Genomic DNA, 213,191 nt, shown 5'->3' with positions numbered 1-213,191 from the left:
GTTTATTCCCCCTTCCCCCCCCCACCCCCTCCTGCTGTTCCTCAGACGTTCTTGTCAACTGCTGGAAATGGCCCACCTTGATTATCACTACAAAAGGTTTCCCCCCCACCCCTGCTCTCCTGCTGGTAATAGCTCACCTTACCTGATCACTCTCCTTACAGTGTGTATGGTAACACCCATTGTTTCATGTTCTCTGTGTATATAGATCTCCCCATTGTATTTTCCACTGAATGCATCCGATGAAGTGAGCTGTAGCTCACAAAAGCTTATGCTCAAATAAATTTGTTAGTCTAAGGTGCCACAAGTCCTCCTTTTCTTTTTGCAGATACAGACTAACATGGCTGCTACTCTGAAACCTGTCAATAATGTGTTGCTGTCTTAGAACCCAGTCCTGCAAAGCAGTTAAGAACATGCATAAATGTGTCTACCATGAGACTCCTGCAAAGCACCACTCAACTCAAAGTTATGCATGTGCTTAAACACTTTGTGAGGTTGGAGACTAAGGGTTTGTCTACACTACCAAATTAAGTTGAGCTAAGTTAGGTCGACGTACAGTCACCACAGTAATTATTACTGAGGTTCATGTCCACACTATGCCCCCTCTGTCAGTGGTGTACGTCCTCAACAGGAGCACTTCCACCAACTTAACTGCGTGGAGCATTGTGGGGCACTGACAGCCAGAACTTCCCCCCTCCCCTCACCCTAGGACTCACAGCTGGATCACAGCTTCCCCAGGGCTGACAGCCCATGGCAAGGTGATATAAGTAACAGTGTCTACACAGACACTGCGTTGCCTTAACTACATCACCCTAAGCGCTATGCCTCTCGGGGAGGTGGAGTTATTAGGTCAGTGTAGTGGACGACTTACATCAGCGGGAGCAATGTTGTAGTGTAGACACTTACAGAGTTAAGTCAATGTAAGCTGCCTTATGTCAACCAAACTATAGTATAGGCCGAGCTTGAGAAAGCAAGACTGTATTGAGCACTTACAGGAGTTTATCCCATGTGTAACTACAGCCATAGTAGCCCTCAAAGCACAAGATAACAAAAGGCAATTCTCCTCAGCCAAAATATGGAAAATAAACAAAACTATCATATTTTACCATCTCTGGAGGTTGTGACACAGTGCCTTCATTGTGCTACATAACTCTCAAAAGAGTACCTTGACAAGGGTTACCTTCAGAAGGATTAGATCCTGACTCCAGATACATCACTGCATTTTCCACTCAGGTTACCATTCAAAAATCAAGGTCAGATCATTGTCTAGTAACCACTGACAGCACAACTTGTGTGGAGTCACAATGTATAGATGATTTTGCTGCCATGAGAAAAACAAAGAAAAAGATGAAGCAAGAATAAAGATTGAAATAAAAGAGAGCAAGAATAAAAGTTGCAAACTGCTTGATCGTAAAGAATAAAAATGTAAGCTAGTTTAAGCATAACCCTAGACTAAATGAAGGTGGATGATTCATCATCTGCAATAAGAGTCTTGGCAGTCAGATCAAAAGGCTTTTTTCTGTTCTCTTCCCTTTCTTGTAATAAAAACAATGTATCCCTGTTCTCTCTATATATTTGGTGAATTGCAGAAGCATACTGTACTTGTGCCATTTGACCTTTTCAGAATTTTATAACTTGCCTGGCTTTCCATTACATGTCTGCAGCGGTTTTTAGCCAGTGTAGAAGAAATAATTTGGAAGACCTATCAAAATAAAGTAGACTTAAAAGGTCAGGATAATAGGGCACACCTCTACAGTTCACAAAGTGTACTTGACATTAAAAAAAGAAACCCAAAATGGCAAAGCTTTAATCCATTTGTCCACTAGGAGGAATTGAGGAGCAGTGCAAAACAAACCTCTTCCCTCTTAATGAGATCTTGTCCTAACCCATCTGGGAGGTTGGATAGAACATTTTTCTTATTTCCTAGAGGAAACCATTTCCCAGTATTAAAAAGGATTACACTTTCAGAGTGGTGGCTGTGCACTGGAAAAGCACACAGAGCACAATTTCCTTCAGGCTCTACTGCATCTAAAACCTGTATCAAAACTTCACTCCTGCCCTAGGGTGATTCGTTAAGGGCCTGATAATTCCCATGGACTTAAACAGCCTTTGGATCGGGCACTAAAAGAGGAGTGCTTTATTAGCATTGATGAACCTACCATCAAAACATGGATTTCCCCATGGGGGCGGGGATAAGGCACAGAGATATTAAGTCACTCACAGTCACCCAGAAAGCCTGTGGCAAACTGAATTTAAAATATACACCTTGGAGTTCTGTGCATCATGTACAAGATCATCCTTTTCTGGAAGCACCTTCTGAAAAAGAAAAAACCCTGTAAGAATCCGTCTTGAATGCATGCTGAAAGAGAACTCATGGGAATTTGCCTGCCTTTGCCTTTATTTGAAAGTGAGCCTATCACAGATGTTTAAGGGCATGAACCTGAAAAGTTCCCACTCATAAGTGCGCTCAGCACATAACAGGCTTGTCCCTCTAAAGACAAAATGAATGGAATTAGCTTTAAGAAAACACACACACATACTTTTCAACTACAGATGAGCAAATGACAGATGTATTTGCTTTAAGTATTTTTAGAGATTTTTGCTAAATAATCTAACACCTGAGGTTCCTTTCTGGGCTTTTTTTTTTTTTTTTTTTTTTTTTTGGTCAGTGTTATGCAATAATTTATGCAATGAGGGAGCAAGAAGGCTTTTGAAAATCCCACTAGGTGCCTGTCGGCATCTTAGGTGCCTAAATGCCTTTAAAGTCAGATCCAAGCTGACTACCCAAGGATTCAAGGACACTCCACCAAAACTCCTCCACACACTAGATTTGACCCACTGAACCATGACCAAAGTTTCTCATCTAGAGGTGGAGCTGTGGTGCCACATTGAGTAGTTGGGGATGCTTGAGCACCTAGCTCATCCCACTGCTCTCAATTAGTCCCTATTTTCTGCCTCTGATTTTTCCATTTAATCAAATGTTCCTCTTGATTTCATATTTGCCCCATTGCAGGATCTTAAGATCCTATGCAGCAAGAGCTATTCTCCCTTCCCCAGGAGTGACGGGTTCTGCATGTGGGAAGACAAGGGATGGGGTGCAGCAGTTGGCAGCTTAGTAATCCCGCATTCCTCCCACCTAGGGATCAAAGAGATCTCTTCTCAGAGGCATAACTTTCATTGTGACCTTATGTGGGAGGCTTCAGCGAATGCTGTCATTCCTCAGACAAAACAAGAACTGGTCCATAGCGAGCAGGTTTCTTACTGCTTGAACCACCGCAGTCTATTGCTCTACATATTTTGTTTTCACCTCAATGTTTATGTAGCTCTGGGAGGTCATTATTCTGTGATCATTTTTTAACCAACAAAATAGAAGGCCCTAGCTACAGTGAAGCCACTCTGGTTCCAGTGTGCAAAGGGAAAAGACACCAGGGCTTTGTGTTGGGAACCTATAACCCCTCTGCATAATGGAATTGGGCTCCACAGTAACTTGCTGCATCCCACTGTGTAGGGTGGTTTAGGTTTTGTGGGTGAAGAGGACCAATGGGCCAGAGAAGGTAAATCTGCGACCATTCCCTCTATACCATTCATTGGGGTACTCAGGGTGTATGGCAAACTAATGACTACAGTATGGCAACAGTAGCAACTCTTAGTGGAGACACTCTATGCCCTGGTGTACACTATTGCTTTGCTGCCTGGGAGAGAGGATTCCTTACCCACCACCCACACAGACTCCTCAGATACTAGGACTTACCATTTGCCTCATTAACTCCTAAATAAATCAGTTCCTGGCTTGAAAAGATCTGATAAAGCCAATTTAATACATTTTGTGAATTTCATGCAAGAAAAATCCACTCATCACTCTAACTTCTTTGGAACTGAATTCTGGATTACCATTTAATGAGACCAACATAAATTACTCTGCATAAAAGAAAGATGTATTGATTACAGAAAAATAAATTTGCTTTTGATTGGAATAAATAAATCTCCCATTTTCTCCCCAGATATTCAGCAGGATCAAATCATCTTGTCCTGTAAAGTACTATACAGAAAGAACAGGGCTGTATAGAAATGAGAGCTGGAGAGAGAGAGATTGTGAAATTGGAGCAGCAGAACAAAATTAATAATTCTTAGAACCTTGAGAAGTAAGTGGAGTTGAGGGCTAAAATAACCGGGAGCAGTGGTCTCTCTCCTTCACTGAAAGCTGGGGGTGGGCGGGGGGGTGGAGAAGGGGAATGGATCGTGCTCTCCACCCGCTCTCCCTGTCTTAGAGAAACCCTGTTCCCCTTCCTTCTGCTTCTTCACTAGCTTGTGAAGTAATATTTCACCAGACAGGAAAATCTGAAGTAGAAGCAGTAGGAGGAGCTGGTTCTTAAATGGGCATCACTGCTTTGCTGCCAGTAGGTGGAGTAGCAGCAGCACCTGGTGGGAGAAAAAGAGACCTCCCATCTGGAAGTCCTCTATCCTCGTCCTCTCTTCTATATGAAGGAGATGTCCAGAGCACTAGCTTCCCCTGCTGGGGGGCAAGGGGAAAACAACACCATCCAGCCTCACAGAAAATATATTTGGCCCAAAGGATGCAATACAGACCTATTGGTTAAGCCTCACCAGCAGCTCACCAGCTTAGTAAAATAGTTGGATTAATATACTGGACTACAGCATGTAGTAATGATTTCCAGTGTAACTGATCTCACTCAGGCAAACTCAAACGACTGAGAAAGCAGTCCCTTGATGCCTCCTAACAAAGGTGAGGAGGCAATCAAGGAGCAGTTATTTCTCACTGATAACAATATAAGAGTATTACTAACAGACTGAAGTTTAAATCACATTTACACAATCTGAATGGAATGTTAGCAATGGTGGAATATTCCTTCCTCCTTTCTCCACTCTGCTCCCACCTTTATTTCAGAAACTTTATTTCAGAACAAATAAATAAATCATGCATACTGAATGCCAGTTCTTACACAGCTAATTAATGAATGTGTTCTGCTCATCCTCATACACCCTGGTCGCATGTATAAAGACAAGATCTGGATCTGTTAATAATCTGCCTGAAGTTTCAGTCTTTAAATGTAGTTTAAGTCTCTATCTGCAAAGATAGCTTCTGCTAATATGGTATTTTCATTGAGACTAGAAGGATTAACACTAGACCATCTGTTCAGTAAATTGGGCACCATGTGATTGATAAATATCATTGACCTAAATTGAACTCTCCCATTTAATGGGGCATGCAAAGCAGAACTGCGTCACTCCATGTCTAATTCCTTCTTTCTTCAAGAAATCAAACCCATTACTTGTACAATGCAGTTGTATTCAAGGTTTATGAAGAAGGCCTGCATCTCCTGTAAGGTACTCTGTATGCCCTTCTTCCTTTTGAATCCTGCCTCAACATACCAAGACATACATAATAGTAAATCTAATCTCTAAACTGCAAGGAGCCATGAGTTAATGCTCTGTGGATAAGGCACTGGATCTTAGAGAGCAGATTAGCATGTCTGTCTGCACAACTGTCAAAACTGCAGTAAAGACCCAGCAAACTGCAAGAGGTCCAGACATTTGCTCATGTATGTAAGGGAAAAGTTAACTCTTCTGATGCTGTTGCCATTCAGCCGAATGTTTGGGATTTGGTTTTGTTTCCTAGTTAAAGGATAGTGCTTTTCCAAGAGCGCTCATTGTGGAATCAGATCCAGGGACAGCTCTTTATACAATCAATGTGGAGGCAATATTTGCTCCCCTTTTGGGCACACAGCAATAATGCAGACAGTTACAAGGCAAAGGAAACCCTAAAGAATGAAAATGAGGAAGACTCCAAGGAAGCTTGGCAGCTTTTTAAGGTAAGAACAAGCCCAGAGTTATCCAAATGTCTTGGTGGAGTAGGAAAAGGGGGTGTCTGAAAAGAGTAAGAAAGCACTGGTATATTCACACCAATAATTGGACTTGTCACTTAGAATTCTCTAAAGTTCTATTTATTTAGCCTTTCCTTTTTACGAAATCTAGTCAGCTGCAATCTCATCTCCAGCATATGTTGTAATTGCAATGAAAATGGAACCGATCAGGTTTCCCCCAAATTTTCCTGGGTTGCTTTCAAACAAATTAAACAGAACGGTTTAATTCAGAAAAAGGGATTACGCTTGCATGAGCTAATTTATAGTAATCAATTGAGGGGAATAAGACAGTTGCATGGTGGTCTAGGAGAATATATAGTAAGATGAAGAGATCCAGATTTTTACTGACATTACCCCCAGATGTGTTCTGTTCATACGTGTCAGGAATATACCCTGGAGAGAATGTATGAAGATGGGTATGTGGGATGTGTTCAGATATAGGGCAATACAGAAATCACTCAAGGGTGCAACATTAACCACCCTTTTGTAAAACTGTGGAGCTAAAGTATTTTTCTTTCGTTAAAAACCAATTCCCAGAGGTGATAACTGTCTGCCGTAGGTTTGAAAGCTGACTGAGGGTGTGAAACAACATTATCTATGTGGAGCGTGGGTGTGAGTGCAGTTGCAAAGGAAAGAGGTCAAATCGTTCTAGAGCTCTGGACTTTTTAGAATTGGTGCAGCTCCACTGTGTTGTGGGGCAGACAACTTGATTCCTGAAACACATGCAGGGGATCCATACCTTCTCTGCACTGCAAAGCCCAGCTCCATTAGACTCACTAAGCACTAGTGAGGCAGGAGGGAGAGAGTTTGGAGACAAACTGTAACAGGGTACAGCCAATAGAGCAAGGATGAACCAGCTGTTTCCGGAACCAATGCATGTCATAGAATCATAGAAGTTAGGGTATGTCTACACTACGGAATAAGGTCGAATTTATAGAAGTCGGTTTTTTAGAAATCGGTTTTATATATTCGAGTGTGTGTGTCCCCACAGAAAATGCTCTAAGTGCATTAAGTGCATTAACTCGGCGGAGCGCTTCCACAGTACCGAGGCTAGAGTCGACTTCCGGAGCGTTGCACTGTGGGTAGCTATCCCACAGTTCCCGCAGTCTCCGCTGCTCATTGGAATTCTGGGTTGAGATCCCAATGCCTGATGGGGCTAAAACATTGTCGCGGGTGGTTCTGGGTACATATCGTCAGGCCCCCGTTCCCTCCCTCCCTCCGTGAAAGCAAGGGCAGACAATCATTTCGCGCCTTTTTTCCTGAGTTACCTGTGCAGACGCCATACCACGGCAAGCATGGAGCCCGCTCAGGTAACCGTCACCCTATGTCTCCTGGGTGCTGGCAGACGCGGTACGGCTTTGCTGCACAGTAGCAGCAACCCATTGCCTTCTGGCAGCAGACGGTGCAATACGACTGGTACTTGTCCTCGTCGTGTCCGAGGTGCTCCTGGCCACGTCAGCTGGGAGCACCTGGGCAGACATGGGCGCAGGGACTAAATTTGGAGTGACTTGACCAGGTCATTCTCTTTAGTCCTGCAGTCAGTCCTATTGAACCGTCTTATGGTGAGCGGGCAGGTGATACGGACTACTAGCAGTCGTACTGTACCATCTTCTGCCAGGCAGGCAAGAGATGAGGATGGCTAGCAGTCGTACTGTACCATCTTCTGCCAGGCAGGCAAGAGATGAGGATAGCTAGCAGTCGTATTGTACCATCTTCTGCCAGGCAGGCAAGAGATGAGGATGGCTAGCAGTCATACTGTACCATCTTCTGCCAAGCAGCCATGAAATGTGGATGGCATGCAGTCCTTCTGCACCGTCTGCTGCCAGCCAAAGATGTAAAAGATAGATGGAGTGGGTCAAAACAAGAAATAGACCAGATTTGTTTTGTACTCATTTGCCTCCTCCCCTGTCTAGGGGACTCATTCCTCTAGGTCACACTGCAGTCACTCACAGAGAAGGTGCAGCGAGGTAAATCTAGCCATGTATCAATCAGAGGCCAGGCTAACCTCCTTGTTCCAATAAGAACGATAACTTAGGTGCACCATTTCTTATTGGAACACTCCGTGAAGTCCTGCCTGAAATACTCCTTGATGTACAGGCACTCCCTTTGTTGATTTTAGCTCCCTGAAGCCAACCCTGTAAGCCATGTCGTCAGTCGCCCCTCCCTCCGTCAGAGCAACGGCAGGCAATCGTTCTGCGTCTTTTTTCTGTGCGGACGCCATACCAAGGTAAGCATGGAGGCCGCTCAGCTCACTTTGGCAATTAGGAGCACATTAAACACCACACGCATTATCCAGCAGTATATGCAGCACCAGAACCTGGCAAAGCGATACCGGGCGAGGAGGCGACGTCAGTGCGGTCACGTGAGTGATCAGGACATGGACACAGATTTCTCTGAAAGCATGGGCCCTCCCAATGCATGCATCATGGTGCTAATGGGGCAGGTTCATGCTGTGGAACGCCGATTCTGAGCTCGGGAAACAAGCACAGACTGGTGGGACCGCATAGTGTTGCAGGTCTGGGACGATTCCCAGTGGCTGTGAAACTTTCGCATGCGTAAGGGCACTTTCATGGAACTTTGTGACTTGCTTTCCCCTGCCCTGAGGCGCAAGAATACCAAGATGAGAGCAGCCCTCACAGTTGAGAAGCGAGTGGCAATAGCCCTGTGGAAGCTTGCAACGCCAGACAGCTACCGGTCAGTTGGGAATCAATTTGGAGTGGGCAAATCTACTGTGGGGGCTGCTGTGATGCAAGTAGCCCACGCAATCAAAGATCTGCTGATATCAAGGGTAGTGACCCTGGGAAATGTGCAGGTCATAGTGGATGGCTTTGCTGCAATGGGATTCCCTAACTGTGGTGGGGCTATAGACGGAACCCATATCCCTATCTTGGCACCGGAGCACCAAGCCGCCGAGTACATAAACCGCAAGGGGTACTTTTCGATAGTGCTGCAAGCTCTGGTGGATCACAAGGGACGTTTCACCAACATCAACCTGGGATGGCTAGGAAAGGTGCATGATGCTCGCATCTTCAGGAACTCTGGTCTGTTTCAAAAGCTGCAGGAAGGGACTTTATTCCCAGACCAGAAAATAACTGTTGGGGATGTTGAAATGCCTATATGTATCCTTGGGGACCCAGCCTACCCCTTAATGCCATGGCTCATGAAGCCGTACACAGGCAGCCTGGACAGTAGTCAGGAGCTGTTCAACTACAGGCTGAGCAAGTGCAGAATGGTGGTAGAATGTGCATTTGGACGTTTAAAGTCGCGCTGGCGCAGTTTACTGACTCACTTAGACCTCAGCGAAACCAATATTCCCACTGTTATTACTGCTTGCTGTGTGCTCCACAATATCTGTGAGAGTAAGGGGGAGACGTTTATGGCGTGGTGGTAGGTTGAGGCAAATCGCCTGGCTGCTGGTTACGCGCAGCCAGACACCAGGGCGGTTAGAAGAGCACAGGAGGGCGCGGTACGCATCAGAGAAGCTTTGAAAACCAGTTTCATGACTGGCCAGGCTACAGTGTGAAAGTTCTGTTTGTTTCTCCTTGATGAAACCCCCCGCCCCTTGGTTCACTCTACTTCCCTGTAAGCTAACCATCCGCCCCTCCTCCCTTCAATCACAATTGCTTGCAGAGGCAATAAAGTCATTGTTGCTTCACATTCATGCATTCTTTATTCATTCATCACACAAATAGGGGGATGACTACCAAGGTAGCCCAGGAGGGGTGGTGGAGGAGGGAAGGAAAATGCCACACAGCACTTTAAAAGTTTACAACTTTAAAATTTATTGAATGACAGCCTTCTTTTTTTTGGGCAATCCTCTGTGGTGGAGTGGCTGGTTGGCCGGAGGCCCCCCCACCGCGTTCTTGGGCGTCTGGGTGTGGAGGCTATGGAACTTGGGGAGGAGGATGGTTGGTTACAGAGGGGCTGCAGTGGCAGTCTGTGCTCCAGCTGCCTTTGCTGCAGCTCAACCATACACTGGAGCATACTGGTTTGGTCCTGCAGCAGCCTCAGCATTGAATCCTGCCTCCTCTCATCACGCTGCCGCCACATTTGAGCTTCAGCCCTGTCTTCAGCCCGCCACTTACTCTCTTCAGCCCGCCACTCACTCTCTTCAGCCCGCTACCTCTCCTCCCAGTCATTTTGTGCTTTCCTGCACTCTGACATTATTTGCCTCCACGCATTCGTCTGTGCTCTGTCAGTGTGGGAGGACAGCATGAGCTCGGAGAACATTTAATCGCGAGTGCATTTTTTTTTTTTCTTTCTAAGCTTCACTAGCCTCTGGGAAGGAGAAGATCCTGTGATCATTGAAACACATACAGCTGGTGGAGAAAAAAAAAAGGGACAGCGGTATTTAAAAAGACATTTTATAAAACAGTGGCTACACTCTTTCAGGGTAAACCTTGCTGTTAACATTACATACATAGCACATGTGCTTTCGTTACAAGGTCGCATTTTGCCTCCTCCCACCGCGTGACTACCCCCTCAACCTTCCCCCCTCCCTGTGGCTAACAGCGGGGAACATTTCTGTTTAGCCACAGGCAAACAGCCCAGCAGGAATGGACTCCTCTGAGTGTCCCCTGAAGAAAACCATTCTATTTCAACCAGGTGACCATGAATTAGATCTCACTTTCCTGAGGATAACACAGAGAGATAAAGAACGGATGTTGTTTGAATGCCAGCAAACATACACTGCAATGCTTTGTTCTACAATGATTCCCGAGTACGTGTTACTGGCCTGGAGTGGTAAAGTGTCCTACCATGAAGGACGCAATAAGGCTGCCCTCCCCAGAAACCTTTTGCAAAGGCTTTAGGACTACATCTAGGAGAACCGCAAATGCCAGGGCAAAGTAATCCTTTCACATGCTTGCTTTTAAACCATGTATAGTATTTTAAAAAGTACACTCACCAGAGGTCCCTTCTCCGCCTGCTGGGTCCAGGAGGCAGCCTTGGGTGGGTTCGGGGGGTACTGGCTCCAGGTCTAGGGTGAGAAACAGTTCCTGGCTGTCGGGAAAACCGGTTTCTCCACTTGCTTGCTGTGAGCTATCTACAACCTCCTCATCATCATCATCTTCTTCGTCCCCAAAACCTGCTTCCGTATTGCCTCCATCTCCATTGAAGGAGTCAAACAACACGGCTGGGGTAGTGGTGGCTGAACCCCCTAAAATGGCATGCAGCTCATCATAGAAGCGGCATGTTTGGGGCTCTGACCCGGAGCGGCTGTTCGCCTCTCTGGTTTTCTGGTAGGCTTGCCTCAGCTCCTTCAGTTTCACGCGGCACTGCTTCGGGTCCCTGTTATGGCCTCTGTCCTTCATGCCCTGGGAGATTTTGACAAAGGTTTTGGCATTTTGAAAACTGGAACGGAGTTCTGATAGCACGGATTCCTCTCCCCAAACAGCAATCAGATCCCGTACCTCCCGTTCGGTCCATGCTGGAGCTCTTTTGCGATTCTGGGACTCCATCATGGTCACCTGTGCTGATGAGCTCTGCATGGTCACCTGCATCTTGCCACGCTGGCCAAACAGGAAATGAGATTCAAAAGTTCGCGGGTCTTTTCCTGTCTACCTTGCCAGTGCATCTGAGTTGAGAGTGCTGTCCAGAGCGGTCATAATGGAGCACTCTGGGATAGCTCCCGGAGGCCAATACCATCGAATTGTGTCCACAGTACCCCAAATTCAAGCCGGCAACGTCGATTTAAGCGCTAATCCACTTGTCAGGGGTGGAGTAAGGAAATCGATTTTAAGAGCCCTTTAAGTCGAAATAAAGGGCTTCATTGTGTGGACGGGTGCAGGTTTACATCGATTTAATGCTGCTAAATTCGACCTAAAGTCCTAGTGTAGACCAGGGCTTAGAGATGGAAATGGCTATTAGATATCCATTCCATTTCCCTGGGGCCAGGGCAGGGTTGTTCCCTAGAGTACATTTTCCTGTGTGTTATCCAGACCATGGCCCAAGACCTACACGGCCTCAGTTCTGCTGCTGTATTTTCTTGTAAAATTGAGGACCTCACTATTACTGGTTATGTAAGAAGATGACTTGTGCTATCCGCAGTTTCATTTACCTACAGTACAAACATATAGTAACTAAACATCCCAAATGGCAGCACTTCTACCACTTTTCTGAGGAGGCTACTCCACAGCCTATTAAATCAATGCGAGGAAGCTTTTCCTGGTACTCAGAATAAAACTTTCCTTTCATAATTTCATGTCGTTATTCCCAGTTATATGCCCACAAACCACAATCTATTGATTATTACTGTCATGCCCAGGAACCCCATCATGGACCAAGACTCCCTTGTTTATTCTGGTACCATGTCACATAAGGAAAATAAAGCATGCTTGTGAGCTACTGAAGCTTGGAGGCCACAGTAGCAATCAGAGCCATTCCAAGGCCTTTTATGCCCTGGAGAGAGGAGAATGCCTTCTCTGTAAGCCTACAGAGAACCCCCCTGTACTAAGCCAATGTACTCTAGTAGGGCACAGAGTTTTAGGTTTAAGTCTTCATATGCGATAACAGAAGTATTACCGTTAGTTAAAATATGTTTTTCATGTTAACCTGCCTCAGGTTAGCTAAGTGATGTGTCCAAGGTGACATACCAGATCAATAGCTATGCTAGAAATGGAACCCAAGTGTTTTGACCTCAGCTCTAACCACTTGGTTGCAATCCCCATACAGATAGTTTTCCAACACAGGGCTTGTCTCAGTGTGCTTTGTATCTCAACGTATTCCTGTCAAGTGAAACAGTTTAATTTTAGCTCCTTTAAGAGGGATGAGGAGCTTTGATCTTTCGCACTTCTGTCTGAATGCAAGAGCTGATGTTTAGCTTTGTACAGGGATGATTCTGCAGAAACAAAGAGAGAGCTCATCGCAGCTTCTTTTTTCAAAGCTATTCTGCAATTGCACGAACATAAAAAAAATTAAACAAAAGACGTTTTGATTCACAAAGGCTTTTACTTTAGCATCAAGAAGAACTGCTGAGATTTTATGACTATATGTACTGTTCAGTGTTGCCTGAGAGCCTGTAATAATTCTACAGGCTATAATTAAAGGGTAATCTCTGCATAAATAGAGTAATAATTTATGCACATTAATGGCAGACTACTTGCATATTAATTAAGTGTAAGCTATCCAGTCTTCAGGACCATTTTGTACAAATTTGCAGTCTTGCTATTTTCACAGTTGTGTGATTGATGTACTTTATCTTTGAAATAGCCCCCAAATTCTCTCCTCTTGCCATGTACCTTTGAAATGCAAATATGCTAAATCCTGGGTTAATTAGGGTAATACTGTCAAAGACTATAACCCTCTTTCACATTAATTCAGACTCCTGAACATGGTTCCATAAATTGTTCAGCAAACCAATCCTAGACTGCCCTGTATCAAAGGGGTTTATGTTTTAATGACTATAAGCAGGCCTATTTAAGTGAAACAAAATATCATGTCAGTTACTAAATTGCTCATTCAGCCTGAGTTCTGAACAGACTAACTATGCGGATATGGAAAATCTAAACACTCCTCTCCACTAACATAGAAAGAGGGAAGCAGGAGCCAGTAACACTGAATTGATGGTACAGGGGAGAAATCAGCAGCTCTGCTACTTCCTCCCATCTTCCCCCTGGAAGGAACTATTGAAGTCACTCCTACCTAAGTCTGCCTGGGTTGAGTCCAGGGCAAGCTGGGGGATAAGCCATACTGTGGGGCATGCTCCTCATGTCTGGGTGGATGACTACATTGAAGCAAGTGGCATTCAAGAAAAATATTGAATTAAAATGTAGTACCTTTATGTGTCCTCAGTCCTAGAGCCACAGCCAGAGCATCTTCAGAGCTGCTCTGACTTATGGTGCCAGCATGCTGTCAGGGCTCACCAGCACCCACTGTGCTCCGGTCATGCCCATTCCATCCCCAACACACCTCTTGGGACCAGGAGCAGGAGGCATAAGGCTGGTCATGTCAGCTGTACACCAACCAGGAATTTCTCAGTGCCAGGGAAATTCCAATCTGCCTTGGCAGGGTAGCTTTCCAGGCCCTTTGCACTGCCAATGCAGTGCCATAGTAGAGTAGAGACCAAAGATATGGGCCATCCTGCTCTACTTAATGAATCCTTTCAAGAGCCAAAGCAAAGATACATTACTTGTAAATGCCCTTTGCCTGATAAGTGCTTTCCATGAGCCTTATAAATACCCTGTAGTCATGGATTGCATTTTCATTGGCAGATTCTTTCCACAAGAACTAGGGGAATATAACTGTAGAGTTCAAGCATTATAAGCTCAATCGGAACAGCTCAGCACTGCTCACTCATTTAGTTTAATAATATGGTGGCTCTTCCATCCCATTTATTTACAGTAGCTTAAAAAAATGCATCTCCATTTGCTTACTCAAAAGAAAAGATGCAATGAGGGACAAGAAATTCTAATAACAAAAATCTTCATTTCAAAAGCTGTTAAACCTTGCTTAGTGTGGTTGGGCAGCTGCCCCACACAGGTAGATGAAGGGTTAAAGCAGACCTCAGGGAGGTGGTGCAAAACCCAACCAATGGGAGGAGGGCTTGTAGAGAGCCAATCAGGAGAAGGTTTGTTGGAGCAGCCAATCAGGGTCAGAGTGGGCTATATAAGAAGGGCTGCTCAACAGAGATGGGGCAGTCTCTTCCTGGAGTGCAAGAGAGAAGAACTGGCTGCCTTAGAGAAACACTTTGGATAGAGTAGTGCTGGATAAGGTCAGGGGAGTAATAGAGAACTCTACCCTGAAGACCGCCAGATGGAGGCTCCTGAGACAAAGGGCTAGGAAGGGACTAGGGCTCCAGGGAAGTGGTCTAGGAAAATAGCTGGTGGGAGCTGGAGGAGTGGCACTATGTGGCTGCCAACTATGGGGTCCCTGGGTTGGGGCCTGGAGTAGTGGGGGGGCTGGCCCCCTCATTTTCCCCCACTTGCCACAGTTTACCCCTTGAGGTGAGGGGCTAGACCGAATATTTGGCCTGCAGTTTACCCCTTGAGGTGAGGGGCTAGACCGAAGGCTGCAGCAAGCCACAGTGGCAAGTGGATGGACTAGAGATTGCCGGTTCCCCTAGAAGGGGGGAGAAAGTGGAGTGGGGCATAGCTGGATAGCCATGCCCAGAAGAGGGCAACACAGGTCTTAGAGGCGGAGCAGTGATGGCGGTGAGACACCACTATGGGAAGGTGCACTGACAACCAAGAGCTAGTTCTGAGCACTGCCAGCAGGAGGCACTGAGGTAGTGAGTCCTACCCCGAGGACCGGCTCTAGGCACCAACAAAGCAAGCATGTGCTTGGGGCAGCTCATTTCAAGGGGTGGCATTCTGGCTTTTTTTTTTCCTTGGGTAGTTACACTCTGAGCTTGGGGTGGCAAAAAACCTAGAGCTGGCCCTACCTGCCCCGTTACACTTAGTGACTGCTACGTATGTACCGATCACATCAAGTACAAGGTCAGAGCCCTGAAAAGTCAGGAAAAGAAGAGTTAAGGTCACCATAAATCCCACACTAAGTGAAAACGCATTTAGATCAAGTATATGGAAATACACCTGTCTTCACAATTGAAGAACCTTATCTCCTGAGTCAAACTGAATACTATCCTTTCATCAATAGTCACAGAAACACAGCACAGAACATTTCTGAACAAAGTAAAACTTAAAGAAACATGACAATTTAAACAATCAGCCTCAGCTGCAAGTATAGATACCTATCAAATTGCACTATTTTATATATATATAAAATATCCTAAAGAAAGAACCATTGTAAGTACAACTTTTCCACTGTCAGTTGAGATATATATTAACTGACTACAACAGACAAGCAATGCTTGCCTGACAACTCTACCCAGTTAAAAGGTGGTGATCTGGCTAGAAAATGTTACATTTGTTTTGCTCACTCAGTGTTGCAAGTGGTTCGTAAACCCATTCACATCTTAGGAAGGTGGGAGTGCCTCTCCAGAGGCTGAAGTTCTAGGGTGTGGGCTAACTAGTTCACATGGAGAAATGTTAGGACCAACCAAGTCTAAGGGGAAGGCTTGGGGTGGATTGTCTCATTTACTTTTCAGGTCCTTCTGTAAATAAAATAAATCCCCAAGTTTGGGCCTGCTGTAACCTGTGTGCATTGTGGTTTTGGAGCAATGGGTGGGGAAGTCACTTGCTCACAGTGATATGTTCTACCAAAATGTATTCTTTAAAGAAAAAATATTTAGATATCAAAATCAAGAACAAAAATCTATGGATCAGAGTTAGGTTGTTGTGTTGTGAGGAAATATAGCTTATTTTATATGTGAATAACTTGTAGGCATTTACTGTGATCCAGGTCATGTTTATAATATCCTTAACTATTCATTTACTTGTTTTCAGAGCTTGGTTTTTGTACATGATGTGATCGGTTCTTGTCTCTTATTAACCTTAACTGATCTTTTTTAAGCAAGACCCCAGATCATACTTCTGCTATGGGAGAACCCACAGGAAGGACCTCTGGGAAAGGGAATCTCTGTGGATTCTCTTATTGAGTTCCTCCATAAAGGTACAGATAAGAGGATGGTTTTTATACCTTTCAGACCTCCAAAGAAATAGGCTGTAAGACTCTGTGACAAGTAACTCTCACCATTAGAGCCACAGGGAGTTTCAAGTGGTCCCCCTCCCTGACATCTCCCCTTTCTGCTACTGTAGGATCAGTCCCTTCTATTGCAGCTCAGCCCTCTGTCTGGGTCCCACATTCCAATCCACTCCTTTTATCACATACAAAAGGGAATACAATAGTAGAAAAGCTTTTGGTGCCCACAAGGGCTTCCAGGGTTTCTCCTTAGCTTTGGGCACAGGGCCTTCGCCATCTGGATTCCCCGCTGAGGGGTAGACTTCTATTTTTACCCCACCTCTAGGGGTTGATACAGGGAGCCCAGGTCCACCCTCTATACCAGCTCCAATCCAGGGCCTGATGATGGACAGCCAAGTTCTGCACCTTCGAGTGCTAAATAGCTGCCTCCCTAGATCACTCCCTAGCCGAGTCCCTTTTTCACCCCACAGAGTAAATTAAAGAACTGAATAAAAATAAAGTTTCTAATCTTCCCTAACAGTCACCAGTCTCTCCTTTGCAAGCTTGGTCTCAAGCAACAGGCACTTCAGAGCAATGATTTCCTCAGGACAGAGTTCTGTTCCCTTCCACTGCTTCTTTTCTTTTGACCTGCTCCGCTCCCCCTTTTAAGCTCTACCTCCAGCTTATGCAGGCTCTGCAGGTGTGGCCAAGCAGGGTTACCTGGGCCCAGAGCTGCTCCTTAATCCCTCATTTTCCAGTGTGAGGTTTGTACGTCCCATCACAGACTCGCCTCCAGTCCTGGTGGATTTTTATTTCCAATGACATCAGTGATATAAACCAGGGAAAAGGCCAATATAGATTACTGTCATGCTCCTCTCTCTCCTTTTTATACCTGCCAACTCCTGTTGTGTTAAACAGTTGAAGTTAATTGCTTGAAAGGCCTCACCTCAATAAACTGAGTTTCTGTAGCATGTGACTTGGGCCCTAAACAAGAGGGCAAAAAGTGTATCTCAGTTTATATCCAGAATCTCTAAGCATGGATTAGGCTGGCTCATTCTCCAGTTGAAAAATTAATATGTGAGTCATGGCCCTGAATGCCAAGGATGTTTCTTCAAAGTGAAGTTTCCACCTGTTAGTTGGAATATTTGATTCTGCAAATTGGTTGTCAACTGATATAACTGACTACCCTTCCTGGAGGTCCTGATTAAATAAATCACATAAGCATGTGCTTAATATTAAGTCCATGAGTAGTGCATGCTTCAGTGCTTCACCTGATCAGCACCAGTGTGCTTATGTAGTACGCTGAGTCATCAAAATCTTACAACCTCAAATCACCACATTTGCTCAGTGTCTAGAGTCTCTCAATGTCTGGTTTAAATACAATACTTGGTTGTAAACAGCTACATTTAAACAAAAGCCAAACTCTACTGGGTTCTCTCCAGCCCTTTGGGAGAAGTAAGTATAAGCTACTGCAAATAGGTTCATTCTAGACTCACCCTGGCTCCTTTACGCTATTCTGACCGAATATTGGGGCTAAAATGAACCACAAGGGGCTGGGGAGAATTCAGTAGTTCAGGAAAGCATAGTGGCAATGTAAGTGACCCTCCCCATCTCACCCCCACACAGACACATGCACACACACAAGCCCTGGTATGAGTGAGGCAGAAACCATACTTAGTGCCCAGGGTTATGGAGATTTGGGGCTTCAGTGCAGCTCAGGAAAGGAGACCAGAATTTTGCTCATGTTGGACATATTTCAGCTCCTACTGTAGCCCAGAACCCAGATGAAGTAAAGCTACCTTTGCTCCCAATTCCCAATGGTCAGCCCTTCTGTCCTGTGTCTCTCAAGAGCCGCCCAGAATTTGGCCTAGAATATGTAGTGATGTACGTTGTTTGTTCCTTCATGGTTAGGGAAATATTTAAGGGTATTCTAGTGGCAGCCACGGAGACAGCAGCATGTTCTAGCCTGTTCAAAGATATGTGTCTCTGAGCAGCTGTGGGGAAGCAAGGGACCTCTTGATTCCAAAGGATCCCTTAAAATACACATGGATTTCAAAGGAGACATCAAAGACACTGCCCCTCATTGAAAACTAAGAGAAGATCCTCAACTGGCGAAACTTGTCATAGCTCTGTTGACATCAGTGGACCCCTGGCTATTTATAACAGCTGAGGATCTCCCCCAAAGTCAATGACAGGCATGAAACTAACCTGTGCTGCCTCCAATACAAAACACTCTTTTCTACTTCTGCATAATGCAAACATGGTTTAGATGCAATGAATTCCCAGCTTGAGTGTGCATAGGGAAGGGCGGGGGAGACATGCACTGCCAACCTATCTCTAACAAAAACTCAAGGAGCTTCCCCTCTCCTAGGCAGGAGTAACCCACAAAGAGGAGAACTTGGCCCATAATCCTCGGTGTTGTTAGGTACAGTCCTTCTCTTTCTACCCCAGGAGATTTATCGGCAGTGCTCACTTTTCCCGGTATTATTTTAGCTGCTCTTTATCATTATCCTGATCTTGATCTTTACTTCCTGCAGGAATCATTCAAACTTCTCTTAAACATGTTAAAGACACAATGCAAGGCAGAGTTCAGAATCAGCCTGCGCTTTGTGTGTTTGTTGTGCTCTGTGGGGCTGGAGGAAGAGTGGTATGGCTTGGCTTTGCTCTTCCTACCACATTTTACCAATTCTGAGTAAGTATTCCTGTTTGTTTGCCTTCTACTTTTTACTTTCTGGTACTGATTTTAACCTCAAATCTTTAAGCACTCCCTCATTGGCTACTGCTCATCCTATCAATCTTCTTTTTCAAGTAAACTAGTATATTTCACTGTAGTTATGGTCTTTTACTGCTCTCCAGCCACCTCCTACATGAGTAAATTATACTTCCTCCCATTGCACCCACCTTGCTAAACTGATTGATTTCAGAAATTTTGGGAAATGGGCCTGGTTTTGCTCTCACTTAAGTCATTGGCAAAACTGCCACTGGCTTCTGTGGAACAGCATCAGGCTGTAATACCCTTGTATTGCCAAGTTCTGCAATCGTGTCTTCAACTGATCCTCTCCTGTGCTAACTTCAAGAGCTCAAGAGCACTGGTTCCAAATTTCTCTATTATTTTCATTTTCTGAAAATGTTCCTCACGATCAGGAGTAGAGCTGGGCCAGCTTCTGCTTTGGTTGGAGTCTGTCCTTTCTGGATCCACAAGTTACCATCACATTAATTTAGGAAACTTATTTAATAATATGGTTGGCTGTATTTATTACTTACCAGCTTTCTGTGTAGTTAAAATAGTTTATTAAGGCCTAGAGAGCCCAGAGAATTGGTCTAGAAAATTTCTCCTCCCTCTCTTTCTCGCTTGGTGATCTTAAGCAGATACTCATCATTTCTTTTTGTTTTTCATTCCTTGTATGCTCTACCAATGAATTTCACCATCATGCTCTTTGTTCCCATTGTCACTATAAATAGTTTTGAAATGTAGCTCTTCTGAGTTTCTGCCTCTACTCTCTCATCTGTATAGATTATACCCATACAAATTGATGTTTGGTTGAGATTAATCATTGAAGGTATGCCCAGTAGAACACAATAGGATATATCCGATGTATCTACTTGTTCAGATTTGACTATATGAATATATTTTAATTTTTTTTCCAATTAACGATGAAAAGAGAGAGTGCTCTGTTCTCCCCTCACTTAGCAGATATAACACCCATGGTATGCAGAGGAAAAGAGGGCCCCTAGCAACACAAGGAGGAATAGTACCATGGCATGTAATGTCATTAATCCTCAACTGATTTTTCTTTAGAATTTAAATTGTAGACCAATAGTGACACCTGCTGGAATTTTGTAAAAAGGGTTATTTAAATTAATAACATAATATTCCACAATCCATTCTCTAACAGTCTTCTGTTAATTGTGGGATTTTAAAGTAAAATAAAAGGAGTACTTGTGGCACCTTAGAGACTAACCAATTTATTTGAGCATAAGCTTTCGTGAGCTACAGCTCACTTCATCGGATGCATCCGATGAAGTGAGCTGTAGCTCACGAAAGCTTATGCTCAAATAAATTGGTTAGTCTCTAAGGTGCCACAAGTACTTCTTTTATTTTTGCAAATACAGACTAATGCAGCTGTTACTCTGAAACCTAAAGTAAAATAGGCATTTTCTGACCATTTTTTGTCAAGTCTTTACTTAATATTTGATGCCATCAGGGCCTGCTAACAAAACTTTGCAATAATAGGAGAATGTGTTTTAAATAATTTTGACTTAATCTACAAGGTTTTTTAATGGTCCCCCCAAAAAATCCAAAAATAAAAATAAAAAGGATTTGGGCCACACATGAATATAATGATTTTTTAAATGTAACTGCATTACATATTTTAAAAATATGTATTTATTGAAATGAATATGCAAAAAATGTTGTATAGATTCTACTAAATCTAGCAGGGCTTCTATTTTACAAACATAGGAAATGCAGTGAAAGTAATGAGAAATTTTATGCCATTGTACCTAGTCAAAAATTCAATTTTGTAAAAAGTGTCTGGGTGCAATTTCTCTGTAGAAGATTGTCTCCTGAGTAATCTAAGCTACAGACCTCAGGGTTCTTCTGTCAGTCTGCCAGATGCCTGGATTCAACAATGTATTAAGCACATGAGCAGTCCCACTGACCTGAGTAGGACTAGTCACTGGCTTAAAATTATCTGCGTGCTTAATTGCTCTGGACTGGGGCCAGAACAAGTAGCACAACAATCATCATCATAGATCGAATTAACTCTTCTGTTCTAAAACCCTACATTCACTACGCATAACATTCTGAAACATTTGTCTTTTGAGGTGATGTTTCTAATAGTTGTTGCTCAGAGTTTTGTTTTGTAAGTTTCGTAATCCATTTGTGTTATGCAGAAGTGGCAAAGACACTGTTTTGTGACTGAAAATAGCAGAGGTTACTTGTCAAACTTCGCACTTGCCATAGGCTCTGGGCTGGGTCCCCAGCTAATATAAATTGTCAGAGATCCATTGAAGTCAATGGAGCTATGACAGTTTACACCAGCTGCAGATACGCACTTAGTTTTTAGTGAGGGCTCATGTTTTTGATGTATCTTAAGACATTTGTTTTACAGGTGACAGTTAAAGATGACTGAAGATGCACTATTATAATTACTGTGTTGAATGTATGATGTGTCCAGAGTTGCATCTTCCCATACCGATTTCTAGATTTCAGCAAAGGCAAAATACTATGTAAAAAGACATCTGGTAAGCATAACAGAGATCACTAACTTTGGAAGAATGTTCATTTAGTGATTGTCAACACTTGGAAAGTACCACATGCTAGAACACAACTTGGAGAAGTCATGACAACTAATCCTGTGTTAAACACTCAGGGTTAAATCTTGGCCCCATTGAAGCCAGTGGCAGAAAGCCCCTGTCTACATTGAGTGCTAAATCATGTTTAACGCCGTATTAGTTACCATGACTGCTCAAGGTCATGTGCTAACACAATGTAATTTCCCAGTGCAGACAAGCCCTTAGGGTGAAATTAACCCTGGACAAAGTCCTAACGCAAGGACGATGTATCACATTAGTCCCACTTAAGCCTTGTTTTGAGAACCAATTGGCCTTGCACTGGACTTTGGCACAGGGGTGAATTTCACCCTTTGAAAACAAAAGGACTTTGTTTGAAATAAGTCCTTATTCCAGAAGTAATGCATTGGTTCTGGTTGTTTTTCTATGTCATTACAGTGCTTATGAAAATAAAGTACTAACAGGCAGTCCTCAGACATAGTGCAATGCAATCCCTTGATGTGCAGATGACCCCACATAGCTCTACTGTTAGATTGTATAGGCTGGATCATTCAGTCCATTTACAAGATTCCTGTTGATTTTAATGGGAACTTGGGAGTTCCACTCTACTACAATACAGATTTTATTATGATCCCTCACTCAGGGTTTTGTGCTGCCACCCATCAGTATTGTATCCAAGTGCCTTCCATGTAAAATCAGTTAGCAATAGGTTCATTAAGGAAAGACAGTACACTCTGAATGTTACTAGCTTTGATGTAATGCAAATGTTAAATATGCTCAAAGCGTTTCTTGTAATATCTCATGCAATTATGGTAACTTAAAATATACTCTTTAAAATGTACCCATTTTATGTATTTATGAGTTCACTCATGAACTAAATAACACATTTAAGAAAGAATTGCTGGCACTTAGACATTAAAATACCTTTGAAATAGATTTTAATTCTGAAAGCTCTCATTTCCCATTTGAAAGCTCATGTCAATCATTACAGTGATTTGTATTAAGGGCATTTTAATGTCTACATAAATGGACAAAATAATGGCTCCCTTAGTTTATGTCAAAATAGTTACATAAATTCACTATGAATCATCTTAATCATAGAATATCAGGGTTGGAAGGGACCTCAGGAGGTCATCTAGTCTAACCCCCTGCTCAATGCAGGACCAATCCCCCATTTTTGCCCCAGATCCTTAAATGGCCCCCTCAAGGATTGAGCTCACAACCCTGGGTTTAGCAGGCCAATGCTCAAACCACTGAGCTATCCCTCTCTAAATTAACTTATCTAACCAAATAAGAAATATTGAGAACTGGCTAATTCCTGCAAAGACCCATTCTTGCACTCTTCATTCAGGCACAGGCTAATAGGAATCTGTTTAGGCAAGGGAGAAGTCAAGTACTGTATGAGCCCCAGGTAGCTATACTAACACTATTAAAAATGGCTGCTATGCTGTGTCTTGAAGTGTGATGGACTGAACATTAAAATACGTCAGAAAGTAACACAGTAATTAGAATGATAGGTTCAACTTCTATATTAGCCTATTTATGATCCTTCTGATCTTAAGATTTTCAGCTACAAACACCCAAGGGATTGCATTTATACCTTGGAATAATAACTATTTTCTGCACTTCAACCCAGGAGGACCTAATGATGAAAATATATTGACAGTTCCACCCTTTGGAGACTGAGTCAACTAGGCCGAGTACCAGGAAAACATAAAACAACAATCTGATATACTGGTGTGGCTTTCAGTAACGTCCATTCCTAACTATTCCAAAATGGAAGAAAAGGGCTGTATCCTAAAATTAAATTAAATTCCAAGTTATTTTCTCTGTGTGTTATCACTAGCTTTGTATGGGTTTAGTTGCAAATATTCAGCAAAGTTTTACAGGGAGATTTTCTAATACTCTTATAGAGCTGTTCTTTATTATTCATTAATACTGATGTTGAAATTGAGTCCTGATCTAATATTTACCTTGAATGGTGCACAAGGAACTGTCAATATTGGATTTTGATGATGTTTCGTTTAAAATACAATCCATGTGTGATGACTCCATTCCTAAATCTTAACAATCTAATAATGCAAACGTTTGCAGTAGGTTACTAGATATTGCATTACATGTAGAGTGTCACCAAAGACCCACCATTGCTTCATTGAACAGCTCAAACTTGAAGACAGTAAGGGTCTGTCTACAATAGGAGAATGGGTAGCCTTTCAGGACATATTAACTAACATATTTTGATGTAGTAAATATAATGTTGATAAATATAGTCCTGTTTCAAAATGTGTTAACTGGTGATGGTCCACCCTAGGGGGAAGCCCAGGATGATGTGTGACGAGCAAACACATTTTAAAGGTGTTAAACCCTTTCTACACAAGTATAAGTAAAAGTAGGTTAGCTAACATTTAAAAACACAACCTAGTTTCTTAGTCTGGATGGGCTTTAAGTGAAATACTTCAGCTAAGTCCTAAATGTCACTGTCCATGATTGGTTCCCACAGCTGAGTCGGCTCTGATTCAGAGTCCAGTGATGATGTCAGTGGGAGTCTTTCCATTGATCTGAAGATTCACCACAGAATAATCTCTAGGGCATAATTGCTAAACCTTTCCCTATTTTTTCCCACCCTCTCGTCATAGAGACAGTGTCATTTAATCATAGACTTTAAGGCCAGAAGGGACTATCGTGATCATTCTAGTCTGACCTCCAGCACATTGCAGGCCACAGATCCTGACCCACCCACACCTGTAATAGACCTCATAACCTCATAAATTTAATCACAATTTAAAGACTTCAAATTACAGAGACTCTGCCATTTACTCTCGTTCAAACCAGCACATGATGTGTGCCCCCATGCTGCAGAGGAATGCAAAAAAACAAAACAAAACAAAAAAAATGGGTCCCTGACAATCTGACAGGGGAGAAAATCCCTTCCCCACCCCAAATATGCTGATCAGTTAGACCCTGAGCATGTTAATGAGATCCATCAGCCAGACACCTGGGAAAGAATTCACTATTGTAACTGAGAGCCCTCCACATCTAGCATCCCTCTCCAACTGTTGGGGATATTTGCTACTAGCCATCACAGATGGGCCACATGCCACTGTAGGCAATCTTATCATACTATAGCCACCATACACTTATCAAGTTCTGTTATCATTGTTGTCAAGCAAACCTCAGAGCCACTGAAAACTCTACATGTGGGGTCACCTAGGTGGCAAGTAGGATTTAATAACTATGCAGAGTGGCATAATTAACATCACAATGGTGAGCTGTGCTCCATATGAAATGGACACTTTGCAGGGGTTTTACAGCGGAGTTTCATACACAGCAGTGATTCTTTGGGTTCATGAAGGAGAAATATTAACATGGTAAAAATCAAGCTATATTATTTTCTCCTGGAAATATAGTCCAGCCCATTCTCCCAAACCCTTTGATAAAATATATTTTGGATTGTTCATGGTAATGCCCAACCAGAAAGGTATGGCCAATACATTGATGCAACCCTACCACCATTCTCTCACACAGAAAGAACTCAGATCTCCTTTAGTTTCTTCACAAGACATGCACAGCAGTACCTCTGGAGAAGCATTTGGGGCTTTGACACACAGATGAGTTCACCCACCAGCCCTCTTCTGTTCCTGCCTTTTCCTAACTACTCCAGCCTGACAAAAAGAGATTCACTACAATAATCAACAGGAGTTTGCAGATTTAGGGATATTAGAAGGTCTCTCCCTTCCACCAGCGCAGGAGTCCCTACGGAGAGTTCCTCTCCTTTGCTAACAGATTGGGTAGAAATCAATGGCTTAACTTGCTCCAGCCTTCTGCAGGCTGCTTCCTGTTCTCGGACACAGCGGGCGCCACTTAACCTGCCCATTTGGAGTTCTTCCACATAAGGCTAATTCGTGTTCGGCCTCATCTGGGCTCGTCAAGACGGAGCTTATTATGGCTGATTCACCAGCGTGTTTGGGTTTTCCCCCAAGCTTAGCCTTTCCTATGATCATACCTAGAAGAAAAGCTTTGCTGCTAAGCAACCACACGGTTCCTGTGAGTGTAAGGAATAGCAGCTTTCTCTACAGTTCTCAGATCTGACAAGTAGCTTAACCTTGTAATAACAACGCCGTAGCCGTGTTCTCCTGCCTCATTAATGCATGGCGAGGCTTTCGATGATGCCTGAGTTCTGAAAGAGTGTCACCCTCCGCACATATCGGGGTGTGTGGGGAGCTTAAAGTTCTGACTTCACACCCTGGGGAAGCAAGTGTCTGTCTGTCTCCTGGAGCGCTCTTGGGCTTTGCTTGGAGCTTGGACTGGGAAAACACAAGAACTCTGTTAGGAAATCTGGAGAAGCTCTGATGTCACCTCAAGAGGCAGCTGCACACACAAAAAAGCCATTATAGAAAAGCCCCATCCTCTGCCCTACAGCATGAGGCTCAGTTAGCTTGGTGGTCCAGTGCCATGTCAAGGCTCCCAACAGCCGGATATAACTGCTGTGTGTTTGTTCAAGTTGCAACCCTGAAGCAATAGCATAAATAGGAGTTTTCAGCAAAGGGCAAACGCAATTTGCCACGCGTAAGCTTCAGAACCCTGGATAGCAATTCTGCTATTGCGATCAGCATTCAGAGCTGGCTAGATTCCTTAACTCTGGCTGCTTCCCCCTCGGCTTTTTATTCGCCTTTCACTTGTTTCCTTTTCGCGGCGTTAGTCCCCATTTCTCTTTCCTTTTCACTGCTGCTTAGCATCGGCTGCATAGTGTCAGGGAAGGGATTGCACCAGTGTTGGCCGCCCATGAGGCATACGGGTGGGTGGGTGTCTTAGTCCACTCAATTCTAGAACAAGAATGAGGCTGACTTCTTCGGATGGTTTTGCAAAGTTTATTATTCTGCAAAGTTTATCGTTTCTTGATATCTTGAGCTGTCCTGAAGGGGAAAGGGGTGTCTTAAAAAACTTCAGCCAGGAAAATGCAGAATTAATTATATTGTAAGCTCTATGTGTTTGCCCGGTGCCTAGCACAGAGGACGGATGCTGAAGGCGGCCTGGAGCGCAAAGAAAACAATAGTGATTAATAGCTAGAATAAAACTTAAGAAAAAGGCGAGGCCATATTTCAAAGTGCCAGACATGTAAAGGGCATGAAACTCCTTAATTTAGCCCTAACATAGAATGGAAACCAAAAAAAGGAAAGCTCCTCTGCTTACGATTCCTCGGACTGTTCCTGGGGGGTTGGAGCAGCTTGGGGCACCAGGAGAACCACAGCTGTGTGTCCTGTCTCACCTAGAATTCGCCCCCAAAAGCCGGACACTTGGAGTCGGGGAAAAGGCAGCGGAGGCTGAGGACTGAGACGCCTGCAATTCTACAAAAGTGGGAGTTAATATGCGAACGACCCAGCCCCCTCCAGTGTCTCAGCGTTGGAAACGTGGGGTTGCACTGAAGTAACAAATCATAGAATATCAGGGTTGGAAGGGACCTCAGGAGGTCATCTAGTCCAACCCCCTGCTCAAAGCAGGACCAATCCCCAATTTTTGACCCAGATCCCTAAATGGCCCCTTCAAGGATTGAACTCACAACCCTGGGTTTAGCAGGCCAATGCTCAAACCACTGAGATATCCCTCCCCCCAAAAGTGGAGAGGCGGGGTGTTTGCCCCTTCAAATAAGTCAACTGCAGAGGTGGTGGGGGCAGAATTAACCCGAAATCGTCTGACTCCGAGCTTGTCTTTTCGGATGTGGCTGATTGATCCCCTTAGTAATGTTTATTTTGTGTCTCTCTCTCTCTTCCCCCTCCCACCCACCCACCCACCCACCCCTCCCTGCTCTAGTCTCCAAAGGCTTCCAGGCTGTCCCTCTCACTGCTTCCAGGCTTTTCTCTCTTCCCTAACTCCTTCTTTCACCCTTGGCTTTCAGCTCCCAGGCTCTACCCTAACTTTGCCACCACCCTTCTTCCAGCTTTGCCAGCTGCCCCTCTGTCAAACATCAGCCCCTTCCCAATAGGGACTCTGGTCTCCTGGGGGCAGGCTGCAGCCCCCGGCCAGCTGTGTGCCTTACTAAAAGGCCGCTTGGCCTGCCCCGCGTTACACAGCTGCGTCTTCTGGGAACGCCTGCGGTGCCAAAAATGCGAAGGAGCCGCGTTCAGGAAACACGGGACTTTCCCAAATCCGTTCAGTGCTGTGAGTACCACTTCCTCAGACAGGCTCCCCTCCCTCTCTTCCTCCTCCTCCTCCTGGGGATGCCTTATTGCATGGTGAGACCTTTGTCTACATCGAGAGAAACCCCTGGCAGCTAATATTAACGAGATTTTAACACTACGATCCTGGCTGTAATTGGAAGATTGAGGTGTGTGGGTGTGTGGAGAGGGAATGGCATAAATATTCAAGGATAAGAGCAATGACAGCTTAAATCATTCAACTCCCCTTGCTCGCGAATGGCAGAAGCAGGGCTGTTGTGATCTGTGGTAGCAGCATTCCCCATAGTTCTGTGTTTGTGGGTACAGACATGAAGCTGTTTACGATGGTGCTTTTCGGTCACTATCTTGCCTCCTTGTGCCAATGAAAACGGAAAGAGAGCTGTCATAATTACCAGGGCTGTTTGTGATCTCTCTCTTTCTCTCTCTGTAACCAGGGAGCCCTGACTTCAGCTCCTGAGAAGTCGGAGGAAGTGACGTGAATGTTATTTATGTATCAGGTCAATTTCAGTTCCAGGGAAATATTGCGTCGTCCTCCCAACTCCTGTCCCGACAGAGTGGTCACAAAGTAGCAACACATTTGCAAGTCCTGAGCAGTCCGTTGCAGAAGGCGCTCCATGGCGAGCCTTTAAATCTGTGTCCTGTTGACAGGATTGTGGTTTCCTTTGGAACGGTGTCTGAATGCAATACGTTATGTACCTATGTTTCCCGGAGACGAATACAGTATAGAGCAGGAAAGATCCATTGATTTCCACTTTGGTGCATGGTTTACCGGTTGCCATTTATGCACAAAACAGTTTTGCACATTCTGGCAAATAGATCCGATTTATTTCAAGCTTCCTGCTACGCGGTAATTTATTCGAATAGAGGCGTTTTGCCATACAACAAGGAACCAGATAAGGGGGAAACACGTCCCTGCAATTACCTAAAAGCGCCTATCCCTACCCATATAAAGACGATCGAGATTTAAGGGAGCCTATTAAAATGAAATCCAAATATCGAACACGCAGTCTTCGCCTCCCCGTGCAGCCCCTCCCTCCTGCCCCCAGCACACCCGCTTGTTTATCCCAGAAAATCTCCTCCCGCCCCGGGGAGGGAACAGAAGTTGGATCCATGGAACTCTCCACCCATTTCCCCTCCCCAGTCTGTTGACACAATGTGTTTGTTGCAGATGTGGCCCCAGGTGTAGCCTGCCTGAGATTCACACAAACACGCGTGTGTGTCACCATCTGGGAACTGATTGGGTTTAGGGGAAGGGGAAGGTCGCCTGCCAAGGCAAGGTGTTGTGCGGGGACTGAGCGAGGGAGAGAAGCTGTTTCCAGAGGCGTCTGCTGTTCAGCCTCTGGCATTCACGGTTCATTTCTCATTTACTCCGGTCTAGTCCCTTCCCCCCTTCACGTGCTGGGCTGTTGCTCTTCCCTACCCATAACAAGAGCACGGGAAGGCCGGGTGGACACACATTGCGGGCATTCTGGTGGTGGCTAAAAGGAGGAGGGGGAATCAAGCCAGAGGAATATACAGTAAAATAAGCATCCTATAAAAGCTCGGGACGCATGCGCATGGCTGGCGAGCCGCCGTCCCTGGGTGAGGAGCCCACTGCTAACGGATGTGATCAAGGCAAAGATTTCCACCTAGCTCCCGGGACTGATGGTGAAATTGTAAGTACTCTCCAGCGCTGAGCCTGGACTGCCCAGGGGCTCGGCACGTGGGGAAGCGCCCGGGGCTTTGCCTTTCCCTGGCTCGGTTTGTAAAGTGTATTTGGGAGCATGAGAATAACAATCGGCTGTTTCCTGGTCTGGGGCAGCGAGAGGAGCTTCTGGGTGGCACTTGCTGTCCCTAAACACGGGGGAGGGAGGGTGTCTCTTTGGATCGCTTCTCTCCTCCCCCCACCCCCATTGTAGTTTGCGGGGTTTCCACGCGTTTCTTCCATTGTGTGCCCAGGGAAGCCTCCTTCGGTTAAAGAGCAGGATCCCTCGCTGCGGCAGATCGTTGCATTGTCCCTGGCAGGGAGAGGGGGATCCGGGGGTGTTTACACGCAGAGCACAGGTGCGGCGCTGGCTTAGGTGTGATCTCACGCGGGCGGCGAGGGCCGGGGGCCAGCATGGAAGCAAGGGCTGCCCTGGTTCCTGGGGCTAGACCTGGCGGGCCAGGGGAGCTCGCTTCAGCCTCTGCAGGTGGCGGTGGGTGGCTGCACTGGCCAGGGTGTGAGGGCCAGGGGCCGTGTCCGCCGCGCGCAGGGCTGGCCTGTGGCGCGGAGCTCGTAGACCAGGGCGGCGGGCTGCAAGTTCGCTGCGGGGAGGCGGCGAGGCTCGGGCGGGCGGGCGAGGGCCACCCGGACGGTTTCCACAGGCGGGGGGCGCAAGGCGCCTTCCTTGGGCAGCCCTCCCTCGGCGGCTGGGGAGGGAGCCGCTGGGGAGCAGGCGCCCGCTGCACCCCGGAGCCCGCTTGCTGCGAGGGCAGCGGGACCTAGGGAGGCTCCCGCCTAGTGCAGGCGCTGCCCGTCCAGGGGCTGCCTCGGCGGCTCCCAGCGCCGGGAGTGCAGGGAAAGTCCCGCCTGGCGCAGCCCTGGAGCGGGGATGGTCCCTCCGGTGGGGGAGGCGGGGGTGAGAGCGCGGCGAAGGGGACTGCGAGAGCGCAGCCGCGGTGCCCATGAGGCGCCGGAGCGAGCCCCGCCGTGGGCCGGGGCCCACCCGCCCGGAGGGAGGGACCGTGCCCCCGGCGCGCGCTAGGAGGGAGGCGAGCCCCGCGGCGGGAGCGGTGCGCGCTCTGTCTGGCAGGCGGCGTCCCGCAGGGCGGCTTTGCCCGCCCGCCGTTCCGGCGCCGAGCTGGGTCTTCGCGCCTCACCCAGCTGGAAGCTGCCGGGCCGGGGCAGCCCCGCGCCGCCGCCGCAGCGTTTGCCTGCCCCCGCGCTCCTCCTGGTCCCGAGCGCCAGGCGGCGCCGTTTGGCCCCAGCAAAGCAGCCAGGGAAGGAGGCTCCCGGACGGTCCACTAACCCCCCCGTGTCTGTAGCTGAGGTAAGGGGGGGAGGAGGTCACCCCCCATGGTGCTGTTTTGCCTTGAGTTTTCCAGGGACGAGGGAACTGGTTGAATGACACCTCGAGAATCCTACAAAGCCCAGAGAGTCCTTAGCCTCCTCTCTCCAGCAGCAGTCCCATGGAGTTCAGTGACAGTCACTAGGGTCTCTGCCCCGGAAGGACAGCAAGGCCTGGCCCTTTACCTAAGTGCCCACCCACCGCCTGAGCCCCAGACTAACGCAGTTCGTACTAGGGATGTCACAAAACAATCAAGTGATAAAACAAAACAAAAACATTTGTTCCAGGGCGAACAAGTGTTCCCATGTTTCCACCGTCACAGACCCTTTAAATGAGGTTTACATTCTGCGGGCAAGAAAACAGACCTTTTTGCTGAAATCGGTCGTTTCTGTGTCATTAAATAGAGGGGAACGGGTAATGAAAATTAGACGACTGCAGAAGTTAAATATGATTATCTTTGCACATGCCAGTAGAAATTACAGTAATTTAATATAGAGGTAATTTCATCTATACAGTTACTCCATTATTTCATTTTTGTTGTTGCAAAAAAATGCAAGACAAAACTGTATGCTAGATGGTCATTTGTACAACTCAAAGACATTTAGGCTACTTGCATATCACTCACTTTTCTGTACCCAGTGTATCCACAACACACTTCCACTGGCTTCAGGAGTCAATAGGGCTAAATACTGCTAGTGTCAATACACTACATTACTACTATACAGTATGATGGAAGCCAGTACAACCCACCACCCAAATGTTACGATGCTTGTCAATTTAAAATGAGGAATGAGGGTGTGTTTCTAAACTCAGAATGAAATCCCAACTGAGAAGTATGTTCAAGCCTCCTGGATGGTTTGAGGAAAACCATATAGCTATACTACCCTCAAATATTATAACATGCTACAGAAATAAGATATGGGCAATCCTATTTATCCTTGATTCTACTTACCCATATCAATATCTCTATGCATATTACCACCTGCATTTGAAATCATTATGCATGGAAGCACTACTTTTTTCTAAGTCTGTAGTTTCACTTCAAAAATGTCATTTCACACACACATACTCTTGAAGCAAATGGTCTAATTTTCAGAAATAACTAGTGATTTTGGGTGTCTCAGTTTTTGGCTGCCCAACTTGAAACACCTTCAGTGGAGTTTAATTTTCAGAGCATGGAATGCTCAGCACATCTGAAAATCAAGCCTCCTTAAGATATCTCAAGATGGGCAGTCAAAAAAATGAAACAGCTGAAAAATCACTAGATGCTTCTGAAAATTCACACCAATCTTTCAGGCACTAAGGAAATTTTATCCTCTGGAAGCAGTGCTTCTGGGAATTATGGCTGAAATATGGTAGGACTAGTGGATAAGCAAAGTCACAGTTATCAAAATACTCTATCCAAGGATTGGTGGACCCTAAATTTCTGTTTAGGGGCTGGATTTTGAACTCTTTAGAGTGTTGCAAGCCATTTGTTTGTATGAAGTCCACAAGCTATTATCACTTGATTTATTTTCTTATGTTACACAAACAACAATTCTGGACCTGATTCTGATCACATATCAGGTTTACACTGGTAACTTAGTGGACTTCAGTGATGTTACTCCTGTGTTTCCCCGGTGCAAGCGAGATTAGACTCAGGCTTTCTGTGTCCAATGTAGCTACATATATGCAGGAATTTTATAGTGTGGTCAGATTCCATTATGGTACAATCTGAAGTGGATTGCAACGATCAGATCCAATAGGGAATGCTGTGTGAATCAATATTTAATGCACTACAAGATGAGTCACCCTGATGCAAACCAGCTTTCAGACCAGTACAGTGTCAGTCAGTTCCTAACACAGTTCAATATGAGTCAGATCCAAGCACCTAGTACAATATATGACTCACTGACTAAAACAGCACCCTGTGATTCCAATACCCAGTATGAGCTGTCAAAGCTTCTGTGTGAAATGAGTCAGTTCATAGTACAGTAGAATGGGATTTTTGGGAGGCCATTCATAATTATGCATGATGTGACTGAGCACTCAGTAGGATATGGTATGATGGGAGTCAGAAGAGTATATCAGGTTGAATAGTAATCTACAATGTGCAAGAGTTCCATCGTTTGTATAGTAAAGTGGCTTGTAAAATATCAAGCTGAATGAACATTTTTTAGCCAACTGTATTAAAAAAATTGAGGCAAATGTTTTCATTGGATATGAAAGCCAGAAGTAGGAGACTTGGCAAATTTCCTTGCTGTTTTACATGTCACGTGGTAGATCCTCAGCTACTGTAAATTGTCAGAGCTCCATTAAAGTCAACTCCAGTTGTCCCATGAAATAAGTCAATGGAGCTATGACAATGTATACCAGCTGAGGATCTGCCCTGTGGTGTATAAAAGGGGGCCGACTATGATTTACACTGCTCTGGTATTGTGAAGAGGCATTGAAGTGGGAGGAAATTATAAAATTACTCTAAAGCCCCTTTGCACTCCCAGAAGGGTCTAAAGTAGCCTGAGTGTTAAATGAGAATCAGGCCATAGATATTTATCACCTACCTTATCCACGGGTATATCTGTGTATGTTGTTTTTTCTATATGCACAATATATTTAAGATTCTATCTCCAAAGGCTAACATAATTTCTATTCATTCTAGCTGAACTGTCACATAGATATGTGTTATAATAACATACTTTCACTCACGTCTCATGCAACAGCTGAAGCCCAGAGAGAAGTTTTGAGTTTACACAAAACTGGTGCAGTATGTGTGGGGCATCCTCTCAAAACAGAAACACTGAGACATGGAGAAAACCTGGTCTACATAGGATAACATATTTCTTAGAAAGAATGGCAGGTTTTATGTAGAGGACAGTTTCAGTGAGAGGATTGTTATGAGAATATCAGGCTGATCGTGCAAGGTGCCTCTTGTAATGAAAGCATATCACACTCAGTCCCTTGCTAGGATCAGGCCCTAAACTGTAAGTGAAATGTGTACAGTTCCCTGTTACTGTGTGGGTGTGTTACATTTCTAAGTGTTCTCTTTGAAATGTAAAGCAACACTTTAATCTGTATAAATGAATAGAGCTCTTCATAAGGGGCTGCTACTCTGAAAAAATAAGCCACAGATGAAGGCACCCAACCTAGTTTCTCTCCATCTATAAATCACTTTATATAATACTTCTGAGTTTCCCCTGAATCCCATATAAAGGGAGACTATTTTCTTTTGTAATCACACTCACTGATCTCCTCTTGGTCACTGATCCAATTCTATTCCAAAACCCTCTTTAATGCAGCATCCTTGGTGGCTGCTAATATCACCTATACAGAAAGCTGATGTTGTTTTCTTCCATTCCCACCACCTCAAGCCACCTAATTATCACTGCTGTGCACCATAACTCCAGTTGTACAAAAACAGAAGTCCCAAGTTTTTTTCCATCTCTAGCTCATCAGAGTGACTCAAGGTGTGTGTTTATTAACATACATGATAACTACTCTTAATTTAAAACATTGCCCTTTTTGATGCAGAAAGCTTATTTGTCACATTAATCAATGGAGAGGAAGTGGAGTCAACATCAAGCTTTCTAAGGGCCCAGTCCTGCTCCCGTTATGATCAATTACAATCTTACACTGACTTCAGTGAGAATATGTTCCAGCCTTAAACACTCCCACATTGCAAGTATATAAAGCAAGGCTTTTGAAAGCAAGATTTACCTTGAACCTACACCCACTCATAACTTTCTTGTGACAAAGGTAAACAATCACAGAATCACTTTCTTCTAACTCATTGATGAGCACCATAGAAAAGCCTATGAATAAAAATAGTGAATGACAATATTCATAGTGGGCCTGATCCAAAGCCCATTGAAGTCAATGGGAGGTTTTCCACTGTCTTGATAGGCTTTGGATCAGGTCCAGTACAATTATTGAAAAGTTATTGTACTGTGATTATGGAAATCTATGCACTCTGATTGGCTGTCAGCCATTATTAGACACACAAAATGCAGAGAACTCACATACTGTATAATTATTATAAAACAATGCAAATCAGATCCCCAGAACCAATCAGAGTTCAAGGAATGGCATAATTAGGGAAGGAGCGGGGGAGGAATATTGTACTGAATGCTTCAGTAACTGTACAACATCTTTGCATTGTGGCTAGCTGAGAAAATTCCATTTTGTTGCAATATGAAACAAGGGAAGGATTATGTAATATAAAAGCCTCAATCATTTTTTTCAGTGCGATTTTGATTTTAAAAATCTGACCTCTGACTATTTATACTGCATTTATTCCTCCTTTGGGTGGTGTAGGGAGCTCACATTCCTGTTACAGAGATTAGTAAATACTATAAATGTAATAACTCTCTCAACCAAACATCATTTAAGCAGCTTTTAACCAAAGATACAACTTTCATTCCTGATCTTTGTACTCATTTACTCTATGTCCAAAAGGTTAAACATAGAAGTGCCCACATAATCTGAATGTCATAGAGGCATGCAATAGGGGTGGAGAGAGGATCATATCCAGTATCTCAGCATTAGTGCTAAGGGCTTACATTTTAGCTTTATTTTCAGATATGTATTTGGCTCATTTTAACCCTTGACTGATTTTTAGTAACAATGAGCAGCCAGCAGTTGATTATTGTTAGTTGCATTTATACATACTACCTATCTTGATAGGAAACATGGATATATCAGATGATTTTTCTTTATACAGTAGACGCTTGTTTGCAGAACACCTTGTAAAAGCAACTACCACTTATGAGCAACATTTCCCTTGGGAACACTTTCCCTACTGTGCATTGTCCACTCGATAACAGCAATATAACCATCGCATAAGAGCAACATATGTGGCATTGTGACATCACATCCAGGGGTGGAGATTGGGTGGGGGACTCCATTGTCATTGCTGGTTGTTTAACATCTGCCTCTGGACTTAGCTGCTCGCCCTGATTCCACTGTGTGGGACCAGAAGCACCAGCCAACCAAACAGGACTCTCTGGACAAGCTTACGGTGGTTCATGTGCCCCACTGCTGAACTGCCCATCCCACAGCCTGTCCCTTTTTACCTGCCCCCAACTCCTGTTAACCACCTGCCACCGCCCCCGCTGGGGCATCGGCAATGGAGGGCACCGGGGTGACCTCTGCTGCTGCCATGCCCACCGCCTCCCCAGACTCTAGGGGAGCCCCCCCAGCCGGTGGGAAAGGCCAGGGCAAGAAGAAGGGGAAGGGCCCCGCTAAAACCACTAGGCCCTCTGTGGCAGGGGCCACCCCCACTGCTGCGGCCCCGCCACCGACCACGGCATCCTTCCCCTCTGCCCCCTCCACCGGCTCTGCGGGTGTCCCTCTCTCACCCCCCAGGATGTATGCCCGGGCAGTGGCAGCCCCCCCGCCTACCGCCTCATCATCTCTCCCACCCACCGCCTCCCCCACCATCAACAGTGGCTGGGGCCCCTTCCCCACCATGACAAGGAAGCACCGTGTCTGATGCCTCCTGTTGCCCGCCTTGCCCCACGTGGAGACCTATGTGCGGGTGTTGGCGAGGGTGGTGGGGCCCTCGGCCATTGTGGCGGCCTCCAAAATGTATGGGAAGGTCGTCTTCTTCTTAGCATCGGAGGCTGCCACCCAGGAGGCGGTGGAGAGGGGCCTGGAGGTGCGGGGGTGGGTCTTTGTCCCCCTAGAGCCGCTGGAGGACCTGGGCGTCTGCCTGGTCCTGATCTCTGTCCCTGCTTTTCTTCCCAATGCTTTCCACCCTGGGGAAACCTGTTTCTGTCATCAGCCCTCTCCCTTTGGGCTGCAAGGACCCCACCCTCTGTCACATCTTTTCCTTCCGCGGCAAGTACAGCTTCTACTGCCGTCGGCAGCGCGTGACGGAGAGGCGCTCGAGCAGTCCTTCCTAGTCCCCCACCAGGGGGCCCGTTACCGGGTGTATTTCTCCACGGGGGAAGCCCGGTGCTACCTCTGCTGGGCGTCAGGGCATGTCCGGAGGGACTGCCCCTTAGCCCGGCAAGGAGGGGCACCTGGGATCCCCAAGACCCGGCAGGACATCGGCCCCATCATTGCAGATGCCCCTGGCCGCTCGATACCTGAACCCACCCCCCCTCCTCTTCGGACCACCACTTCTCCCGCTCAGGCCCAAGGAGCACCTCCCCTACAACGCCCAGACGAGCGTGAGAGCCCCACCCTCGCTGCTGACAATCTGGCGGGGCCTATGGAGGAGGGTGTGGCAGAGATACCACCAAGCATGGGAGAGAGCCTGCCCCAGGGAGAATCCTCCCTCCCTTATGCCGCCCCATCCCCCCCCCCAAGTACCTGAGCCATTGCCTTTACCCCCTGATATGAACCCTGCTAACCAGCCCCCAGATGATGCTGTGGAGGGCTGGGCCCTAGTCCAGGGGAAGCGAGGCAAGCGGAAGGCTTGAGCTCCGCCTCATTTACCCGAGGCGGAGGCCCCCAGAAGACCAGGAAGGGGGGCACTGATGCCGAACCTTCCGGTTTGCCCATGAGTGCGTCCCATCTACCGGTGTTAGCTGGGAAAGACGTGGTAGCACCGGAAGGTAGTGTCTCCCCTCCACAGGAGACCCTCGCCTCTGAGACCCTCGAGGAAGCCCCTTCTGTCCTGACACTACCCGAAGCCCCCGTGACCCCCAGGCAACTGTCGTGGCGGGTGCCAGCGGGAAGAACCCCGGGGCGACGAAAAGTGTCCTCTCCTCCATGTTCAAGGAGATTGAGGCCCTAGATCTGACCCCGGTCGCCCAGGGGGAGGATGACCTTTTGCCAGCAAACCTCAATTTGGGCAACCTCACTCTACCCCTCTTTTCCCCATGCTCCCTCCCCCTAACTGCTGCTTCTGCTCCCACCTCCGAGGAGCCCCTGGACTCCTCCATCGACCCGGCCGCTGATGGCACCCTGCTGACGACCACCGAGCCTGCTCAGGTGACAGCTGGAGCCACGCGGCCAGGACACGAGCTGCCAGGGGCACCCCCCGTTGGTGCGGAGCAATTGATTTCCTTCCCGGGCGGCAGCCCAACAGAAGATAATCCATCTCCTGATGCTGTAGCCGCTAAATCCACCATAGAGCCCGTGCCCGGTATCACTGAGAGCTCCCTCCCCACCCCCTTAACCCTCAAACGTGATCGGGAGGTGCCACCATCCAGCTGCTTGCCTCCCGAAACCCAGAACCTCGCCTCTGCCCCTGCCCCAACCCCTACCCCTATCCAATCTACCTCCTGCGATGTTATCGCCGCCCCCGGGGCTGTCTCCTTCCCTTGTCCAACCGATGACCCCCAGGGAGCGGCCTTTGCGTTCTCTTGCCCCGACCCATTAGGGGCTGTTATTTTCCCTCCACCACCCCCTATCGCCCCAGGGCTTGAGGTGGGCCTAGAAGCTCCAGCCCATCAGGCACCCCGTTGGGGGTCCGCACCCTGCTTGCCTGTTTTAGTGGGCCACAGGGCTGCACCAAGGGCTCAGCCGGCGAACAACCACCCCCCCCATGAGCTGCGAGGAGAGCTGCGGAAGTTTTTAGAGGATGTCTGTGGCCCCCGCAACAAGGTACAGCTTGCTCTCCAGCGATGGGGGGATTTTTTTCAAATCCTCCGGGCCACAAGGGCCCTCATGGGGGAAGGTAAAGGGATAGGGAAGCAGGATGCCACAGCCTACTGGTGGGTCCGCGTCTTCCGTGACCAATTACTCACCTACAGGATGTGTCAAGGACTGTTGCGTGTCCCACTGGGGAATGCGAGCCTCCCTGCCAGTGAGGATCCCCCCCCGGCCCTCCCCATGACACCTCTCACCATCGCAATGTTGAACACCCAGGGCTGTAGGATGGCTCTCCGCAGGTCCCAGGTGCTCTCCTTCCTTCGGGAGGGAGGGTATTCTGTGATTTTCCTGCAGGAGACCCATACGGATCCGACTGCCGAAGATAGTTGGCGGCTGGAGTGGTGGGACAGGGTCTACTTTAGCCATTCCACGATTCGGCAGGCTGGAGTGGCAACCCTGTTCTCCCCCGACCTACGGCCCAAGGTGCTAGGGGTCACCGAGGCTGTGCAGGGTCGCTTGCTGCATCTCCGGGTCCGTATAGAGGGGCTCGTGGTTAACCTCATTAATGTCTATGCCCCGACATTGGGCCTGGAGTGGCTGCAATTCTATCAGCAGGCGTCCGCCTTCCTCAGCGCCTTAGATTCTCACGAGTGCCTGGTCCTGGGAGGGGATTTTAATACCACCCTTGAGGAGCAAGACCGCTCGGGGACCGAGCAGTGACCCGCTACCGCGGACACCCTCCGGGAGATAGTTGAACATCACTCCCTAGTGGACATCTGGCGTGACCACCACCCAGATGACACTTCCAAGTTCACCTTTGTCCGGGTGGAAACCCATCGGTCAAGCCATTCCTGGTTGGACCGCATTTATTTATCAGGCTTCCATCTCTCACGAGCCCACTCCTCCAGCATTCGGCTGGCCCCATTTTCTGACCATCACCTAGCCACCGTGACAGCCTCCCTCTGTGCGGAGAGGCTGGGGCCGGCCTATTGGCATTTTAACAACAGCCTGTTGGAGGATGAGGGCTTCATGACATCCTTCTGGGAATTCTGGCTGGCCTGGCGAGGGCAGCGGCATGCCTTTCCCTCGGCACGGCGATGGTGGGACCTGGGGAAGGTGCGCGCCCGGCTTTTCTGCTGCAACTACACCCGGGGCACCAGCCAACGGAGAAATGTGGCGATAGAGCAGTTGGAACGGGAGGTCTTAGAGCTGGAGAGGTGTCTGGCCGCCAGCCCCGAAGACCCACTCCTCTGCGGAGCGTGCTGGGAGAAGCGGGAGGAGCTTCGGGCCCTCGAGGACCATCGGGCCAGGGGCGCCTTTGTTCGATCCCACATCCACCTCCTTCGGGAGATGGATCGCGGCTCCCACTTCTTCTATGCCCTGGAGAAAACGAGGAGGGCCAAGAAACACGTCACCTGCCTCCTGGCAGAAGACGGCACCCCCCTCACGGAACTGGCGGAGATGTGTGGGAGGGCCCGAGCCTTCTACGCAAGTCTTTTCTCTCCGGATCCAACCGACCCTAGCGCTTGCAGAGTGCTTTGGGAGCAGCTCCCTATGGTCAGCACGAGCGACCAAGACCGGCTAGAGTTACCTCTCACTCTGGCCGAGTTCTCAGAAGCCCTCCGTTGTATGCCCACTAATAAGTCTCCAGGCATGGACGGGCTGACTGTGGAGTTCTACCGTGTGTTTTGGGATGTCCTCGGCCCAGACCTAGTCACCGTCTGGGCCGAGTCTCTGCAGAGCAGGGTCCTCCCTCTTCAATGCAGGCGAGCTGTGCTCGCCTTATTGCCGAAGAAAGGGGACCTCCGCGATTTACGAAATTGGCGTTCAGTCTCACTCCTCAGCACGGACTACAAAATCGTAGCAAAACCAATCTCGCTGCGGCTAGGGTCTGTGCTGGTGGACGTGATCCACCCAGACCAGACCTACACCGTCCCGGACCGCAGTATTTTTGATAACCTATTTATGGTTCGGGACCTTTTGGAACTCAGGCGTAGAGACCGTCTGTCGTTCGCCTTCCTGTCCCTAGATCTCCTACTACGTTCCATAGGGTGGACCACGGGTACCTCCTGAGCACTCTGCAGGCATTTGGCTTCAGACCCCAGTTTCTGGGTTTTCTCCGCGTGCTGTACACTTCTGCAGAGTGTCTGGTTAAGCTCAACTGGACCTTGACCGAACCGGTTAGCTTCAGGTGAGGAGTACAGCAGGGGTGCCTCCTCTCGGGCCAGCTGTACGCTCTGGCAATCGAGCCCTTCCTCTGTCTCCTACACAGGAGGTTGACAGGGTTGGTGCTGCGGGAGCCGGAGCTGCAGCTGGTCCTGTCGGCGTACGACGATGACATGCTCCTTATGATCCAGGACCCCGGCGACTTGGTGCGGGTGGAGGCTTGCCAGGCCATCTATTTGGCAGCCTCCTCCGCCCGGGTCAACTGGGTCAAGAGCTCTGGCTTGGCGGTAGGAGACTGGTGGCAGGCAAGCTCCCTCCCATCCGCGCTTCAGACCATCCGGTGGAGCACGGGTCCGCTGCTCTACCTCGGCGTTTACCTTTCTGCCACGCATCCCTCTCCGCCGGAAAACTGGGAAAATTTAGAGGGCGGGGTGATAGAGTGGCTCTGGAAATGGACGGGACTACTCCGATGTCTCTCCCTCCGAGGGAGAGCGCTGGTGCTTAATCAACTAGTCCTGTGCATGCTCTGGTACCGGTTCAACACCCTGGTCTCGGCCCTGGGTTTTCTGACCAACCTCCAGACATCGATTCTGGGGTTCTTTTGGTCAGGAATACACTAGGCCCCTGTAGGTGTTCTTCGTCTACCCCTGAAGGAAGGAGGACAGGGCCTGAAGTGTCTACACACTCAGGTCCGTGTCTTCCGCCTCCAGGCCCTACAGAGGCTCCTCTATGGTGCAGGCAGTTCGGCGTGGAGCACACTGGTGCACGCCATCCTGCACTGCATCCGAGGGCTCCGATATGACTGGCAGCTCTTTTATCTCCATCCAGGAGGTCTTCCGCGAGACCTCTCTGGGCTGCCAGTCTTCTACCAGGACCTCCTCCGGACTTGGAAACTGTTTTTAACGACCAGATCCATAGCGGCCACCGAGGGGGTAGATCTCCTCGCGGAGCCCCTGCTACACAACCCCCATCTCTGTGTGCAGGTGGCGGAGTCCCACTCAGTGCACCAGAGCTTGATCCTGGCAGAAGTCACGAGAGTCGGAGACCTCCTGGACTACAACTAGGGAGACTGGCTGGATCCCCTGACACTCGCCCGGCGCATGGGGCTCTCCAGACCTCGCACACCCCGGCACGAACTTCAGGAGGCGAAGGCTGCTTTGCCGCCCACTGCTCGAGCTTACCTCAACCGGGTCCTGCTCTAAGGCACGCCCCGCCCACCCTCTACCCCAGGCCCGCCAGACCTTTTAATTGGACCCCTGCCCTGCAGACCCAATCGACCCTCTCACCCCTTCACTGCGAGCTGGCTGCATGAACTGCAGCCGGTACGCTTCCAAACCGTGCCAAGGAAACATCTATACACGCTCGTGCTCCACACCCTTCACGCCCTCACCCTAGTGTCCCGCCCCGACACAAAGTGGTGAGACCTTCTGCCACCTTTGGAGGGTGAGCAGCCCCGGTAGGCCAGCCTATATTCCACCTTGGTTCCGAGGCCCGTTGGGGACATCAGTTGGCGGCTCCTTCATGGAGCTGTAAGCACGTGCATGTACTTGGTGCGGTTCATCCCCATCCCAGATACTTGTCCCTTTTGTGGTGTGAGGGAAACCCTGGCGCACGTATATTTGGAGTGTGCCAGGCTGCAGCCCCTGTTCCACCTCCTCACAAATCTCCTATTACGTTTTTGGTTGCATTTTTCCCCTCACCTTTTTATTTATGTACTCCCCATCCGTGGCCTCACAAAGTCGTGGGATCTCCTAGTTAACCTCCTCCTGGCCCTGGCTAAAACGTCCATCTATAAAACCAGAGAGAGGAGGTTGGCCGATGGAGTTTCCTGTGACTGTGGGGCCGTTTTCCGATCCTCGGTCCATTCATGTATCCAGGCGGAGTTCCTCTGGGCGGTGTCCACCGACTCCCTTGATGCTTTTGAGGAGCGGTGTGCGCTGTCCGGGGCTCTCTGCTTGGTGTCCCCGTCCGGGTCCCTTTGTTTTGACCCTTTGATTGGGGGAGAGAGTAAGGGACCCCAGCCCCAGCCATTGCTGCTGCGGACACCACCACCTTAGAGGGGTCCTTTCACATGTGGGTTCATGTGCCCCCCCCGGATTGTCCACCCCACAGCCTGCCCCTCTTGTTGGGCGCTTTCAGAGGAGGGAATTGTTGGTGATACTGGGCGTGGCACCAGGTAACTCGAGGGGGTGGCAGACCTTGAGAGTCGATGAAGCCCCCTCGTTCTGGGCCACCAGGTAACTCGGAAGGGTGGAAGACCATGCGAGTCGAGGAAGTCCCCCGCTCTGGCCCAGGCAAGCTTGAACACTTCCCTCCCCTGAAGCTAATGAGAAAACAATTGTGACTGGTTGCTGTGTTACACATTGCATATGCTGCTGTTTTTACTTTGTACGTGTGTTATGCAAATAAAAACATCTTTTGCTTCAAAAAAAAAAATTAGTCTCCGATAGCCATCTGGCCCGACCTTGTCACATATCCCCCCCTCTGCTCAATACTACGGGGTTAGGTAACTTGGATGTCAGGCAGTGTACTCATGACAAGCCATCTGCATTGCCATGGTGGCTTCCAGCCCGGTGTTGTATGGTGAATTGAAAAGGTTGTTGGGACAGGAACCATCTGGTCACCCTTGTGTTCTTCTCTTTATTTCGCTGCATCCACTGGAGGGGTGCATGGTCGGTCACAAGGGTAAACCGTTGTCCCAGAAGGTAATAACGTAGTGTTTCCATGGCCCATTTCACAGGTAGGCATTCTCTTTCAACCACGGCATACTTCTGTTCTCTCAGGAGGAGTTTCCTGCTGAGGTAGAGGATTGGGTGTTCTTCATCTCCAACCATCTGCGATAGGACCGCCCCCAATCCTACTTCAGATGCATCTGTTTGTAAAATGAATTCTTTGTTGAAGTCTGGGGCTATAAGCACGGGGTTACTGCAGACGGCTGTCTGTAGATCCATGAATGCTTTCTCTGCGGCATCTGTCCACTTCACCATGTCTGGACCCCGGGCTTTTATCAGGTCTGTCAGGGGACTCGCTCTGGTAGCAAAATGGGGAATAAATCATCGGTAGTACCCCACCACACCCAGAAATGCCCGGACTTGCTTTTTCTGATTCGGCTGAGGCCAATTTTGGATAGCCTCTAGTTTCTTTAGTTGGGGCTTGACCATGCCCCTTCCTACAATGTAGCCAAGGTATTTAGCCTCAGCTAGCCCTATAGCACACTTGGCTGGGTTGGCTGTGAGGCCAGCCTGTCTTAGTGTGTCCAGAACTGCTTCCACCTTTCCTAAGTGAGTTTCCGAGTCGGGGGTGTGAATAATCACATCATCCAGGTATGCCACTGCATAACTAGTATGGGGCCGTAGGAGCTTGTCCATAAGAGCTGGAAGGTGGCAGGTGCCCGTGCAGTCCAAAAGGAAGAACAGTATATTGAAACAGACCCTCTGGTGTAGAGAATGCCGTCTTTTCTTTCGCATCTTTGGCAAGGGGAATCTGCCAGTATCCCTTTGTTAAATCAATGGTGGTCAAAAATCGAGCATTGCCCAGGTGGTCAACTAACTCATCGATATGGGGTATGCATCGAATTTGGATATCTCATTCAGCCAGCAAAAGTCATTACAAAACCTAGTGGTGCCATCGGGTTTGGGCACCAACACAATTGGGCTTGACCACTGACTGTGGGACTCTTCGATGACTCCCAGCTCCAACATCCTTTTTACCTCTGACTTGATTTCCTCCCTTTTTGCTGCTGGGACCCGATAGGGCCCTAACGTTACCTTTGCCCCAGGGTCTGTGATAATGTGGTGATATGCTTCGGTGGTCCGGCCTGGTTTGATTGAAAACACGTCCTGGTATCGGTTGATCATCTCAGTTACCTCCTTCTTCTGGTTTGGTGTCAGATCAGTGGATATCCTGATCTGCTCCTGCATATTATTTCCCTGGATTGGGGTCTCTTGGGCCACTACACACACCTCTCGTTGGTGCCAAGGCTTTAAGAGGTTAATGTGATAAATTTGTTCTTGTTTCCAGCGTCCTGGCTGCCGCACCTTGTAGGTTACTTCCCCCACGGGTTCAGCCACCTCAGAGGGCCCCTGCCATTGGGTCAAAAGCTTGCTTTCTGCCATGGGTACTAACACCATCACCCGATCTCCTGGTTGGAACTGCCGGATTTTTGCCTGGCGATTGTAATGGGTTTGCTGGGCCTCCTGCGCCTTTTCCAAATGTTCCCGTACAATAGGGGTGACCCAGGCTATATGTTCTCGCATCTGCAACACATGGTCAATTCACAAATCTTGGGAGACAGGCCAGTCCTTGCCTACAGACAGCCCCCCAACCTGAAGCAAATACTCACCAGCAACCACACACCACACCACAAAACCACTAACCCAGGAACCTATCCTTGCAACAAAGCCCATCGCCAACTGTGTCCACATCTCTATTCAGGGAACACCATCATAGGGCCTAATCACATCAGCCACACTATCAGAGGCTCGTTCACCTGCATATCTACCAATGTGATTATATGCCATCATGTGCCAGCAATGCCCCTCTGCCATGTACATTGGTCAAACTGGACAGTCTCTACGTAGAAGAATAAATGGACACAAATCAGTTGTCAAGAATTATAACATTCATAAACCAGTCAGAGAACACTTCAATCTTTCTGGTCACTCGATCTCTGACCTAAAAGTCACAATATTACAACAAAAAGACTTCAAAAACAGACTCCAGTGAGAGACTGCTGAATTGGAATTAATTTGCAAACTGGATACAATTAACTCAGGCTTGAATAGAGACTGGGAGTGGATGAGTCATTACACAAAGTAAAACTGTTCCCCCCCGGCCCCCCCACTGTTCCTCAGACATTCTTGTTAACTGCTGGAAATGGCCCACCTTGATTATCACTACAAAAGGTTTTCTTTCTCTCTCCTCCCCCCGCCCCCCGCTCTCCTGCTGGTAATAGCTCATCTTAAGCGATCACTCTCCTTACAGTGTGTATGATAACACCCATTTTTTCGTGTTCTGTGTGCATATATATTTCCTCACTATATTTCCCACTGAATGCATCCGATGAAGTGAGCTGTAGCTCACGAAAGCTTATGCTCAAATAAATTGGTTAATCTCTAAGGTGCCACAAGTACTCCTTTTCTTTTTGCAAATACAGACTAACACGGCTGCTACTCTGAATGGTCAGTTATATTTCTCCTCCCATTGGGTTCCTCTTCCCAGATTTCTTTTGCAATATCTAGTATGCCACGGGGGTGGCGTCCGTATAATAATTCAAAGGGGGAAAACCCAGTTGAGGCCTGAGGTGTCTCCCAGATTGCAAACATAAGGTAGGGTAGTAGGGTGTCCCAATCCTTCCCGTCTCGACTTTACCATTTTCCTTATCATTGCCTTGAGGGTTCGGTTAAACCTTTCTACCAGCCCATCAGTCTGCGGATGACAGACTGAAGTTCTCAGGGTATGTATATGGAGCAGCGTACAGAGGTCCTTCATTAGCTTTGACATAAATGGGGTACCTTGGTCTGTTAATATCTCCTTTGGTAGCCCCACTCAGGCAAAGATCCCCACCAACTCTTTAGCTATCATTTTAGAGGCCGTGTTCCGCAGGGGGTGGCTTCTGGGTAGCGAGTAGGATAATCCAGAATGACAAGTATATATTGGTGGCCCCGGGCTGTCTTCTCCAGGGGTCCCACTAGATCCATGGCTGTTCACTCGAAGGGGACCTCTATGATGGGAAGGGGTACTAAAGGTGCCCTCAAGTGGGGACGGGGACTGTGCAGTTGACACTCCAGGCAGGATGCACAGTACCTCCGCACTTCTTCATGTACTCCGGGCCAGAAGAATCGTTGCAGGACCTGAGCCAGGGTCTTCTCTACCCCCAAATGGCCCCCCAAAAAGATGACTATGGGCCAGACTTAATACAGCATTCTGGTGTTTTTGAGGTACTAGGATCTGCTGTACCTTCTGCCCCTGGACTGGTACAACGCGGTATAAGACATTTGTCTTCATTATGAAGTAGGGTCCTCGTCCCTGGGTTTTCCCATCCACGGGGACCCCATCTATTTCAGTCACCTCCTTCCTAATGTTGTTGCATCTTGGGTCTTCTGCCTGGTCCCATCCAAAATTTCGTCTCCCGGGGCTAATCTGCCCGAGATCTAGGGGGCCAGTCTCTGTTGCCTCTACTGGTTCAGAGGCATTTGGGTGTGGGTCTGACTCAGGTGCTTCTCCCTCCTGGGTGGCCTCCTTTTCAGCTGCTCTGGTCCGCCTACCTACGGGAGTGACCCTCTGGCTTTGGGCCAGTATTCAGATTCCCAAGGCCTTAGCTGCCCTTCTTTCCCTTTTCACCTTTCTACGCTGTCTGGGAGTGGAAAACAAATCTGGGGATATTTCAGAGAAGATTGGGGGTTGACAGTCTACTGTGGATGCCTCACTACTTTCAGGGCTTCCCCCTTTCTCCAATTCCCCTACTGGGAGTAAGTCTCCAAACCCTGGGAAGTCCCTCCCTATGAGCACTGGGTATGGGAGTTTAGGGACTACACCTGCTGCTACCTCAATAGTGTTCCCCTAAATCTCAATTTTAACTGGGATGGTGGGGTAATAACCAACTGTCCCATGGACGCATGTTATCCCCGTACGCTTAGCCCACAGCAGCTGACTACGCTTCACGAGCTTCCCTGAGACAAGCGTAATAGCACTCCCCGAATCAACCAATGCTGTGGTCTCTACCCCATTTAGCTTCACTGGTCTAATGTACATATATGGGGTTAGTGAGACCCCTGCAAGGTGGATTAGGGAGCATGGGTCTGCCCAGTTCTCCAGGTTACACTGCATAGGCTCCTCGGCATTGGGACACTGTGCAGCTGTGTGTCCCCACTCCCTGCAGGTGTAACATCTGTATGGAGCCGTAGGCATTCCCCGGTCTCTTGGTTTGGGTAGTCTAACATCACGATCCTCTTCCCCCTCTGTGCTCCGACTCTTTTTCCACCTGGGTTCTCCTGGTGGTCCAGTCACCCGAGCTCTAGGGCTTGGTGCTGCTAGTTTAACCCGGGATGCTTCTTCCTTAACTGGTTGAGTCAGCTCCCTCGCCGTCCTTCGCCTTTCTACCAGCGCAACAACCTCGTCGTAGGTGGAGGGTACGTTCTGGCTTACCCAGGCGTGAAGGTCTGGCGGTAGTCCTCTCATGTACCGGTCGATGACCAGAACCTCTAGTATCTCCTTCGGACTCCGGGACTTAGTTTGTAACCACTTTCGTGCAAGATGGATGAGGTCATATAATTGGGACTGCGGGGTTTTGTTTTCCTGGTACCTCCACTCATGATATCGCTGGGCCTGCACTGCGATCGTTACCCCAGATCTGGCGAGGATCTCTGCTTTCAGCTGGGGGTAGTCTGCCGCAGCCTCTTCAGGCAAATCATAATAGGCCTTCTGGGCCTCCCCACACAGGAATGGAGCGAGGATGCCAGACCACTGTTCTTGGGGGCAAGCCTCCCGCAGGGCTGTCCTCTCAAAGGCCAGGAGGTATGCCTCTACATCATCCTCCCGTGTCATTTTCTGCAGCCAGTTGCTGGCCTGCATGATCTGCGTTCTATCATGGCCATGGTTCAGCTCTGTAAGGGCCTTTACCTGGTTTACCAGTTCCTGCAACATAGCCCGGTCTTGAGTAGCCTGGTCCATCAGCAGGCAGTTAGTCTTTTGCTGCAGCCGCACTGCCTCCTGTTGGGCGCCTGCCTGGACATGAGTAGCCTCCTGCTGGGCAGCCATGGCTTATATCAGTGCCCACACTGCCTCCTCCACTGTGGTGAAAAAAATAATAATAGACCTTCTTCACCCCCTTTTTTTTGTCCTTCCAAACACCCTCCTTCTTTCGCCGCACTGTAGACACCAGATCCCACTTCCGACACCAGTTGTGACAAAGTTCCCGCTCTACCTTGGTGGATCTTGCGCTTATTGGTGGATTTGCTCACCTTGGAGCTTCACGGCAGCCCTCAGCTTGGCTGTTTTTCTGAACCCACAGTCCAGGTCAATGACTCCTGTGTCTGACCAGGAGTTGGGAGGATTTGGGGGGAACCTGGGCCTGCCCTCTACTCCAGGTTCCAGCCCAGGGCCCTGTGGAATGCAGGCGTCTAGAGTGCCTCCTGGAACAGCTGTGCATCAGCTACAACTCCCTGGGCTACTTCTCCATGGTCTCCTCCCAACACCTTCTTTATCCTCACCACAGAACCTTCCTCCTGGTGTCTGATAATGCTTGTACACCTCAGTCCTCCAACAGTCCACGTTCTCACTCTCAGCTCCTAGTGCCTCTTGCTCCCAGCTCCTCACATCCACAATCAGTGGCCTGATTTTTCAACAGTACTGAGCATCCAGAAAGGGAAGCATTTGGAATTCGTGCCATACACTTTAGCAAATCCAGCCATTTACTTACTAGCCTAAACATGGATTTTAGGAGCCTAGTGTTGGGCTCTTGCTTTTGAAAATCTCGATCCATGGCATTGGAAGCACAAGCTTCTCAATTCTGCCAGTCAATCTACCTCAGCCCCAACCTGAGTTCTGACCTCTCAGGCCTAAGACTGGCTAATTGGAGGTTGGGATTTGTGATGTGGACACCTCTCTACCAGAAGAATTTGGTGGCCCAGTTCAGTTTCCCATTGGCTATTGAACAGCTATCAGATAGTAAAAAAATTTTGGTCATGCCCAACCTATATTGGATTTGAACTAGAAAGCTAGAAGGTAAATGGATATTGAGCCCATTATCAGTTGCCTGAGTGATCCAATCCCTCCAAGCAAACATAACATGCTGGATTAAATGATAACTATTTTGATAGTTTATATTGGTAAAATTGAATATAGGTATTTGTTTTGTTATTAAGCTTAGAAATCAAGATGTTTAGAGTTTTTGCCTTGACATTTCAAAGCTGATTGTTTGGATGAAGAACAGCTGGCTGAAGCTGAACCCAAGAAAGACAAAGGTGATGCTGGTGGGCAAAGGAAAGCATTTTGAAGAGTTTGCAGCCATGATGCAGTCTCCTTTGCTGAAAGGTATATCTCCACGATTGGTCAGTTTGGTCCATTGTTTAGGAATACTATTGGATTTCTTGCTGATGCTAAGCTTTCACGTGGCATCATCAGTGAGTAGCGCTTTCTATCCTCTCCAGCGGTCCAGGAGACTTTGTCCCATCGTGGCAGATGATGACCTGGCCCCACACATGTGTCACTTCTCAGCTGGACTACAGCAATGTGATATATCTGGGCAGCAAGCCTTAAGCATTTAGGAAACTCCAACTAGTACAAAATACCACAGCACATCTTCTTAGCAGCACATGCTACCACAAGCCTGTCCTCCATTCTCTACATCGGTTTCCCAGAGAGTGTCAAATCAAGTTCAAGGTCTTGGTCCTTATCCTCAAGATATTCCATGAACTGGGCCCAGGATACCTCAAAGACTGCCAAAAACTTCAGGATGAAGACCGTGGTTGACATCTTACATTGCACCAGAGGAGTGAACTCTCTGCAGTAAGGGTAATGTTCATCTGTGTAGGAGAAAAGACTTTCTTGGGAGGTAGGGGGACATTTTGAGACTGTGGAATGAACTCCCCAAGGAACTAAGGACCATCCCAAACTTCACCACCTTCAGCTCCAAGTGCAAGGAACATTTCTTTGACCTTGCCTTCTCTACTATAAATACATAGCAACATGTATATTGGGGGAAAAAACACAAGTTCCAAAACAAGACACTCCACTGCACACACTTCTCCCCCTGGGGAGTGGATGAGAAAGCAAACAACATGTGACAGTTGTTAGTCATGTCTCTTAATGCACTGCTGGAAGGCACTCAGACATTATGGTGACAAGCATGGAATAAGAACCTATACAAAATAGACTCGTTTTCCCCTTTTCTTTTCAGATTTATTTTGTTGGGTTGTATCTATTTGATTGTTCAACATATAAACTTCCATTTAGTGAAGAGAAAACCTATTTTGTTCAACAGTAACCAATGCCCTCAGAGCACTGCTGGGTTTCCTTTTGCCCTTAAACTGCAGAGTGAGAAGATCTATTCTTTTCAGGTTACTTTACTTTCTTTCAAAGAAAGTCTTACAGGTCTTATTACCTTGAAACTCTTTTTGAGGAATATTCCACCCTGATTGTGTAGTAATCATCCTTTCATCCTCAAATGAAAAGTGTTAATATAGTGTTTGGTTGTTTTCCATATTTTTTAGAAGTGGCCCCAGGTTCACAGGCACTCTCTAGATGTTCTGCGTTGCTTTGTTGATGCAAAGCAACTAAAGCCAGCTTAATTGGCCAGTTAATATGGGTTTACAGCACTTTGGTGTTGCAAGAGTATCACAAAGCAGTCATGGTGTACCAGTAAATCTGGCCCATTATGTTCAGTGCCACTGTGAAGAGAGTGCTGCTGTTGTGTTGCATTTCATTCTGTAATTTACTGGCACAGAACTTCATTCTGTTATTTGCAGTATTCCCAAAAGGGATTATATGCAAGGGAAGATTTGGTGGATTCCAGGAATAGTTCTGTAGGGCTTGTTTACATTTTACCCTGTAGGTGTTGCACAATACTCCCATTGACTTTGTGACATCTTCCCTGTCATCCGTTCATCCTCACCAAATCTGTTCACTTTAAAAACATGAACAAACTCTGGGGTGAGGAATACTGCCCCACAGATCCAAGTGTAGTGTATGAATGGCCCCCTTTCCTATGGAAGGAAGTCTCATCCATCTTTGCTACACTATTCCCTCCTTCTTTCAGAATTTTCTGACAGCTCTCCACTCGTTTGGAGATCTGTGTGGAAGAATAGGACAGGGACTAGGCAGAATGGGGACATGGCAGTGAGGCAGTGTTGCCACGTTAACCCAGTGGAGATTAACTGAGGAAATTTGTAGAAATTGAGATTATATTACTTTTCCCACAGAACCTCCTTTGAGATTACTGTGTCCAGATAACAAGGAATATGTTCAGACAAAATAAGGGGATTTTATAAAACAGCTAACTGAATTTCAAAGAAAGGTGATCCACAGACTTGGACTAAGAGGCAATAAGACAAGAAAGAATCCATAATCCCTCAGTTTAACAATTTTTTATATTAAATCTGGCCTATGAGACAGATTCACTTTTATTTGCAGCGTTAACACAGGCACTGGGTCAGATCCTTAGGAGGTGTAAATCCCCATAGCCCCATAGTCACTGACTTTCAATGAAGCTACATTGCTTGCCACCATCTGAAGATTTGGCCCACAAGCAAGTGTAATCATTGTTAATATTTCATGTATGAAACATAGGATGGGTTTTTCTCTAATCACAAAAAGAAAAGGAGTACTTGGGGCATCTTAGAGACTAACAAATTTATTTGAGCATAAGCTTTCGTGAGCTACAGCTCACTTCATCGGATGCATTTAGTGGATTCTCCTTACAGTGTGTATGATAACACCCATTGTTTCATGTTCTCTGTGTATATAAATCTCCCCAGTGTATTTTCCACTGAATGCATCCGATGAAGTGAGCTGTAGCTAACGAAAGCTTATGCTCAAATAAATTTGTTGGTCTCTAAGATGCCACAAGTACTCCTTTTCTTTTTGCGAATACAGACTAAAACAGCTGCTACTCTGAAACATCTCTAATCACACAGGATACAAATATTCATGAAGGAAAAACACCTTTTTTGTTGATGGACACGTTCTACTTCCTTCTGTCAGAAAAACAAAAAAAAAAGACAACATTGCTATAAACCAGGACTACATCCATGTAAAAGCAGCTATTAATAATAAGTAGCATCAGGTGTAAGTCTTGTAGATGAACACCTCACCTTTTAGCTCTAACAAGTGTCTGAGTCTCAAATGAATGTTTATTCTTGGTGTGCTTATGTCACAGAAAGCTGTATTTACTTGCTGCTATTTTCAGAGCATGCACCTGGGAGTAAGTAGCCAGAATACTTTAGCTGAGGGAGCCACATTTGCACTGATATTTAAGGAAGCATGAATGTGGTTTATTCGTCTGCTAACTTCATTGTATGACTTTTGCTGGATTCTTGCTCATACAAGTGTTGATTACTGATTCTTTCCAATTTCAATGGAAAACTGACTAAAAAATACATTCTTCTGTCAGGTTATGTGTGAGCCATCCTTTGACAGGACCAGGTGCATAAGGATATATGTAAATGTTATTTTCGCAGGAACGTGCCCTATGTATCCAAGCTGTAGCATTTAAGATGCCCTCCACCACCCTTACATTCTCTCTCTCATGTCCCAAAGCTCAAGGCCATTCCTGCTTAAAAATGAGCAAGTCTTAAAAGTTCCCAAATTGACTGTTCAGCAATACAACTCCATTACTCACCCCCTGCACTCTGAGCACTTGTCTGTAGCACCTCAATTCTGGATGGTTCAATTAATCAGAGATCATAACACAAACCTGGATCTGCAACAGAATGCAGAGTATAGCAACCAGGCTGGCTGGGCTGTGGGGGCCGAATTTAAGCCATCATTTGTGCAGATGTATGAAGAGAGGCAGCCAGGAACAGAGCAACATTTGTGACCCGCTCCCTCTCTCCCCCTTTTGCCATCTGTGGAATCTACACATTCTGAGCTGAGCTGGGCTGGAGGGGAGCAGTATTTGTGCATGTTAATGATCCTTGCCTTGTTGGGATTAGTCATGTCTGTGGTAGAAGTAATAGCCACAGGAGACTTACGCAAAGGTTGTGTGCCCACTTTTGAATACAGGCCCTGTCAGCACTAATGAACACTAGCTGCACGGATGTATCACTTAGGGGGTTGAACTTCATGACCTTTCATTTAGTTTTAGTTCAGGAGCTTAATAATACAATTGATTTCCATGCTTGTTGCTCAATGGAAGGCACTTTGATCATTCTGTTCAATGGAGGGCACTTAGACCATTTGTTTTACTGGTACTGTTCATACATTGTCTAACAGCAAAAACTTGACATGAAATTGTGAGGTATTTTTATTAGGATTTGTTTGGGATAGTCAGGGCTGGATTAAGGCAGGGGCGTTAGGGGCTGCAGCCCAGGGCCCCAGCTCAAGGGGGGGCCTGCAAAAATCAATCACAAGGCAGCGATCTCCAACTCCGGGCTGCTAAAAGTCCCGTGGCGCAGCGGGGCGCTCAGGCAGGCTCCTGGAAATAGCCGGCTGCTGGCACGTCTCTGCAGCCCCTGGCTGGGGGGAGGTAGCTCCGCACGCTGCCCCCTCCCCAAGCACTATCACCCCAGCTCCCATTGGCCAGTTCCCAGCCAATGGGAGCTACGGGGGCATTGCTTGCGGGCACGGGCAGCACACAGAGACATGCTGTCCTCCTCCCCTCAGGGGACGCCAGAGGTGTGCCAGCAGCAGGCCGCAGAGGCTTCTGGGAGCAGCTTGGGGCCACAGCATGCAGGCAACCTGCCTGAGTGCCCCAATGTGCTGCCGGCCAGGAGCCACCTGTGGTAAGTGCCTCCTGCCTGGAGCCTGCACCTCCCCCCGCCTCCTGCCCCAGATCAGAATCCTCCTCCTGCACCCAAAATAAAAACAGTTTATGCTCAGTTTCACTCTGTACCTAGTTTTGGTCATTCACCTGATCTGAATTTGAACAGGTGATCTTCAGGTGACAGACTCCAAAGCCTATTGCTAAGAGACCAAATTCTGAGAAGCCTTCTATAGCTGGTGATAGTTTGTGTGAGTTTCCAACACCTCCACTGCACACTGCAAAACAGAGCTCTGGCTTGGAGTGCTACAGTATGAAGGGAGTAACAAGCAATTTGGAGACATGGATAGGGACATATCCAGCGGGTCTGGGTAGAGTGCTGGTCCGTAAGTACCAGACCCTGTGAAGGGCGTGAAGGGGCACCACTACTCCGGATCGCCCACAATAGCAATTGTAGCCGAGATGAGCACAAGTTATTTCATTACTGGAAGTCAGGAGTCTGAATTCGGTCTCTCTGCTTTCCACTTCTTATGCACATGGTAATTTTCCTTGACATATAATCCATTCACTTGGTTTGTATGCTGATCGCCAGGGCTTAACTTTTTACACCTCTAGCAAACACGTGTGCTTTCCCTCTGAGAGCTATAAAGTTTTCAAAAGTCCATCAAGCATCACACATTTTTAACTGAATGCATCCAATGAAGTGAACTGTAGCTCACGAAAGCTTATGCTCAAATAAATTTGTTAGTCTCTAAGGTGCCACAAGTACTCCTTTTCTTTTTGCAAATACAGACTAACACAGCTGCTACTCTGAAACCATTTAACAATCTTGGTAATAGTGCTGAATTTTCATAGACTTTCATTTTAAAACATTTTTAGCTTTGCTGTAAACACTTTTACACAGAGAAAGTTGGCATTTCCACAGTGCTGCAGGGGCAAGAAAGACATCAGGCAGACTCTTGAAACTGTTATGGGTAGAGGTGATGTTTCCTGCTGCTTTCCCCGCTTAGGTGTTACAGTTGTGTATGAAATTCTGAGGGTAGAGTCACACACTGCTATATTGGAAACACTTTCTGAACAATGCAAAACACTGTGAATTCTCTATTCCACTGCATTCCCCTTTCATCTCTAGATCATATTGAAGTTGCATATTTTGCTACTTGTATGTAATGTCAGTTTTCTGTAAACTATTCAAAGACAAAAATTTCCACAAAATGCAATTTCTAATGGAAATTGTTCATTGTTCAGAAGATCTGAGGTTAGAAAATAAGTAGTAAGGCCCAATCCATCCAGCAGTCAGTGGCAAAGTTTCTCTTGACTTAAATAACAGCAGAATTGGGTCCATCGCCCAAACTATTTTTTCCCCCCAGAATACCCTTGTGGAAAAATAATCTTTACAGAATACCAGCCATTGATTCTGTGTACTGTAGCAACAGGATCACAAATGAATAATTCTTCCTGATTAACATCTATTGCTAGTCTCATCACTGATTAAAAGATCATATACAGTAGCTTATCTGCAGATAAATTTAAACCATTTCACACCAACTGCATAATCCAATCAACATTATCTCACCATACCCTAATTAGCAACTGCAGCATTACACATAAATATAACAAAACTGCATGATTTAACAGCAGGAAACACAAACTTTCCATATTGTCTAGACCATCTTTGTTTATGAAGTTAAAATATGAACTGGCTCAAAGTGGTAGATCTGTAACTTGTAATTGGAACATGGAATGAAAATATATCTGAACACAAAGAATATATACATTAATTCTAGACAGTGTTCAAAATCTTCTTCCAGCCAGGCATTCTATCATAGAAACTATGTTTTTATAGGCCTGGAACAAATCACCTATTCCCCTGGTGAAGCCAACAGAGCAGGGTTATGGGGAGGAAAACACTGAAATTCTCTGTGCTGAGCCACTCCCAGATTGTTTAATTGTTCCTGTGGGAGTAGCTGTGGGTCCCCAGAGCCTCTGGGTTCTGCATAGATCTTTAGGGATCTGATGCAGGCCATCCATGCTTTTGTACTGGCTTTGGAATGCCAGTATCCCCTCTCACCCCCACGCTACCAGGGACTCCCCAGCCTTCCAGAAACTTCCTTTAAAGGATTTTTCCCTACAGCAGATGTGGGGCCCTAGGAAAGGTAATACTGTCCCTGCATTGCATTGGCTGGATAAATGGTGACAATTTATTTTTTAAATTTAGTCACACTGTCACTGGGTAGTGATAGGTCTTCCAACAAACTGCCAGAGGAACGTCAAGGCCAAAGAAATCTGGACCAAGTAGTTAGGACCCCCATCTCCTGGTTGAAATTATTGTATATGTAAGCAGTGTCAGGATGAGCTCCACCCTGACATCTGGTGGTGAGGTGTGGCAAGTTGTGGAAAAGAACTTCAGGGGCCGATCTCATTTGCATAGGCACACCCACCATGCCTAGAATGAGACCATAGCTGCCCAAATGGTCACTTTGGCTGCTGTGGGATCCCCAGTGTCTCTGTTATTGGGGCAGGAAGAATAAATTGTTATTACCCTGATTATGGGAACTGTGCTTGGAACTGTATGTGGCCTTTTGTTATGATGGAGGGATTCACCATCATCTAAGTAGCACTTGCTAGGCAAGGGTCATGGGTTCCAAAACTGTGTGAATGGAGAGAGGCTGGGGACAAGTATTAATACTTGGTGGCATGGGCCCCCTTGGTGAGGGCCTTACATGCTGATTGCACTTCCTCCTCTCTCCACTGTGGAATATCAGAGCTAATTTTGATTTCATTAGAAGTCTAGTTATAGGCTGCTGAGCTCACTTTGGGCTGACAGTGCACCAGCACTGGGGCTCCCCTACTATAAGCTGAATTCACCTAAGAGCTGAAATCACTGAGTGTTGTGTTAAGTAGTGGGGGAGCCTGAAGATATATTGTGGAGCAGTTTGCGGGATGGCTGGTGAAGCAGTTCGACGCGGAGCAGTGTGTGGATGGCAGGAGCTGCTTGTGGGCCGTGGAGCTGAGTGAAGGAGTTCGTGGGGCGGCTGGCAGAGCGGAGCGCAGCTGAGCGAAGGAGTTCGTGGGGCAGCTGGTGGAGTGGAGTGCAGCTGCGCGAAGGAGTTTTATGGGGCGGCTGGCGGAGCGGAGCGCCGCTATGGAGCTATGGGGCGGTCAGCTTCAGATCACGTAAGGTGCCTCTTACCCCCGTCCCATTTCCACCCAGGTTGGGAGGTAAAGCTCCGCCGATAAACTTTCGAACTCTGGGGCTGCCCTGACCAGGGACAGAGACTTTGGGGGCATTGGACTTTTGGGACTTTGGGTGATTTGGGGTTGCTGGACTCAAGAACCAAAGGGAAAAGGGCATGCCCCAATTTGCCTGGGGTGGGGTTGTTTTTGCTCATGGGTTGTGTTATGAATCCTGTTGGTGGTGTTTCCCCAACATAATGCCACATTGTTTCTCTCTGTTATTAAAAGACTTTTGCTACACTCAGACTATGTGCTTGCGAGAGGAGAAGTATTGCCTCTTGGAGGCGCCCAGCGGGGGTGGTATATATTTGTCCCAGGTCACTGGGTGGGGGCTCGAGCCGGTTTGCATTGTGTTATTGGAATGGAACCCCTAGATATTGAACCCGGCCCTTGTTGCTGCCAACTCTGACGGGCAGAAGGGTTACATATAATTATTGTGATCAGAACAGCACCATAGTGAATATAATATTGTTTGTCCCTAGGCAGCAGCTTTCGCAGGTCATCTTCAAGGAAGCTTCCCTCTTCTTGATCCTGTAGGTACATGGTAACTTTCTCTTGCACACACAAGACCTGTATTTTCAGTCTAGAAACCCTGAGTCAATTAAAGTCAGTAGGAATTTTGCCATTGAGTTCACTGTGACCAGGCTTTCACCCTACATAACAGTGATGAAAGCCTAATCAAGTGCCATTGTATATGAACTGCAGTGTGAAAAACTCTCCACTCTACCATCCCTGTAAAGTCCCTGTGGTAATTATCAGGCATCATGTCACATCTTTGAATGGTGAAAAGCTACCAGCCACATCCTTAGGTATGTGAATTAGAAGAACTGATCAACTTGGTCGCTTACCTGAAAAATTGGAGAAATTGAGGACAACTGTTACATCAGCAATGAAGGAAAATCTCTCAGAACAGTATTTGAACTGACATTCCTTTAAAAATTTTATTTCCTAATTTATGCTTTTGGAAAATATCAACCATAATATTGCATTTATTTAGTTGTTCCTTTCTTTAAACAAAACAGTGACTGAGCCCAGCTGAATTTATCTCAGCTGCTAAATTTGATAGAGGTACATTTACCCAGCAGTATAGCATATCACCATACCTAGTTACAAAATTAGAAAAGATTGTTCTGTGTATGCACACTTTGTGATTTTCAAACACTTGAGGCCAGCTCTCCATTCCGGATGAGTTCTGGTCAGTGCAGAAACTTGGACGATCAGCTGTGGCTTCAACAATGCTCTAGTTTAATTATAAGTTAGATGTAGGAATCATTGAGTGGAATTCTATGGGTTCCATTACACTAGAGGAGCATAACTGTCCCTTCTCACTTTAAAATCTATATCAAGGGCCATCCAGGGAGTGATTCTGTCCCCAGCATAGGCTTATCTAATTTAGACTGCTGCAACAGAAAATAGGTGGAATGCAGTGAACTCTTGCTACATACCCTCTCCCTGGCCATGCTGAGGGTGAGCGAGTGGAGACCGCAGTCTACCAGCTCTACACCAAATCACCAGGGACTATTTTAACCCATTTATGTTTTATCCTGCCAAAAAGCCAGGCTGGAACTGAGAATTGCCCCCTTATCTTATTTGTCAAAATAACTTCAAATATGTCAGAGACTCTTATGCTCAGTGATGACTAAGGCCATGGAAAGCATGATGTTAGCATTAAATAAGCATTTTTGAACACTAGGAGCACAAGAGAGTTACCCCACCCCTTAAATAAACTAAAAAAAGACCACAGAGAATTTTAAAACACCATTCCAGCTACCTCTGCACTTTTGGCATGAATTTCAACCCAAAGTGTAACTCTTTCGAAAAGCAATAACTGCTTGTAAATAAGGTCATTTACTAATGCTGCCCTCTCGGTAATGGATACCACATCTCTCAGTAATCACATCAGTGATCCTTTAGCATGAGTGAGTCAGATTCTTAACTGATGTAAGTCAGAACAGCTCCACCAGAGTCAGCTGAGGAGCTAACAGCATTTGTTTGATGTGAAATACGTATACATTTTATATGGCTGATCATTGAGCTTTGAAGATGGAGTGTAGTGGAGCACACATTTTCCCCCCTCCCTAAAGTGAGATACCTGCTCTTTTGAATCAGCAGAGCAGAAAAGTTTGAAGAAGAAATGAAGGACCTGACTCTCCTCTGCCTTGCACTTCATGTGGTCATTTACTCCAGTGCAAACTGGGTCTAAAATGCTACCAAATCAGATTAGAGATAGGCTTGAGCTTCTGCATTCAGATTCAAAGTTCTTCAAAATGTAAGGTGTCCATATGTAAGACTGGTTTCAGAGTAGCAGGCGTGTTAGTCTGTATCCGCAAAAAGAAAAGGAGTACTTGTGGCACCTTAGAGACTAAACCAATTTATTTGAGCATAAGCTTTCGTGAGCTACAACTCACTTCATCGGTGAATGCATCCGATGAAGTGAGCTGTAGCTCATGAAAGCTTATGCTCAAATAAATTTGTTAGTCTCTAAGGTGCCACAAGTACTCCTTTTCTTTATATGTAAATTTGTCTCTGGCCCATTGCTAATATTGACATTTACACATAGAATAGAAAGTTTGACTTTCTTTTGTAGATTCCTACATACAATACTTGGTGGAACAACTGATATATCTATCTTGGCCCTATCACCATGGTAGCTGAGAATCTATATAAAATCAACTTTTCTCTGAAAATAATACAGCAAATGGCCACAGACATGATCCAGACATTCTGAGGTTGATGTGGCTTGGAATCATAACTGTTGCTCTATCTCAAAAGGGTCAAATTGTCACTGTGACAGTAGTCAGAATCAGCATGGTCCAGTATATAGGGTGAAATCCTGGCTCCATTGAAATCAATCATAAAACTTCCATTGACAATGGAGCCAGGATTTCATCCCTGGAGTCTATTCCTAGCTCTCCCATTTACTTGCTGTGTGTCTTTGGACAAGTCACATCATCTCTCTGCCTCAGTTTCCCCTTCAGCCTCCCTCCCCCGACCATAGATTGTAAGCTCTTTGGGGGACAGGGACAGTCTTTTATTGTGTTTGTATAGCCCTGAGCACAATGGGGACTAATCTCAGTTTAAGTCTCTAAGCGCTACTGTAACACAGATTAATAATAATAAATGTTGTGATAATGGAGAGGTTGGCATTTTGTTTTACAGTGAGGATCTGGTCAGAAATGTGACTATGCAAACCAGCAGCTTTAATTTAAGAGATCTTCTCCCTGCGGGTATTTAGAATGCTTTAGTGACCAAAGTAAGTGTGAATGAAGTGATGTATAATAGCACCTGCTTTACTGCAGTTCAGTTCATTTCTAAAACCAAAGCAGTGTTAAAAATTAAGAGGCTCAATCATCTTGTCATTTGCATGCACACAACTGCTGTTGATTCACAAAAGAGCTGCAGGTGCACTAAGCATTGGACTTTCCTTAAAACAAAGTAACTGCTTTGGACTAATCCTCTTTAAACCAATAGATACATTCTTGCAGGAACTTCTGCCTTTGGTCTCCACATATTTTTTTAACCCTTTTGTGCCATCTTAAAAAGAGGTGTTGTCGTTTAGAAATATTTACAAAAATCATCATTTAACTCCAAGCAAGAAAATTACTTCATATTTAAAGGGTAAGCTAATGTTTCAGTGTGTACATCTGCTAATGAAACGTAGAGTTTAAATGAGATGCCAAATTGTGCCTTTATTTTTTTTCTCCTCAACCCTTCATAATCTATAAACTGGGATATAAATCACATAGGATGAATATTGATTTTACATTCATAAAGCTCTATAGCTTCCAAATATTCTTTGTTAGAGTGAGCGCTTCACAAGCTACATTATAAACAAAACACTATTTCGGGGGGTGGGGAGGGAGGCGTTTGCTACAGAGATGGTTACGTGCTCCTCCCTCACATGAAGTATACCAGAGAATATCTTGCAAAAGAAATCAGTCTGAAAGGATAATAAATCTAAAATAGTAACAATCTACAATTATAATTTTATAAATATAATAATGGATCTAAATAAGGATTCTTTGAAATAGGAGATATTTGGGGTGGGTGAATGGGTACGCTGACTTATCCACCTCTTTCTCCTATGCCCTTCTTTCTCCTCCAAACAAACAAACAAACAAAAAACTAGCTCTCTGAATCAGATCATATCTCAATTCAGTTGTAAAGTGGGTTAGAGGTATTTATGTGCACAGAAGCCACATAAAACATCTACTGAAGGAAGCAGGATGAATTATATAAATAGCACTCATTTGATTCCAATTATATATTAAACTTTTCTAATTGATAATAAGAAAATGTTTACTCCTACCAGGAGCTGTGAATACGCCAGATATACTATTGTCTCCTGTAATGTTTTGTTTATAATTACTTTTTATTGTAAGCACAAACATGCTTTATTTTTCAAATATAGGTACCAGGAAGAAAGCAAAAAATATTCAGTACTTCCTTCTACTGTAATGAACTTGAAATCTAAGCAATAAAGAAATAAGAATGTACAGATGTATTTTCCTTTTCATATTTATTCTTTCATACTTTAAAATGATTAAGCTGGTATTTTGGGAAGTAATGTTCTTGCTTACATTTTAGATTTTGGTCATTTAGGGACTGGTTGTCAAAGGGAGCAAAGCCATAATGGGGCATCATTTTCTGTGTTTTCTCCCTATTATAGTATAGCTAAGCTGGTCTGATGTTTCCTGCAAAATAGGTGCCTCTTCTGCTGTGCATGACATACATATTTTCCTTTGGACGAGGGGATGATTCTAGCGAACACAAAACAAAAAGAATACTAACCGACCAGTAAGTAATACCATCAGTAAAAGGAAAATCAGAAAAAGCATTGAAAATGAATTAATGCTGCGTTGAGCTGGAATAACCTGCACTCTTTTACATACATGATTTTGTAGTTTTTGTAGCAATGCCTGCTGCATATGGATTGAGCATCTTTCTTGCCATCATACTCCTGCATAAATATAGCTGAACACATACAGAGATGATTTTAACATGATGCTCTCCAGCTCATCAGATAATGTCTCATACCTGTTATTGAATCACAATGAACAACTCCCCAGAATCTGCCGTTGTTAAGGGTATTTAAACTCCTCTGCACTTGTGATGGACTCAAGGAGGTTTAGCAACCTACAATGAACAATACCAAAAGTATCACTTTGCACAGGAAGAAGAATAGCTAAGTATCCAAAATTCATCTAAAATCACAGTGAAGTAAGGTGCAATTGTCCTTTAGGATTTGATATTTCATCAGTGTAATGAAGTCAACCTGTAGGGTACAGGTCAATAGGCAGCAAGTTATTCACAGGGAGCACACACCAAATTCGGTCAACCATAAATTCAGGCTCACTGAAAGGGCTCACAGAAAGTTACATACTTACATGAGAAATTGCAGTGACTCCAGCTGGACTAGTTACATGTTTAAAATTGCTCATGTACATACATGTTTGCAGGCTTAGGGAACCAAACAAACAATCTAGAGGCATCCCGGGCTGTCCCCACTATGAACTATGACATGTAGTCTATTGTTATGATGGGAATAGACTGCTTAAATCTTAATGTTGCCTGGCCCATGTCTGTATCTCCTCAGCAGAAAAGTAATTTTCTCCCCAAACCAGAAGACTCTGAATCTCGCTTGAAAGAAAATGTATGTTAAAGGAACATAGAGTCAGACCCATGATAGTCCATCAGATCCTAGGCTTTCCCCTTTACGGTGGCCTAAGGAACAGATTTTTTCAGCACCCACAATGGAGCCCAAATTCATCTCCCATTTACACACCTCTAAGCCAGTGCACAGACTCACCAACCTGGGAAAGAAAGGAGGAAGAACCAAAGTCCCAACTACAGGTCACTTCACCCTTTTTTCCTTAGAGGTGGCTTTATTTCCAAAAACAGAACTCAAAAGCACAACAAATTAGCAACACTACTGGAAAATAACCACTCGGAGCTTTCCAGCTACAGCGAGCTGAGAGAAGAGAGAACATAAACATCCCCATGATAACCTTCTTTGAACCCACTTCCACTTTCCACCCAAAACAGCCACGTTATAGGGAGGAATCTATTAACCCCTTACACGCTGGAGTGCCTTTACACCTTGTCACAGAACCTCAGTCAACTGGCGGATTTTCCCAGCAGCTTCCAAGAAGAATAGCGGGAGCCATCAGGTTCTGAGTTCTTTTGAAAATCTGGCCTTAATGAGAAAAGTGAGTCTTTTGTTCAGAGGTTAATTTTTTCCCCTTATTTTGGTTTTTGCAGCCCATGGGATCGGAGCGGATGGAGATGCGCAAAAGGCAGATGTCTGTGGCCCAGGAGACACCAAGTTCCACACAGGCACAGCATGGCATTGGGAATCGAGCTTCCAATGCCTGCTGCTTTTGTTGGTGCTGTTGTTGTAGCTGTTCATGGTATGTCTTTCGGTGTCTCAACTCAAACCTGCAGGGGTGAGTGATGGCCAGTAATCAGGACAACATAAACAGCACAGCACTTGGGGTAATAATACAAGTCTGGAACGATAGGAAAAAGGTGGCTATGTTGCAATTCTGGATGCAGTTTTCAGCTCCAGTTCTTGTGGGTTTTCCATTGAAATAATTAAGGATGTAAAAAGAGTTCTGTATACCAGCATCAGCTGGGTGTGTGTGGCAGGGGGGAAGGCGGGGGCTAAAATGGCGCTTTAAATAAAAAGGTATGTTATTCTTTTCTTAGCACTGCTCTAGGCTGCACGCACATCATGGTAACAATTTCCTTGTTACTAAAGAACTGCTCATGTGCTTGATGTTGTACAAGACAGAACAGTCCAGTCCCAGCACCAAAAAAAGCTTACATTCTAAGGCCTTGTCTACACTAACGGGAAAAGTTGGTCTAAACTATGCAATTTGAGTTACATGAATAGTGTAACTCAAATCAACGTACCTTAGATCTACTTACCGCAGGGTCCACACTACACAATATCGACGGGGGACGCTGTCCCGTCATCTCCCCTTACTCCTGATTTTGTGCTTTAACTTTGAGAAACAAAAAAGGAAATTGTTCATAAGGAATAGAGATAGATGTGAATTAGTGCAGGGTCTCTTTCTATGAGAATGATTATGGCCATGTTTAGTAGTATCGTAAAGAATGAGATTCTGGCAACTGCAGAAAGCTTTTTAAGCCACCAGATCTTCATATGCTTTGCCCATTAAAGGCATTACATATTAATGCTAAACAACAGTAATAACCAACTGCAGGTAGTTGTAACATTGAACTACTTTCACCCATGGCTTTCTGGGTTGCTAGAAATGGCCAAATTAAAATTATTCCTCTAGAATAGAGAAGACGGAAAGAGGTGCAATGAAAGAGTGTAAGGTAGGTTCAAAACTATCAGTCAATGAGGTTCTTATTTACTATGAGAAATCTCATTGGCTGTTAGAGTATCTACCTGACAGAATATCCAGATTTGCATTTAAGGTCCAGGCCCACTAAAATAGAATAACTATATAGAGAGGATCACTACAGAGCTTTGGGACATTTGGTTCCTGGAAGATGTCATAAGAACAGGTTAAAAATTAACTTGTATAGGGACAGTTCCTGCAAGATGGAGAACTCCCAGTGGGAGCTGAGCACCTAGCAGGCAGAAGACAGCACTACCTATATTTAGTTTTTCACTTACTACAGCCTTTTGCTTTCTTGACTAAACATGAGGCTGCCATCCCCTTATTCATTCCAGGAATTCATATTTTAGTAGTGTGTCAGTCAGTCTTATCACAAACTAAAATAGCCATCCCTTTTCTCCTTGATAAGTCATTTGTCACACTATAGTGGTATCTTACCATACCTTTAGTGATGATGATAGTTTTTCCTGAGTGAATCTGCAACACTGTACCAAATTGATGGAACTGCATGTGGCCATGATCCCACTCCACCCATTCACTTTTAAGATCCACTCTTTGTGGACAGAATAAATCTCTCTTGCTGTGCAGATTTGCAAGACTGAAGACTGCATCCTTGAAGCTTCTTTACCTCCACATTCAGATAAAAGTAGGCAAACTTCTGGGTCCAAAAATAAAGTGGCCAACCTGTATAGAAAATGGTTAGTTACTGTAACTGTGATTTTTTGATATGTGATGCAGACATGTATTCCACGTAAGTGTGTGCATGCCCAGAGAATTTTGCCTAGCAATACCCATAGAGGAGCAATGTTTGTGCCTCATGGCCATAGCCCCTCCCTTGGCTATATGAGGTGGTACCGCCCCGACCCCCCTCAGTTTCTTCGCATCAAATGCCCAGAGACTAGACTCTGATGCAGAGGGCATGGAGGGTGGGTCATGGAATACACATCTGCATCACATCTTGAAGAACCACAGTTACAGTAGGTAGCCATTTCTTCTTCTTTGAGTAGATGCAGCTGTGTATTTCACTTAGGTGACTCACAGACAGAACTCTGGGTGGCTGGGCTCAGTCTACCTAAACACGGTTTGCAAGACCTCCCTACCAAAACCTGCATCCACCCTGGAAGCTGTGGTGATGACATATTAGTTCATAAATGTATGTATGGACAACCATATGGCAGCCCTGCATATGTCCAATATTGAGATGTCACTCAGGAACTCTACTGACGTAGCTTGTGCTCTCTTAGAATGAGCTCATACCTATTGAGGAGGCATAGCTGAAGTTGTTTCATATGCAGTCTTGGTACAGGATCTTACCCATTTAGAGATAGTCTGTGAAGAGACTGCTTGCTTCTTCATAGGATCTGCATATGACACAAACAGGCAAGGCAAAACATGAAACACCTTAGTCCTGTCCAGATAGGCGGCTAGACATCGCTTGACATCTAATGAGATGAATGTGGAATAGGAAATAACAGAGGTAAATATACTGCCTGGTTCAAATGAAACTGAGAGACCACTTTAAACAAAAATTTGGGATGTGGTCATAAAGTCACTTTGTCTTCAGATAATTGTGTATAAGGAGGCTCTGCCATCAGAACCTGCAACTCTCACACTCACCTTGCAGATGTTATTACTCCACTTTCCACAACAGCGGAAAGGGACAAAATGCCAGAGGCTCAAATGGAGGTCCCATTAAATCTGCTAGGACTGTGTTAAAGTCTCACAGAGGAACTGGCTGTCAGACCGGAGGATGAAGAAACCATTTTAAGAATCTTGTTACCATGGCAATGGAGAAGACTGATCTTCCCTGAATGCTCCAGCATGTTGATATGCAGTGAGCACTCCTGCTCTGACCACAGACCTTCAACTTTCAGCAACCCCACATGTGCTCCCCAAGCCATCAGAGAAGCATCAGTGACAAGAGATCTGGTTGGTAACCACTGGACACCCTGGCAAACCTTCTCTGGATACATCCACCACTGCAAGGAGTCCAGGACCAGTTGAGAAAGATGGCGGCGAAGAGTCAGATGGTAAATAGTCCTGAGTCACATTTGGAGAGGCCGAAGGCACAGCCTTGCAAACTGGACCACCTGCATGCAAACTGACATGTGGCCCAAGAGCCTCAGGCACATTTGAACTGTCATGGAAAGCTGAGACCGGAGACTGAGGTAAAGATGGTGAATTACCTGAAAATGGCCAGTTGGCAGAAATGTTCTCAAACTCGTAGAATGTACTAGGGCCCTAGTGAACTCTATTTTCTGAGTGAGAACCATGCTTGACTTCCCAATGTTTAGGATGAGACCCAGACGGCTGAGGGAGTGCAGTATAATGTCAATGTGAGAAAGAACTTCCTCTCTGGACCTGTCACTCAGTAACCAGTCATCCAGGTATGGGAAGATATGGATTTCTTTCTTTCTGAGATATGCTGTCATGACAACCATGCATTTGGACAGAAGAGAATCCGAATGGAAGCACTGTATACTGAAAATGGTGCTCTGCTGTGACAAATCAAAGAAATTTTCTGTGGCCTGGCAAAATCGCCACATGAAAGTAGGCATCCTGAAGGTTCAGAGCAACAAACCAATTGTTCTGAGACAACGTGGGGATGATAGTCAATAGAGTGATCATTTGGAACCTCATGTATCTGATATTTTTGTTGACACCGTAAAGGTTGAGAATGGGTCTTAACCCTCCCCTGGGTTTGGGCACCAGAAAGTATCAGGAATAGCACCTATGATTCCAGTGTTCTGGTGGAACTCCTCCCCCACTCCCAAAGCCAGTAGACCACAAACCTGCTTGAGGAGCAATATCTTGTGAGAGGGGTCCCTGAAGAGGGGCAGGAAGGGATGGTGGGAAACTGGATTGCATAGCTTGATCTGACAGTGCTTAGGACCCAGCTGCCTGTGATCAAGCCCCAAGTATTGTAGAAATGGGCCAGCCTGTCCCCAAACGGAGGGAATGGGGAGAACAGAGCAATGACTGGAACACTGTTCTGAGCCAAGGAGTCAAAATGGGTACTTGCAGGACTCGTGTGGACCGACCAAACCCCAGACCTGACTTTCTCCTCCTATGGGAGCTATGCCCTTTTCTGGGATAGTCCCACCGTCTTGTGGGGAAGGAAAGGCTGCCCAAATGTGCACCGTGGACAGCTGCTGCTACTGTTGATCACCGTAGTGGTACCTCTGCACTGCTGATGTATACACCCCCAAGGACCAGAAGGTAGCCCTAGAGCCCTTGAAGTAGTTCAGAGTCTCATCCATCTTGGCTGAAAATAGTGCTTGGTCATCGAAGGGTAAATTCTCTATGGCCTGCTGCACATGGGGAGCAATGCCTGAATTCCGCAGCCAGGAAATCCTTCTCATGGTTATCACCGAGGCCATCACTCTGGCCAAAAGTATCTGCAATGTCCAGCATGGACTGCAACAGTGTCTTAGCCACCAAGCAGCCTCTAGTGACAAATGACTGACATTCCTCGCTCGCGGCTTCGGGCAGCTGATCTGCAAACTTAGACATAGCCACCCAGTTCACAAAGTTGTACTGGGACAGCAATGTCTGCTGGTTAGCAATCCACAAGGAAGAGGAGGTGTAAATATTCTTGCCCATCAGGTCCACTCATTCAGAGTCCTTATCCTCGGGATGGGTCTTAAAGCTGCCCTGCTGGGCTCTTATTCTCTACGGTTATGACCCCGGAATCTGGGCACAGATGTGAGTAAAAACGTTCACACCCCTGCACCAGAATGAAGTAGCAGGTTCTCCATGTGCTTTGCTGCAGGTGGTGCCAAAGCCAGTGTGCTCCAGAGGACCTCAGCAGGCTCAAGGACTACATTATTAATAGAGAGGGCTACTCTCCCAGGGACAGATGGCTGCAGAATATCCACTAACCTATGGGCGTTCTCCTGCAGGAACGCCACTTGAATTCCAGGGATGCAACCAAGTGCTGCAAAAGGTCTTGGTATGCCTGAAATCCTCCTGTACTAAAGGAGAGGAAGAGCCAGGCACTGTGGAATTGTCCAAGGATGAAGATGAAGCAGTTAACTGTGCCAGAGCTGGATCCTGTCCCAGGACTGATGAACCTACACGGGACAACTCTGGAGGCTCTTTCAGGGGAAAGATCACCAGTGCCTGGGCCTGTGACAGATCGACAGTCACCACCACAGACTTGCTCGGTGAGCTCACCTTCAAGCGAGATGAGGAGTGGGCCTCCACGACTGAGGATTGTCCTGTGGATTCCATGGAAGTCACTGGTACATATAAGGCATTGATGGCCTGTAGACACTAGGCCAGGGGCTGCCGTCCCAACAGTGAGATGAGTGCCAATCCTGGTACCCATAGCGCTCCATGAACAGCCCCCTATGAGGGTCAAGCAATGGAAAGTGAGAGGAGGAAGATCCCAACCTGGACGCTGAAGAGTTCCAGGCTACAGGCAATAAAGGTGGAGCCAGCCCTGAGGGTGCAAGCAACCGGTCCAACTTGTGTATAACCCAGACTAAAGAGGGAAAGCTTGGCTGACAGTGGAAACCGTATTGGCAGCATGGAGCCAGAAGCGGTGCCAGAAGCGGCACTGACCCCAAAGTTGGCAGTGGTACTGAGGTAACTGATGGTGCCGAAGTGGAGGGTGGTGAGTGCCACCACAGTAACATCAGCAGCACCAGTTGCAGCGGTGCCAAAGACAGTCCTGGTGTCAGGCAGGTCCCTGGTGCTGAGCCCAGCAACAGCCCCACTTCCACTGACTGTGAAAGGGAAACAGCAGGGTATGGTGCAGACAGACCCACAGGGTCAGCAGCCCGCCCATCCAATGGGGCTATAAAGGATGCAGCCTGGACCAAGGGTGACGTTGGGACAGAAAGTTAGAGGTCTGTTGCTGCCTGATATGCCGCTGACACAGAAACACCCAGTGCCGGCATTGCCCTCATTGATCCTGGTTTCAGTGGATGCCCCAGGGCTGGAACCAGAGTCAACAAGATGGTATCTTTGCCCTCCTTGCACAAGAGCAGTTGGGGAGCGGTTGATAGGACCTGCTCTGTCCCGTGCGCCAGCATTTGACCCATGCTGATCTGTGCTCCTTCTGGAGGAAGGAGACAAGTCCCCATGTGACCTGAAGCAGCTTCAGTCGGTCCTGTCAACCTTTTCCTCAAGGCACTCGACAGGGAATAACTCCTTTGGACAAGTTGCCAGCTCCAGGAAACAAAGTGGCAGCTCTCTCAGAACTCAAAGGTGACCTCCAATTTGACAAGGGCCTTGGTGCCAAAGCAGGCCACATGGCCTGTTAGAGCAAGTGCTGCTTCAGATGAAGATCCCTCACCACCCTCGTCCATTTGGTGAACAATCTGCAAATCAACCACTGCTCCTTGATGTGGGCTTCACCTGGACACAACAAGCACCAGCTGGGGGGATCATTATTGGCGATCGCTCCCCCACATGATGGAATGTTTGAACCCTGGCGAGGGCGTCACCAGGGAAATATTTAAACTACAGCTAACACTAAATCTAACTAACACTGCCCCAACTATATACAACTAGAAAAGTCACTAAAAATAGAGGGATGATGAGGTGAAAACCACACAGAACTCTGACTCCAGCCATGGGGCAGTAAGAAGGAACTGAGGGGGTCAGGGCAGAACCACCTCATATAGCCAGAGAAGGGGCTATGGCCACGAGGCGCAAGCATCGCCCTGCTACTGATACTACTAGGCAAAATGCTCTGGCTCGTGTGTTCTGGACACACACACACCTAAGCAGAATACATGGCTGCATCTAGTGAAGAAGTAATTCTCTGTTGCACCAATTTACTTCAACCTACAAAAGGACTTTGGTGCATGTATAAAGCATTAACTGAGCAACTCTAATTATTATAAATGGGAATTGTGCTGTTAATATTTTATGTCAAACTGAGAAAATAACCTATAAAAATCATTTTTTGTGTTTGCACAGCACCTGACTTCAGAACATAAGTATATTGGCTATCAAATCAATCCACCTGCAATCAGCGAAAAGGAGTCCAGAAATTATATCAAGTTATCAGAGGATATGGAAATATTTTAACACTTACTTTTTATACTTAATATTTTTTCAACTTTTACATCGTGGTAGTGCCTAGAGGCCAACCAGGTTGGGGATCCATTGGGCGAGGTCCTTTATAGCATAGTATAATAAATGACAGCAAAAGGAAGTTTCAATACAATCCCCCTGTTCAACTGGTCGCAGGGTGCTTTGGGAAGGATTTTCAATGCCTCATGGGGCAGGCACAGCATCACACGATGCAGGTTTCCCAATCCCAATTCCATGGGCATCCTACTACATTGCCATCTGCTTTTCAACTTAAGTGGGGGAGGTGCAGGTGAGGGCAGAGTGCGTGACAGGGTGTGTGTGAGGAGGGGGGAAAGAGTGTGTTTCGTGGGACAGAGAGTGTCAGCATACTGTCTTGTAACTTCAGACAGTGGCAGGAAGCAATCAGCCCTGAGGCATGGGGAGTGGGAAACCCCGCCACCAGCCCCAGCTCTCTGCACAGCAATCTCTCTGAAGGGGAAGGGTGCATGCCTTCAGGGCAGCCAGCTGAGTTCAAAACAATGAGCAGAGCGGACACTTGAGGGATTATGGGATACTTCCGGAGGCCAATTGATTGCTTTCTGCCCTGTAATGTGTTTACACTGCTAATACAGCACGGAGCCTCTGGGCTGTAAGGCTTACGACTCTTGTCTAGGTGGTTTTTTTGCAATGCTGCAACTGAGGAGTTTCAGAGCACAAAGTGGCTTGGCAGTGTGTATACCTCAGGAGTTACACCACAGAAAGCTGCTTTACTGTGCAGTAACTTGCCAGCGTAGACAATTTCACAAGGAAGACCCTTTTGAGAGACATTTGGATCTGGTCCTAAGAAAACTCTACCAACTGAATAATTTCCACAGCCCACTGACTAAATGAGCCTCCAACTTCCAGTGTATGACAGCTGTGAAACACTGGTAAGATCAAAGACTCAAGGATGGTTTTAACCCATAGATGAATACATAATAAGATACACCCATAACTATAGCTTGCCCAAGAAAAAGGAAATAAAAGCACTTCTTGAACACTGACTTAATGGATTAATATAAACTTCACTTCCCATTATTTCCTTTGAATTGTTGATAACTACTCCTCCTCCGCTCTTTTATCTGATACTCTGTCAGGCACCGGAAAAAGCAGCATAAGTGTTAAAATGCTACAAAGCAAGCTATTTACTCAATGGGGTGTTGAAATTACTCAATTTTGATGACACTTAAAATTCCTATTGGCATTTAAGAATAGCCTGGGAACTGGGTGCAGGCTACAAACAAAGCAGATTTTCTCTGCCTTAAAATCACTTATAATTTTCTGAGAACTGTTTTATAGTAACAAGGAAGGGGAAACAAACTGCAATTAAATGTTCTATTTATAATCCCTATTCACAAAATGTCTTTCCTCAAAATAGCTCAAGTGCTTTCCACTGAAAAATTATGAATAGAAACAAAAATAACAGTCCACATGAGTCATGTGGCTGAGAAGCAGAGACTTCACTATTCATGGCCCTTTGAATACTAGAATGAGAATGAACCATTATGGGACCAGGAAATGAGTCCCAATGCCTGGATGCCCAAAGTGTGTGATGCAGTTATAACTTAAGTCACAGACTTGTTATCCTTTTGGAGCCTGCGATAGATGGAGCTATGTAAATAGTTTGTTCTCTCTGCTTTGCACTTTTACATTTTTTGGGAGTCTTCTTATCTGCAGGCATAACTACCATTTTGTGAGGCGTAGTAAATATTGCATATTACGAAGGAGGCAGAATGTTAGCCTATGGAGACATTTATTCTTGTGTCTCCTTCCGTCTAAAATATGTCACGCTGAAGCATATTCTGTTTATGGAAAACATAACTTTAAAAAAAAAACAGGGTCAATGGTCACTATTAGGTCCTCTGTCCCCCCCCCCCCCCCCCAGACTCCTCTTTAAATCATCTTGAGACAGGGGATAAGGTGATATTATAGTTCTTTTATAATTATGCTGCTCGCTTCCTTTATAGCTCAGTGATTTGAAGGCATTACACAAAATGAGCTGCAGTGAGTAGTGTGACCACTGTACTTGACTTGATTCAAGCAAAGGTTCTCCACTTTTCACTGTGTGGACTACTTTGTAGGAGACAAAGCATCTCTCCTCCTTCCCAATCTTCACCTGCACTGCTTGGTCTTTAACATTTTTAAATTCTACAGACCTGCAGGGAGGTGTCCCCACACTATAGACAAATGCTTGAGGGAGGAAAAGGTTAGAACTAATTCAGGTAGCAAAGTTGGAGGTAAGATACGTCATAAGTTTAAAAGGAAGTGAGCAAATGAAATAGGTGAACCTAAGTGATAACCATACCTTTCTTTCATATAATGGAGCTAAAGATAAACCAAGAAAATTATTTCAATTTTTTCTCCAGAAATTCTATGAAGCTCCCTGGTTTGTCAGGTGTAGTAAGAGCCTGGAAATCCAGTTACACTATGGATAGTACCTTACAATTTATTTGGTGCTGTTTTCTCCTGACAAATCCAAAAGTGCTTTTTACAGACAAAGAGAGAATGAGATCAGTTTATTCCCCTCCCCTATAAGACAGAATAGGAAAATACACAAGCTTTGGAAGTTTTAGGTCTAGAAACAAGGATAGGTTCTCTAACTGAATGCACTGGGGAATTTAAGTGAGCTACTACACTGGAATTTGACCAGGAACAGGACTTGCCACCTGCTTCCACTGAAAGGTGCTGAGAGAGCTTTTAATGAGCCTAGGTGGGGAGACTTTGGCATGTATTTAAGCCTCATATTAATCCTGCAAATACTGAGTTTAATGCTTATTACCATGAACAGTCCCAGTTACAATGCTGGCCACACTATGTCAAGACTTTTAAGCATAGTCTTTATTACCATGAGTAGCCCCACTCAGAGAGCTGCTCCACAATGCTAGAGCTACTCAGTGTTTTCTGGATTGCACCTTACATTTTGAAGCATTATACCAAACTCCCTCTTTTGTGCTGAGAAACTACACTGGATAACCAAATTCTCCAGGCAACTGGAGTAGCTTTGTTAAGGTGGCTGGATTTACACCAATGTAAAACTAGTGCACTAGGGGAATCATGAAATAAAAGGGTACAGGTAATTTCTATCCATTTTAGGTAAGGTAAACCAAGTGTGTGTAAAATATTAAATATCAACAATTTGATGTTGTTTCAAGCTCTTCCTTGTATAAACTTGACTGAGTTATCTTTTTGCTACCTTGCAGTCTTACTGTTAGGAATCAAGATGAAGAGAGAACAAGGAGGACTTCCCATGAACTCAGAGCAGAGAGTATTCCAAACTGTGAGGAAAGGTATCCTTTCTTTGAGCATTTATATATGTAACAGCTAAATCTGCAAGACAAATGGTTTGAAATGCACAAATGACTCCCCTGCTGCCATCCATGCACCTTCTGTTTAAATTCAATTCTCAGCCATCTCTAGCTGAATGTTACTAACATTCTCACTCTAACCTTTCATTAATTCATGGCCTGATCCAAAGCCCATTCTTTAAAAAAATTCTATATCGGGATAGCTTACACTGTATGGTGGTACAATAGCAACAACATAGTAAAGACGGAATCTCCCATTCTCCTACAAGTCTAATTTTTTCCTCCCTTATTTCCATAACTTTTATGAAAAACTTAACCAACCCAATTGGTAGTTCCCAGCTTTAAATAAGGAGGAATAAACAAGGGAGAATATAGATCCTATCACTAGTCAGGCAACTAATTAACTTTTACTATCCTTTCCTGGGTGCTCAGATGCTATGATAAGGGCCTATACAAACCAGCACAGGAGAGTAGCTTTGATGGTAACAGCTATAAACGTATTAATGTCTTGGCCTTCACTGTATGCATATTTCTACCATAATGGTGACACTGACTAACCAAAAAGACAACTGTGCATTTGAAACCTAGAAAACATGTTCAGGGGTTGCATAAAGGTTTTTTGTTGTACGTTAACTTCACGCATTTCTTTAAAATAAAGCTAGTGTAAGTCATCAGAACATTTTCACATGTGATCATTTTCATTGATCACATTTTATCTTCCACAATCCTCTGATCCTTAAGTTTACTAGAGCTTCACAGCAGGGTGATAATATTGAGTATCAGTTAACAGTTCAACCTACCATGCATTAGACTCATGTAAAGCTCACTTTTTTCTTTCAGTGAGAGCAAATGCCTTGTCTAGTGACTGAATGTTGAGTAACTAGCATCAATATCTCCTTTTCCATTCTCTCATTCAAGTCCCACTCCTACTCTTGAAGAAGTAAATGCCTGGGCTCAGTCATTTGACAAGTTAATGATCACTCCAGCGGGCAGAAATGCTTTCCGGGAGTTCCTCCGAACAGAATTCAGTGAAGAGAACATGCTTTTCTGGATGGCCTGTGAGGAGTTAAAGCAGGAATCCAACAAGAGTGTCATAGAAGAAAAAGCAAGGTTAATCTATGAAGATTATATTTCTATCCTTTCTCCAAAAGAGGTGTGTGTCCCTCCACAGCTCATTCTTTAATTCTGCATTGCACAGTGGGTTGTAACATAAATAAAGACAAAGACAGCTAAACCAAGGGATACAGGTCTTATGACATTCATTGCTAATAATTAGGCTTGGCAGAATTTGATTTTTGTTTATAACTGAGATAATATCTATTTTAAACTTAATTTTTCTTTACATTTTCACATTTATGCAACATTATGGGTTTTAAGCATTTTTTCAATTTTTATCCATTTACAATTTCACAGTTGCAGGAAATTATGTCAGGGTCAGACAATTATTTAATGATGGCAGACCCTGGGGTTCAAAAAGCTAAAGCTTTAGAACTATTAAAATACACAATGTCAACATACACATCAAAATAGACAAAGTACATTTCCTTAAATGACAGATTTCAGAGTAGCAGCCGTGTTAGTCTGTATTCGCAAAAAGAAAAGGAGTACTTGTGGCACCTTAGAGACTAACCAATGTATTTGAGCATAAGCTTTCGTGAGCTACAGCTCACTTCATTCCCCACTGTATTTTCCCACTGAATGCATCCGATGAAGTGAGCTGTAGCTCACGAAAGCTTATGCTCAAATAATTTCCTTAAATACAACTCTAAATTGTCAAGCAGCATTTTTCTTACTTTGCCTATCTGTAACTTTAGATCATCAGATGGAAATTTTGGTTTGTGTGAACAGTGAAATTGATGCTTATCTACATTTACTGATAAAAATCTAATCCTTCCAAGCCTACCTATAATGGAGACTTAGAAAGTGAAGGCATCAAGGTGCCATGGTTGAAACTATCCTCCATCTTTCCAGTTAACAGACAAAGAAGCAGATGTAGTATTATAAAGCACGGATGTTAGACACCTGTAATTCTTAGGCATAATAGGGCAAAGAGCATTGTCCTTGCTTAAATAACCAAACAAGCTAGGTTTTTAATCTTAGCATAAAAAAAGAAATGGGAGACCTTAAAATGTTTAAAACCTTTCGCTGTAATTTGCTATGAAATATAAAGGAATTGCTCAAATATAATCTGTTTTAAGAACTACTGCTATACAGCAAAAATTAACAAAGCTATCTACCAGTCTGATATTGGCAAATATTTCATACACTGAACATTACACTACAACAAGGTTGAGTTTGTTTAGTTGGTTTCTTGTTATAAAGGACTATAAACTCAAATATCAGTCAAAAGCTTATTAGCCACAGTGGTGGAAAAAGCACTACTTGTGTACAGACACAAGCACTACTGAAATCTAGTAGCTGTTAACACAATATCTTTGAGACTGCCACCTCACTGAAATTTAACTTTTCACAATATTGCTCACATATGGAACCATTATACAACTATTTGCAATTCATGTCTAATTCTGCCTGCTCTTTAGTAAAGGGATTTGCTTAAACAACATTTCTACAGGTTGCAGCTTCCTTCTGGTTAATTCTGCTGCTATGAATTCAGCCTCAGACAACACTTATTCCCAAGAAAACAAAAGCGAGTCACACAAAATTAAAAATTCACTGCACTATGAAGCAGAAAGAGCAAAAATTCCAGCTGTATCATCAGAATTTAGCACAAATATGATTTCAGACTGTATGGTTTAAAGTAAGGCTGTCTTTGAGAGAGGATTCCACTACTCAAGGAGATAATTGCATCCGAAGTTGGAAGTGATAATTCTCTCTGCCTGTGTATATCTGAGACCCTTTACACTTTGTCTGAGGGGTGAAGATTGAAATGAAAAACCAAAAAATCCACTTTTTTAAGTGGGTAGAGCTGGAAAAGTGTGCACGCTATTACCAATGTCAACGAATGCTTTTTTAATACACAGGTCAGCCTGGACTCCAGAGTAAGGGAAGTTATCAACCGAAATATGCTGGAACCATCACAACATACTTTTGATGATGCACAGCTCCAGATTTACACCTTAATGCATAGAGACTCCTACCCACGGTTTATGAACTCTGCTATTTATAAGGATTTGCTTCAGTCCTTATCTGAGAAATCCATCAAAGCATAGTATTTTTTATTAATGTATTTATTTTAAAAAAGCAGAAATGGAACTCTGGGCTACATCAACCAACAGGGAATTTAGAGTTAATAGGATATCTACCTGAAAATAACTCAGGCATATTTTAATATGGACTGTCAATGTTTTAACCTGCAGAGGGCTCTGACACCACAAGCTAACTGCAGCCTCTGATCAACTTAAGTGACACTTTGCAAAGGAGAATGTGGAGATAGTTAGATGTTAAAAAAGTCATATTTTTACAATAGCAGAATGTAGTTGGACATGAACTTATAGGAGAAGTTAAAGTTACCACTCTGGAAAGAAAGAACTCTCCAATTTATTTTTTTAAACAGTTAGTTATGACTGCTCTCACCCCTCCCTCCCCCGCCCCCCATTGTGCAGCCACAGTAGAAATAGTTGTGCTGTTGATACTTGGGCTACACTAGACTGAAGCCTCACATTTTCTAATAGTACAGCCTGGCCACTACGGACGAAGTAGAGATAGCGTTTGTCTTGGAGTGGCTACCTGATACATATAAGCAATGTGCTCATGGCAATGAAATAGAACCACCTCAAGTTTATGGAAGCTAGTGGGCTGGAATAATACTGCCTATAAAATTCTCTTATTGAGAAGTGTTATTGTACTATCAGAGTCTGCTGAAAACATTTTTAAGTTCATACTGTTCATGTTTATAAAAGCTGAAGAATTTAGGAGAGGGAAGCTTCTGGGCATTTATAATTGTAAATAAAGCACAAGAATTCTCATGTGGTGTTCTCTTCACTGCAAAGGCAGATGCAAATAATGGTAATTAGTATTTCAGTATTTAGTCCCTAGAGCTCTGCAGTAGCAGCCATTTGATGTGTTCACAGACATTGAAAATCCTAAATTACAGGCCAGATTGTTTGGGGGTTGCTTACTTCAGAGGTGATATTCATATACTTCATACAAAAGCAAGTTAAAACAAGCTTCCAGGGATATGGCATTAATTCAGGCTCAGAAAGTCTCAAAGCAAAGCAGTATTCTTCCACAAGCTTCCTACATGCATTTCTGGTATTCCTAATATATTGCACTTGTATGTGCAGACTAGTGCTTTTTGCCAAGCCTCATACCTATTACCATATGGCATTTCAGTACGCCCCCAAATTAGTTATCATAGCTAAAGCTAGGAAGAAGTTAAAACAAATTTCCTTTAAGTACCGATTTATAGATCCATTTTTACGGAGTTGCTTAATCTATAGTAATTAAGCCAAAATACACTGTAGTTTAATGTAATTCCACTACATACATTTTAGTTTACTGTAGAATTCCCTTCAGTGATAGTTTCCTATGTATTGATTTGAATGAATGCAGACAGATATGAAGCAGAAGGGTGGTGAGTGAAAAATCACCTCTTTAAAAGGGATTCATACAGGTAGTTTTGCATTGCTTTTTCTATGAAAGCTATTGTATTCTTTCTCCAGCCTATCAGCAGTTCTCCCATCTGGGCACTATGATACAAACACTAAACGCCTTCTCACTGGGGGAAAATTCAGGCATGTGCTAATTTCCTTGCTTGTTCAATGCACCATGCAGGAGATATGTTTTGCTCTTTCAGTGTTAATCCCATTAAAAATGAGTTTTGCTGCTACTCAGTAGCGAGGGAGAAGACCTGATATAAGGTAAGTTGTAAGCAACAGCTGTGGCTAAATAGTTTCCATCATCTATTTCTATAAAAAACACAACATTTAGCATGTCAGTTTGAAAAAAAAATGATTTAAGCAACATTTAACAAGTAACACTGCAAAACAGTGCTGCCAGCTGACTCAGTTAAAAAGAAAAGAGCTCTTCTAGGTCACTGGTTAAAATCTGGTCCAAGTCAAAATCTGGTGACTGCCAGTTGTTACTAAAATACATTTGGAAGCTGGTTATGTCAAATTAGAGATCTCAGTCCAGTTCATTGACATATCCAGAGCACAAGACAACAGTCACATTAATAGTTTCAGTTTACACTGCATATTAACTGGCATGCTGGCTAGTAGTCTCAGCGCTTGCCAAAGATCAAAATAGGCATGTTGGTGAGGTAGCACTAGGAGAACTTGGACTATCAGTGACTATGCTGTACTTATGTATTAATTTGGTTGTGTCAGGCCTTTGAGAAGCACCAAGCTGACAAAAGAAGTTAAACTAGATCACTTTCAGCTTGCTAGAGAGATCAGATATATTCATCAGAAAAAGTTCAAAACTGTGTATTTCACTTGGACAATTAAGCTAGACTGGTCAGTTTCCTGGGAAATTAAAAGTTAATGGAAACTTTCCATTCGTTTCAGGTGTGATTAAAACAAACCCTCCTGTCGCATTTCTTCATTTTAACTGAATTTTATATATGATTAGATAAGATTAATTAAATCACACATAAAAGACAGCTTATTCCCTGTATTTTGTTTCACTATTCATAACTATGCATAAACTCATCTCTAGTGAAATATACTAACCTTTTCCAAGGGCCAAGTTTTGGTCCCATTGAATTAGGACATACTAATTAGATTGTTATAGTAGGCAATAATTGTTTCAGAAATACCAGGACAAAGTATATCTATATCTACACAAGTTATATAGAACAAATGAAGTCAAAACCATTATCACAGGATCAATATATCCTGGCTTGAAAGTAAACATTGCTGGTTTGCATTGGCATTTATCTAGCAGCAGGACATCATTAAGCTGCACTAACCTTCTATTCCACTGGTACTAGCTTTTAAATGTCTGCACTTTATATACCAATAACTCCCACAAAACATTCATACTGTTCGAGTGTTCTTTTCATGAACCTGCTAAGCAATATTAAAATTGCATGGACCCCTTCAGCCAACACATCAATTGATGCTATCCACATTGTGCTTTAGACTGAACTTTAAATTCCAAATTCATTAGTACAATCTAATGAAGTACAATATAGCAAATGTCTGTAGGTTACACATTTTAAATCACATAAAAAATTGTTCCAGTAGCATGGTATATCTAAGTGTCCTTTCTAATAAGAGAGGGCACTTTGATACACAAAGAATGACCATTAATATGAAATTTAAAAACTAATAATTCACCCTGAGAAATTGTGTTTAACTTCTTCACCTAAAGACACAGCCAAGTTTGAAACTATTAGTGAGCATCAGTATCAAACTTGTTAAAGAGAACATTTTTTATACTAACACACACTACAATAACTTTATGGGGACTGGATGATTCAATTTAATTCAGAAACCTATCTCGGTCCTTAACTTGTCCCATTGTGGTCAATGGGAGTTTTGCCCAAGTAGCTGCAGGATCTAGTCCCAGAAACTGTTACTACCTACTGGCTGTGGCTTTAGATGAAGAATATCTCATTCCAGTTCTTACAAGAGTCTGAACTGTGATACTGGCTTTAGTGATTTGCAGATTTCCTGTGGGAAGTTTCACAAAACTGAGCATGCATAGAAAGTGAATTATTATTGTATCTTCTTATCAAGGGACGCTATCCTTTCATGTAAGGGTAGAGATAGGTTGAGTGTAGACAGAACATGAGGAACTTCGTACACACGATGCTGTGCCTGTTCTGTAACTAACTGAGATTTCCACTGCTGTCAAAGTCCAGCTGGCACCCAAGTCACAAGGACTACATTTGCTTAATACAATTTGTTAGACTTGTCCTTTCAGAAGTGCCCAAAAACAAAGGACAGACACACGGACACTAAAGATCTATAATTAAAGTCATTTTGTTGTTGTATAAGGCAACTTAAAAGATTTCAAGATATTTTCAAAGATACATAAATAAAACAGTCCTGCTAAGTTTTCATTGTAGATTATTCTGTTCACTTTTCAAGTCAGTTTAATTTTAAAAATATCTTTCTGAATTAGAGCAGAAATATCAAGCAAGCAGAATCCAAATTCTTTCCATAAAATTATGCAATAACCTTTGAAACATTTGAATAATTTCCTCCGTTTTTTTAAAAGCAGGTGTGTCTATAACAAACTAAATTCTTAGCCACGTTTATTTTCCCTTCCACAAGGATAGACTATTTTTCTTTTTCAACAGGAAAGAGCTTGATTTGTAATGTAAGATTAAAGTATTTAACAAACTCTTTTTTGGGTCTCACAGCTTAAGTGTTTTCAGAATTTAACGCTGCCTCATTTGAAACCATGTCTCCACCATTACAGAGCAAATTAGCAAAAGAAAAATTCTGCCTGCCCAGTCCAGTTAAGGAGTTTATTCTCCAGAAACTAAATGGATTTACATACTGCAACTACCCACAAATTCCACACGCACTGATTGGACAGACCTTCCCCACCCCAGAGCTTAAATAAATATAAATATAGAGGTTGTCAAAACATAAGAATCTTATGTCCTCTAACCATGCTGGCTCTTTGCTAAATAGCATTTGCAAAGTGTTTTAAAAGGTGCACTGTCAAAAACCAGATTCTAATAAAACAAATCTTTCTATCATCCTGGATGGTGAAAGACCATAACTTTAATGATTTATTCTGGTCTCTGGTTTGATCACTGGCATCAATGATTCTAAATATCAAAATAAAGTTCATTAGCAGTTCACAGGGAACTAATGCCATTTATATGAATTGATGTAAAGTAATATTACTTGCCCAACCAGTTTATCCTTTTATCAACTAGTTTACTGACTGCCATTTAAACAGCCTGCTACAAAATGTCTTTGCTCATTTACAAAGTCTAAAATAAACTCTGGTATCAAACACATAAGCAAAACAAACCAATTAGATCAAATTTAAACAAACTATTTAAGTCATTTCTCCAGAAATAAAATCTAGTGGTAGTAATATACAGGCTTTAGGGCAGTACAATAAATTGGACTGATCAATGCTGGTTACATAAGCAAATTTATCCAAGCATTGTAACAGAAGAGGTCAATAGATCCATTAACAAAGTTCCAAACTTCATGATCTGAATTTAAGCATTAATTCATAAATGGTATGTACAAACCAGACAGAGCCAACAAGTTGCAATTTAGATACCACAGCAGATTTGGTATAATTAAAATGAAGTTAGTTGTCCTTCCTCCCCACAAAATTAGTGGGGATATGCTGGTGAGAAACAAACACAAATTTCATTCACACATTTTTAACATAATTGAGAGGTAAAATATGTCTGGTGGGTATGGTTCAGACTGTAAAAAAATATACAGTACGTTGTTCACACAGTTAAGAAAACAATTCAGTTACCAAAAGTTTATTGATAAAAGTTTAATGTCAACTTACTTATAAAAATGAAAAAATATTTTAAACATACACCGTACAATTGAGCATCTGGGCCCTACTGACTATTAACTATAGGAAAGCATTTAAGGAAGTTGTGTCAAAAACCAAAGGTTAAACTCCAGGGATGTATTCTGCTTAAAAAAAAAAAAAAAAAAAAAAAGTTTCTTGTTTGCAGGAACCTACATGCCTGGCCTAGTTCTTAAAGCTAATTACAAAATCCTCTTTCTGGTCCTGGTGTCTTGACAGTTGTTTCTTCTAACAGAACTGTCAAAAGAAAAGAAATATTTTATGAGGTATCTGCATACAGCTTATTTCTAGTTCTTTGCAAGAAAGAAGAGAAGTCGGCATTGCTCTAGAATGTGGTAATTTGCTTACAGTCACAGCATTTGCTTACATTCAAGAATCTCTACAGGGATTGAAAAATCTTTTTCTGTTCACTTGCCCACAGTGAGTGCAGAAAAAAGTGTATTTGGTCCTGAAGCCATTTGTATTGGTATGAAATAATTTCTAGATGTGGCAAGTTATTAAATACCTTTAAGTGTAGGTTTGACCTAACATTAAATAAAAGGGAAAAAATACATGTTAAGTTTATAAAACTTCAGAAAGGGGCACAAAACAAAGGAAGCTTTTCCCTGGCATTTTTCCCAATTTTCTTCTGCTGACATTTTTAGCAGGGAAACAATATACACTTCTGGGGTGGTACAACAGCCTAACAGGGTGAAGAAAATATAAGAATTAAGGGAAAAGCAGAAGTCTAATATTCACAATTCACTGTACAATGGCCCAATTAAGTAAAGAAAGATCTTTTTTCCTCCTAATTATAGTATTGTCTTCACTACACTGGGCCATTGTAGCTCACCAGAAACTTTTGAAATAAGCTTCCAAAATACAATAATTTGTGTAAGTCAATTCCAGGGCTCTCTCACAACCCTTCCCCCATTACCCACCAGCGATCTGGCAGTAGCAGGCCCTCTTGCCCTCTCCATTGAAAGGGAGAAGAAGCTGAAAGGTGATCAAGTCTCTTTACAGGAATGCAAATAAAGGGATCTCCTGGCTATGTCTCTCCTATTCCTCTTTCAGCAGCTCCATCTGCTGCTAGGAAGTTGGGGAGCTTTGCAACACTCCCCATTGGTGAGCACCAGCTCCTCCGACTGTTCCCCTTTCATATCCATCTGCTTAGCGTACTTTTACGGCCCTCGTGACTGTAGTATCTGGCTGCCTCACAATCTTTAATGAATTTATCTTCACAACACCTCTTGTGAGGTAGGGAAGTGCTGTTATCTCCATTTTGCAGAAGGGGAACTGAAGCACAGAGAGACTAAGTGACTTGCCAAAGATCACACAGGAAGTCTGTGGCAGAGGAAAGTATTGAACCTTGGTCTCCAGAGACCCAAGATAATGCCCTAAGCTCTGGACCATTTTTTTTTCTTGCATTACCTCGTGCAAGCCCTCATGTGGCCAGCCAAGGAAGAGGGGAAATCCTATGGGTATGGGGCTCCCACAAGCCATTTTAGAGGATACTAGGCAGAGGAAAAGGAGCTGTGCTCCCCAACACTCTCCACTCCTACAGATCAACTTTAGTTTTGCAATTTTGTAGTCAGTGTGGATCTCTAAGTGACCATGTGTCTCATGTACATAAGACTAGAGGTTTTTTGAATAGCAGTGTCCATCAGGGCCATGTATGCACTCTTGGCTTCCCTGGGCTCTTATGAGGGCTGTCAAGGTTCCTTCCCCACTCTGAACTCTAGGGTACAGATGTGGGGACCTGCATGAAAGACCCTCTAAGCTTATTCTTAGCAAATTAGGTTAAAAACTTCCCCAAGGTACAAACTTTGCCTTGTCCTTGAACCGTATGCCACCACCAAGCGTCTTACACAAAGACCAGGGAAAGAGCCCACTTAGAGACATCTTCCCCCAAAATATCCCCCCAAGCCCTACACCCCCTTTTCTGGGGAAGGCTTAATAAGAATCCTCACCAATTTGTACAGGTGAACACAGACCCAAACCCTTGGATCTTAAGAACAATGAAAAATCAATCAGGTTTTTAAAAGAAGAATTTTAATTAAAGAAATGGTAAAAGAATCACCTCTGTAAAATCAGGATGGTAAATACCTTACAGGGTAATTAGATTCAAAACATAGAGAATCCCTCTAGGCAAAACCTTAAGTTACAAAAAGACACAACAACAGGAATATACATTCCCTCCAGCACAGCTTATTTTACCAGCCATTAAACAAAAGGAAATCTAACGCATTTCTAGCTAGATTACTTACTGACAGTTGTAAAGCTGCATTCCTGATCTGTTCCCGGCAAAAGCATTACACAAACAGACCCACCATTTGTTCCCCCCCTCCAGCTTTGAAAGTATCTTGTCTCCTCATTGGTCATTTTGGTTAGGTGCCAGCGAGGTTATCCTAGCTTCTTAACCCTTTACACATGAAAGCGTTTTGCCTGTGGCCAGGAGGGATTTTATAGCACTGTATACAGAAAGGTGGTTACCTTCCCTTTATATTTATGACAAGGGCATAGAGAACAGGGAGGCCATGACCCTTCTTCATTCCCCTCACAATTCGAAGTTTGTGTAGCTGAGGACTCTGAAAAATTGGTGATAAAGGGTGGGATGTGGGATCCACATTGGCTACAGCAGAGGTGGCCAACCTGTGGCTCCGGAGCCACATGCAGCTCTTCAGAAGTTAATATGCAGCTCCTGGTATAGGCACCGACTCCAGGGCTGGAGCTACAGGTGCCAACTTTCCAATGTGCAAGGGGGTGCTCACTGCTCAACCCCTGGCTCTGCCACAGGCCCTGCCCCCCACTCCACTCCACCCATCCCCGCCCCCTCCCCTGAGCCTGCCATGCCCTCGCTCCTCCCCTCTCCCTCCCCAGAGCCTCCTGCATGCCATGAAACAGCTGATCGGGAGGTGCAGGGATGGAGAAGGTGCCAATCGGCAGGGCTGTTGGTGGGTGGCAGGTGCTGGGGGGTGGGGAGAGAGCTAATGAGGGGCTGCTGACACATTACTGTGGCTCTTTGGCAATGTACGTTGGTAAATTCTGGCTCCTTCTCAGGCTCAGTTTGGCCACCCCTGGGCTACAACTTCTTAAAGAACTACACAGTTACTATAGGGTCAGTAAACCTGCTTTCTTCTTTGAGTATATTTCTTCTTTGAGTTGATCCCACTGTAGGTGACGGGGAGCAGTATCTTCTCCAGATTTTGCAAGTGAAGAATCTCGGCTGTATCAGTGAAACATGGATTGGAGTACTGCTGTTCTGAACTTGGAATCTGCCCTGGCAGCCATGTCAAGTGCATAGTGTTTCAAAAACGGTCAGCGGGCTTGCTCCACAAGGCTGTCTGTCAGATCTCAGAGATCAGTATATTTCTGAAGCAGGCCAGAGACATTGGTTGGATCTTAATGGAGTATGCATTTATGTTCAGAGGGCAAGGCTTGCCAACCAACTGATTACAGACAAATAAATTGGGTAATCCACCTTGAGATTCTCATAGAAGAGATGGCTTGGCCTTTTGACATGCTGGATATGACCACAAAGATTCTGACAGCCTTGGTCCTGTTGATTTAATAAAGCAGAACCCTAGACACATCCAGAGTATAAAGGGCGTATAAGGCAGTTTAGTCATGACAGCCTGCATTTGGCGGACTCTAGACACTGATGTGATGGCTACAAGAAAGACCAAACTTCATGGCTAGATGGTACAACAATTCAAATGAGAAATGGTCTAAGAGCGATAAGTAGGGCCCTACCAAATTCATGGTCAATTTTCATCAATTTCACAGTCATAGGATTTTAAAGATCATAAATTTCATGATTTCAGCTATTTAAATCTGAAATTTCTCGGTGTTGTAATTGTAGGGGTCCTGACCCAAAAAGGATATATATGTGTGTGTGTGTGTGTGTGGTGGGGGAGAGGGGGGTTGCAAGGTTATAGTGGTACAGCTACCCTTACTTCTGCACTGCTGCTGGCAGCGGTGCTGCCTTCAGAGCTGGGCAGCTGGAGAGCAGCGGCGGCTGGCCGGGAGCCCAGCTCTGAAGGCAGAAGCAGCGCAGAAGTCAAGATGGCATAGTATGGTATGGCCACCCTTACTTCTGTGCTGTTGCCTGCAGAGCTGAGCCCTCAGGCAGCAACCGCCACTCTTCGGCTGCCCAGTTCTGAAGGCATCAGCGCAGAAGTAAGGGTGGAATGGTACAGCGTTGCCACCCTTACGTCTGCGCTGGTGCTGGTGGGGCAGTGCCTTCAGAACTGGGCACCCGGCCAGCAGCTGCTGCTCTCCAGTCACTCAGCTCTGAAGGCAGTGCAGAAGTATGGGTGGCAACATTGTGACCCCCCCTAAAATAACCCTGTGACCACCCTGAAACTTCCTTTTGGGTTAGGACCCCTAATTTGAAAAACACTGGTCTCCCCTACGAAATCTGTATAGCATAGGGTAAAAGCACACAAAACACCAGATTTCATGGGGGGAGTCCAGATTTCATGGTCCATGATGTGTTTTTCATGGCTGTGTATTTGGTAGGGCCCTAGCTATAAGAGAACCTCATTAAGCTTCCACATGGGAGCAGGGTCTCTAACTGGAGGGCAAGTATGGAGAAGGTTCTTGAGAGATCTCAATCCCAAAGGATGTGAAAACACCAAGTGTGCCTGCATCTGAGTGCAGCACACAAATATTGCTACAAGATGGACTTTGAAGGCACTACTGGCTAGTCCTGCTTTCTTCAGGAGGAGCACTTAGGCCAGAATCCTTGGTCTTAAGGCCTCAACTGCCTTAAGCTGCCCATAAGAAAAACCTTTTCCACATCAAGGAGTAAGTCTTCCTGTTGGAGAGTTTCTGACTCTGTAAAAGGAACTCTCGGGCCTGCAGGAAGCAGTCTGTCAGTCCTTTTTCAAACAGCCTACATCCAGACCATCAGATGCAGTGACTGTGGGTTTAAGTTTGACCCTGGTTCTGTGATAGCATGTCCAAACCCATGGGAAGATGTGTATGTTGCGTGGGGGAAGGGAAAAGGAGCGGGGGAGTGGCTGACTGGACATCTGCAGATCAGATGGCCAAAACTGCCTTGTCCAGTAGGTACATGAATGTAGCTTTATCTTGCAAATGAATGTAGCTTTATCTTGCCTAATCTGGACATGATCCTGGGGATTGGTGCAAAGACATGCAAAAGTCCTTGAGACCCACCAAGCAGAAAGGTGTCCAGATGGGACCCGGAGTCTGTACCTCTACTGGAGCAGACATCCTCACACTTAACACCGTCTGCTATGCCAAACAGATGAGAATACCACACTGGTGAAATATTGGGTCTAGGATGGATTTCCAATGACCACTTGTGATTGGTTACCATCTTCCTGCTTAAAAAAGTCTACCAGGTTGTTCCTGACCGCAAGGAGGCATTTAGCTATTGGAGTCACTTGGTGGTGATGGCACCATTCCCAGGTCTTAACCACCTCTAGGCAGAGTGGGGATGATCAAGCATCTCAATCTCCAAAGCGTCCATGACCTGCACCCAGCTCTCGAAAGGTCTTGAAGTTGTCCAGTGCCTGTATCAGCAGCAAAGCTACTGTCTTTCCCGGGACAAAGATAAGGCACCTTTAGATAGCGAAAGGGGTCATTTGGCCTCCTGCTGTCATGTCTCTCTGCATTCCAGTGACCAAGGTCTTGCTAGTGAAGCTGCAAGAGAAAGGCTCCTCCTCCTTCTTCTGCAAAGACAGTAACTGACTCCTTTAGGCCTAGAAGGTGAGCCCCAAAAGCCCCAGTAAGGCCACAGTAATATTCTGTATTCAGCACAGAGGGCTGGCTAGTTGTTGGCTGTACTAGTGCCAATCCCAGCGTGCCTGTTATTGGGGTCTGTAGAGATTCTCTGGTTTCTAAATGGTGATACTGCTCATAGATCTCAGCAACAAATTGTTTCTGCCAGATGTCAGAGAAAAGGCAAGGTCTGGGGATGTTGAGGAGTACACTTCCACAAACAGCACTGGTTCATAAAGCGGTTTCTGCTCTGAGGACTATGTCAGTGCAAATGTCTTTCTCAATGCTGTGTGTGGCTCGGGTGTGCTCTACGTCTGTATTACTGGTGCTAGAAAGAATATCGGGGGGTGGGGGGAGGGGAGGAGTGATGTCTGGTACCAGAGCCATACTGCACCACAGTCAGCTCCTTTCTCCGCATCTTTGATGCTAGGTGTGACTTGCCTTCTGACATCTTCCTGTGTTCCTCTTTATGAGAGAGCAGAGCTCCTTCCCCACCATTCAGGGTGGCATCTTTCAGCACTGTTTCAACCTCTGAGGTGTCATGTTTGATGTTGGGCCTGCTGACAGGCTTCAGTGCCAGACATGGTACTAGTGCTGATGTTGATGCCAGGCCTGGCTTTGGCACCACTTTCTCTGCTGAGGTCTTCAGCGTCACCTGCCTGTCAGTTAGATGTCGGCTTGACCATTAAAGGGATCTTCAAATTCAGCTTTTCTGAGTGTGATGGCACTTTCACACATTGCTCCGGAATATGAAGCTTCAGCCTTGCGTTCCTTGATTTGTGAGTTCTTTCAGAGAAGGAGAGGCAGACTGAGCACCTGCTTAGACTGCAAGACTCTCCCAAGTAGAACACACATCCGCTGGGCCAAACTTTCAGAGGAATTAGACCGTCACAGGATGGACCAGGCTTGAAGACTGTGGGGTTTGAGTCCACTTTGCCAAGTTACTGTCCAGTGGGAGTCAGGGAGTGTGCATTCACACGTGCAGGTGTGGGGAAAGGGGCTGCAAGCAGCTTTCTATTTGACGAGCACTGAAAACAGACTAGCATAAGAAAATAAAGAATGAAGATGGTTCTGAAGAATCTCAGAAGATCTAATGGAGTGTTCTGAGAAGTCTAGCAGGTTGAACACTGGCTAGGTTCCATCTTGTTGCCAGAGGTGGCAATAGGTAATTGAAGGAGGGTCGCAGACACCTCACCTTTTATGCCCTCATACGGTAACATGAGGAGCCACAGAGTGTATGTGCAACCCTGAGGGACATGGATATTCAGAAAAATCCAGTCTAACGTGCAGAGATTCATGCACACCCAGAGCGGGATCCACACCGACACATACTTGAAAAATGAATGCTACACACTGTTGGAAAGCTTGGGACTTTTGCTTTCCAGTTATTTATTTCTAATTCTATTTGTTCATAATGTGTTTGACCTGAACAGTCACCAACTCCTAAGACCAGCAGTGCTTTTTTGGCACTGATCCAGGACATGATAGTATATTGCAGAGCTTGGTCCACTGTAATTTTTTTATATTAAATATTAAAAAATTAAAATAAATGAAGAACGGTATTCATTTCACAGCACAGCAACACTTTGCACTCCATCTGAACTTCTGGCTTAGAAGTGTTATTACTGAATCCTATTTAAGGATCTATCCTGAGTCACACAAGTGACTGTCTAAGTCAAATAGTTTCATCTTGCTTTCTTCCACATCTTTCTGGATTAAAATTCTAGCTGTTTTAAGTGTTTACAAATCCTGTACACTTTATTTTACACTACAGTAAGCCTTAACAGAACTTGAAAGACAAAACAAGACTACAGGGAAATATGAAAACTGAGTTAATGGACGTAGGTAACTGAATGGCTCGAAAATTGCAAACTATAAAAGTTTCTCTTCCAAATATATTTCTTGGTTAAAGGTATTTGGCAGTATTTACAATTTATCAAACTGGTTTGAGAAGAAAAATAAAAGATTAACAACTCAAACAGGTTTTCTGTAATCCAGAAAGTAAATTGGAAATTTGACCATCTGCTACACAATATACAGAAGAGAACAAAAGCTTTACCTTCCATCTGTTTCCACATTCATTACAGACAACAAATGTTGTCATAGGTTCATCAGCACTGCGGGTTTGAACCTACAGCAAAGGGAATGGGGAGGAAAGAGAAAGGAAAGAAAAGTGTTATCACCATGATCCTGGTCAACTATGTCACTTCGGTTCAATGTAAAGTTACTCAATGATAAAATAAAATCCGTATATCCTAAATAAAATTACCACAAGAGCTATCCAAATATGTGATTTTAAAAGTTACTATATTTGAAATCCATTGTATAAGAGTGCTTCAACATTCCATTTTAAGTGTCTTTATACAGATTAAAAATGCAGATTCTCAACCCCACAACCTACTCCAGCCCACAAAATGGTTACACCCTCACAGGTGAAATGAAACTAGATAAATTAAAATCTAAGCACCAAGTCAATTGTGAACACATGAGAGTACAAACTAGGCAAACAGCTAACAAATTGGAATTACCAGATTTTTTACAAAATAATCATGACTATTTCATTTCGTGTATACAGAAAGAAGGTAGTAAAACTTTTTTGTGCCAAACACATCCATAGGGAACCCCTTTTGTTTGGCTGATTTAAGTACTAAAAGTATCCATTTCAATAATGAAGATCAATGTAGAACTGTGCAAATATTTTTGAGTTTTGTTTTTTGTGGAAGTAACAAATGCACATTCTGCATAGATTTACATAAATATACTTATGATGAGGTGGCGTAAAAGCATAAAGACTCAGACAGATTTTTACTGCATTTGTTTACATCAAAACATTTTAGATACTAGAAGCATAAACTTAGCTTATTAAGTTCAAAGCTATGCACTGCAGCATTACTGAAATCAATATGGACTTGATTTTGGAAGCTTTTTGCACACAACTCCTAATTAAATTAGTGGGAGTTGCATTGACAGGAGGCTTGTAAATAGACCCTAGTATAATTAAGTCATAATTAATGTTAATATTCATATTAATATTCAGAGGTTTTCTACATATTACATTTGCCATTGTCACCCAAATACACAGATAGTTCAAAGACACTGAAACACTAGTTATATCAGTTAATCTCCCACACATCACAATTTTATAAATAGCTAAAAAAAGAAAGTCTAGCAAAGAATTGCTGAAATGGGGAAAAAAAATACTTGTCAGTGTTAAGAAATTTCGAACGCATCCTTGGAAAGAGTTTAATTAGTGTTGGGCTAAACTGCTGATTTCTAGGAAGAGTATTTCTAGTTACATCAAGTTGAAGGATAGAGGAAAGAGTAGCAAAGTAATAAGATGAGTATTTTCTCCAAAGAAGCAGATACAAATCTATGAAATACCAACAGAAATAAGAATATTTGGAAACACAAATTCACTGTTCATAATTGGTTGTAAAAAGAGGCTTTTTTGCACCAATGTTTAACTGCTATTTATCTAAGAGGAGAATATTAATTTGCTTTAGGCTAACTGGAACCAAGAAACATTTGAAAGCCACTCAAATACTGCTATATTATAAATGACAATTTTCTTCAGCTATCAAGTTACAAGATGCTGAAACAAAAATTCTTTAAAAAAAAGAGAAAATTTCCTTAAAATTGAGATTCAACCTTGATCAAACAAAAGAGAACAACAAGAATGATTATGTACCTGTGTGTAAGTGCAATTCTTCTTTTTACATTTGCCACATGTAAACAGGTCAGTCTGGGTGCCTCCTGTCTTAGCCATCTGGTGCTCTCTGATAGCTTCTTTGGTCAGATTTTTGCGCATCTCTTTCAGCTCATCACTTGCCATCTCCTGTTATGGATAAAGAGACTGTCTACCATAACATTCTCAATTTGCTGTTGGGTCATCTCTTCTTACAGTTTTGATACACTACTGCTAGTATGACTACTGTATATATCAGCCTAGCAAAGTTCATTTTTAAAATGTATACAATCGTATTGAAATAGGGTTTTGTTTTTAAATCCAGGAATATCTATCCTATCAAGCAACAAAATCATTCTATAACTCTTGGCCCTTTTATCTTTGCTAAATTCAAACTGAATAAGCTTCAACTTTAGTTATCACAAATTCCACTAAGTTGGCCAAATATGCTACCTAAAGTTAAAACATTTCTTTACTCCTTTATACTGTTGTTGAAATGGCAGAAGTTACATAACCACCAAACTTACAAAAATGTTTGCATTCAAAATATGTCTGACCAGTGACTATCAGAAAGGCTAAGTGAAGACACTAGTTAGTGTAGGGGTAAAGAAGAAAAGGCAGTAGAGAAAGGTCCCCAGGAATGAAACCTTGTGCAATTTTCTGGTTGTGCAAAATTTAAATTCACTGTTTTTGTTTTTGCATAACCAAAAGTTTATTTCCACCATGAAACACTCACAGTGCAAACAGTTTGCACAGCTGTCCTCTCTTAACAAGAAATGAATATCTGCATAATTCTAATTTAACCTTATAACATAGTATTGTTTGATAATGAGAACTGAAACCTACTGCCTCTAGTTCATGATTCAAATTTAGCTTAGTATTGTAATGATCAAAAATTATCTGATGCTTGTTCATTGGCCTAGGAGATGAGAATTTACACTAAATTTATCAACATTTAAAACTGCATCCAAAACTCATGCATTCTTGTTATAGATAGAATGGGTATGGAGAATGAGCTTCCCCATCGAAGGATTTCTCCCAGAGTGGCCACTCCAAATCAAGATTGAGGCCATTTTCTCCAATGCCTGTGCTGTAACTCTCCTGTGGATAAACACAAACTTCAGTCTTCATTGCTGACTATCCAGCACGCCTCATGTTAAAAAAAATCTGGAATTCTGAAGTGCTTTATCCAAGCTTCTCCATCATTCAAGGTGTAGTTACTAAGCTGAGAATAACATGTAAAGATTTTAGTCTAAAACCAAAAACATTTAAGTCAATAGCCAAGTGACTGGCCTCCATGGTAACTTGTTACACAAAACAGTGTAGAATTACAGTTAGTAGCTTTCATATCTAACTTCTGTTAATTTTTTTAAAGCCTTTTCAGGGTTCCAGACACCAGATAGGGTTTTTAAACTGTAACAGCCTAAGTGAGGTGGCTCTCTCTATGAAAGCTCTCTTCAGATATTGCACAACAGGGCTTCAAAATCAGTTTTAATTATGTATGTTCCTATTCTATACAAACTGCCCTTTATATAATGCATTTTGTAAAATAATAAGTCCAAAATTTCACACTTGTTAGTTCAAGCTTTAAAAGATGAGGTGTTAAAATTTTTAAGCGTGTAATTTATAGCCAGTTTCTTTAAAAATATTCAACTTTCGATACCTGTTAATTGTTTTCACTTCAGTTTACTTGGTCAGTTGGGTGCTCCATACTTAATGTTTTGTATGTAGGAATTAGCATTCCCAATTTTTCCCACTGTCTCAGTATCTGCATGAGATTTAGCAGTTCAACTAACACAGCTCCAGATTAAATACCTATCTCCTCTATGTCAGTTCTCTTTTAAGTGGCTAAATATCTGTACTCAAAATCTTTTTAGTCTGAAATGAATTTAAAATCCAAATAATGATTGACCCTGAAGCACAACTTTTATATAAATACAACAATCACAACAAAATACAACCCCACAGAATCAAAATGCCATTTGATTCTCCTTATACAAATGTAGTGGTCTGCCACCCTCAGTTTACTTATCTATACGCGCAGACCATTTTTCTCTTGAAGAACAAAGCTCACCATTACTTATGACCTGTATGAATAGCTTAGCTTCTGTTCTAGTTCTAATCTTTTTTTCTTTGCCTGTTTGAGCACAATAAGAATTTAAAAATGCCGACACAATTACAAAGCACATCTAAGCTCTTATTAATTCTGTTTCTGTTTTTATCGTAACCTCTAAATTTATGTAATCAAGTTAATTGTTGCGATCTCTGTAGAAACTACACAAAGGCACTGATCCTAGGAAATTTCATTTCACGTTCCTCAGGCACAAGTCCCATATTCTCCTCTCCAATTATTTTCATATTGATTTCCTAAAACCACTTTGGAGCACCAACATTTTTCCTAAAGCCCTGTGCTATATAACTCAAATATTTTAAGACAGCATAAATAGTTGCATCAACTTCGATGGTCATTTCCCTGAACCTTACTCAAAAAGACACAAAATATGGCGGCTAAGTAGGATTGTTTAAGCTACTGCACTTAGCAATTATTAGACTGGACAGGAGTACACTTTGCTTTGTGTGAGTTTTCAGTCAAATTTCCAATGCAAGTTTCCCATTTTAAGCCTTTCAGTATCAAAAGTTAACTTGGGAAGTTAGCTAGAGAGGTTCTGTCCTTCATATTAACAATTCTGCAGTAAATTCCACTTTTACCAAGTTTTAACTTTCTTCTTGGGTGGTAACCCATCCCAATTCCTTTTTCTAATAAGATTTTTAGTGTTTTGTCAAATACAAATACTAATTTAGTCAGTTTTAAAACTTTTCCCTATATATTGTGCCAGTGACATTTTAGTGATCTGTACGTCCTGCGTTCCTCTTTCTTTGTAGAGAAACACACATCATCTAGTCAAGTTTCTTACAAAGGCATTTTTAAAAAACAATGTTTAAAAACAATCAGTGCTTAATCCTTGTTTTAAATATCCATTGTTATAGTTTAAATTTAGTTTGCTTTTCTTTAATAGTAGGATCTCACTTTATTATCTTAATTAGTCCATTTACCTAGCTTACTCTTTCCCTATTAATTTGTCTTTTTGTTAAAAAAAATTAATATACTTGGGAACTACAAAGTGTTTGCAGTGAGATAAACTAACCACAAATTTTAAAATTAACAGAAATTTTAAACAGTACTAAAAATAGCTCCAAAGGGTCTCACGGCCACAAAGAAAGGAGACTGACCTGTAAAAATCAGGATGATATATCTACCTTAGAAGTAGTCAAAATGCTGAAGCTAGCACTTGCCAAATACAAAGGCGGTACTGTTTAATGATGATGATGATGACGACACAACGCACCCAAAAGGGGCACAAGTTGGTAGCCTGGGGTCACTGGCAGAACCCCAGTCCACCTCCCCTAATTTGAAGGTTGTTGCTGGTACAGGCTGCATTTTTTTTTTTTTTTTAAATGCAGTACATTCTATTTCTCAGCTTTCTCCCTGAAGCACCCTCAGGGACATTCTACCTGCTTCTTGCCTTATTCAGGCATCACAACTTTTGGAACTACCCCACTATCTCTACGAATCTTCAAGCCATTATACTGCTGATAATTGTGGTTTGTCTTAAGTGCCTATACTTATGAGAGTGTGAAGATAAAGTATAAGAATGTTGATGGTTTGTATAGTTAAGTCAAATAGAGTAACAAAAGTTAGAAGATCTAATATTTACTTACCTCTGCTGTCATTTTGGCAAACCTGTCTGGAGGTATGTTCCCACATAATACATTTTTTCTTAGATTAGGGTTCTTTGTGTCCTTTAGATTTGCTATTCTACTTCGTACCCTATTTTTGTATTTCATGTCCGTGTTTTTCAATTCTTGATATATAGGTGCTTAGGACTTAAGGAACACATCTTCAACAAGTAATACGCAGAACACAATATAGTACTTCATTGCTTTGCAAACGTTTACCCAGGTTTACACAGGATTAGATTTTTATCAGTAAGTGTCAGTAAACGTCAATTTTACCATATACAGACAGACAGACGAAAAATATTTCCATCAATATTAACAGAAATTTAAGATCAGCACAGTGATAAAAAATGCTGCTTGAGACTTTATTAGTTTTATTTAAAGATATTTACTTCGTATATTTTAATATGTGATGTTGATCATTTGTATTTTAATTGCTATAAAACTCAAGTTTGAATCTTTATGTCTACAGTCATTAAATAATTGTCTGACCTTCCCCAATTTCCCACAACTGTGAAAATTTAAGTAGGTATTTTTTACAAGCAAACATAAGTAGACATACTTAGACGTAAAAATACCTACAAGCAAACATCTGTACTATCTACCAAAATTTTTAAGAAATAGAAATAAAATTCTGCTAAACCTACTCTTTACATAGTTGATCAGTACCTTTCTTAGCAATGGCTGCCAGTGCTTGTATTACATGATTTTCTCAATTTTTTCTGCTCAACACGTGGCAATTAAGTAATGGAACTGCAGATCTCTCAAGATCTCTCTTTGACTTGTGGAAGCCTCCCACAAGAGCACAACAGGCATCTTTAATTCATTCTGCTGAGGAACGGATTAGTTTCCAAAATAACGCAGTGTTGATATCTGAGCATCAATAATACCTAAATCAAATTTCCAATGAAAAATGAAGCTTCCAAAGTTTTCAACATAGCTACCCGATGTCTTTACAGAAGACACTCTCACATTTTATGCTAAATGTACGCTGGCTGGGTAGCATCAGGAAGCTCGCATTGTTACTACCTATATAGCAATGGTCCCCAACCTTTCTTGTGGGAATAGCATATTGCTATTCCCAGAAGACTGTGGCGGGCGCCAGACACCCCACCACCGAAATGCAGTAGCGGGAAGAAGTGTCGCTGCTGAAATGCCGCCGAGAAACAGCAACACTTCTCAGCAGCATTTCGGCGGCGGGGCATCCTGCGGGCACACAAAAATGCCCCAGCGGGCGCCATGTCGCCTGTGGGCACAGCACTGGGGACCCCTGCTATATAGTATTTGGTCTATTGCTAAGTAATAGATGATGTCTGTTGCCAGTTTGGCTCCTTTGAAAACACTAAATTTACTTTAAAATGAAGTTGGGGTGGGTGGGTGGAGGAAAGAGTCCTGATTTGTGTAAGCATTAACCACATTAGACTTAAAAACAAAACAACAAAAACTACGCACTTAAAGAAAAAGAAGATTAAGCATTTTGAGAGTCACAATTTTTTTTGGCATTAAGATTCATCCAAGATTATAGGAACACAATCACAACACCTAGCTCTTATATAGCACTTGTCATCAGTAGATTTCAAAGCTAAGGCATAGAGAGAAGTAGCTTGCCCAAGGTCATCCAGCAAGTCAGAGGTGGGAGGACTAGAACCCAGTTCTGCCAAGAACCTGTCCAGAGCTTTATCTGCTAGGCCACACTTTCTCTAGAGTTTCACCACCGGTCACTTCAGTAAGATATCTATGATAGCTGCTGCTAGCAGCAGCAACCTTGGAACTATAACTTAAGTAAAAAGACTTCTGTATGTAATTTAATGGTCATAAATTGTGAGAATCGCTTCTCACACTAAAAACTTTCACATGGCTGCACTGAACAAAAGGAGTACTTTCCTACTGAATAAAAATCAATGTTCATTATATAGACCAAACCATTTTTTTTTAAACAAACAGCAATATAAATCCATCAGCAAATACTAATTCTAGAGCACTTAGATATATCACAAAGGATATCTTCTTCAATCTGAGATCCCAGCTCTTCCTCATCAGCACCAATAGCAATGTAGTCATCTGAGCAAAAGAGAAGTTTGATTATTAAAATTAAGTGGACATCAGATTTCCTTAGCAGCTCAAGTACCCATTGGGAATCCTGGAAAGCGTAAGTTATGCCACAACCATAGTATGCATTTTCAGAAAAAATAGTGCACTATATACTTTTATGGTAGCAAAACCCTGTTAGCTCATTATTTTGCAGAGAACACAAAAGGTAAAGAAGACAAGATTGGTAGAAAATCAATGGCCCAAAACAGGGGTCGGCAACCGATGGCACACGAGCCGATTTTTAATGGCACGCTGCTGCCTGCCAGGTCCCAGGCACTGGCCCCACTCAGCCCACTGCCGGTCTGGGGTTCTGGCTGCCGGCCCCTTGCCAGCCGGGATCCCGGCCGCAGGCCCCGCTCAGCCTGCTGCCGACCTAGGTGAAAGGAACCCCAGGCTGGCAGTGGGCTGAGCAGGCCGCTGGCACAAGATCAGCATTTTAATTTAATTTTAAATGAAGTTTCTTAAACATTTTGAAAACCTTGTTTACTTTACATATGACAATAGTTTAGTTATATAATATATAGACTTATAGAGAGAGATCTTCTAAAAAACGTTAAAATGTATTACTGGCACGGAAAACCTTAAATTAAAGTGAATAAATGAAGACTTGGCACACCATTTCTGAAAGGTTGCCGACCCTTGGCCTAAAATCTTATTTAATCAGGAGCTAAAACTGTAGATGTAGGTACTGTACAAAGAGCTTTTGTGTTATCAGTTAAGTCTTAAAGATTCTACTCAGTTTGACAACTGCCAATCTCTGCTCTGACAGAAAAGACTGAATATCACTTCAACATCTGTGATAAAATTCACTCTCAGGATAGCGTGGGTACATTCAGTTAGTGTTAGATGACAGCAGAATCAGTAATTAAGTTGTAGAAAGGAGCTTAATGGACATTACAAATATAAGGAAAGCAGACAAACTGAAGTGTAATAAAACAGGAAAGTTAAAGTGGTAAATAAAATAGGTAAAATACTTAAACTCTAAAGACAGCATGAAAAAGTTTGACCTGAAATGCTCAATCTTAGACATCTCTGAGTAGAGATTTTGGAGAGAAAAAGTAAAAAAAAACATTTACTTTCTAATTTAACATTTCCTTCCGAATTTGACAGAGGACAGGCTAGACAGTGCAAGCACACTATCAACATTTTTCACCTTCCTTCCCCTCACCTTCATTTGCATTTTAAAAAGCTCAATGAACACCATCAACTAGAAATTAAGTCAACTTCATAAAATAAGTAAAAAAATAGTTTCAGGTACCACATCTACCAAATGCCCATGTCAATTTTTTTTTCAATCACATATTTCTACTAAAAAAAAAAAATGCTCCCCTTTTGCTGTGTAAAAGGCCAACAAAAACAGCAGAACATGACTGATTACTGATGGGAAAAAACAGTGAAAATGCCTACAATCAAAATGCTCTCAAAATGCACAACGTAAGAAAACTGAAGAGAAGAAATAACTCACTAATCTGTTAGTGTAGCAATAATTTTAGGTAAGTTTCCAAAGACAAGTGTGATTTAAATTGACATTGCATAAAATTTGCAAAGTTACCTAAGTGATTTAGGAGACTAAATTACATTTACCCAAGCATTTAAGTCAGTTAGGCATCTTAACTTTCATTAACTGCCAGCTGGACTTAGACAAGGAGTAATGTCTTTCATAAGTGTCTAACTGCTTCTGGCAGCTCTCTGCAAGTGAGTCTGTATAAAAAGTGGATGACTCAGTATTTAGAAAGTGAGCCCCACTATGGGAGAGATAGTGTTAACCTGAGGGCAGGACTTGGACCTACATATAACACTGCTTTTGGGCTCAAAGAAAAGGGGACCCAGGCTCCATTTTATGAAGGGAGAGAGAAAGTAGCAGGGAGGATCCACGCTGCCTGTATGTACATTGCTTTGAGCACCCTGATCTTTTTGTACATATTCTCAATATTATCCCATTTGCTATTTTCACTCACTTACACTTTGTAACAAACTTCATACAAAAACTGTGTCATGCTCAAAAGTCCCTAAAAAATTTTTTTTAAATTGCCCTTTTCACTACACAAGCCAGTTTGAACCAAAGAGAAGGTTAATAATGAACAGATTTGGTTCCCACTGATAAGGGACTATGTACATTTCTGGAATAAGTTTTGATTTAGTTTAAAACAGAGTTAAATATATATAATTTGGCCAAAGGATAGCTTTAGAAGGATGGGAGCATGAAACTGTACAGTAATTTGAAGGGTATAAACAAGAACAGTAATAGGAGAAGCTTTTTTGTACATGGAAATGTACAGATTAATGTGCACGAAATGTATAGGTTATCTCTGTATTTTGAAAATAAAAAATAAAAAGGAGCAATAGGATGAGGTTCAGGGTAAATGTAGGAACAGCAGGAAAACAAAAGCCTTGACAGAGAGATCTACTAGATTACAGAATAATCTCCCAAAGGAAATAGTGAAAATCTTATTTTTCAGTATAAAACACAAAGGTGTAAGAAAACTCCTGGCACTGAAAACAAGATGGAATAGATCATTTCATAGGTCTTGTCCACCTCCAAATATTATAACTCTCAAAAGACACAGAAGTTAACACCTGAAACTGGACGAGAATAGAATACGGCTGTCATAAATTGGATACTTAAAAGAATTTGACATATTTAAAATTATCATAACACCAGTGCCAGATGTACTGTAACAAAATTAAGCTGCAACTGAAATGGAAACGGAGCTTCTGGCTACCAGAATTTGAAAGGTCACAGGACCCCAAGGGACAATGTGGTACCCCCCAAAAAAACAAACACTGAAACGATACCTTTCTTGGAAACAGATTAAATTGATGATACCAAGGAGGTAATGGCTAGCATGTACCATGAAGAGGATTCTCTGCTATTGGAAAGTAGTTGTCAGATGGGCTGGAGCATGAAATGCACCTCATCATGTTTCCAGGTTGCCAGGATTACTGGGTTATGCTAATCTGGATGAACCTATACCTGACTAGCTGGCCTGGTTGTACAGAATTCAGACTGGTCTGACAACCAGTGCTAGGATACATGGGAAGAAGAAACAGAACAAAATCCAATACCGTAAATAAGTTCTACAAAGCTCACCTCCTGTTTTGAGAGCAGCAGCCAACATTTCTCTACATTTCACTCGTACAGAGTCTGAAGTACTTGGAGCCCGAGGAAAAGAAGGGATGAAGGAATCTGACGAAGCATTAGCCTCCTCTTTCCTGATGCTGGAGTTGCTACTGGAACTACTGAAGTAGGTGAAAACAGAAAAGTGGTATGAAATGTCTTTTTTCCAACATGTTTCACCAAAGATCAAAACAAACTTTTTGTTTGATCTTTACATCTCATTAACAATATTCCCATAACAGAACAAAGATAACATTTATGCAATTATTTAGAGCTACAGTTATTGTTAATCTTCAGTAAAAAGGATCTTTGAAATACTTGCTTCTATGTGACATGGGGTACAACAAGAATTTTACTAAAGAGGGGGGCCCAGATCCAGTGATCCTCTGGGCTCCCTTGTGCTGTAGTAGCCACTCCAGCCCCTCCAGGTCCCACTTACGCCTCCAGCCCCCAAACATATACAGTTTACAAGGAATGACATGTGGGGGCAGAAACACAGATCAGTCCCGCACAATATTTGCATTGTAAGGGCACTAGCCCCCACCACGATGTTTTCCCCCGCCCCAAAGTGGTGGCCCCTCAGCATGTCCAAGTCCAGCAAAGCATAAGGAGTGGCCATAGTCTATAGGGTATGGAGTCTCCCCCAGGGCCCCAAGCCCAGCTACAGCCCAACTTGGGGTGCCAAGGGAGACCTTTGGTGAGGTGGTATGTCAATGCAATGGTGCCCCTCCTGGCCAAGCAGAGTGTGGCTATCACTGGCTCACTCAGCTCAGCGGGACTGTCAGTCTATTCCTGGTACTCCAGAATCTGGAAAATCCTCTCTGATCTCAGGTCCGTCAAGTGATTGGTAGGGGAACCCTGGCCCACCCACTTAACTGGGTTCCAGCTCAGGGCCCTCAAGATAGACAAGCAAGATCAAAGTTCGCCAACTCTGTCAGTGCCCTGAGCTGCTTCCTACCTTTTCCTGGGCCTCTGCAGGCTCTTCAGTCTGTTGGTCCGTTCATCCCTTTTTGGGGTGTTGTCCTTGGGCAGCTCTTTAGCACTTTACTGACAGGAGTTCCTTTCTCCGGCCTGTTCACTCTCCGGGTAGCTGCCACTCCCCTCTACTTCTCAGCCCTTTTTTCCTCCCAGCTGCTGTGAGGATGCCGATCAGCAGCAGCCAGCAATGCCTGTATTACCCCTTTTGCTGCTGGGCCAAGGTGGGGTACATACACCCCACGACACCCTGCTCCACACTAACAGCAAAGAGTCTGCTGAATCTGTTAGCACATTCTGGTTTTGTGGGAGGTAGACTCCCAACAGGGTAATCTGATGGCTGATGCCATCAGTTCCACAAACTGACTGCTTCTGCACACAAGGGGAAGGATCTCGCTCCTCCCTGTCTATTGATGCAAAAGACAGTTTTGATGTTGTCCAACATTACGAGGGCATAGTGACTTTGAATGAATGGGAGAAAGGCTTCGCAAGCCCTTCAAACTGCTTACGGCTCTAGAAAATTAATGTGCATCCTGGATTCTTGTTATATCCAGGTGCCTTGTACTGTATGGTTGTCCACATGGGCTCCTCAACCCAACAGGGATGCGTTGGTAACAATCACCCTGTCCGGTACATAGGCAAGGAAGGGAATGCTCACACATACCTGGCAGGGATTCTTCCACCATAACAGGGACAATATCACTTTGGTGGGAACAGTCACTATGATGCTTAAGGACTGTAAATATGGAGAGTTTACGATTTGAAGCCATGCTTATAGGCAACAAAGGTGGAGCCTTGCAAATGACATGACATAAGTACATGAGGCCACATGGCCTCCGAGAGAGACAGAGGTCTTGACAGGCACTTGGGGGTTGCTTATGACCTGTTCTATGATATTGTTCATAGCTTGAAACCTGTCCCTCTGCAGGGAAGCCCTTGCCATGACTGAATTTAACAATGCCTCCAGTGAAGTCTAAAGTCTGCATAAGGGTGAGGATGGATTTTTCAGCATTTATACTGATTCCCAAAGAGGAGAGAAGTTGCAACATTGTCAAAGTTGACACATGGTCCTCTTAGTGTAACCTGGTGACAAGGAGCCAAACGCTGACATAGGGGAAGACTGTGAAACCACAACATTGCACAATTATATGACCTGATACTACAGAGCACACCTTGGTAAAAACACTGGAGATGGTAAGAGCAATACCAAAAGTGAACATTCTTTATTGAAAATAGTCAGAGCCCAGGAATCTGAGAAAGCGTCTGTGAGCGGGGTGGATGCCCAAGTGAAAGCAGGTGTCCATGTTGAGAGCTGTAAACCACATACCCTTTTTCAGGGATGGAATTATAGTTACCAACATGGCCATGTGAAACTTGAGTTTGCGAATAAAAAAGTTCAGATGGCAGAAGTCGAGAATGGGTCTCCAACAGCCCTTTTTAGGTACTAGGAAGTATGTCAAGTAAAAACTTCTCCCTTGGTACTGAAGAGGAACCTGTTCTGTTGCTCCCCACTGTAAGAGGGATTTCACTTCTTCTTTGAAAATGTTCTCATGAGAGTGGCCCCTAAGAGGGTGCTGGGGAAGCAAGTAAGGATGCAAACTCTGTTGAATAGCTAGAATGGATGACATTCTGAACCCATTTGTCCATTGTTTTTGCACTCCAGGTGTTGAAAAACGGTGCTAGATGACCCTCAAAGGGTGCATGGGGTTCGGGAGGCATTAGACTTAAGATATGTCGACACTGCAATGAAAAACCCACAGCTGGCCTGTGCCAGCTGACCCAGGCTCACAGGGCTCAGGATGCAGGGCTGTTTCAGTGCAGTGTAGACTTCTAGGCTTGAAGTCTACACTGCAATGAAACAACCCCGCAGCCCAAGCTGACTGACATGGGCCAGCTGCGAGCATCCAGTTGCTACGTAGACATACCCTTAGTGGTTTGTAGCTCTCAAGTTCCTGTCATCAGGTGATGAAGTGGAGGTTGGTGCCAAGCTGGTCAAAGGTTCTCCGACCAGAAAGGTGTGTTGTGGAAGAGGGAACAACAGTTCATTGCACAGCTCAGAATGTACCGATGGGAAGAAAGCCACATCTGGTTTCAACAGCAGTACCAACTATGCTATTCGAAGTCAAAGCCCAAAGATGGAATGGGGGAGACACTTCTCCCAAAGGCCAGTTCCCCTAGCCGAGTTATATATTCTCTCAAGGAAGGACTTGATGGAGACTGAGACTGGAAAGCAAAGATATCCGCAGGAGGAGCACAGATCTCAACTCTTTCCCAAGCAAGAGGGGTCTTGTCCACCCAAACCAAAAGAGTCGCAGTAAAGAATCTGCGCCACAGCAGTTGAAGGCAAAGACAGTACAGAAGGTAACCAGTGCTCTCAGTGACCAGTTTTTGTCGGTCAGGTGCACCACAGGATTGTGTTTGGGACTACCAGAGGCCCCAGTGCCAGCAGATCACAATCTGGTGCTGATGGAGCCCTCGACTTGTCACATGCCCCTGAGACTTAAGATGTTTTAAGTTCTCTTGAGTTGAAGCTTATAGACTTGCCTGGTTTAGGCAGGGCTATATCAGATGTCTTCAAAGTGGATTTAGAGGACGACAACCTCATGCTTATGAGAATGCTCCTTGCTCTCCTGACAAGGCCCACTGACGTATCTGTAGGGCAGGAAACTTCTTCACTCTTGAATCGGGCCTTGTGGCAGGAGGCGCACTGCTTGCTGAGTAAGGCTGATCTATGGAGCAGAGGTTCCCTGGGCCCAGGTCCAATTGCGGTTTCATAGCTCTTCCATTAGGTGCTTCCTAAGTTCCCACCCTTCCCAGGTATGGTGGGGGAACAAAGGGCAGGTATTGCGCTGTCATAAATATAAAGGGAAGGGTAAACACCTTTAAAATCCCTCCTGGCCAGAGGAAGAATCCTTTCACCTGTAAAGGGTTAAGAAGCTAGGATAACCTCGCTGGAACCTGACCAAAATGACCAATGAGGAGACAAGATACTTTCAAAAGCTGGGGGGGAGAGAGAAACAAAGCATCTCTGTCTGTCTGTGTGATGCTTTTGCCAGGGACAGAACAGGAATGGAGTCTTAGAACTTAGTAAGTAATCTAGCTAGATATGCGTTAGATTTTGATTTCTTTAAATGGCTGAGGAAATAAGCTGTGCTGAATGGGATGGATATTCCTGTCTTTGTGTCTTTTTGTAACTTAAGGTTTTGCCTAGAGGGATCCTCTATGTTTTGAATCTAATTACCCTGTAAGGTATTTACCATCCTGATTTTACAGAGGTGATTCTTTTTTACCTTTTCTTCTATTAAAATTCTTCTTGTAAGAAACTGAATGCTTCTTTTCATTGTTCTTAAGATCCAAGGGTTTGGGTCTCTGGTCACCTATGCAAATTGGTGAGTATTTTTATCAAAGCTTCTCCAGGAAGGGGGGTGCAAGGTTTTGGTGAGGATTTTGGGGGGAAAGACGTTTCCAAACGGCTCTTTCCCAATAATAAACCCGGTTAGACTTTTGGTGGTGGCAGCGGAAGTCCAAGGGCAAAAGGTAAAATAGTTTGTACCTTGGGGAAGTTTTAACCTAAGCTGGTAAAAGTAAGCTTAGGAGGTTTTCATGCAGGTCCCCACAACTGTACCCTAGAGTTCAGAGTGGGGAAGGAACTTTGACATGCACCTTGCTACAATGTGGGCTTTCCCCGAGATAGTATAAACAGCATAGGTGGTTATCACTGACCAAGAAGGAATGCAGGCAAGAACCACAAACTTTGAAGCCCGGAGTCCAGGGCATAGTCCAATACCCAAACAGGGTGTGCACTTTCACAATAAAGAGACTGCACTACAGTACTTGTATGACATGAATTGAAAAATACTATTTCTTTTTATCATTTTTACAGTGCAAATATTTGTAATAAAAAAAATATAAAGTGAGCACTGTTCACTTTGTATTCTGTGTTGGAACAGAAATCAATATATTTGAAAATGTAGAAAACATCCAAAAATATTTAAATAAATGGTATTCTATTATTGTTGAAACAGTGCGATTAACAGCACGATTAATTGTGCAATTAATTTTTTTAATAGCTTATCAGCCCTAGTTTCTACCTAAAATGTAAGATACTGATTAAAAAAGGCTGGTTATTGTTAAGACTCCTAGTATTGTAGAGTAAGAATGTTAAATAGATGACATCAGCAGGCAGGATGGATATTTTGACTACCTGACCCATATTGTGGCTAATCACCTGCCATTTTTTCATATTATTAACAGCAGAATTGACTTACCTTCATCCCCACCACAAAAGACCTGGATGACTATTCTGATCTACACTGATTGTCCAACCTTGATGACAGTGCAGGCATCACCACTTTTTAGACATTGATTACGTGTTTGATATAAGAACATGGCAGACCTCCTTAGTCCCAGAGATACTTGTACAAAAATTAAATATTTAGGAAAGCATCTATGAAGAAACTGATTCTTCACATTAATAATTCATCTGTTGTGCTAGTTCATTTTATATTACACACACACACAGACAGGTTCAAATACCTTTCTTCTCTTGCTTCAGGACTATTTTGTGATGAAGATGCAGGTTCCTTTTTCTTGTCTTCAGAGTCTTTATCAGTTGACGGTCCATCTGGAAATGTACAAACCATGAAATAAACATTACCTCTTATAGGACAGAAATAGCAGCCAAGTATAAGTTAAATGCAATGTAGTTTATTTCCATAAGATGGAATTTGAGTGTGCTCAATACCTGTGAAAATCAAGCCACTTATTGAGGCATCTAAGTTTGAAAACTCTGTCCTGATGATTAGAATGAAACTACCACATATTCAGTGCTTTTTTTTTTAAAAGCACCATACAGTTCTATAGTTAAGTCCACACAGACAAGACCAAACAAAAAACTAGGGGATCAAAGGTTTAAGAGACTATCAAATAAAAAAATGAATTAACTTAGTTAAAACTCATCACCGTGAATGAAGACAAAACAGAAATGAAAACATAAAATTATCCAAATACAATAGATGCTGCATTAAAATAGAAGAAGTGGTATTTTAAAAGTCCTGAAGATTAAAATAAAAGAAAACCCACAATATATATTTATCAAGAAAACTAAAACCATAAAAAGTTGAAAACTAGTCATTATTCAAGCACACTGTTAAAACACAACATTTGCATTTCTCATATAGAAGGAAAACTGACCCTTCCCCTTTTTTATGTATGAAGAGATAAGTAATCACCATAGCAACTAAAGAACACTTATCTGATGTATAAACAGGAAATATTCTATATATTCAGACAACCTCACCCATTCTTACATTCTCTACCATCAACTGCATGAATATTTTCACCAGGAATTTTAGAGTTGTATTAGCACTTTGTCATCTTTTTCCACCAACTGGCCTACAATTTCACTGGATGAATCTCATGTTATATTGATATGGAATAAACTGCCTAGGGAAGTTGTGGAAGCTCCTTCACTGCCAGTTTTCAAGAAGAGGTTGGACAGCCATCTGTCATGGATGGTTTAGACACAACAAATCCTGCTCGTTGGCCAGAGACTAGACTAGACGACCCTTACGGTTCCTTCTAATGCTTTGGTTCTATAATATCACAGGGCATGGCTACACTTGCAGATGTAGGGCACTTTGAGTTAAACCAGCCCTCGGAGAGCGCAGTAGGAAAAGCGCTGCAGTGTGTTCACACTGTCAGCTGCAAATGCAGTGGCGTAGCCACATTTGTGGCACTTGCAGCGGCATTGGGAGTGGTGCATTATGGGCAGCTATCCCACAGAGCACCTCTTCCCATTCTGGCGCTGTGGCTTGTGGGAAGGGGGTGGGAGGGTGCAGGGCATTCTGGGTCCTGTCCCAACGCCCCATGATGCATCGGTTCGCATCCCAGCAATTCCTCTGCTTCTGTGCATATTTGGCACCATCTTTCAACGTTTTTTGTGCTGCGCGCTCTGCCTTCCCTTTCAGTCTGCAGGAATGGAGCCCGAACTGCTGAGGAATATGCTGACGAGTCTCACCAGAACATCATGTTTGGAAGTTGAGTTACTCCTTAAGATCCAAACTGACAGTGAGGACTCCGACGATATCGACTCAAGTAAGGCATACGACACAAGATTGCTTGTCGCGTTCATGGACATACTCATCACCGTGGAACACTGCTTTTGGACTCTGGAAACAAGCACTGAGTGGTGGGATAGCATCGTCATGCAAGTCTGGGATGACAAGCAGTGGCTCCAGAATTTTCGGATGAGAAAAGCCACTTTCATGGGACTGTGTGATGAGCTCATCCCCACCCTGCAGCGCAAAAAAACGAGATTGAGAGCTGCCCTGACAGTGGAGAAGTGGGTGGCTACTGAAATCTGGAAGTTGGCAACTCCAGACAGCTACCGATCAGTCGCTAACCAGTTTGGAGTAGGGATGTTGACCGCTGGAATTGTGTTGATGCAAGTTTGCAGGGCCATTAATCGCATTCTGCTCAGAAAAACTGTGACTCTGGGTAACGTGCATGACATTGTGGCTGGCTTTCCACAAAAGGGTTTCCCTAACTGCAGAGGGGCGATAGATGGGATGCATATTCCAATTCTGGCAGCAGCCCACCTAGCCTCCGAGTACATTAATCTGAAGGGGTATTTCTCTATGGTTCTCTAAGCGCTTGTGGATCACCGGGGGTGTTTCACGGACATTAACGCAGGCTGGCCCGGAAAGGTGCATGATGCACGCATCTTTTGGAACACTGGCCTGTACAGGAAGCTGCAAGCCGGGACTTTTTTCCCAGAAGTCAAAATGTCCATTGTGATCCTTGGAGACCCTGCTTACCCTTTAACGCCTTGGCTCATGAAACCCTACATAGGGAGCCTTGACAGCAGCAAGGAACAGTTCAACAGCAGGCTGAGCCGGTGCAGAATGACCGTGGAGTGTGCTTTTGGCCGTTTAAAGGACCGCTGGCGTTCTCTGTATGGGAAGCTGGACCTGGCAGATTGCAGCATCCCCACAGTTATATCCGCTTGCTGTATCCTCCATAACACTTGTGAAGGGAAGGGTGAACGATTCACTCAGGCATGGACCTCGTCGGTTCAACACCTGGAGGTTGAATTTGAACAGCTAGAGAGCAGGGCTATTAGAGGGGCCCAGCACAGGGCTGCAAGGATTAGGGATGCCTTGAGGGAGCAATTTGAGGCTGAAAGCCACCAATAAGGTTTGGTGCCTTGCACAGGAGTGAAGTGCAGTGGTTCCAATGTTAGTAGGAATCCGTGTTTGCTACGCTTACTTGCAGTGCCTGTTGCTTTCCTAGGCTAAGGTAGCTTTTACTTTATGCAATAATAAAGAATGTTTTCAAAGCCAAAAAATCCATTTATTGAAAAGAAACACAACTGCTTTGCAAACAGAGAGGGCAAGGGGGTGGGGTGAAGAACAGTACAATTACAGATTTGTGTATGTCCTGTTATTATACTCAGCCTTCCTGTCTGGAGTGCTGTGCAATGAGTGCTGCACTTCAGGATGGCTATACTGCATGGTGATGGGGGTTGAGTGCAGTGGGTAAGGGTCGTAGTTTTCAGGGCTGGGTGGTGAAGCTACAGGTGTTGGAGACAGCTGGTGGCGATAAGAACCCGGCTGTTGGGGAAAGTGGGTTGGAAGTGACATGGGGGCACAGGGGAAAGAGTCTTGGGACACGGGCTGCAGGGGTGGGGCAGGCATGGTAGTGCTCTGCCTGCATGGCTATGAGCACCTGGATCGAGTCCACCTGGAGCTCCAGGATGCTTATCAGCCGATCCGTGCTTTGCTGCCGGAGCTCCGTGCTTTTGTGCCAGCAATCCGCATTCTGCTGGTGGATCCTCCTTTCACTCTCCCTCCACTCCTGCGCTTTTAGATTCTCATTGACTGCTGCATTACTTCATGCAGCATGTCTTCTTTCCTTCTATGTAGCCTCTTCCTGAGTCTTTGCAGCCTCTCGGCCGGTGATAACACGGACGGCTGAGATCTCAAGGTTGCATCCGTAAAGGCAAAATGCAACACTTAACAGAGGCAGCATTGTTCACACCAGACAGACCAATGATTCCCCCATACTTAAGGACGAACACAGTGTACACAATAGCAGAATTTGCCCGTCCCAAAGCGAGCACACACAACCCACGGGAGCCCCAAAATGGTGAGTAAGCACAGGGTCCAGGGGGAATGATTCTTTCATGGCTGTACTGTCCTCTGGGTTTCTGTGCCTTGGGGAGAGCCAACAGTTGCAGGGGGCCCCTATACTGAACGCTGTCCCCACATTTTCCACAGGAGTTTGTCCTGGAAGATATCTCGCTGCTGAGGGCGATCTGGGAAGCAAGGGAGGGTCTTCTACTACAATATGGCTTCTGCCCCAGGCCCATATGCAATGCCCTGTGTGCAGCAATGGTCCCCCAGCCCCTCATAGCACAGCGGCGCAGACATGTTAGCCTGACTGGGACAAGGACCACAGTGGTTCTCCCAAGAAACCGGAGCAAGCGCATTGCCCAAGTTCTGGCTGAGACCTTTGAAGAGATCACTGAGGCCAATTACCATGATGTGAGACAGCACATCAACGCCCTATTCCGCATCTAGGCATGCATGCAGCCCTAACCCTCCTCGCCCCAAGAGCCTGAACTGAACAATTTCCTTCCCAAAATAAAAGCCACTTACCAGGCACCACCTCTGGTGTTTGTCCTTCCCCAAGCACCAGCCGCTGCGACTGGCTACCTTCCTCCTGGCTTGATAACAGCTCCTGGCTACAGGCTTCTAGGGATTCCGGGGTAGCTTCCTCCGCCTCAGCACCCTTGCTCCCGCTTTGCTCCTCCAGCCTTGTTGAACTGGGCTCTGAAGTGTCCACAGTGGTACTGAGTGCAGGTGGGGTCGCCTCCAAGTATCGCGTCCAGCTCTTTGTGGAAACGGCAGGTCACAGGGGCAGCACCGGAGTGGCTGTTTGCCTCGCGGGCTTTGCGGTAGGCATTCCGCAGCTCCTTCACTTTAACCCTGCATGGCAGTGCGTCCCGGTCATGGCCCCTTTCCATCATGTCCCTTGATATCTGCCCGAAGACATCGTAATTCCTAGGCTGGAGCGCAGCTGGGACTGGACAGCTTCCTCCCCGCAAACACTGATGAGGTCCAGCACCTCGCCATTGCTCCATACTGGGGATCGGCAGGTGTGTGGAGGCATGGTGACCTGGAAAGATGCACTGAGAGCACTCCACGCCTGGCTGAGCAAACAGGAAGGGGATTTTCAAAATTCCCAGAGAATTTAAAGGGCAGGTCTGATGGTTGGTCACCTGATGGCAGGGCAGTAGAGTTCAAACTGATGACCAGAGTGGCTAGAACAGGCATTGTGGGACACTTCTGGAGGCCAATCAGAGAGCATTAACAGACCAGGGTGTCCACACTGGCGCTGCAACGCTCCAGTGGGGGCGCATCAAACGTTATTCCACTCGCCGAGGTGGAGTACCAGGAGCACTCTACCGCGGAGTCAGAGCGCTCTACGTGCCTTGCCAGTGTGGACAGGTCATGAGTTAGAGCACACTGGGCTTCTTTAATGCGCTCTAACTCACAAGGATAGCCATGCCCACAGGTTAGTGATTCACACATAATTCTCTGATACATCAGCAGCAGACTGGGAAACTTTCTTAACTGTCACTTTACATAAGGAAGGTGGGTGGAGGTGAGAGTGGTGGCTGACAATTTAAAAAATGCCCTCCATATTTTAATATTCCCGCAAGCACTAATGAAATAATCTTGAAACAGACAATATACAAGTAATTTCATTTGTCAGCAATTTACATCCAAGGAGAAAAGATATTGTAGTGGCACTTTGAGAAATAAGAAGCTATGAGAGAAGAACATCATAGAAAAGCAGGAATAGAGCAAGAAATTCCAGATGATGAAGTATGAGAGTCAGGAAAGTCTGTCTGGTATGGTTTATAAGATTTCCTTATAAAAAGACAAAACCAGGAGAGATGTTTTGACACAAGAGTAGAAGGACTGGTTTTCATCGTACATATTACCTCCCTTTTTCTGTGGTGCAGATATCAGTAGCTACATTGGGTATGTCTACACAGCAAAGAAAACATCTGCCATGTGGAAAGGTCCCAGAGCTCAGGCTCCAGTCTGAGGCCAGAAGTCTACACAGCAATATAACAACCCTGCCGCCCCAGTCCCGTGAGCCTGAATTGGCTGGCATGGGCCAGCTGCAGGTTTTTCTTTGCTGTGTAGACATACCCATTGTCTGCAGGAATATAAACTATGCTTCCTCACTGGAAATCCAGGCTGTATTATTGAATGATTCTTTTTGTAATTACACATTTTAATTTACACAGGGTAGTTTGCAGATGTAATATGCGGTGTGAAAAAGGACTCAAGAATGCTGGGGAGAAAAAACAAATTAACTATTTGTCATGTATGCAGCGTTGTTGTAGCCATGCTGGTCCAAGGATATTAGAGAGACAAGGTGAGTGAGGTAATACCTTTTATAGGACCAACTTCTGTTGGAGAGAGAGAGAAAAAAAACTTTCAAGATTACACAGAGCTCTTCTTCAGGACTGGGAAATTAAGGCCAGGTCTACACTACAGGACAAGGTGAAAAATCCACACACCGGAGCAACACATTTATACTGACCAAACCCTCACTGCAGACAGTGCTATGTCAACAGGAGAGCTTCTCCCATTGACACAGCTACCGCCTCTCAGGGAGGTTAAGTACGCCGACGGGAGAAGCTCTCCCATCGGTGTAGGAGCATCTTCTCTTAAGCACGACAGCAGCACAGCTGCACTGATGCAGCATTTTAAGCGTAGACCTGCCCTGTCACTGCTAAATACAAGGTTTGAACAGATTGTTTAGTATAAGTAGTTAACACATATTTCAAGGGACCATTCAAGCTGAAGTGGCTCATTAACAACTCTCCAGTAAGAGGGAGGAAAGGGAGGGAGGGAAGAGCTGCAGGGGCGGTTAGTAGGTTATAGATTGTTGTAATAAGCCATAAATCCAGTGTCTTTATTAACACCATGATTTTTAGTGTCTAGCAAAATTATGAATTTAAGCTCCAAGGCTCGTCTTTTGAAAGTGTTGTGCAGGTTTCCTTTGAAGATGAGGACAGAGGTTTGAGAGTGATCACTCTATGAAAAGCGTTTACTCACAACTGATAGGGTGTTTTTGTCTTTTATCATTTTCCCGTGTAAATTCATTCAAGAGTATAGTGGTTGTTTGGTTTCACTCACATAGTTGCTATTGTTGTGATAGGCATGTATAGGAGGTCGGGGGTTGTTTTAAGGCCAGAAGAGGGGATTAGGGAAAGATTTCTTTCAGGATGGGATCTCCATTGAGTATGAGCTGTAGTTTGATGATACCTCATATGGGCTCCAGTTTCGGTGGTAGGTGACAACTGCAGGTGTGCAGTCAGAGGGGGTTTTATTTCTGATTTTGAAGCAGGTTCTCTTGGGGTATTTGGGAAGCCCACTCCATGATGCAATCTACTTCTCTTGTGGAGTGTCTTTGTTTGGTGAAGATGGTTGTGTGTGTATTAAGGTATATATACACCTACAACTTTCTCCCCTTCTGGCCTTCAAACAACCCTCCAACCTCTCCAAGCTCCCTGCAGATCAGGACAACTCAAAGCAGCATCAAACCCTGCCAGAACAGATACAAAACTTGCAGACATATCTCCACTGCTACAATGATCAACACCTCCCTCCCAAACATTCAAGATCCAGGAGTCCTGCACATGCCTATCACAATGTGTGGTGTACCTCATCCAGTGCAATAAAAGCCTCAATAGTAACTATGTGGGTGAAATCAGACAACCACTACACTCTTGAATGAACTTATACAGGGAAACGATAGACGACAAAAACACCCTATCACCTGTCAGTAAACGTTTTTCACAAAATGAACACTCTGTATCTGACCTCTCAGACCTCTTCATCAAAGGAAACCTCTACAATCCTTTTAAAAGACGAGCCTGGGAGCTTAAATTCATAACTTCACTAGACACTAAAAATCATGAATTGAATAGAGAGACTGAATTTATGACTTATTACAACAATCTCTAATCCACTAACAACCCCAACCCCGCAGCAGTTCCCCCCTCTTCTTTTCCTTTTTATGAGTGGAGGGGTGTTAGCCGGCCACTTCAACTTGAATGGTCACTTGAAATGTCTGTTAACTACTTATGCTAAACAATCTGTTCAAACATTAGCTTGTGACACTCTGATTAAGTTTCCCAGACCCGAAGAACTCTCTGAAAGCTCAAAAGCTTGTCTTTCTCACCCACAGAAATTGGTCCAAGAAAAGATATTACCTCACCTACCTTGTCTATTTGTTATGTAATTATTCACTTGAGCAATAGTCACAACAGGCCCTTCCCTCCAAAGGTCAAACTTTCTATGGGAATTCAGAAGCTTTTCAGAAGTTTTTATTCTATTTGATGTCTATATATACACACACACACACACACTAGTATTGCCGATAGTAAAAAAGTTACAAACACAAGGATATATAATTGGCATTTGGTTTTGTTCAAAATAAAGTTACTGGAGAAAATTGGTAAGTGTCGTCCTTTACATAATCTAGTCCGATTCATTACATAAGGAAAGGATCTTATATACAGAATGCTTTGGAATCACTCAACTTACGTGTGATTTGGCTAGTACTACAATTATTCTTCTGTTTGCACTCCTGAAGAAAAACTCAGAAGAAACAAAACTGCTAGTTCATAAACATTTAAACTTTTATTCTGCATTCATTTCAAAAAACTTTTTCTCCCCCCATTCTTAGTTTCATTAAGGGCAATAAAATGTATCTTACAATTATCCAATAATGTGCACCTCCAGCCCAGTAAATAATTAAACAGAGCCCCTATAAATGTATTCTAAAAGTTCCTGCATTTTTTTTCCAGATAGGTACCTTCAGGATTCAATAAAAATAACTCTGGAATTTCAAGCTGCATTGTAGAATATTTAGATTTTACACATTCTTAAAAGAAATTGTCTGGATCAAAGAAAGTAAAACACATCCTGAAATCTAACCTGACATTTGCAGGTTAGGATACTTCATGGTATTTGCTATAAAATAATATCAATTAAGTGTCATTACTTGCAAAGAATTTTTTCCTCTCATCACATGGCTGAAAGATTTTTATGACCTCCAGTAATACAGTTTGCATGTTCATCTGAACTGTATCCACTTGGCCTGTGTAGCTTCTAAGGTCTTCCAACCATTATCTGCACTTTGTAAAGACTGATCTTGTCCTGATCTTGCATCAAGTCTCCTTTCAGAAGATGCTCGGAAGCCACCACCTGAGAGTCTACTAACCAAGCTTCAAAAATATTGTAACCATTCTTTCTTTTCACACTTCATGTGGTTCTCATCAAGAGAAATTTTGATTATTCTTTGAGGTTCAGAACCTCACCTGATTTCTTTTAGGTTCTCTCTTCATTCCAAAAGAAGTTCTAAAAGTTCCAAAAAAATGTTTAATTTACAAAGTATACACACCCTGTCAAGTAAAAAGATGTTTATAACAGAATTTTTGAACTTAACAACTCTCAAAAGATTTCAGCGCTCAGAACAGTTAACAGCTGTCCACCTGTGTTGCCATCTTTGACGATACCCTATTTTACAAGCACTACAAACAGCATAATTGAAATAATTTGTACAACAGCCTGACATACAGTATTCTGAATTCTTCTGTGAAAATCAAAACCAATGCCAACACAAAATGAAGTCCCTAACTTTTCCACCCTCTTGGCCAAGTAACACAACTCTACAGTGCACAACAATGTAATTAATTTTAAATTCCAATATTGAGTTGGAGTTTATAGCAGTGAACCAACATTTGCCCTGGTATGCCTGAGAAACAAGATTTTCACACTATGATCAAGGAAATCGGTGATCAAGTCAGTTCTGTGCATGATCAATGCTATGTTTTCACATACAGAAGTGATTTTAATAGACCCGACAGGATACATGGGTGCAATTACACACATTACTCTTGAAATAATAATAATTGGGGTTCTGGATACAGTGTGGTCACATCTCTCCATCTCAGAAAAAAAAATTCAGTTTTAATTACCACCAGTACAAACTCTTGCTATCAGTTTTCAAATTCTTCAAAACTTTAGTGTCATTTGATATCAGTACAGTTACATGCCAGAATTGTAGCCAGCTAGCATTTTTAATGGTAGTAAAAATGATCTTTTATTGAACTTACAGTAGAACCTCAGAGTTATGAACACCTTGGGAGTGGAGGTTGTTCATAACTCTGAAAAAAATGTTATGGCTGTTCTTTCAAAAGTTTACAACTGAACACTGACTTAATACAGCTTTGAAACTTTACTATGCAGAAGAAAAATGCTGCTTTTAACCATCTTAATTTAAATGACACAAGCACAGAAACAGTTTCCTCACCTTGTCAAATCTTTTTTTTTTTTTTTAAACTTTCCCTTTTTTAGTAGTTTACATTTAACACAGTACTGGTACTGCATTTGCATTTTGGGGGGGGGAAGAGGGGGGTCTCTGCTGCTGCCTGATTGCGTTCTTCCAGTTCCAAATGAGGGGTGTGGTTAACTGGTCAGTTTGTAACTCTGGTATTCGTAACTCTGAGATTCTACTGTATTCAAAGTGCACATAGAAATAGGTTAATTCTTCCTCTAAAGAGAAACACTTTCATATGTCTCAATATATTCTAATGTTTAAAAATCAGTCACTGTCAAGGTAAGGATTGGTAAAGACAAGCAGAACAAATACACTGAATCCAAAGGAACATTTGTTATGTTCTAGAAATTATTTCTGCTTTGATTTAATCAAGAAGCTCTTTGCCAAACTTTAAAGCCTGGCATGTCGTTACTCTGAAATCTACACTACTCAGTCTTTCTGTGGGTCAGATTTAGGCAAAAGTAGCTAGTCTCACAGCTACAAAGTAGATGCCAAAAGTTGCAATGTTTGCTTACTATGGAGAGTCTGAAATTACCAGTGCTCCAGTCAGCTGACTTTTTCTTATCCTTATTGCTACTATTTTTGAATATTTTCTTCAATTTATGAGAATTTTTAATCTTCCATTTATGTCTTTTGTCACATCAAGAAATGACAACATAGATGTCCTCTGAACTATTTATCTATATTAGGGGTACTCTTAAATATATGGGACAAAAATGTAAGGTATATTACATTCAGACAAGGCCGGGGGAATTAGAAGTTTGGTGCAAAATTTGAAATTCAAATACATTTTATCGTCACTTTCTGCATTGTAATTTGAAATCTCATCCTATTTACTGTTAAAATCTTTGCTTCACTGTCAGAATTGCAATGTATTAGTTTATTTTTAAAGCTATATTCATCAGACTATGAACTGGTGATTAATCAGCATTTTTATTATCTATCTAAGATCTTCCCCCAATTTCTAAAGTATGTCCAAGACCTTCCCATTTCTTCAAAAAACCTCATTAACAAAAGAGATCTACTACACCTACTTGTTAGTGGACATTAGACAATATACTCCTGGAGTAGTCAATCTGATCTCTAGTAATTAAAAATCTCAACATAATTTAAAATTTAGGAGAAATAAGAACAACTCTAGCTTATCTATGGTTTGTTTTTAAAAATATTTCTCCAGCTTTGTGATCCTGAGGAAAATCCCAGTGGAAGCTATCAGTTCTTTCAGAATATTTTCCAATTAATTATTTGTATTAGATGGGGGAAAACATCTTCACAATAATTGAAAAATATTTCTCTCCTCAAAAAAGTTTGGTTTTCCAGGATATTTTGAGATTGTTGAAAAAGGAGGAACATGTCACTGGAAAAGTAGATTAAAGTTAAGATGGTTGAAATGAAAAAAATATTAGCACATTCTGTAGGTTTGCACTGAAAATGATAAAGAAAATATAATTTGTTGCCTAGTGATTGGGATAATTTACTAATAATTTGTAACAAATTTTGGAAGGAAGAGTATATTTTTAATTTATGTATATCAGAACAGCAGGAATTTACATTTTGAATAAGAAACAAAACCATTTTGTATTGTTCTCTTAGTATTTACCAGCATTTTGCTCAGTTGTTTTTTTTACGGAATCAAATTCCAGTTTTACATAACAAGTAGACAAAATACATGGAAGACTTCACTAAGTTTCATATTGACATAAAGGCATACAAAAATATATGCATTTGAGTTTATTAGGTTACATTTACCAGTGACATCAGATCAAATTATTGGTAAAGTACATCTCTTGGTAATAACAAAACAGGACATGATTTTAGAAGCTTGTTCACCAGAACACTTGCTGTACTTCTGCCTTCACAAAATGCCTGCTCAACCAGATATTAGAGTCCTATATATTGTTTCATGTTTTAATTCAGCATATATAAGCCTTTACTTTAGAACCACCCCCATTAAGAAGACTCCCATAATTTGTCATTTTTTATTGAAACACTTTTCTAAAACGGATGCCAAACCATTCCTGCAAGCATTTAGAAAAAAGCGAAGGTGATGAGATTAGATTTCCTTGAAATGTATAGCTAGCTAACTTGGATGACAGCTGGCATAGCACACTTGTTTAAACTGAAAAGACTTCTATTAATCCAGCAGCTCTTGTAATTTCTGTAAAACAAAAGCAGACCTCACATTTTAAATATTAAGCTACCAGAAGAAACTCCCTAAACTTAAGTTTATGTGAATGTGAGATGAAGCCACGAATAAGTTATATGTATTATCAGCAATGTTCCAAATAAACACGGTTCATGAGTTTCAGGTGTTTAAAACTGCACTAAGATGACAGTGATGTGATTTGTCCTGGCATAAAAAATGTTGCAAGAATAATTTCCTTAGACGTGTTAATAATTAGTACACAATATTTAAAGGAATACTATTTAAGTTCCATTCACTTTATTCAAGTGCCTTTAATGAATATTGAGGTTTCAGAGAGTGAGCACAAGGCACACAGAACTAGTTAGACTTCAGTTTTCTTATGATAAGATTGGAGCTATGTACTAGTCATAATACTAATAGCATTAAGTCAACTTTTGATTTTTGTCTTTTCCTTTCCTATAGTTTATGACCCACAGACAGTTAAGATTAAAACCCTTTAACACCTTGATGTACAAGTACTGTAAAGACTTTGGAAGGCAGAGAATAGTTGATCCAGACAAACAAAAGGTCAGTAGGTTTTAATGCTGCAATAAGGCCACTCTGGCATTTAGTTCAGTAGCAAGCAGTGAGACTGTCCAATAGATATTAGTCATGTCACAGAGCCATGCTTCATGCTGCTCTGTTCTTAGTTACTCATTATCCCAATGAAGCTACACTGACTATGGCCCTTAAGGGGACCCATGAGTAATGCAGTGATAGAGGGCACAGGGAAAATGAAAATGATACAGAAAAAACTTCAGTACTGAATGTGAGAACTGGTGAGCCAAGAATCAAAATGGTGGCAATAGTTTATAATGCCCACAATACAAATGATTAAATGCCTGAGGGAGAAGGAAGATTGTTAAAAAGCTTTTTGCAGTCATACCTAACAGCTTCTTCCAAGACTTGATGAGAGATTTTGCTAAAGATGTAACCTCTTCATCTGTGCTTTGCTTGCGTATTGCATTCACTGACATTCCAATTCTTGTGGACTGCAACAGAAAAGGATATACATCACAATTTGTGAAAGACATTTAACAGATACAAAAAGCTAAGCTGCATTTTGACAATGCATGGTAAAAATCTAAGCATCAAGTCAGTTGTATCCCTATGAAGTTGACTGAAATTACTTTATTAAGTTGCAAATCCTTACTGAATTGATTTTCACAAGACATCCTGCACATTGATACTGATAAAACACATTAATAAACTTTTCTTGATAGGAGCATGCAATCAAGAAAAAAAAGCTCACTTGGAACAAAACGTATGTTTTATGGTTTAAGTGGTGGGGGGGATCATTCAATATATTAGATAGAGGTCCATTCTAAAACAGGAAAATAGAAATTGCGTCACTTGACGTTATCCTATAGAATGACTTTTTTTTTTTTTTTTTAACTGCTATGTTGCCCGATACACTTAAAGCTCCTTTGAGGCAATGTTAGTGTATTAGAAATCTGCTCTCACAGCACAGGATCCTATAATATTTCAGTACCCTTATTATTCACAAGAGTGATAAAGGCAGAGTACAAGAGATGGGACAACATGCATAGACATATCTATGAACATAAAGAAATCCACCTTTTCTATGAGGCTGTATGATGACTGATGTTCTCATTTTAGGGAGCCAAGAAACTTCTCAGGAACAAGTAATTTAAGAAACGTACATTTAAAATGTCAATAGTGTCCCCAAGTTTCAATATTTATACTTGTTAGTAATCAATGGCATATTGTAGCTGCCAACAGATAATTCCCACTGTTTTCCATTTTGACTGGAAAACTGTTTTTAAAAGGCCATGTTTATTGTCTGTTTCCTTGCCCTCAAAGACAGCTTAAGAACTATTGCTCAAATTTCCCGGAACAATTCATCTTCAGACAGACTACTGAGTATTTCAGCCTGAAAAGAGGAAAGTTAAAAAATTCTATAAGAGAGGTGTTTACAATGAAAGCTATTATGCAACCGAAATTACAGAAATGGCTTGTCAAAAATTAAAAATATTAAAATGATTTATAGATGTTTGAATAGTGTTAGAAATTATGAATTTCATAAATTTGATCAATTTAGTTCAGTAGATCTTGGGTGGGATTTTCACAAGCAATTAAGTAACTTCAAAGCACAAATCCCATTTACTTCCCATGAGATGTGCTCCTAAGTCACTTAGACTCCTTAGAACAGTTGCTTTCAACCTGTGGTCCGTGGACCACTGCGGGTCTGCAGGCTACGTCTAAGGGGTCCATGAAAGGTGACTAATGAAAATAAAGTTTCATGTCCCAGAAAAGGCATTCCATTTTTCTGATCAACCAAAAGCATGTTAATACCCCCACCTACAGGTCAAAGCCCAGAAGTGTTGTCATTATCACAGATGCCCAGTTTAGTGCCCTTTCTCAGGCTGCATCAAATGCCGTGCCAAGAACCTGCAACATTTGAATTCTGCTCAGTCACTTTTCAATCTAAGACTACTATGGTAGGGGTCTGCAGACCACACGTTGACTTTCCAAAGGGGTCCGCACCTCTATTTGACATTTTTTAGGGTCTGCAAATGAAAAACGGTTGAAAACCACTGCCTTACAAAATCCCACCCTTCGGCAAATAGCTTGGAGAAAAGCTAAAATATTGATGGAGAGGATCCTAAAATATGACAACAAAGAATTTTACAAACATTCTGTCCTTTGTGACTTATATATTGTATACACAATAAACTAGTTTACTAAAACTCCAAGGGCAACTGCCACCTACAGTGTTAGGAAGAGATTCTTCTACAATCCATTCCTTTTATAACTTAGTGGGTGGGGTATAATCTCAATTTAGCACAATAATTTGGTATTTCTTACTTTAATATACTCCCAAGTTATTCAGGGATCTATCGATGTAGAGGGATATTTTTCCAATTTCCCCTCTTCCTCCTGCTCCAAAACTGAAACATCTGCCAAAAAAAATTTAATACAGTTTTCTAATTTGATCTCAGATTACTTTCTGCTAAAAAAAAAAAAAATACCAACCTTGCTTATATAATGCTATCCTGTCTTTATTGCCAAATTTTCAGTTACTCTTACTTCGAGTCATTTAAGCCATTAATGCAATGTATATTTCTCATACTGCTTTTAATAGGCTTACTTTTTTTTGCATTCCTTTTTGTATTCTTGTCAAAGAAAAGAGACCTTCAAATATCTTAGGATCTAGCTGCTATGACTGTTTATTCTATTTAACCTTGTAATGGCCTGGTATTACTATTTTTCTTCTTTAAAGAGAAAATTAAGAGGTTTTTTTTTTATTTATATTGGAAGTGTTATATATTTGTTCCTCTACCCCAGGCCTTCCACCCAATCAAAATCCCAGTACCACATTTTTGTAAGCAACAAGGAATAGGACAACTGCTCAAGTTCCTAAGCAGGTGGTTCCTGCAAGGTTTTAGTAAAGGCAAGTCATCAAATAACCTCAGGCCTCAGAACTGGGAAATCTCTGACTTAAAAAAAAAAAGTAATTATTAAATTTTAGACTAAAGGAAATGAGAGGCATATTTGGCAGAGAAATGCGTTGGTCAAAATGTAGCATGATATGGCTTATACACAGCAGTGATCAAAATCTTAACCTATCTGGCTTGTTTCCTCAAAGTCTTAACAAATTAAGCACTTTATTACTTAACCAATGAAGTAAACTATCCACCGTGATTTTTTCCAAAGATATTCCAATCTTTATACTTCTTTGGAGGGAGTGGGGGGGGGAGAGAAATGTGGTGAGGAGGAGTTTCTTTCTTTTATAGATCCCATAAATGTCTCAGAAGGAGTCTACACTGCTACAAGCATCAGGCAAGATAGGAGAGGCAGAATCCATTGGACAGTGATAGTGCCATCCTTCCCTAAGAGGGAGCTACCTATCAGCTCAGAGAGCAAAGAACACTATATTATTTTGTTTGGCGGGTTTTTCCAGTATCTTAACCTTATATGTAAACCATAAGAAAAATCCATGATTAAGTAAAATCTGAAATGTTAGCTTAATATAAAGTTACAAGCAACAAGAAACTGAGAATTATAAATTATGTTTTGGCACAACAGATTGGCATTTTTGGCCTTAAAGTATGGCATTTCCTTCTTTGATAATTTAAGCCAATTTACCGCAATAGAGAGGTAAAGGAGATAGGTTAGCAATGTCCGTATCAGGTATGAAATCGATATTTCTTTGGAACTATGAATTGGAATCCCAGTCATCAATTTGTTTCATCAATTTTGATGCAGTTAAAAACAAAGACCATGCTTAATCCACATGGACCCTGAAGGTCTCTTGCACTAAGCGACGAATTTGTCCTGCTGGTTTTGGTCAAAGTTTCTCCATCCTACCTCAGGCTTTCAATCATGGCACTGTGCACCAGTTTATCTATATGGCCACCATCTTCCCACCTCATAGATGGGTGGACTCTGGCAGTAGAGGAATTTATACATAGTTTGTAAAGCACTTTTGGATCCTTCATACACTTCCATAGCTAATAAAATTCTTTGCATTTAGTATGTTAAGTGGCAAATATAAAACTTTTTAAAAATGGATGGTATTTTTCTGCAATGTTAACTCATCCACATTGGACGCATGTGGACATTTCAAATCCCTTTTCTGTAAAGAGTAACAATATAATTGATAAGTGTAGTCCACAAAATATACAGGATGTACAACGTGACAAGGCTAGAGCTGCCACTGAAACCTTAAAATTAATCAGGAAATGCAATTATCATCTGTGCAACCATAATGATAAAGTGTCATTTGGAGAGACTGCATTTTACGTACAACGCCTCTAACTCAAATTGTCACAGCGGCAGTGTGCACTGCAATGTCACAAAGGAGACAGGCCTTCATTAGACTCTGGTAAAAATCTTAGCTGCCTATTGAGTTTTTCACAATTATTATACATCCAACTATTTTAGCCCAAGAGCTTATTCACTGCTGAGTAACATGCAAGTTTCATAGTCCATCTGCTTTTAATCATACAAATAACGTGTGGAAATTCTTCTCTTAACAGAATAGGGAAAAAAAATTCAGCTTCATAACTCAGACACAGCTAGTAGGGTTTACTTTAAACTTACAACCAAGAAAAATTCATTTTTTGGCTGAAACTAGATTATCGAAAGCATTCTATTAAAGTTATAAGCAAGTAAAACTGAGTTGTACTTGAAACAATCCTCCAACCTTAATTATAGCACTTGTTACCAAGAGCTACAATTATTAAGTACAATGCCATTACTTTAAAAGTGTTGCTTCCTCATGGGACAATGCCAAGAGCTTTGCAGATTCTGGAAAATTTCATCATCAAAGATTTTTTTCCCCTCTCGATGAAAGATTACTTGTGGCCCAATTAAAGCCTAGTTTTCAATTAAAGGCATACCGGAAAATAGGTAAACCTCAAAAAGAGAGCTAGATTGTACACCACTCTCACCTCACCCAGATGCAAGGGGGAGCAAGGGAATATTAGGCTCCCTCACACTTTCCTGCATAGCTGTATAAGACTTACCCTATTCACAGACTTAGATACAGGGAAAGCAGGAAGGGGCTGCGTACCCGACATATTCCCCCTGTGAACAAATGCAGGGCAGGGCAAAACCGTGGCTCCACTCACTTATGATCTGATCGGTGGAGCTGACTAGATCCAAGAGGGAGAGAGCATGCTACACCTATAAAGGGTTGTAATAGGTTTCTCTCCTTCTTTAGTGCAAGAGCACAGCAGATTTGTGCCTCCAATATACATCTCTGAGACACCCTACTAACAGGCCGACATAGTTGATAAGCTGCCTTTTGCTTGGGCTGTGCCTCAATGCACAATCTTTCTAGCCCATATAACTGAAACAGAAAAGTTTTAAAAGCATCTGCAAGGGCTTGCTTCTGGACAAGAGCTAATCTAAAAGAGTTGCCATAAGTTCGTGTGGAGGAAAAGACCACATAGTAACTGTGCTTCCTTGAGATGGTTTGTCTGTGTGTATTCCAGTTATGGTGGTGCATGCAAACTGACAGAGTCAGTCTAGGTAAATGGGCAATATATTGTTTTATTATTTGCAAAGCAGCACAGGTGTACAGTACTTGACAGGCAAAGAGGCAGTTCCCTACCCCCAAGGTCTTGTAATCTAAATGAAACCTTTTCAACTGTACACTGATGCAAGGAACAGAGAATATTCTGGTGGACCTCAGATCTGAATCTAAGAATCTCTTAGGTTTTATTTTTGCCATTTAAAAGCTCATATTTAAAATATAACAGCAATGTAAAAGGTTTACCTGTAACAACTCAAGGGTCATAGGTATATTCTTAAGCTCCTTTAGCAAATCCAGTGCCCCAGCCTGTAAAACATGCATAAAAGTATTATTCAAAATATATTTTATTTCCTACACAGTTAACTTCTAAAATGTTTAGCAGAACACAAGTGATCTCTCTTTAAACTCCCACAGTATAAGTTTTAGTTTTGTGAAAGGTTCCAGATTGATAACTCTGAAGACTTAAATCCTATTTATCCACAGAACAAGCTTAGCACAAGAAGTGACACTGCAAGTTTCTCCGGACTCTTAACATCAATGTGCCTCGACCCCAATTCGGAGATGCTATCTTGGGGGTGAGAGCAGTTTAGTCCCACACCATTTAGTTTTTGGTCTCTCTATTAAGATTACCATGTACCGCCATTTATGGGAGTGGTTAAAGTCACATCAATACTTATACCTTGGGAAGTGGATTTACAGCAGACTCATTTCACTCAAGTTCCCCAGACAGACATCACACAGCAGCACGTTTCAGTCTGTAATGAACTGGGCTAGATTAGAATAAGCAACCTGAAGATGAAGGCTCTATACATCCCATTACCAATCCTTAGGTAACCAGTTCCTCTACTAGAAATATTTCTAACTGGAATTATGTTGGCATGGGTAGACTATATTTCTTTAAAGGTATCAAACACGGGTAACCAGATTACAGTATTTTACTACACACAAGTGTAGTTTTCCCCTTGGGATAGTGTTTATTTTTCTAAATCACTCAAAAATTCTGCAAGTGAAAAAAGTTGAATAAGGGCTTTCTTTCAAGCTATAGCTATCTGCAACCACTCTTATCACTACATTCATCTCCAATCTAATACCCAGAATCCCATGCATGTACTGCAAGTGGATCTTTCAGACAAAACCTTAAAATGAGGTTCTGCTCCTAAAAGTTATAAATTGCAGAGCATGGATCCATACTTGTCTTAATCCCACTAAATCAAATCTCATCAGTTTACATGTGAAAACTCTCTCTCTCTCCAATGGACAACACTGCAAACTCAACCTGGAATCTGAGTTCTTTCTGGTTCATGTATCACTAATGTAGATTCATCACCTAGTTCATTTTGTAGTTGATGCATGCTCCAGAACAGAATCTAATTCACTCAGCTATGCTGCACTGAGGTTAGACCTACTAACAGTTTAAAAAAAAATACCCCTAAACTTTAGTCAATACTGTAAGCAGCTATTATTCTGAATACACTGAGGAAGCAAGACTGACTGAATAAACTGTCACTTTTAGTCACACTCCAGGGGAGGGGGAAAAAAAAAGTTCTCTCTGAGATGCATGGACATTAAGGATCCCATTGCAGTTTTATCAAGGTTGGGTGTTTGCCCGCACATCTTGGACAAAATCTTCCCCTCTCACCTTAATGCAGTGTACTGTGCTGGTGGCTCCCATCCCAGAATGGCTACATTTGACTTGTATTCTATATACAGGCAAACTTCAGCTAACAAAATTGTGGTTAACTAAAGTCATTTATATTACCCAGTGATACTATATGCTTATGAGCTCTTAATTGGTGCTACAAAGGAACAGCATGCAAGGTGGATCCTGAGCAAATATCTCTGCCTAGTCTCCCCTGGTTCCTAACAAAGGAGAACTCCAGTCCTGTGAAGTTTAGAAGCTCTGTATTGTTGAAAAGAAGGTTTACAGAAATAGATCTCCCAATATATAACCTGCCAAATATCTGAATGCTTCCATAAAGTCTAGTGTTTTCCTAAGGATGAAAAAGGCTAAATACTTGTAAAGTATGATAATCAGCTGCCAACATTCATTAACAAATCCTCTAACAAACTTCTCGTGATACAGATTTTATATTATACTAAATTCCATGTGTTTCATTTTTTGAGGGGGAAGGGAAAGGGAGCACAAGGAAAGGAAAGAAGGGGAGGGAAGGCCCAACTGTATCTCACCTCTATATTCACGATTCAGAAGCTTTAAAGAAGCAGCCTTCTGATTCTGTACACCTATACACTTAACCACCATCTCCAAGCAATGCACTGTTTTAAAATGAACTCTTTGCTGCTAAGAAATGTCAGACTGCCTGGCTTGGAGGCCAAAAGACTTTTTCTGCGGATATAATACAGCAGAGGTAGCGACAGTGCAGTCTGTCTCCCACACCTTCTCATTGTACCTCCTTCTTGAACCTGAAGTATCTCCAGGAATTTAAGAGTACTTGAGTTTTCCTGTATAGTTCAGGGTCTATTCAGTTTTGTTTTCTGCTAACAAACAGCCAAATAGTGCAATCTGTAGTTTGTGATACAGACACCTGTCCACTAGGTACTAGACAAATCAATTAATTTCAAAGACTGAACAGTTATCAGATTCTAAAAATTGTCACTAATAACCTGGATGTACAGCTACCCAGTCCCTATAACAATTCAACTTTTTACATTATACTCTCGTTATTTCTCATCCTCTTTGGATTATGGGCCATTTTATTTTAACCACTGATCCTATATATTTCTGCAAGTCTCCTCCTTTCTAGACACCACAAAAATAAATAAAGAAACAAACGTAGGGCTTGTCTACCTGTACAGTGCTGTAGCGAAGACACCACTATATCCATGGAAGAGCTTCTCCTGTCAGTGTAGTTGTAATGTCTACACCCGGAGTTAGATCGGTATAATGTCGCTCAGGGAGTGTGGATTTTTCACACCCCTGAGCACCATAGTTGTACTGATGTAAGTTTGTAGCATAAGCCTTAGACTGTTTAGATCTCCTCCCTGTATTTAAGCAAACCTCTATCAAGCATAGCTTACTCTGCTCCTGTGTGGTGTGGTTAGACAGTGGCTGTTCTACAAGGCCAAGTACATCACCTTCCCATTGCTCCCAGACCATAGCCGTCCAGAGCTGTATCCCACAGCATTCTCTCCTCCTAGCTCATTAGCACAATCCCACTCTCTCAGCCTCACTCTCCCTTTCCCACTTTGATTTTGTTTATATTTATTACACAATGATGCCTGCAAAAAAATAATACTGACATGTTTAATTGAACATTTAACTTTTTACACCTCATCTCTTAGCTGACAAAAGTAAAAGTTTACTTCTTAGTGCAGCACAACCGATGTAACTATAGAAGAGTAAGTTGGGTTTTATTTTGCATCTACCTATTATCAACAAAATGGTCAGCTAAGTTCTGACTGCAGATTCATTTAGTGGTGATGATTAAGACTTTGTGTTTGTCACAGATTCTGTGACTTTCTGTAACTTCTGCAGCAGCCGGTGCACCTGGCCTGGGGGCTGCCTGAGCAGCTCGGGCAGCCCCTTGGCTAGGTGCACCAGCCGCTGCTGGGGCAGTCTCAGCCCCCCATCCCGCAGTAGCAGGAGTTGGGGGGAGGACCTCAGGGCTGTGGTGCAGTGTTTACCAGAGGGGGGCTCCCCAGAAGAGCCACAGCAACTCCAGTCCCTCAACTCCTAGCTCCATGTGCTGCCTCCCCCTGCAGGCACCGCCCCCGCAGCTCCCATTGGCCACGTTTCCCAGCCAATGGGAGCTGCAGAAACAGGGCTTGGGGTGGAGTGGAAGCAGCACGTAGAGCTAGAATCCCCGCTTCCCAGGAGCCAGGTAGGGAGCCTATCTCCAGCCCCACCAACCCCCCCTCCCCAGCACCCACAGCACCCCCTGGGCTGCAACCCCTCCACTCCAAACACCCACAGCACCCCCTACAGGGCATGGCCCCCCTCCCGAGCACCCACAGTGCCCCCATCCCAGACCACACCCCCGAGCCACACCTCCAAGTTTTAGTCAGGCGTATATAGTAAAAGTAATGGACAGATCACCGGCCGTAAATTTTTGTTTACTGCCCGTGACCTGTCCATGACTTTTACTAAAAATACCATGACTAAAACGTAGTCTTAGTGATGATGCAATAGGCAAAAATAATTCAGGTAGTCTTTCAGCTACCAAGTTTAATCTAAAGCCCTTACAGAAAAATATTTTGACATGTAAATGCAGAAGTAAAACACAGTACTCCATGAAGTAACTGGCATGGTCGCTTTTCTGACTATAACCATGAGAGAGCAGTATTGAAAGAGGCACCCAATCCAGTGAATACTGTGTAGAGAAAGTGTTTGCCTAAGATGGCTTGATGCAGTTTACCAATTTCCTACTCATCCCATCTACATCCTGAAGCACTTACATGAGAGGAAAGTGATCAGGAACAGTCAGCATGGATTCACCAAGGGAAGGTCATGCTTGACTAATCTAATCGCCTTCTATGATGAGATTACTGGTTCTGTGGATTAAGGGAAAGCAGTGGATGTATTGTTTCTTGACTTTAGCAAAGCTTTTGACACGGTCTCCCACAGTATTCTTGTCAGCAAGTTAAAGAAGTATGGGCTAGATGAATGCACTATAAGGTGGGTAGAAAGTTGGCTAGATTGTCGGGCTCAACGGGTAGTGATCAATGGCTCCATGTCTAGTTGGCAGCCGGTGTCAAGTGGAGTGCCCCAGGGGTTGGTCCTGGGGCCGGTTTTGTTCAATATCTTCATAAATGATCTGGAGGATGGTGTGGATTGCACTCTCAGCAAATTTGCGGAGGATACTAAACTGGGAGGAATGGTTGATACGCTGGAGGGCAGGGATAGGATACAGAGGGACCTAGACAAATTGGAGGATTGGGCCAAAAGAAATCTGATGAGGTTCAATAAGGATAAGTGCAGGGTCCTGCACTTAGGACGGAAGAACCCAATGCACAGCTACAGACTAGGGACCAAATGGCTAGTCAGCAGTTCTACAGAAAAGGACCTAGGGGTGACAGTGGACGAGAAGCTGGATATGAGTCAGCAGTGTGCCCTTGTTCCCAAGAAGGCCAATGGCATTTTGGGATGTATAAGTAGGGGCAGAGCGAGCAGATCGAGGGACGTGATCATTCCCCTCTATTCGACATTGGTGAGGCCTCATCTGGAGTACTGTGTCCAGTTTTGGGCCCCGCACTAGAAGAAGGATGTGGATAAATTGGAGAGAGTCCAGCAAAGGGCAACAAAAATGATTAGGGGTCTGGAACACATGACTTATGAGGAGAGGCTGAGGGAACTGGGATTGTTTAGTCTGCAGAAGAGAAGAATGAGAGGAGATTTGATAGCTGCTTTCAACTACCTGAGAGGTGGTTCCAGAGAGGATGGTTCTAGACTATTCTCAGTGGTAGAAGAGGACAGGACAAGGAGTAATGGTCTCAAGTTGCAGTGGGGGAGGTTTAGGTTGGATATTAGGAAAAACTTCTTCACTAGGAGGATGGTGAAACACTGGAATGCATTACCTAGGGAAGTGGTAGAATCTCCTTCCTTAGAAGTTTTTAAGGTCAGGCTTGACAAAACCATGGCTGGGATGATTTAATTGGGGATTGGTCCTGCTTTGAGCAGGGGGTTGGACTAGATGACCTCCTGAGGTCCCTTCCAACCCTGATATTCTATGATTCTATGATTGATTCTACTTTGTGATGTTATCGAAATACTATTGGTAACTATGTTGTTTATACCTGTTATGATTCATCCCCTCCCATATGTGTCTCTCTCTGAATCTTTACTAAATTATCCAAAAAATTAACTGATTTAAATACTGGTACCTAGTACTCTGCATTTCCATAATGCCTTCCACTCTGTGGTCTCAAACTGTTTTACCAACATTAATGAATTAAGAAGTCTACAACCCCCAGAGGTAAGGAAATATTATTCCCATTTTACAGATGTGGAAACAAGCAGAAACTTCCTAAAGTGTCACAAGACATATGTGTCTTGACTCTACCCTACCATCCTCTGCTTTAATCAGAAAGCCTTCTTCCCCTCTATTAATTTTCTAATATTAGTTAATTGCAATGAAGCTACATTCTACTTGCCACAAAAGGCAAACCTGTTCTGAGCTTCAGTCATTTAGAAGCCAGCACACCAAACAGGTATAGTTTAGTTTAATTATAGAAAAGGGAGCAGCAAAGAATAGACAATGTAAAGAGAATTCCATAATAAATACTAAAGTTATATAAAATATAGAAGAAAAGAGTAGTACTGCATGTAAAATTATTAACAAATTGTTTGGAAACTGAAACTTCTTGGAAAATGCACTTTCCTGAAATACTGTAGGTATGGGGAAAAGTTCCACTAGCCATTCTTAAATAGTGGGGTCTAGAATGATTTCTAAACAAACACTAAAATAAGTGTGACAATATTTAATATTAAAAGTCCTGTCGAAAGACATAACTTGGACAATTATTAAATATTTGCTAAAGACTGTATTTTTGAGACTGAATGTATCCATACCTTAAAGCATTATTTGCATAAAATGTTGACCACAGACTATCCAAAGAGGCCTGTTAAAAAGAGCCTATTTCCCAATTAAACAGGGTTTCATCAAAAAATTCCACAAAACATTTCAGCTTCAAAGAACTTTTGTTGAACCAAAGGTCGGACTTCAATGGAACCCTGCCTGCCAGACAGTTTCCACTAGAAACTTGCAGGACAGGCTACTGCGAACCTGGGGTTTCCAAAGTCCATTGCTCTGGGATAGTCCCTCTATACCGGCTGCCCCAGAGCCTCCAATTTCCCACCTCCTATGGAGCCAGAAGCCCAGAAGTTTTTGCTCCACAGTAGGGAGCCTGGAAGCCCTGGGACAGGCTTCCAGGTCCATAGCTCTCAGGCAGCTCCACCATATGGACTCCCTCAGAGTTGGGGACCCTGGAAGCCTTGGCAACTGCTACTGAAACTGACATAGGACCCCTGACAGTTTCACCACTGTTAAGCAGTGGTGGGCAGTAGTGAACCTGATAACCATGTCAATTTCAGTTAGCAGCAGCTGAATTCCCAGGAGGCACACTTCCTTTCAGAAACCCCATATGCTGGTTTTTCTAAAACTCATTATATATATAAAATTCCCAGTTGCAGGAAAGTCAAAATCTCCCATGAAACTGAATTACCAAATTTTGGCTAGCTCTGTTGATAAATACAGTAAGAGACCACAACACTAAGGAATGTTTGTAATTGTACTGCATGCAAAGACTTTTCATTAGGTAAGTCTGATCCTTGATTTCCTAAATTTTGGTACATCAAATATCTATTTGTCATGGGTTCACGCTACACAAAAGATAGGGACTTGCTAGTTGTGAGTGGTGATCTGTTTATTTTAGATCTATATATCAAAGACAAAAGCAGAACCCATGAGGATAGGAATACTCTCAGATCCTCTTTGTACAAATACTGATTGTGGATACCAGTGGAATACAACTAACAATGTGCTAGGGAATGTGCACACAAACTAAAGAATTTGCAATTAACATTTCTACCAAATCCAATTTTCAGTTTTAAAAATAGTTTTCCTGTTTTTTTGGCTGAAGGTCTCAGTTGAAGGGACTACAAATATCAATTGAGAACTTTCTCAGACTCTTGCTTGAAAGGGCAGGGATGGTGAATCTTTAATTGAGAAAGCTTCTCTCTCCCCCACCCTCGCCCCTTTTATTAGAATTAAGTGTTAACAAAAGAAAACAAAAATCGAAGTCTTTTGAGAATTGAATAAAAAATTGTCAGGTTTCGCTGCCTTGGTATCTCTTCAGTAACAGAGCTGGCTGCTCAGCCACCCATAGGACTGGTCTTCCAAGAAATACAGGGTAAAGTATAAATCCTTGAACTTTTAATTTTTTTATTTTTATTTTTTGTAATCTTTACAGGCCTTCTTTTCTCTGATTTGAAGTACAATGGAGGGTCACAACTCAACTCTGCCCCTCCTGCCCAAAAGTATGGCACCTGGGAAACCTCTGGCCAACTTTAGACATTTTCCATACGCTGGGGATGAGCAAAACAGGAGGTTAAGTTCTACACTGAACTGTTGGTATTTCAGATATCATTGAAAGGTCTAGCTTCAGACATGTTTTCGTAATCTGCTGAATTATGCTTGAGGTGAAAGTCTAAGTAAGAGTCATCAGCATCTTCTCCTGGTGTTAAGATGTATGTTAGTGCTGTGCTGTTAGAGTTATTCATTAAGTCATTACGACCCTTCCTTTCTTTATGGCTAGACTGGAGGTGGGGGAAAAAGAGGGGATTGTAACACTGTACCTCAAAGTAGCACTGTGGAACCCCCATATTCAGCACTATCATATAATTATGATTGTTTTGAACAAAGTATACTTTGTGAGGTAACATTTTAAGTCTTGATCAGTTGACCATTAATATCCTGTTGACTTGTAGATACTACCATTGTATGTGAAGTTATGAAGTATTGCTATACATGCTGCTGAAATATGTTGTGAGGTTGGGAGATACCCACAGCAAACCTTTCAGTTGCAACAAAGGAGGGCCAGACAGGGGTTGGTGGCCCATGAAAAAGAATCCACTATCCCAGAGGTTTCTCAGAGAAGGCACATACGCAAGGCCGCATTAACACAGGGGCTTTAGGGACTGCAGCCCAGGGCCCCGAGCTGAGGAGGGCCCCAGCACAGCAGGGTTCAGGCAGACTGCCTGCATGCCGTGTCCCCATGCAGCTCCCGGAAATGGCCGGCTGCTGGCATGTCTCTGTGGCCCCTGGTGGTGGGGGAGGCATCTCCACGCATTATCCCCACCCCCAGCACCATCCCCGCAGCCCCCATTGGCCAGGATCTGGCCAACGGAAGCTGCAGGGGCAGCGCTTGCTGGTAGCACACATAGACACGCTGTCCCCCTCCCCTGAGGGGTGCACAGAGACGTGCCAGCAGTCGGCCACTTCCGGGAGTGGCAGGGGCCACGGCATGCAGCCTACCTGCACCCTGCTGCGCCACCGGCTGGGAGCTGCCTGTGGTAAGCACCTCCCGGCCAGAGCCAATATCTCGTACCCCCTCCTGCACCCCAACCCCGTGCCCCCGGTCAGAATTCCCTCCTGCACCAAACTCCCTCCCAGAGCTTGTATCCCTCATCCTCTCCTACACCCCAACACTCTGCCCCAGCCTGGAGCCCCCTCCTGCACCCAAACTCCCTCCCAGAAAGAAACTAACTTGACAGCTGTTCTAAGGTAAGAAGTAGGTTATTTTGAATTAACTATATTCTACAGGTTTTAAGACTGAAATGTAACCACAGAACGTCTTTATGTTAATTAAAAGGCAAATTTAGTACAGCATTAATAGCCTTGATGCCATAATTGTGATCGTTTTGTTTTAAATTTGAAAAAAGACTTGCATACAGGGACCCAACAAAATCTAATAGCCCCAAGCCCACAGGAGAGTTAATCCGGTCCCGCACATATGCCATGGGGGTGGATTAACCCATGTCACAGCAAGGATTTTTCTAGCAGCTAGAAGAAAGTATAAAAGAGCGACAGTGACATAATCACTTGGCCTCTCTTCTCCTTGCTCCCATCTCAACCCCTGGAAGGTCGCCTGGAAGGAAGTCTAGTCTGTGTATTGAGGAACTATAAAGTGCCTGTAACATCTGTTAGGATTCAAATCTTACTTAGTCTGTTAAAAGTCAGAATTTAGATTGCATTTTTATTTCTTAGGTAACCAACTTTGATCTCCATGCCTGCTACTTATAAACACTTCAAATCTGTTTTGTATTTTACCTAAAACAGTGCGTTTTTGGTTGAAGTGTTTGAGGAAGCTTAGTTCAAATTACAATGGCTGGTGCAGGTCCACTTTCCTATGAAAAACTGGTGAACTAAGTAATGAGCAGGCTTCTGAGCAGTTCAAGACAGCACAGTTCTGGGGTGTAGGGCTGGAGCTGGGTGGAAATTGGCTGAAGCCTCTCTACTGATGGTTCATGAGTGGCTGGGAGATCATTCATATAACTCAGTTGGATGCGTCCCTGCTGTGGATGGCTGTGTAAGTGGAGTACCCGACAGAGGGTTGGAGCTTATCACAGCATCACAGTGTGATAGGGACACCGCATGTTGTTGGATTTGGAGGGCTCAGAGGTGCCACAGTCCAGGTTACACCCCGGGGACTCTGTGACAGGAATAACCCAACACTATTTCTGTTTTAACATAGAGCGAATGTATGAAAGAGGTCAAAAACCGCTGTGTCACAGCAACTATTTCGTGAAGTAGCGACACAATTTTCTGCACAAAAAAATCAGGAGTTCAAAATTTCAGTTGAATCTGCTAACTGGTGAAAGGACCTATGCTTACAGTCTCATCTTGGTCATGCACAGCCATCCACCTGAAAAGGCAATTAAACTTTTAAAGTAACTTTATTCCCATGTAAAATCCTTAAAAACCATACTCCCTTTTCACAATTGATTTGTTGACACCCTCAATAACTGAGGAACAAGTCTCAATATGAAGCTAGTACAGTTTACAAACAAAACAAAAAAATATCCCCACACAACTCACCCAGATTAATCAAATGACGATCAGAGGAAAAATGTCTGCATCGACTGGTTTAAAACCTATAACTTTTTAAAATTAAAGTAACTTTTTTAAAGAATACCTTTGTCAAGTTAGTTACACAGTAATGGTTGGTTCTATTAAAGGGAGCTGCCATTTAAATCTAGTAAGAATACTTCCTCTTATCTTTTCTTCTCTAAACTTACTGAACTGTCCTTGAATTTTGAAAATTCGTATGTGCAACATTACCTCTGCCCACCTGCTCTTATGCATTTCAATAAGTTCATTCATTACACTTATATAAAAATAAATGGTACACATTTTTAACTAAGGCTACAGGTAAGGTGCAACCGAATAATGAATAGCACACATTTCAATTACAATCTTATTGGAGGAATAATATAACGTATCTGAGATGTGTGTCAAGTGTTGCATGTTATAAAGTGTAGTATATCAATACAATCTTGTATGATTGCCAGTTGAAAAAACTACATATTACTACTGTTGATTAAGCTGAGCCCTGGTCTACACTACGAGTTTAGGTCGAATTTAGCAGCGTTAGATCAATTTAACCCTGCACCCCTCCACACGACGAAGCCATATTTTTTGACTTAAAGGGCTCTTAAAAATCGATTTCTGTACTCCTCCCCCGATGAGGGGATTAGCACTGAAATCAACCTTGCCGGGTCGAATTTGGGGTAGTGTGGTGGCAATTCGACGGTATTGGCCTCCAAGAGCTATCCCAGACTGCGCCATTGTGACCACTCTGGACAGCGCTCTCAACTCAGATGCATTGGCCAGGTAGACAGGAAAAGGCCCCTGAACTTCTGAATCTCATTTCCTGTTTGGCCAGCGTGGCAAGCTGCAGGTGAGTGCAGATCTCATCAGCAGAGGTGACCATGATGGAGTCCCAGAATTGCAAAAGAGCTCCTGCATGGACTGAACGGGAGGTACGGGATCTGATCGCTGTATGGGGAGACGAATCCGTGCTATCAGAACTCCGTTCCAAAAGACGAAATGCCCAAACATTTTAAAACCATCTCCAAGGGCATGAAGGACAGAGGCTATAACAGGGACCCGCAGCAGTGCCATGTGAAACTTAAGGAGCTCAGGCAAGGCTACCAAAAACCAGAGAGGCAAATGGCTGCTCGGGGTCAGAGCCCCAGACATGCTGCTTCTATGATGACCTGCATGCCATTCTAGGGGGTGCAGCCACCACTACACCACCCCTCTACTTTGACTACATCAATGGATTATCACGCAACAGGGATGAGCATTTTGGAGACGAGGAAGATGAGGAGGAAGCTGAAGATAGCACACTGCAAGCAAGTGGAGAAACCATTTTCCCCAAGAGCCAGGAACTGTTTCTCACCCTGGGCCTGGAGCCAGTACCCCCCGAACCCACCCAAGGTGGGCTCCCGGACCCGTCAGGCAGAGAAGGGACCTCTGGTGAGTGTACCTTTGTAAATATAATACATGGTTTGAAAGCAAGCATGTTTAATGATTAATTTGCCCTGAAGACTTGGGATGCATTCGCAGCCAGTACAGCTACTGGAAAAGTCTGTTAATGTGTCTGGGGATGGAGCGGAAATCCTCCAGGGACATCTCCATAAAGCTCTCCTGGATGGTCACTCCTCATGGTCACCTGGTTGAAATAGGGTAATTTTATTAAGGGGACATTCAGAGGTGGTCGTTCCTGCTGAGCTGCATGCCTGTAGCTGAACAGAAATCTTCTCCGCTATTAGCCACGCGGTGTGGGGAGGGGTGAAGCCATCATCCCATGGAATTGGGTGTATGGGGGCGGGGGGTTAGTTGGGTTTGTGCTGCACGTTAGCCCGAAAACCACAGCCCCTCCTTTTAAATTGCCAACCCATTTTAAATGGCCAGCCTAATGGCTGCTTGGTGTGGGAAATGAGGGCACTGCTGTTTGAAACCATTCCCACATGTTATGAAGGGGAAAGAAGCCAAAAGACTGTGGCTTACCATGGCTGCCTGCAAGCCAAATTCTGTTGCCCAGCCCTGCGTGTGTGATCTCTCACACCAAACCGGCAGACCCTCAATATAAGAGGCAAAATATGATCTTGTACCGAAAGCACATATGCTATGTAACGTTAACAACAAGGTTCACCATGAAAGAGAGTCTACCCATTGTTCTCTAAAATGAGTCTTTTTAAACTACTACTCTCCCTTTTTTCCCCCCTCCCGCAGCTGCAAATGTTTCAACACTCACACTGTCATCTCTGTCCCAGAGGCTAGCGAAAATTAGAAGGCGAAAAAAACACACTCGCAATGAAATGTTCTGAGTTCATGCAGTCCTCCCACACTGAAAGATCCCAGCAGAATGTGTGGAGGCAAGCAATGTCAGAGTTCAGGAAAGCACAATATGAACGCAAAGACAGGTGGTGGGCTGAAGATGATAGGTGGTGTCAGCTTGCTGACAGAGGACAGGAGGCAATGCTGAGGCTGCTGGAGGATCAAACTGATGTGCTCCAGCATATGGTTGAGCTGCAGGAAAGGCAAGAGCACAGACCGCCACTACAGCCCCTGTGTAACCAACTGCCCTCCTCCCCAACTTCCATAGCCTCCTCACCCAGACACCCAAGAATGCGATGAGGGGGCCTCCGGGCACCCAACCACTCCACCCCAGAGTACTGCACAAGCAACAGAAAGCTGGCATTCAATAAGTTTTAAAGTGCAGTATGGCCTTGTCCTTCCCTCCTCCCCCACCCCACCCGGTGCTTCCCTCCTCCCCGACCCATCCCGGGCTACCTTGGCAGTGATGAATAAATAAAGAATGTATTAATTTGAAACAATAATGACTTTATTGCCTCTGCAAGCGGTGATTGAAGGAGGGAGGGGAGAGCGGTTGGCTTACAGGGAAAGAGAGTGAACCAAGGGGGTGGGTTTTCATCAAGGAGAAACAAACAACTTTTACACCGTAGCCTGGCCATTCCTGAAACTGGCTTTCAAAGCTTCTCTGATGCATACCACGCCCTCCTGTACTCTTCTAACTGCCCTGGTGTCTGGCTGTGCGTAATCAGCGGCCAGGCAATTTGCCTCAACCTCCCACCCCACCATAAACATCTCCCCCTTAATTCTCACAGATATTGTGGAGCGCACAGCAAGCAGTAATAACAATGGGAATATTCGTTTCGCTGAGGTCTAAGCGAGTCAGTAAACTGTGCCAGCAGGCTTTTAAACGTCCAAATGCACATTCTACCACCATTCTGCACTTGCTCAACCTATAGTTGAACAGCTCCTGACTACTGTCCAGGCTGCTTGTGTATGGCTTCATAAGCCATGGGAGCAAGGGGTAGGCTAGGTCCCCAAGGATAACTATAGGCATTTCAACATCCCCATTGGTTATTTTCTGGTCTGGGAAGAAAGTCCCTTGCTGCAGCTGTTGAAACAGACCAGAATTCCTGAAGATGCGAGCGTCATGTACCTTTCCCGGCCATCCCACGTTGATGTTGGTGAAACGTCCTTTGTGATCCACCAGTGCTTGCAGTACCATTGAAAAGTACCCCTTTTGGTTTGTGTACTTGCTGCCTTGGTGGTCCAGTGCCAAGATAGGGATATGGGTTCCGTCTATGACCCCACCACAGTTAGGGAATCCCATTGCAGCAAAGCCATCCACTATGACCTGCACATTTCCCAGAGTTACTACCCTTGATAGCAGCAGCTCAGTGATTGCGTTGGCTACTTGGATCACAGCAGCCCCCATAGTAGATTTGCCCACTCCAAATTGATGCCCGACTGACCTGTAGCTGTATGGAGTTGCAAGCTTCCACAGGGCTATCGCCACTCGCTTGTAAACTGTGAGGGCTGCTCTCATCTTGGTATTCTTGCATTTCAGGGCAGGGGAAAGCAAGTCACAAAGTTCTATGGAAGTGCCCTTACGCAAGCGAAAGTTTCGCAGCCACTGGGAATCGTCCCAGACCTGCAGCACTATGTGGTCCCACCAGTCTGTGCTTGTTTTCCGGGCCCAGAATCGGCATTCCACGGCATGAACCTGCCCCATTACCACCATGATGTCCAAATTGCCAGGGCCTGTACTTTGAGAGAAGTCTGTGTCCATGTCCTCATGACTCTCGTCACTGCGCTGCCGTTGCCTCCTTTTGCAGGTTCTGCATATACTGCTGAATAACGTGCGTGGTCTTTACAACGCTCATGACTGGCATGGTGATCTGAGCGGGCTCCATGCTTGCTGTGGTATGGCATCTGCAGGAGAGCAGAGTGGCAGCAGCGGGTGATGACAATGCTGACAGCAATATGGCACCCACACAGAAAAAGGCGCAAAATTATTGTCGGCCGTTGCTTTCAGAGGGAGGGAGAGGAGAGCAAGGGGTAGGCTGGCAGCAGATGGTGCAGTACGACTGCTAGCCATCGTCGTCTCCTGGGTGCTCACCAGCAGACGGTGCAGTACGACTGTAGCCATCATCGTTTCCAGGCAGACTGAATCTCCATGAGACCAAACTTAAGAAGAGAATGACCTGGAATCACTCCCATTTATGTCCAGGCGCCCCTGACAGACCTCACCAAAGTCTGCCAGGAGCACCCATGTCTGCCCAGGCGCCCCCAACCAACCTCACCGAGGTCGGCCAAGAGCACCGAGCATCTAGCAGGAGCATCAAGGTCGGCCAAGAGCACCAGCATCTAGCAGGAGATGATGACGATGGTCACCAGTCACAGAATCATAGAATATCAGGATTGGAAGGGACCTCAGGAGGTCATCTAGTCCAACCCCCTGCTCAGAGCAGGACCAATCCCCAACTAAATCACCATACTGCAGCGTCTGCTGCCACAAGGCAATGAGCTGCTGCTGTGTAGCAATGCAATACCACGTCTGCCAGCACCCAGGACACATATGGTGACAGTGAACTGAGGGGGCTCCATGCTTGCCATGGTATGGCGTCTGCACAGGTAACCCGTTGCTTTCACGCGGGGGGGAGCCTGACAACATGTACCCAGAACCACCTGCGACAATGTTTTTGCTCCATCAGGCATTGGGATCTCAACCCAGAATTCCAATGGGCGGCGGAGACTGCAAGAACTGTGGGATAGCTACCCACAGTGCAACACTCCAGAAGTCGATGGTAGCCTCAGTACTGTGGATACACTCTGCTGACTTAATGCTCTTAAGTGGGAACACACACAATCAACTGTATAAAATCAATTTCTAAAAAAACTGACTTCTATAAATTCAACCTAATTTCGTAGTGTAGACATACCGTGAATATATTAGTTCAGCACTGCAGCAATTTAACAAGCCAATTTATTGTTAACAGAGTACCAATAGTCTACCCATGAAAAGTGGATGTCCATGTTGATGTTATACTTCTCAATTCATCACAAGTTACATTCCAGACAACTAGGATACTACAGCTCAATGTTCTGTATAAGCCATAGAGAAAGATTTTCAATGATAGGTTAAATAAAATCATCCCTTCCTGACAGTGTAGACTAGGAAAGGATAGTTACAATAATACCCTCAATTACAGGAAGAGCACCTGGATTCAATTAAATGGGTTTTTCTTTTCTATGTTTTCTGTAATTTTTTTTGCAAATTGTAAGGTCTCTCTAGCAGGTTTTACTGTACCTTACAATTTGCAAAAAAAAAAATTACAGAAAACATAGAAAAGAAAAACCCATTGAATTGAATCCAGGTGCTCTTCCTGTAATTGAGGGTATTATTGTAACTATCTGTGCTTATTGCCCTTGACACCCACATGTGCATGTGGAATGAAATAAGCAGGGAGCAGAAAAAAAGAAATCATCAAATGAATAAACCAAGGGGAAGAGAGAGAGAGAAAAACTGAGAATATTCATCCTGTTAGAAAAATGTCAGTCAAACCCAAGAACCTTGTGTAGACTAGGAAAGCTACCTGTTGCCACCAATGGGTGTCAGCAACAAGTCTAGCTACACTGGTGCTGAACCTGGTTTAACTGATAGGGTTGATTAAGATACATCAAGGTTACTGAAACAGTACTGAACATAGTTTGTCCTGGTCTACAGTCACAATTAGACTGGATTCAGCACCAGTCAAACCGTAGTACGTTCCCTGCAACAAGTAATATTTCTAACACAGATAAGTCTAGGAAGAGCAACCGTGGAAAGGATACACCTTAGACAGAAAACAAAATTTTCCACACTGCATCTAGTTAAGAAAAATTCTTTAGAGAGGATGCCCAGTCAGCTCATTGCTGAAGACTCAATGAGATTTAGGATTTAACAACCTCGTTAAACACAAAAATCTAACTTTAAATACTGTTGTCTGAATTACTAGTCCATACAGAAAATACCAGTAAATGATACAGTAAGGATGGTATTATTTCTCAAAGCTTCATAATTCACCTGAACTGTCCCTGGACTCTTGCAGTGACATGGGATAAGCATTCCGTGTTAACTGCCCAAGTTACGCGTTGCTTCACATCAACAAACTGAGGTCTTTAACCCTAGAGAACCTCGCTTTCTATTTGAGCTAACCACTGGGATCCAAGCGTTCTGTGAAACTCCACCTCCATTCATCCGGCACCAGCTGCTACTTGTGTTTATTAACACAGTAAATACGTCTAGCTTTAGCATTTGCATAGAGTAAAAAAATATGAACTGGCTCAGCTGCCAGCCTATGCTGTGCTGGGGGCCGTGTCAGAGGGTTGGTACAGCTAATCCCCAGCGTCACAGCTACTCTCTCCGTTGTTCAGTTCGGGTTTTAACGCCTCACGTGACATGCTCGTGATGGAAGGCAACGTGTGCCATCCGACCTGTCTGCCAGCCGGGGCTGCGAGGCCTCACCGGGGCTCCCCGGCGAACCCGCCACTTGCTGAGCGCCCCCTCCCCAAGCCCATCGAGCCTGCTGCTTCGCTCCCGGGCCGGTCACGGCGGCGGCGGGCAGAGAGCGGCTCTGGCTGGCTCACTGGGGAGCTAGCGGGGGGCTGGTATTCCCTGAGCCCAGCCGCGCCCGGTGACCCGGCCCGGACACAGCCCACGCGGGGCAGGGGGGTTTCTCTGGGAGAGGAGAAGAGTCCCCGGCCCGCACACACTGGAACAAGCCCCTCAGCAGCACAGGAGGCGCGCGGGGCTGGCCAGAGGAGACCCGGTGCCGGAGCGCTGCAGCGCCCGGCTCAGCGGCGGGGCTTACGGACCCATCCGGCTCTCAACTCTCCGAACGGGCACCGGGAGCAGACCGAGTTCGCCCAGACGGGAGACTGGGGGGGGGGGGGTGGGGAGGGGGGAAGAGCGCGAGGCACCTTCGGGGGACGGCTGGGGGCGTGCGCGAGCGCGGGGCCTCACAATTGGGCGCGAGGCACCGTGCGAGGGGGGGAGGAGACAGAGAGTGGCGCGCGCCGAGCGCCGGGGCCCCGAGCTCTGGCCAGGAACAGGGCGGAGGCCGCGCGCGGGAGGAGAGCGGGGGGCTGTTCCCCCCTCCCGGCCGCTCACCGCGTTCTTCTTCTGCACCATCTTGTCCATCTTCTTGGCGATGCGGATGATCTCGTCTTCGGTATTCATGGCTGCGGAGGCCCGAGCGGGGCCCGGCCGTCGCGGCGAGGGCTGGGCCTGCTGCGGGACGCACCCGAGAGACGAGAGGGGACCCGGCCACGGACGCAGCCGCTCAGGGCCGTCAGTGCAGAAATGGAGCCGGGCCGCCGGATAACAAATGAACCCAGCAGCCCGAGCGGCGGCGCCGGCGCCAGGCAGCGCTCATCAAGCACCAGCCAGGGGAGGCAGACCTCACTGAGGCAACCCGAGAGCATCCACCCGCGCGGGCGGAGTGGGGGGGGGGGAAGCTGGGGAAAGGCGGGGTTAGCGGCGCGGGCCCTGCCCCCACAGCGGCGACCGAGGGCTGCCGCCGCCGCCGCCCAGACTCCGGCTCGCTCGGTGCGTCCGCCGGGCGGCGCCGCGCGCAGAGGTGGCTCAGGCACCGTGGCCCGCGCTACCCAGCGGCAGCTCCGCACCCGACTCCTCAGAGCCGTGGGGAGCCAGTTCCCCCGCCGCCTGCGGTGCGCTGATTGCTGGGCCCGGGCAGGTGCGGGAGCTGCAGTCTCCAGCCCCGGGTGCCCGGACGGCTGGTCACAACGATCGCTTGTAAGGACAAACGGCAGCTCCGCCTTTCTGCCCTGAAGCGCTGTTACTGCCCGGAAGAGAAGGAGGCTCCCCACAGGCCCCACACCGCCTTGCTTGTTGATTGGTCGGGAGCAGGATTCCCAGCAAGCCACTGTCAGCTCCCCTTGTTGGTTTTACTTCACCAAGGGCGTCTCGACGCTACAAACTGAAGTCCACCTACAGCCACTGTAGTAAATGCGGTCCTGTCCGCACTACCCTCCTTCTGTCCGTCCTTGCCAGGAGTGCTTTCACAGACTTTAAAAGGGTAGTGTGGAGGCAACAGCCTGGCTTGGAGTGGGGAGCCAGGAGCAGCAACGCTCTAGCTGGAGGCCCCAGTCACCTCAGGGTGACACCAGAGCTGTGAGCCTGTTTGGTTTTTTTGGTCAATTTCATGGCTCCCTGCTGGAGTCATGAAATTCACAAGAATGACAGCGAACAGCTGAGGTAAGTAACCCTTAGCGTATACATGGACACTGGCTTGTCCTAATTACACTAACGTAAGCCCTATGCCTCTTGTGGAGGTGGAGTTATTTTGTCATTTTGTTAGTGGAGTAGGGCACTTACATCAGGGGGAGCACAACCTAACTAGTATAGACCAAACCTGAGATTGGAGCTTGTGTCCACACTAGTCTGGAAATTGCCAACCTTAGCTCTTGTGTAGACTGGCCACACTGTGTTTTAACTCTCCTCTTGTCAGCTACACAGAGGCCTGTTCTACACTACAAAGTTAGGTCGATTCAAGGCAGCTTACGTCAATCTAGTTGCACATGTACACTTAAATTGGTCTCCCAACCACATAAGTGCCCCCTTACTCCGACATAGTAACACCATCTCCCCAAGCAGCTTAAAGCCACAATCAATGTACTCAGGTGAATGTAATGCAAGCATAGAACCTGTGTTACTTATTTTGACCTTAACTGTCCTCTAGCAGCTGTCCTACAGTGCCTCACATGGACTGCTCTGGTCATCAATGTGAATTCCATTGCTCAGGGGTCATGGAGACCAGAATTCCCCCTGCCTCTTTAAGGCCCCACAAATTTTTGAAACTCCTTTTTCCTGATTGCCCAACTTGGCAAACACACCTATCAGCTCTCCATTGTTGAGTGCAACTACCCAGCTGATTATGCTGGCTCCATGCTCTAGCACACTCATGTCTGGAGTAGACAGGTGATACTGGATTTTCTGGTCATATGGGGAGAGGAGGCTATGAAGGCACAGCTCCAAACCAGCCTAGAAATATCAACATCTATGAGTGGATTGTTCAGCAGATGCAGGAGAAGGAGTACAACAAGGACTAGCAGCAGTGTCGCCAAGGAGCTGCAGCAGGCATACCAGAAGGCCAGGGAGGACAACGAATGGATGTGATACTAAGCTGCAGACCTGCAACTTTTACTACGTGTGTCATGCTGCATGCTATACTCAACAGAGACACCGCCCCCAATCCCCACAGCAGCATGGATACCTGCAAGGAGCCTGAGTCACAGACGCCTGCTGTGAACACGGAGGAGGAGGAGGAGGTGGTAGTGGTTGAGGAGGAGGATAATGGGCGACAGGTGCCCAGGGGATCCAGGTACACAGCAAGCCAGGACCTGTTTTTGACCCCACTGCAGTCTAGTCAGTTCACCAGTCGAGCCCAATGTAAGGGAAGGGTAAGTAGATAGATAGATTTTCAATTACAGAGGTGGCATTCCTAAAGTAGCAGGATACATGTTTTGACTTTTCATTAATTAACTCATGCTAGAAAAGGTAGTGGTACAACCAAGGGAGGTAGAGTTGCTATCTGCTTCTCATTCCCTTATAGGTTTAGGCAGGGGGTGGCCACGTGGAGCAGTTTGTTTACGTACGCTGGGCACATGATGCCCTTGAATCCTCCTGAGAGGTCACAATGAAACTTTCATAGAGGTACTCTGAAATCCTCTGCCAACAGTTTGTAGGGAGGGCTGTCTTATTTCTTCCTCTGTGGTAAGATGCTTTCCCAAACCGTTCAGCAATAAGTTCAGCAGGCACCGCTGCAGTACACAGACTAACAGCATACAGGTCTGTACTCTCTCTGCCTTTGTTACCCTCAGATGTGAAATAAATCATCACCACCTGTGGAAAATAGTGCCAACTTTCAGTGTCAGTGCCCTTTTCTACTAGAATGTAACTGAACAATTCCCCTGTCATTTCCCCAACTCCAGGCAGGCCACAGTCACTGGCTGCTGCTGTGACTGGCACAGTGCACAAACAATCCCAAGAAGAAGTGAGAATGTAGTGCTTAAAACTTCAGGGGAGCAAGAGAAGTGAGATCAGCATCTTAAGTTTTGCTTTCTTTAATGTATACACTGACAATGGTACCTCTGTGTGTTTTATCTTCAACAGCTGCCATTGCCTAGCCTTTAGGGTTCCCCCTTCACACCCACAGAACACCCGAGTCAGATAAGGAGGAGAAAGAAGAGGACTTGGGATGACAAGTTCAGTGAGATCTGAAAGCCAGTGCAGCGTTGGACCATGAGCACATCAAGGGATGAACATTGCAGAATGAACATTGTAGGCAGCTTGGAGAAGGAAAAAGTGGAGAGGAGAAAGGCTCAAGAGTCCCAGCAAGAAAAGGAGGGAGATGCACCGAGACATAGTGAGGCTTCTCAGGCAGCAAACACGGATGCTATAGATCCTGGGCTTGCTTCCCTCTGCAGCCCATTGAGAACTCAATATCAGGACCTCCCAAAATCCCCCCCCCCCCCACACACACACATATTTTGTGGGGCATCAGGGATTGTTGCACTACCCCTAACCGTCCACCCCAGGGGAAATTAAAGACAAACAGAGCTTCAGGTACACTAAATGTGGCTTTCACAGGTTAGTGTATGTGTAGCTGAAATAGAGATGAATGTTTTCCCCTTCATAATTTCTGTTTTCTTAATAAAATTTACTAAATTACATTTTTTATATCTGTTTTCAAATTGCACTGATTTTGTTGCAGAATAAAGTTCTATTATTTGGAACATAATTCATTTTTATTAGGTCACAACATACACCATGGGATACCTATCCCTGGTGTACAACACTATGCTGATACAAGCACTCCTGGTGAGTGCACGCACCACTGATGCAAGGAGCCAAGTATTCACACACACAAGCAATGTACTGAGGCGGGTGTATCTGACGTAACTTGCATTGACATAAGTTTGTAGTGTAGACATGGCTAAGACAGGTGAAATGATACATTGGTTCAAATGACAGCAGCTAGGCTAGAGTGGGGCTAGTGCCTGTGCGGTTACAGGGGCAGGAAATAGTTTTGAGGCTGTGCCTATAGCTGACTTTGTTTTTCCACCAGTGGTAGCAAAGGTGGGAATTTTTAAGAAAAACAGTCAAGTGGCCTGTCTGAGAAAAGGGCCAGATTTTGAAAAGTTTTTGGGGAGGGAGGGATAGCTCAGTGGTTTGAGCATTGGCCTGCTAAACCCGGGGTTACAAGTTCAATCCTTGAGGGGGCCATTTAGGGATCTGGGGCAAAAATTGGGGATTGGCCCTGCTTTGAGCAGGGGGTTGGACTAGATGACCTCCTGAGGTCCCTTCCAACCCTGATATTCTCTGATTCTAAGTAAGCAAGCCTGGCTGAGGCTTACACCATGTTTGATGAAACCCTTTAAAACATTGTTTTGGACTGATTCAGGCTTAACTCAGCTTTGAATGTGGATGGGGCCAAACCTTTTGGGAAACTATGCCCTAGTCTAGGTAGCAACCACTTCCTGTCTTAATGAGCTGTGTCTATTCTAGACTTATTACTTAAAATTTCTCTCTCCCCCCCTCCCCCTGCAGTTCCACCAGCAGCAGCTCTAGTGTAGACAGGCTGCTGGCAGCTGCCATTTTCCCAACCAGCATTAGATGAGCCAGTTAAAATGTTGGCAGCCAGTCTATGCCGGGGCAATAGACAAGCTACATGAATGGCAGCACTAGTGCGAAACAAAAAATAAAACTAGTGTAAACATAGCCATTGTGTTTAATCAGAGTTAGCCTGAACAAGTTTAAAAAGTGAATAGAATGAAATGAAAGTCTTCAGGCCTAGTGAACCATTTTCAAATAGCTTTTGCTTATTGGAAATGTCTTCTCCCCCCCCCCAAAAAAAAAACCCACCCTGCATGCCTCAGCAGCTGCAAATGCAACCTTACTAATGTCCATCCTGTAATAGGTAAGGAAATGATAGCAAGGTAACTTAAATGCTACCCAGTGCCAATGACAAGCCAGCTGCTTTGGAGTATTACATGCATACACCTTACAACCAGACTGGTGGACTGAAGAAAATTCCAGAAAATAATTCAAAAGACAATGGGAAGAGTGACTAGTGACCAGAATGCTGATGGCTGTAGCAATGCTTCTGCTCATACACCTTCCTTTTCAGAAGATGAAAACAAATAATAATCTAGACAAGCTCAGCATAGTCACAGCTCCCATTACTTGTGCAATCTGCTGCAAAGATTTCTGGATGATTTTCATGTATCTGTACAATTGCTAAATCAATGTTTGTTGTGAATTGGCTATTATCTGCTTTGTATTTAGCCAGTAACTTTGTATTGCTGACAAACACGTGTCCAACACTAATTTTTTTAGTCTGTTTCAGCTGCTGTTGGAACAGGCTGTTGTTTTGCACCAGCATCCGCATCCTAAGGTAGAACAAGCTGCCAAGGAACACAGCTGAAGTGACAACACGTTTTGCATACAGCAAGCACATTTTTCACATTTTTTTGTTTTTTCTAGGAGGACACTAGATGCTACCTTAAGATAACGTATCAACAGGGTGAGAGAAGAAAATAAAGACAAGAGGCTGGGGCGTTACTAAGGCTATGGCTACACTACGAGGTTTTTAGCGACACAGCTGTGCCGCTAAAAGGCATGCAGTGTAGCTGCTGTTTGTCAGCAGGAGAGAGCTGTCGTGCCAACAAAAAACTTCCATTCCCATGAGCGGCAGTGGCTTTGTCAGCAGGAGAGTGCTGTTCACACTGGTGCGTTTTGTCGGTTAAACTTTTGTCGTTCAGGTGTGTGTTTTTTTTAACACCCCCGAACTACAAAAGTTTTGCTGATGAAATGCAGCGTAGACAAACTCCCCTACTTAGCAGATCCAAATCCTGCTGATAGGAGACGACTTACTAAGGATCAAGTAGGATAGAATTCCCTACTCGGGCTGGGCTTGGTACAGCATGGCTGCGTGTCATTTAATAGCCTGTAGGAGGTTATCTAATGCATATCTGGCTAGATTACTTACTAAGTTCTAAGACTCCATTCCTCTTCTGTTCCCGGCAAAAGCAACACAGACAGAGAGAACCTTTGTTTCTCCCCCCCTCCAGCTTTGAAAGTGTCTTGTCTCCTCATTGGTCATTTTGGTCAGGTTCCAGCGAGGTTATCCTAGCTTCTTAACCCTTTGCATGTGAAAGGGTTTTTCCCTCTGGCCAGGAGGGATTTTAAAGGTGTTTACCCTTCCCTTTATATTTATGACAACCCCAAAGTAGGATGCAACCCCATTTTAATGGAATAACCAGGGACGACACCCAAACCCTACCGCCCGAGGCTGAAGCAGAAGCCCTTGGGTGGCAGGGCTCTAAACTAGTGTACCTTTGAGTGAAGTGTCTATGGGAAAATCTCAGCTCCATGAGCAAAGGCTGTTGCATATTCCTCTCCACATCAAAAGCAGGTGAACTGAATAATAAATTCATACTGGTTGGGGTTTTGACCAGGTGGGATGGTACAACTCTGGGGTCTTACACTAGGGAACTGGGGGTTATTTTGGCTGTAGCCTCTCTATTGCTGGTTCATGCGGTGGCTGGCCAGAGCCTGCATGCAAGTGCAGCTGGGTGTGTAAAACTGGGAGCGGGCTGCAACTTGTCACAGCAACACCGTGTGAGAGGAAACCCAGGCTGATGAGTTGGAGGGCTGAGTGGTACCCCAGTTTCAGGTGAAACCCTGGTTGGAACCCGTCACACATGTAAAAAGGCACTTTCCAAGATCGTAAATCTTAATCTTGTCCAAGAAAAAGAGAAAAAGTTTGCATGGTGATATATTCCATGATCTGGGAACATATAGCTAGTTACAAGCAGACAACCCTCTCTCGTTCACCTACAGAGGGTGCAGGATAGAGACCTTCTTTAAATCTCAGAAACAGCAGCAATTTAGGTTCATCAAACCAAAGACTAACAGTCTACCTTGAATCAACTCTGGGACTTGCCCCAGGAGCCACAGTCCTCCCATGGGGGAAGGTGGGGTGAGAAGGTAGCTTGCTAATTTTTTACCTGCTGCACTTTCTCAGTAATTTCTGAAGTAGTATGCTGTTTGTTAGTGGCCATATCTATTATACCTCAGGAGAGGCATGTCTAGTTTTATGTAAATCAAACACACCATACAAGAGAGGGTTCTGCTGAGCATGTGTCCCTTTCAATCTGTTTATACTTCATTAGCTAGTTCATTCAACAAAATTTAGGTTCTGTTTGTACAATACCACTTTATAATCTGTAAGAGTGCTGCTAATAAATATATTTTCATTTGAAATCTCCAGTAGTAGCTGTAACTAATTTGGAAATGTATTTTTAATAGAAAAATATATAAATAGCTCTGGAGGGGTAACAATAATCATTACTTGTCACTCCATGATCATGTGTCCCACCCTTCCCTACTGCAGCAGCTAGTGTCATGGATTCTCTATTGCAATAAATCCCCTGTGGGTGATGCAGCTGCTTTAGCATTTGAAAGCTAGTTTAAATTTAAACAGGGAATGTGTGTATAATCTTCTTGGCAAGTATATAAAATAAATCAATAAATGAAGTCTTACTATTTGCTTTGATATGCTTGTAAATGACACAGCAGATTCACTTGTAAAGCTGAAGTACTGAGCAAGTTACCTGGTCATGTAGCTAACGTTATTAAGCTTTGTTCCAGAGTATCTTTCCCTGCTCTTTATTTTGAAATATTGGCTTCATATGCAGTTACTATATTATTTATTTTAAACATTATTTTGTACCCTTCTAAAACGGTTAAGAACGGAGCACAATAAATGAGCAAGAATGGTGGAAATAGAATGTGTTTTATGAAAGATTATTTAAGAAAACAGCTGCAAATAGTTATATTATTTTAGATTTGATAAAAGGCCAATGTTAAAGTTTAATGAAAACCTGCATTGAAATATCAGACGGTGTAGTCAAAAATTACAGTATACTCTTGTTAGTACCTGTTAGTAAATATTAATACTTTTAGTTCTTTGTTTTTATCTATCTATCTATATATATAATCTCACAATCAAACTATTCTTTAGAATCTTTAACCTCAACAAAGAGTATGTCTGAATTCTAGGGCCCAGAATACTGGTCCTTGACCGATAACTAACCCTATTCAGGAATTTATCTATATTTTAACAATCTCCGATGCCTTCATGTCTATACAAATCCAGATATTCTTGGAAATCATCTCCTTAACTTATATATATACATACACACACATATAATGCTGACGTAAGTATGTATAGACTAATAAGGGATGATTGTTATAGCAGATGTTTCCTGTTGGGGAATTACTATGGAAGAATGATGGTGGGGTAAGAAGGACCCACGGCAAGATATCTTGAATTGTTTGTTCTCCCAGCTGTAAATACTCATACCTTCACACATAAATCAGATAAACGGAGAATGTATAGAAATGACATAATATGTTTCTGGGTGAATATTCTTGGCAACAAGGTTTTCTTTGTCTGAAACTCTATATAATGATACTGATATGGGAACTTAGCCGAGGAAATAAAAACTGCACAGCCCTTCCAGATGCAGGAGAGATACCTATCCAGGTCTTAGTCTGACAACAAAGGGTGGTATGTATCTCTTACTTTCTGTATAGTGTTGTACTAATCTGATTGATAATCTTAGATTAAATAATTCCAATTGAGCCTGTTATTTCAACAATCTTGAGTCATTAACTCAGATGCACAACACTTAATATATCACTAAACTTTAAGTATCAAATACAACAGAAACAAACAGGAAGCCAGCACCGTGGCAATTTTAAGACAGCTGACCACTTGGGTCCATGAGATTTTCAAAGCTTTTTTAAAAACTGACTAAATTTTTGCTAATTTATCCGCAATTTCATACCTATCTATATTTTTAGTTGAAAGTTCAATATCCGATACCATCCGTGTATAATCTTTACTCTATAACTAACCTGGATCTTTCTTCTTAGTAACTGATGCACATTTCTGATACAATACATTAGCATTTCCCCTACACAGACTCCACTGAGAATGTCAGGGTTTAGAATCCTATTCAACTGACGAGTGATGCTTCTGTACTGCTTTTTTATAACAGCACAAAACTAAGTGTTTGATCAATCTCAAGCTGCACTTTTTTTTTTTTGCCATTACTAGAAATATAGTATACCTACTCACATTTTTACAGAAATGGCATGATCAGCCACTTCTGAAGTATCTTATATAAACTTACTTACTTATGTAAACTGGCCAGTAGAAGTCACATCTTTTCTCAAAGAAGGAATGGGCATATTTTCCAAGGAATTTTCCAAAAGCATACATTTTTTGGCTCTAGGAGACCCAACAAGTCAATTTAAAGTAGAACCAATAGTTTTATCCCTGTCCCCTCTTTACTTTTTCTTTTGTAACTGAATGATGTATCTAAACCATTTTTGGGATAATGAAGTACTCTAAAATTAGCTCCGAGAGCTAACATTTGAAGGCTTTTTTTTAAAAAAAGACTTCAATGTCAGAGATCATCTTCAGTGATTAGCCTTGCCTTTGAGAGTTACCCAAGGCAGTATTGCCTTTAGGGATGGAGAAGATTTTGAGTCTCATTCAATACCTTTTTTACATTTATCCTTAAATAGGAAGCTGAGAGACTTTGTTTTAAGCAGCAATTTAGTACTGAATGCTGGAAAGGGGTGTAATATCCATTACATACCCAAGTAGTGCTTTAAACACAGTATTTGCATTCAAGACAATAGAGATCAGCACTTAAATATAAGTGTTGTAATTTGAGTATAATTGCTTAAACATACATTTTTTTTAAAGTTAAAAAAATTTTAAACACACATACTACTGTATTGTCACTGTTAGCTTCTACTTGGTATCTGAGTACAAAAAAGCAGATTTGTCACATCCTAATGCTGAATGCTCCAAACAAAACAAAAGAAGTCCATACATTTTGAACTTTATCTTTTCTTTTTTTTTCCCTCTTTCCCTTTTTTCAGTTTGTCTCATCACAGCCTCCCTCCCTATGATTACCCGACCTTCCTTCATATGACTCATGATATAGTAACCATATGGTACGTACATCACTGAACAATCAAAGAATGGAACCAGCTGCTAGGATCACATACAGCCTCTTACTTTGCAGTTTCCTGTTTGATTTTTTAAATGAAAATACTAATTGTAACTGTTAAGGATGTTGAAAACTGTATTACTGAAAAAATGCCTGCCTTAAGGCAGAGAAGTGCCTGGAGAAAGCTATGCCAATACAGCAGGTTAAGGAAGACTGAAGTTCTTGTTTGTTAGTCAAAAACCAGGCAGATAAGCAACATAATTCTCAGGGCATTTTAAAAAATTACTTTGTTTCATTTTCTTTCAGTTTCCTTTCTGGGAGTGTGAAGATGAAAAAGTTAGATTATACCTCAGAACTAAGGTGACAGAAATATATAAATTGTTGCCGACTGACAGTTTTTCCTTCCAAGTAGAGGGAAACAGCAATTTCTTTGTCTGATGGAGAGTGCAAATTATACTTAAAAAAACGCCCAAAAAATAAAATAAAATACCCCACATCCTTGAAGTGACTGCTATTACACACTGTTAATGAAAGCTGGCTTTCTAAAGACTATTACCACACAACTGTTATCTGAAAGTACTTTTTCCAAACACTGATTGTTTGAAGTTTATTTCACAATTATAGAAACAAAGATTTTTACACTTTCCTACTATAGAAATCATTTCAACAAAGCTCAAGGTTTCTTACCATAAATAAATGAGTAAACTAAGTAACAACATCTTGATTTTTTACGTTAAATAACATCTGCTTATATTCTTCAACGTAAAGGAAATTGAAGCATTAAAATGATTGTTTATAAAATTTAAGATACCCGGGCCTTAAACATATGGCTTCATTATCAACATCCTATACAGTACATTCTTAAAATTATATCCATTATGTGTCAAGTAACGCCTATATATAAAAGATGCATTTTAACAGTTTTATGAAGTGCAATACACTTCATAGAGAGAATACATTTAACAACTCTAATATACTGTAACTAGTATATAGTATTTGTCAGCAACCCACTGTGTGCAATTATATAATACTTACAAGGTAAGAGGTAAAGACCAAATCTTCCAGCCCTCACTATGGCAATGTTCCCAGTGACATCAATAGTTTTGCCTCAGTAATGGATGCAGGATTTGTCCAAAAATTCACAACCCAATTTGTGTTTATAAACAAACTGAATATTCAAATAGCAGGTCCAAAGCTTCCGACTGAACAAAACATTTAATTTGGTTTGAACAAAAAATTAGGCATGTGTTTGAAATTAATTAGTGTTCGGAATCTACATAACTAATGGGTTTCAGAGTAACAGCCGTGTTAGTCTGTATTCGCAAAAAGAAAAGGAGTACTTGTGGCACCTTAGAGACTAACCAATTTATTTGAGCATAAGCTTTCATGAGCTACAGCTCACTTCATTGTTGTAGCTCACGAAAGCTTATGCTCAAATAAATTGGTTAGTCTCTAAGATGCCACAAGTACTCCTTTTCTTTTTACATAACTAATGTCACAGCAAAAATGTAGGTCTCTATTTCTTGGGGGTAAAATGCAGACAAGAAAAAGCAAATTTTGTTTTCAGTAGCTTAACAGTGTTTGTAGATGTCTTTCCTCTGTCTGGGTGAGAAGAATAAAATCTAAGTAAACAAAATGAATTCTAGGAACGTGCAGTACTGATTTCAAATGTGCAATCTTGGTATTTACTATCCCATAGGTCTAACTTCTATCCCCTAGTAAAATAATGGAACAAATATTGAGAAAAAAGATCACTTGTCTGGGCTCATTCAACCTAGCACATATGCTAATCCTGGCAGGAATTCTCAGTAGCCATGTCTGCCAGTGAAGAGGCTCCTGCTGCAAAAGAATCCACACAACCTCCCTTCAATCTGAAAGGGTACAAAGGTCCAGCACAGCCCAAGAAGCATGTTGCACTAACTAGGGAGATGTGTTGATTCAAAGGTATCCTTGAAGTAATTTCGAGCATCAAACTCCTACTGATCCCCACTGCTACACAGCAGTCCTCCTTGGTGGAAAAAACTGAAGGATCTCTTCCTGGAGCACAGTGGGCCAGACTGATGCAAAGTGTAGTAGTTTACATTTATTTGCACCAGATTTGGTGAATCTAGTCCCTAAAGCAGTGGTCTCCAACCTTTTTATACTCAAGATCACTTTTTGAATTCAAGTGCAATCCAGGATCTACCCTGCCCCTTCCCCCCGCTCCCTCCATCACTCGCTCTCCCACACCCTCACTCGTTTTCATTGGGTTGAAGCAGAGGGTTGGGGTTCAGGAGGGGGCATAGCTCTGGGCTGGGCCTTAGGGGTTCAGAATGCAGGAGGGGGCTCTAGGCTGAGCCTGGGCCGGGGTGCAAGAGGGGGTGAGGAATGCAGGAGAGGGTATGGGGTGCTGGCTTTGGGAGGGGGCTCAGGTCTGTGGCAAAAGCTTGGGGTGCAGGAGGGGGTTCAGGGTGGAGGAGGGAGTATGGGGTGCCGACTCCGGGAGGGCACTTAGGGCTGGGGTGCGGCACTTACCTCGGGCGGCTTCCAGTCGGTGGCGCAGCAGGGCTAAGGGAGCGTGGGGCTGGGGGGCACATGGCTCCAAGCACTGCCCTCTCTGCAGGCACCACCTCTGCAGTTCCCATTGGCCGCAGTTCCCCGATCCCAGACAACAGGAGCTGCGGGGGCAGTGCTTGCAGGCAAGAGCAGCGCATGGAGACCCCTGTCCTCTCCCCAGCCACAGGGGCGTGCTGGCTGCTTCCGGGAGCGGCGTGGAGCCAGGGCAGGCAGAAAACCTGCCTTAGCAGCAGCCCTGCTGCACCACCAGACTTTTAGTGGCCGGAGATCACCATCGACTGGGAGAGTCTCCAGGATCGACCATTTAATAGTGATCTACGGGTTGGTGACTACTGCCCTAAAGGGTAACAAGCAGCAGCATAGCATTACTGTTTAAAGATAAATCTTGTTAGATATGACTGGATATTTGGACAAAATTAGCACACAATGCAGTAGATCCAGTATTAGTATTCATTTTTAGTAGCGCATTTGATAGTGACAATGTGTTTTAATGTAAAATTAATTCAAGCTGACTTGTACAGGAACCCTTGAGGACAACAAACTGGCTACACATTGTAAACAAAAGTTAACAGTGGACTGTAATGTATAAAGTTGGGGAAAACACTGTGGGATACAACAGGTAACAGAGCTAAAACTAGTCTAATTTTAATATCTTTGTTAATGAAGTTAACCAATACTAAACTGAAGGCACTGCAAGCAGTACAGGAAATAACAGAAAAGGACTTGGAAATTAGAAATGTGCACAGATAAGTTTGGAAGAGAAGTTTATACTGAGAAGAAATCATTCAACACACATGACAGAGTAAGAGCCAGAAGCAGTAATAATGGAAGAATTAGGGATTATAGTGGTAAGCAAACTAAATATGAGTTTGCAACATGAAATGATTGTAAAAGGATCCAATGCAGTTTTGGGATCATGTTTCTGAGCTAGGAAGTATAATACTTCTCAGTACAATTTTGGGGTGACCAAGACAGGAATATTGTACTCTTCTGGGCATCACACTACCAGAAAGATGAATTGTAGGATGTCTAGAGAACAGTAGTCAGAGGCAGGGTGTGTGAGAATTATAAGCAAGCATTAAAGTTAAAATATGTATATATTGGCTAAGAAGGGAGCATGAGAGTCTCCAAATAGCTGAAGTGTGCAAACATCAAATGGAGAAATATTCTATTTAGTTTGATAAGCTGAGATGTATGTAGTTATTGGGGTAATGGGATGAAATTAAAACGAAAAATTCAGGCTATCTGGAAATAATTTCCCAAAATAAGATGTATTAGGTTCAACATCAGACACTTAAAACTTGACTGAACAAAATACTATAAAGTAAGCTAGGAAGGAATCCTATATTGATCATCTATTTCATCTTTCTGCTAAAATGATCTTTCATCTCTAGTTTTCTATTAGCAGGACACTATTTCAACACAGTTAATCTATTGCTGAATTTGTATCATCAGTTTCTATTATACCACAAATTCCCAAAATTGTAACTTCCATGAGATATAGAATTCCTTCTGTTTCAAAGGTTTGACAGGACCCATTTTCATATTCCTAGAATATTCTAGGGCACTGGATGAACATGGAGCACACCTACGTGTGGAAAGTCATACATGTCATTTCCTTTTTAGACAAAAGCTAACGTCCCATGATGAACTTGCAATCAAAGTAAAGAAATAACAGTTGGCAGTTTCTCACTATAATGACTAAGTTATTACAATTCCATATTACATTCATACTGCAGCACTTAGGAAATAAAAAGTAGTTAAATACCAATGTTGTAGAGGAGTCTGTTCAACAATACCCATAATTTGTGTGCAACATCTGCATTGCTTTCCCAGTTGATTATTCTGGAGCAAAGCAGAAAAATAAAACAAGACACTTGAATTGCTCATGTAAAATACATTGTCAATACTTCTAAAAAAATTCAGTAAGCTACACAAGACAAAACCCATGAGGGTTCCAGTGTGGGAAAAACATGCAATATGAAAACAAGAATCTTAAAATGGAAAGGTTTCATGTATTTCTTTTAAACCTCAGTTTCATGAGTCAGCATCAAAGATCAATTTACACTAATAAATGTGAGCTATCACCAAATTGTGATAAGTGGTAAACACAGGACTAGTGATAAACACCTAAGTCCCCTTAGTTTCTGTGATGTCAACCCATTTTGGGGGGTAGAGGGTGTATGAGATAGCAAGTGTTTTCTTTTCTGACATCAGACGCTATTTGTAAGGTTAAAAACTAGACTGGAATAAATGCTATAACTAGAGTCATTGGTATGTATTCATTTGTAGGTAAGAGAACAACCCTCTTCACGTGCAGTAGCAATGTTTAAACCATTAAAATTTAAAGCTTTATCCTCACTAATATTCATTCTACCATCACATGCCTCTTATGTTTTACATGTTGCACATTTTATGTACAAGATATATATCAGGGTATCTTAATATACTTTCAACAAGTATTAGGAATACATCATATCCCAAGCATACAAGCTGGTCATGTTTAAACAGCTCATTTAACCAAAATGAGTTTAATTAGCCACATGACTGCTTTAAAAATGGTGCAATCAAAAAATCAGAAACATCTTAAAATTGTATTCTCAGATACATTCTGACACACTATCTAGCTGTCTCATTCCCTATAATCCCACCAGTGTATGATTTACTTGAAAGAATACCATTACTTGTGAAATATACTACTTAGTCCGTGTTCTTGGTATACATTTGCAACACAGAAGGTGTAGAAATAATGCTTTTGAACTGGGCATGTGAAAAGATTAACACATTCTACCAAAGCTGATGCTGGTGTTTTTATACAAAAGGCAACTCAAATCTTGTCAATCAACTGGTGGCAGGTGTTTGTCAACGAACTTCTTTACATCCATCATCTCCTGTTCAAGAACAAAATTATGCATTAGACAAGTGTTCAACTAAGATATTTTTCAGCAGTTAGCCGTCTCATTAAATTAGTATTTCAATACTGCAGTTACTACAAGCAACTGAGCTACAAATTGAGCATATAATTAGATTTCTTATGCCTCAGTGTAATACTTATCCCTCTGAAGAATTCAACTAACAGACAGATTAGTTCATCAAGAGCAGAATACTCTTTGAATTACTTTACTCAGGAGGCAGCAAATGAAGAGTCAAGGACGAAAGAAAGCTCCTCTCTCTATAAAGTGCTGAGAGAATCTAGCTATCCCAGTGGTTCTCTCTTCTGCTTTTTTCATTTTTGTTTTGTAGTTCACATCCTTTGATTTATTACTCTTAATTCCTTCTATCCCTCCTACTTCCAACTTCCTGAATGGAGGCCAGCAAGGTTCTTTCTCCCAGAATAATTAATACATAGTGTTTACATTGTGAGAATTCAAACCCCTCTTCCAGTTCACTTGAAACAATGTAAACAAATATTCTGCAATCATTCTGGGAAGAAAAATCCTGCTCACCTGCAGGAAAGAAGAGGGAGGAAGAAGAAAAAAAGGCCCATGAGGTTTTTAAAAAAAAAAAAAAAAAAAACTGATGGTAGGGAATTTAACAACTCATTTTGTTTCCCATAGTTTTCATTTTTTCCATTAAATGAAAAACAAGAGTATTTTAAAAATTCATTATAACAACTGGCTAGTGTGAACAATATTTTTGAAAGAAATTTATGTTAGCTAATAAACAATCCTGGGCTCACGGTTTATTCAGCCCAGAGTAATTATTAATTGAAGCAGCATCCTCAAATTATTAGTCACTCAAAAACATTTGTTTTCCTTGAAAATGAGCATTGAGGTTCACCTTTTTTCCTGCTTTTAGAGAACATTAAAAGGAAGAATTCTACGAAAACAATTCCTGTTTTCATTTAGAAGATTACCTCAATACATGAGCTATGCATCATGCCCGAATAAGTCTTGAAGGTTATATCGACTGGATTTATCAGACTCTTTAGCTTCTCAAAAGTGAGGGAACCAAACATCAGAGGAACCAAAGGGTCACAGTCCCCATGGCACTGAAGAATAGGAATATCTTTGTTTACACCACTGATAGCACCCTGTCAAATAAAAAAAAGGGGGGGGGGGCATGAAATTGCATAAGATTAGTGCGTTCACGGTAAAATGAGGCTACACAACAAACAATATAATGAGAGTGAGCAGAGTTTGGACAGAAAAAGAAACACTGAATGGTCTGCAAGTTCATGTTATTCTACATTTTGTATCTAATTATCTACTACATAATAAAATAGAATAATTACAAATATGTTAGTACTATTTTTAAACAATCAATCATTTAATTGATTATAGAATTAGAATTCTTTTAAAGCACAATTTCTGGGGAAGTAAAACATCTTCTAGAACTCAAAGGCAGAAATTGTGTACAGATTAAGGTAGTGGACTGCAGGAAGAGAACAGGTGATAAGGCAGTTCATTTCCTAGAAGAACTTGGTTCTATCCTACAGGCTCGTTTTATGACACTGGGAAAGTAATTTAAAATCAGAATTTTTTGTAGGTGGCACTAACTGTGCATTCCTTATTTCACCAAATGCCCACCTAGAGACAACCGAGGACCAATTTTTGAATATTGAAATCGACAGCCACTGAGGATGCTCAGCAACTCGAGCAGCAACATAGTATTGTCTGGAGGAATTAACACTAGTTGGGAGCTAGGAGGTCCTGAGTTGTGATTCTGAATCTGTCGATTAGTCACTTATGCAAGACCACACACAGTGAGTATCTTTCGGTCTCAGTTTCCCATCTGTAAAATGGAGATAATACTGTATCTCACAAAGGAATTATGAAGATATACACCTCTACCACGATATAACACGGGTTTGCATACAATGCAGTAAAGCTCCGACACACTGCTCTGAGCAGCGTGTTAAGGGTGCCGGGCCAGGGCCGAGGGGTTGGATAAGGGGCAGAGGATCTCAGAGGCGGTCAGGGGCTCCCCCCTGCAGAATCTGGGAGGCAGGCACTTTTGGGGGCCCCGCAGTCCCAGGGTGGCCCGGGGGATTACCGGGGGGGCCGGGAGCAGCCCACTCCACCTCCCTTGCCCCCAGACGTGTCGCTCGGGGAAGGGAGCTTGAGGAAAGGGATCCCCCGCACTCACCAGCAGAAGCTGAGCAGCCTGGCCCCATCCTGCTCCACTCGGCCAGCTTACAGCCGTGGTGCTCCGCTTCCCGCCTCAGGTGAGTGAGGGAACTTTCCCCAACACTCCCCCCCCCTCCCCAGCGACATGGCTGGGACCGGGGCAAGGAAAGCGGAACGGGCTGGGGCCGCGTCGCTCTGCTTCCTGCCGCAGGTGAGTACGGAGGGGGCGTCCCTTCCCCAACCTCCCCACACTCACCGGCAGCGGGAAGCAGAGCGTCGCAGCTGGGAGGTGACGGAGTGGAGCAGGCTGGGGCCACGTTGCTCCACTTCCCACCATTGCATGCCTGGTCAGGGGGCGGGGGATGTGGATAGGGGTCGGAGCAGTCAGGGGACAGGGAGCAGGGGGGTTGGGTGTCTCTGGAGGGGGCGGTAGGGAACAAGGAACGGGGGACCAAAGCAAGTTCGATATAATGCGGTCTCACCTATAAAGCAGTGAGATTTTTTGTCTCCCAAGGACCGCGTTATATCGGGGTAGAGGTGTATTTGTGAGGCACTCCGATACTACAGGGAGATAATGGAAACTACTGAGTGCTCCGCTTCCCTCCCCGCCTTCAGTAAGTTGTTTGAGATAGGTATTGTATGTACTCACACTGATAACACTATTATAAACACTAAACTTCCCAGTATATCCTTGAATTAATGTAATTACAACAGGGATAATGTATTCCTTTTACACACTGCTTCCTCCATGTCCCCAAAATATTCTGTACTAGAAGGAATTCAGCCAAAATACATAACACTTGCAAAAATGTTTGTACAAAACTATTTTAGGCCATAAATACTGTTATTTTAAAGGTAAATTAAATAATGAATTAAGTAACAACTTTAAAAAATATTTAGCAAAAATGTTTAACATAAGCAAAACTAAATTGTTGTCAAATGCTGACATAACGTAAGCATCTTATGGATTGATACCAATAGATCTGAAGTGTTATTATTCATTACCAATGCAATTCTGGCTCTTGAAGCTTAAACTAGTAGCCCCTCATCTGGTAAAGGTTATTTAAACATAAATATGCCATTCAATTTTTATAGACTAGAAACATACTAAAGAGAATCTCTCTTCTCCTGCCTGCTCCCATTCCTCTATTCCAAGACAGCAAGTAAGGTGACAGGAGGTGGTAGTGGTATTTTGAATCCCAGAAAGTTGTAAGAGTTAGGGGAGGTGACCAGATAAGTCAGCGGCAAACACACAAAAATTTAAGGAAAGGAGTAAAGGAAAGGGCTGCTGCTAAACAAAAGAACCACTGAGGAAGCATGTAAAATTTAAGCCTCTGCTGGAATGGATGTTGGGTTAGCATGTCTGCTCTACCAACAACTTCAGGAGAGTGGAATCTCCCATATATCCGCTCCACAGCTACCTGGAGGACTGGAGCAGACAAGCACTTATTTGTTAGCTCCAATAACAGAGCACAGGCACCAACACCTAACAATAGCTTTGACAAAGGACTAGACTTCACATGATGCCTCAGTTGTCTGACAGCACTACTTTCTTTAGCTATGTCTATACTATAGACCTTACAGTGGCACAGCTGTACTGTCGCAGCTATGCCGCTGGGAGAGCTCTCCCGCAGACATAAAAGTGCCAGTGTGCTATCTTTAAAACTTACATCAGTCAGGGCTGTGTTTTTTCACAGCCCTGAGAGACAAAAGTTTTGCCGACAAAAGTGCTGGTGTAGACAAAGCCTTAATCTATGGACATATTTAAAGAATTGTTTATCTAACTACCATACGCAATTTCTGTCTAGTGGGGGATGGGGGGGAAGGTGTTAGCCTGTGGATACAGTGTAATGAAAGTGAAAAAATATGTTCAAATGCTCAACTTCAATGAGCTCACTGAAGACTGAGTTATGTTTAAGAAAGTAGTACAATACCTGTGAAAAAGAGGTCCGTAGTGGAAGCCAACAACTGAGTGCTATGACTCCTGCTAATTTCTGATGTGTTGTAAGAGCTGTATATAATGACAAAGCACCTCCCTAATCAAGAAATTTAAAAACTATTACAATGATGAAGTTAAACATTTAAATTAAACAGTTATCACCATTATTTCAGGATTTGTGGCCCCTTATATTTACAAACAATATTTTCCAATTTCAACTGATTGATGTGAAAAGTACTTCTAAAAATATCAGGTGACTCCATCCTTATTGTGTTTCAATTATTCTAGATCAAATTTGTTCAGTTTACAAGTAAAATGACAGTACTGTCCTAACTGATAATTGCAAACTAAATCTGAAATTCTGTATTCTTCCTGACTCATGGCAACATCATTTTTGTTGTTGTTTTAAAAGGAGACTACAGAATAAATTTATTTAATTCCCTTGATGATATGCGAGCCAAAAGAAAATTTCACTTCCCATAATGACAGTTCTCTTTCCTGGTCATTTGTCTGACCGCAGTCACTTTAAAACCATATAATGCAATAAGGTGCATGAGAGTAGTTAACATTTTCATTCCTCTAACTGTTAGCATCTGAAGGCCAATGAAAAGGAAAAGCAGATAGAAGCTTTGTTCACATTAGTTTTTGTATATTCTTATTAGCCAGGTTATCACTGGACAACAAAAAGTCTACCGCAGACCTTTGACAACTCATTCAAGAAATAATAATTACTTCCTTCTGAAGTTCAGATTTGCTATCAACTATATAAAATTCAGACTCAGATTAAATTTATTTCTGTATTTTGGAATACAAAAAGCAGATGCCTTACCGAATCAAAATGACATAGAAATTTTAGAACTAACCCCTGAAGTTACTATTCTTCTTAAACTTAAATTATTTTAATATTACTTTATAGCAGTTTTGTAGTATGTAAACTCATTTTGCACTAAGTTGATTTTTAGAGTAGGAAAATAATTACTTTTGTGGCCTTTTAGAAGTAAGTAGAAACTAAAGGCCTTGTTTTCAGAAACGACTAGCATCATCTGCTCGTTAACAGGATTTCCCAGTTCCAAGGAGACAACTTCAACTTCCCTCAAATAGGAACTGAAACTCCCTTCCTGGCAAGTACCTTACCTGAGAAAAGCCTCCCAAAATTATTCTGTTAGAAGGAATTCCATTCTTCACTTCCTGATCTATCAGTACTTTAACTGCAAGTCAAATGAAGTCCAGTAGTTAATATGTAGCAGTTCCAAGGGGAGTTCAGAAGAAGAGGTGGTATAGGTGGTAAAAGGCAGTATTAATCTCCCCTGTGTCAAGGGAAAGCTGGCAGATGGGAAATTGATGGAGTACTGCCCAAGCAAAATACTCTGGACCAAAAGTTCCGAGACTAGGGTCAAGAATTCTGGTGCTATGGACACCAGCAGTTCATGCAAGGCCAGAAGTGCTGGTATCAAAATAGAAACTGTTGGGTCAGGGTCACACAAAAGTCTCAGTGCAGAATGGGTGGTGACTATTGAGCATTTGGTGTCATAAGCATGCTTGTATGGCTTCAGTGGGCTGTACTTTCTAGAAGGTTCCTAATTTAGTGGGTGATAGGTATACATCTGATGTGGGGGAATACACAGACTGATCAATGAGCCACTAAATTCACCCACACAATTTAAGAAACTTAAAATCATTTAGTTAAACTGACAATATACTATCAGCGACTTCACCATTTTAAATCATCATTTTATTAGCTAAGGTAGAAACTGACATTGAGAAAACAGCTAAAAATGAAGAAGCTGTTTCATATACATACACACACACATATATATATACATATATATATATATATATATATATTATATATAATGTATAAAATATGTATATCATCTGGAAAACACCCATTTAAAAAAATTGGAAGATGCATTAAAAATACCCATAAATGTACCATGCTCTGCCGCCTGCTTGATCCCAGCTTCATCTTCCTGTGCATCCGGGGAGAGTCCAATAATATCAAACCTTAAAAGAAAAAGAACACAATTATATAAAGTTTATTCACTCGGGAACTAACACATCTTTGTACACTGACATAACCATACAAACAGTAATGAGAAGATTTACTAATGATCATTTTTTCCACACTGATGTGTTATTATCCTACAGATCATTATTAAGAATAGGCTCAATCAGTTTACACCTTGTAAACAGTAGTTATGCAAAAACTCACATATCAGACCCCGGAAATGACTGATCTTAAGAGTTTAAGCATATTTAATTTTATTTATTTATTTTATTTAATATTATGGTTTATGGCACAAGGAATTAGAAGCTCAACTATATAAGTTTTATTTTAGTTTCTGCACTATATAGTAGAGCTGCACCTGTAATTTATACTAAACACATTGAGAAATCTTTTAGTGGGAATTAAAAAAAAACTTCAACTTTTCAACCAACTATAATCTCTTGAGAATTTTGCCCTCTTCTACCTTGTCAAAATAAACAGCTCAGTATTTTGATATTTAAGAGGCAGAGTTAAATTAATATTTTTTGTCATCTTTTTGTCCAAATATTAGCAGGCATATGCTTAGAATTAAACAATTCTTTCAGCTAATATAAAAAAGCTAAAAAAAAAATTGAAGAAAAAAATCAAGAGAAGGAAGATTTACATAACATTTCACATCCTCACTTTAAAGCAAAAAAAATATATATATGGATTTCAACATGATTTTCTATTGGAGCTTCCATTCTGAAAGAAATCAGAGACTGCTTTTTTGTAAAGTTTAAACAGTTAATTGTCCACAAAACAATACCACCCATTACTAGTAGCAAATAATTCCAGGAATTTTTGTTCCTGTTTTCACAACAAATAATTAAAGGAAAATTACTTACTTTTAGTAACTGGAGTATAAGCTGTGGTATTTATATGTGTTCCACTTCTGATGTGTATGCACTCCATGTGCTGGAGATTGGAACATTTTAATCAGCAAGGTCCACTGATGACCTCAAGCCCTGCCCCCTCCCCCCCAGTACAGAAAAGGGACAGAGCAAACAACCAAACCTCACTTCCCATACCCCTCACAAGCCCAGGCTATTAGACTCGGCAGTAGTGGGGAAAAGAGGGTGGCTTGTGGAACACATGTAAACACACCTCAAAGAACTCCTGTTACTAAAGGTAACTAACTTTCCTTTCTAGTTTGACTGCTTGTTTGTATAGGTTCTACTTCTGGTGACTCCCAAACAGTATGTAATAAATAAATTCTAGTACTCTCCTCTAATTAAATAAAGACTGCAACATAGCCCTCTCCAATGGGGCATCTGAACAAGGTGCCTGAATGAAAAAGCAATCACTAGGGAAAGTATGTATAATACTCCAAATAGAAGCTCTACATATATCAGCTATGGGTATTCTCCCTAAAAGAGGCTCCAGAAGAGGTCTGTGGTAGAATATGAGCTAACATGACCTGAGTTCTAAACTGACCACCTAATAAAGTAACTGTATGCAGTGTCACATTCTATTAGAGATTCTCTGAGTTGAGACTGCCTGACCGCCCTGGAGCCCTTGACAATAGACAGACAGACTATGTGAGTGCCTGAATGGTCTTGTTGGAGTTAAATAAAAGGAGAAAGGATAGAGAACATTCAAAATCTGAAACACAGCCTTGCCCTTGGATGAATGAGGCGGGGGGGGGGGGAACACACTTAAATTAATGTATTTATTTAAATGAAAATTAAGGGATTACTCTGTGTAGAGATGTAGGGTGAGACTAATGTGTAACTTTATCCTTATGAAGAGTCACATACTGCAGTCCTGGCATGACAGCTTGCAATTCAGATCCTGAGTGTCAATGTGATTGCAAACAGGAATTCAGTCTTCAAACAAATGGAATAATGAGCACAAGACTAATGGTTCAAATGGATGTCCCCATCAGGCTGGTAAATAACACATTACATTTCCAACATGGAGGGAATTGTTTTGATAAAAAGAAATCCCCTTAAACCTTTCACAAAAACTTTTAAACTGAAGAAGGATAGAATATCAGGGTTGGAAGGGACCTCAGGAGGTCATCTAGTCCAACCCCCTGCTCAAAGCAGGACCAATCCCCAGTTTTTGCCCCAGATCCCTAAATGGCCCCCTCAAGGATTGAGCTCACAACCCTGGGTTTAGCAGGCCAATGCTCAAACCACTGAGCTATCACTCCTACCCTAAACAAGCTGAATGGGTCCTGATGGATGGATGCTGTGCTGAGACAGCAGCCAAATGAACACGGAATGAGCTTAACAACTAACCAGAGTTTAAGTATAACAGATACTCAAAGAGACGAGGGATTGATGTCTCTTGGAGAAAGATTATATTGGTCAACCCAGAATGAAAAATGCTTCCATTTTGCAGTACAAGTTGTCCTCAGACGGCTTTCTGCTCTGAATCAATATGCTCTCTACATCAGCAGAACACTTATTCAACTCTATTACCTGACAGTTTCCTTTTTATGAAGTGTAGTGACAACACATCTGGATGAATAGTTATCCCGTTGTTCTGGGTAATTAAGTCTGGTAGAAGAGACAGAGGTACTGAAGGTGTTACCAAGAGATTTCTTATTTCCGTGAACCAGTATTGCCTGGGCAAATCCAGTGCTACTAGAATGAATGTAGCCTTGTTCTGTCTGACCTTCTTTAAACACAGGATCAGAGGATTTGGGGGATAAACATACAACAGGCACTAAATCCAAGGGATTAGGAAATTGTCTCCTGGAGATCCCCGACTCTGTCCTCCCTTGGAAAAAAACACTTTGCATTTCTTGTTCTGTTCAGTTGCGAACAGATCCATAAGGGGAGCACCCCACTGATGACAGAATCCTTTATGAACCAAAAGTGATTCTGAGAAAAATACCTATTTAGATGTCTGTTGGCGTGTTGTGTAGGACTGGAAGATAAAGGTGCAGATAGCTATATATTTTGACTTCAGATTCCATAGAAGGATTGCTTTTCTGCATGAGAGCATTGATCTGGTTCCTCCTTGTTTATGTAAGAACTGACAATAACACCATGTTTTATCTGTAAACTCTGAACTTTGTTATGAAATAGAAAGGACATGCAGACAAGCTATGTTAGTCTGAGCTCTAGGACACTGATATGAAGCCAACCCTCTCTGAGACCACCGACCCTGTACTGTCAAGTTGTCAAGATGGGTTCCCCAACCGAACAACAAAGCACTGGTCACCATTGACTTTGTGGGAAGTGCTGGGGAGAACAGAATTCCCTTGCAGGCCTGATCTGGATCTTTCAATAAGGGAGTTCAAAACTTCTGAAGGGATGCATCACCCCCATATCTATTTTGTGAAAAGCCAGGCAAAAACCCATCAATAACCACCCCTGAAGACAATAAGGATGCAGTCTGCTGAATGGAGTCAGAATACATGAAGCTGTGTGACCTAAAAGCCGAAGACATGTACTTGCTGTGGTACATGGATTCTTTCCCATTTGATTTATCCTCTCTAGTATGGTGTCAAACTTGGTCTGCAGCAGGTATGCGTAAACTGTCATGGAATTGATTAGTGCCCCAATAAAGTCTACCTTTTGTGTTGGATTAAATGAGACTTTCACGTTCACACTCAACTCCACTGTGCACAACAGACATATGACATACTGAACACTGTTTATAACCTGTCTGAAAACAATCCTCTTACCAAACAATCAATAAGATATGGGTAAAAATATATTTCTCTTTCTGCAATGTGCTACTACCATGGCCAGACAATTTCGTGAAAGTTCTCGGTGCCATAAACAAACCAAAAGGCAGCATTTTGTACTGGTAATGTGTGTTGCCCACTACAAAGCACAGGTATTTCCTATATGCTGGATGGATAGATCAAAAGCTGCAAACCAAATCTAGAAGCTCTGGGGAAGGAAATGTGAAGGACAGGATTTCCATTAGGAATGTGAACTGGCAAACAAAGAAATGCAGATCTCAGATCCAATGTTGGACACCAATCTGGGGAGACTAGAAAATATCACAAATAGAACCCTTTTCCCCCAGCTGTGGAGGGAATCTCCTTTATATCACAAAGAGCCAAAAGAAACTGACCCTGTTGTTGAAGGAGAGTCTCATGAGTGGAGTCCCTAAAAAGAGATGAGGAAGATGAGTTGGGGGTGGAAGTGTCTTGGAATTGAATAGAGCAGTGGTTCCCAAACTTGTTCCGCCGCTTGTGCGGGGAAAGCCCCTGCTGGGCCGGGCCGGTTTGTTCACCTGCCGCATCCGCAGGTTCGGCCGATCGCAACTCCCAGTGGCCGCGGTTCACTGCTCCAGGCCAATGGGAGCTGCTGGAAGCGGCGTGGGCCAAGGGATGTACTGGCCGCCACTTCCAGCAGCTCCCATTGGCCTGGAGCAGAAAACCGCGGCCACTGGGAGCCGCGATCGGCCAAACCTGTGGACGCGGCAGGTAACAAACCGGCCCGGCCCGGCAGGGGCTTTCCCCGCACAAGTGGCGGAACAAGTTTGGGAACCACTGGAATAGAGTAATCTTTGGAATTATTTTCAGTACTCCACCTGTTGCTGATGATACTGTTCCATGTTCCCTAAAATAATGCAAATGGTCCCCAAAGAGGGTAGGGAAGGGATAAAGATCCCGACTGGTTAGCAGCTCTCGATATACACATCAAAATGACTATAGAGCCAGCCTTTGCAGCATTTGAAGTCTATGAAGATCTCCTCATATATATATATATATATATATATTTTGTTTCTTCTTAGATAAATCTGATGTTCTCTGATAAAGATGATAGAGTAGTGACAGTCTGTTTTGCTTGAGTATGATATCAAGACTGCTTCTTGTACTGGGAAGCGTGGCTGCCTAATGCGTGACATGGTACGAGACAGTTTTTCAATGTAACAACTTGTCAGTTTTAGAACGGAACAGATGATTCCCTTCAAAGGAAGGTCTTCCAATGTAATTTGAACCTTGTTTGGACACCCAGAAAACTGGAGCCATGACATGCTGCCTAATTTCTGCTGCCATGGTCTTTGATGCTGCATCAGTAGCATGACTGGAGGCTTGTAAAGAAGGTTTTAACTATTAATGGACCTTCCATAGACAGAGATTTAAATTTCTCTCATCTGACAAAGGTTTATCAAGCTCTTCAGCAACTTTGCTCTACATTAGTGTAATCATAACGTGATAGAAGGAACTGATAATTCGCTATGAGAAGTTGAAGACTAGCTAACAAATAATTCTTCTTTACTAAGAGGTCCACTCTTTTCCTCTGTTCTCCTTTGGAGTAGTTCTAAAAGACTGATGTTTCAACTTCTCTTGAGCTGTGCCAAGGACCCCGAACAAGATGCATTTAGAAATATTCAAACCCTATCAAAGGGACTTAACACCATTTTTCAGCCATTTTACAGGATGGTGAGAGATGCTAATCTGCCACAATAGCTAGGTTGGTTCTAACAAGCCTTCATTTAAAGGTAAGGCAAGTGTATCCAGTAGAGATATATGCAAAATGTCCACTATATGTCCATTTCGTTGAACAGTCTGAGCAGGGATCGCCAAAGTTTCTATCATTCTGTGGACCAATTCCTGAAATGACTCATCTAATGACAATGCCTCAAGAGGAGCCATATGTTCACACTGTGAAGAAGTGGATGGAATATGCTCTAGGATAGTTTCAGAAACTTGTTGGTGAAGTCTATGTTCATTTAGAGTTTGACATGCAGAAGAGTCTGGTTCAACAACATGTCCAAGATCACCGTGATTGCTTTTGCATGACAGGTGGATCCTGGGGTAAAAGAGATCTAATCCTGGAAATTGAAACTGAGGAAAGTTTTGATTTAGGATATTGCACCAGTGAAGCGTGGCAGTTGGTCCACATGGATGAAGTGAATGTGGCCAGGGCAGGGGGTACTACCTAGGGGCTTTTGAACTAACATACCTGTATATTTACCCTACGTATGATCTGACTGTCAAACATATGAGTCATTAAAAGCTAGTCCCAAAAGGGTGAAACATCCCCAGTATCAGAAAAGGAATACCCATCCTCCTCTTCTAAGGGGATGGGGTGCTGCTGATGAGGGATTTGGAGAATTACCCACTGATGGGGCTTACCACAATAATCCCTAGGAGACTTAGAAAGCATCCCCTGATTGACAAAAACATTTATTAAGGTGCAGACAGGCTACACTTTGTGCCATGTACTTCTGCACTGAATGCTGCTGCTCCATAGGATGATCTGGCAGTAATAAAGCCTGCACCAAGATACAAATGCTGGCATCAGTAGCTGTGCTGCTGCAGGAGTCAGAACTGATGTTAGATGCAACAGGCTCCGAATGAACAGGCACAGACAGCTGTTTCTCTCAGGCCACCTGAGGAAGTCAGCACTGCAAGGGGCTGTAACTGAACCAGCACCAGAGCAGCATGCTCAGGACGAGCCCTTGCTGCAGACAGCCAAGAGAGTTGTCCTGGCACTGGAGAAACATGCTCAGAATGGACTAGTGCTGCAGATAGATGAAAGCTGACCCAGTGCCCAGAGCACAGGTGCTAGCAGCAGGCAGCCGGCAGAGAGCTCTGCTCCAGTGATAACACAAACACCAGTGAGGCTTTCTGGGCTGCCTCCTGCTGAACTGATGTATGAGGAGCTGCTTTCAGAGATCTCTTCATCCCAGAGACAGCAGGGCGTGAACCAACCCTCTCTCTTTGTGCACTCCTGAGAAGAGGAATACCTGTTACTGCCAGCACAGAAGCAGCCAGACCCCTGGAGGTTAAGGCAGTTACCAGGACATTTTTCACTAAGGATTGTCCCAGACTGGGGGATTCTATATTCCACCTGATCAGAAACTGGCCTCATATTTTTCTCAAAAAGGAAAAACTTCATCCTGTTGTCCTAGACGTAGCTGCCCTCTCGGCAAAGATATTACAATCCTTACGTTTTTCCTTTACATATCCAGAACCTAAAAAGTAATGACAACTTAAATGTGTCCTGCATGGGCATACCAGCCCCATAGGACTCAAAATGTAAAACCCGTGGTTTCTGTCCTGACATAATATCAGACCCTCCCTTAAAAGGCAGAAAATAAATCTCAACAAAGCCAAAACTACTAAAAACACTACACTAAATACCTACTCTAAATAACTATTTACATAATCCTAATAAAATAGGTGATTGAAAAAAGGAGTGGGGACACTGCTATTTGGGTCCACCTCATAGCCAGGAGCAGTTGAAAGGAAAGGAATGTCAGTTGTTTGTTCCACCCCCTTTCTACCCTCGGAGAGCGGGGCCCAAGGTCATCAAAGGAACAGGAACCAAAAGATATAGCTGACTAAAGCATTCTCATCTACAGCACATGAAGCACATGAACACCAGAAGTGGAACAGAAGTAAACAAGCATACAAAGAATACAAACTTTCAAGCAGATTGAAGACTATGATGTATATTATACATTTGATGTTTTCAATTTTAAAAGTTGCCTTTTCCCTGTCTGATTATTTTCTTTCTTATCAGAGCTAGTGTTTCCTTTTTGCTTCTGTTGAGACAGTTTGACACTATTAATGAGAAACCTTTGTTAGAACAATACTAAACATAAAAGCCTTCTGCATTTACAGTTGATTAAAGCTAGCAATTCAAGCTCATCCTTGAGTTAAGTCCAATCAATATAAACACTTGGGACTTTACACTATATATGATCATTCCTAATTCAGAAAGTACTTACCAAGATGGCATTGCCATATTCATGTTCAGAGAAACTGGCATAACTGGCCTAGAAATTGAGAAATAATATTGCAATAATTTAATACAAAAGGTTTGTTAACATAAGAACACACACCAGATAACTATTTCTGCATTGCTACAAGATTTCAGGTTAGTTGTAAAGCTAGATGTTTCCTATATTTTTATCCCATTTTTAAAGCATGACCAGTGTCCACTCTCTCATTTTTAAAAATGAAGGTAAACATGAGTGAGACCAATTTTGGTCTTTCAGAAGAACTACAATAGGTTTTGAGGCAGCAGATGAAAATAATTAGTAGCACAGCGACTTCCTTAAGAACAGAATGAAAACCCTGAGAGACTATGAAAAGCACAGACAATAGAAGCATACGAATGGTACATAGAAGACAAATTGGCTGCTTTTACTGTATTTACATGCCTTCATGGAAAGAATGGGCGAGTAGATATTCAGAGGCAACAATGTCAAAGAACCACAGTTATTAGCACAAGTAACTATTCTTCAATTGGCCTCTGCTCATTCAGACTTATGGGAGTCTAGCAAACAGCAGTGTTGGATCATATTAAAGAAGTTCTGTATTAAAATCACAAATGAGTTTGATTCCCCATAGTTTAAATTCCAGGGTATTACTAATTAAGAGGTCTCTTGGTTTTTGGTACTGTTTCTCTCCCTCTATGTGTGAAACTTGCAAGCTGCTAATTGTGTTAGTACATTCTAAGACAGAGTCTGTTCTCAAAGCAATTCTTCGTAACAACAACTACTCACACAGAGAGAGACTCAAAGCAATACTCTGTAACAACAGAAACAGCACCCAGAGACTCCCCGCCCTTTTGTTGTATTCATCTCGCTTTATTAAGAATTGTGATTAAAATAGAGATAGAGGATGTATGTGGATGGATGCGTGGTGTGGATAATAACTGAATGATCAGGGAGGTGCCAGCCTAAGAATCCAGTGTCCACCGGCTGAAGAAGGCGTCAAGTGGAAATAACCAGAGGACCCCCGGAGGACAGACTGGAATCCACCCAACAACCTCAAGGATGGGAGAACCAAAGAACAAGATAACATCTGGCAGCACAGAGCCGTCAGGAATGTGCCATCTGCTAATTGATTCAGCAACAGCATGATGAAGCAATTCCCATAGACTGGCATAGGAAGAAATTCCTATAAAAATGGACTCTAGAAAGTGAGAACTTTGGGGTCTGATTCTGCAAACCAACTTCCAGGAGCATCAGATGAGCATCTGACAAGGCCCTGCTCCCTCCTCATGTCCAGGCCACCTGGCCAGTGGCTTGGCATGAGCAACTCTAAGGCTGGTAACTAGGATAACAACCTTGCAGAACCTCTGTGTGTGTGTGTATGAATGAATGTGTGAATAAATATGAAATTGAATGGAATGTTATAGCTATAACTAACTGCTTACTATGATTCTTTCTGTATTCACAATAAATGTGGCATTTTGCCTTTTCCCCTTTAATAAGATCCTGCTGGTTTTTATTTTATTGGTATAAAAGCAGAACCCCCCGAAAAGTGATTTAAGAGTTCTAATTAAACATATTCATAGAGCCCAGCAAATGAGGATATCCGCAGATCATTTTTGTGGATTGTGGATCGGCTGCAGATACAAATTTTGTATCCGTGCAGGGCTCTACAGATTCCGTCTCCCAAAGCAAACATCAGATCTAGATACCAATTTGAGAGCAGTGATGTATAAATGGATGTACAGAAATCCACATAGTAACCCAGCTAGTAGTTTATGATGGAAACATTACGGAGGCACATCACTGATACTTTTGTCTTAAGAGATTGAGTCGTAAGACCCTGAGGCACTCTCACCCTAGCTGAGTCATAACAGGTCTCACCGTACAACCTGTTCCACTTTGCAACTCCTAAAGTGGAAATGGCATTTTCTTTATGCTACAAGTCTTGCTGACTTCCTAAAGTCTTCAGTTCTAGTATATACATTAAAAAAAACCACACACACACAAAACTGCAAAACCCTTTTTACATGGGGGTATGGAGCCTTGTTTCCTCCAGAAAATAAGGAAGTTTTGGAAAGAACTATGAGATTGTCTCATTCACACACAAATCTTCATTTTTTCTATATATTTGAAATTAATTTGTAAGAAGACTGTCTCTGAAGAATATGGTGAAAATAAGATCAATTAGTAAAACTTTTGCAACTGTCTCCTCACAGAGGTAGTCATGCTCTCTTTAGTAAAAAGAAGAGTCCCGTTTTAAGGGCTCAAACATGAGTCCATCAGCCTTGTCAATAACAAATTAAGATTCCATCATGGAACTCGTTCTCTAACGCACAAGAAGAAGTTAGGATACCTGAAAGGTCTGGGCTGCAATGGTGTGACACCTGAGAGACAAGCTGAAATGGCAGGTAGATTCACTTACTTGAACACAAACTGATGGCCCTCCTCCAAGTGAAAACTTCAGCTATAGCAAGGGAGCAGCTACGATAGTCTGTTCCAAGACTACAAACCTCTTTGGTGCCAAGAAATTCTCCAGACTCAATAGGTCAATAGATGCTTGATTAGTAGCAGGTTTTTTAGACACCTAGCAATCTCCAGTCATTGAACAAAGACATAAACCAAAGTGTTCCTTAGAAGCCAAAATCAGCATAGGTATTAATGAAAATCTAGCACCAAAAAGTTCAATTCTTGGACTCAATGAAATCTTGCTGCTTGGCAAGCCACCAACAGAATTCTCCAGTGCTGGGGTTGCATCTGACTTGCCTGGCAGCACACTCTCTTCCAGTGCAAGGGCAGACAGCCAATCATAGGTCAGATCCAAGGACTGGATACTCAGGACTCATCAGCTAAGGCCCAGGGCCTCTGCTGCCAATTGGTGCAGGCATTATGTGTGACGGTCCTACTTACCAAACAGTAATATGAGGAGTGGGCTTTCCCAGCCTAAAAGAGAGCTGGTGTGTATATCCACCACTGTTTACATGGAGAAGCACAATGCACAAAGTTTAAACCCCACTCTTAGCCAAACAGGCTTCCAGGGGTTTGATAAACAGCAAAGTGCCCAGAATAAAAATGAACTATAACACAACACTAACACTAGAAATAAAGAGAGTCTTGGATCTGAAATCCAAAAGTCACTCTAGGCATGGAAAATAATATCCTTACATCCATAACTGTCTAAAGAAAGCAAGAAATTAGGGACATATGCTTTTACAAGCTTGGCTCCAAAAGTTCAATTTCACATGAAGTCCTTATGATGTCCTGGTTTCCATAAAGTTTCTAAAGTTTGGAACCACAATAGGAGCATCCCATAGGCAATATGTAGAAGCCACCTCAAAAATGACCAGGGACACTGATGAAATTGAAAGGCATCAAATTTAAAACGGATGAGGATGATACTGGTCAGATTTTTTTTTTTTTTTTTAAACCACACACTGCATAATTTAACAGTGGATTTACTGTCACAATGTGTCACGGCCAAGTGCTGAATTAGGCATTTATATGCATGAGAAAATAGTTTGACAGGTTATACAAGTGTTTGCAAAGGACATAGACACCTATGTTTCAGGAAATAAGCCAGCTGCTAACAATTTAAGAAAATACTTCCAGTGTGAAGATTACATCTTAATTGTCCATAATGTGGTTTCTTCCACATTCCTCTGAATAATGTGGTAGTGGCAACTGTCAGACAGAGGAGGCTATTACAGATAGCACAATGATCTGATAATATCATAAAACTGCCATATGTTTTTATTATAATGTTTGGTAAATTGAATCCCCCTCATCCAACTCTGCTCGTGTGCCGCGCTGCACCTCACCGCACCACCTGCTAAAATTCTGAGAGCATGGGAAGATAAAGAGATAAGAACCTCCCATTCTTTCCCCTCCTCTGGAGGAAAAAAAAAAAAGCTAGCCACTAAAGAATGAGAAAGGCAAAGAAGCAGGGCTGAGATCACCATGTGGTCTATGACAGTGGTAAAAACACTTAGGTCTTGCCTATTCTACAGCCTCCACTATTTCCAACACCACTGATAGTGAAACCATAATCAACTATGGGTTCTAAGTTCGCCACTGTAGGTGCAGATGTATCTTTAGGTGCCCCCCTGCCTCTGATCACTTCCATGTCATACTCCGCTTTGCCAGGTGAGAAACTGAGACACCTTTACTTCAATCCACAGGTTTCTCTCTCCACCGCACTGAAGGCGGGAGATGAATTGTTTGTAAGAGGTGCTGAATGTGGGCCAGGAAACACAGCTATCACATTTTAAAATAAAAAGGCAAAGGGCCAGCAGGGAAGTGAGTACTGAGAGTGCTGGGCTATCATTCAGATGGCTCTGCAGATTAGTTCAAGGGGTTGCCTTTACTATATACAAACCAGATGCTGAACTCCACAACAGCATTCAGCCTTTCCCCACAACACTGCTACAGATCTCTCAAGACTGCTGCTGCTTAATGCAACATGGGATGCCTCTCCACTACTTTTGCCCTATGAGGCAAGATGCTCTTCTTCCCAGAAAGAAGAGTTAAGTCATAGGATGGACACAGACAATCTGAGTTTCTCTTAAAATAGACCAAGATTGGTCTTTTGCTCACCCTGATTTTCAGTGTTAAAGAGATGCAGGCTACAGTTTAATGCCTTGTTTACTGGGTAGAGTCCTGTTACTCCTGACCAAATTCTGCACAGAATTCATATGGCCTGCATTTTTTTTCTGTGTCCCCCCGCAGAAAAATGCAAAAAAAAAAAAATCTCCCAGGTGACATGTGCCTGTTCCCTAGCAGCCCAGGCAGAGCATCTGGAGCAGTCTCAGAGATGGGGGAGAGGGGCTGGGAGTGCATGCATGGTTGATCACCATTGGGTAGGGAGGTGGGGCTGGGCGTACATGCGTGCCAACAAGTGACAGAGAGAGAGAGAGAGACTGTCCCTCCCTTGCCACTGCAGCTTGCTGGCATGGAAGGGTAGAGCTTTTTATTATGCACGAGGCAGACTAGAGGCAGAAATGTAGCAGCCTGCCTGTTAGTTAATTGATCTCATTCTCTGAGGCACAAATGTACCAGCCTGACTGTGTAGTAACGTTGTTAATGTTCCTATTGTTAGTTAGCTGTTCCCATTCTCAATCAGTTCCCCCAGGATCATAAAACTTGTGAGAGTTTTAAGGCTCCTACATTGCCAGGGTGATGTAAAAGAGTCTTATAAATGACAGTGAGGGAATCCTCAGATAGGAAGATGTATGTGCTCTCTCACTTTTTCCTGTGACACAGTGGCAAAATGGGGTTAGATTACAGCTCAGGATTTATTTCACTTACCCATAAAAAAAAAAAAAATTAAAGCAAATAAAACATTTACCAAGCAGTCAATAAAACATCTGGACAATCAGAACCAAGCACTTCCTGAAGTACCCAGCCAGGTCCAGGAAAATGATTAGCACAGGGGTGGGCAAACTTTCTGATCTGAGGGTCACATCTGGGTATGGAAATAGTATGGCATGAATGCTCATGAAATTGGGGTTTGGGTGCGGGAGGATGTAAAGGCTCTGGCTGGGGGTGCAGGCTCTGGGGTGGGGCCAGAAATGAGGAGTTCAGGGTGCAGGAGGGGGCTCCGGGCTGGGACAGTCTGTGTGGGGGGTGAGGGCTCCTGCTGGGGGTGTGGGCTCTGGGGTGGGGCTGGGGATGAGGGGTTTGGGGCGCAGGAGGGTGCTCCAGGCTAGGACCGAGGGGTTTGGAGGGTGAGAGGGGGATCAGGGCTGGGGCAGGGGGTTGAGGCATGGGGGACTGGCTCAGGGGTGCAGGCTCTGGGTGGCGCTTACCTCAAGCAGGTAGGGGCAGCGTGCGGAGCCCCCGGCTGCCCCTATGCGTAGGAGCCGGAGAGGGGACATGCCACTGCTTCTGGTAGCCGCATGGAGGAGCGCCCAACCCTGCTTCCCAGCTGGAGCAGAGCAAGCCCCAGACCCTACTCCCCAGCAGGAGCTCGAGGGCCGGATTAAAACAGCTAGCGGTCCTGTAGTTTGCCAACCCCAGATTCTCAAAATTGTATGACTTTCTTTTCTTTTCCTTTTTTTTTTTTGGGGGGGGAGGGGGAGTGGCTGTTTGGTGTTCTGTAATGTAATTTAAATGAAAATCTAGGATTAGAACTGGAATGCAGGATATTAGTTACCAAGTGTTTGTAACTTAACTTTCATGTGTTTAGGAAATGCTGAATAGTTATTGTGACTTTTTTCTGTACTGTAGTTTAAATAAATTACCAAAACAATTGAAACTGGTTTGATTATATTGAATTATTTTGACAAATAAAATATGCAGAATTTTGCAGAATTTTTTGGTGCAGAATTCCCCAAGGAGTATCTGATGCTTGCTATCAAGAATTTTAGTTGTCTTTTAATGCAACGTAGCTGAGAGAAATAAGCAGAAGGGTCAGCTTTGTATGACTGCCATCTCTCCAGACTCCCCCAAAAAGGGCTTTGCAGAACACAGCAGAAGTCCACAGACCAAAGTTTGAGAACCTTTATACTAACTACATGAATAACCAACAGTGTGCATTTTCTATGACAAAAGAGTGCATACAATTCAAAAATAAGTAAATATCAATTCTTAAAATTAGCTTCTCACAAATATTCATGCTGAGTAAAACCTGGCCATTCGAAAGCTTGCAAAAAGCAGAGACTTACACGAATAGTCAAATTGAAGTTAGCTGATGAATTTGAGCAATTTTCCAATATTTTTCTATTTATTCATTCAGTTTAAGTTATTTGCAATGAAGCAATACACAAATCAAAACTTGGTGTGCTTAAGTAATTCACATCAATACTTCTTAAACTTTTTTTTAAATAAGCATATATCTGCACTTTTTCAGTAAACAGATAGCCAGTAGTCAACCGAAGTGATGAGTACCCATAAATCCCACTGATTTCATCTTTCCACATTTGTCTAATGGCCTTACAAAATATAATCTACATCAGGGATTGGCAACCTTTCAGAAGTGGTGTGCCAAATCTTCATTTATTCACTCTAATTTAAGGTTTTGCATGCCAGTAATACATTTTCACGTTTTGAGAAGGTCTCTTTCTATAAGTCTATAATATATAACTAAACTATTGTTTAAGGTTTTTAAAATGTTAAGAAGCTTCATTTAAAATTAAATTAAAATGCAGAGCCCTCCCCCCCAGAGCAGTGTCCAGGACCCGGACACTGCGAATGCCACTGAAAATCAGCTCGCGTGCTGCCATAGGTTGCCTACCCCGATCTACATAGTAGCCTTGCATTTGAAAACAGTGAAAAACCAGAAACAACATAGGTATTTTCAGGAAGCTCACTCAATAATATGGTAACACCCTCTTGAACAGGAATATCTGATTAATGTATATTATTCCTGTATAATGTCTTGAAACAAAAGCTAACTGTTGTAAAGATTGTTTTGTTTCTCATATTTACATGGCAAGGATTTGTAAGCCTGTTAAAGCTTCCTAAATAAATAGAAAAAAAGGAGTGAAAAGACGACAAAAGAAGTTATATACTTACGCATGTGGGCAAATATATTTTACATGTGGACTTCTGATACCTGCAAATGCTTCTGCCCAGCCATGTCTGTTGGAGAAAAGTATGTTAAATGGCATTTTCATGTGCTAGTTTAAATGTTAACTTTAATAGTTAAGCATTGTTGCCATAATGCTAAAATAAGAGGGAGTGTCAGGTCATTACAGGTGACATTTCTAAAAGAACCTAAAACAAAATGCATTACCTATGTTAAAAGAGAAGTCCTTCCTTTATAACAAGTAGCAAACGCATCTAAAGAAAACTAGTTTCTTGTCCAATAGTAGTTGCTCACGCTCTCCCGCTCTCTCTCTAAGAAAGCATCTGCTATAAGCCTGTCATTGATACATTTACGTGTCAGTCTATTCAAAGACATATAGACAAGGCCACAAATTCAATTGTTTTCAAACTTTTTTGAATATTGCTATAAAAAATGTCTATGCCGCATAAAAACAACACTAAAAAACACTTATAATAATTGTGGTTCTTCAGGATGTTTTGTGCATGTAGCTCTCATGCATGGTGTGGCTGAACCTCTTGCAAAAGAATTCCAAAGTTTCAAAAACAGCAATAAAGCAGGAGTCACGTACGTGCCCTTCATGTCCTCTCACCCCCTCTTCCAAGAACATAAAGGGCACCATGACTCCGGTCACCCCCTCAAGTCTTTCTCATCACCCAGAGTCTCACAAGGTGTCTGAGCTGCAGGAATGGAGGATGGATTGAGGGATTCACATGCACAGAACATCTAGAAGAACCACAGTTACTATTAGTTGAGTAACAGTTCTTTCTTCGAGTTCCTATGCATGTGGCTTCCACTCATGATTATTAACAAGCAATTCAGTGATCAAGAGGGTGGGAGCTAGGAGCTCATCTGAATAGACTGTAGGACACATCTTCCCCTTGTGTATCCGCTCTGGAAGCGGATACCAAGAAGTAATGACTAGCATACACATGCAAGTTGTTGCTCTGCAATTTTCCACAACTGGTATCCTACTAAAGCACATTTCTGAGGCAGGTTGTATGGAATGAAGACAGTTTGGACATGTCATACTTTCTCATTCCCCAGCACTCTGCATTATAAAGTAGTGTTGAAAGTATGCAGCTCTGGTAAATCAATATCAGTGATGATGGTAGCAGATGTGAATACAAATATTCAAACTCTTTAGGGGAAACTTGATACTTTTGTTCAGCTCTTTGAGGTTGCTGAGATATAGACTACTCCACAATCTAATTCCTTTGCAGGTTTAAGAATTCCCACATTAATAGGAAGGGCTATCCTGTCCTGAGTGGCAGGTTGCAAAATATCAAACAGTTTATCTGCCTTGTCTTGAACCATTTCCAATGGAACGTTATTCCTCAGGGAATTCTACGCCAAAAAATTGAAAATTCTGCGCACGTTTTAAAATTCTGTAAATTTTATGTGCCAATAAATAAATGTGGCTCCAGCATGGCAGTGGGGAGCACAGGTCACTGGCTGCATTGAGATAGGAGATCACTCTGAAGCCCTCACCACCTCCAGTACAGGGATTCAGCAGTGAGGCTGCACCTGACCCTGACACAGTGCAAGGGCTGGGCCTGACCCAGAAACACCTCAAGGCCCTGCCCCGCTGTGCCAGGCGCACCAAATGTGGCTGATCAAGCTCAACCCAGCAGGATCCAAGTGTGGAGGGGCTTAATGTGGGGTGGTCCAGATGTGGGGTGAGAAGTTTCTGTGTGGGGCAATCTGGGTGCAGGAAGCTCAGTGGGAGATCTGGATACACAGGGGCTTATTGGGGCATTCCAGGTACAGGGGCAATGGGACTCTGCAGGGGATCCAAGTGATGGTGGTTGGGCTCAGTGGGGGGGTCTGGGTGTGCTGGCTCAGTGACGGGGTCCAGGTGCTGGGGCTTGATGGGGTGGGGGTCCAGGTGCAGCTGGTTGGGGCTCAGTGGGGTGGGGGTCTGGACGCAGGGGTCCAGGTGTAGGGGGGATGGGCATGTCAGGGTGAGGGTTCGATAGGCCTGCTTAACGGGGGAGCCCCAGCTGCTGCCAAGGGGATGCCGCATGTTGGGCTCCCACTTTCCCCTGCGATTCCTCTATCTCCTTTTCTTCTTCATCATCTTCCCCTCACTCCCACATTCCCCTCCCCCTACCCTACTCCACCCCCCTTTTTTCTCCCACTGCCTCTTCCCCCACTTCCCCTCACCCCCCTTCCCTCATTTCCTCCATCCCCCTTGCCCAGCCTCACCGCAGGCACTCACTGTTACAGAGAAAATAGGAAGGCTCCCAAACACACAAAAGGGGAACACAACTGGAACTAGGACCCAGGAGGCTGCAATCAGCTGCAGAGTCAGCAGAGCCCGAGACCTCTGAGCTGGGCAGCTCTGTGTTTGCAGAAATGGGGGGGAAGGGGCGCAGTGGCACGTAACCCCGTGTGCCCCCCCCCATGCCTCACCTCTGTTTGGGGGGCAATCCCTCCCAAAAACTGCACACACAGTCCAACCCTCCCTGTGAGGCTTTCCTGCCGTTTTCTGCAGGGAAAAGCAGGAAATCTGCAGGGGGGCTTTTTTCTGCAGGCACACAGTCCCGCAGAATCCCCTCCAGGAGTAGAATATGTAGAAAGTTTGCCATTCTTTTCAAAAATTCCTGATATGTTTTAAAAATCATCCCTCATTAAGGGTGTGGAAGTTTCTTCTGGGGAAGGAGGAGAGAAAGCATTGGCTGAAAGTTCATCTTGCACCTCTTCATCCTCTCCCCCAGAGACACTGTGTTGAGGTTCTGATATCAGGATGACTTTGTTACACCCTGACACTTCATCTGAAGAGTCCAAATGGAATCTCTGATGAAAGCAGTTCTGAATGGTCAGTTCTGAATGCTGAAATCACAGGGGCCAATACATCCAAGCCTGAAATCCAGGCAGATCCTTTTGGTACCATGCTCTTCCTGTGAGAGGATTTTCTCCCTACCACATTCAGCAACTCCTTTGATGCCTGGAATTCTGCCCTCCTCTTTTGTTGTACCAGGGACGATACAGCTTCCTTGTGGGAGATCTTAGAGTGGTCTTTAACTCCATGGGCAGCAGGGATTACTCACTGCTCCAACAGACAAGCCCGAGAGCACTTAAAAGAGCAGTGCCTACTAGGGGGGTATGGAGATCAGTTACCTCCCTAGTTGGGGGGGGGAGCGCTTACAGGCTGGGTCCCAGATAGTATACCCAAGGATCCCTGAAGCAGCCGCCGTTCAGAATCAGACTGAGGTCTTATTGATTTCTCCAGGAGGAACAGCCTCAGTCTATATTCCCTAGATTTAGGGGTATGTTTTTAAAAGTCCTATAAATAGCGCACTTTGATGGAACATGAGCCTCTCCTAAGTAAAATAGGCAGAGGTCATGTATGTCTGTGAGAAGAACTACTCTCTGACCCAATGTGCATGACTTAAGTCCTGGTAAATGGGGATCTGGCATAAGTCTGTACTGGAACCCTATCTAAAATGTTTTTTTTAAAAAACTAGCTAACAAATGAAACTGACTATCCTCAGGAGGCTGACAGATTAAATTGACTATCAGGAACAGACTAACAAATGAAATTGACTGACTAATATAATTAGCTAAATGAAGTAACAAACAAGGAAACTAAATTACCTTACACTAAGAAACACAGTAACTAGCTAAAGCAGATGCTACTCTATTCTGACTTTCTGCCAAAAGGCAGTTAGAAGGAGCTGAGGGGGAGTAGGGATATGCTGCCCTTTATAAAAGGTGCATGCACAACCCCTGCTGGATATTGCTATTAAAGTTCCTAAACTCCTGTGCAAAGAACACAACCACACCATATATGGAAGCCACTTGAAGATGAAGTTTGATTTATTAAATCCAAAAAGCTAGGAGATTTGAAACTGCAGACAGGACTCTATCCCAATTCCTACTGTTGTCCCTATAGATGTATATGTTTACATACAGTGGATGATTCTATACACCTAAGGTTGCAGTAACTCAAAACAAAACCAAGTAGATTAAAGATTAATTTCCTTGCTTTCAAGTAATCCAAATATCTTTCGCCTCAACACCTCCACACAATGGGGGTCAGTGAAAAATTAGAGTAATTCTGCATTTAAAATTGGCATATAAAATACATAATTCAGTTTTTGATGAGCTGCATGTTCTTCAACATGCTGAACACAGCACTGAGTTTCAGAGCTTTCTTATTCCCCCAGCTATCACAAACCCAGAGGATGGCATGGATGTGTGGGCTCATTTAGTAAGCCCAGAGCTCATTACCACAAGTCCTGCAATGTTAAATTTAATAAAACTAACCCCAGCGGAGGTGAAAATATAATCAGACAGAAGCTCGATACCCATGAAAGTAAAAATAATTTAACAATGGAAAGGTATTGATAAGGGAAGAAAGTAAAGTAGTAGTCTTAGTGAAGTCAGAACAACATGTCTCAGTATGGCTTTGCATGACTGGACTCTTGGTGGCGAAGGAGGCAAAAAGTAGTATTATTTACCTAAAAAGAAAAGGAGTACTTGTGGCACCTTAGAGACTAACCAATTTATTTGAGCATGAGCTTTCGTGAGCTACAGCTCACTTCATCGGATGCATACCGTGGAAACTGCAGCAGACTTTATATATACACAGAGAATATGTTTCCACGGTATGCATCCGATGAAGTGACCTGTAGCTCACGAAAGCTCATGCTCAAATAAATTGGTTAGTCTCTAAGGTGCCACAAGTACTCTTTTTCTTTTTGCGAATACAGACTAACACGGCTATTACTCTGAAACCTATTATTTACCTGTAACTAGTTCTTTGAGGTGTACATACCATCTCAGCACTTAAGTCTTAACCCTCGCAAAAGCCCTAATCCATTAGGGTTGTGCACGTGTTCCCTTGAGGAACTGAATATTTGGTGGAAGATCACATAAATAAAAGCCTCAAGTCTCCTCTATGCCTTCCACCTAATCAGACTCCATACTAGACGCGCCAAAGTCTAAGTCTACTTAAACTTGCGTTAACATTTAGTTACTACTTTCTCCTTACTGTATTGAACCACTTATTTTGGAAACTAGTAGTACTAACAAGTCAAAAAGAAACTGTCTGAGGAGAACTAATTAAGCAAGGATTTTGAGATTCTTTCCAACTGGGCATCAGAACTGCCAAGTTGAAAAAGATACATTGCATAAATATACAGGTGTGTACTGAAATCTTTATAGCAGCCATATATATTTCTTTTACTCCAATGATCTCAAATAGGAACCTGACTACTCTGACTGCCTGTGACAAATATATAACAAAAATAAAAGAGCTGCAAGTCCCCAGAAAAACTCCAGCAAAACTCTAGTCTGAAACCTATGAGACATTTTGGAAACAAGCGAGGATGTATTGAACGTAGTCTAATGTAGCTTCAATACAGTCTGGATATCATCAAAATACAACACCAAATTTAAGATTTATCAGAGCTGCATACTTTCAACACTACTTTATCGCACATAATGCTGGGTAGAGCCCTGTGTAGATACAAATTTATATCTGCGAATGTGGATATCCACAAATATAAATCGGTAACCATGGAACCACAAGGCTCTCCCAGGAACCGCAGTGGCAAAAGGAGCAGAACGTGGGGCCACCGTTCCCAGGAGCCAGCGCCCCGTGTGGGCAGCTCCTCCGGCATGGCTGTACTGCCCACAGACCCACCCCCGTCCCTTCCACGCAGCTGTCTGCTTCCCCTGTCTGGGGGCATGCATGCTGCTTGGACACAAGAGTGTGACCAGAGACAGCTGCTGGTGAGCCAGGTGCCTGCCCCAGTAGGCAGGGCTGGGGGTGGTACAGCCACGCCGGAGGAGCTGCCAGCGTGGGGTGTTAGCTCCAGGGAGCAGCAGCCCCATGTTCTGCTCCTTTCGCCTCTGCGGTTCCCTGGAGAGTCCTACGGTTCCACGGATACCAGCTTGCATCCGCGAGTATACATTTGTATCCACACAGAGCTCTGATGCTGGGGAATGACGAAGTACAGCGTGTGCCAAACCGTCTTCATTCCATACAACCTGCCTCAGAAAAATCCTCTGTATCTTTTGGCCCAGAACAATCTCAAACCAAGACCTATTCATACAATGCAGCCAAGAAAATATGAGTACCATCATTATCAGGTCTTGGAGATGGATTGGCCCTGTGCTTTGGATGGACACTGATTCCATCACCAGAATAGCACTAAGGTGGACACCTGAAGGCAAGTGAAAATGAGGCCCCCCGAAAACAACATGGTGAAGAGCTGTGGAAGCTGAGCTGAAAAACCTGGGGCACAGCTGGGGAACCATTGAAAGATTTGCCAGAAACAGACAGGAGTGGAGGAGCTTCGTCGCTGCCCTAAATGCCAGAGGTGTAATGGGTACTAACTAACTAAATGTTTCTTAACCTGACAACTAAAAGGTAATAACAGGTTTGTTTGAAAATTATGTGGTCTTTAGAAGGGTAACTTGATCTTTTTCTTCTCCAGGACCATAAAACCACCCAGTTTCTTTCAATGATCCACTTCAAATCCTACAATCCTTCCTAAAATATTTGGTGTCAAGAAAAGGAGTGGAAGAACCAGAAAATTAACAGGTAACACTAACTATAACAAGTAGGGTTTCTTCAGGTATGTTGGCAACAAGAAGAAAGCCAAGGAAAGTGTGGGCCCCTTACTGAATGAGGCAGGCAACCTAGCGACAGAGGATGTGGAAAAAGCTAACGTACTCAATGCTTTTTTTGCCTCTGTCTTCACTAACAAGGTCAGCTCCCAGACTGCTGCACTGGGCATCACAGCATGGGGAGTAGATGGCCAGCCCTCTGTGGAGAAAGAGGTGGTTAGGGACTATTTAGAAAAGCTGGACCATTGGGCCGGACGCGTTGCATCCGAAAGTGCTAAAGGAATTGGCGGCTGTGATTGCAGAGCCATTGGCCGTTATCTTTGAAAACTCGTGGCGAACGGAGGAAGTCCCGGATGACTGGAAAAAGGCTAATGTAGCGCCAATCTTTAAAAAAGGGAAGAAAGAGGATCCTGGGAACTACAGGCCAGTCAGCCTCACCTCAGTCCCCAGAAAAATCATGGAGCAGGTCCTCAAGGAATCAATCCTGAAGCACTTACATGAGAGGAAAGTGATCAGGAACAGTCAGCATGGATTCACCAAGGGAAGGTCATGCCTGACTAATCTAATCGCCTTCTATGATGAGATTACTAGTTCCGTGGATGAAGGGAAAGCAGTGGATGTATTGTTTCTTGACTTTAGCAAAGCTTTTGACACGGTCTCCCACAGTATTCTTGTCAGCAAGTTAAAGAAGTATGGGCTGGATGAATGCATTATAAGGTGGGTAGAAAGTTGGCTAGATTGTTGGGCTCAACGGGTAATGATCAATGGCTCCATGTCTAGTTGGCAGCCGGTGTCAAGTGGAGTGCCCCAGGGGTCGGTCCTGGGGCCGGTTTTGTTCAATATCTTCATAAATGATCTGGAAGATGGTGTGGATTGCACTCTCAGCAAATTTGCGGATGATACTAAACTCGGAGGAGTGGTAGATAAGCTAGAGGGCAGGGATAGGATACAGAGGGACCTAGACAAATTGGAGGATTGGGCCAAAAGAAATCTGATGAGGTTCAATAAGGATAAGTGCAGGGTCCTGCACTTAGGACGGAAGAACCCAATGCACAGCTACAGACTAGGGACCGAATGGCTAGGCAGCAGTTCTGCGGAAAAGGACCTAGGGGTGACAGTGGACGAGAAGCTGGATATGAGTCAGCAGTGTGCCCTTGTTGCCAAGAAGGCCAATGGCATTTTGGCATGTATAAGTAGGGGCATAGCCAGCAGATTGAGGGACGTGATCGTCCCCCTCTATTCGACATTGGTGAGGCCTCATCTGGAGTACTGTGTCCAGTTTTGGGCCCCACACTATAAGAAGGATGTGGATAAATTGGAGAGAGTCCAGCGAAGGGCAACAAAAATGATTAGGGGTCTGGAACACATGAGGAGAGGCTGAGGGAACTGGGATTGTTTAGTCTGCGGAAGAGAAGAATGAGGGGGGATTTGATAGCTGCTTTCAACTACCTGAGAGGTGGTTCCAGAGAGGATGGTTCTAGACTATTCTCAGTGGTAGAAGAGGACAGGACAAGGAGTAATGGTCTCAAGTTGTAGTGGGGGAGGTTTAGGTTGGATATTAGGAAAAACTTTTTCACTAGGAGGGTGGTGAAACACTGGAATGCGTTACCTAGGGTGGTGGTAGAATCTCCTTCCTTAGAAGTTTTTAAGGTCAGGCTTGACAAAGCCCTGGCTGGGATGATTTAATTGGGGATTGGTCCTGCTTTGAACAGAGGGTTGGACTAGATGACCTCCTGAGGTCCCTTCCAACCCTGATATTCTATGATTCTATGATAACATATACCATAAAACATTAACCATATGACCATACTCACTATAAATAGGGGTCTACTTAAATCACAGATAAATCACATAAATTTTTTCAGGTTGGTCACAACATATATAGAAAATTTTGCAGATGTGTATTGTTACCCCTACTTCTGTGCTGCTGCTGCTGCTGGCACTGCCTTTAGAGCTGGGTGACCCGCCAGCAGCCGCCACTCTCAACTATGCCTTCAGAGCCTCAGACTCAGATATGTTTATATTTTTGCATGAATGAGGCTTATGAGTGAATATCAAGTTGAATTTAGAATCATTACAAAGGGGCATTCCTGCTTTCCCCACACAAACTTTTAGGGAAGAACGGAGACAAGACAGGTCGTTCAACTCAGTGATTACTCCCAAATGTAGGTAATATTTTTAATAGGCTTTAACTGATTTAGTTTTTGTGAGAGTTTTTAAAAACTAGCATGGCCACCTCTTCAGCATTTGGCATAAACTCTGCAACCAGTGCCAGTGTAACTAATTTGTGAGAAACAGCAACTGAGTTGCAACTACTCATGTCTTACAACCCAGAAATCTCAAACTGTAAGATAAGTTAGATATACATCAGTAAACCATTATACCTACCCAGTATCTCCCAATCCATGAAGAAATATGACCTAAAATTAAAAAAAAAAAATACAAGAGTTAAAAATTAATTTTTCATGCTTAATTCCCTGGTTTGTTTTTTCTTTAAGGACAAAAATAGCTGTGACAAATTAATAGATTCTAACGCCAGAAGAGACCATTATGAGTCTAATCGCCTGTACAGCACAGCCTTAGAACTTCCCAAAAATAACTCCTAAGGTATATTTGTTTAGAAAAATATCCAATCTTGATTTTTAAATGGGCAGTGCCACCATGACCGTTGGTAAATTATTACAAAACTACATACTATAAAAATTGTGCAATACCAAGTGCAAGCATTATTTTGGGTACAAGTTTCTCCAAGCCCTAATAAAATCCCTCACTACATTTTTATCCCATATTTCCCCTTCCCTAACAGCACTTCCCCACAACTTAGTTTATTAGGTTACTGCCATAATAACCAAGTTAGACCAAGTAAGTCATTTTGCTTCTGCTCGTCATCGCTGTCTCATTGTGGAAGTAGGGTTTGTAACAGATCTTGATTGCTTGCTCCTTCTCACTAAAGAGGGTAACTCCAGACATTGTCTAGCAATTCGTTATATTTGCTTTCTTGAGAAACGTGCAATTTATTAAAAGAGAAGACAACTAGGGACACTTGCCAGTCAAATGACATCAACGACCTTCATCTCATCCAACATCACAAGTTAATTCCACTAAATGAAACATTTAAAAAAAACAAACCAAAAACACCAAGTGTTCAACACAGCCCAGCTCGCAAGGTAGGACGGAAGGCGGCAGGAAGAGCCCCTCATATCACTGCACGGGGGTAGACCGTCCCCGCACCCCGCCGCGAAAGACAAGCAGGACGAGGCAGCGGCAGCAGGGCCACCGCACCAAGCGCGCCTGCCAGCGGCCGCGGCCAGGACGGCGCAGTTTGCCAGCTTGAACTCCCCGTGCGTGGAGGGGCCGATCTCCGCCGCTCTCCCGGGGCAGAGGCCCGGCTGGCGTGTGCGGGAGCCGCTCACGACAACACCCCCCGCCGGCGCGAGTCCGGGGCAGAGGCCCGGCTTCCCGAGGCGGGCCTGGACAGGGAACCGGAGCACGAGGGGCGCGCCCACGGGGCCCGGGCGGTTACAGCGGGGCACGGCCCGTAGGCCGGCGCGTACCCCGCGCGCGCCTCGCCCCCGGGACGGAGCCGCTCAACCCCTGCTCCCCTTGGTCGCCAGGCCCGGACTCACCGCGGCAGTGGCCTTCCTGGCGGCCGGGACGATGGCGGGGAGCGGCGCAGACATGTTATTGCCGCACATACACTGGGCTCCGGGGCGGCCAGCGGGACACACTGGCCGGGAGGAGGGCAGGCACCGGGCCAAGGGGAGGGGAAAGGCGGGAGGGGCGGCAGCAGGGAGCAAACGCGGCGACTAACAGTAAGACTCGGAGAGCGGGGGAGGGGCGGGGGGGTCGGGCTTGTGTCACCAACCCCTTCCCCCTTAGCCCCCATGCGCAGGCACGCGCATGCAGGGGCTCAAGGGCGGCCGTTAGACTAGGCGCGGGGCAGCCGCCAGCATCCCCTTCAAAACACGCCCCTCACTGCTCGTCTCCCTTATTGGCTCTCCGGCGCAGACGATCCGCCGTCTCCGATTGGACTCTTCTCTTGTCATTTAGTTCCCTGAGGACTGGGGGGCGCGGGAAGAGGGTCACGCCAGAACGCGTGCGCAACGGAATTGTTCTGGCGACTGGTGGGAAGTGTCTGTCTCAAGCCCTGGCCACGGTCTAGTACTCCCCCGGGGTGGGGGGAGATTGTGCGCCAAAAAATTAAGAATTCTGCAAATTTTATTTGTCAAAAAATGCAGTATAATTACATTCCTTTCAGGTGTTTTGGTAAGTTATTTAAACTACAATACAGAAAAAAGGAGGACTTGTGGCACCTTAGAGACTAACCAATTTATTTGAGCGTAAGCTTTCGTGAGCTACAGCTCACTTCATCGGATGCACTCAGTAGAAAATACACTGGGGAGATTTATATACACAGAGAACAGGAAACAATGGGTGTTACCATACACACTGTAAGGAGAGTTTTCAGAGTAACAGCCCTGTTAGTCTGTATTCGCAAAAAGAAAAGGAGGACTTGTGGCACCTTAGAGACTAACCAATTTATTAGAGCATGAGCTTTCCTGAGCTACAGCTCACTTCCTCAGATGCAAGGATGTAAGGAGAGTGATCACTTAAGGTGAGCTATTACCAGCTATTACTCTCCTGCTGGTAATAGCTCACCTTAAGTGATCACTCTGGTTACAGTGTGTATGGTAACACCCATTGTTTCATGTTCTCTGTGTATATAAATCTCCCCACTGTATTTTCTACTGAGTGCATCCGATGAAGTGAGCTGTAGCTCACGAAAGCTTACGCTCAAATAAATTGGTTAGTCTCTAAGGTGCCACAAGTACTCCTTTTTGCGAATACAGACTAACACGGCTGCTACTCTGAATACAGAAAAAAGACACAACAACTATTCAGCATTTCCTAAACACATGAAAGTTAAGTTACAAACACTTGGTAACTAACACCCTGCATTCCAGTCCTAATCCTGGATTTTCGTTTAAATTACGTTACAGAACACCAAACAGCAAAAAAAAAAAAAAAGTAGAATGTCATTTTAAATTGTTCAGACTTTTACACATGAAAGCACAGGCAGCAGGTGAACTGTTGGCTGGGGGATGCTAGCCCCCAACCCCGCTCCTTGCACCTGAGGCCCCACCCCTTCCACACATACCCCGCTGGAGCCAAGCCATTGGCCTTGTTCCACAGCTAAAATCCCCCAACCCCAAATGCAGCCCCAGCCCCGGAGCACAGGAAGGTGCGTGGCCCCCAGTTTCCCCAGCTCAGGGGGGCAGGTGGCTGCTGGCTGCAGCCTGCCCAGCTCCGGAGTGCAGGAAGGTGGGTGGCACACAGCCCCAGCCACAGCGGAGAATTGGGGGACTGGATCCAGAGGACTGGAGCCGCACACAGGGAGTGGGTGGGGTCACACCTGGCTGTCTGGTGAGGCAAAGCCTCCCCCAGCCTATGCGACCCACTGCCCATGCATGAAAGTCATACAGTTTTGCTAATCATTGTCCTGGACCTGGCTGGGTACTTTGGGAAGTGCTTAGTTCTGATTGTCCTCATATTTTATTGACTGCTCTGTAAAAGTTTTATTTTCCCTCAGTCTTTTTTTTTAAAATGGGTAAGTAAAAATCTAACTCCATTGTGCCACTTTGGCACAGGAAAAAAGTGAGAAAGCGCATGCATACATCTTCCTAGCTGATTCCCTGTCATTTATAAGGTTTTACATCACTTTGTCAATGTAGGGGCTTTAAAACTTTTACAGATTTTATGTTTCTGGGGAAATTGACTAAGAATGAGAATAGTTAACTACAACAGGATCATTAACAATGTTACTATGCAGATAGGCTGCTACATTTCTGCCTCAGAGAATGAGATAAATTAACCATCAACAGCAACATTAACAAAATGTGGTGTGGTTTTTTTACAAAATCTATTTTCTTTAATTTAAAAACAAACATTTTTCATTCACACGATACTAATATTTAATTGTTTCTTCAATTTTCAAGAAGTTATGGACATTTTTTTTATAATTATATTAGATTGTGACTTTTTCATTGATACCTTACCTAACATACTTCGTATAAGATTTGTTGCAAATGTCTAACAGTGGCAATATTCATTATATAAATAGTCATGTTTCAATCTTAGTGTCACAGCATCCAAAAGTACCACACACCTTACTAGGCAGGCAGACTGCTACATTTCTGCCTCAGGGACAGAGCCTTCCTCCTGCATAACAAAAAGACCTACCCTCCTCCATGCCCCTCAAGCCACAGTATCAAGCAAGAGGGACAGCGTCTCTCTTGCTTGTTGGCCAGCTCAGCTCCCTGATGGTGATCAACATCTCCCCCACAGGCATGCATGCCCAGCCCTCCCCCTCGCAGTAATCTGCATCTCTGAGGCTGCTTCAGGCACACTGGAACAGACATGCTGCCTGGGCTGCTGGGGAAATCTCCGGCAGATTTCTTTTGCTTTTTTCTGTGAGGGGGACACAGAAATATGTGGGCCATATGAATTCTGCGCCCTTGGTCAGGAGTAGTCTAGTCCAAGGCAGCAGAGTGAAAGGCCTCGGGCTGACAGTAGGGTTGCCAACTTTCTAATCACACAAAACAAAACAACCATGCCTTGACCCTTCTCTGAGGCCCCACCTCCCACTCACTCCATCCCCCCTCCCTCAATGGATCACTCTCCCCCACTCTCACTCACTTTTCCTGGACTGGGATAGGTGGTTGGGGTGCAGGATGGGGTGAGGGCTCCAGCTGGTGGTGCAGGCTCTGGGGTGGGGCCCGGGGTGAGGGGTTTGGGGTGCAGGAGGGGGCTCAGGGCTGGGGGAGAGAGAGGGGTGTGGAATCCAGGAGGGAGTTTGGGTGCGGGAGGGGACTCAGGGGTTGGGAGTGTGGGAGGTGAAGGCTCCGGCTGGGGGTGCAGACTCTGGGTTTGGGTCGGGGATGAGGGATTTGGGGTGCAGGAGGTGGCTCTGGGCTGGGGCTGAGGAATTGTGAGTGTGGGAGGGGGCTCAGGCCTGGGGCAGGGGGTTGGGGTGTGGGCTCCAGCTGGGGGTGTGGGCTCTGGGCTGGTGATTAGGTGTTTGAGGTGCAGGAGGGGGCTCAGGGCAGGGGGTGTAGGCTCTGGGAGGGAGTTTGGGTGCAGGAAGGGGATCAGGACTGGGACAGGGGGTTGGGGTGCGGGTTCTGGTACAGGGGGTGGGGTGTGAGAGGGCGTTCAGGGTGTGGGCTCCAGCCAGGTGGCACTTATCTCTGGCAGCTCCCGGAAGCATCTGGCATGTCTGGCTCCTAGGCAGAGGGGTCAGGGGGCTCTGCATGCTGCCCACACCCGCAGGTGCCACCCCCGCAGCTCCTATTGGCCATGGTTCCCCCATGACTGCCCCTGCGCCTAGGAGCCGGACATGCCGTCTGCTTCTGGGAGCCACACACAGCCAGGGAGCCTGCCTTAGCCCCGCTGCACCACCAACTGGACTTTTAGCAGCCCGGTCAGCAGTGCTGACCAGAGCTACCAGGGTCCTTTTTCAACTGGGTATTCCAGTTGAAAACCGGACACCTGGCAACCCTAGCTGAGCGACATGTTGCCATCTCCTGTATTGGATACTACAAGTATATGGCTCATGCCTGGGGCTCCACCCTGGCACCTGAGTGACACCTAGACACTTGTGAGCACCCTTAATCCCAAGTCCCCAGTGAGGATGGTGGGTCTGAGCCTCATGGTGAGCACTGCCAGGTACAGCAGAAATAGTCAGGTCTGTCATGTGAAAAGTGCAGCTTGGTACTTTTACAGCTATGGCCAGAAATTACACTGTTTCTGGCTGGCCAAAGGCTATTTGAAGCTTTCGCCATTGTTTCCAGAGCCTCCCTTCTACTTAAGATGCATCTGCACTATTAAAAAAAGATGTGTTCTTTCCACCTGTTCAATAACAAACAGTAACTAGCAGGATGTAAAATCCTAGTGAAGACAAGGCAGTATGTAATTTTCACACATTAGCAGGTTGAGATAAAAGGAGCATAAGGTTTACTTGGACCTGCAACATGAAAACTACAAACTGCCTTGGTTTTCGCTAGAATTTTACCTGGTGTTAGTTACCACATGCTAGCTAACGTGGTATGAACATACCTTTTATCCTAATGAAAACAGGTTGGGAATTAGTGTATTAAGGAATAGAAACAGATACACACTCCCTATATATCTTCAGTGCTGCTGTATTTTTCTGTTTAATGCACATGCTGCAGAATTGTTAAGTCAATAGGTTTCCTGTGACTTGGGGTGGCTCCACACACCTTGACCTTTAAAAATGGAAAAAGTGTAGCAACTGCATTCCAAATAGGGAGCAAAGAACTGAAGAGCATATCAGTTCTATTTGATATCTCACACTCTTATTCTAAAACCTAGACATGTTTGTGTTTTGAATGTTTTTATAAAAACTCCCAATAAACTTATTTTATTAGAATTATTTACAGCTTGTTTTAAATGATAAAAGATAACCATAGAATTTCTAAATGGGGAGATACTAAACGGTAAACAGCATGGGAAATGGAGAACTTAACAAAAACATCTATAAAAGCCGCAATCTTATTAAGATATTATTCAATCTTTTTGTTCTCTGTTAATGATATTCAGATGTCCCTTCTAGCCTTCTTGGCTGAATTAAAGAAATCCTTTGGCACAGACTCAAAAAATTAATGCTTCCTGTTCATCTTGATATCTGTCATGCCATTCAGGCTCTTTATTTTAAAATTACTAGAGCAGGGGTTCTCAAACTTCACTGCACCGTGACCCCCTTCTGACAACAAGAATTACTTCATAACCCCAGGAGCGGGGACCAAAGCCTGAGCCCACCCGAGCTCTGCTGCTCTGGGTGGGAGGGCCAAAGCCCGAGCCTGACTGCTCTGAGCAGAGGGGCCACAGCTGAAGCTCAAGAGCTTCATCCCCAGGCAGGGGGCCTGCAACCTGAGCTCTGCCACCCAGGGCTGAAGCCCTTATGTTGCAGCAAGTCTAAGCCAGCCCTGGTGACCTCATTCAAAGGGGATTGCGACCCACTCTGGGGTCCCAACCCACAGTTTTAAGAACTGCTGTCCTAGAGCATTCCAGACCATTCTGAACATTTGTACTAGCTCTGTATAAATATGGCAAACACATTACTATCAATGTGAAACAATTTGTTCTTTTTTCTTCTGATCAATAAATTTGGAAAAAATAGTACTGTGTGTGACCATGTAATTAAAGACTGTATCATAATGCAGATGCACAGGGCTGGGGGCAAATTAATGTTACACAAGCAGCCTTAATTCTGGCATTTTCTAACTTTGGAGTGCTTGATTCTCCAACCATAATGTTCTTTTAGCAAAGTTTGGTGTGTGTGTAATTTTCTAGATTTTTAAAAAGGAAACTGATCTTCCTTCCCTCCCCATCCCCCCTGAAATTGCATCATGTGGTATCATATTGACACCCATATGGGTCATCAGCAGTTGGGTTGAAACCTTTAGATCCACCACATAGACTTATGCCACTTGGGGTCTGTCTACTCTAGAAATGCAATGGAGGCTGCTGTAGCTCTTCAGCGTAGACACTTGCTACAGTAACAGGAGGCGTTCTTCTGTCAGTGTAGTTAATCCATCTCCTCCAGAGGCAGTAGGTAGGCCAGAGGCTCCGAGTTTCTAATCTGCCAGGGGGTGCTCCTCCCCAGCTCCACCCCCACTCCACTCCTTCCCAAGACCCCACCCCCACCCTGCTTCTTCCCACCCCCATGCTGCCCCTGCTCCCCCTGTTCCCTGCCTCATCCCGCCCCTGTTCTACCCCTTCCTAACCCAGTTCCACCGCCTCCCCCGAACAGACTGCACCTTCGCTGCCCCTCTCCCCCCAGCATCTCCAGATGCCATGAAACAGCTGATCCACAGCAGGCAGGAGGTGCTGGGGGAAAGGGGAGGTTCTGGTAGGGGGGCTGCTGGTGGGTGCTCAGCAACCACCATTTTTTTCCCATGGGTGCTCCAGCCCTGGGGTTAGGTTGGTCTACACTGGGGGTTAGGTTGTGTTAGCTATGTCAGCCATGTGGATTTTTCACACCCCTGAGTGATGTAGCTGGGTCAACTTAACTTCTGAGTATAGACCAGGCCTTGAGCTAACTGAGTAGCTGATGCCAGTCTGTTTTCCCCTATGTGAACCAGCATTAGAAGGGGATGGGACACTTTTGCCAGTAGGTTTCACAGATATTTGCTGACAGCAGAGGAATGGTTAGACTCAGGAATCTTGGGATCCCTTTTAGGTTCTGGAGGGGAATGTGCTGTAGTGGGCACAGACCTTTCTGTGCATTTCTCCCCAAGCTTGACCTCTCCCTTTTGCCCCATCCTCTCCAATTTGTTCCTGTTCTAATCCTCACTCTGTTCCACCCTGGTTCCTCATCTCAGTTCCATTCTCCTCACCTAGCCAGTTCCATTCTTCACTCCTGAAGCTTCTCATTCTAGACTGTTTCCTTGCCCAGAAAGTCCTAGTATCATCCTTCCAGCCTCTGGGTTCCAGTTACACTCTCCTCCACTAGTCTCTTTTCCCAGCCAGTTCAACTCTCTACCCAGCTCCCAGAGCGAGTCTCTTTGCCTAGCCATTCCCATTTCCAGCTACTTGTTCCCAATCTCTGTGTCCAACCAGTCCCAGCCTTCTTGCCCAGCCAAAGCCAGTCTCTTTGCACCCCAACTCTCAGTTTCCTTCTCCCTCTCCCCTGGTTGGGAGCAGCCTACAGCTGCAATTGCAGTGAAAGCCATGCACAGATCCAGGATGCAATATGCCCAGTGTGGTCAGAATATTTAGGGAAGTTAGCTGCTACAATCTAAGTCTCTACTGAGAAAGTAGCAATTGTTATTTTTTCAAGGTAACTGTGCCAAATTTGGGCAGATTTTCACAGGGACAGCAAAAGGTGCATCCCTGACACAAAGGCCATCTCCCTGCCAAATTTCAAGCCCCTGCTTCAAACATGGGGATGCTAGAACTTTTCAAAGATAAGGTGGCCAGAATTTTTAACAGGGGCAAAACAAACATATTTCCCCCTAGATTAGTTCTCAGAAAAAGATGAGCCATTTTGGCTAAAACACCTCTCCCCCCCGCCGCTCCCCCCCCCCCAAAAAAAAGTCAGCATGAGGCAGACATCCAGCATGGAAAATTTCAGCCCAAATATTTAAATTTTGCAAAGTTCTAAGCAACTGAAAACAGGGTCTTTTAATGGGAAGTTTGGGGCAACCTTGGCAATAGGTAGATCTATTAGCCCAGTACATAATTTCTCAGTGGTGTTCTCTGTAACAACCCCCTTATCTTCCCTCAATTAATTCTACACAGTGCTTCTGTTCTGGAAGAAAATAATTTCCAGTTGACCCATCATACTGACTGTAATTCTATTTTCTGGTTATAGAGTAGGCACAATTTCATTAGGTAAAGTAAGTTACATGATCAAGGAACACAACAGCATAAGGAAACTATTGTAATAATAATGCACAACATTTCCATAAGAATAGCAGAACAAGGGGAAAAGGTATTCTTCTTCAAACTTCTCATTTTGGTTTCCTGATTGCCACTGCATTTGTATTGCATCAACATCCTAAACATCACCAATCTTTTTAAGATACAGCCCTATGTTTTTAAGTCCTGGCTGCAACATGCCCAGAGAAGATCAAATACAGATAATATGAAAGCAGATAACAGCAAAGGAAAAGTAATTTTAGACATAAACAAAAACAAAGTCTGAGAAGCAGTTTGCAGACCATTCCATTTTATATCATATAGCCAACTGACTTAGACATTCCATCCCAACCTGGTAGATGATATTCTGTCCTCAATTATACATACATTCATCACTTCCCATCTGAACTATAACAATGCAGTATACCTGGGCATGTAGCTTTCAGTGCATAGGAAATTCCAGTTACCACAAAATGCCGCAGTGCATCTCCTCAGCAACACAGGCTATTACAAGCACATCTCTCTACTCTCTACACTGGCATCCCAAAGAATACTGAATTAAGTTCAAGATCTTGGTCTTTATCTTTAAGCTGCTCAGTGGCCTGGACTACAAGATTGTCTGAAGTTCCAAGTTAAGAACTGTGGTAGACAACATTGCTCCTCAAGGCACAATGGAATTTTTTATCATAAGGGTAAAGGGTTTTGCCAGTACAGGAGACAAAGCTTTCTAGGGGGCTCATCCAAGACTGTGGAATAAATTCCCACAAGAACTAAGGACCATCACAGCCTATCCCCTTATGCTCTAAGTGAAACGCTCATTTTGTTTACCTTGTTTTCTCTCAGCCATGGGGGTGGGAGAAGGGAACTGAGAGTTGGGGGCAACCCTCAATCTATCAGTTCCACACATAATTCTCTCCCACAGGAGACACTATGAGAAAGAACAAGCCACAAGTGACAGATGTTAATCACATGGCTTGATGCAGTACTGGAAAATACTCATATGCTACAGTGATGATGGTGGTATAAGAACCTATATAGAGTAGATCAGAATTATATATGCAGCACGGTACACAGATGTGGGGAAAGGGGAATTTGGGCTCTCTTAATCTTCTCAGTGAAGTTTATTTAAATATATTGTCCTTACATATGTATTTAAAAGTGCTGTATCCTTTATTTCACATTCCTTTCATACTTCGTATATCCTGGGGCTTTGCATCCCTGAAGTGTTCCACTGACAGAGACATCATGCAGCATCCTTTTCTTGTTTTCTTGTTTGTTTACTCTTCAGTTTGTTCTGTTTAACCTTATACCACTTGTCTTTGTTCTGTACCCTATTGCTCTGTATTGCACCAGTCCCTTCAGACTGTAAGTTATTTAGGGCAAGGACTTGTTTGCATATACTTCAACTATTGTTCAGAGTTGGGATCAGCAGAGACAATATCTGAATAATACACATACATGAAAAACATGTAATATTTATAATTATAATGGAGGGAAGTAGTGATAACCATTTTTTTTTAGTGTGTGTATAACACTCACTTTTTTGTGTAATTGTGATTCATGGGCTGTCTTCCATGGAAAGTTTTACCAGTTATACCAGTACAATCAGTGCTTAATTGATAATGAAAGAGGTGCTGGAGCTCAAGCTGGCTGGCCAGAAAGTAGTGGCTGCTGGCCAGGCACCAAGCTCTGAAGTCAGCGAAGTCACCAGCAGAAACACAGAAAAAAAGATGGCATCAGAGTAAGATATTGCCACCCTTACTTCTGCGCTGCTGCTGGTGGCTGCGCTGCCTTCAGAGCTGGATAGCCAGAGAATGGTGGCTGCTGGCTGGGAGCTACAGACTGCCAAGCCTAGAGGTGCAAAGGCTAAGCCCTGGCACAAATTAAGCACTGGTATAGTTAAATAAACTTCGTTATGCACAGATAACTCCCTGTTTGGACAATCTTATTCTGGAATGAAAATGGCTTTTTTTGGTTTAACTTTAACCCCTTCCAAAGTGACATAAACTAAACCAAAACAAGGAACTCTTATAATAAGCTCACCCACATGGGGAGAGTTATACCAGCACAACTATATCCCATTTAGATGGACACCTTAGTTTATGCTGGTATAAACAAGCCCATCCTGTATACAGCATACTTTTATGGTGCAGAGGTGAGTTTATGTTCACATCTTTTGTATACTGAAGCAAATTATCATTATTATTACTTATTATTTGTATCACGGTGGTGCTTAGGAGCCCCAGTCATGGACCAGCAACCCATTCTGTTAGGTTTAGAGTAGCAGCCGTGTTAGTCTGGATTCGCAAAAAGAAAAGGAGGACTTGTGGCACCTTAGAGACTAGCCAATTTATTTGAGCATAAGCATCGGATGAAGTGAGCTGTAGCTCACGAAAGCTTATGCTCAAATAAATTGGTTAGTCTCTAAAGTGCCACAAGTCCTCCTTTCCATTCTGTTAGGTGCTGCACAAATACACATCAAGAAGACAGCCCCTGCCCCCCAAGAGCTTACAATCCAAGTATAAGACAAGAGGTGGGTACAGACAGATGGGGCAGCACAAGGAAACAATATCTGCCCGCATGCCTGGCAGTGGGTAAACTCGGTTGTGTCCCAGGAAACGGGCGCAGTCACAATCCACATAATCCACGGACACGCGCTATACCGCGTGGGGTGCAAACCAGCCACCTAGGGTGACCAGATAGCAAGTGTGAAAAATCAGGACAGGGGGTCGGGGGTAACAGGCGCCTATATAAGAAAAAAAGCCCCAAATACCAGGACTGTCTCTATAAAATCGGGACATCTGGTCACCCTCCAGCACTCCCTTTCCCCTGTCTCACCAACCAACCCCGCTTCCGCTCCGCATTGCTTCCGCTCCTTACCTGCCCTCCCCCCACACAGCCGCGTCGCGACAGTTGGGAGGGGGAGGGGGTTCCGGCTGCCGTAAAGCGAGGCGCACGGCCCAGCGTCGCAGGCTGCGGGTGGGCGGCTGCCGCTTGTGCCCTTGCAGGTCCGGGGCGTGCGCGGCCGCGAGCGGCCATGGCAGCCGCGTCGCGGGGCGGTGGCCCCAAGGCGATGGAGCTACTCCGGGCCCTGCCCAGGGTCAGCCTGGTCAACCTGAGGCCCAACCCCGGCGCCAAGAAATCGGTGAGTGCCGGGCGTAGGAGGCCCGGGGCGGGCTCGGCCCCGGCCTTGGCTCTCCGAGAACGAGGCACGGCCCGCCGGGCCCGCTCCCCCGCCCCGCCCGCTCCCCCGCCCCGCCCCAGGTACCTGGGCGGCCTCAGCTGCTCAGCGCTGAGCCCCGCGTGTTGCAGGATCCGCGCCAGCCTGGGCCGGCCCCTGAGCCCCGGGACCGACCGTCTCTTGCGTGCGCAGGCTGGCCCCGAAGAGCTTTCGGTGGTGCGGGGCCTTGGCGTTCAACAGCCACGAAGCTGGCTTAAAAAATCATGACGTGCTTTGGCCTTCAGGGTTCGTGCTTTTTTTGGGTCCTCTGCCCAGCGATGAGACTGTGTATTCGCCCCAGTGAAAGGTGAAATTCTCCTGTATTGTCTTGACTACAGGACGTGGAATGCTAACAGATAAATGTTAAAGGTGCTAAAGACTTCTGCTGGTACAGCTGCACGCGCCTGACCAATATAGGTATGCCAGCAGACGTCTGTCATGTAGATGTAGCCGTCAGTTTCAGTTTGAGGAAAATTTGCATGCTTGAAACTGCATCATCAGTGCAAAACCTTAATGTAGATGTTTTCCTCGAGTGCGGTATGCCCACATCAGAGGGTTTGGATTGATTGAACTACCTTAATGCATTGGTGCAAACTTTTGAAACCTTTCCTAATGAGGATGAACACAAAAGCCTCAATCCTGAAATCGGATCTGTGTGGGTGAGCCCCGGTTGACTTTTATGGGGTTGTGCTCAGGGATTCATTAGCAGGATTTGAGTCAAATCCTTTACAATAAAATTTGAAAGAGAGCTGCACTATTAACTTGACTGTTTCCTCTTGTCTCCCCACCTCTTCTATTGTGCCCCTTAATTGTGTGTGTGTAGGGGGGGGTGACTTACAAGAAGCTAACATAAGAAGTGTAAATTGTTGGTAATTCATGTATTTGAAAATGTCAGATTCACAGTTCTCAGATGGTTAGAGATCAAGGCATCTGAAACCAATCTAAAGCCCCAACCCTGCAGACTGTTCTGTGTAAGAGTCCAACTATGCAGAGTAGCTGATTTTTATAATACCTAATGTTATGCTATCTAAACTTATTGAGTAAAATTAATGTGAAAAATACCAATTGCATTATTTAATGGTAGCTTATTTAAATTCTACTATCCTTTCTACTATCCTGACTACTATCCACATTATTTAATACATTAAAATAGCCTGAATTAACTAACAGACACCAAATAAAAATAAAATGGGTTTTACTTGGTTCCCTGTGTAACAGATGCAAACTGAGAACGCAATGAAAGGTAGTAAGAAAATGTGAAATGAATGACCAATACCTTTGCATTAAGGTAGTTCTATCAATCCAAACCTTCTGATGTGGGCATACCACACTAGAGGAAAACATCTACATTAAGGTTCTGCACTGGTGATGCTGTTTCAAGCGTGCAAATTTTCCTCAAACTGAAACTGACGGCTACATTTACATGACAGATGTTTACCTATGGTAAATGAGCTTCTATTTTATAAATAGTATTTCTGGTGTAAATAACTCAATATTAATAAACAGTGAACAGCAAGTCAGTGACACAAGGGAAAATAAGGTTTAAATGATTCACCTGGGCTCCGTGCTGCACCCTCAGGGTCCTGGCTCCCCACTCTCCTCCAGGAGAACAGTAGCCAACCAGACTCTGGGTGCAGATCTCCCTCCTGGAGGCAAGAAGTCCTGGGTTGCTGTCCCCTCCCCTTCCAGTGGGGAGCTGTGCAAAGCTGAGAGCCCCAGCTCTCAGACCCCCCATGCTGTACCTCTTCAGTTGGTGGAAATGGTCTTGGTGAGGACACGCACCACTGACAGAAGGAGGTTAGTACGGACATCAGCCATTGCAGTAATTACTGCGGTGGCTTCAAGTTGACCTAACATAGGTCAATTTGAGATTATAGTGTAGACATGCCCTCAGATGGGGGTGGGGAATCTCAGTAGTTTATCGTTCAAGAGAAAGTATCTAACTCTCAGACCTACAATAATACCTAATCTCTCTTATATAGCACTTTTCATTTGTTGATTTCAAAATGCTTCGCAATCTTTTGAATAGGAGTACTTGTGGCACCTTAGAGACTAACAAATTTATTAGAGCATAAGCTTTCGTGGGCTACAGCCCACTTCGTTGGATGCATAGAATGAAACATATAGTAAGAAGATTATATATACACATACAGAGAAGGTGGAAGTTGCCATACAAACTGCAAGAGGCTAATTAAGATGAGCTATTATCAGCATAGAGTCAATAGATGTAATTTCCCTATGTTAAGTATCCTCACACCTTCTTGTCGACTGTCTAAATGGGTTATCTTCATTATCACTACAAAAGTTTTTTTTTCTCCTGCTGATAATAGCTCATCTTAATTAATTAGCCTCTTACAATTTGTATGGCAATTTCCACCTTCTCTGTATGTAAATAAAAATCTTCTTACTATCATTCAATGCATCCGATGAAGTGGGCTGTAGCCCACGAAAGCTTATGCTCTAATACATTTGTTTAGGCTCTAAGGTGCCACAAGTACTCCTGTTCTTTTTGCAGATACAGACTAACATGGCTGCTACTCTGAAACCAATCTTTTGAATGTATTTATTCAATACCTCACAATACCTCCAAGAGGTAGGGAAGTACTGTTATCCTCATTTTACAGAGAGGGAAACTGAGACACAGAAAGGCTAAGTGATTTTCCTACCATCACACAGGAAGTCTGTGGTGGAGCAAGGAATTGAAGTTGGGTCTCCCAGTCCTGGACTAGTGCTGTAACTATTGAACCATCCTTGCTTGCTAACAAAATGTTAGAGGTGAGAGGAAAATATAGTACCATATGGCGATGCTACAGAAGTTACAGCGCTGCTAGTGCAGATTCTCTAAGCTGACAGATAAGAGGTCTCCTATCAACTTAATTACTTCAGCTCTCCCACCTACATAGCGCTGTCCACACTGGCACTTAGGCTGGTGTAACGTACGTCGCTCAGGGTGTGTGTGGCTTATTTACACCCCTGAGCGACATAACTTAAACCAAAATAAGCTGTCGTGTGTACATACTCTTACTCTAGCTTTGCACATATCCATGTAGACTTTCAAACCATTTGAATGGGTAACTATCTAAAATCACATTTTGTTTAATATTCCCTCCTGTAATTAAGTTTAGCATTTCCACTTCTTTCTTACCAGTCTTGCCCAGTTCATTGGAGAACAGTCTTCTATTTCCTCAGAATGTACATTGCCAGAGCTTATGTATCCATAGTGTAATTAACTGAATTTATGAATTATTGCTTTCAAGGAAAAAAGACGTGGCCGTGGAAGACATGGAGGTAAGAAAAGTGGTCGAGGTCATAAAGGACAAAGACAAAGAGGAAATCGCCCCCGATTGGGCTTTGAGGGTGGCCAGACTCCATTTTACTTGATTATTCCAAAATATGGGTATAATGAAGGACACAGGTAAGTTTGCTTTCTAGATTTATTTTAAGTGGAATGTCATTCACTTTTATCTTTCTTCTGAAGTGTCAGTCGAAATCTAATTTTGTGAATGCAGCCTGAACATATGAGACAGTCTCTCCTTTCAGTTAGTCATCTGTTTTTCCCCCAAGTACCCTCCTCTTCCCCTTGTCACTTTCTGTAATTTTGAATCCATTAGTCTTTCTCATTTCTCTGCCATCTTCTGAACCACCCTTCCCTTCATTATCTGCCCTCCGTATTGATGACTCCCTGGTTACAGCCTTCTGCCCTCTTTTCCATACTTGACTGCTCTGTCTGTTTCTCTTTCATCTGTATCTTCCCTATCACTCCTCGTGCTCAGCTCTTGCTCTCTCTCCACCTTTATCTCCACTTGTGCACTCACTCGCCTTAATCTGAAGCCTATTGAAAGACTCCCAGGGACCCTAGTGGGCTTTGGATCAACCCCATGGCGTTCAACATCTCTACAAGATCACCTGCTCTTCATTCAGCTCTTGGCCAACCAATCCTACTTATTCACTTCCACACCTCTAATCAGGGTAACTTTTTCCCATTTTTGATGATAAACTCAAAAGAGTATAAAGAAAAGGAGTACTTGTGGCACCTTTAGAGACTAACAGATTTATTTGAGTATAAGCTTTCGTGAGCTACAGCTCACTTCATCGGATGCATTCAGTGGAAAATACAGTGGGGAGATAGAGAACATGAAACAATGGGTTTCATACATACTGTAAAGAGAGTGATCAGGTAAGGTGAGCTATTACCAACAGGAGAGTGGGGTGGGGGGGAACCTTTTGTAGTGATAATCAAGGTGGGCCATTTCCAGCAGTTGACAAGAACGTCTGAGGAACAGTGGGGGGGGGGGCGGGAGAAGGGGGAATAAACATGGGGAAATACATTTACTTTGTGTAATGACCCATCCACTCCCAGTCTTTATTCAAGCCTAAATTAATTGTATCCAGCTTGCAAATTAATTCCAATTCAGCAGTCTCTCTGAGTCTTTTTTTGAAGTGTTTTTTTTGTTGTTGTTGAAGAATTGCCACTTTTAGGTCTGTAATTGAGTGACCAAAGAGATTGAAAAGGAGTACTAGTGGCACCTTAGAGACTAACCAATTTATTTGAGCATAATGCATCCGATGAAGTGAGCTGTAGCTCACGAAAGCTTATGCTCAAATAAATTGGTTAGTCTCTAAGGTGCCACTAGTGCTCCTTTTCTTTTTGCGAATACAGACTAACACAGCTGCTACTCTGTCAAAGAGAAACCTGTCAAAGAGATTGAAGTGTTCCCTGACTGGTTTTTGAATGTTATAATTCTTGATGTCTGATTTGTGTCCATTGATTCTTTTATGTAGAGACTGTCCAGTTTGGCCAATGTGCATGATGGCATATATCACATTGGTAGATGTGCAGGTGAATGAGCCTCTGGTAGTGTAGCTGATGTGATTAGGCCCTATGATGGTGTCCCCTGAACAGATATGTGGACACAGTTGGCAACAGGTTTTGTTTAAGGATAGGTTCTGTTGTGTGGTTGCTGGTGAGTATTTGCTTCAGGTTGGGGGGCTGTCTGTAAGCAAGGACTGGCCTTTCTCCCAAGAGTGTGGCATCAAAATCTAGCTACAGTACTGCAGGTGAGGCCTCACAAGAGCCAGGTAGAACGGAACAGTTACCTCACATGTCTTGCATAGTACGGTCCTATTAATACACCACAGAGTGATATTAAGCTTTTTTGCAACTGCATCACATTGTTGGCTCATATTCAACTTGTGATTCATAATAGCCCCCAGAGCCTTTTCAGCAGTACTTCCACCTAGCTAGTTATTCCCCATTTTGCAGTTAATGCATTTGTTTTTTAGTTCTGAAGTATAGAACTTTGGACTTGTCTTTATTGAATTTCATTTTGTTGCTTTCAGACCAATTCTCCAACTTAATAGGGTCCTTTTGAATTCTAGTCCTCTCCTCCAAAGGGCTTGCAACCCCTCTCAGGTTTGTGTCATCTGAAGATTTTTATAAACATACTCTCCACTCCATTATCCAAGTCATTAATTAAAATATCGAACAGTACTGGACCCAGGACAGACCCTGTGGGACCCACTAGATACACACCCCACCCCCTACATTCCCCCAGTTTGACAGTGAAGTGTTGATAACTACTCTTTGAGTACAGTCTTTCAACCAGTTGTGCACCCACCTTATTGTAACTTAATCCACATGTCCTTATAAGAATGTCATATGAGACTGTCAAAAGCTTTACTGAAATCTAGATAAATCACATCTATAGCTTCCTCCATATCTAGTAGGCCAGTAACTCTCTCAAAGAAGGAAATTTGGTTGGTTTGGCATGGTTTGTTCTTAAAAGATCCATGACTGCTATTATTTATAACCCTGTTATCCTATAGGTACCTACAAATTGTTTAATAATTTATTCCAGTATCTTCCCAGGTATCAAAGTTAGGCTGACTGATCTATAACTACCCAGCTCCTAGTTATTTATTCCTCTCCCTTTTTTTAAAAGATATGTACTATGTTTGCCCTTTTTCAACCCTCGGGGACCTCATGAGTTCTCAAAGATAATTGGTAATGGTTCTGAGGTTACTTCAGTTAGTTCCTTAAGTACCCTAGAATGGATTTCATCAGGCCCTGCTGACTTGAATACATCTAATTTACCTAAATATTCTTTAACCTGTTCTTTATCTACTTTAGCGTGTCCTCCTTTCCCCTTGTTGTTAATATTAATTGTGTTGAGTATCTGATCACCATTGACCTTTTCAGAGAAGACTGAAGCAAAATAGGCATTAAACTCCTCAGTCGTCTTGATGTCCTCTGTTGTTAGCTCTCCTTGTCTGTTAAGTAGTGGACCTACATGTTCCTGTCTGTTTGTCTTTCTCCTCATGAATTTATAAAACTTTGTATTGCCTTTTGTGTCCTTAGCTAGGTTTAACTCATTTTGTGTCTTGGACTATGTCTACACTAGCACTTTTGTCAGTAAAACTTCTGTTGGTCAGTAGTGTGAAAAAAAACACGCACCCCTGACCAGCATAAGTTTCATTGACAAAAGCACTAGTGTGGACAGTGCTATGTCAGCGAGAGACGCTACCAGTGCTCGTTGGGGGTGGTTTAAGTAAGCTGACTGGAAAGTTCTCTCCTGTTGATATAGAGTGGCTTCATGGGAAACCTTACAGTGATACAGCTGTGCCACTATAATGTCTGTAGTGTAGACATAGCCTTAGCCTTTCTGATTTTGTCCATTCACACTTGCATTATTCTTTTTTCCCATCTTTAGCAATGTTCAAAACCATTGTCCCTGTCAACTTCTGCACCCTTCTCTCTGCCCATAGTTTTGCTAACTTCCTTAACAGCAAAATTCACTGGATCCAGCTGAAATGTCCTACTCCATACTTTTTTCATTTCATCTTACACCCTGTGCTTTGCCTATGCATCCTGCTTTTCCTACTCCTCCCATTGGCATTTGTGTGCCTTTTCCATGACTTGTCCTTGCTTTTGGAACACCCTTCCTCTTCCAGTGGGGCAATTGTCCTCAAACGCTACAGATACTTTCTCACAATCCACTTCTGTCAGTCATTGATCTACACTTCACTGCTATCTGTTTTTATTTTTTGCCTTATTCTGTTGCTCCAATTAAAAATAAATCAGAACTTACAGGTTTCATGCACAACATGAAACCCATGTTTCTCCTTGTCTGTCTTCATTTCTTGTGTAATTTGGTGTTTGCGCTGTTTGGGTCCATGACTTTCTTGTAATTCTGTAAAGGGTAATACAAATATTAGTGCCATACATTTGCAATAGTGGCAAACATATGCCACAGTTTTAGCCAATATGGGCCATGTGATATATTGCATGTGTTTAACTCCTTCACCCCGGAGCTGTCTCTAATCTGTGCTGTGTATAAAGTCTTACTAAATATGTAGTTTGATTTTTATGGTATTGATACTGACTTCGGTGAATATTCATGTGTATGTTTCTATTCTGTGGAATGACGTGTAGGTAGCAGACTTGTTTTCATTACTGAAGGTTTTCTGTGTATATGCCTATTAAGTGAATTTAATATGTGGTTAGTGTTGACATTTGATTAGCATTATGAAAACTTGTTTTAAGCAAGTTGCTTTCTTGATGCTATTTGGAAATAAAGATTATCTTCCTCCCCCTAATTTACCTTACCATGAAAGTGGATGAGCAGCACTTTCCACAGGTGGTTAGATAGTGACTTCCTGAATCAGCAGTCCAAAACAGGGAATGCTGAAGAACAGTTAAAACTAGGAATTTCTCATTAATGTTAAATTTATCTTGTAAACTGCCTTTTTAATGAAAAATGATCCAGTCTTCTAAGTGACAGAAGATTCACAATAACTTGTGTTGTACAGTAAAATAATAGCAAAGTAAATTAGCAATGTGGTAAAAGAGCCTGTTCTTGTAACTCTACAGCTGTTCCAAGAAACATATCCTGTATTTAGAAATATAATTTTTGCCAAAATACAAGTAAATGGCCTCTTTGTAACTTGTGGTTAAAATACATTTACCTCATCTCTGAATATCCTCTCACAAAAAGGTACTTTGTAATCTTGTGTAAATGTTGATATTTGCCTAAATCCAAGCCCAAACTATTGGAAAATGTGTTTCCAGTTTATTCTTACATGATAATAAAGGCCAAACACCGTTAAGTGTTTACTGGTGATATACTTATTGTGCATATGTAATCAAACAAAATTTCCTTCCCATATTTACAGTATTCTTCCTGTTCTTAATCTCTGTCTCAGTCCCCATGTATAAAAAGGAGTGAAAATACTTCCAGGGCTTGAAAAATGTATGCTGGGTATCGGAAGTCACAGCCTACCAGCCATAGTGAAAAATATATATGCCACTATACTGCCTGTAGGTTACAGGAATAAAAGAGTTGTATATTTTAAATATTCTGCTCCATTTAATTGTAATACTCAGCTTTCTGTTTCATTTGGTTGTTAGAAATATAACTTAGCCAAAATCTTGAATATATTATTTAATGAATTTCACAGGTATTTAAATATATCCATTCAAGTATCTGACTAATTATACAACTCACTGAATAACAGAGACAAGTATTTGAACACAGGTGAAAATCAAGTTATTCAGCCAGCCTGCTCTACTTTCTTTCCCTTTTAGCCCCATTCCTTTTTTTAAGTTGATGGCTCTTGGCTGCAATCTTCCTGCTTCCCTTGAGTGTGTGGTGGAATAGACTTGGCAAGCTGGTCAGCTGATTAGTCGTATAATGTCAGTTGTCTGATTAACTGACTACCTATTATTTGACTTATCAAATATTCCAGCAAGAATGCCCTGATGTAATGGCTGGCCTACTTTTTTGATTACGTCATAGTGCTATTCTTTAGCTTTTTTTTCTATTGTGCTTCACATTTTTCTGAGTAAAAATAACTTGAGTTGAGTAGCTTGGGTTTTTTTGTCATTAGGCATAAGTATTTAGCTAAGGCTAAGCTTATTGGAGACCATAAAGTCTTACTCCTTTGTTACTGTTATAGTAAATTAGTGCTTTAAAATATTTGACCATTTTTTATATTATTTGACCAATCAAATGCCCAACCAAATGGGGAATGGATGTTTACTCAATATTTCCTTATGTTGTAAGGTGATAAGAGGGATAAATCATTAATATTTGTGAGGTGTTTGCTTACAATAAGCACAGTAGAAAAGCAATGAAATAAAATTGTCAGATGGACATAAACCCAGAAAGAGCTCACATTGGAGTAGAATACTAAAGATTCTTTGCATATGCTTGAATGTCATTGAGTCAGATTCTCATGTGTCAATAAGGCTGATGAGTCAGACTCATAGGAGAAGGTGGTTGTCTAAAATCTTCTTGACTTGCCAAGGATCATTCAAACTTTCTGATTTCTTCTTCAGAATAACACTTAGCCTCTTCCTCTAGAACCCAGACAGTCTGTGCAACTTAAGCTGACTAGCTGCTGGGGATGTTACTTTGATGTGAATTGAACCCAGTGATAGCCAGTTGTAGTGTTTGGTTTCCTATTTTATAAAAGGGGAATAAAATGTACTTATGGATGGGTCTATTCTTAAACCACATTACTTGGAACATTTAGGAAAGGATGGAAAACGGAAAAAAGTATTGTCGTTCATTTGTCTCTTAACCAACTAAACCTGGAAGCTTGTTTCACTCTGCAAACTATGCTGAATTTCAGCTTCATATTTTGAAATCCTAATCTTCTTTGCCTTTTCTCCAGCTACAGGCGCCAGTATCACCCCCTCAGTCTTCAAAAGCTGCAATACCTTATTGACTTGGGTAGAGTGGACCCCACTCAACCGATCGATTTAACCCAGCTCACCAATGCCAGAGGTGTGACAATACAGCCACTCAAAAGGGATTATGGTGTCCAACTAGTGGAGATGGTATGTCTGAAATACACTACCAGGAGAATAATTAATAATAATGTAGAGCCTCAGTTTTTTGTTTGGTTCCCCTCTCTCCTGGAAGCGTGACTACTTTTCTAAGCCAGTTTTATGTTTCCAAATGGAAGACTAATTAAATTCGTAATACTAAATCCACTAGAGGGCACTATGTATTCATGAAAAGCTGGACAGTGTGTTATGATTTGCAAGATGTTATTTTTTTCAATTGGAAGAGGAGTTAAAATTGTTAAATCATGTAATGGGATATTGTAGAATTGTGACCCAACTTAGTTTTTGTATTTCATATTTGATACTCTGTAGGGATGGATAAATATAGCTACCAAAATATTCAATTTATGTTTAATCTAAGCACGTGCTGTAACTTGCAGGGTGTGGATATCTTTTCAGCAAAAGTAAATATTGAAGTACAGATGGCATCTGAGTTAGCCATTGCTGCAATTGAAAAAAATGGTGGTGTTGTTACGACAGGCTTCTATGATCCACGGAGTTTGGGTAAGAATTCCCCCTCATCTCCCTGCTTCTTTTCTTTGGTGGAATGGTGGTGGTGGTTTAAAATCTAAATCCTAAATGTAGACCGCTTTGGAAAGAGTCAGTCATTCGTTCTTTTTGAAGGTCCAGTAGGAGCTGCATAAATCAATGCAGTCTAATAGAGCCCTGCTAGAAAATTATCCTCCCTCAAAAGCAGTACTTGCTCAGTTTTCCATTATTTACTATTTGCCTATCAGCCCTACCCAGTCATTGATGCTATATAAATTATTCAGTGCAGGGAAAAAACTACATATAAGGAGTTTGCAGATTTGGGGTGTAAGGTTGCTTTGAGGGGGTTGGGAGGAACCTGTTAAACTAGCTGAATTCTGCAGGTTTGTTTTTGTTTTGTTCTTTGTTTGTTTTTGTTTTTACAATTGTATCTAACATTATGTCCATATTAGATGTGTGGAAAATATTGACAATGAAAGTTGAAGCGCTTGACCACTCTGTTTAAAAATAAATAAATAAATTAAAAATTCTAACAAAAGTGGGTTTATATTCCTGGCACTCCTCTTTTAGGAAAACAATACATTGGGGGAGGAGGGGAAGAAGAAGAGCCAATTCAAAGGAAATTATGAATTTGAAATGTATGTTTAGATTGTGGAAGTGATTTTTTTTGTTTGAAATAGCCATTTTATTATGAAAACAAAATTTGAGGAGCATGGAATCACCTCATACAAAATAACTATTGCTTTTTTACAAAGTTTCAGTGAAGAGTGTGGTTTCTGCTTGGCTTGAGTCTGTATCTTGCCCAACATTTACATGTACAATCTATCGTATTAATGGCGGTTGCATGCATGAACTGGAGGCTAGATGTGATCCTTATTGAGTGAATTGTATTATCTTGGCCTTGTCCATTTTTTCTAAACCAACCAAAAAAACCCAGAACATTTCAGTTAATAATAAATAAATTCTGGACTGTTCTCATCCTTGGGGATGTTCCCAATAAATTGTTTGGCATTTGTAAAGAGAAATTCTTATTAGGGCAATACATTTGAGAGCGTTCTCCATAAGCTGAAAATAAACAGCCCTGATATATGCAGTGTTGCAGTTGTGTTGGTCCCAGGATATTAGAAAGACAAGGTGGGGAGGTAATGTCTTTTATTGGACCAACTTCTGTTGATCATCCACCTTGTCTCTCTAGCCCTGATATAACAGTCCTAACCTACAAGCAAGACCTTTAAATACATGGTAGTATTACTGTACCATATCTTTCTTTCCAAAGCAGGCATGCTATACATATTTAAAACATTTTTTTCTTAAAACAGTGGTTCATGCAGATGGTTATAAATCGGGAATATAAATCAGTTTTTCCTTTTAAACAATATTTTTGACTGATTCATTTGGTTTATTGCATTTGTACAACTTCATTGATGTCTGGTATCCCAGAACAAGAAAATATGGAGAGAGTTGTCTCTAGTTTTCCTCCTTTCCCCTGCATGAATTTGTGGCAGTTAAATAATCTAGCAAGAGACTTCAGGCATATGTTGTACTTGTCTTTTGAGGAAAGGAGGCATCATCTAATGCTTTTGAACCTTGATTATGACGTACTATCCCTAATTCTTTCTCTCCTTTGCTTGCCTGTAGAGATTTTGTGCAAGCCAATACCATTTTTTCTGCGTGGCCAGCCTATTCCAAAGCGAATGCTTCCACCTGAAGATCTCGTCCGTTACTACACAGATGCCAGGAATCGTGGGTATCTAGCAGATCCATCAAAGATTCCAGAAGCCAGGCTTGAACTCGCCAAGAAATATGGTTATGTTTTGCCAGACATAAGTAAAGATGAACTTTTCCAAATGCTAAGCACACGCAAGGACCCTAGACAGATTTTCTTTGGTCTTGCTCCAGGTTGGGTGGTAAACATGAGTGAAAAGAAAATCCTAAAACCAACAGACGAGAGGTTGCTAAGATACTATAGCTCATGAATTCTGAGACAACTGCAGATGTACAGGAAACATCTGGATATGAAATAATGGATTAGAAGTGAGGTTTGTTTTTTAAAACACATTCTTATTGTACTAGTCAAAACATTAATATACATTTGTGATTGGGTAATGCTACAGGTACATCTCTTTTCTATATTGAGTCATAATACCATGTAGTGAAGAGAATACTCTTTCAAGAATAAAATACACATTCTAACACATTTTTCTCTTGCTGTCATTTGCCACTTGTTTCTTTGATAAAAAATATTCTGATGCTGATCTTATTCTAGAGAATGCTAGTCGAAGGAATAGGTTGTACCAATAATTTTAGCTTTCACTTATTCCTCTATCCCAATTTTTTACCTTGACTTTCAACTAACATTTTACGACTTCTTAAAAAAAAAAAGTAGCAAAACGTATCTTAGTGTTTTAATCAATGTGTTATATAAAACTGAATCCTTAACACCTTTGTGAGAAAGATCAGTATTATTCCCATTTTACAGCTAGTGTTTCTGAAGCACCAAGAGATTAAATAACTTTTCCACAGCCAAAGTG

The 213,191-nt window shown here is 43.5% G+C and overlaps 4 protein-coding genes and 1 long non-coding RNA gene across 19 annotated transcripts; 3 read left to right on the top strand and 2 right to left on the bottom strand.

Annotated features, from left to right (window-relative positions):
• The first annotated feature begins 29,209 nt into the window (after positions 1-29,209).
• RGS20 (regulator of G protein signaling 20) lies at positions 29,210-78,410 on the top strand. 7 transcript variants are annotated; one of them, XM_073331163.2, is made up of 6 exons: positions 29,441-29,520; positions 61,902-62,029; positions 63,494-63,678; positions 73,872-73,958; positions 74,895-75,129; positions 76,958-78,409. In XM_073331163.2, the coding sequence occupies exons 3-6, from the start codon at positions 63,497-63,499 to the stop codon at positions 77,144-77,146; spliced, it is 693 nt and encodes a 230-aa protein (XP_073187264.1). In that variant the 5' UTR covers positions 29,441-29,520; positions 61,902-62,029; positions 63,494-63,496; the 3' UTR covers positions 77,147-78,409. The 7 variants fall into 7 exon arrangements, with proteins under 7 accessions (XP_073187261.1, XP_073187263.1, XP_073187264.1 ...); XM_073331160.2 differs by lacking the exon at positions 61,902-62,029 and having other exon boundaries at positions 29,210-29,520; XM_073331162.2 differs by lacking the exon at positions 61,902-62,029 and having other exon boundaries at positions 29,213-29,520; positions 63,494-63,642; positions 76,958-78,408.
• Positions 78,411-82,334: 3,924 nt separating this feature from the next.
• On the bottom strand, positions 82,335-143,037 carry TCEA1 (transcription elongation factor A1). Of its 2 annotated transcripts, none has more exons than XM_073331154.2 (10): positions 142,351-143,037; positions 124,606-124,668; positions 119,245-119,350; positions 106,277-106,364; positions 100,739-100,887; positions 97,561-97,617; positions 95,539-95,693; positions 91,822-91,968; positions 90,193-90,264; positions 82,335-82,643 (listed from the first exon to the last, which is right to left on the bottom strand). In XM_073331154.2, exons 1-10 carry the CDS (start codon positions 142,417-142,419, stop codon positions 82,635-82,637), a joined length of 915 nt encoding a protein of 304 aa, XP_073187255.1. In that variant the 5' UTR covers positions 142,420-143,037; the 3' UTR covers positions 82,335-82,634. The 2 variants fall into 2 exon arrangements, with proteins under 2 accessions (XP_073187255.1, XP_073187257.1); XM_073331156.2 differs by lacking the exon at positions 142,351-143,037 and adding an exon at positions 121,188-121,279.
• A 427-nt stretch (positions 143,038-143,464) lies between these two features.
• On the top strand, positions 143,465-153,002 carry LOC140906711 (uncharacterized). Its single transcript, XR_012157214.1, has 3 exons — positions 143,465-144,662; positions 145,375-147,658; positions 147,748-153,002. It is a non-coding gene; the product is annotated as an uncharacterized LOC140906711 (long non-coding RNA).
• A 4,033-nt stretch (positions 153,003-157,035) lies between these two features.
• On the bottom strand, positions 157,036-200,479 carry LYPLA1 (lysophospholipase 1). 8 transcript variants are annotated; one of them, XM_073331175.2, is made up of 9 exons: positions 200,370-200,479; positions 188,048-188,079; positions 179,047-179,112; positions 171,544-171,591; positions 163,795-163,865; positions 162,996-163,069; positions 161,857-161,958; positions 158,710-158,886; positions 157,036-157,744 (listed from the first exon to the last, which is right to left on the bottom strand). In XM_073331175.2, exons 4-9 carry the CDS (start codon positions 171,582-171,584, stop codon positions 157,691-157,693), a joined length of 519 nt encoding a protein of 172 aa, XP_073187276.1. In that variant the 5' UTR covers positions 171,585-171,591; positions 179,047-179,112; positions 188,048-188,079; positions 200,370-200,479; the 3' UTR covers positions 157,036-157,690. The 8 variants fall into 8 exon arrangements, with proteins under 8 accessions (XP_073187276.1, XP_073187271.1, XP_073187272.1 ...); XM_073331170.2 differs by lacking the exon at positions 200,370-200,479 and adding an exon at positions 199,982-200,303; XM_073331171.2 differs by lacking the exon at positions 200,370-200,479 and adding an exon at positions 189,286-189,615.
• On the top strand, positions 200,007-212,857 carry MRPL15 (mitochondrial ribosomal protein L15). The gene is made up of 5 exons (XM_073331157.1): positions 200,007-200,246; positions 203,579-203,736; positions 209,997-210,162; positions 210,552-210,675; positions 212,299-212,857. Exons 1-5 carry the CDS (start codon positions 200,139-200,141, stop codon positions 212,634-212,636), a joined length of 894 nt encoding a protein of 297 aa, XP_073187258.1. The 5' UTR covers positions 200,007-200,138; the 3' UTR covers positions 212,637-212,857.
• Positions 212,858-213,191: the final 334 nt, after the last annotated feature.

Source organism: Lepidochelys kempii, chromosome 2 (genome assembly GCF_965140285.1).
Source record: "Lepidochelys kempii isolate rLepKem1 chromosome 2, rLepKem1.hap1, whole genome shotgun sequence".
NCBI lineage: Eukaryota > Metazoa > Chordata > Testudines > Cheloniidae > Lepidochelys > Lepidochelys kempii.
The sequence above is the reverse complement of the archived record's forward strand: the minus strand, read 5'-3'. Positions and strand labels throughout refer to the sequence as shown.

Excerpts from the sequence above, each read along its gene's own strand:
- RGS20 (XM_073331160.2), top strand. The coding sequence starts at position 29,416 with ATGCGCATGGCTGGCGAGCCGCCGTCCCTGGGTGAGGAGCCCACTGCT. Across the intron at positions 63,679-73,871 it reads CTCAACTCAAACCTGCAGGG|TCTTACTGTTAGGAATCAAG; the intron begins GTGAGTGATGGC and ends GCTACCTTGCAG. Across the intron at positions 75,130-76,957 it reads CTATCCTTTCTCCAAAAGAG|GTCAGCCTGGACTCCAGAGT; the intron begins GTGTGTGTCCCT and ends TTTAATACACAG.
- TCEA1 (XM_073331154.2), bottom strand. The coding sequence starts at position 142,419 with ATGAATACCGAAGACGAGATCATCCGCATCGCCAAGAAGATGGACAAG. Across the intron at positions 100,888-106,276 it reads CCTGAAGCAAGAGAAGAAAG|TAGTTCCAGTAGCAACTCCA; the intron begins GTATTTGAACCT and ends CACCTACTTCAG. Across the intron at positions 90,265-91,821 it reads AGAATTGCACTTACACACAG|GTTCAAACCCGCAGTGCTGA; the intron begins GTACATAATCAT and ends CCTTTGCTGTAG.
- MRPL15 (XM_073331157.1), top strand. The coding sequence starts at position 200,139 with ATGGCAGCCGCGTCGCGGGGCGGTGGCCCCAAGGCGATGGAGCTACTC. Across the intron at positions 200,247-203,578 it reads ACCCCGGCGCCAAGAAATCG|GAAAAAAGACGTGGCCGTGG; the intron begins GTGAGTGCCGGG and ends ATTGCTTTCAAG. Across the intron at positions 210,676-212,298 it reads CTATGATCCACGGAGTTTGG|AGATTTTGTGCAAGCCAATA; the intron begins GTAAGAATTCCC and ends GCTTGCCTGTAG.
- LYPLA1 (XM_073331170.2), bottom strand. The coding sequence starts at position 200,140 with ATGGCCGCTCGCGGCCGCGCACGCCCCGGACCTGCAAGGGCACAAGCG. Across the intron at positions 171,592-179,046 it reads AAATATATTTGCCCACATGC|GCCAGTTATGCCAGTTTCTC; the intron begins GTAAGTATATAA and ends CTCAATTTCTAG. Across the intron at positions 163,866-171,543 it reads AATATGGCAATGCCATCTTG|GTTTGATATTATTGGACTCT; the intron begins GTAAGTACTTTC and ends TTTTCTTTTAAG.